General features: G+C 41.4%; 8 protein-coding genes and 2 pseudogenes across 13 annotated transcripts; 2 read left to right on the top strand and 8 right to left on the bottom strand.

Annotated features, from left to right (window-relative positions):
• Nucleotides 1-7967: 7967 nt before the first annotated feature.
• Nlrp9 (NLR family, pyrin domain containing 9) lies at nucleotides 7968-58511 on the top strand. Of its 2 annotated transcripts, NM_001169149.1 has the most exons (9): nucleotides 7969-8239; nucleotides 19826-21404; nucleotides 25596-25760; nucleotides 26728-26892; nucleotides 38270-38437; nucleotides 41457-41627; nucleotides 53759-53929; nucleotides 54486-54656; nucleotides 58169-58319. In NM_001169149.1, the coding sequence occupies exons 1-9, from the start codon at nucleotides 7969-7971 to the stop codon at nucleotides 58317-58319; spliced, it is 3012 nt and encodes a 1003-aa protein (NP_001162620.1). The 2 variants fall into 2 exon arrangements, with proteins under 2 accessions (XP_087508080.1, NP_001162620.1); XM_087651954.1 differs by lacking the exon at nucleotides 25596-25760 and having other exon boundaries at nucleotides 7968-8239; nucleotides 58169-58511.
• A 10785-nt stretch (nucleotides 58512-69296) lies between these two features.
• Vom1r32 (vomeronasal 1 receptor 32) lies at nucleotides 69297-73343 on the bottom strand. 2 transcript variants are annotated; one of them, XM_087579901.1, is made up of 2 exons: nucleotides 72487-73343; nucleotides 69297-69327 (listed from the first exon to the last, which is right to left on the bottom strand). In XM_087579901.1, the coding sequence occupies exons 1-2, from the start codon at nucleotides 73341-73343 to the stop codon at nucleotides 69297-69299; spliced, it is 888 nt and encodes a 295-aa protein (XP_087436027.1). The 2 variants fall into 2 exon arrangements, with proteins under 2 accessions (XP_087436027.1, NP_001008937.1); NM_001008937.1 differs by lacking the exon at nucleotides 69297-69327 and having other exon boundaries at nucleotides 72426-73343.
• Vom1r-ps43 (vomeronasal 1 receptor pseudogene 43) lies at nucleotides 120466-121459 on the bottom strand (annotated as a pseudogene).
• On the bottom strand, nucleotides 130351-132824 carry Obox2l2 (oocyte specific homeobox 2 like 2). The gene is made up of 4 exons (XM_087603027.1): nucleotides 132744-132824; nucleotides 131631-131883; nucleotides 131305-131504; nucleotides 130351-130869 (listed from the first exon to the last, which is right to left on the bottom strand). The coding sequence occupies exons 1-4, from the start codon at nucleotides 132822-132824 to the stop codon at nucleotides 130351-130353; spliced, it is 1053 nt and encodes a 350-aa protein (XP_087459153.1).
• A 12424-nt stretch (nucleotides 132825-145248) lies between these two features.
• LOC120098145 (homeobox protein ceh-37-like) lies at nucleotides 145249-149884 on the bottom strand. Its single transcript, XM_087603025.1, has 4 exons — nucleotides 149867-149884; nucleotides 146530-146782; nucleotides 146204-146403; nucleotides 145249-145767 (listed from the first exon to the last, which is right to left on the bottom strand). The coding sequence occupies exons 1-4, from the start codon at nucleotides 149882-149884 to the stop codon at nucleotides 145249-145251; spliced, it is 990 nt and encodes a 329-aa protein (XP_087459151.1).
• A 215-nt stretch (nucleotides 149885-150099) lies between these two features.
• Nucleotides 150100-158262, bottom strand: Obox2 (oocyte specific homeobox 2). The gene is made up of 4 exons (XM_087603021.1): nucleotides 158254-158262; nucleotides 151398-151650; nucleotides 151072-151271; nucleotides 150100-150635 (listed from the first exon to the last, which is right to left on the bottom strand). The coding sequence occupies exons 1-4, from the start codon at nucleotides 158260-158262 to the stop codon at nucleotides 150117-150119; spliced, it is 981 nt and encodes a 326-aa protein (XP_087459147.1). The 3' UTR covers nucleotides 150100-150116.
• A 6449-nt stretch (nucleotides 158263-164711) lies between these two features.
• Obox2l1 (oocyte specific homeobox 2 like 1) lies at nucleotides 164712-166286 on the bottom strand. The gene is made up of 2 exons (XM_087610011.1): nucleotides 165911-166286; nucleotides 164712-165474 (listed from the first exon to the last, which is right to left on the bottom strand). The coding sequence occupies exons 1-2, from the start codon at nucleotides 166226-166228 to the stop codon at nucleotides 164956-164958; spliced, it is 837 nt and encodes a 278-aa protein (XP_087466137.1). The 5' UTR covers nucleotides 166229-166286; the 3' UTR covers nucleotides 164712-164955.
• An 11763-nt stretch (nucleotides 166287-178049) lies between these two features.
• Nucleotides 178050-183831, bottom strand: LOC148007214 (sperm motility kinase X-like; annotated as a pseudogene). The gene is made up of 3 exons (XR_015648622.1): nucleotides 183727-183831; nucleotides 179524-180805; nucleotides 178050-178148 (listed from the first exon to the last, which is right to left on the bottom strand). The product of XR_015648622.1 is annotated as a sperm motility kinase X-like (transcript).
• A 12612-nt stretch (nucleotides 183832-196443) lies between these two features.
• Nucleotides 196444-215603, bottom strand: Smokl2 (sperm motility kinase like 2). Its single transcript, NM_001429880.1, has 3 exons — nucleotides 215504-215603; nucleotides 212914-213003; nucleotides 196444-197935 (listed from the first exon to the last, which is right to left on the bottom strand). The coding sequence occupies exons 2-3, from the start codon at nucleotides 212962-212964 to the stop codon at nucleotides 196892-196894; spliced, it is 1095 nt and encodes a 364-aa protein (NP_001416809.1). The 5' UTR covers nucleotides 212965-213003; nucleotides 215504-215603; the 3' UTR covers nucleotides 196444-196891.
• A 75-nt stretch (nucleotides 215604-215678) lies between these two features.
• On the top strand, nucleotides 215679-260176 carry Nlrp4 (NLR family, pyrin domain containing 4). 3 transcript variants are annotated; one of them, XM_087581287.1, is made up of 12 exons: nucleotides 215679-215839; nucleotides 216996-217230; nucleotides 222264-222362; nucleotides 232951-233293; nucleotides 238284-239856; nucleotides 241029-241187; nucleotides 241603-241767; nucleotides 244591-244758; nucleotides 250884-251054; nucleotides 254178-254348; nucleotides 255880-256050; nucleotides 259766-260176. In XM_087581287.1, exons 4-12 carry the CDS (start codon nucleotides 233017-233019, stop codon nucleotides 259857-259859), a joined length of 2949 nt encoding a protein of 982 aa, XP_087437413.1. In that variant the 5' UTR covers nucleotides 215679-215839; nucleotides 216996-217230; nucleotides 222264-222362; nucleotides 232951-233016; the 3' UTR covers nucleotides 259860-260176. The 3 variants fall into 3 exon arrangements, with proteins under 3 accessions (XP_087437413.1, XP_087437416.1, NP_001165635.2); XM_087581290.1 differs by having other exon boundaries at nucleotides 215684-215865; NM_001172164.3 differs by lacking the exons at nucleotides 215679-215839; nucleotides 216996-217230 and adding an exon at nucleotides 221985-222032.
• Nucleotides 260177-288358: the final 28182 nt, after the last annotated feature.

Raw genomic sequence — 288358 nt, 5'->3', positions numbered from 1 at the left:
GAATAATATTATAGTCCTATTCTTGCAAGAAAAATTCTAATGAAAAGCACTCCAATTTATGGAGATTGTGTACCCAACATTTCTTCCCTTTAAATGTCTGTTTTAACTTTGGAGTGATGAGATGGCTCAGCTAGTAAAGGGGCTTACTACCAACTGTGCTATCTGAGTTCCACCTGTGGGATCCGTTTGATGAAAGGATAGACAGAATTCACACAAATTTTCCTCTGGACTTCACATGTGCACTGTAGGATATGCATACACCCACCTGCAAACAAAAATGTAATAGACTGAAAATGGTGAAACACACCTTTAGTCTCAGTACTCAAGGAGCAGAGGCAGGCAATTCTCTGTGAGTTTTAGGCTAGCCTGGTCTCTGTAGTTAGTTTCAGGCCAACTAGGTCTACACAGTGAAATCCTGTCTCAAAATAAATTAAGAGAAAAGGTAAACCTCTTCGCTTTTCAACTCTAAATTGGGTGAAAGGAAAGAATTCATTCATAAGGAGTCAATGCTCACTGTTTTATAAATTAATTTGAGCTGAAAATGTAGCTTATTTGGTGTTTGCCTTGAATGCATGGAGTCTGAGCTTCCTTCCTTGGCCTTGTATCCTATCAGTGAAGGGACCCTGGTAAGTTCACATGTGGCTAGCATGGCTCTGATAGGCCTTGATCTTCTCCCCCATTCCCTCTTCCTTGCTAAAAACCATTAAATTACATTCCTATAGCTAGCCCCCAAAAGTCTATTCCTTAATTTGACCAATCTCTCCCCCTGAAGCTGTCTACCAAGGTCCAGCTATCAAAGTATTGAAGTTCAGGGGTTGGGGATTTAGCTCAGTGGTAGAGCGCTTGCCTAGCAAGCGCAAGGCCCTGGGTTCAGTCCCCAGCTCCAAAAAGAAAAAGAAAAGAAACGAAAGTATTGAAGTTCAGTCATCAATAGCCCCCATAGACTCACCTAATTACCATGCCCAGTTAAGATTAAATACCTCATCCTAACACAGGGGTTCCCCTTGCACCTTTATAAACCGCCTTTGGCCTATGAGCCATGTCTTTCTCCGCTCTATCCTGAGACAGATTTTGTGTCCAACCCACCACCACACAAATATCCCTTACCTCTTGCTCCTTTCCTCCCCTCTCCTTTTTCCCTTCCCCTTCTCCTTCATTCTCTATCTCCTATGTTTGCCCTTTTTCCCTGCACTTCCTCCTTCTGTGGCAAATAAATTTCCTTTGTGCTGAGAACTTAGTGTTAAAACTTGGTCTTGAAAGTCCTGATCTAATACTTTTTCCTTTAATCAGCAATGTTGGATCACATCTGTAATCTCAGAACTTAGGAAGTAGATACTGTAGGACAAGATGTCCTGACATTTTTAAGAATTTTGGCATTTCGCGTTCTTTAAAGAATACAGAAATATTATAAGCATTTGCTTTCATAGTATTCCAAGGTGGCAGGATATAGTGCTGCTTCATACTGACTGCAGCAGCTGACTATGATTTGTCCCATGCTCTAGCCGCAGCACAGTTTTGCCAGATGCAGCTAATTTCTGCAATTGTGTGACATTTGGAATTCCAGGAACTTTACAAAGAATAAATAAATGCTGGAGCCCTCAGAGGCATGGTATGTAGTTGGTCATTTATGGAGGTTGTTTGCAGTTTGTTAATAACCGTGGTCATATAAACAAAAAAAGGGAAGAGTAGGTTTAGGGATCTGTTTCCCCTCTATCCTTGTTTCTCTACTACCTAGTATTAGGTGGTGAAACTAGGGGGATGGAAGGTGGTAAAATGAAGAATCCACGAACTAGCAAAGACCAGCTGCAACCAGTTTAGGGCTGTCCTCAGTTTCACAGTGAGTCTGAGGGCCTGTCTGGATTCAATGAGCCCATGTCTTCTTAAAAATATTAATTAAAGGCATAGAGATTTGAAAGCTGTGGATATTGGATCATTAAGGATGTAGGAAATCCTCACTGTATTTTTTAGTTATCAAAAAAAATCACCATTTCATCAACCTTTCCCTCTGATAAGCACAAGAGAGGTGCTGTAGGTAGAGTAAGCCAAGTGGTGCCCCCTATGAGAAAAGACAGGTGTTGGCAGGACAGGTGAGGTTCCTGTCATAAAATGATAATGGACTAGAGCCTAAAGTCAGCTCTTGTGGTCCATAAAGTTTCAAGGGCATCAGTGGAGAATATTGGATGTCATTTGAGGATTGATGCTGATTTAGAAAATAAAATATTTGAGACATCTGTGGGAGATCCTGAACCTTCAGGGAAAGTCTTGGCCTAACAGGAAAAGATGATTAGGAAGAGACCTGAAACACACGAGTTTTTTAAAAACTTGTGGTAAAATATGCTCGAAGGGAAAACCTGTCATTTTCACCACTGTTAAGAATATGGCACTGTTGTTCAGTGATTTAATATATTTATTTTGTTGGGTACACATCTGTCTCCAGAAACTTGTCAGAAACTTGGACAGAAACTATTTCTATTAAATACTTTGCCTTTCTTGTCATCTTCTTTCAATCCCTAGTTTCTCCCTTTCCACCCTATAAATTCAATCTAAGTACCTGAAATGAATGGAATATAACATCTTATAAGTGAATGATTTCATTTACCATCCTATTTTAGGTCCATCCATGCAATAGTACGTGTTAGCATTTGCTTCCCTATGGTAAACAAATAATACCAATATGTTGGAATAGGTTATGCCATTTATTGATCCAGTGATGGAGATCTAGCTATGACCAGATTTTAGCTATAGCAAGCAGTGCTACTGTGAATGGTGATGTAAAATCTAAAAAAGAAAGTTTTATCCAACATGTGGACTAGTGCAGTCTTCATTCTACAACCGAAGTTGTCAGATTCACAAAGACAGTTGTCTAGCACAGTTAGGACTCCTTCTTGGTATCTTTCAAGGATGTAAGTTCCTGCTGACTAGCAATTAAGAGTCCTGCTTATATTCCAGCCAACTTTGAATTTCTGGTTTATTTAATGGGACATTTAATAATTGTACAAAGTCATTGAACCATTATTTGGATAGTCTCATTTGTGATTATCTAAGTGAGTAACTTCTTCAAAACACTTTAATGTTTGTTTTTTTTTCAGGTGAGTCTTTGGGCATGTGTGCACTTGTGGCTTGAAAATGGATTCTCAGTGTTGAAATTTTGGGACAAAGATAAGATTCATTTATTACTTTGATGGAAGTAGTCTACCAGGTTTCATACTCAAATTCTATTCACACCTTGAGCTTTATATGCCTGCTTTGCACACCTACTAAGTTACAGGTTCTATATATTACATATGCTATGTATATACTACATAGAAATGGAAAAGAGCTCCTTTCAGTTACTTTTTGTCACTGTCTTCAGTTTCTCTTGTATATATATTGACTTCTGCATAAGTAAATTCAGTTTCTTTTAAGTGATACTAAAATGAATGCTTAATTTTTAACTACTTGGGAAACAGGGTGAGTGGACCTTTCTGAGTTTGAGACAAGTCTGCTCTAGATAGTGAGCTCCAGACCTATCAGAACTACATAGTGAGACCCTGCCTAAAATCTTACTTGTGGCTTCTAGGATTTGTCTTCAATTGGTAACTTTTGAACTGCAGTTTGGTGGGGAGACCTTGGATTCTGATTTAGAAAGTAATGTTTGAACATGTTTATTTTTTTCTGATGCTTTGGTAGTTTCCTTCCTAATGGATGGGGAGAGGGTATTCATTTGAAGGTACTGATTAATAGGGTGAAACACCTGTGCATGAGATTATTGACCACATTTTTACTGATTCTGGATCAAATTGCTTCCCTTTGTTGTTGAAATTTTTTTGGAGTTCCTGATAGTCAAGATCGTATTTCTTTATAATGAACATGACTTTATAGGTAGCCCCCTTTCCTAATGGGTAATCAGTCAGAAAAGTCAAATGTCATAGGAGTCCACTTCTTAGGGATACTTAAATTACTTAAAATCCCAAAGACAGTTAGGGAATTGGTTTCTTAGGAGCAGTGAAAAGAGTGGTTAGCACTCTGGAGAGAGGAGGATAGAAGGGATGGAGAAAGGCTGCTCAATGGGCACTAAATTAGAGCATAAAATGATTTCTAATATTGAGAATGTGGTATATACTGGAACACTATCTAGTTATAATGAAAAAAGAAATTATGAAATTAGGAGAAAAATGGATAGACATGGAAAGTATAATATTAAGTGAGATGACCCAAACTTAAAGACAAATATTTTCCATTATATGAAAGTCCTAGCCTATAATGTTCCAAGAGCAATGAATTCCTTCTGGGGCTTGGCAGATGTCTCAGAGATTAAGAGCACTTGCTGCTCTTCAAGAGGATCTTGGTTTTATCCTTGACACCCAGATGGTGGCTGAAAAACATCTGTAACTCCAAATTCAGGGGTTTCAGTACCTTCTTCTTAGCCTCTGAGGATACTTGTGGTTACATAAGAATACATGTTGGCAAACCATTCATAATCATAAAAGCTTTTTTAAAAAAGATTTATTTATTTATTTAGTTAGTTAGTTATTTAAGTACACTGTATGATGCCTTCCAGAAGAGGACATCGGATCCCATTACAGATGGTTGTGAGCCACCATGTGGTTGCTGGGAATTGAACTTAGGACCTCTGGAAGAGCAGTCAGTGCTCTTAACCACTGAGCCATCTCTCCAGCCCCCTCATAAAAGCTTTTTAAACTTACATCTTGAAGTGTACATATCCTTGTGAAATCAAGCACACCCTCTAGGGGGTCCCACAAGGTTTTTATTCCTAAAGATGGGAGATTCTGTGCCTCACTGAGTGGTCAGTTACAGTTGTCGTGTGGCTGATTACTTTGAATCAGTGTATTAATAAGCAGAATAATTTTTGAGCTCCCTTTATAACTCAGATCACATATTTTTATTTCAAAAAATGCAGACCATGGAGGAACTAGAATTCCTGCCCAACATCTTTTTCTTTCAATGAAATTTTCTCAAGTGTAATTGTTTGATATGAAGACACTACATTTCCTTTACAGTTCCCATGTATATATGTAAACAGGTATAAATATGTCTATAGTCTCACTTAGAAAAAATACAGAAATATTTCGTGTTAACTGAGGAAAGAGGGAATAAGGACACATGAGTCATGAAAGAAGGCAAAATGTTTGTTTTTGTGTTTGTTATTAGGCATAGAGCACCCAGTATTTCCAAGGTCTCTCATCCAAGTACTATCTAGCCTTGACCCTGCTTAACTTCCAAGATCAGACAAGATCAAGCACATTCTGGGCAGGACAGCCATATACAAAGTTCTTTTCAGGTTTTATATCTGTATTTACATTTATTGTATGAATTTTTTGCCATGCACATATATCTGTTTGCTATGTATGTGCCTGGTCCCTATTAGGGTCAGAGGAGGTTATCAAGTCCCCTGGAACAGGAATTACAGGTGAATGTGAACCACTCTGTGGGTTCTAAGATTCAAATACGGGTCCTCTGAAAGATCAGTCAACACCTTTAATCCCTGAGCTATTTCTCCAGCCCACGGATTTTCTTTTCTTGTTTAATTTGTTTTGTCACAGTTGACGTTTGAATTCCTTTGAGGTAGTTATTATGAAGTTCATGTTCTTGCTAGAGCAATTGCCAATTAGTGGAATAAGAGTTAGACATGGCTAGCTGCTGAATACATTGGTTGCACTAATCCACTGAAAAGGTGAGTTTTCTAAAAATATTACTCTGTAGAGAGAGGTTTTATGGCCTGAAAATGTCCCCTTTTTTATTTTGTTTGATACTATCTCAAGTCATCCTATTATAATATTGTTAATATGTAAATGATATCGATATGGATAAAGTGTTTTATTTAAATAAAAGTTAAAGTAAAAAAATGAAATAGTAAAAGGATCTGGTGTTCTAGTTAATAGTTTGGTGACTATAGATAGCAATGTGCCTGTGTTTCAAAAACATTGGAAGGATTTTTGATGTTTTCACTACAAGGAAATATGTTTGAAGAAATGTGTGTATTTCTGTGGTTTGAACACTACCCAGTGTAAAAAGTACTGAAACTTTGCACAGCAGCCTGTTGATGAGTATGATTTAAATGCATCAATGAAAATAGAAAATCTTTCTCATTAAGTGATTTTATTCAGCAACAAAACTTAATGAAACTGTCATTTGTAACTGGAAGCAAAAGGGGATTGATACTCAGCATACTGGTCGAGACCAAAATGGACAATGTGGCATATTTTCTCTACCTTATGGGTCATGAGTTCTTAAAATAGATTTCCAAAATAATTTTATATGATTCTAAAATCATTTATATAAAATTTATATTTATATATGTGTATGTATTTATTTATATATGTGTATATATATGCATATATATGATATATATATAATGTTATATAACATATGACATAACAGTAGAATTAAATTATCTAGGGGGGACTGGAAGGGAAGAAACATGGAAAGAGAAAAGAGAAAGAGCATAATGGAATATTGGAGGAAAAGAAAAGAAAAGCGGAAAGAGAAAGAGCATAATGGAATATTGGAGGAGCAGATTAAAATCTATATCTTTGTATAAAAATACAACCATAAAACTCATTATTACATGCAAGAATATGTACTAATTCTTAAAAAATGAAATGACTGGGAATCATGGCACACACCTTTAATCTCAGCAACGATGAGAATTTCGGCAGGTGAATCTCAGGTTGAAGTAAGTCTGGTATATGTAGCAAGTTCCAGGCCAGTCAAGAGTATATAATTGATAAAACAGAAACAATGGGGTGGAAAGAAAGCTGTCAGGATAGAAAGTAAATTAATGATTGTCAAGAATTGTGAGTTTTCATTTAACAGATAGGATTTTAGTTTTAGAAGATTTAAAACTGTTACACAGATGGATGTGATAATGGTCTGAATTGTGTGATTAAATGGGGCAGTATATTAGGATAGGGTTGCCATGCAATAAAATGAACATGATTTAGTATCAGTCTTTGTCTGATTGTAGTTAGACTGGAACCATTATAAATTCATTTAACCAAATTCAGTTTTACATGTGTATTCATGAAGCATCACTATGTGTTAAATAGGAGCCATTCTAATCAGTTTTCTGAGTTCTATGTGAACCTTTTGAAGATTCAGTTGTTGTCATTCTGTTTGACTGTAAACCTCTACTGCAGTGAGTTGTAACCTCTTTAGGATCTATTTCCAGCACCCACATGGTGGCTCATAACCAACTCTAACACCAGTCCTACAGTATCTGATACCCTCTTTTGGTCTCAACAGGTACTGTCTGTACATGCTGCATAGGCCATACATGCAGAAAAGGACCCCCTTACAAAATTTCTTAATTAAAAATGTTTTGATTCATTCAACATAGAACAAATATTGTTCAAAAATATCCAGTATCAAACAGCGTCTTAATATTCATACAGAGGTTTTCACAAGGATCTGGATTTACATTCAGTTCTAAGAATTGTCCCTAGGAGTATATGGTGGCAGGCACAAAGGCAAACATTGTCAACCCTCCTTGACTCTATTGATGAACTGCACTGTTTTATTGATCGTTTCTTTTCAGTTGGTTATGATGCCCTCTGACTGTAGCCTTAGCATAAAGGGTCTCGTTTGGCTTGATTTGGTTCAATTTGGCTTTTTAAGATAGGGTTTCTCTGTGCAGCCCTGGCTGTCCTGGATCTCTCTCTGTAGACCAGTCTGGCTTCAAACTCAGTGATTTCTGACTGCTTCTGATTGCTCTGAGTGCAGGGATTGAAGGGGTGTGCCACTGGTGTCTAGTGAATTCATATGAATCAATTTAACACATTATTCATATAAATTATAGTGAAAGGGTGAAGGATAAATCCACATATATCTGAAAGATAAAATAATATATCAATACCTTTGAACCTTTTGAAGTTGAGATTTGACTCTCATCTAATTATTCCTCAGGTATCACTTATGTCTTTATTTTGAAGATTTATCAAGCTCTGTAATCTGAGACAACTGTTCAAGATGGTGGACACGTCTGGATATGGCTTGCTGAAGCATCTGCGAAAACTGAGTGACGGGGAGTTCTGGAGCTTTAAAGAGCTTCTCAGGAAAGAGCCAGAGAAATTTAAGCTCAAACCAATATCCTGGATGAAAATTGAGAATGCTTCCAAAGAAGAACTGGTAATGCTATTGAACACACATTATCCAAAACAGGCATGGGATATGGCGTTGAGCCTGTTTCTACAGGTCAATCGGGAAGACCTCTCAATCATGGCTCAGAAAAAGAGGAGATGTAAGTGAGAATGGAGAGAAAGGGACACATGGGGAAATGTTGGCTACCAGTTTTGGCTGCTGGCAGGGTGTGGAGCGGTGTGGAAACAAGAACAGTGAACAGAAGGAAGGATTAGACAGGGGAAGTCAATTATTTCCTGAGAGACAGGACAGAGAGGAAGCACATCTTGGAATGGCTTCTCCTACTCTGACAATCTCTTTCTATTGAAGGCTTGTTTATGCATAAAATCATTTCCTCAGAAATTTTATTCACTGATTACACAGCATTTAAAGATACATTTTTTCTAAAGTCTTCCTTGATTACATGAGAATATTGAAAGAGGAACAAAGAATGTGAGCATCAATTTTAGGGAAAGTAAAAATTAACATTGTAATAAAATCAATAAACTCAATATCTTCTTCCTTAAGATTGGTTCTGTAAGGGGTTGGGGATTTAGCTCAGTGGTAGAGCGCTGGCCTAGGAAGCGCAAGGCCCTGGGTTCGGTCCCCAGCTCCGGAAAAAAAAAGATTGGTTCTGTAAAGACTTAAAGTTATAGAAATGCTAGACAGGGCGACTCTATTTGAATTTGATTCTCTTTTAGTTTGGTACAGAATTAATAGATCTAATGTTATTCCTTCTAGAAACCTGTAACACCAAACTTGACTTTCTACAAAAGTCCAATCTCTCTGACACTTATTTAATTCTTCCTTTCCTTCCTCTATATTTCTTTTATTTTTGGCATAAGCCCATTGCCATTTTCCTTTGATTCTTAAAATATTGTGTAGCCCCTTGCTTAAAGGGAATCTTTCAGAAAAGTACTGGTCTGGTAAGTCAGGAAGGCATGCAGTTCAGTGACCCACAATACCTTCCTCTGTGTCTCTGTCGTGAACCCCTGTTTCAATATGATTCCTAACTTTAGTACAACTCTGTAAGGAACAAATGGACATCAAGATTCCTAAAACTGCTCACTTTCGCCTTCAGGAAGTTACCAAGGTGTGTTATTAAATGTATGATCAAAATCTCTTCCTATTTATACAAGTTCTTTATTTCTGAAGCTGAACATAAAAACCTAGAAGTTCCATTACAGTTTGCCAGCTTCTAGATTTCCCTAAGTTTTTCTTCTTTAGTAATTTTCTCAAATCCTCTGATTCATACTTACTAAAAACACTTGTTAATTATCTAAATGTTTATTTAGGTAACAGGTTCTTAAGAACAACTCAATTTTCTGTTATAACTGTTTAATTCAGGGAATTTTCGTTAATTTCATTCTTGTTTGCACCAGCATTTTGTTATCACAGTTCTAGCTTTAAGAGGGTGTGGCTTATGGGGCTGGAGAGATGGCTCAGCGGTTAAGAGCACCCGACTGCTCTTCCAGAGGTCATGAGTTCAATTCCCAGCAACCACATGGTGGCTCACAACCATCTGTAAAGAGATCTGATGCCCTCTTCTGGTGTATCTGAAGACAGCTACAGTGTATTTATATATAATAAATAAATAAATCTTTAAAAAAAAGAGGGTGTGGCTTTAACAGTGAGACATACAAGTATAGCAAAGGGTATGTAGCAAATTTGCACTAAGGGCAACAGAGGGACAGCTCAGGTGGTTCAAGCACTGGAGCTTTGTCAAACAGTATCTTTAGGACACTTGGTAAGTTAAGGACAGGGTAAGTTAGCCAAGTAGGAGCTTCTATTCTAAACTCTGTGTTCTCCCTATATTACATCCTGACTGCAATTCCTTCTCCCTCCATTCTCTGATTTCCCCCCTCCCTTCTCACACATATCTGCTGCTCCTGCATTTATCTTCAGAAAAGAGCAGGCTTCCCAAGGATATCAAATGGAACATGCTTACAAGTTACAATAAGACTAGGCACACACCCTCATATAGGACTGGATGGGGTGAGCCAGCAGGAGGGAAAGTGTCCCAAGAGCATGTGAAAGAGTCAGATATGCCAACTCTGACTCTTAGGGATCTCACAAAATCACCAAGCTGACAACTGTAATATGAAGGTGATGTCATCATTGAGTGTCTGGATATTTGAGATAGGTTGAAAAAGCCAATGAGTATTATATACAGATCACCATTTACCTGGGATGACAGAGGATATCCTAATGCACATGTCAAGAAAAGAATACAGGATCGATTGTAACTAATAAAGCAGATTCTAATATTAATATTGTTTTCTCTAGTTAGCCAGGAAAATCATTCTTTTATCAGCTTTTTTAAAATTGCATTAAAAACAACAAATACATTCCTCCCCCCCTCTCCCTCTATTTCCTCTCTTTCTTTTTCAATCTTTGAGAATGTTTCACTGTGTAAGTCAGACTTGACTTGAACTCATGACTTCCTGCTTTTACTTCTTAAGTTCTGTGTTCTCAGATACCCAGTGCCAGACTCAGCTGCAATGGATTTCTATCATATACTCACCCATCGTTTGCATAGACACATTACCTTTGTGTCCTCTGAATTCCTCAAGACAGTAGAGAAAGATCCAAATTCGCAATATTAGAATACCTCCAGGTGTGAAGCTCATCAAAATTCTTCTGGAGGGAGTATTTTACCAACAAATCACTTCACATTTCAGAGGCATCTAAACTATCTCCATGTCCCAATTTGTCTATATTTCCTACATCCTTTGACAGAATTAAATTATGGTTTAACCTATGTTGTAAATGTCCATCAAAAGTCTTCAGCAAAACCACATGCGTGGTTTGGCTAGTCCTTAATTATATGACTTACTGGCTAGTCAGCAGCAGCAAGATAATCAGTGTCACTAAATTGGTCTCCTCATGGGGATAAGAATATCTGCTATTTAGTAAAGACCATGTAGACATGTACATATAAGATATTAATAATAACTGGACATGGTCACTGTATCACTTACCTTTCTGTTGCTGAGATAAAACACCATGGCCAAAAACAACTCATGGAAGAATTTTATTTTGGATTATGATTCCAAAGTAACATCCATTATGGAGAGAGGCTTGACAACAGACGAGCATAGTGATAGAGCAAGGAGCTAAAAATCACACCTCAGCTGCAAGCATGAAGCAAAGAGAGTGAACTGGAAGTTTGGCGAGGCTGTAAAAGTTTAATGCCTTGCTGGTATGGAATTACTTATTTCCTGTGCTTCCTTGGATTTAGTTATCCTCCTTGGGTTGGAGTTTTCCTCCTAGTTTTTTTCTGTAGGACCGAATTTGTGGATAAATAATTGTTTTAATTTGGATTTGTCTTAAAGTATCTTGTTTTTCCATCTATGGTGATTAAAACTTTTGCTGGGTATAGTAGTCTAGGTTGACACCTACAGGTTTTTTGGAGGTTGCAAGATCTATCCCAGCCCTTCTAACTTTGAGAGTCTCTCTTGAGAAGTTGGTGTAATTCTGATAGGTCTGCCTTTGTATGCTACCCCCTGCTGCTTTTAATATTGTTTTTCTCTTCTGAATTTTTGTGTTTTGATTATTATGTGAAAGGGGAATTTTCTTTTCTAGTTGGTGTGATTTTCAGGCTAATTGAAGTTCTATAGGTTTCTTGTATGTTTACAGGCATCTCTTTCTCTAGATTGGGAATCTTTTCTTCTATGATTTTGTTGAGAATATTTTCTGGGCCTTGTACCTAGAATTCTGCTCCTTCTTCTATTCTTATAATTCATAGGTTAGGTCTTTACATGGTATTCCAGATTTCCTGGATGTTTTATGTCAGGAAGTTTTTAGATTTAACATTTCTCTGACTGATGTATCATTTTTTCTGTTATATTGTCTACATCTGAGATTCTTTCTTCCATCTCCTGTATTCTGTTGGTGATGCTTGCAGCTGCTGTTCTTGTTCTTTTCCCTATTTTTCCATCTGCAGGATCTCCTCAGTTTGTTTTTACTTTATTGATTCTATTTCCACTATCAACTCTTGCACAGTTTTATTTATATCTGGATGGTTTGGGTCCTGGATGTTCTTGCTCTATTGGGATCTATATATATCTCTATCTCTATCTCTATCTCTATCTCTATCTCTATCTCTATCTCTATCTCTATCTCTATCTCTATCTCTATATCTATATCTATATATATTGGGATCTATTGGGATCTATATATATCTATATATTGGGAAGGAAGTGAACCTTGATAGACTTGGTGTGGCAGCCTTCTGACGCTATCCTTGGAATATACGGTTCCAGATATGCAGTTCTTTGTGGTTCAAGAGCCACAAATCTGATGAAGGTGGGTGGAGAGGTGGCAGGAAAATTGAGTTCCCCCTGGGATAGAAGCCTGCACAGGGAACCTTGGCTTGGCCCAAAGGGTTCAGAGATGTGAGATGATAGGAGGAGCAAGAGAAGCTTACATGTATGGCTCAGGATCTTAAGGTCTTAGAAAAGTCTTGACTGCTGAGAGGTAGCAGGAGAATATATGTCTCCCTGGAATAGCACTCTGCTATTCCAGGTCTAATGAAGGTGGGGGAGAGGTGACAAGAGAATGGATGTCTCATTCCCTCCCAGTCACCCCCTTCCACAATCCTACCTCCATCCCCCCTTCCCTTAGCCTCTGAGATGGTGGGTCCCCCATGGGTATTCCCACACTCTGACACATAAAGTCTCTGTCAGAGCAGGCAAATCCTCTCCCACTGAGGCCATAGAAGGTAGCACAGCCTTAAGAACATATCCCACAGGACAGGCAACAGCTTTTGGGATAGTCTCACTCCAGTTTCAGGGAACCCACATGAAGCGTAAGCTGCAAATATGCTACATATGTGCAGAGAGGCCTAATTCCAGCCTCTGTGTGCTCTTTGGTTGGTGGTTCTGTCTCTGAGAACCTCAAGGGTCCAGGATAGTTGATTCTGTTGATCTTCCTGTTGAATTCCTATCCCCTTCAAAATTACAATCCTTCCCTCTGCTCTTCCATAAGAGTGTCCAGTTTCCATGCACCATTTGGCTATTCATTTCTGCATATGTCTGAGTCAGTTACTGAGTAGAACCTCTCAGAAGACATTCATGCTAAATTCCTGTCTGCAAGCATAAGAGTGTCATTAATACTGTCATGGATTGGTGCTTGTTGAGGTGATGGGTCTGTAGTTGGGCTGGATATTGCTTGGCCATTCCCTTAGTCTCTACTCCATTCCCCAAACCTGCGCTTCCAAACCACCATAGCTATGCATTCTAGCTCTTCCTAGTGCTTCTTGGCTGTAAAGGTAGTTTGAGTTCAGTGGGCATTCTGGGATACAAAAGACACTGTCTCTAAAAACAGAAAAGAAAAAAGAAACTGGATTAAAGCTGAACAAATTTTAGCTAATGTCAGCTTAAATTTTTCTTCTCTTTAGACTACTACACTAGGAGTACTTACAGGATGGGAGACACTTACTAATCCAGGGATCTGGAGCCATTCCTACTAACTTGATAGGCTATTTTGTTGCCTAGCTATACATAGGGATGTAATGATACACTTTTATTAACCATTCAATTGATATTTACATCTTTATCCTTATTTAAGAAGTAAAATTACACACATGGCAACTTCTACTCAATTAAAAGCAAGGCTATATAAACCTCAGAGCCATGACAACAGAAGCAGATAGTATATTCTCTTAGGTTGGCTGAGTTAAGTGTCTGTCCTCTATGGACATGTGTAAGCTTTTCATCCAAAAACAAGACTTCCCAGCCATGGTAATATCAACGTTTCAGAATATACAAGTTTTTCTTTGGAAAGGTGTCTTGACTGCTGAGAGACATTATCAGTTTGGGTTTTTATCCCCACCAGATAACAGGATTCCCCCTTTTAGTGATGAAACTTTTTTTTTTGTTTTTTTGGTCTTACGATGAAATTTTACTTGTACTTAAGAAGGACTTTCTTACACATCCTATATACATGGATAGACCTGGAGGACATTATGACAGGGACCTAGTCTCTCAAACTATCAAATACTAATGCTGGAAAGATTGTTTTGTGGTTAAGGGCACTTGCTGTGCAGTCATAAGGACTGGAATTCGGATCCCAATAAGTATTCCACAAGCCAGGCATCCTGAAGATGCCCGTATTCCAAACTCCAAGGGATACAATGCCCTTTTATGGCTCCCAGGTACACAAAGGCATGCATATCTACACAAGTAACAAATGCATACCCACATAAATGTTTTTTAAGACCTTACATATTTAATACAGTGTGTTACCCCTGTACAAATGGAAAAAACTTAAGTTCAACATTTCTAGACCAATATGGCTGTTAATTTCTGTACAGTGCCAACTCAACACAGTAAACGGGGATACTTTTTTCGAAAGTTGACAGCACAGGTAAAGTTTCAAAAAATTCAAATTATATATCTGTATATATATATTTATATTTATATAAAAAGACCAATAATAGCAGTGTGTTATGCATCAACAGCAGCAACAGCTTTTCCAGGTTCTGCAGTCATCTGAACAAAACTGTAGAGACATCCAGCACACTCCATTAAAAAAAAAAGTAAAAAAACAAAACCCGAGAAAACAGCACAGTTCTGTTACTCTTGTGGTACCTGGCACCATTTTTTTTAAATTAGCTTCTCAATCATCATCTGGAAAGAAAACATTCTGAGCAACATCATTAAAAACAGCTCTGATAAAGCACGGTCACTACTACGTATCATAAAGCAGGTACAAGCTATTTTACATCCACAGAGGTATGATACAGTACTGTCCTACATCTATAATACTAGAGGATACAATTTAAAAGGCATTATTTGAGACTTGATTCTACTTTTCCAGCAGAGGGCCCAAAGGATGGTGTGACACAGCTTTGTAAAGAAACATACTTTAGACAGGATTTCCTTTCACTAGTGGCACAGTTCTAAGGATTCATTCTCTCCATGAATGTCAGCTAAAACTGTTATTAAAAAAATGAAATATCCCTAGAACAAAACCGTATAACCACCGGATTCACATGAAGATGACCTAGTGGAGACAAGCTGGACCTCACCTTACCAACAAGCTATCAAATCTGTTATGTTAAAACAGTGAGACCTCCAAGGAAGGAGATGCCAAGTAGTGCTTCAAAGCTTCGGACCACAATCAAACACAGCATCCTTTTCAACAGAAGCAGAAGCTCATCTGAATATGCTCATGGATGCTGACATCAACATTTAATCATCTCTTCACTCATCCAGGAAGAGGGGGAGATCAGTTACTACTGTACTTTATTGTGTTCCACCAAATCACCATGTTACAAAAATAGCAAGCTGCCATAATAAAAAATAAGGCTCCTCTATCCAGCACCAGATAGCATCATTTTACTTTCAAGCCTAGAAATTGCACACTTGTATATAAACCAATCGAAGATGAGGATTGAGAGTTCATCGTGGTGGATTTTTCCTTTGATGAATATGAAGTGTCCTTCCTTATCTTTTTTGATGACTTTTAATTGAAAATTGATTTTATTTGATATTAGAATGGCTACTCCAGCTTGCTTCTTCTGACCATTTGCTTGGAAAGTTGTTTTCCAGCCTTTCACTCTGAGGTAGTGTCTGTCTTTGTCTCTGAGGTGTGTTTCCTGTAGGCAGCAGAATGCAGGGTCCTCATTGCATATCCAGTTTGTTAATCTATGTCTTTTTATTGGGGAGTTGAGGCCATTGATGTTGAGAGATATTAAGGAATAGTGATTATTGCTTCCTGTTATATTCATATTTGGATGTGAGGTTATGTTTGTGTGCTTTTCTTCTCTTTGTTTTGTTGCCAAGACGATTAGTTTCTTGCTTCTTCTAGGGTATAGCTTGCCTCCTTATGTTGGGCTTTACCCTTTATTATCCTTTGTAGTGCTGGATTTGTAGAAAGATATTGTGTAAATTTGGTTTTGTCATGGAATATCTTGGTTTCCCCATCTATGTTAATTGAGAGTTTTGCAGGATACAGTAACCTGGGCTGGCATTTGTGTTCTCTTAGGGTCTGTATGACATCTGTCCAGGATCTTCTGGCCTTCATAGTTTCTGGCGAAAAGTCTGGTGTGATTCTGATAGGTCTGCCTTTATATGTTACGTGACCTTTTTCCCTTACTGATTTTAATATTCTTTCTTTATTTTGTGCGTTTGGTGTTTTGACAATTATGTGACGGGAGGTGTTTCTTTTCTGGTCCAATCTATTTGGAGTTCTGTAGGCTTCTTGTATGCCTATGGGTATCTCTTTTTTTAGGTTAGGGAAGTTTTCTTCTATGATTTTGTTGAAGATATTTACTGGTCCTTTGAGCTGGGAGTCTTCACTCTCTTCTATACCTATTATCCTTAGGTTTGATCTTCTCATTGAGTCCTGGATTTCCTGTATGTTTTGGACCAGTAGCTTTTTCCGCTTTACATTATCTTTGACAGTTGAGTCAATGATTTCTATGGAATCTTCTGCTCCCGAGATTCTCTCTTCCATCTCTTGTATTCTGTTGGTGAAGCTTGTATCTACAGCTCCTTGTCTTTTCTTTTGATTTTCTATGTCCAGGGTTGTTTCCATGTGTTCTTTCTTGATTGCTTCTATTTCCATTTTTAATTCCTTCAACTGTTTGATTGTGTTTTCCTGGAATTCTTTCAGGGATTTTTGCGATTCCTCTCTGTAGGCTTCTACTTGTTCTCTAAGGGAGTTCTTTATGTCTTTCTTGAAGTCCTCCAGCATCATGATCAAATATGATTTTGAAACTAGATCTTGCTTTCCTGGTGTGTTTGGATATTCTGTGTTTGCTTTGGTGGGAGAATTGGGCTCCGATGATGCCATGTAGTCTTGGTTTCTGTTGCTTGGGTTCCTGCGCTTGCCTCTCGCCATCAGATTATCTCTAGTGTTACTTTGTTCTGCTATTTCTGACCGTGGCTAGACTGTCCTATAAGCCTGTGTGTCAGGAGTGCTGTAGACCTGTTTTCCTGTTTTCTTTCAGCCAGTTATGGGGACAGAGTGTTCTGCTTTCGGGCGTGTAGTTTTTCCTCTCTACAGGTCTTCAGCTGTTCCTGTGGGCCTGTGTCTTGAGTTCACCAGGCAGGTTTCTTGCAGGGGAAAATTTGGTCCTACCTGTGGTTCCAAGGCTCAAGTTTGCTCGTGGGGTACTGCCTAAGTCCTCTCCGCGGCGGCAGCAACTGGGAAGATCTGCGCCGCTCTTTCCGGCAGCCTCCGTGCACCAGGGTTCCAGATGACGTTTGGTGTTTTCCTCTGGCGTCTGGATGTGCACAGAGTGCAGTCTCTTCTGGTTCCCCAGGCGTGTCTGCCTCTCTGAAGGTTTAGCTCTCCCTCCCATGGGATTTGGGTGCAGAGAACTGTTTATCCGGTCTGTTTCCTTCAGGTTCCGGCGGTGTCTCAGGCGCAGGGAATCGCCGCTCCTGGGCCCTCCCCTACGGGAACCCAGAGGCCTTATACAGTTGCCTCTTGGGCCAGGGATGGGCAGTGTTGGTGGTCTCCTCCGCTCTGCAGCCTCAGGAGTGCCCACCTGATCAGGCGGTGAGGTCTCTCTCCCACGGGGTTTGGGAGCAGAGAGCTGCTGCCGTGATGAAACTTTAAAATGCAGCTGATGTCTATTGTCTGCTTAGAGAGAGGCAGAGACAGAGACAGAGAGGCACAGAGTGGGGACCACAAATAGAGATGGCACAAAAAGAGAAATTTCTTAAATTAAGCACAGGCTTGGTTTGGTAGAAATAATCTAGACCTTAAAGTTTCAACTTAAGCAAAAGTAAAACCTAACCCAATTCTGGTATTTATTCATCTATCCAAATACACTTAAGTCACATACATAACCTCTTAACATATAATTTTTGCATTTATTACTTTTAACTTTATTTATAATTATATTTATGTATGTATGTGTGTCAGCATGTGGTTGTGTACCGTGAGTTGTAGGTTCCTTGAGTTCAGGGGTCTTATATCCCCTGGAGCTGTAGCTTCAGGCATTTATGGATCATTATATGGGTACTGGGAACTTAATTCAGGTCCTCTGCTAAAGTACTTTTTACCTGTGAGCTACTTCTCCAACCCACATTTATAAATTTACATATTTGTGTGGGTGTATAGTTGAGTGCATGTGGAGATCAGAGGACAACTTATTGGAGTTGCATGTTGACCCACTGTGCCCCTATCCATTAAAACATATTTGCAGCCCAACACCAATATTTTATTATGTGGAAATTTAGGACAACTTTTTTCAGAATACAACAAAAATGTGATAGATTTAAAATTCCATGCAAGTACCAATTTTCTGTTTTGAAAAAGATATTTTTAGTTTTATGGGCGTTTTGCTTGCACATATGAATATGCTCCACCTACAAGCAATGCCTGTGATGGCCAGAAGAGGTCAGGAATCCATGGAGCTGAACTTAACAGACAGTTGTCAGTGGAAATGTCTGTGCTGGGAACTGAGACCAGGTCCTATGGGAGAATAGCAAGTTCTCTGAATTTGCTGAACATCTCTAATACACTAATCACTGACGCAATTCCAGTAATCTCAGGGAAGATGGGTAGGCTCCTGCCCTCCGAAAGCCTGGTATCAGAAGAAACTCCTGAAAAAAAATCTCCAAGTTTGTTACTGTTCACGTGCCAGCTGCATGCTTATTCTTCCATAAATAACCAGAGAAACACTTTCTCTTAAACTTCTTTGACTGAGAACATTGAGCCAAATACATTAATTAATGTATCTAGAACTATGAGATGCATACAATTTAACCGAGGACAACCTGACATCCTGATCAGAATTCTTACCCATAGACTTGAAACCCTATGACCCCCAAATCAGATTCACTGCATTCTTACCTGAAGTAAATCTTGCTGTGACTTATAATTATAAACATGTTTATCAAATTGAAAAATTATAAGTAGAATGATTCTTAAATGACTCACTAAAGATAGGAAAGTTTTAGACTGAATAGCAACATTCTGAGTCCTAACTCATAAAAATAATTTACAAATGAAGTACTTATGGATTTCTCCTGGGGAGGTACCATGCCCTTTGCAAATTTGTAATGCAACAAATACCCGGAATTCATGTTTTACAGTAGCTGTTGCTCAAAGGTGAGTTACCTGTTTGGTCCGAATGTTTTTATAGGCAATATGTCAAATATATTATAACCCCAGGTATTGGGAAACAACCAACTGAGGATGTGGGTTTTAGGACCCATGTTGGATACCAAGAAGGTATGGGCTAGCTAGGTTAATTTTCTATGTGAGTTAAAGTGTGTAAGAGCAGAAGTATTCTAGAGAAGGTAAATGTAAAATGCATGGCATTATAGATTGTTTAGAAAGAGAAGGGCCCCTACATATGGGACACAGTATTCATACACTGCCTTTAGCTGTGAGTCCCCACTTATTTCACAAGCATGAAAAAGTTGCGTACAATATTGTTCTCTATCTAGAGGTATGGGCATAGAAATAACTGTTTGATTGGTTAGTATTAGGGCTGGACCCTAACTATGCAATACTTGTGGTGTCATAAGAAAAGAAAACCTACATCAAGTGCAGGTGAAGAAAATGGGAAGTTGTTGCAGAGGAAGAGGTAGGTAGCTCTCTACCCTTTCTTTGCTCCTCAGGACCTTGCTGGTTTTGCAGATGTGTAGGTCATTCATTAGACACGTATTTAAGAAATACTGCAATTCATTCTTGGAATTTTATTCCTAATTGTTCTGTATTCTGATTTCATCCCACTCAGATAAACAAACTAAATATAAAAAGTTTATGAAGACTACATTTCAAAGCATATGGACATTGGAGAGCAACATTTGTATACCTGATAGAAGCTACCATTTAATTGTAGAACACCAGTACAGAAAACTGCAGAACATATTTGATTCTGAATCAGAGCCAGTCACTGCAGTTGTAACAGGTCCAACAGGAGAAGGAAAAACCGTTTTCCTGAGAAAAGCAATGTTGGATTGGGCATCAGGAATTTTATGGCAGAACCGGTTTCAATATGTTTTCTTTTTCTCTGTCCTCTCACTTAACAATACCACAGAGTTAAGCTTAGCTGAGCTTATCTCAAGTAAGTTACCTGAGTCTTCAGAGACACTGAATGACATTTTATCTGATCCAAAGAAAATCTTGTTTATCCTGGATGGATTTGATTACCTGAAATTTGACTTGGAACTCAGGACAAACTTGTGTAATGACTGGAGGAAGATATTGCCAACACAAATCATCTTGAGTAGTTTACTACAGAAAATAATGCTCCCAGAATCCTCTTTGCTTCTTGAATTAGGACATATAAGTTTACCAAAAATCTTCCCTTTGCTGCAGTATCCAAGGGACATAACTATCCAAGGATTCTCTGAGCGGTGTCTAAAGACCTATTTTATATCCTTCTTCAATACTGAAAAAGGCATAGAAGTCTTTGAGAATTTGAAGTCTAATCAAATGCTCAAATTATGCAGCAATCCTTATCTATGCTGGATGTTCTGTAGTTGTTTAAAGTGGCAGTTTGACAGGGAAGAGGAAGCGTACTTTCAGGCTAAAACAGATTCGGTCTTCTTCACAAGCTTTATGGTTAGTGCATTCAAATCAGCATATGCCAGTAATCCACCTAAACAAAACAGAGCCCAATTAAAGAGCCTGTGTACCTTGGCTGTAGAAGGAATGTGGAAACAGTTGTTTGTTTTTGACTCTGAAGATCTCAGGAGGAATGGTATATCTGAATCAGATAAGGCAGTGTGGCTGAGAATGAAATTTCTCCAGAATCATGATAACCACATTGTGTTTTATCATCCTACACTACAGTTATACTTTGCTTCCATGTTCTATTTCCTCAAACAAGACAAAGACACGCATGTCCCAGTCATTGGAAGCATACCTCAACTCCTAAGAAAAATTTATGCTCGTGACCACACACAATGGCTCCAGATAGGGATTTTTTTGTTTGGACTCGCCACTGAGCAAGTTGCCTCCTTGCTCAAACCATACTTTGGCTTTATACAGCACAGAGATGTAAGACAGGAAGTCATGAGATACCTTAAGAGTCTCAGTCAACGAGAGTGCTGTGAGAAATTGGAAAGACCCCAGAATTTGTTTGCCTGTCTACGTGACAACAAGGAGGAAAAATTTGTAAGAGAAGTGGTAGATCTATTTGAAGAAATTACTGTTGATATTACTAATTCACATGTATTGTCAATAATTGCAAACCATCTTCAGAAATCCTCCAAATTAAAGAAACTTCACCTGCATATACAAAAGAGAGTTTTTTTAGAAATTCATGACCCAGAATATAGTGACTCAGAAACCTTTACACAGGACAAAAAGTAAGTACGTTTCTACGCTTGTCTACTGTTCTTCACATCTGTATTACTGTCCACAGCAATATTTTATAAGTGTGTCCATGCTTTATTCATGCAAATATATGATGAAGCCAGAAAAAGATGTGGAGTGTCTTTCTCTATTTTTCTCTGCCTTAATTCCTTGGTATAGTCTCTCACCATCTTAATGCAAATTGACCAGGAAGATAATAGGATCTACCCATTCCATCTTTTTTTATTGGATATTTTTTATTTATACTTCAAATGTTATTCCCTTTCCAGTCTCTGGTCCATATATCCCCTATCCGATCCCCTCTTCCCCTTCTTCTGTGAGGGTATTCCCCCATTGAAACACACACCCCCTTGTGCCTCCCTATCCTGATATTTCCCTACACTGAAGGGTCCAGCCTCGGCAGGACCAAGGGCTTCTCCCATTGGTACCGATCAAAGCCATCCTCTGCTACATATATGCAGCTAGAGCCAAAGGATGTCCATGTGTAGTCCCTGGAAGCTCTGGTTGATTGGTATTGTTGTTCTTATGGGGTTGCAAATCCTTCAGCTCCCTCAATACGTTCTCTAACTCCTCTAACAGGGACCCAATTCTCAGTTCAATGCTTGGCTGAGAGCATTTGCCTCTGTATTTGTCATACTCTCACAGAGACTCTCAGGAGACAGCTATATCAGGCTTCTGTCAGAATTCACTTCTTGACATCAGCAATATGGTCTGGGTTTGGTAGCTGTATGTATATAGGCTGGTTCCCCAGGTGGGGCAGGCTCTGGATGGCCATTCCTTTAGTCTCTGCTCCAAACTTTGCCTCCATATCTCCCCCTATGAATATTTTTGTTCCCCCTTCTAAGAAGGACTGTAGCATCCACACTTTGGTCATCTTTGTTCTTGAGCTTCATGTGGTCTATGGATTGTATCTTGGGTAATCTGAGCTTTTGGATTAATATCCACTTATCAGTGAGTACATATCATTTGTTTTTTCATAATTGAGTTACCTCACTCAAGATGACATTTGCTAGTTTCATCCATTTATAGTTGAATTTCATGAAGTCATTGCTTTTGATAGCTGAGTAGTACTCCGTTGTGCAGATACACCACATTTTCTATATCCATTCCTCTGTTGAAGGGAATCTGGGTTCTTTCCAGCTTCTGGCTATTATAAATAAGGCTGCTACGAACATAATGGAGCATGTGTCTTTTCTGTATGTTGGAGCATCTTTTGGGTATATGCCCAGGAGAGGTATAACTCAGTCCTCAGGTAGTGCAATTTTATGAGGAACCTCCAGACTGATTTCCATAAAGGTTGTACCAGTCTGCAATCACACCAACAATGGAGGAGTGTTACTCTTTCTCCACATCCTCGCCAGCATCTACTGTTACCTGAGTTTTTGATGTTCGCCATTCTCACTGGTATGAGGTATAATCTCAGGGTTGTTTTGATTTGTACTTCCCTGATAACTAAGGATGTTAAATATTTCTTTAGGTTCTTCTCAGCCATTCGATATTCCTCAGCTTAGAATTATTTGTTTAGCCCCGTACCCCTTTCTAACAGGGTTATTTGATTCTCTGGAATCTAACTTCTTGAGTTCTTTGTATATATTGGATATTATACCACTATTAGTAAAGATCTTTTCCCAATCTGTTGGTTGCCATTTTGTCCTAATGACAGTGTCTTTTGCCTTATATAAGCTTTGAAAATTTATGTGGTTCCATTTATCAATTCTTGATCTTAAAGCATAAACCATTGGTGTTCTGTTCAGGAAATTTTCCACAGTGGCCATGTGTTCCAGGCTCTTTTCCGCTTTTTCTTCTATTAGTTTCAGTGTATCTGGTTTTATGAGGAGGTCATTGATCCACTTGCACTTAAGGCTTTGTTCAGGGCAGTAAGAATGAATTGATTTGCATATTTCTACATGCTGATCTCCAATTGAACCAGCACCATTTGTTGAAAATGTTATCTTTTTTCCATTGTATGGTTTTAGTTCCTTTGTCAAAGATCAAGTGGCCTTAGGTATGTGGGTTCATTTCTGGGTCTTCAATTCTGAAATATCTGTATAAGAACTTTAAGTCTCTGAAGAAAGAAATTGAAGATCTCAGAAGATGGAAAGATCTCCCATGCTCATGGATTGTCAGGATCAATATAGTAAAAACGGCCATTTTGCCAAAAGCAATCTACAGATTCAATGCAATCCCCATCAAAATCCCAACTCAGTTCTTCATAGAGATAGAAAGAGCAATTTGAAACTTCATTCAAAATAACAAAAAAACCCAAAATAGCAAAAACTATTCTCAACAATAAAGGAACTTCTGGGGAAACACCATCCCTGACCTCAAGCTGTATTACAGAGCAATAGTGATAAAAACTGTATGGTATTGGTACAGAGACAAGAAGGTAGATTAATGGAATAAAATTGTTTCCATCTTCTAATGCTGTGCCAACAACAACAGCCTCATGCAATGAGGTCTATCTTTTTATGTCAGTACTATGGATCTGAAAACAGATTCTATTTCTTGCGCAACAAATACTATGAGTAATCTTTATTCCTCTTTCCAGCATGGTAAAGTTCTTACATGTCTTGGCTTGATTGTTTAGACAGCATACTAGGCTTTCTGTTGGGTTTTCACACTGCCCTTTGAAGCTTTATGGCTCCAAACAGCTATTTCTTGACTCCATTCATACAAAGAAATTTGCCACAGGGCCAGTGTGAGGTAGAAATGTGAGCAACTTCATTGCAGTATTTAATGCTTGTCTTCATCCATAACATGTTTAGAGTGTCCTGGTGATGACATTAAGTTACTGGTTATATTAAATTCCTGCAGTTGACATGCCTCACATTGAATTAAGGTTGCTAGCTCATACTTTGTTTTTCAAATGTGTAAATTTTTTACTGAACATACTAAGTAATTCCCTCAAGATTCCCAAATGTCTACCCTAATTCACATAGAAATCATGTTTTGTCACTAATAAAAAGAGGCACTAGAGAACCCAGTAAAGTTAAATGCCTTCAACAGAGAATTACAGATAGTAATAGTGAATCCCCAAGAGAGGTTCAATTTTAGTTTCTCTCATTTTAAGCCATGCCTCTTTATTTTAATTTTTTCATGGCATTGATTTGTAATGTCATTTATATATATACAATTCTAATATATATAATATATATTATAATATAATGTATATAATATATTATAATATATATATTAGAAATAAATATATATTCCAACCAATGGAATATATATATGTATATTCCATTCTGATTACTCTCACTTTCTATTCAGTTGTTTCCCTTCTATTTCATCACCCAACTTCTTTACAAGTTTCTTCCTCAAATTGACATCTTTTTTTCTCAGCTATGGAGTTTAACTAGGGTTAAACTCGGTGTGTCCAAAGGTTTAGAATTGAGCATTAGACCCTGGTGGGCTCACTTGTGGGAACAAAGTTGAAGATGACTACTCTTCCCCTAGAAGCCATTGGTTAAGCTGGAAGGGGTAGATCTGTGTCACCCTCTCTCCATTTTATTATTGATTGTATCAGGCCTGGTCTTTTATAGGAAAATTAAGGCATCCATAGCTGCTGTGGGTCAAGACTTCAATGTCTATACCATGACCTGAGGATGGCATTTTGTATTGCACAGTGCTCTCTCTCCTCCTCCTCCTCCTCCTCCTCCTCCTCCTCCTCCTCCTCCTCCTCTCTCTCTCTCTCTCTCTCTCTCTCTCTCTCTCTCTCTCCCCTCTCTTCACCACTCCTTGATTCTCCTTTCCTTGCCTCTCCTCACCCTTTTCCTCTCCTGTTCTTTCTTTTTTAAAAAGGTGTATTTATTTTTATTTAATGTATACGAGTGTTTTGCCTGTATATATGTCTATGTACTTTGTAAAAACTAGTGCCTGTGCAGCCCAGAAAAGGCCATTCAGTACAGATTCCCTGTACTGAAGTTACAAATGGCTATGACCTTCCATGTGGATTCTGGGAATCAAACTTGTGGCCTTTGCAAGGTGTCTTAACCTCTTAAACATTTCCTGCTCCAGGGTCACTTTCTTAATCACTATGCTATGTTTATCTATTTTGTGTAAACATCTCCCAGTTTCAAGGGTAACTGCCAGATTTGAGGTGATTGGGATTGATCTGCCTATTTTTGGAATGTCTTTAATTTAATTTAAACTTTAAAGAATAATGATGTGTTATCTCATTGCAGAAATGCAGCTGAATATTGGAAGAAGTTATGTCATATTTTTGTCAACTTACATGTGTTGGATCTGGACAGCTGTAATTTCAACAAACAGGTCATAGAGGAACTCTGTAATGTGCTGTCTCCATCACCTAAGATACCTCTGATGGCTTTTAAGCTCGAAAGCTTGTTGTAAGTTTATAGTCACCTATCCTTTAAGTAGATAGAAGAAATTCCTCTCTCCCTTCTGGAGAAAACCAAAGCATGAATAAATGCAGAACTAAAGTCCAAAAATAGTAAATATAATATTACCCAAGAGTCACATATTTGAAGTTTTCTGTGTCATATAGATACACACACACACACACATACACACACACACACCACAAATCATATTTATGTATAGTTTACAAGCCTATACATCAAGAGAGAGAGAGAGAGAGAGAGAGAGAGAGAGAGAGAGAGAGAGAGAGCATGCACACACCAAAATTGCAATCAACAGGAATTGACTACAATGAATGTTAATTAAAGGTCCATTTTAAAATTATTTTTAGTTGTGAATATGTATGTGTGCATCTGAATTTGGTTCTTTGGGTTTAGAGTTATAAGCAGTTGTGAGCTTCCTGACAATGTATACTGGGAAGTCAACTCTGTTCTTTGCAAGAGCAGAAAATGCTCTAAACCACTGATTCATCTGTCCATCCCAATGGTAATCTCTAAGTCAACATGATGATATCTATTTGTTATCATGAGGAAACATAGCCTGAAATAAGTCTGCTTACATTTTCCTCACCCTGAAAAAGGAATGAATACAAAAAAATCTAATTTTCTTAAAAGTCTGGAACCTATTCTATGACCATTATAGATTGTGATGTCATAAAAATATCAATACTTAATAAGCAGGTGGTATTGGCACATCCTTTAATTTCAACAGTAGGGAATTATACAAATGTAGAAAATGCAACAAAGGGGAAAGATCTGAGTAGCTTGAATCTTAGTGCTTCTCTAGTATCTGGAGATAGCCTGTGAGAGTTTGAGGTAACCAGGATGCCCAAACAACCACAGCCTGTAAGACAAATATGAGAAAGTCTATATGCAAGTTGATCAGCCATGTACCCACACATTCTAATATCATGTGACATTTGGTCTCATTCTGCAGGTGTTCATTCATGACTAACTTTGGAGATGGTTCACTATTTCACACCCTTCTTCAGCTACCTCACCTGAAATACCTAAACCTGTATGGCACCAACCTCTCCAACAGTAGGATTGAGAATCTGTGCTCTGCTCTGAGACGCTCAACATGCAAAGTAGAGGAACTACTGTAAGTTGATGCATCTTCCACACTCAGGGGTTTCTTTACAATATTGTTTATAAGTGTGGGATCAATTTTAAGAGTCAATTTAAAACAATGTTATAATACTAGTTTCTCAGAAGACTGGGATAGGCAAAATGCCAATTGAAGGTCTGCTTGGTCTATACAATATTAAGTTCAATGCCAGCCTGAACAATTTTGACATCCTTGTCTGCAATTAGAAAGTCAATTATATTTCTTCCTTTTTCTTTTGTTGGTTATTTTATTTATTTACATTCCAAATGTTTTCTCCCTTCCCGGATTCGCCTCCACAAACCTCCATCGCATCCACCCTCTCCTTTGCCTCTGTGAAAGTGCTCCCCCACCCCCTAACCATTCCCTCCTTACTGCTCTAGCATCCCCTTATGCTGGGATGTCAAACCTCCACAGGACCAAGGGCCTCCCCTCCCACTGATTCCAGAAAAGGCGATCCTCTACTCTCTCTCTCTCTCTCTCTCTCTCTCTCTCTCTCTCTCTCTCTATATATATATATATATATATATATATATATATATATATATATATATATATATATATATATATCTGGACCATCTGGAGATGGTCACTACAGGTTCTATGTTGGGTAGTTCAGCTAATGTTATCCAGGGGTCCTGGGAGCCTCTTGCTTTCCTAACATCTGAGACTTTCTAGTGAATACCTCCAGTTCCCCATCCACCACTGCTATATGTTTCTGTTCAATTTCTGGACTTCTTTTCTGTCTCTTCCTGTACCTGATTGTGCCTCCCCCTCCCCCCTCCTCTGTACCTCCCATAATTATGTTGTTCTCTCTTCTAAGTAGAATTGAAGCATCCACACTTTGGTCTTCCATATTCTTAAGCTTCATATGGTCTGTGAGTTAAATCATGGGTATTCTGAACTAATATCCACTTATCAGTAAGTACACACCATGTACGTGCTTTTCAGTTTGGGTTACCTCATTCAGGATGATATGTTCTACTTCCATCCATTTGCCTGTGAATTTCATGAAGTCATTGTTTTTAATAACTAATAGTACTCCATTGTATAAATGGACTACATTTCATTTTCTGTATATATTCTTCTGTTGAGGTACATTAGGCTATTTCCAACTTCTGGGTATTTTAAATAAGGTTTCTATGAACATAGTGGAGATGTGTTCTTGTTACCTGTTGGAGCATCTTTAGGGTATTTGCCCAGGAGGGGTATAGTTGGATCTTCAGGTAGAACTATTTCCAATTTTCTGAGGGACCTCCAGAATGATTTCCAGAGTGGTTGTACCAGCTTAAAATCCCACCAACAATGAAGGAGTATTCCTCTTTCCCTGCATCCTTGCCAGCATTTACTGCCACCTGAGTTTTTTTTATCTTATCCATTCTGACAAGTGTGAGGTGGAATCTCAGGGTTGTTTTGACTTGCATTTCCCTGATGACTAAGGACGCTGAACATTTCTTTAAGTGCTTCTCAGCCATTTAAGACTCCTTAATTAAGAGCTCTTTGTTTACCTATGTACTCCATATTTAATAGGGTTATTTGGTTCTCTGGAATCTAATTTCTTGAGATCTTTGTACATATTGGATATTACCTTTCCATCAGATATAGGGTTGATAAAGATCTTTTCCAAATCTGTAGGTTGCTGTTTTGTCCTATTAACAGTTTACTTTGCCTTACAGAAGCTTTTTTAATTTTATGAGATCCAATTTGTGAATAGTTGATCTTACAGCCTGAGCCATTGAAGTTATGTTCAGGAAATTCTCCCTTGTGCCAATATGTTCAAGGCTCTTTCCCACCTTCTTTTCAACTAGATTCAGTGTATCTGGTTTTATGTGGAGGTCCTTGATACACTTAGACTTGAGCATTGTACAAAGAGATAAGAATGGACCAATTTGCATTCTTCTACAGAAAGCCAAATTTTTTTAGACAATATGAATACACTGTTGCTCTCTTCAGACAAACTAGAAGAGGGCATTGGATCTCATTACAGATGGCTGTAATCCACCATATGGCTCCTGGGAATTAAACTCAGGTCCCTTGGAAGAATAATCAATGTTCTTAACCACTGAACAATCTCTCCAGCCCCCCTCTCCCTTTTTTTTAAAGATTTCTTTCAGCCAGGGCTCTTTTTCTTTTTTTATTGAATATATTTATTTACATTTCAAATGTCATTCCCTTTCCCGGTTTCCTGTCCATAAAACCCCATCCCCTCCTCCTCCCCCATAAGGGTGTTCCCCGTTGCATACCCCCTTACCACCACCACCCTGACATTCCCCTGCACTGGGGGTTCTACCTTGACAGGACAAAGGGCTTCTTCTTCCATTGGTGCCCAACAAGGCCATCCTCTGCTACATATGCATTTGGAGCCATGGGTCAGTCCATATATAGTCTTTGGGTAGTGGTTTAGTCCCTGGAAGCTCTGGTTGGTTAGCATTGTTGTTCTTATGGGGTTGCAAGCCCATTCAGCTCTTTCAATCCTTTCTCTAATTCCTGCAACCGGGGTCCTCTTCTCAGTTCAGGGGTTTGCTGCTAACATTCACCTCTATATTTGACATGCTCTGCTTGGGTCTCTCAGGAAAGAGTTATATCAGGTTCCTATCAGCATGTACTTCTTAGCTTCATCAATCTTATCTAGTTTTGGTGGGTGGGTATATATGTGCCACATGTGGGGCCTGCTCTGAATGGTGATTACTTCAGTCTCTGCTCTAAACTTTCCCTCAATACACCCTTTGTTCCCCCTTTTAAGGAGTACTGAAGCATCCGCATTTTGGCCATCCTTCTGGAGCTACAGGTAGTCTGTGGATTGCATCTTGGGTAATTCAAGCTTTGGGCAAATATCCATTTATGAGTGAGTGCACACCATGTGTGTTTTTCTGTGATGGGGTTACCTCACTCAGGATGATAGTTTCTAATTCAATCCATTTGACTATGAATTTCATGAAGTCATTGTTTTTGATAGCTGAGTAATATTCCATTGTGTACATGTACCATATTTTCTGAATCCATTCCTCTGTTGAAGGGCATCTGGGTTCTTTCCAGCTTCTGGCTATTATAAATAAAGCTGCTATGAACATAGTGGAGCATGTGTCTTTGTTGTATATTGGAATATCTTTTGGGTATATGCTCAGGAGAGGTATAGCTGGATCCTCAGGTAGTGGAATGTCCAATTTTCTGAGGAACCTACAGACTGATTTCCAGAGTGGTTGTACAAGTTTGCAATTCCACCGACAATGGAAGAATGTTCCTCTTTCTCCACATCCTGGCCAACATCTGCTGTCACCTGAGTTTTTTATCTTAGCCATTCTGACTGGTGTAAGGTGGAATCTCAGGGTTGTTTTGATTTGCATTTCCCTGATGACTAAGGATGTTGAACATTTCTTTAGGTGTTTCTTAGTCATTTGGCATTCCTCAGCTGAGAATTCATTGTTTAGCTCTGAACCCCATTTTTAATGGGGTCATTTGGCTCTCTGAAGTCTAACTTCTTGAGTTCTTTGTATATTTTGGATATAAACCCTCTATCAGATGAAGGATTGGTAAAGATCTTTTCCCAATCTGTTGTTGCCATTTTGTCCTAATGACAGTCCTTTGCCTTACGGAAGCTTTGCAGTTTTGTGAGATCCCATTTGTTGATTCTTGATCTTAGAGCATAAGCCATTGGTGCTTTATTCAGGAAGTTTTTCCCAGTACCCATGTGTTTGAGACTCTTCCCCACTTTTTCTTCTATTACTTTGAGTGTATCTTGTTTGATGTGGAGGTGCTATAGATCCACTTGGACTTAATCTTTGTACAGTGCAATAAGAATAGACCTATCTGCATTCCTCTTCATGCAGACCTCCAGGCGAACCAACACCTGTTGAAAATGATATCTTTTTTCCCATTGGATGGTTTTACCTCCATTATCAAACATCAAGTGTGTAGGCTCATTTCTGAGTCTTCAATTCTATTCCTCTGATCTGTCTGCCTGTCTCTGTACCAATAACATACAGTTTTGTCACTACTGTTCTGTAATACTGGTTGAGGTCAGGGAAGATTATTCCCCAAGAAGTTCTTTTATTGTTGAAGATAGCTTTTGCTATCCTGGACTTTTTGTTATTCCAAATGAATTTGCAAATTGCTCTTTCAATCTCTATGAAGAATTAAGTTGGAATTTTGATAAGGATTGTATTGAATCTGTGGATTGCTTTTGTCAAAATGGCCATCTTTACTATATTAAACCTGCTAATCCATGAGCATGGGAGATCTTTCGATCTTTTGAGATCTTCAATTTCTTTCTTCAGAAACTTGAAGTTCTTGTCATACAGATCTTTCAGTTGCTTGGTTAAAGTCACACTGAAGTATTTTATATTATTTGGGACTATCATGAAGGGTGTCATTTCTCTTATTTCTTTCTCAGCCTGTTTGTCCTTTGAGTAGAGGAAGATTTGTTTGAGTTAATTTTATACCCAAGCGATTTGCTGAAGTTGTTTATCAGGTTTAGAAGTTCTCTGGTGTAACTTTTGGAGTCACTTAATTATACTATCATATCATCTGCAGATAGTGATATTTTGACTTCTTCCTTTCCAATTTGTGTCCCTTAGAACGCCAATGGTTGTCTGATTGCTTTGACTAAGACTTTGAATACTATGTAGAATAAATATGGGGAGAGTGGGCAGGCTTGTCTAGACCCTGATTTTAGTGGGACTGTTTCAAGTTCCTTTCCATTTAGTTTAATGTTAGCTACTGGTTAGCTGTATATTGCTTTTACTATGGATATGTATGGGCCTTGAATTCCTGATCTTTCTAGGACTTTTATCATGAAGGGGTGTTGAATTTTGTCAAATGCTTTCTCAGCATCTAATGAACTAATCATGTGGTTTTTTAATCTTTGAGTTTCTTTATATAGTGGATTACGTTGATATTTTCCATATATTGGACCATCCCTGCATCCCTGGGATGAAGCCTACTTGATCATGATGGATGATCGTTTTGATGTGTCCTTGGACTCGGTTTGCAAGAACTTTACTGAGTATTTTTGTGTCGGTATTCATAAGGGAAGTATGTCTGAAGTTCTCTTTCTTTGTTGGGTGTTTTGTGTGGTTTAGGTATAAGAGTAATTGTGGTTTCATAGAAGGAATTTGGTAGTGCTCTATCTGTTTGTATTTTGTGGAATACTTTGGATCATATTGGTGTGAGGTCTTCTATGAAGGTCTGATAGAATTCTGCACTAAACCCATCTAGTCCTGTGCTCTTTTTGGTTGGGAGACTTTTTATAACTGCTTCTATTTCTTTAGGAGTTGTGGGGCTGTTTAGATGGTTTATCTGTTCCTGATTTAACTTTGGTACCTGGTATTAGTCTACAAAATTGTCCATTTCCTGTAGATTTTCCAGTTTTGATGAATATAGGCTTTTGTAGTAGGATCTGATTATTTTGTGTTCTTTCAGATTCTGTTGTTATGTCTTTCTTTTAATTTCTGATTTTGTTAATTTGGATACACTCTCTGTACCCTCTAGTTAGTCTGGCTAAGAGTTTATCTATCTTGTTGATTTTCTCAAAGAACCAACTCCTGGTTTTGTGGATTTTTTTTTTGTATAGCCCTTTTTGTTTCTACTTGGTTGATTTCAGCCCTGAGTTTGATTATTTCCTGCATTCTACTGCTCTTGGGTGTATTTGTTTCTTTTTGTTCTAGAGCTTTTAGGTGTGCTGTCAAGTTGTTGATGTATGCTCTCTCCTGTTTCTTTCTGCAGACACTCAGAGATGAGTTTTCCTCTTAGCACTGATTTCATTGTGTCCCACAAGTTTGGGTATGTTGTATCTTCATTTTCATTAAATTCTAATAAGTCTTTAATTTTTTTATTTCTTCCCTGACCAAATTGTCATTGAGTAGAGTGTTGTTCAACTTCCATGTATATGTGGGCGTTCTGTCATTATTGTTGTTATTAAAGACCAGCCTTAGTCTGTGGTGACCTGATCCTGTATCTGTTGAAGCCTGTTTTGTGACAGATTATCTGGTCCATTCTGGAGAAAGTACCATGAGGTGTTCAGAAAAAGGTATATGCTTTTGTTGTAGAATTGAATATTCTATAAATATCTGCTAAATCCATTTGGTTCATGACTTCTGTTAGTTTCACTGTGTCTGTGTTTAATTTCTGTTTCCATGACCTGTCCATTGATGAGAGTGGGGTGTTGAAATCTCCTATTATTATTGTGTGAAATAATATTGTGTGCAATGTGTAATTTGAGCTTTAGTAAGGTTTCTTTTGTGAATGTAGGTGCCCTTGCATTTGGAGCACATATATTTAGGACTGAGAGTTCATCTTGGTTGATTTTTCTTTTGATAACTATGTAGTTTCCTTCCTTATCTTTTTTGACGACTTTTTGTTGAAAGTCAATTTTATTCAATATTAGAATGGCTACTCCAGCTTGCTTCTTTGAACCATTTGCTTGGAAAGTTGTTTTCCAGCCTTTTACTCTGAGGTAGTGTCTGTCTTTGTCTGTGAAGTGTGTTTCCTGTATGCAGCAAAATGTTGGGTCCTCTTTAAATATCCAGTGTGTTAGTCTATGTCTTTTTTATTGGGGAATTGAGTTCATTGATGTTGAGAGATATTAAGTAATAGTGATTGTTGCTTGCTGTTATTTTTGTATTTAGAATTATGTTTATGTGTCTCTCTTTTGGTTTCATTGCAAGGAGATTACTTTTTTACTTTTCCTATGGTATAGTTTCCCTCCTTGTGTTGGAGTTTTTCATCTATCATCCTTTGTAGGTCCAGTTTGCAGAAAGATACTGTGTAAATTTGGTTTTGTCATAGAATATCCTGGTTTCTCCATCTATGTTAACTGAGGCTTTTGCTGGATATAATAGCTTGGGCTGGCATTTGTGTTCTCTTAAGGTCTGTATGACATCTGCCCAGGGTCTTCTGGCTTTCATCGTCTCTGGTGAGAAGTCTGGTGTAATTCTTATATGTCTGCCTTTATATGTCACTTATCCTTTTCCCCTTACTGCTTTTAATGTTCTTTCTTTGTTTTGTTCATTTGGTGTTTTGACTATTATGTGACAGGAGATAATTTCTTTTCTGGTACAATCTCTTTGGAGTTCTATATGTTTCTTGTACGTTTATGGGCATCTCTTTCTTTAGGTTAATGAAGTTTTCTTTTATAATTTTGAAGATATTTACTGGCCCTTTAAATTGGGAGTCTTCACTCTCTTCTATACCTATTATCCTTAGGTTTGATCTTCTCCTTGTGTCTTGGATTTCCTGTATGTTTTGGGCTAGGAGCATTTTGCATTTTACATTATCTTTGACAGTTGTGTCAATGTTTTCTATGGTATCTTCTGCCCCTGAGATTCTCTCTTTATATCTCTTATATTCTGTTTGTGATGCTTGCATCTATGACTCCTGATCTCTTCCCTTCTTTTTCTATTCCCTGAGTTGTCTCATTTTGTGCTTTCTTTATTGTTTCTGTTTCCTGGATGGTTTTGTTCAATTTCTTCTCCTGTTTGGTTGTGTTTTCCTGTAATTATTTAACGGATTTTTGTATTTCCCCTTTAAGGGCTTCTATGTTTTTTGTTTTTGTTTTTGTTTTTATCTTTATTAACTTGAGTATTTCTTTTTTCTTTTTTTTCTTTATTAACTTGAGTATTTTTTATTTACATTTCGATTGTTATTCCCCTTCCCTGTTTCCGGGCCAACATCCCCCTAGCCCCTCCCCCTCCCCTTCTATTTGGGCTTCTCCTCCCCATCCTCCCCCATTACCACCCTCCCCTCAACAATCCTGTTCACTAGGGATTCAGTCTTGGCAGGACTTCCTTCCACTGGTGCTCTTACTAGGATATTCATTGCTACCTATGAGGTTGGAGACCAGGATCAGTCCATGTATAGTCTTTGGGTAGTGGCTTAGTCCCTGGAAGCTCTGGTTGCTTGGCATTGTTGTTCATATGGGGTCTCAAGCCCTTCAAGCTCTTCCAGCCCTTTCTCTGATTCCTTCAACGGGGGTCCCATTCTCAGTTCAGTGGTTTGCTGCTGGCATTCGCCTATGTATTTGCTGAATTCTGGGTGTGTCTCTCAGGAGAGATCTACATCTGGTTCCTGTCAGCCTTCACTTCTTTGCTTCATCCATCTTATCTAGTTTGGTGGCTGTATATGTATGGGCCACATGTGGGGCGGGCTTCTAGTTGTTTACCTGTGTGGTCCTGTATTTCTTTAAGGAAGTTATTTATATCATTCTTAAAGTCCTCCATCATCATCATAAAATGTGATTTTAAATCTAAATCTTGCTTTCTGGTGTGTTTGGATATCCAGTATTTGCTTTGGATGGAGAACTGGGCTCTGATGATGACAAGTAGTCTTGGTATCTGTTGCTTAGGTTCCTGAGCTTGCCATCAGATTTTCTCTGATGTTAGCTTGTCTTGTTGTTTCTGCAGTTCATCCAGGGCCCTTAACCACTGAGCCAGCTGTCCAGCCCCATAAGACTTGCCATCATTTAACAATTTCAGTTTATATTTGGAAATATATATCATGAGTGCAAAAACATTAACTTTTCATTAATATTCATGGGAAGAAATTATTATTTCTTTTCTAACCCAAGTTTAAAATTTTACAGATAGAACTATACATGAGTAATAATATGAAATTTTAATATTTTCAATATATTCACTAACTTTCTATTACTAGTAACAATTATGAGATATCCATTTATTTTATCTCGTCAATTTCAGTCCATAATTATTGTCCCTGTTGTATTTAGGCCACTGGAAAGCTATAAATCATGGTGGGAGCATGTGACAAAACAAACCACTCACTCATGACTGGGAAGTAAAGGAGAAAAAAAAGGAAGGGACCAGGATCCTACATCCCTGTTGAGACATTGATAATCAAAAGACCTCCCTCCTATTAAGGCTACACCTTCTCAAGAACACACCTTCTAAAGGCTCCACCATCTCCAAGCAGTGCCTGTCTAGCAGTTCTTTCCCACACAAATCTTTAAGGTGCCTGTAAAGTACAAAGCATAGCAATGCCTAAAATGTAATGTAGGAACAACTTACTCTTCTGAATCTCTTTCTTCTGTACTTTTTAAAAACAGTTTTCTTTTTTTAGATTTGAAGAAAAGTAGTTGTTATTTTATATACAGACACTCAAAAACATAACTATATTTTTATTGCTACAAATGACTATAGGCATAATTTTTTTCAGCCTACTTTAATAAGGTTTCTTCTGGATTGAAAGCCAAATTTAAAAAAAAACACTTTGAATGCTTAACCTTCAAAGTTTTGCTTTGTATTAAAACATGTTGTACAAAATTAGTTTCATTTTGACCATTTTGTGTGTGAAGATACATATGCTCAGGTGCCTTCAAAATCCAGGAGAGGAAATCAGGTCTCCTGGAGCTGGAATTACATGAAGTTGTGAGCTACAGGTGTCTGAAATAGAACTCTAGTCCTACATTGAAGCAGCAAGTGCTAACTTCTGATCTGTATCTCTAACTACCCCATTAAGACATTTTCAGCCATGTTTATAATGTACTTGGGACACATTCACTTATATTCTATTGGTTTCCATTCCCTTCTTTAAAAATTCTCGCTTGCTTTTTGATAACTTTTTTTTCTAATGGTTTGAATACCAACATAATGGCATATCTGTATTTTATTACATTTATTTACTTATGTGTGAGATAGGCCCCTCTTAGTACTCAGAGGTCAACTTGCAGAGGTGCTTGGTAAACGCTTAACAGCACAGAAACAATCAATGTATAAAACTTCCACATGCCATTAACAGGAGGCTAGAGAAAAAAATAGTAGGCAGTCACACAACTGTGATATGTAGGAATGGCATAAGAATGAGAAGAAGTTGGCAGGATACTGATGGTCCGATATTTATAAGCAACATGACAACTCCAATGTGCATTTAAGACCATTGGTGTTTGTGATATGGTGACTTAGGCAGTATGCTAACATTGGTAATTTTCTTCCAGCTGTGTAATGAAATTACAACCCTTTATAACTTCATGAGTGTTTAGTGGGGGTAACAGAACCATTTCCTCTGATATTTGGACTGTTGCCTCGATTCCAGACAAGTAGCTTCTAACCTTTTGATGTTTTCCAGGTAATAGGATAAACTTCCAATATAATGAGGTGATCTTTGGTGGGCTACTACATTGTAGCATGTCCCCTGAAGAACCAAATTAGCACCATTTTCTGTAACTAGCATTCTCATCCCCAATCCTCAGCAAAAAGTTCAATTTGGTGTTAGCCAATCATGCTTACAGGGTAAAGCCTGCATTTAAAAAAGTCCCCAGAGTTCAGAGTGTTCATGCTGCTTAGCATTAAATGTCAACTGGACTGTAAAGTAGACTGCCTTAGTTCACTAATTGTCTTTATTGGTTGATATTTTGGCATATTGATGAGGGAATATCTTGATTTATAATTACAAAAAAGGGCACAGTCTGTGATGAGTAAGCATGGATCAGTGGGCAGGTGGTTCTAGTCTTTATAAGAGTCTAGCTAGATAATTATAAACCAGCAAGCAGCTCCTTCATGAGGCTTCATGCTCTGACTTCCTCTATGATGCTTTGACTCTTGGAAGTGTAAACCAAACCATTTCCATTTGTTTTGGTCAGAGTAAGTATGTAATCACAGTGGTAGAATGAAATGAGAGCAGGAGTCTTCTAGTTTGGCAAATATATCCATGTGGAGTACTCTACATCCATGAGGCAAAGGTTCTTGTGCTCAGAATCCTTCTAGATCTTTTCCAAGAATATGGTTTCTCTGACTGGTTCTATTATTCTTTATCATATACTAAACTGGCATGTGAGAACAACCTTTAAGCTGTATGACCTTCTCAGAAAGTTAAACACAAGGAGTAGGATGTAAGAATGTCAACATGTAGCTGGCTGGTTAGGACCACAGGTTAGATGAAATGGGCTTAGTAACTGATACCTGAAATCTAGATGAGAGGGTAACTGTGAGAGACCAAAGAAGTAAATGAGCAGGCCCGTGTTTTATTCATATGGGTAATCAGAACTTACTGGAGTACAAATCATATTTTAGTGATGGTATCTATCTGGGCATTAAAGGCCATGGCTTCTACCTACAACATTCAAGTAATATCCTACCTGTCTGTTGGTTGTTGTGACAACCATTAATATCACCAATCATTTCCAAATGGATTCTAGAGAGTAAAATCACCCACAGTTGAAAATCATTACCTTTGAGCTTATACCCAGTCAGTAGAACTCTATAAATTCACAGTCATAGCCACACAATTATGCTTATAATTTTTATAAGACTATGATGTATGTCTGAATTACTATTAGGATCTATGGTATCTGTGCCAGTAATAAACAGTCTTACATGGATCACCTAAAGATGTTATTCCTAACCTGTGACATGTTTCTCACATGTAGGTTGGGTAAATGTGACATATCAAGTGAGGCATGTGGCATAATTGCTACTTCCCTTATGAACTCTAAAGTGAAACATCTCTCATTGGTTGAAAATCCCTTGAAGAACAAAGGAGTGATGTCACTGTGTGAAATGCTGAAGGATCCAAGCTGTGTCCTTGAGACACTGATGTAAGTTGTTTTGAGAGAATATACCCCAGAGTTATTGCAGAAATCTGCACATGAGCCCAAGCATCATACAAGAGAGCATGGGTTGTGTCATTAGACTCAATCACTTTCCATGTTTCAGTTGCCATACCAGTAAGTGGAGTAAATACAAGCGGAGATATCATGAGACTAAATTCAGACAAGTCAAGACTAGTTCTGAAACTTCCTATGCATTATTTTTAGTTTACAAAACTAAAACGTTCTTATCATGAGTAAAGATGTTGTATCTGGAAAGAGATTGGTTACTAGGCAGAGGAGAATATAAATAAGAAAAAACTGATTCATTTCTAAGACATGGCTTTTCACGTCTTACCTAAATCACTATAAGCTATCTCCTGCCATGAGGTTGACAATTATTTCTCATGGCAGAAGACTACCAGACTATGGTCCCAGGGAAGCCATACCACAATTATATCAATCAAAGGCCTTAGGATGGAGAATGTGCTCAAAGACACCTTGGTTTGTAGAAGAGGAAGAGTATACGTACACAAATTATTATGTCCTCTGTGATCAGGTATTCAACTAGTAATAATTACATGTGCATCTTATAGATATGGCATGCATAAAAATGTAAGAACATGGAATATTGATCATTGTAAAGAGATCTGCTTATAAAAGAACACTAGTGCAGACTAAGTATCTCTCCCAAGAACTACTTACAAAGAGATCAGAAGTGTTTCATACTTCATTTAATTTTTTGAAATATTTTCATATTATGAGAGTTGGTAATGGTTCCTAAGTTTAACCATGAAATTTATTTGTACACTGTATATAATTTATGCACACATCTTGGGTTTACATATGCACATGATTGTATACAATATTTTCAGTGTCTTTACATTTTGACCTGAATGTATCATGGCTGGTTACATGAGCACAATTCTGTAATTTTCTTATTTGAGGGATTTTAAAACGTTTTATGTTTTGGAGCATCAAAAATTTCCATTTATCAATTAGAAATGCTTAGTATTAAGTAAAGATTTATAAAATCTTTTTATAAATTTCATATGTATGTAAGTGTGTGTGCTTGCATGAATTTATATGTACCATGTTAGTTCAAGAGTCTGCTGAAGCCAAAAGAGGTCATTGGTCCCTTGGAATTACAGTTACAGGAGATAAGGAGCTCCACAATATAGGGGCTATGTGGATATTTGGAATGGCACCCCAAGTCTTCTACAAGGTCAGCAAGTGAACCATCTCTCCAGCCCTGAAATAAAACTTGTAAAGGAAAAGGAAAAATGCACTATAAAAAGTTGAAGGATGTTTCAGAAGAGGAAGGGAAAATGACATTAGAAGACACAAGGGCTGGAGAGATGGCTCAGCGGTTAAGAGCACCCGACTACTCTTCCAGAGGTCCTGAGTTCAATTCCAAGCAACCACATGGTGGCTCACAACCATCTGTAAAGAGATCTGATGCCCTCTTCTGGTGCATCTGAAGACAGCTACAGTGTACTTATATATAATAAATGAATAAATCTTAAAAAAAAAAGAAGACACAATTATTTGATTAGTTAATTACCACGTGATGTTGTATAGTTGGTTAATTAAAACTACACTTGGTTACCACTAATTATAAAGAGCTTTATTATTGGTCATGCATTGTCTTAAATATTTAGTCTTTGAAGTACTAGGCTTCATCTCATAGAAGTAACAGGACTAGGAGAAATATTTAAAATAACAGGATTTAGCTGGAGTAATATCTAAGTTGGTAAAAACACTTGCCACTCAAATATCATGAGTTCAGTATGATAACCAGAACCCATGTGAAAAAAGCTGTGGGTAGTGTCATACTGAAGAAATGGAAGCACCAGGATCCCTGGGGCTTACTAGACCACCATCCAAGTCACTAGAGTTCTAGGCAAATGAGAGAGCCTATCTCAAAGCAGGGTCATGGTATTCCAGAGTATGGCATCTGAGATGTCCTCTGGCCTCCACATGCATGTGTACCTATGCAGAGACAGACAGACAGACAGACAGACAGACACACACACACACACACACACACACACACACACAACATACACACACAGAGTCAAAAAGAGAAATAAAAAATAGTGAAAGATGCTCCTTTAGAACAGGATTCTGCAAGATGATAAATTTCTAATATGGGTGGAAGTTTTAGTTGATTGTTTTGCAAGTAAATTGACATGCAAATTAATAGTCAATTTTGGAAATATCTTTAGTGACCTATAAAGTCAGTTTTTCAAATTTTTCTTTGAAAATATTTCCATCATTATTAGAGAGGGAGGACACTTGTACACATAAAGAGGACAGAAGACAGCTTGTGGGAATTGGTTATTTCTTTCCATCCTGTGGGATTGAGTTCACAATCTTGTGTGCCCCATTTTCCCTGGGGGGTATTGACCACAAGCATGAAGGGAAGGGGTTAAGAGGGAGAGATTAGGGTTCAAATGGGCATGAATATTGATAGAATAACCTCCAGAAACTGTTGCAGTGAGACAAGTTTACTTCATTCTTTAAGCAATAGGGCATAGAAGGACTTTTTAGGGGTATAGTATAGGTGGAAAGGGATAATTGGTCCTGACATTGAGGAATTAGTAAGTGCTGATTGCTTATAGTATAGGACCAAATTATTACCATCCAGGTGGGGAGCCAGAATGAAATGCATGTGCTGAGTTATGCTCCCTAGCAGGGAGCACTGTACAAGATCCCTTTTTAGACAAGGACACACAAGTCCAGCCACTGAGTTCAAGGACCCTCTCCAGACAAAGACAAATAGAGTTGGGAAAGTGTTGTGAAGAAGGTTGTCCCCTGTTTTACACCAGGCTCTGAAAGGCATCTTTTCCTGAGGGACTGCTAGCCTGTAGGTGCTTAGACTTGGTGGCAAGAACCATCTTATCAGCCCATTTCAAAATTCATTCATGCAAAGTCGAAATTCAGAATAGGAAGAACAGGAAAGTCTTTGCAGGGCATGAGAATGTTCCAACAGTACGTGAGCTGCTGACATATGATCTTCTTCCAGGTTGTCTTACTGCTGTCTCACATTCATTGCCTGTGGCCATCTCTATGAAGCCCTTGTGAGCAATAAACACCTCTCCCTGCTTGATCTGGGGTCAAATTTCCTGGAAGATACTGGAGTGAACCTTCTGTGTGAAGCTTTGAAAGACCCAAACTGCATCCTCAAGGAGTTATGGTAGGGCTGTGTTCTCAACTATTGCTGTTACTGCTGTTTCAGATGTTGGCATTCAGAAATTAGAAGGGTAGATTTGTCTGAATGTCAGTGTCATTTGCGTTAAGTGTGCTACCATGATAACTATCTTAAGACATGGAGCTCTGGGTGATTGGCTCATGAACATGAGTCCTCATAAGTGGGTTTACTGCCCTGATAAAAGAAGCCCCAGAGATTACTGCCTCATCCATCACATGGCAACACTTTTACATTCCAACAAGGCTGGAGAGATGACTCAGTAGTTGAAAGCCCTTGTCACTGAGTCATAAGGAACATAATCTGGATCTCAGCATCCATGTCTGAGAATCAACTGTAATCCCAGCATCTAGGGGTCCATTATCTTCCTCTGGTCTCCATGTAGATAGACCACCTGAAGATGTACTTATACTCATAAAGGCACATGCACACAGACACAAATGAAGAAGAAGGTGTATCTATGAGCCAGGAAATCAAACTTTCTACATATACTCTGGCAACCTTGATCTTGGGTTTTTTATACAACTGACATCTATTTATCAGCCATCCAGCCTAAAATTTTGTTAAAGCAGGCCAAACAGGTTAATACACCACAGAGAATGATGTCTGCTTGAGTAAACAAGGCTGCAATTATCCCAGCTGATCCTTCTTGGATACTCAGTGACTTCCTGAGTTTATTCTTAATCAAAGGAGTTGTTAAAGCAAAGTCTGTGTTGTCAGATGCTCTTGAATTAGAACTGGATGGAATGAAGAGTATATTAGTGGCAGTGCACACTTGGGCAGGGGATTTTTTCTTACACTTCTCCCTTTATATATGAGAAAGTATAGTCCTCATCTGAAAGAATTGATGTGATGGACATGTACGCATATCACACACAAAGGTATTGTGTCTATGTACAAAAGTTACAGTTTCTAAATCTTTACACTATTGGTCTCTTGTTGTGGCTGTCCTAAGATTTGTAGACGGATGTAGCAATGTGTCTACATAAATTAAATGGAAGTAACACCCTGTGGCCTAGTGGGACAAACCAAAATTGCTCTAGAAGCTATTTGCATTTCCTGTATGGTAAAATTCGTCCCTGCTTGTAAGCCATTAATATACCCAAACATATTTTCCATGCAAAATCTATATGTATATACACATCCATCAACCATAAATCTGTGCATTGCTTATGTATCTATTTGCTTATCTACCTATCTCATATCCACCCAACTATTATCTGTCATTTATGAATTTACTATCTCCCCCTTGTCTACCACTTACAAACTTACTGGCTTTACTTACATATCTCTCACATATTTACTTACATGACCTCTTCTTATAATCACCTTCAATCTCCTAATTCTTTTTTTTTACATTCCCTATTTCCCATTTCTTTCTACCATGTATTCACAACATTTCTTTTTTTATTTTTTTTTAACTTGAGTATTTCTTATTTACATTTCGAGTGTTATTCCCTTTCCCGGTTTATGGGCCAACATCCCCCTAATCCTTCCCCCTCCCCTTCGTTATGGGTGTTCCCCTCCCCATCCTCCCCCCATTGCCGCCCTCCCCCCAACAATCACGTTCAGTCTTAGCAGGACCCAGGGCTTCCCCTTACACTGATGATCTTACTAGGATATTCAATGCTACCTATGAGGTCAGAGTCCAGGGTCAGTCCATGTATAGTCTTTAGGTAGTGGCTTAGTCCCTGGAAGCTCTGGTTGCTTGGCATTGTTGTTCATATGGGGTCTCGAGACCCTTCAAGCTCTTCCAGTTCTTTTTCTGATTCCTTCAACGGGGGTCCTGTTCTCAGTTCAGTGGTTTGCTGCTGGCATTCACCTCTGTATTTGTTGTATTCTTGCTGTGTCTCTCAGGAGCGATCTACATCCGGCTCCTGTCGGCCTGCACTTCTTTGCTTCATCCATCTTGTCTAATTGGGTGGCTGTATATGTATGGGCTACATGTGGGGCAGGCTCTGAATGGGTGTTCCCTTCTGTCTCTGTTTTAATCTTTGCCTCTCTCTTCCCCGCCAAGGGTATTCTTGTTCCCCTTTTAAAGAAGGAGTGAAGCATTCACATTTTGATCATCCGTCTTGAGTTTCATTTGTTCTAGCCGTCTAGCCCTAATTCAAGCATTTGGGCTAATAGCCACTTATCAATGAGTGCATACCATGTGTGTTTTTCTGTGATTGGGTTACCTCACTCAGGACGATATTTTCCAGTTCCAACCATTTGCCTACGAATTTCATAAAGTCATTGTTTTTGATAGCTGAGTAATATTCCATTGTGTAGACGTACCACATTTTCTGTATCCATTCCTCTGTTGAAGGGCATCTGGGTTCTTTCCATTTTCTGGCTATTATATAAGGCTGCTATGAACATAGTGGAGCACGTGTCTTTTTTATATGTTGGGGCATCTTTTGGGTATATGCCCAAGAGAGGTATAGCTGGATCCTCAGGCAGTTCAATGTCCAATTTTCTGAGGAACCTCCAGACTGATTTCCAGAATGGTTGTACCAGTCTGCAATCCCACCAACAATGGAGGAGTGTTCCTCTTTCTCCACATCCTGGCCAGCATCTGCTGTCACCTGAGTTTTTGATCTTAGCCATTCTCACTGGTGTGAGGTGAAATCTCAGGGTTGTTTTGATTTGCATTTCCCTTATGACTAAAGATGTTGAACATTTCTTTAGGTGTTTCTCAGCCATTCGGCATTCCTCAGCTGTGAATTCTTTGTTTAGCTCTGAACCCCATTTTTTTTTATTAACTTGAGTATTTCTTATATACATTTCGAGTGTTATTCCCTTTCCCGGTTTCCGGGCAAACATCCCCCTCCCCCCTCCCCTTCCTTATGGGTGTTCCCCTCCCAACCCTCCCCCCATTGCCGCCCTCCCCCCATAGACTAGTTCACTGGGGGTTCAGTCTTAGCAGGACCCAGGGCTTCCCCTTCCACTGGTGCTCTTACTAGGATATTCATTGCTACCTATGGGGTCAGAGTCCAGGGTCAGTCCATGTATAGTCTTTAGGTAGTGGCTTAGTCCCTGGAAGCTCTGATTGCTTGGCATTGTTGTTCATATGGGGTCTCGAGCCCCTTCAAGCTCTTCCAGTTCTTTCTCTGATTCCTTCAATAGAGGACCTATTCTCAGTTCAGTGGTTTGCTGCTGGCATTCGCCTCTGTATTTGCTGTATTCTGGCTGTGTCTCTCAGGAGCGATCTACATCCGGCTCCTGTCGGTCTGCACTTCTTTGCTTCATCCATCTTGTCTAATTGGGTGGCTGTATATGTATGGGCCACATGTGGGGCAGGCTCTGAATGGGTGTTCCTTCAGTCTCTGTTTTAATCTTTGCCTCTCCCTTCCCTGCCAAGGGTATTCTTTTTCCACATTTAAAGAAGGAGTGAAGCATTCACATTTTGATCATCCGTCTTGAGTTTCGTTTGTTCTAGGGATCTAGGGTAATTCAAGCATTTGGGCTAATAGCCACTTATCAATGAGTGCATACCATGTATGTCTTTCTGTGATTGGGTTAACTCACTCAGGATGATATTTTCCAGTTCCAACCATTTGCCTACGAATTTCATAAACTCGTTGTTTTTGATAGCTGAGTAATATTCCATTGTGTAGATGTACCACATTTTCTGTATCCATTCCTCTGTTGAAGGGCATCTGCGTTCTTTCCATTTTCTGGCTATTATAAATAAGGCTGCGATGAACATAGTGGAGCACGTGTCTCTTTTATATGTTGAGGCATCTTTTGGGTATATGCCCAAGAGAGGTATAGCTGGATCCTCAGGCAGTTCAATGTCCAATTTTCTGAGGAACCTCCAGACTGATTTCCAGAATGGTTGTACCAGTCTGCAATCCCACCAACAATGGAGGAGTGTTCCTCTTTCTCCACATCCTCGCCAGCATCTGCTGTCACCTGAGTTTTTGATCTTAGCCAATCGCACTGGTGTGAGGTGAAATCTCAGGGTTGTTTTGATTTGCATTTCCCTTATGACTAAAGATGTTGAACATTTCTTTAGGTGTTTCTCAGCCATTCGGCATTCCTCAGCTGTGAATTCTTTGTTTAGCTCTGAACCCCATTTTTTAATAGTGTTATTTGTTTCCCTGCGGTCTAACTTCTTGAGTTCTTTGTATATTTTGGATATAAGTCCTCTATCTGTTGTAGGATTGGTAAAGATCTTTTCCCAATCTGTTGGTTGCTGTTTTGTCCTAACCACAGTGTCCTTTGCCTTACAGAAGCTTTGCAGTTTTATGAAATCCCATGTGTCTATTCTTGATCTTAGAGCATAAGCCATTGGTGTTTTGTTCAGGAAATTTTTCCAGTGCCCATGTGTTTGAGATGCTGCCCTAGTTTTTCTTCTATTACTTTGAGTGTATCTGGTTTGATGTGGAGGTCCTTGATCCACTTGGACTTAAGCTTTGTACAGGGTGATAAGCATGGATCGATCTGCATTCTTCTACATGTTGACCTGCAGTTGAACCAGCACCATTTGCTGAAAATGCTCTTTTTTCCATTTGATAGTTTTGGCTCCTTTGTCAAAAATCAAGTGCCCATAGGTGTGTGGGTTCATTTCTGGGTCTTCAATTCTGTTCAGTCTCCTAATTCTTATATTTAATTATGCATCTAACATAATCTGCCTAATGTCTATAATTAGCATCTCTATATCCTCTATATATTCTCCATTCTTCACCTATCTTATACCAACTATCCTAATGTCTATAATTAGCATCTCTATATCCTCTATATATTCTCCATTCTTCACCTATCTTATACCAACTATCCTTCCTTCTGTCCCTCAACTTCTCTTTATTTTTTACAATGCCATAGGAACCATGAGCTTGAACCTCAGGGAGGTATGAGGACATGTTATCATATTAAATACTGGCATAAGTTTGACATGTAAAATTTGTATGTAAATCTAAAATCAGTGATGTGATAGCCCCACTGGTTTTCAAGGCATGTATATTATACCCAGGGGGAATTAGAGTAAGAGCATCATATAAAGAAATAAAAGCAGAAGAATCATGGTGAGCCAAAATGGAGCAGGGTATGCCAGATGTTGGTGCATCATCAGCACTTCAGACATGCTTCAAGACTTCTGGTTCATACAAATAAGTCAAGCTGTTAGATGGATCTCAAGTTGTAGAATGCTTACTTATCATACTCAGAGTCCTGAGTTTGATTCTCCAGCAAAAGCTTAAGAAAGCTATGGTAGCAACATGCCTATAATCTCAACAGTAAGAGATAGAGTTAGGAAGGTCAGAAGTTCAAAGTTATCCTCAGCTATGTAATGAATCTGAAGCCAGACAGTTACATGAGATTCTGTCTCCAAAGAATAAAAGCAGTCAATAAATGGCTTCTGGGAGAGGGAGAATCTGTCTCTTCCAACAGATACTCTGACCTAGGTTACTCAATCCCCTGAATACATGTGCATACATACAAGCAAAGCTAAATGGACTCAGTAGGTTACATTCGCATGTACATATGTGTACATATACCATATCTGTATATATGTAGCAATTAAAGAAGAGATTATGAATTAGAAAGGGGGAACTGGAAGGGATTTGAGGGAGAGATGGAGTAATGTAGATGGCAGTAGATGCAGTTCTCATATGAAGTTCTAACCATTAAAATTATTAATAAGTAAACAAGACAAAAGGATTGGGGAGTAAGTATGTTTTTTTTTTTTTTTTTATTAACTTGAGTATTTCTTATATACATTTCGAGTGTTATTCCCTTTCCCGGTTTCCGGGCAAACATCCCCCTCCCCCCTCCCCTTCCTTATGGGTGTTCCCCTCCCAACCCTCCCCCCATTGCCGCCCTCCCCCCATAGACTAGTTCACTGTGGGTTCAGTCTTAGCAGGACCCAGGGCTTCCCCTTCCACTGATGCTCTTACTAGGATATTCATTGCTACCTATGGGGTCAGAGTCCAGGGTCAGTCCATGTATAGTCTTTAGGTAGTGGCTTAGTCCCTGGAAGCTCTGGTTGCTTGGCATTGTTGTACTTTTGGAGTCTCGAGCCCCTTCAAGCTCTTCCAGTTCTTTCTCTGATTCCTTCAATAGGGGACCTATTCTCAGTTCAGTGGTTTGCTGCTGGCATTCGCCTCTATATTTGCTGTATTCTGGCTGTGTCTCTCAGGAGCGATCTACATCCGGCTCCTGTCGGTCTGCACTTCTTTGCTTCATCCATCTTGTCTAATTGGGTGGCTGTATATGTATGGGCCACATGTGGAGCAGGCTCTGAATGGGTGTTCCTTCAGTCTCTGTTTTAATCTTTGCCTCTCCCTTCCCTGCCAAGGGTATTCTTTTTCCTCATTTAAAGAAGGAGTGAAGCATTCACATTTTGATCATCCGCCTTGAGTTTCGTTTGTTCTAGGGATCTAGGGTAATTCAAGCATTTGGGCTAATAGCCACTTATCAATGAGTGCATACCATGTATGTCTTTCTGTGATTGGGTTAGCTCACTCAGGATGATATTTTCCAGTTCCAACCATTTGCCTACGAATTTCATAAACTCGTTGTTTTTGATAGCTGAGTAATATTCCATTGTGTAGATGTACCACATTTTCTGTATCCATTCCTCTGTTGAAGGGCATCTGGGTTCTTTCCAGCTTCTGGCTATTATAAATAAGGCTGCGATGAACATAGTGGAGCACGTGTCTCTTTTATATGTTGGGGCATCTTTTGGGTATATGCCCAAGAGAGGTATAGCTGGATCATCAGGCAGTTCAATGTCCAATTTTCTGAGGAACCTCCAGACTGATTTCCAGAATGGTTTTACCAGTCTGCAATCCCACCAACAATGGAGGAGTGTTCCTCTTTCTCCACATCCTCGCCAGCATCTGCTGTCACCTGAGTTTTTGATCTTAGCCAATCGCACTGGTGTGAGGTGAAATCTCAGGGTTGTTTTGATTTGCATTTCCCTTATGACTAAAGATGTTGAACATTTCTTTAGGTGTTTCTCAGCCATTCGGCATTCCTCAGCTGTGAATTCTTTGTTTAGCTCTGAACCCCATTTTTTAATAGGGTTATTTGTTTCCCTGCGATCTAACTTCTTGAGTTCTTTGTATATTTTGGAAATAAGGCCTCTATCTGTTGTAGGATTGGTAAAGATCTTTTCCCAATCTGTTGGTTGCCGTTTTGTCCTAACCACAGTGTCCTTTGCCTTACAGAAGCTTTGCAGTTTTATGAGATCCCATTTGTCGATTCTTGATCTTAGAGCATACCCCATTGGTGTTTTGTTCAGGAAATTTTTTCCAGTGCCCATGTGTTCCAGATGCTTCCCTAGTTTTTCTTCTATTAGTTTGAGTGTGTCTGGTTTGATGTGGAGGTCCTTGATCCACTTGGACTTAAGCTTTGTACAGGGTGATAAGGATGGATCGATCTGCATTCTTCTACATGTTGCCCTCCAGTTGAACCAGCACCATTTGCTGAAAATACTATCTTTTTTCCATTGGATGGTTTTGGCTCCTTTGTCAAAAATCAAGTGACCATAGGTGTGTGGGTTCATTTCTGGGTCTTCAATTCTATTCCATTGGTCTATCTGTCTGTCTCTGTACCAATACCATGCAGTTTTTATCACTATTGCTCTGTAATACTGCTTGAGTTCAGGGATAGTGATTCCCCCTGAAGTCCTTTTATTGTTGAGGATAGCTTTAGCTATCCTGGGTTTTTTGTTATTCCAGATGAATTTGCAAATTGTTCTGTCTAACTCTTTGAAGAATTGGATTGGTATTTTGATGGGGATTGCATTGAATCTGTAGATTGCTTTTGGTAAAATGGCCATTTTTACCATATTAATCCTGCCAATCCATGAGCATGGGAGATCTTTCCATCTTCTGAGGTCTTCTTCAATTTCTTTCCTCAGTGTCTTGAAGTTCTTATTGTACAGATCTTTTACTTGCTTGGTTAAAGTCACACCGAGGTACTTTATATTATTTGGGTCTATTATGAAGGGTGTCGTTTCCCTCATTTCTTTCTCGGCTTGTTTCTCTTTTGTATAGAGGAAGGCAACTGATTTATTTGAGTTAATTTTATACCCAGCCACTTTGCTGAAGTTGTTTATCAGCTTTAGTAGTTCTCTGGTGGAACTTTTGGGATCACTTAAATATACTATCATGTCATCTGCAAATAGTGATATTTTGACCTCTTCTTTTCCGATCTGTATCCCTTTGATCTCCTTTTGTTGTCTGATTGCTCTGGCTAGAACTTCAAGAACTATATTGAATAAGTAGGGAGAGAGTGGGCAGCCTTGTCTAGTCCCTGATTTTAGTGGGATTGCTTCAAGTTTCTCTCCATTTAGTTTAATGTTAGCAACTGGTTTGCTGTATATGGCTTTTACTATGTTTAGGTATGGGCCTTGAATTCCTATTCTTTCCAGGACTTTTATCATGAAGGGGTGTTGAATTTTGTCAAATGCTTTCTCAGCATCTAATGAAATGATCATGTGGTTCTGTTCTTTCAGTTTGTTTATATAATGGATCACGTTGATGGTTTTCCGTATATTAAACCATCCCTGCATGCCTGGGATGAAGCCTACTTGATCATGGTGGATGATTGTTTTGATGTGCTCTTGAATTCGGTTTGCCAGAATTTTATTGAGTATTTTTGCGTCGATATTCATAAGGGAAATTGGTCTGAAGTTCTCTTTCTTTGTTGTGTCTTTGTGTGGTTTAGGTATAAGAGTAATTGTGGCTTCATAGAAGGAATTCGGTAGGGCTCCATCTGTTTCAATTTTGTGGAATAGTTTGGATAATATTGGTATGAGGTCTTCTATGAAGGTTTGATAGAATTCTGCACTAAACCCGTCTGGACCTGGGCTCTTTTTGGTTGGGAGACCTTTAATGACTGCTTCTATTTCCTTAGGAGTTATGGGGTTGTTTAACTGGTTTATCTGTTCCTGATTTAACTTCGATACCTGGTATCTGTCTAGGAAATTGTCCATTTCCTGAAGATTTTCAAATTTTGTTGAATATAGGTTTTTATAGTAAGATCTGATGATTTTTTGAATTTCCTCCGAATCTGTAGTTATGTCTCCCTTTTCATTTCTGATTTTGTTAATTTGGACACACTCTCTGTGTCCTCTCGTTAGTCTGGCTAAGGGTTTATCTATCTTGTTGATTTTCTCAAAGAACCAACTTTTGGTTCTGTTGATTCTTTCTATGGTCCTTTTTGTTTCTACTTGGTTGATTTCAGCTCTGAGTTTGATTATTTCCTGCCTTCTACTCCTCCTGGGTGTATTTGCTTCTTTTTGTTCTAGAGCTTTTAGGTGTGCTGTCAAGCTGCTGACATATGCTCTTTCCTGTTTCTTTCTGCAGGCACTCAGCGCTATGAGTTTTCCTCTTAGCACAGCTTTCATTGTGTCCCATAAGTTTGAGTATGTTGTATCTTCATTTTCATTAAATTCTAAAAAGTTTTTAATTTCTTTCTTTATTTCTTCCTTGACCAGGTTATCATTGAGTAGAGCATTGTTCAATTTCCACGTATATGTGGGCATTCTTCCCTTATTGTTATTGAAGACCAGTTTTAGGCCGTGGTGGTCCGATAGCATGCATGGGATTATTTCTATCTTTCTGTACCTGTTGAGGCCCGTTTTTTGACCAATTATATGGTCAATTTTGGAGAAAGTACCATGAGGAGCTGAGAAGAAGGTATATCCTTTTGCTTTAGGATAGAATGTTCTATAAATATCCGTTAAGTCCATTTGGCTCATGACTTCTCTTAGTCTGTCTACATCACTGTTTAATTTCTGTTTCCATGATCTGTCCATTGATGAGAGTGGGGTGTTGAAATCTCCCACTATTATTGTGTGAGGTGCAATGTGTGTTTTGAGCTTTAGTAAGGTTTCTTTTACATATGTAGGTGCCCTTGTATTTGGGGCATAGATATTTAGGATTGAGAGTTCATCTTGGTTGATTTTTCCTTTGATGAATATGAAGTGTCCTTCCTTATCTTTTTTGATGACTTTTAGTTGGAAATTGATTTTATTTGATATTAGAATGGCTACTCCAGCTTGCTTCTTCTGACCATTTGCTTGGAAAGTTGTTTTCCAGCCTTTCACTCTGAGGTAGTGTCTGTCTTTGTCTCTGAGGTGTGTTTCCTGTAGGCAGCAGAATGCAGGGTCCTCGTTGCGTATCCAGTTTGTTAATCTATGTCTTTTTATTGGGGAGTTGAGGCCATTGATATTGAGAGATATTAAGGAATAGTGATTATTGCTTCCTGTTATATTCATATTTGATGTGAGGTTATGTTTGTGTGCTTTCATTCTCTTTGTTTTGTTGCCAAGACGATTAGTTTCTTGCTTCTTCTAGGGTATAGCTTGCCTCCTTATGTTGGGCTTTACCATTTATTATCCTTTGTAGTGCTGGATTTGTAGAAAGATATTGTGTAAATTTGGTTTTGTCATGGAATATCTTGGTTTCTCCATCAATGTTAATTGAGAGTTTTGCTGGATACAGTAATCTGGGCTGGCATTTATGTTCTCTTAGGGTCTGTATAACATCAGTCCAGGATCTTCTGGCCTTCATAGTTTCTGGCGAGAAGTCTGGTGTGATTCTGATAGGTCTCCCTTTATATGTTACTTGACCTTTTTCCCTTACTGCTTTTAATATTCTTTCTTTATTTTGTGCGTTTGGTGTTTTGACTATTATGTGACGGGAGGTGTTTCTTTTCTGGTCCAATCTATTTGGAGTTCTGTAGGCTTCCTGTATGTCTATGGGTATCTCTTTTTTTAGGTTAGGGAAGTTTTCTTCTATGATTTTGTTGAAGATATTTACTGGTCCTTTGAGCTGGGAGTCTTCACTCTCTTCTATACCTATTATCCTTAGGTTTGATCTTCTCATTGAGTCCTGGATTTCCTGTATGTTTTGGGCCAGTAGCTTTTTCCGCTTTACATTATCTTTGACAGTTGAGTCAATGATTTCTATGGAATCTTCTGCTCCTGAGATTCTCTCTTCCATCTCTTGTATTCTGTTGGTGAAGCTTGTATCTACAGCTCCTTGTCTCTTCTTTTGGTTTTCTATATCCAGGGTTGTTTCCATGTGTTCTTTCTTGATTGCTTCTATTTCCATTTTTAATTCCTTCAACTGTTTGATTGTGTTTTCCTGGAATTCTTTCAGGGATTTTTGCGATTCCTCTCTGTAGGCTTTTACTTGTTTATTAATGTTTTCCTGTGCTTCCCTAAGTGTGTTCAGGTCTTTCCTGAAGTCCTCCAGCATCATGATCAAATATGATTTTGAAACTAGATCTTGCTTTTCTGGTGTGTTTGGATATTCCATGTTTGTTTTGGTGGGAGAATTGGGCTCCGATGATGGCATGTAGTCTTGGTTTCTGTTGCTTGGGTTCCTGCGCTTGCCTCTCGCCATCAGATTATCTCTAGTGTTACTTTGTTCTGCTATTTCTGACAGTGGCTAGACTGTCCTATAAGCCTGTGTGTCAGGAGTGCTGTAGACCTGTTTTCCTCTCTTACAGTCAGTTATGGGGACAGAGTGTTCTGCTTTCGGGCGTGTAGTTTTTCCTCTCTACAGGTCTTCAGCTGTTCCTGTGGGCCTGTGTCTTGAGTCCACCAGGCAGCTTTCTTGCAGCAGAAAATTTGGTCTTACCTGTGGTCCCGAGGCTCAGGTTTGCTCGTGGGGTGCTGTCCAGGGGCTCTCTGCAGCGGCAGCAACCAGGAAGACCTGTGCCGCCCCTTCCGGGAGCTTCAGTGCACCAGGGTTCCAGATGGTCTTTGGCTTTTTCCTCTGGCGTCCGAGATGTGTGTGCAGGGAGCAGTCTCTTCTGGTTTCCCAGGCCTGTCTGCCTCTCTGAAGGTTTAGCTCTCCCTCCCACGGGATTTGGGTGCAGAGAACTGTTTATCCGGTCTGTTTCCTTCAGGGTCCGGCGGTGTCTCCGGCAGGGGTCCTGCCGCTCCTGGGCCCTCCCCCACGGGAGCCCAGAGGCCTTATACAGTTTCCTCTTGGGCCAGGGATGTGGGCAGGGGTGAGCAGTGTTGGTGGTCTCTTCCGCTCTGCAGCCTCAGGAGTGCCCACCTGACCAGGTGGTTGGGTCTCTCTCTCACCGGGTCTGGGAGCAGAGAGCTGCTGCGGGCCGGGATCCGCGGGTGTGTCGTAAGTATGTTTTTATGTATGTTTTCCCAGGTTGTCAGGTTGCTTTTTAACTTCAGAATGCTGTGAGGAGATCTCTGCTGTCCTGACTTGCAATAATAATCTAAAGACCCTGAAACTGGGCAACAATGACATAGAAGACACTGGTGTCAAACATTTATGTGAAGCCCTGAGTCATCCTAACTGTAAATTAGAATGTCTTGGGTGAGTCTTTACTGTCATGTGGGAAGGTTCATACCTTGATAAGGAAACACTAGAGGGTTAATAGGGTTAAGAAGCCCACCTAGTATAGGCTCATAAGAGAAAATGCACAGATCTTGTAAAGACAGCAACAGGTGCTGTGAGATTGAATGCAATCTGTTGTGTTTTTCCCCACCACGATATCAGGTTCTCCTTATCTTTCTGCCCCTTCTGTGGTGTTTCCTGAGCCATAGTGGGTGGGGATGATGTCAATGCCTTCTTTGAGCCTTAGTATTCTGTAGATGCTCTCTGAACGTTGACTGTGAGCCTCCATATTAACCAGTCCTCTGCAAAGAGAAGCTTCTTTGATGAGGCTTGAGAGCTAAACTAATACATAGGAATAATGTTAATCATTTAGAACAGCATTTCTCATCTTAAGGCTCACAATCCCTTTGGATTTGAAACAAGGATTTGCTCAGCGTTGGTTCTGTGGGCATTTGGGGCCAGTGAGGTCTTTGCTCAGAAGCATGGAACTGGCGCTTAACAGCAGATTGTTTTTCTGGCATGTTCCCTGTCACAGGTTAGACCTGTGCAAGTTCACAAGTGACTGTTGTGAAGACCTGGCCTCAGCTCTCACCACCTGCAAAACACTGAATAGCTTAAATCTGGACTGGAAAACCTTGGAACACTCTGGAGTCGTGGCTCTCTGTGAGGCTTTGAATCACAAGAAATGTAACTTGAAGATGCTTGGGTGAGTACACACTGTCTCCCACAGTCAAGAATGGCTTCAAACAAGTGCTTCTGTGACAGTTAGCTCAAGCTAAACCCCACTGAGGCTGGGATGAGGAGTTCAGTGATGAGGGCCCACTGCTGCACTGTGTGACACTGACACTGCTATCTATGATTTCTATCCACTCATGAGTATCATTATTTAGTGGGTATTATTCCAAATCTCCTCAGTCTTTTTTTTTAAATCCACCTTATTTTTAAAAGCTGTCATTTGGTTATAAAAAATGATGAAATCCCAAAACTTTTAGAAACTGAATATAGCAACCAGAAAGAAATAAACTACATATTCTCTCTCATATACAGATCCTACCCTACACATGTACTCTGTCTGTCTGGTCTGTCTGTCTGTCTCTTTCCTCTGTCTCTTTGTCTCTCTCTGTCTTTCTCTGTGTCTGTCTGTCTGTCTGTCTCTCTCACATACACACACACGTGTGTGTATGTGGGTATGTGTGTGTATTATACTGCACAAAATGGTAATAAAAAGATAAATGAAAATAAATATAAGTTCACAATATATAGTATACTTTGTGTTGTTCACTAAATAGTCTGTCAAGGTATAACAATTTTCAATGCCAAGTTAAGTTTTAAAATGTTTTTGTTTGAGTGTTTTGTTAAACCTATAGCCTCTTGATTTCCATCTTATACTAGAGTTACAAAGAGTGTGTTAGAACAACGATGAGGGAAGAGCTAGGGTGTTAGCATAGATGGTTAATCATGGTGAGAATGCTAAAGTTGGGGTAGGACTAACCGAAGGAGAGAGTAGAGAGTCAGGAGCTGAAATTGAGCAGTAGATTGAAAAAGAGCTTGGCAGATCAGTGCGAACTATTTGTGTAATTAAAGGTGACATAAAAAGTGCTTTTAGTCATCAGGTAAAGAAAAAACCAGAGGGAAGAAAATTGAGGAAGACAGCTATACTTTCAGGGAGACCTGTGTTCCAATCTTATCTTGTGAAAATCAGGGGAATAAAGCCAAAAAAGTCTAAAGAAAACTGTTCAAGAAAGAAAATATAATTATGTTGAGTATTAACTCCTTAAGACATTATTTGTCAAAAGAGAAAAGAAAAGAAAAGCAACAATAACCACAGCAAAACAATAGCAAAAGCAGGCATGTATGATCTCTTACTCCTAAGGGTCATGAAAAATTGAAGAGGGAACAGAAATTTGGTAAGATGTGGGGAGCACCTATAAAGCAGAACCTTCTAGACTTGATAACATAGACATACTCAGGAAGTGTCTGTAGCAGAGGCTGACTCTGGAAGATCCTTGTAAGTTCAAGCCAGTCAAAACTCCAACATGGATAAAACAGGATCTCAGGAGATGCTGCCCCTAGCTGAAGAGTTGTTGACATTTCAAAGCTCCAAGGGGAAGAAGAGTCATTTCTCTTCAGGGATGTGGCTCCTGCTAGGTTGCATATACAACAGAGGATGGACCTACACCCACACATATATGGGCATCCCTAGTTGGACTTAGTGAGCTATTGGGCAGGAAAAAGAGATGAAATTTGGAAAGGAATGTGGAAGGGCCTTAAAGGGGAATGAGGAAAGGGTAGGTTCAAAACACATTGTATTTTACACATAAGAAATTCTCAAAGTATAAACACATTGATCTTTGAAATATGAGTGTAAAAATAATAGCCATTTGTCAACTTTTGGTAACCCTGAAAACAATACAATTTTTATTTAATATTATATTTTACTTATTTATTTTACATCCTTAGTTCTGTCCCCCTTTCAAATACCTGCTCATACAACCCTTCCTCATACAACCCTTCCTCATACAACCCTTCCTCATCCCTCTTCCCCTTCTCCCCTGAGAATGTAGGTACCACCTGGGTATCCCTCCCACCTTGACATTTCATGTCTCTGCAAGGCCAGGTACTTCCTCTCTCACTACAAGGCAGCCTACTTAGAAGAACATATCCCACGTACAGACAACTGCATTTAAGGACATCCCCTGTTGGAGTTCTCCATGAACCACATGAAGACCAAGCTGCACAATTGCTACATGAGTGCAGGGAGTCCTAAGTCCAGTCCTTCATGTTATTTGGTTGGTGGTTCAGACACTGAGAGCCCCAAAGGTTCAGACATGGCTCTATTTGTCTTCCTGTGGAGTTCCTATCCCCTCCAAAGCAGGTAACCCTTTCTCCTATTCTTCCATAAGAGGGTCTGTTAACTGACTCAGTCAGTGGCTACATATAACCTCTCAGAGAAGAACTTGCTCCTGTCTATAAGCATAATACAGCATCATTTATAGTGATGAGGGTTGGCACTTGCCCATGAGATGGGTCTCAAGTTGGGTCAGTTATTGGTTTGACATTACCTCAGTCGCTGTTCCATCTCACATGTGTCTGCATTTCCTGTAGACAGGATAAATTTTGGGTCAAAAGTCTTGTGGGTGTGTTGTTTTCTCTATCACTCCACTGGAGTTCCTGCCTGGCTACAGGAGGTGGTCACTTCAGGTTCCACATCTCCAATGTTGTGAGTCATAACTAAGGTCGCACCCACTAATTTTTGGGTGTCTCCCTTATGCCAGGTCTCTGCCTCATCCTGGAGATGCCCACCCACCTCTTTATATTAACCATAAAACACAGGTACCATGCTAAATTCCACAGGTTCAAAGTAGGAAAACAAGAAGCAAGGCCCAAAATAGGAAGCTTGAATCTCACTTAGAAGGATGAATATAATAATCATTAGAGGCGGATGGAGGAATGGATCTGGGAAGGAGTGGGGATGGGGAAGGAATGAGGTTCAGGATCAGGTGTGGGGAAGGACAGGAGATATGTCTATGAGAATGAATGGAAATGAATATTGTTGTTTTAGGTAAGTAGGCAGTGAGAATAGGTGAGCTAAGGTGTAAAAAATACTGTCTCACAGAAAGTGAGTAGAGACACAAAAGGAACATGCTAATATGAATAATTATGACATTAGTGAGTATGACATTAATTACACCAGTGTTCATAAGTATGTAAAAATTCAAAACCAAGTTACACAAAGTTAAAATGCATGAATAAGAAATACACATGATTAGGCACTTAAACAGTAAATGGGTGAAAATGGCCATTAGATGATGTGTCCGTGTGTGTGTGTGTGTGTGTGTGTGTGTGTGTGTGTGTGTGTGTGTGTGTGTGTGTGTGTGTTTAGAGGGCCCCTTCTCCCTGAGGGGAATCATTGCTGTCTCTTCACTCTCAATACATTCCTCTCTTTCATCTCTGGAGACTGATGACTGAGAGGTAGTCATAGCTGTAAAGAGACACAAATGACAACAAAATTTGGGAGATGACATGGCTCAATGAGAGAGGGGGTTTACTGCCATGCCTGACAACCCAAAAATCCCCTTAGGTGAAGTGGGAGGATGGATTTCCATGAATAGTCCTCTGATCTTACTTTGTATGCAGCATCAGGGGCCTAGTAAATGCACATAAAGATTTGTAAATATTTTTTAATTAATGAAACAGAATTGTCTTTTTTCACACCAGACTGGACAAATCTGCATTTTCTGTGGAATCGCAGACATTACTGCAAGCTGTGGAAAAGAAAAACAATAATCTGAGTATTTTACATTATCCCTGGGTTGAAGAGGAACGCAAGAAGAGGGGTGTTCGTCTGGTCTGGAACAGCAAGAATTGATCTCATAACAAAGACTTATCATTTGTTATGTTTCTCCTATATACCCTGCCCCAAGTTGCACACTATGGTACTGGTAGCTATTTCCAGGGCTGTTCTTCCACAGTGTCCCATGCCCACCTATCTTTATACCTCCCTTCACCACTTTGCAATATTTATATTACAAACACATTCAATAAACACTAAAATTGTTTGAAAACATGAATGTTTCCTCAATGAATGTGTTAAAGTGTTAGGGTTTTAAAACTGAAAGGACTCTGATCCTCTTAAAGTTCAGTTTAAGAGTGATATTTGTATCATGTGTTCACTAGTTGTCATTCTCAGAGCAGCTAACATCCACCTGAACATCTGTGGCTCATCCATGCCAAGATTCTAAAGACATGAATTTCACTGTGCAGAAAGTGGGAAGTAGGAAGATAATGTCTAGAATTCCCAAAGGTTAAAATCAATATTTTGGGAAAAGGATCTCAAGATTTTCTTTCTAAGTTCAGGGATCAGACCTAGTACTCACTCTTGGGGTTGGAATGATAACTGAGTAGGTAAAATTGTCCCTTGCTCTTCAGAAGACCAAAGTTCAAACCCCAGCAATACACTGTGTGCCTCTCAACTGCCTGTAACTCCAGGTCTAAGATATATGATGTGCTTTCCTGGCCTCCACAGGCACCTATATGCATGCACACACAGATGTACATATACATACAAAGAATAAACATTTAAGACTTAATGGTTTACATGTTAACTGTTATTCACTATGACATTTGCCATAAGTTACAATAAATGTCAGTCTTGCTTAAATAATATTTTAAAAATAAATAATCTAAGGCAGCACTTCTCAACTTGTGGTTCATGAAAGGAATTGCATATCAGATATCTTACATGTCAGATATTTACATTATGGTTCACAGCAGTAGCAATGAAATGATTTTATGGTTGGCAGTCACCACAACTTGAGCAACTGTATTAAAGTGCTGCAGCATTAGGAAAGTTAAAAACAAATAAAAAATATCTAGATTGTTTCTTCTTAAAAATATACATTTATGATTATATGTGTACCTGGGTATGAGTATGTATACCATATGTTTATAGAAGCTCTTGCAGATCAAGAGGATGAGTATCAGATCCCCTGGTTGCAGGTGATTATCAACTGTCATGTGGGTGCTAGAAAGTTGGACTTGACCTGTGTCCTTTGTAAGATCATTAAGTATTATTAATGTCTGAATCAGCTCTCCAGTCTTTATTTTTCAAAAACTAGGGAAAAACACTCTTACCAATTGAATTGAGCTTTCTTTTTTCCTTAATTGGATTTTTTAATTTACATTTCAAATGTTATCCCATTTCCCAGTTTACCCTCCACAAACCTGCTGTCCCATCTCCCCTCCCTCTGCTTCTATAAGGGTGCTACCCCATCTACCTCCCCAGTCCCTCCTACAACTCTGCCCAGACACTCCACTACACTGGGGCATTGAACCTTGGTAGGACCAAGATCCTCTCCTCCCATTGATACCTGGCAATGCCATCCTCTGCTACATATGTGGTTAGAGCCATAGGCCCATCCCTGTGTACTCTTGGGATGGTGGTTTAGTCCCTGTGAGCCCTGGACTGTCTGATTGGTTGATTTTGTTGTTGTTCTTATGGGGTTGCAAGCCCCTTCATCTACTTCAGTCCTTTCTCTAACTCCTCCAATTAGAGACCCTGTTCTCAGTTCAGTGGTTGGATGTGAGCATCCACCTCTGTATTTGTCAGGCTCTGGCAGAGCTTCTCAGGAGAAGTCAGCAAGCACTTCTTGGCATGTAAAATATTGTCTGGGTTTGGTGGCTGTATATGGAATACATCCCATGTGGGGCAGTCTCTGGATGACCTTCCCTTCGGTCTCTGCTCCACATTTTTTTACATATTTCCTACCTGTGAGAATTTTTGTTTTGCCTTCTAAAAAGGACTGAAGCATCCACAATTTGATCTTCCTTCCTGAGCTTCATGTGGTCTGTGAATTTCACCTTGAGTATTGATAGCTTTCAGTATAATATCCACTTATCAGTGAATGCATACCATGTGTGTTCTTTTGTGATTGGGTTACCTCACTCAGGATATTTTCTAGTTCCATCTATTTGCCTAAGAATTTCATGAAGTCGTTTTAATAGCTGAGTAGTACTCCATTGTGAAAATGTACCACATTTTCTGTTTTCAATCCTCTGTTGAGGGACATTTAGATTGATTCCAGCTACTAGCAATTATAAATAAGGCTGTTATGAACATAGTGGAGCATATGTCCTTGTTATATGTTGGAACATCTTTTGGGTATATGTCCTGGAGTGGTACAGCTGCATTCTCAGGAAGTAATATGTCCAGTTTTCTGAGGATCCACCAGACTGATTTCAAGAGAGGTTATAACAACTTGCAATTCCACCAACAATGGAGGAGTGTTCCTCTTTCTCCACATTCTCACCAGCATCTCCTGTCACCTGAGTTTATGGTCTTAGGCATTCTGACTGGTGTGAGACGGAATATCAGGGTCCTTTTCATTTGCATTTACCTGTTGACTAAGGATGTTTAACATGTCTTTAGGTGCTTCTAAGCCATTCGAAATACCTCATTTCAGAATTCTTTGTTTAGCTCTGTACTCCATTTTGATAGGGTTATTTAATTCTCTGGAGTAACTTCTTGAACTCTTTGTATATATTGGATATTATCCCTCTATCTGACATAGTATTGGTAAAGATGTTTTGCAAATCTCTTGATTGCTATTTTGTCCTAATGACAGTATCCATTGTCCTCAAAAGCTTTGTAATTTTGTGAAGTTCATTTGTTGACTCTTGATCTTAGAGCATTAGCCATTGGTGTTCTGTTCACAAAATTTCCCCCAATGTCCATGTGTTCGAGGCTCTTCCCCACTTTTTCTTCTATTAGTTTCAGTGTATCTAGTTTTATGTGGAGGTCCTTTATCCACTTGATCTTGACATTTGCACAGGGTGATTGCATTCTTCTATATGCTGACTACCAGTTGAACCAGCACCATTTGTTGGAAAAGCTATCTTTTTTCCCACTGGATTGTTTTAGCTCATTTGTCAAAGATCAAGTGGCCTTAGGTGTGTGGGTTCATTTCTAGGTCTTCAATTCTATTCCATTGATCTACCTGCCTGTCTCTGTACCAATACCATACAGGTTTTATCACTACTGCTCTGTAATACAGCTTGAGGTTAGGGATGGTGATTTCCCCCAGTAGTTCTTTCATTGTTGAAGATAGTTTTCCTTATCCTGTATTTTCACATCCATGTTATCCCATAATGGATGATTGTTTTGATGTGTTCTTGGATTTGGTTTGCAAGAATCTTATTGAGTATTTTAGCATCCATATTCATAAGGGAAATTGCTCTGAAGTTCTCTTTGTTGAGTCTCTATGTAGTTTTGGTTTAATTGTAATAGTGGTTTCACAGAATGAATTGGGTAGTATTCCTTCTGTTTCTATTTTGTGGAATACTTTGGAGAGTATTGATATTAGGTCTTTTTTAAAGGTCTGATCGAATTCAGCACTAAACCCAACTAGTACTGAGCTTGTTTTGGCTGGGAGACTGCTTCTATTTCTTTAGGAATTATGGGACTTAATGGTTTATCTGATCTTGATTTAACTTTAGTGCCTGATATATGGTTAGAAAATTGCCCAGTTGATCCAGATTTTCCAGTTTTGTTTTATATATGCTATGTAGTAGGATCTGATGATTTTTTGGATTTCCTCAGTTTCTGTTGTTATGTCCCCATTTTCATTTCGGATTTTGTTACTTTAGATATTGTCTATATGCCCTCCACTTAGGCTGGCAAAGTGTTTATCTATATTGTTGCTTTCCTCAAAAGAACCAACTCCTAGTTTTGTTGATTGTTTAGTTCTTTTTGTTTCTACTTGGTTGATTTCAGCCCTGAGTTTGATTATTTCCTGCCATCTACTCCTCTTGTGTGTATTTCCTTTTTTGTTCTAGAGCTTTCAGGTGTGCTGTCAAGTATGCTCTCTCCAGTTTCTTTTAGGAGGCACTCAGAGTTATGTGTTTTCCTCTTAGCACTGCTTTCATTGGATCCTATAAGTTTGGATATATTGTGCCTTCATTACCATTAAATTCTTAAAAGTCTTTCTTATTTCTTCCTTGATCAAGTTATCATTGAGTAGAGCATTGTTCAGCTTCCATGAGTATGTGGGCTTTCTTTTGTATTTGTTGTTATTGAAGACCAATCTTAGTCCATGGTGATCTTAAAGGATGCATGGGATTATTTCTAAAATCTTATATCTGTTAAGGCCTTTTTGTAACTAATTATATGGTTAATTTTGGAGGAGGTACCATGAAGTGCTGAGAAGAAGGTATATTCTTTTGTTTTAGGATGAAATGTTCTATAGATATCTGTTAAATCTATTTGGTTCATTACTTCTGTTAGTGTCACTGTGTCTCTGTTTAGTTTCTGTTGGTGTTGTACTATAATAGACATTAAGTCATTTAAGAGACCTTATTAAAAGTAGGTTTTTTTAAATCTAGGCTTATGTACACTAAATCTCATAGAAGAGCTAGTGGGAAATACCCTTGATCTCATCAGTACAGGAAAAAATTTCCTAAAGAGAACACCAATGACTCAGGCTCTAATATCAAAAGTAGATAAATGGAACTTCATGAAATGGCAGCCTACAGATTGGAAAAAGATATTTATCAGGCATACGTCTAACAGTGGGCTAATATCTAATATACACAAAGATCTCAAGGAGTTAGATAACAACTACCAAAGTCACTCAATTAAAATCTGGGGCATACAGAGTAGCCGGGTCCCACGAGATCCAGGGACACAAGAACCCCTGCCCAGCCAGCAGCATGGGTCTCTTCTTGTCTGAACTTGTGCCCTGAGCAGACCTTGGGTGCTGGTCCCTCACCCATTCCCACAACACCCAGAGGAAGCCCTCACTCAGGGGCTCTAGTACATCCAAGATCACAGAATGTTGTATGTCGATTTTATTGAATATTAGAATGACTACTCCAGCTTGTTTCTTGGGACCATTTGCTTGGACAATTTTTTATCATCATTTTACTTTGAGGTAATGTCTGTGTTTGACTCTGAGTTGTATTTCCAGATGCATCAAAATGCTGGCTCCTCTTTAGCCTATGTTTTTTATTGTGGAATTCAGTCCATTGATATTAAAACTATTGGAAAGATCAGGAATTCAAAGCCCTTACCTAAAAGTAGTAAAAGCAATGTACAGCAAACCAGTAGCCAAAATCAAACTAAATGGAGAGAAACTTGAAGCAATCCCACTAAAATCAGAGACTAGACAAGGTTGCCCACTCTCTCCCTACTTATTTAATATAGTACTCAAAGTCGTAGCTAGAGCAATCAGTCAATAAAAGGAGGTTAAAGGGATACAAATTGTAAAGGAAGAAGTCAAAACATCACTATTTTCAGATGATATGATAGTATGCTTATGTGACCACAAAAATTCCACCAGAGAACACCTAAACCTAATAAACAACTTCAGCAAAGTGACTCAAGCAAATCAGTAGCCTTCCTCTACTCAAAGGATAAACAGGCTGATAAGGAAATTAGGGAAACAAAACCCTTCACAATAGTAACAATATAAAATACCTCAGTGTGACTCTAACCAAGTAAGTGAAAAATCTATATGACAAGAACTTCAAGTCGCTGAAGAAAGAAATTGAAGATCTCAGAAGATGGAAAGATCTCCCATGGTTATGGATTGACAGGATTAATATAGTAAAAATCGCTGTTTTGCCAAAAGCAATCTACAGATTCGATGCAATCACTATCAAAACTCCAACTCAATTTTTCATAGAGTTGGAAAGAGCAATTTGCAAATTCATTTGGAAGAACAAAAAACCCAGAATAGTGAAAACTATCCTCAACAATAAAATAACTTCTGGAGAAATCACCATCCTGACCTCAAGCTGTATTACAGAGCTTGGTGGGATTACAAGATGTTACAGTCTGGAAATCAGTCTTGAAGTTCCTCAGAAAATTGGCCATAGTACTTCCTGAGGACCCAGCTATACCACTCCTGGGCATATACCCAAAAAATGCTCCAACATATAACAAGAACACATGCTTCACTATTTTCATAGCAGCCTTATTTATAATATCCAGAACCTGAAAAGAACCCAGATGTCCGTCAACGTAGGAACTCAGCTATCAAAAACAATGACTTCATGACATTCATAGACAAATGAATGGAATTAGAAAATATCCTGAGTGAGGTAACCCAATCACTAAAAAACACAAATGGTGTGCACTCACTGATAAGTGGATATTAACCCAAAAGGTCAGATTACCCAAGATACATTCCACAGACCACATAATGCTCAAGAAGAATGACCACAGTGCAGATGCTTCAGTTCTTCCTAGAAGGGGGAACAAAAATATACATAGGAGGAGATATGAGACAAAGTTTGAAGCAGAGGCTGAAGAAATGGCCATGCAGAGCCCGCCCCAACTGGGTATCCAGCCCATATACATACAGCTACCAAACCCAGATAATATTGCTGATGCCAAGAAGTACATGCTGGTGGGAACCTGATATAGCTGTCTCCTGAGAGGTACTGCCAGAGCATGACAAATACAGAGGCAAATGCTTGCAGCCAACCATTGACCTGAGAACTGGATCCCTGTTGTAGGAGTTAGAGTAAGGATTGAAGGAGCTGAAAGGGTTTGCAGTCCTATATGTACAATAATACCAACCAACCAGAGCTCCCAGGGACTAAACCACTATCCAGAGTACACATGGATAGACCCATGGCTCCAGCTTCATATGTAGCAGAGGATGACCTTGTTGGGCACCAATGGGAGAAGAAGCCCTTGGTCCTCCAAGGCTGGACCCTACAGTGTAGGAGAATTTCAGGGTGGGGAGCTGGAAAGGGGTGGGTGGTTAGCTGGGGGAAAGAGGATAACATTTGAAATGTAAATAAAAAATATCCAATAAAAATTACCTTAAAGATGCTAATTCATGGGATAATCAAAAGGAAACCAGGGTTGGATGGTTGAATTGATATATAAAAGCCTGGGTTTTGAACTGTAAGAGTTTAACTGTCTGGTTATCTTCAGAAAGTTGTGTCAGCAGAATACAAGACTGTCAGTTTGTGCCCCACAATTGACTTCAAGTCCTTCTTTTTGTTGCTCCCAACACCACTTCCTCAGAACCAATGCCAGAGTGTAATCAGCATGGACCAGCAAGATGAAGTCCAACAAAGAACAGTAAGGTGAACCAATCCCAAAGCATCATCCACTATCTTTTGAGTTATAGTTGTATTATTTTCAAACTCCATGTGTTCTCTCATGCATCTGCTCCTGCAAATACCACATGCCCTTTCATCAGACAGCTTCTAGAAAAACATCATGTGTTCTCAGCAAAGCATGCTCCCAGGTGTCTGCTTCAGCAAAACACCTTCCCAAAGACAGTGTCCAGAAAAACATCCCATGACACAACAGGGTCTCTAACAAAACAAGAAATTTCCACTTCAATAGCCTTTTATACAATTTTAGGTTTCATTGACACCATCACAAACCCTAACTTTTATCCGTGTCCACACCCCCTTCACTCTTTATACCTAGTATTCTCCCATTATTTATAATATGTATTTTACTTATTACTCCCCCTCCATTATATTTTTTCACACCGTCTGTCATGACTCCTTTCTTCCTTGACCTATGTAGATGCTACAAGTTAAGCACAGAAATAGAAAAATTCAAAGCTAGAATTTGTATATTATAGGGAACATAGAATGTCTATTTGGCTTAATTTGTCCTATATAATATTTTCCAGTCTATCAGTTTTACAAGCATTCAATTTTTGTTAGTATTTACAAAATTCAAATGTGATATATATTTGCATAATATATATATCACATTTCCATCCATCCACCCATCTGTAATTAACATCAGCACTGATTTAATTTCCTAGATAGTGTCACACAAAAATGTAAATGTCTATGATATATAGAGTCCTTTAGGCACATTCTCAGCCATGTAGTTCTTTCATTTTTAACTTTTAAAAACCTACAAACTGATTTTCATAGTGGGTATACTGGTTTACCCATCGTCTTACACTGAATAGATGTTCCTATTTTCCCAAAACCCTAACTTGTTTGGTGGGTTTTAATTAAGTGGTTGAGTACTCAAATAACTTTCATGCTACTGTTGCATGAGTGGCCATATCTTGCCTGGCCAGGCATTATTGTAGCTTATAGTGATACAAGCTGGGTAAGAGTGTGGAAAGTCTTTTCTCTCCCTAGAGTGTAAGAAGAATCTTCTGGCATTGTCAAATTTAGCCAAAAGTGAAGAAGGTTCCAGATCAGTACTTGATTTCTCAGTCCTATAACTCAGGAAACAAGTTCTTACTTTAAAGTTCTGGAGGGTAATGAAGAACAAGGACAATAATAGCCCATCACATTTGGCTAGTTTTATGAGATCCCCTTGATCAACATCACAAAAGGAGATAACTCATACCTGTCACTAGCCTATAGTGTGTGGATGAGCCATTGGTCTCCATCCCATGGTGAAGTAACAATTTAAATTCTTTTTACACAATTATATGCATATATACATATGTAAAAAGATTATTTTATATGTGTATGTGTATGCCTGAGGGTATTTATATGCCAGCGGAAGAAAGAAGAGGGGATTAGATCTCCTGAAATTGTGCTTCATATGGAGGTGCTGAGAAATGAATTTGGGCTTTCTACAGGATTGTCAAGTGCTCTTAAAGAGAAAGCCATGGTTCTCTCTCTCTCTCTCTCTCTCTCTCTCTCTCTCTCTCTCTCTCTCTCTCTCTCTCTCTCTCAGCAGTAGCAGGTTTCCATATGGCATTTTCAAAGTTCTTTAGCATTATTTCTTCTCATAATTCCTTCTCTACTTCTCTACTGTGCCCTCTTACCTTCCACAGCATTTCTTCACTAATGGTATATTATTCCCCTTTACTCCAGGATACCATCCACTCCATCTCCATTTCCTTGAAATCTCTTTTCTCCACACTCACTTTCTAGTTTCTTCTTCTTTGGGCACACCAATCTGTCTAAGAGTACTGTACTTTGTCAGGCTTCCTGCTGTGTTTGAAACTTTCACTATGAGTTGTAGAACTCTACATTCCTGTAGGCCTTTCCAAGAGTCAAGATATAGTCCCCATACTTGGTCCACAGCTTCTCCCAAAGCCCCTGTAAATGTAGAATTCCCAAAGTTCCTATAGGACTCACCACATTTCAGGACTGTTTCTCACCCTGGTGCTACAGAGATATGAATCAACCTGAATACCAATGAGCCTAAGTCAGATCAAATCTTGTCCCCATCTTGATTCCCTAGTTATTACTAAAGCCAACTCATGGTTTAGATAGCTATTCTCACTAGGAAGATATGGAAGAGCAAAGTAGCTTTAATTGCCATTTCCACATTAGCAAATTATACCAAACACTTTTAAAATGATTATTAGCAAGGTATAAGTCTCTAAAGCTTTATGTGTATTATTAAGATATTTATTTGGTACATCTGATTGTTTTTTGTATGTTTGTTATATAGAGTTTTTCAGCTTCTCTCTTAGAACTATCTTCATTGTATCCCAAAGGGATTTGTATTTAAATATTTTTTCATTCAGTTCTTGGAACTCTCAAATTTAATTCCCACTTACTTTAATGATTACTTTATCTTTCAGTAATGTATTGTCTAATAGCCATGAATTTGTATATTTTCATAATGGGTGGGAAGTTCAGACAAATCTTTGACTGCTCTATCTCATTTTGCAATTCATAATACTAACTAATAAACACTAGAAAGGTTGAGAAGCATTGAAGCACAGAAACAATGGGATTTCTTCTGTTTTTTCTACATATACTATGGAGGAGAGCCAAGTGAGCACATATGGTCAAGGATGCAGCCACAAAAAGGCAGAAGACATTAAAGTTAACAAGAAGAGCAGTGTCCACCCGTCTGTGTGTGAATAAGGACAAACACTATAAATAGCAGTAACCAAAGCAAAGTTTCCTTTTCTATCATCTTACATAAGTTTCTCTAAAAGATCTTGTAAAACAACTTCTTGGTGGATGGTGAGATAGCCCATCCAATAAGATCATGTATTAATCTTCTAGAGGACCTGAGATTTGTTTCTAGCACCAGTGTCAGCTCTCAGCTGTCTGTGATGCTAGCTCCAAGTGATTCAACTCACTATTCTGGCCTTCTTATGCATTGAGTTCATGTACAAAGATCCATAGTCAGGAACTCACCAGTACATTCAAAAATAAAAATCTTAAGACAAAGAAAACAGACTTATGAACTAGGTTCTTTATCACATCCATTTTACCTGTGAACAGTGGGGTTTGGTTGTAAGCTTTTGAGACTGGAAAGGATCATGAAGGCAGGAAACCTTAGAACCTGATTAGTATGGCAGCACCTATATCCTTCGACAGTTTTTATAAGCACTCAGTGTTAATATGCTTTTATCCCTATCTCCCAGGACACAAAATAAAGTGTGCAAAAGATGTGTCAGTTATTTTGCAAACATTTGAAGCCAGAAAATAAATTTAATTCATCCACAGTGAAAAACTGTTCCTTTTCAGTCATGAAGGACAGCAGAATATTTGACCAATTTAGAGAGGGAGGGCGGGAAGGGAGGGAGAGGGAGAATGTGAGTGGCACAACTGCCAGTATACATCTGCTGAGAAAAGGTGAGTATATCATTGCTGAGTAAAACTGAAGCATGTCAAGTTCATACATATGCATCATTTAGAGCTGGGTGGTTGCTGTGCGTAACTATTTATTGCCAGCACTAGGGCAGCAGAGGCAGGTGGCTCTTGAGTCAGTCAGCCTGCCCTACAGTCAGTTCAATGACAACTAGAAGTACACCATGTATCCTGACTCAAAAAATGAAGGAAGATGAATGTGCTTTGAGGGCTGCATTACCTCACTAGGATGATGCTCTCAAGTTCCATCCATTTGCCTGCAAAATTCATGATATCTTTGTTTTTAATAGCTGAATAGTATTCCATTGTGTAGATGTACCACATTTTCTTTATTCATTCTTCTAGGTTGTTTCCAGTTTCTGGTTATTATGAATAAAGCTGATATAAACCTAGTTGACCAAGTTTCTTTATAGGATGTTGGAGCACTTTTTGGGTACATGTCCAAGAATTTTATAACTAGGTCTTGAGGTACAACTATTCCCAGTTTTCCAAGAAACTGAAAATTGATTTCCAAAGTGGTTGTACACATTTGCACTTCCACCAGAAATGCAGGTATGTACTCACTTATCAGTGGATATTAGTTATATAATACAAAATATCCCTGCTACATTCCACAGAACCAAAGAAGCTAAACAAGAAGGAAGGCAAAAACTAGGATGCTTGAATCTCACTTAGAAGGTGGAATAAAATAGTCATAAGAGGCAAATGAAAGAAGGGAACTGGGCGAAAGAGGGCATGAGGGATTCAGAATCTGGTGTGGAGAAGGACAGGACATATGTCTAGATGACCATGAAAATTAATGGAAATCTGCAACTGTCAGGAGTTAGGAGGTAGACTGCATCTCTAGGACAAGACAGACACACACAAACAGTGGAGAGAGCTTGGGGACTCTTATGGAAGAATAGCAGGAAGGATTGCTGACTCCAAAAGGGAGAGTAACTCAACAGAAATACCAAAAGAATCAACTAACCTGTACCCATGGGGCTCTTAGATGTTCAAAAGAACATACAGAGGCCATTCTTAGATCTCCCTGCACATATGTAGCAATGTGAAGTTTGGTCTTCATGTGGGTCCTGAACAACTTACATGAGTGGTATCTCAAAATCCCAAAAGCTGTTGCCTGTACTTGGAATATGTTCTTCACTCATTCCTTGTCCGTCCATATTGTCCATTTCCTTTGCTCATTCAAAAGAAATTTTGGATAAATGATACGTAGAGTTTTAATCTTTAAGAGTTAGAGGGTTAAAAGAGACACTCTGTCCTTTTAAGATCATCACTAGTATTTACTGTATATCTCATGCTACCAATAACTTATCTATCTATCCTGAAAAAGACAGTTCTTTCTCAGCATGCAGCAACCTGATTGTTACTCATGAGTTTTGCACTGTGTCAGTCAAACCAACACCAAATAGATTCACACTGTAGCTCTATTTGTTTCATATGATCAATTGGCAAATTATCAAAGATGAAGAACAGACTCCTGTAACTGGGTACTGTGGTATTTAGTCTTGCTGGCATGATTACAACTGGAATGTGAGCATCCCAGAGATTATTGTGTAGCAGTTTATCTGTATACACAGTGATGATTATTGTAGTGATAATTTTCATTTCTTTATAAACCAAGTCAGGCTATGTGAATATATTTTTGTTTTAATCCAAGATGTGGGGTATGGAGCTGCTTCAGATTGTTCACAACCACCAGCTATGTGCGTCTCATGCTTTAGGAGGGGTATGATTTTTTTCCAGAAGAAGATAGTTTTAGTTTGGAAATCTGTGGACTCTTGAGAAGGTATAAATGTGAGATCCACAAGAGGGCCTTTGGTGGCTACTGCTCTGCTTGCTACTTCCAGTCCCTCTTGCTGCTGCTCCTGCTACATATTTTGCTATTGCCGGATTGCTGTTTGGCTGTTTTGTTGGACTTCCAGTTGGAGATATCCTGATGATAAAGACTGGCCCAAGGAACTGAATGACACCATTCAGCAGAAAGTAGTCTTAAGAGATCTACACTCCTTTTCCTCTCTAACTTTTTTTTACTACCAGGTATTAGATGGTTGGGAGGGATTAGGATTGAATAAGTGTTAGGAAGGTGGTGTATAATAGAACCCACTAAAGTACCCCTAAGGTATGATTAGAGGTAAGGGGATATACAGATTAACAGACAGAGATCAGTGATACAGGGTGCCCTGAACTGATTAAACCAAACTTAGAAACTATACTTTGTTACTTTTCTGTATGTGGGCATGTTCAAGCACAGATTTGAGGATACCAGAATACTACTACTTGTAGGAGGTGTTTTTCTCTCCACAATGTAGGCCCTGGGGCTTGAACTCGGGTAATGTGTTCTAAATGGTGAGTGCTTTACATGCCAAGCTGTCTTGTCTCTTATTATGGCCAGTGTTTTGATCAAGACATGGTGCTATAGTTTTTTTCAGTATTAATGTTGGTGCAAGACTGTGAAAAGGTACATGAGGACTGAGTATTAATTTTGTAACTCAGTGTGAATATATTCCTCAATGTAGAATTTACAAACTGCTGTTTCCTATTTGATTGTTTCAAGCTCTTTCACTATAGCTGTTATTAGTAATTTTTTCCATCAAATTTGAAGTGAAGTGCCAAGTAGGTTGGAAATTTTTCTCAATTTGGGGCTGGAGAGATGGCTCAGCAGTTAGCACCCTGGCCACTTTTGGAGTTTCTTGATTCCTAGAAACTATATTTGTAGGATTATCTCTGTTTGTAACTCCAGCTCTAGGGATATGACACCTATTCTTCTTAAGGAAAGGGAATCCCCATAAGTACATACACATCCAATACACATACACAAAATAAATGCTAAAATATTTCTTTGTTCACAGAAGTAAGTACCACAAGTCAGATTTCGAGTTTCATCACACTGACAGCTATTACCACTCCAGATAATTATCTTGTGTTTTCTGCTGCTTTGGTCATTTTCAGGCAACTGTAAAGTTAGATGTTCAATTTTAATCTTCTGAGAACATAATTTTGTGACTAAGGAAGGAACTGACAGACAGAGTAACACCTTTGCCTCCTCCTTGTTCTGATACCTCTCCTCTCCTGTCTGAGTGACGAGTGTTTCTGACAATTGGAAAAACAACTTCACCATGGTCCAGAGTAAAAACTTTGCCAAGGATTTCAGGAGAAGATGTCCAGTTTGGATCCTGGTATCCTCCCTGGACCTGAAACATTAAACCTCTTAAGGCTCCTGTGCATGAGCTACTTTTACTTCTTTTCCCCTTTACTCTTAGTGAAATGAGCAGTAGTTGGGTTATTATCCTGCCTTGTTCCTATAATATATATTATATATACATATATATATATTATATATATGGAATAAAGTATTTAGCGGTATTAATAAAAGTGTCTTCTCTGTTTGAAATTTTAGTGACTCTGACTTTCAACAGTTCAAGAACACAGAACAAGGATCCTTAGGATCTCTGAAGATTAACAATAAGGGAGAAATTGTGGGGAAGCTTAAGACCAAAACTTCACCGACATACCTCATGAAGACATGAGAATCTATAAAGTAGGTGTGAAAGAAGATGCAGATAAAATTTATCAGATAACAGCTAACAAATGTGACCAATAGCATCAGTATAGTATGGGTTGCTCTGGTCTCAGCTTGACCTCTGGGTTCATGATGGAAAGTGAGGATGTGCTGCACTTGCTGGTGATGTCTATGGAGGAGAAGCACCATGGAGACACTGGTCCAGACAATGATGCTCATGAATGTGGCATCATGGATAAACCGCAAGGAAACAATGCCTACACTGAATCCAGAAACAGAACAGAAAAATTTGCTTTTAGATTCAGTGTTATTGTCTGTTATCTGCGGACCACTGACATTGATTGGAATGTGGATGTTATTTAGAATACTGAAAAACCAACAACCATAACAAGAGTACTTTGCCAAATCTGGGACACTTCCTCTGAGTATAACTTTACCTCTATGAACAGGAACAAGAGTGACAAACTGATAGATACTCAGGACACAGGTGGAACACAAGTTTGTGCTTCTTGCCACCAGGTGAGTGAAGAATTCTATTTTACATTTGAGGTCAGTTGGAGGATTTCTTGGAGCAAAAGGAATCATGTTGTTGGGAAATGCAGTGAGGAAGAGAACCAAGGCATTGCTCACAGCCATGTGGCTTAAAATCACCTGTATGGGCCTCTGTTGAGAACCAGTGAATGTTGGAGAGAAATTATGGACAAAAAGAAAGACATTGGCCACAGTCCCAACACCAAACTGGCAAAGCAAGAGGATCTGAAGAGCCATTTCCTCATTGGTTTTCAAGGATTTATCATGAGCAGACATGGAAAAGTCTTCTTTCCTCCACCCTGAAGTGAACACTGCTGTCCTCAGGATTCTGTTCTATTGCCCATGCCTACCAATTGATTTGGAACAATTTCTTCTCTTGATAATTTCTTCTCTATATTCTATCACAAAACAGGAAATTTGCCTGGAGAACAATGTATGGACAGTAAATCAGAGTAAAATTTGATACCTTTTGAATTACTCCTGCCTCAAGATGAATTTTGTATCACAACTACATCTTTATGGATCACTTAGGTCAAGAACACATTAACACAAATTTTACCATACCAGACTTTGCAAATGAATACAGGCAGGAAAGTGACTAGTGTGAGCATGTGATTCCATCATCAGAATTCAATAAAATTAGGAGGGGGAAGGCTGCAAATGGCATGTAGTTTAATCAATAAATTCACTTAAACAATAAAACCTACAAATGCACCATAAAAAGAATTAGTACAATTTCCTCATGTTATAGTAGCATGTTAAAAATAATGTTTATGTTAATAACATATAATAATCAATAAGGTTGTGTATCTGAATTACATTGTAGAAAATTAAATTGGTTTTCAGGAATTTTTATACTTCTCCTCCACAGAGCAAAATACCAAATATTTCTGGTGAAGTCACCTGTGCTCTAATCACACAGATGAACATAGGTTTAAAGATGTCTCCTCCATGTGGAAAAAAAACACTTGATAAGAAGTTTCATTTACTTTTAGTTTTCCTGATCTTAATTTTTGTTAAATTTTGTCTTACCTGCATCATCTCCAGCTTCCCTGTAAAATTGTTAACACACTCACTATTACACATTTTGCAAGCTGATGCTTAGTCTGCATTTTACTTGTTTATATGTTTTCTAAAGGAACACAAGGGCCTCCATCCACCAGACAAAATTCAACATCCCACATACAGATGTTACACTGAATGTTAATCCAGAAAAAAAGACATTCCTATTAACCTATTTGAGTTAAACTGCAGTCTTCAAAAAAGAAATAATGGTTCATGTTGGCTTCAGAAGATAATTTTCACTGAAAAGGGGAAAAGAGAATTTTAAGCAGAAGTCTATGGTTGGAAGAATCCCACCTTCTGAGCCACAGTCAGGGTGAGGATGCTCTTCCGAAGGTTAGCTCCAGAGCACAGTTCCTGTAGAAGCATATCTCATAGGGCCTGTTACATTGAAGAAGTTCTCTGTGTCATTCTTTGCCTGAGAAAGAATGCAAAAATATCTGAAATGGTTTCTTATTCTCCATGCAGTGCTGTGAAGGTAATTCAACAGAGTTCAGGTTTCCAGTCTCATAAAATAATAGGGTACCTGGACATGGCATCTTTCAAAGATTTATTATTATGTCATCTGTGACATCAGTGCATTTGTCTGCATGGTGCTGTTGGGATATCTCTGATGAAGGAAAAACCATTTATTCCCAGAGCAAATCTCCATTTTTACTTTCTGATGCTTAATAATGATGGCTAGGAGTTTGTTATATTTTAATGAGTACCTGAGCCGAAGTTAGGGAAGGGTTTTCATGTTTCCTTTGGGAGAATCTAAGTTCTGAATTGATCTTGTAGTCAGATGTGAATTGGGGCACCCAGGGTAGAACAAGGGATTCATTATATGCATTTCTATGGAGTATTTTCCTCCTACTATTTCACTCTTGCAATATTATGCTGACACCAAATCCTTCCAGAAAACCAGTAACATGCCCTTCAGATTTTCTAATTGCCTAGGAAGTTGCTTCATTCCAAAGTTTCCCATGTTTGTTCCAGGACACATATGTCTGAAAATTTTCTTAACTGAAACTGGTCTTTCCTGCCTAAATCCTGAGGATCATTCCAATATCTACTTGTTTTCAGGTAGATTGTGACATGTTTTCTGATAAACTCATGAATCCTTCTGAGAACCTAGAATTCTTTGTTAATATCTGAGAATCTGCTGTGTAAAGAAAGAACCTGAATATACAATAATCAAAGACAAGATTGAGCAATCATTAAGAAATAAAAAGATCCAACCACACTCATTTCTGCTCTGGTATAATAGAAAACTAGGGACTTAGTTTTTATTTTCTTAGAAGAACTATATGTTCTAAACATTTATTGATATTCAAACCTGCAGCAAGATTGTCTTAGACACAGTCAAATAACATGTACTTGGATGTGTGAGAAACAAGCTATTATTGTACAATATTTTTAATAATAAAAATACCAGCATTTAGAAGCGATATATGTGGAAATAAGACAAGAAGAAAGAATAACTTGTCATCATTTGCTCAGATATCTTCTGTTTGTCTGGAACATGCTCACAACCATGATTTCAACAGTGAAATTTATGTTGGCCAATTGACAATGGCATATATGGTGTGGAATAACATTAAAGTCAGAAATTTGTAAGAGTCATGGCATGTTGAAAAGTAGGAGATAGAAAACAGTGTTATAAAAATTAAGAGTGATAATGGAACATGAAGTATTACATTTCAGGATATGTAAGATGGGAAGTAAATGAGGAAATAGGGAGAGGAATAACTAACACTCAAGTTTCTTTTGAAAAACTGTACAGAAACATAGTGTTATTAGGGTATTCCGTAATGCATTCACATGCATATTTCAAATGAGTTTTAATAAACCTGCACTGTATTAGGTAGACAATACCCCAAGTAGACATCATGTTGAATAACATTATAGACCTCTATTAGGATTAGGTGACTTCTTTTGTCTAGTTCATGACACTCAAGTCCCAAAGCACAATCCACCCCATCCCCAAGCATCACAAGCTGTTACCAGGAGAGCTGGTAATTCTCCAACACTCGGTAGCTGAAGACAACATATATTAGACACACAGAACATGCAGAAATCAAACTGAAACTTACTGTGAAGATGTGTATGCCACCCACATGTCCGCAGGTGGTATAAAAGTGGAGGCTGAAAAATTCACATGGAAAACTCCGTTTTCACTTTCTTAAAAGATACGACATAACGGTGCTGGTAGAAAAAAGCAGTCTGAAAGCCCACCATTCTGAGAACCCTGTCAGGTACAGCAATTATGGGATGGATGATATACACCCATTGCTTCAAGAGTGGCATGAAACCAACAGATTGGGAAAAGATCTTTACCAATCCTACAACAGATAGAGGGCTTGATATCCAAAATATACAGAGAACTCAAGAAGTTAGACCATAGGGAGACAAATAACCGTATTTAAAAGTGGGGTTCAGAGCTAAACAAAGAATTTGCAGCTGAGGAATGCCGAATGGCTGAGAAACACCTAAAGAAATGTTCAACATCTTTAGTCAAAAGGGAAATGCAAATCAAAACAACCCTGAGATTTCACCTCACACCAGTGAGAATGGCTGAGATCAAAAACTCAGGTGACAGCAGATGCTGGCAAGGATGTGGAGAAAGAGGAACACTCCTCCATTGTTGGTGGGATTGCAGGCCGGTACAACCATTCTGGAAATCAGTCTGGAGGTTCCTCAGAAAATTGGACACTGAACTAACTACCTGAGGATCCACCTATACCTTTCTTGGGCATATACCCAAAAGATGCCCCAACAAATAACAAAGACCCATCTTCCACTATGTTCATCGCAGCCTTATTTATAATAGCCAGAAGCTGGAAAGAACCCAGATGCCCTTCAACAGAGGAATGGATACAGAAAATGTGGTACATCTACACAATGGAATATTACTCAGCTATCAAAAACAATGACTTTATGAAATTCGTAGGAAAATGGATGGAACTGGAAAATATCATCCTGAGTGAGGTAACCCAATCACAGAAAAACACACATGGTATGCACTCATTGAAGTGGCTATTAGCCCAAATACTTGAATTGCCCTAGATGCACAGAACACATGAAACTCAAGATGGATGACCAAAATGCGAATGCTTCACTCCTTCTTTAAAAGGGGAACAAGAATACCCTTGGCAGGAAATAGGGAGGCAAAGTTAGAACAGACACAGAAGGAACACCCATTCAGAGCCTGCCCCACATGTGGCCCATACTTATACAGCCACCCAATTAGACAAGATGGATGAAACAAAGAAGTGCAGGCTGACAGGAACCGGATGTAGATCTCTCCTGGGAGACATACCCAGAATACAGCAAATACATAGGTGAATGCCAGCAGCAATCCACTGATCTAAGAACGGGACTCCCGTTGAAGGAATCAGAGAAAGGACTGGAAGAGCTTGAAGGAGCTTGAGACCCCATATGAACAACAATGCCAAGCAACCAGAGCTTCCAGGGACTAAGCCACTACCCAAAGACTATACATGGACTGACCCTGGGCTCCATCCTCATAGGTAGCAATGAATATCCTAGTGAGAGCACCAGTGGAAGGGGAAGCCCTTGGCCCTGCCAAGACTGAACCCCCAGTGAATGTGATTGTTGGAGGGAGGGTAGTAATAGGGGGAAGATGGGGAGGGGAAGCCCATATAGAAAGGGAGAGGGACAGGTTAGGGAGATGTTGGCCCAGAAACCAGGAAGGAGAATAACAATCAAAATGTAAATAAGAAATACTCAAGTTAATAAAGATAAAAAAAGTGGCATGAATGTTATGGGAGAAACCAACTACATTCTTATTTTACTTATGGACAAGCTATAACTCATAAACCGCACTGTTTACATTTTCTGTGAGCAGATAGGTCCTAAAAGGGAACCTAATACTAATGTTCTCCTTAATGGACAGAGAACTGAAACATTTGTTGATAAGTGATTGCTACACCTGTAGATCAGTACATTTCTCAGCCCTCATCAGAGAAGCTTCTTGGATGTTAATTAACACAAGAACTGTCAATTGATCATTGTGTAGTGTTATGAGTTTGGTATGCTCACTCAGAACTAGAATGTACATATCATACCTCTCCCACCAAGGCTTTAGAGTCTTCATAGATTATGGGGTAAGCACAGTTTTAGAGTCAGAGATAGATGATAACGTCAATGAAATAATGTTTTCTGTATACAACAGGGGGAACAGAGATATTAATCCACAAGGTTTGCAGAAGAATACACAAGACCTATGCAAGATTAAGTCCGGCCATTATTGTTAGTTCATTTTCTGGGAAGACTAAACTTAATTAGAAAAATGCTTCCATTAAATTACCTGTAGTCAAGTCTATAAGGCATTTTCTTTATACTACTAGATATGGTAGTGCTTATGTTAATTAGGAAGTGCTCACGCTGGGAAGGTGGTCTGGAGGTAGCATAAGAAATAGGCTGAGCAAGTCTTGGGGAACAAGCCAGTAAGCCAATCTTCTCTTCCTGTTTCAGTTGCGGAGTTCAGGTTCCTGTCCTGGCTTCCTGCCTTGATGTCCCTGATGATTGATGTAACCTGTAAACCAAATAAATGCTTTCTTAGTTGGTTGTTTCATTCATGGAGATTTGTGCAGCAAGTGAAATGAACTAAGACACCAGCAATATCCCAGCCTGATAGGATGAAGGTGGGCACAAATTCATCTGTTTGGTGGGGGTCACTATTGTAAGTGATAATTGATGATAAAGAGATTCAGTATTTAAATGATTTGACCTCTGGCATGTTAGCCATATTGTGGAGAAGTCTGTGGGTAGGTCTAAGAGAGTATATTGGCAAAGACTTTGATGAGGGAACTGAATATGTCTCAAAACTTGAATGAAATTCACAAAGTTAATAATATTAGGAATACAGAAATCAGGCAATGCCACATGCCAGTAATCTTACCATATTAAAGGTATGGTGAAAGGTCATCACATGTTTGAAGACAGCCCCTTGTAAGTAAGTGTTATGATTCCAGGCACTTTTGCACAGCAAGGTTCTTCCTCATAGGGTTGAGAAGTAATATACAGGCTTTGTTTTCTATTTTAAGAAAAGCTTACATATATAAACAATGAATCCCAATTATATATTCACCACTTACTTTCTGCCATTGCTCTACTCTCCCCAATATATGTCATCATGCTTCATGACCTCTTTTTATTTTATTTTTTATTAAAAATAGATTTTTTCTCACACAGTATACCCTAACTGTAGTTTCTTCTCCCTCTTTTCCTCTAAGTTTCTAAGCATATTCCCTACCATCTAGATCTATTCCCTTTCTGTCTCTCATTAGGAAACAAACAGAATTATATTGAAAAATAATAATAAAACTAAAAATACTAATAAAATCAATAAAAATAGTGAAAACAAAATATAATAACAAAAACTAAAACATCAAAGTTGGACAAGACTGAAAAACAAAAGAAAAGGGCCCAAGTCAAGGAATTGGAATAAGAGACACACTTGTATACACACTCACAAATACCAATAAGCACTAAACTGAAACCCATAATATAGACACAGAGGGCCTGATGTAGACACATGCAGGTCCCATGTGTGTTCCCTCAGCTCTGTTTCTAACTTCTGGCCCCATATGAAAAATTACTCTTTGACTTCACAAGTGCTGCCTGCCCATGGGGTTATAGTTCAGGCACTAGGTCATGAGCAGAGTGTCAGTCATAACATGAAGAAAAGTGAGTGACTTTACCTCCCTCTCTCTGTCCTCAGCTAATGTCAGGACATCTTTTGTCACTCCCTTGTTCATCCTGTCATTTTATATTGTTTGACCATAGGCAGACTTTCTCTTACTAACAACAAGTCTATGAGTTCTTGTATAAATATTTCCATGAATGCAAGTATGGGCACTAAAACCATGTCTGCTACCCTCAAAGGTCAGAGGATAACATTGGATCCCCTGGAACTAAAGCCACCTATGGTTCTGAGCCTCAAGTGCCTTTTGTAAAACAGAAAGTTTGGATTTTCTTTCAATTCCTTGTTTGAAACTATGTATTTATTTTTATTTTCTATGCATTGGTATTCTGTCTGCTTGTATGTTGTATGGGGTGTCAGATCCCCTGGAACTGGAGTTACAATGAGCTGACAGGTGGGTGCTGGAAATTGAACCTAGGTTCTCTGGAAGAGCAGACAGTGCTCTTATCCACTGAACCATCTCTCAAACCCTGAAGCAGAGGTTTTGAATGATGAGCCATCTCTACAGACAACTCTGGTATTTTTAACTGGTGTGAGTCAAACATGTTGAAATAAATCCTGATCAGACAAATATGGTGTTCTCTCATGCCATTTTTTTATATTTCCATGGACAGATCAATAATTTGAATTCCATTGCCTTTATTGCAATATTTTATCTTATAATTTTTAAGGTCACAGATGTCATATTTTCATCTCACCATTTACATTCCTTTTATAACTCACTCAGATTTTCATAACTTGGTAAGACTTGCATGTGTTCTTTCTAATGAGCAACATTCAGCCCTGGTAACTTTTAAAAATTTCTCCTCTCATATATTACATTCTGACTATATTTTTCTCTCCCTCTTTTCCTCTCAGCCTCACCCCACAACCTCATCTCTTCCGTAGATCCGCCCCCTCATTTTCCACCTAAAATCAGGCAAACTCTCAACCAAACATGGCATAGCAAGTTTCAGTAAGCTTTGGCACCTCCCTTTATATTAAGGGTGGATAACGCATCCCAGTAGGAGGACAATGGTCCCTAAATCAGGCAAGAGTCGGAGACAGTCCAATTATCATTGTTAGGATTTCAAAAAATAACAGGCTACATAATCATAATATATCTTCAGAGGACCTAGGACAGTCCTTTGGAGGCTACTATGATGTAAGTTGCTTCAAACTTATCCATCGATGCTGGGTCTCCTCACGTTATCTAGCACCTGTCCTATACACACCATGATATTTCTTGTTCTAACATCCAGGTCATCTGCTCTGAGCTCAACCTAAGCTCCTTAAGACAGCAGTGATCACATGTAAACCACAGCCAGGAGGGGAACCAGTTCCAGAAAGGCCCAGAGCTAAGCTAGCTCTCTGGAGGGCTGACTCAGCTAACAAGGAGGAACTGAGAAGCTCCTCCAGAGCCTTCGAACAAGCAGGGACCAGCCTAGTTTTCATTTAAGTCTCTGGAAGACTATTAACAGGTTTCCAAAAATGGAAAAGTCTTTTTGGAAAAATAGCAAGGTGCTCAAGGAGATAAATCTGGGTATGGTAGAGCACTTGAGAAGTGGGAGCAGAAGTTCAAAGTCAGCCCTAGATACATAGCAAGTTAGAGGCCCAGGATGGACTACAAGAAATTATCTCAAAATACAAGAAAGAGGGAGACAAGAGGGGAAGGGAAGGAGTCAGACTAGAGGACATTCACATGTTAGCAAAATGGTCTTCTAGACCTTGTGTTCCATGATTTTGCTGAACCTAAACACCATTAAAATTTGGGAGGCATCACAATTCCATCAGAAGGCAGGAGGCATTTTCCAGAAATGTAAGTAAAGGTGACAAAGATTGTTTGAAAGTGACAGGTTTTGTGTGTGTGTGTGTGTGTGTGTGTGTGTGTGTGTGTCTGGTGTCTGTGTGTGTGTGTTTGTGTGTGTGTCTGGTGTCTGTGTGTGTGTGTGTGTGTGTGTGTGTGTGTGGTGTCTGTGTGTGTGTGTGTGTGTGTGTCTGAATGTGTGTGAGTGTGTTTGGTCTCAGTATCTTTTTAGTCACATTCCCACAGCAAAGGCCAGAAGAGGGTATCATACACCCTGTAATTGGAGTCATAAATGTTTGTCAGCTGTCATATTGGTACTAAGAATCAAATCCTAGTTCTCTGCAAGTATGGGGAGTGGGTGCGGCAGCAGTCCCAAGATGGCACCCGGGACTGCAGCTAAGTTTCATGGCTAGCACCTGACTTTCTCACACATCTGAAACTAGCCACATCCATTGTGAGAGCTGCACAGGCACACCATGATGCAAGATCAGGCCATGTGACGTGGACCTTTGACCTGAGATTACGCAGTCTGGACTGAGGAGGCGGAGTTGAGGGAGGATATAAGGGAGTGTGCTCGGGGGCTGGGAGAGAGAGAAGAAAAGAAAAGAAAGATTCCTGTTCGCATGTTGTAAGGTTCCTGAGTAAACCGCTTTGAGAAGAACGTCATGGTGTTGCTTCTCTCTGCAGGACAGAGACAGAGGCGACAATGCAAGAACATCAAATGCACTTGACAGAGAGCCGTCTATCTCTCCAATACCGTACACTACACTCACTTTTTACTGAGGATTTGAACTCAGGGCCTCAGACTTGTACAGCAAGCACTCCACCAACCAGCCTCCATTTTTTGGGTTTTTGAGGCTTGTAAGCCCAGCAAAGTAGTGTGAAATGAATGTATCAGAGGCCTAAGAGGAGGTATTAAAATAAGAAGAAAAGCAAGGTTGGGACATGAACCTGCTGTCAGAGTTTGAATATGCAAAAGGTGTCTCCTGATCCCACACACAGCAGGGACCTGCAACCTCTGTTCCTTTCTTGTATGTTCCACCTATAGGTCTCCTGCACACCAATATGCTGCAGTTGGCTATTCCCAGAAACTTCTGAGCTTGCTACAAAAGGACACTTTCAGGTCTGGAGCTCAACTGGATTTCTATGACAATTTAGGACATGTCCTGTCACAGCCCCCCTCAACCCTTTCTAACACAAATATAAAGCCCCAGGCCCAGTAAGCAAGGAGTCACCAGCACTGTCAGTCATGAAAAGGCTTCTGCAGAGACTTTAGAGAGAGGTGTTGTGTATTGGAGCTCCCTGTCCTGAAGAATAAGAATACTTTAGTGCTGAGAAGAGCGAGAAACAGAAACATGTAAAAGATGAAGTTTAGTCTCTTGTCTGTAGTCTGTCTGTGGAGTTAGGAGGATGTCATCTGGTACAGAAAGAGGACTGAGGGTATCACATGTAAATGCTCCTTGCACTTCATATCTTTGTTATACTGTCTTTATCCTGTGACATTCACAGTTCCTCCCTAGACTCCAGTGCAAATACATAGTTATGGGGTAGAGGCAATAGAGTATAACTTGTCTTTCATGAATGCCTGCAAGTTGACAGGGCATTCCTGAGAACCTGATTTCTATTTTCTAGAGCTTAGCCAGAGAGCTGTTTGCCTCTCATCGAAGTCCACATAGTGTTAAACACAGGTCCAAAGTCATCAAGATGGATATCCCAGGACACATATGGCCTTATCATGCTTCTGTCTACACAGACCAACTTTTACTGATATTTTCTTGAGGGTCCTGGACCTTGTCAATGAGTATTGATCCTCAGGGACCAACAGACACCAAAGGGTGATAACCAGTGAATGCTTTGATTTCAAGTTCTACACCTTGCCCACACGGAAGTGCTGTGACTAGGTCCCAGCTCCCATGGTAAGCCTTCTTGACACTGTCCCTGGGCCTTTGGCCTACTGTGGTACAGAATCAGGACCAACATACCTTTGGGGAAGAAGATCAAGTTTCCATGAAGGAAGTGCTAAGAGATCTGTTTCTTATACAATCTACAGTCATGGGTTGGAAACTCCAAAGTAGAACTGGACTGCAGCAAGTCCCTTGGCACACCATAGACAAGAGGACATGGTTCCCAGTAATCAAAAACAAACAAATAAAAAACAATAAAATAGATAACTACTACTGCTGCTGTTTTTCTGTTGAAAAACTACAGTTTATTTGTAGAAGCAGGCTAAAATTTCTCACTTACTGGTACATATCCTGTAGTTGAAACACTTCATTAATTATCAGTGATAATCATAAAGCAATAACATAAAAGTTGTCTATGCATCTTACTTTCAATAAGGTTTATCATCACATTAACTTTTTTTGATCCATGTATCTATTTTTTTATTTACATTTCAAATGTTATCCCATTTCCCGGTTTCCTGTACATAAGCCCCTTATAACATTCCCCCTCCTCCTTTTAGAAGGATGTTCCCCCTCCCCAAACACCTCCCCTTCCTGCCTCCCCACCCTAATATTTCCCTACAATGGGGGAATGGTTAAGTCTTGGCCTGACCAAGGGATTTTTCTCCCATTGATGCCCAACAAGGCCATCCTCTGCTACATATGCAGCTTTAGCCATGGTTCTGTCCATGTGTACCCTCTGGGTAGTGGTTTAGTCCCTAAAAGCTCTGGTTGGATGGTGATTTGGTTGAACACAATAAAGTACAGTAGTAACTGATCTCCCCTTCTTCCTGGATGAGTGAGGAGATGATTAAATGTTGATGTCAGCATCCTTGAGCATATTCAGATGAGCTTCTGCTTCTGTTGAAAAGGATGCTGTGTTTGATTGTGGTCCGAAGCTTTGAAGCACTACTTGGCATCTCCTTCCTTGGAGGTCTCACTGTTTAAACATAACAGATTTGATAGCTTGTTGGTAAGGTGAGGTCCAGCTTGTCTCCACTAGGTCATCTTCATGTGAATCCGGTGGTTATACGGTTTTGTTCTAGGAATATTTCATTTTTTTAATAATGGTTTTAGCTGACATTCATGGAGAGAATGAATCCTTAGAACTGTGCCACTAGTGAAAGGAAATCCTGTCTAGAGTATGTTTCTTTACAAAGCTGTGTCACACCATCCTTTGGGCCCTCTGCTGGAAAAGTAGAATCAAGTCTCAAATAATGCCTTTTAAATTGTATCCTCTAGGGGCTGGGGATTTAGCTCAGTGGTAGAGCGCTTACCTAGGAAGCGTAAGGCCCTGGGTTCGGTCCCCAGCTCTGAAAAAAAGAACTAAAAAAAAAAATTGTATCCTCTAGTATTATAGATGTAGGACAGTACTGTATCATACCTCTGAGGATGTAAAATAGCTTGTACCTGCTTTATGATACGTAGTAGTGACTGTGCTTTATCAGAGCTGTTTTTAATGATGTTGCTCAGAATGTTTTCTTTCCAGATGATGATTGAGAAGCTAATTTAAAAAAAAATGGTGCCAGGTACCACAAGAGTAACAGAACTGTGCTGTTTTCTCGGGTTTTGTTTTTTTACTTTTTTTTTAAAGGAGTGTGCTGGATGTCTCTACAGTTTTGTTCAGATGACTGCAGAACCTGGAAAAGCTGTTGCTGCTCTTGATGCATAACACACTGCTATTATTGGTCTTTTTATATAAATATAAATATATATATACAGATATATAATTTGAATTTTTTGAAACTTTAGCTGTGCTGTCAACTTTGGAAAAAAGTATCCCCGTTTACTGTGTTGAGTTGGCACTGTACAGAAATTAACAGCCATATTGGTCTAGAAATGTTGAACTTAAGTTTTTTCCATTTGTACAGGGGTAACACACTGTATTAAATATGTAAGGTCTTATCTACGTGGGTTTGATTACAAAAACTAATAAAGTATTCTCTAAATTTAAAAAAAAAAGCTCTGGTTGGTAGGTATTATTGTTCTTACAGGGTTGAAAGCCCCTTCAGCTCCTTCAATCTTTTCTCTAACTCCTCCAATGTGGACCCTGTTCTCAGTTCAATGGTTTGCTGCTAGCATTTGCCTCTGTATTTGTCACATTCAGGCTGAGCCTCTTGGGAGACAGCTAGATCAGGCTCCTGTGAGCATGCATTTCTTGGCATCAGCAATATTATCTGAGTTTGGTGGCTCTACATAAATGGGCTTGATCTCCAGGTGGGGCAGACTCTGAGTGGCCATTCCTTCCGTCTCTGCTTCAAACTTTGTCTCCATATCCCCTCATATGAATATTTTGTTCCCCCTTTTAAGAAGGACTGAAGCATCTGCAGTTCAGTTGTCCTTCCTCAGCTTCATGTATCCTGGGTGATTTGAGCTTTTGACCTTAGCCACTCTGACTGGTGTGAGGTGGAATCTCAGGGTTGTGTTGATTTACATTTCCCTGATAACAAAGAATGTTGAACATTTCTTCAGGTACTTCTCAGCCATTCTATATTCCTCACCTGAGAATTCTTTGTTGAGTTCTGGACCCCATTTTTAAATTTTAAAATCTCAGGCGACAGCAGATGCTGTTGAGGATGTGGAGAAAGAGGAATACTCCTCCATTGTTGGTGTGATTGCAAACTGGTGCAACCTCTCAGGAAATCAGTCTGGAGGCTCCTCAGAAAATTGGACATTGAATTACCTGAGGATCCAGCTATACCTCTCCTGGGCTTATACCCAAAAGATGCTCCAACATACAACAAAGACACGTGCTCCACTATGTTCATAGCAGTCTTATTTATAATAGCCAGAAGCTGGAAAGAACCCAGATGCCCATCAACAGAGAAATGCGTACAGAAGATGTGGTACATCTACACAAGGGATTACTACTCAGCTATCAAAAACAATAAATTCATGAAATTCATAGGCAAATGGATAGAACTAGAAAATATCATCCTGAATGAGGCAACCCAATCATAGAAAAACACACATGGTGTGCACTCACTGATAAGTGGATATTAGCTCAAATGCTTGAATTACCCTAGATGCACAGAACACATGAAACTCAAGAAGGATAACCAAAATGCAAATACTTCACTCCTTCTTTATAAGGGGAGAAAAAATATCCATAGGAGGTGATAGGGAGGCAAAGTTTAGTGCAGAATCTGAAGTAAGGGCCATTCAGAACCTGCCCCACATGTGGCCCATATATATATACAGCCACCAAAAGTAGATAAGATGGATGAAGCTAATAAGTGCATGCTGACAGAAACCAGATGTAGATCTTTTCTGAGAGACACAGCCAGAAAATGTCAAATACAGAGGTGAATGCTGGCAGCAAACCACTGACCTGAGAACAGGACCCCCATTGGAGGAATTAGAGAAAGGACTGAAAGAGCTAAAGGGGCTTGCGATCCCATAAGAACAACAATGCCAACCAACCAGAGCTTCCATGGACTAAACCAGTACCCAAAGACTACACATGGACTGACCCTGGGCCCCAACTGTATATGTAGTCTTGTTGGGGCACCAGTGGAAGGGGAAGCCCTTGGTCCTGCCAAGGTTGGGCCCCCAGTGTAGGGGATTGTTGGTGGGGTGGTAATGTGGGGGTGGATGGGGAGGGGAGCACCCACACAGAAGGGGAGGGGGAGGAACTAGGGGGCTGATGGACAGGAAACCGGAAAAGGGAATAACATTTGAACTGTAAGTAAGTAATGCACAATTTAATAAAAAATGGGGAGAAAGTGGCTTTTTAAAAAACCTAAGGGTATATACACTAAGTATCTTTGAAGAGATAGTGGGAAATAGACTGGATAAGATTTTTATAGGAGAAAATTGCCTGAACAGAACACCAATGGCTCAGGCTCTAAGATTAACAATAGATAAATAGGACCTCATGAAATTTCAAAGCTTCTGTAAGGCAAAGGACATTGTCAATAGGACAAAATAGCAGTCTACAGATTGGGAAAATATCTTTACCAACCATACATCTAACTGAAAGCTAATATCCAAAATTATTATGAATTCTAGAAGTTAGATACCAACTACCCAGATAACTCGATTTAACAATGGGATACAGAGCTAAACAAAGAATTCTCAAAATAGGAATTTTGAATAGCCAAGAAGTATTGAAAGGAAGGTTCAGGATTCTTAGTCATCAGGAAAAATTTCAAGACAACTCTGAAATTCCACCTTACACCCTTCAAAATGGCTAAGATCAAAGATTCAAAGGCCAGCATACGCTGGTTAGGTTCTGGAGCAAAGAGAACACTCATCCATTGCTGGTAGGAGTGCAAACTTTTGTATAATCAGTCTCAAAATCAATTTGGCGGTTTCTCAGAACACTAGGAATAATAGTTCTATTTCAGGACCCAGCTATGCCACTCCTGATCATGTGTACCAAAGATGCTCCAACATCCCACAAGGACACTTTGCATAACTGTGTTCATAGCACCTAATTCATAATTCATAATAGCCAGAAACTGAATACAACCTAGATGTCTCTCAACTGAAAAGTTGATTCAGAAAATGTGGCACATCTACACAGTGAAGTACGACTTGGCCATGAAAAACAAGAACATCATGAATTTTTCAGAGAAATGGATGGAACGAAAAAATACCTTGAATCAGGTACCCAGACCAAAAAGGATATCTTTCTTATGTACTCACTTACAAATAGATATTGACCATAAAGTATACATTAACCATGCCATAATCAGCAGATCCAAAGAAGCCAAATAAAAAGGAGTCCCCAAGGGAGGATGTCTGAATCTTTCTCAGAAGGGAGAAAACTTGAGATCAGAGGTAGATGGAAGGCAGGATCTGAGTGGCAGAGGACATGAGGAGGGAAGTTGGGCTGGAGTTGGGAAATCATATGTAGGCAGAACAGGAGAGAGATAAGGGAGATCAGTGATTTGGGAGGATCAATCTCTAGAATGTGCCAGAGACCTGGAATGGGGAGTGGCTTCAGAGCGTCTATAGGTGACTCTAGCTGACCCTGAAGTGTCCACTTCCTGTAGCCAAACAGAGTTCCCAGTGAAGGGATAAGGACAGCAACATTCTCACAAAACCTTTGTCCCAAAATTTACCCTGACTACTACATGTGCAGGGACGTATAAAGAACACAGTCTGAGAGAATGGCCAACCAATGACTGACCCAAATTCAGACCCAGGCCTTGGCAAAAACCAATCCCTAACAGTACTGATAATGCTCTGTTATGCTTGCAGACAAGAACCTAACACAACTGTCTTCTTTTTTTATGCTTATTCCAAACCTTTAATGTGAGCATTGCTTCTCTGTGAGGAGAGTCCACCCTCACACTTATTACGAACCCCTCCTCCTTGGGCCCTTATCCCAAACATTGGTTCACAGCCAACAGGGCCCATTTTTGTGGAAGAGTTCACAGGTGAGGGAGTTTCTGTGTAGCCATGACTTAAGCTTTGTTGTGATAACTGTCAGGAGGAAAGTTTCTTCCAAAGTTTTACTGTGTTTAAATATGTAAAAAAAAGAAACTGCTCAGGGTCAGACTTCAGAAGTTTGAACCAGCCTGGCTAAGTAAGCCATGCTGAAGCAAGTTTCATTCTTGTCTCTCCAAGGTGACTCTTCCCGGGACTTCCACAACACAGTATGTAGGACAGAGTGGTTTCCCTCCTTGGTCTGTGGCAGCAGTTACAGTATATAGACCAAGAAGACCATATAGAAGACTCTGTCTATCCAGGACCCTATTTCCGAAGACCAGTCAGGCTGTCTGGACAACCTCTTTCTTGGCCAGGCTTCCTAAACATTCTCCTTGTTCCTACATTTGTTGCCCCATCCCAGCTCCCTTTTAGCACCCCTAAAATCCAGCCATCATCCTTGGTTTTTGTAGGGAGCACCCAGCATTTTCAGGTCGCAGAGCAGCTAGACTCGATGAGGATAGCAGAAGCTTTGCTCTGTGTGAGCCTGGTGGAGGCATGGCTCAGCAGTTAAGAGCACCGACTGCTCTTCCAAAGGTCCTGAGTTCAAATCCCAGCAACTGCATGGTGGTTGCTGTGATAAGATCCAATGCCCTCTTCTGGCATGTCTGAATACAGTGACAGTGTGTACTTAGATATGATAACTGTCTTCTAAGATGTTCCACGCAGCAAGCCCATGGAAAAGGTTTGCAGGCCCTGAAGAGAATAGGGGCTCTAGAGGAAGCCCAACAGAGTCAACAAACCTGGACATTTGGGGCCTCCCAGAGACTGAATCAGCTATCAAAGGCTGAGCACAGGCCCCCTGCACACATGTAGCAGATGAGCAGCTTGCTCTTCATGAGGGTCTCCCAACAAGTGGAGAAGGGGTTTTCACTGAGCCTATTACCTGTTTGCCTGTGGCCACTTCTTCCCACCCCTGCTGCTCCTAAATGGATCTTCATGCCTGGCCTCAGTGGGAGGGACTATGCCAAATCCAGCAGAGTCTTGATGTGTGGTGGGTTTTGGATTCAGGTGGGTTATCTGGGACTTGTGGGGCATGAGGAAGGTTGATTTGCTGGGCTTCATGATGGGTGACACCCAGAAGGAGGCTTCCCTTCTCAAGAAAGAAGGGGAAGGTGACATGGTGGGAAGATTTGCTTGAGGGGTTACCGAGAGGAGAGAATGGCCTGATATTAGGTTGTAAAGTGAATAAATAAATAGAAATTTTAAAGTATTAGCTTTAGCCCCAGCTTTATATAAATATTACACAGAGGTTATTAACATCAGACTTGGTTGGAGAAGTTAACAGGGTATGGTTTTCTTAAACCATGGAGGACCCAAGTTCAGTTGACAACATCTACATATGGCTGACTGCCATCTGTGTTTCCAGTTCCAGGGGATCCAATGTCGTCTTCAGACCACTCAGGGTATCAGCCATGCATGTGGTACAAACACATATATCTAAGCAAATATTCATACACATGAATCAAAATATTATTTTTATTTTCATTGAAAATAGATTCTGCTGTCATGTAATATACCTTGATTAAAATTTTCCCTCCCCGTACTCATCCCAGTCCTTCACCCCCTCCAGATCCACATTCTTTCTCTCTCATAAGAAAAGAACAGCCTTCTAAGAGATAACAACAAAGTGATACAAAGTAAAATATAAGCCACATTGTGGTTGGACTAGACAACTAAACAGAAGGAAAAGAACCCTGAGAGAAGGCATAGTAATCAGAGACCCATTCATCCTCACACTCAGGTGTTCCATAAAAATTCTAAGCTGAAACATTAATATATGTGCAGGAAATCTGGTGCAGACCCTCTTAGGCCATGTGCTTGATATTTCAGTCTCTGTGCACTCATATGCAATTTGCTCAGTTGATTTAATGGGTCTACTTCTCCTAGTGTCTTTCATCCCTATGACTCTTACACTCTTTCTGGATTCTTCTTCTTCAGAGTTCTCTGAGCTCAGAGAGGAGGGATTTGATGTAGAGCTCCGATTTAGAGCTGTGTGTTCTGGGGACCCTCTTTCCACATGATGTCTGGCTGTGGATCACTGCATCTGTTTCTGTCTGCTGTAGAAGGAAGCTTCTCTGGTTATAGTTGAATCTGTGAGTATATCAAGATATAATTAGAAGTCATTTTATTGGTGGTTTTTATTGGATTTTTTATTTATTTACATTTCAAATGTTATCCTCTTTCCCAGTTTCCTGTTCATAAATGCCCTATGCTATCCCCCTACCCCTTCCTGCCTACGCAACCTGGCATTCCCCTGCACTGGGGGTTCAAGCCTTGGCAGGACCAAGGGCTTCTCCTCCCTCTGGTGCCCAACAAGGCCATCCTCTGTTACATATGCAGTGGAGCCATAGGTCTGTCCATGTATACTATTTGGATGGTGGTTTAGTTCCTGGGAGCTTTGGTTGGTTGGTATTGTTGTTCTTGGGGCTGAAAACCCCTTCAGCTCCTTCAATCCTTTCTCTAATTCCTCCAGTGGGGACCCCATTCTCAGTTCAATGGTTGGCAGCAAGAGTCCACCTCTGTATTTGTCATGCTCTGGCAGAGCCTCTCAGGAGACAGCTATATCAGGCTCTTGTCTTATTGTGTACATATAGAGTATCTTGGTTTTGGTTATTGGTCACCTGACAATGCTTAGGTATGGGTTTTATCTAAGGAGTGACCTTCATTGATTGACTATTTCCACAATTTCTGTGCCAACTTTGTGCTAACATATCTTATATGCAAGACGATTGTCAGATAAAGGTTTTGTGACTAAGTTGGTGTTTATGTCTCTCTTTTGGTAGCCTATAGAGTACTTTCCCATTCCAAAGGTTCTAGATATAGAAGTGAAGGCACCATGTAGGTATCAGCTCAACTTCCTCTTGTTGAAGGAGTATATGGGTGTTGACCTAGATAAAGATATCCCACTGTCAATTTGCAGAGAGAAACCATTGTCTTAACATCAGCCTGGGTTTTGTAGGCATTCCCATGGGACATCATTGGCCAGCAACTCTGTTGAATGCTATACAATCCCTATATTTGAAGACCCCTTTAGTGACAGGAGGTTATTAGTTGGGACTCCATATCCTCAGTTATTAGAAAACTTCCATAGGAAGTTTTCATATATGATAGAAATTTCCACTGCCATAGGTTTTCATAACATCTCTCATATACCCCTCAATTCCAGCTCTCCCTCTATACCCCTCTCAACCATATTTCCCCTTGCACTAATGGTCTTGTTCCTACCCACCCCCCAGTCCACTCAGAATAGCTAATCTATTTCCCCCTTCCATGGAAGTCCATGTGTATCTCACTAGACCATTTTTAAACACCTGAGTAATACTCCACTGTGTAAATGTGCCATAATTTTTATCCTTTCTTTTGTTGTGACTTCTAGGTTGTTTCCAATTTCTGGATATTATGAATGGATAGAGCAGTAACAATTGTGGTTGAGGACATGACCTCGTAATAGGATGAAATGTATTTCAGGTAAATGCCCAAGAGTGGTGAGATAGATCTATTTCCTACTTTCTGAGGAACCTCTATAGTTATCCCCATCACAACTGTACAAGTTCTCTTCTTTCACCAGCAGTGGGTGAGCATTTCCCTTACTTCACATCCTGTCCAGCATGAGCTTTTCCCTGTGTTATTGATCTTGGCCATTCTAACAGGTGTTAGATGGAATCCCAAAGTAGTTTTCATTTACATTTTCCTGATGTCCAAAGATTGCTGAGGGCCATTCAGTAGGAATGACAAATGGCTTTAGAACTCATGAAATGTGGCCAGCACACTGGTTACCACAGCCATATGAATGATTCTTGGTGTGGCACAGCACCAAGGACCACATGTCCTGAGGACTTCATGCTCTTATGGAGTTCTACTCTGGTTGCTGCCCTCCCATCCCCCTTTAATCTAAGAATTCTATGAAAACTCTAAGAGGTCTTCCACTCTGGGCAGTATTTCTGGCATTCACAATAATAATGTTGGATCTCTTTCAGGCATTGCAGCTGGAGCTGATTAATGATTCAGTCACTACACTAGAGAACTACACTAGAGAAGTAGAATATCAGCAATGACCACCACCCCTAGAAAACATTTGGAACAATAAAATTGTTAGTGATGTTAACATGTTTTTATTACTGGCTCTGATATAGAAAATTGTAAGGAAAAATTGGAAGTTCAGAAAGGTACACTCTTATCTGTTAAGCTGGCACCTTTTATGCACAGGGAACAAGAACAATGCCTGATGTGGCTCTCACTGTTGCTGAACAGGTGGTGATAGACTTCTTATACCCATTTTTGACCTAAGCTTCCGGATATAATTTATTAAGAGTTGCTGATGAGTAGATATGCATTCTGAGGATTTAAAAATGGCATGAGTGATTTTTATATAAAAGTTTAGATTTGTGATTCCTTTATGATTTTTCCTAGGTTGCTTTTAAAGATAAATAAAATGCTTATTCCTTTCCTTTTAACCACAAATTGCTGCCTGCCAGTAAGAGAGACATGATGAGAAAACTATCTTGCTTGTGTACACTTTGTGAATCTATAACAAGTCGCTTAGTTCCAAATGTACCTGGTTGTTTGGGAATAATTTATTTTCTTTACCTTTACTATATAATGTTATTTCTTGTGACATTGGGGAACATTCTGTATTTCACAATCATTTACTAGGAGAAAACTGAAGCATTGTAATTTACACTGCGTGAAAGTTTTTACTGGGACATATAAACTATGGAAGAAATAATGAAGTGTGGAGAACTGAAAATTTGATTCTTTCATTCAACAGCTATGTATGTGTGTGTACATGTGTAAACTTTGTGTGAGTGGAGGTTTGGAACATTGTTCCTTCCACCTATTAATTTTATGTATGTATGTAAGATTTGTGTGAGTGGGGATTGGAAGACTGTTTCTTCCATCCATGAACTATGTGTATGTAGGCATATATATATATATATATATATATATATATATATATATATATATATATATAAAGCTTGTCTGGGTGTGTGTTGGTGCTTGCTCCATCCATCAATTGTGTGTATATATATGAATATATGCATGAAATGTTTGGAAATGTGTGAATGTGTATATGTCTGTCTGTAGGTCTGTCTGTAGGTCTGTATACATGTATGTATGTATGTATGTTTGTATTTGTATGAAGTTACTGGACTCTGCTTTTATTTCAGTCATACAGTGTGTGTGTGTGTGTGTGTGTGTGTGTGTGCGCGCGCGCGCATGCGTGCGCATGTATGAATTGAAACACTGTCATGCTGTATATTTCATTTGATGCATATAAAGGGTCCTCCATTTTTTGATAACTTATGGTTGAAAGTCTATTTTATTAAATATTTGAATGGCTATGCCAGCTTGTTTCCTGGATCAGTTTGCTTGAAAACCCTTTTTCCAGTCCTTTACCCTGAGGTAGTGTTTATCTTTGTTTCTGAGGCGTGTTTCTTGTGCTTAGCAGAATGATGGATTCTATTTACATATCCAGTCTGTTAGCCTGTGCTTTTTTGTTGGTGAACTGAGTCCATTGCTGTAGGAGATATTAATGACCAGTGAATGTTACTTCTTGCTGTTTTGTTGTTGGAGGTGCTGTTGTATATATGTGATTCTCTTCTTCTGGTTTTGCTGTTCGATGATTGAATTATTGTGTTTTCCTGGGTATAGAGTTACCCTCCTTGTGTTCATGTTTTCTTTCTTGTATACTTTGTAGGGCTCAATTAATAGAAAGATATTGCTTAAATTTGGTTTTGTCATGGAATATGTTGATTTTTCAATCTGTAGTAATTGGTCATTTTCCTGGGTATTGTAGTCTGGGTTGATATCTGTGGTCTCTTAGGGTCTGCAAGACACATATCCAGGTCCTTCTGGCTTTTGGAGCCTCTATTAAGAAGTCAGGTATAATTCTAAGCAGGCATGATGTTTTATGTTACTTGTTCTTTTTTCCTCTTCAGTTTTTAATATTCCTTTGTTGTTATATACATTTAGTGTTTTGATTATTATGTGGTGGTAGGATTTTCCTTCCTTATCCAATCTATTTTACTTCTTGTACTTTTACTGTTATCTCCATATTTAGGTTAGGAATGTTTTCTTCTATGATTTTGCTGAGGATATTTTCTGGGCCTTTGAGCTGGGAATCTTCTCCTTTTACTCTTATTGTTCTTAGGTTTGGTCTTTCCAAAATGTCCCAGATTTCCCGGTTGTTTTGTATTAAAAATTTTATTGGATATTTTATGTATTTACATTTCAAATGTCATCACCTTTTTCAGTTTTCCCTCCAGAAATCCCCTATCCCATCCTCCTCCCATGCTTCTATGAGGGTGCTCCCCCTCCCAACCACCCACTCCCACCTCACCATCCTGGCATTCCCCTACAGTGGGGCATCAAATCTTAACAGGTCCATGGACCTCTCCTCCTATTGATGGTAGACAATGCTGTCCTCTGCTACATATGGAGCTGGAGCCATGGGTCCCTCCAAGTGTACTCTTTAGTTGGTGCTATACTCCCTGTGAGCTCTATGGGGGTCTGGTTGGTTGATATTGTTGTTCTTCCTATTAGGAAGCAAATTCTATTTTATCTCCTATGGCTGCAGTTCTCTATTTTATCTCTTATATTCTGTTGATGATGTTTGTGGCTTATGGTTTTCTTTTCAAGGTTTTCTTTCTCCAGCATTGGCTCCTCTTTTGTGCTATTTATTACTTTTATTTCTGTTTTCAGGTTTTGAACAGTTTTATTCATTTCCTTGACCTGTTTGGTTGCATTTTCTGTATTCTTTTATATTTGTTTCCTCTTTAAAGGCCTGTTTGATTGTATTTCCCTGTATTTTAACAAGATATGTATTTATTTCCTCATTAAAGGCCTCTATCATCTTCATAAGACAAGATATAAGGTCATTTTCTTGTTCTTCAGGTGTATAGGGTACCCAGTGCTTGCTGGAGTAGGATAGTTGGTTACTGATGGTGCCAAATTACACTGGCTTTTCCTTGCTGTATTTTCGTTCATGCCTTTAGCCATCTTGTTGTCTCTGGTGTTAGCTGTCCTGGTAGTCTCTGGTAGTAGCAGACCTCTCCCAATTGGTAAGAAATCTTCTGAGAAGCGTGCAGAGATGTAGGCCAGTGTATGAAATACAGATTCTCAATTGTAGGTAGAGGTGTGGTCAGGAAGATGGGGCACAGAAAGAATGGGGCAGTCACAGTTTCTGGACTTAATGGGGCCAAGAATCTAGGAAATTGGGAAGTGAACATCTCACCTGGTTGTCCTGAGTGGGAGCAGGGTTCCTAATGCCAAGGATGAGCCTCAGCTTGGGTTCAGAGGAAGGGGTTTTGGGGAGAAACCAAAAGAACTACCTGAAGTCAATTGTGGCATACAAGCTAACAGTCTTGTGTTAAGCTGACACAGCTTTCTGACGATACCCAGACAGCTCAGTTCTAACAGACCAAATCCCAGTCTTTTGTTTATATGTCAATTCACTCATCCATCCCAGGTTCCCTTTTGATCATCCCATGAGTTAACATTTTTGAACTTAGCCCCATTGGCTCCTAGGAAAAGACAGAAAGTACATTTTTCCTAATATTGCAAATAAACTCAGAGATCTGCCTACCCTTCTAAGCATAGAAAATAATCTCACTGGCTAGGTTCCAGCACTGCAATCTCTGCTCCCAGATGCTTGGGTCTAAATTTCCTCTGTCCCAGGATAACCTTGACTTCAGGAATCTGCCTGCCTTTGTATCTGCATATCTTTGTATCTTTCTGACAAACTGGCTCATAGTACACTTACTTCTGTTCTCTTTTGTACAAGAAGTCCCTCTTATAATTCATATTAAATCTTTATATTTTGAAAAGTTAAGAAATATTGTTTACATATTTTAACTTGTGTTTTCAGTGTTCTTTCTTATAGCCTTAAATCCTGTCCTTAAGGTCACAGAATTTATCATTTTTGCTAAGGACATAGATGCATCTTCACCTTCTAGAAATCATTAACTTTGACAGAGAGGACAATCCCTGATAATCTTGGTGGAAGAATATTTCCTCGTGACTGTCAACACTTTGGGGGTGCATGTCATTTTGGTTCTGTCCCAGAGTTGGGATCATACAACACCATCTCTTTCATGACCATATAGGACTCCACATCTTGTAAAGTAGGCAGAAATATGGGCCAGGGAGAGGAATATAGATATAAGATTGCAGATTGAGGTGTGGAACTGAAGATGGAGCATAGAAAAGCTATCTCTTTCTTTCTTTGCACATGTTGTCTTGAAATTCTACATGATAATTTCTGACTTCTACAAACTTATCTCATTTTTATTCATGCCTTCTTTGACTTTTATTAACATTTTTCTTTTTTTCATATTTGTTCTTTTATTTGACTAATCTTTTTATTTATCCTGTGAAGATTTCATACAATATAGCTTTATCAAACTATTGTGCCTCCACCAAACTCATTCCACATCTTTCCAACCTCCTTACTCACCCAACTTCTTTTTTCTCTCTCTTAAAATATCAAAACTATGGGAACCAATTAGTGTTGCCTGACTTCATCTTACAATGGGGCCAGCCCTGAAATGTAGTTTCTATACCCTGTGTCACTCCATTGAAGAAAACTGAATTTCTCTCTCCCAGAAGCAATCAATTAAAAATAGCTTCTTGGTTAAAGATGAAACTTCATGCTTACTTTTCTATGCTGGGATTTTTGTCAGATTTGAATACATGGAGTTCTTTTGCATAATTCCATCATCTTTGTGAATTTATATGAGCAACTAATCTATTATGTTTGGAAAATGCTGTTTCCTTGAAGCCATCAACTACCTTTATTTCTTAGAATATTTCCACCTTCCTTCTGTATATCTGAGCCTTGAGAGGAGTGATGTTATTTGAGGATTTCAAAGTCTCTTATTTTATGCACATTGTCCAGTTGTGGATCTATGGGTTAACTCCTATGTACTATGAAGTGAAACTTCTTTGTTGAAAGTTGAGTGACACTCCTATCTATTGATGTACCAAGGTGTCATTTAGAAGTCATTTTAGGGTTCTTCTTTTTTTCTATTTTTAAAATAATAATAATAATAATAATAATAATAATAATAATAATACATTATCCTCTAGGGCCATGAACTATTTAGCCTTGGATTTTTAGTCTTATTAGCAATGTCAGATATGTGCATTCTATCTTGTAGAGAAGGACTTAAATCTACTAATAAAAGGGATTTGTTACACCTACAACACCTCTGCCACTATTGCATCATTGAGTATGTTTTCCCAGATAGATGATTTTTTATGGCTCATAAGGTTTGTATCAGGATAAATCTGATAAGTTACTTTTCTCCCCTGCTAGTATGTATAGGACCTTCCACTACTAAGAATGCTAACCAGCAAAGTGAAGCTTCTGATGGAGTATCAACTATATATCTTCATGTTCTATGATCTAACTATGTGCTATTGTCTTGGTCACAGTTCTATTGTGATGAGAAGACACATGACCATGGCAACTCTTATAAAAGAAAACATTTAATTGAAGGTTGATTACAGTTTCAGAATTTAGTCCATTGTCATCATGGCATTGGGTCATGGCAGTATACAGGCAGACAAGTATCTGAGAGCATACAGGCTAGATGAGTAGCTGAGAGTCCTACATATAGATCTACAGTCAGGAGGAAGTGAAAAACAATGGTCCTAGAATGGGTTTTGGAAAAACCAAAACATACTCTAAGTCACAAATTTCCTCTAACAAGGCCACATCTACTCCAACAATGCCACACATACTAATCCTTAAGGTAGTGCCACTCCTTAAGCATTCAAGTATTTGAGCATATGGGAGCCTTTCTCATTCAAATCACCACAGGAATCTTTAGCAATATGATCTTGCTATCATGTTGTGTAAGATAACCAATAGCATTGGGTTTAGAATTCGGATGTGTGTGTATGAGACCCTGTTGGTAAGCAATGTAAAAGATGTAAGATATTTTGGTACTGGGGTTTTATGTGGTAACCTATGATGTCTAATTGGGGTTTTGCAAACTCCCTTATATGAAAATTTTACTTAAATTTCTTTTGTAGAGGTGTATATTGTAGGAAGCTTCTAGAGTAGTAGGTTTCTACATAAGTTTTCAAAAGGCCTCTAGTGGTTCTGCTCTCTCCTTACATTCCTTCATTTATTCTGTTCTCCCTTCACTTTTCCCATTTAATCCTACTATTCTATTTTCTTCCTTTTCAACACAATTTTTACTTTTCATTCCTAGAATGAACACCCACTTGCCATGCTTACTTGTACCTATCATATTTCAGTATTTTAATTGAAATACACACATATAAATCATGAAGGTATTCATATTTAAGAGAAAACATTGAATATTTGTTATCTTGGTTCTAGGTTGCCAAACTCAGGATAAGTTTTTCTACGTCTATGCATTTTTCTGAAATTTTTATTTTTTCTAAGCAGTTGAATAATAATCTATTGTGCAAATGTATCACATATTCATTGTGTACTTATCAATAAATAGAAATCTAGCCTGTTTTGAATTTCTAGCTACTGTAGATCAGAAATGGGTAGCAAATATATCTGTTGTATGATGTAGTCTTGGGTAACTGTCCATAGTGGTATAGCTAGAACTTATGATAGATCTGTTTTCAGATTTTGAGAGAAATGTCCACACTGATTTCCCTAGTGACAGTACCAGCTGGCAATAGCATTTGCTGCCATTTGTTTTAGTAGTCTTCATTATTCTGATTTTGGGAAAATGAATTCTCAGTTACCTTATCTTGTATTTTTATGATAATGAAGATTTTTTTAACGTTTAAAAATACCAAATACACAAAACAACGAAGAAATATTTAAAACAGTAAGGGGAAAAGGTCAAGTTACATATAAAGGCAGACCTAGCAGAATTGCACCAGACTTCTCACCAGAGACTAAGAAACCCAGAAGACTCTAAACAGATGACATTCAGAACCTAAGCGAACACAAATGCTAGCCTAGGCTACTAGACCTAGAAAACCTCTCAATTACCATAGATGGAGAAACCAAAACATTCCATGACAAAAAATATTTACACAATATCTTTCCAAAAATCCAGCCCTACAAAGGATAATAGATGGAAAACTTCAACACAAGGAGGAAACTATACCCTAGAAAAAACAAGGAAGTAATCTTGCAACCAAAAAACCCAAAAGAAGATGGCCACAGAAACATAATTCTACTTATAACAACAAAAGTAACAGGAAACAAAAATCACTACTCTTTAATATCTCTTAACATCAATGTACTCAATCCCCCAGTAAAAAGACATAGGGTAACTGAATGGATATGTAAACAGGACCCAGAATTTTGCTGCGTAGAGGAAATGCACCTCAGTAATAAAGACAGGCACTACCTCAGACTAAAAGGCTGGAAAAATTTTTCCAAGAAACAAGCTGGAGTAGCTATTGTTATATCAAATAAAATTGACTTTCAACCAAAAGTTATTGAAAAGGATAAGAAAGGGCACTTCACAGTCATCAAAGGAAAAATATACCAAGATGACCTCTCAATCCTGAATACCTATGCTCCAAATGCAAGAGTACCTAAATTGATAAAAGAAAATTTTACTAGAGTTCAAAGAACCCATTGTACCTCACACAATAATTGTGGAAGATTTGAACACCCCACTCTAATCAATGGACAGAACATGAAAACAGAAACTATATATATGACATTTCATCCTAAAACAAAAATATACCTTCTTCTCAGCACCTCATGTCACCTTCTCCAAAATTGATCATATACTTGGTCACAAAACAGGCATAAACAGACAAAAGAAGACTGAAATAATACCATGTATCCTATCAGATCACCAGATAAGGCAGGTCTTCAATAACAACAAAAACATTAGAAAGGCCATATACATATGGAAGATGAACCATGTTCTACTAAATGATAACTTGGTCAAGGGAGAAATGAAGAAATAACAGACTTTTAATGAAAAGGAGGGCACAACATACCAAAACTTATGGGACAGAATGAAAGCAGTGCTAACAAGAGAACTCATATCTCTGAGTGCCTCCAAAAGAAATTGGACAGAGTATATATCAGCAGCTTGACAGCACACCTGAAAGCTCTAGAACAAAAAGAAGCAAATACAACCAAGAATAGTAGAAAGCAGGAAATATTCACACTCAGAGTCAAAATCATCCAAGTAAAAACAAAAAGAACTATGCAAAGAATTAACAAAACAAGAAGCTGGTTTTTGAGAAAATTAATAAGATAGATAAGCCCTTAGCCAGATACTACTACAAAAGCCTATACACAACAAAATAGAAAATCTGACAAATACCAGGTACCCAAGCTAAATCAGGATCAGTTAAACTATCTAAATAGTCCCATAACTCCTAAAGAAATACAAGCAGTCATTAAAAGTCTCCCAACCAAAGAAAGCCCAGGAACACAGGGATTTAGTGCAGAATTCTCTCAGACCTTCGAAGAAGACCTAGTACCAATACTCTTCAAACTATTCCACAAAATAGAAACAGAAGGAGCACTACCTAATTCCTTCTATGAAGCCACAATTACACTTATACCTAAACCACACAAAGGCCCAACAAAGAAGGAAAACTTTGAAAGAAAACAAAGAAAGACAAATCTCCCTTATGAACATCAATGCAAAAATAATAAAATTCTTGCAATCTGAATCTAAGAACACATTGAAATGATCATCCATCATGATCAAGTAGGCTTCATCCCAGGGATGCAGGGATGATTCAATATATGGAAATCCATCAATGTATTCCACTATATTAAAAAAAACTCAAAGAAAAAAAAGCACATAACCATCTCATGGGTGGTAAAGAGGGGGATGTGTGGGGGGAACACACTTATGGGAGAAGGGGACGGACTAGGGGGCTTATGAACAGGAAACTAGAAAAGAGAATAACATTTCCAATGTAAATAAAGAAATATATCCAATAAAAATATTCAAATGGAAGACTAAACTAATAATTAAACAACAAAGCATAAAAAAACCTCAAAGATAAAAACCGCATGATCATCTCATTAGATGCTGAGAAAGCATTTGACAAAATTCAACACCACTTCATGTTAAAAGTCTTGGAAAGATCAGGAATTCAGGGTCTATACCTAAACATACTAAAAGCAATATACAGCAAAACAGTAGCCAACATCAGTCAACTTAATGGAGAAAAACTTGAAGCAATCCCACTAAAATCAGGGACTAGACAAGGCTGGCCACTCTCTCCCTACTTATTCATTATAGTACTTGAAGTCCTAGCCAGAGCAATTAGAAAACAAATATGGGTTAAAGGAATACAAATTGAAAAGGAAACGTCAAAATATCACTATGTGCAGATTGTATGATAGTATACTTAAGTGACTTCAAAAATTCCACCAAAGACCTCCTATACCTGATAAACAAGTTCAGCAAAGTGGCTGTGCATAAAATTAACTTTAACAAATCAGTAGCCTTCCTCTACCCAAAATATAAACAGACTAAGAAGGAAATCATGGAAATGACACCCTTCACAATAGTCCCAAACAATATAAAACACCTTGGCTGACTCTAACCAAGCAAGTGAAAGATTTTAATAACAAGAACTTCAATTTTCTGAAGAAAGAAATGAAAGAAGATCTCAGAAGAAAGAAAGATTTCCCATGCTCATGGATTGGCAGGATTAATATAGTAAAAATGGCCATTTTGCCAAGAGCAATCCACAGATTCAATGCAATCCCCATCAAATTTTCAACTCAATTCTTCATAGAGTTGGAAAAAGCAATTTGCAGATTCATTTGGAATAACAAAAACCCAGAATGGTGAAAACTATTCTCAACAATAAAAGAACTGCTGGGGGAATCAACATCCCTGACCTCAAGCGATATTATAGAGCAATCATGGTAAAGACTGCAGGGTATTGGTACAGAGACAAGCATGTAGATGAAAGGAATACAGTTGAATATCCAGAAATAAACCCATATACCTATGGTCACTTGATCTTTGAAAAAGCAGCTAAATACCATACAGTGGGGGGAAAGGCAGAATTTTCAACAAGTGGTACAGGTTCAACAGGAGGTCAGCATATAGGAGAATGCAAATCAATCCATTCTTTTTTTTTTTTTTTTTTTTGCGCACGTGTACATTTTTTTTTCTTGAGTATTTCTTATTTACATTTCGAGTGTTATTCCCTTTCCCGGTTTCCGGGAAAACATCCCCCTAACCCTTCCCCCTCCCCTTCTTTATGGGTGTTCCCCTCCCCATGCTCCCCCCATTGCCGCACTCCCTCCAACAATCACGTTCACTGGGGGTTCAGTCTTAGCAGGACCCAGGGCTTCCCCTTACACTGGTGCTCTTACTAGGATATTCAATGCTACCTATGAGGTCAGAGTCCAGGGTCAGTCCATGTATAGTCTTTAGGTAGTGGCTTAGTCCCTGGAAGCTCTGGTTGCTTGGCATTGTTGTTCATATGGGGTCTCGAGACCCTTCAAGCTCTTCCAGTTCTTTCTCTGATTCCTTCAACGGGAGTCCTGTTCTCAGTTCAGTGGTTTGCTGCTGGCATTCGCCTCTGTATTTGCTGTATTCACGCTGTGTATCTCAGGAGAGATCTACATCCGGCTCCTGTCTGCCTGCACTTCTTTGCTTCATCCAGCTTGTCTAATTGAGTGGCTGTATATGTATGGGCCACATGTGGGGCAGGCTCTGAATGGGTGTTCCTTCTGTGTCTGTTTTAATCTTTGCCTCTCTCTTCCCTGCCAAGGGTATTCTTGTTCCCCTTTTAAAGGAGTGAAGCATTCACATTTTGATCATCCGTCTTGAGTTTCATATGTTCTAGGCATCTAGGGTAATTCAAGCATTTGGGCTAATAGCCACTTATCAATGAATGCATACCATGTGTATTTTTCTGTGATTGGGTTACCTCACTCAGGATGATATTTTCCAGTTCCAACCATTTGCCTATGAATTTCATCAAGGCATTGTTTTTGATAGCTGAGTAATATTCAATTGTGTAGATGTACCACATTTTCTGTATCCATTCCTCTGTTGAAGGGCATCTGGGTTCTTTCCAGCTTCTGGCTATTATAAATAAGGCTGCTATGAACATAGTGGAGCACGTGTCTTTTTTATATGTTGGGACATCTTTTGGGTATATGCCCAGGAGAGGTATAGCTGGATCCTCAGGTAGTGTAATGTCCAATTTTCTGAGGAACCTCCAGACTGATTTCCAGAATGGTTGTACCAGTCTGCAATCCCACCAACAATGGAGGAGTGTTCCTCTTTCTCCATATCCTTGCCAGCATTTGCTGTCACCTGAGTTTTTGATCTTAGCCATTCTCACTGGTGTGAGGTGAAATCTCAGGGTTGTTTTGATTTGCATTTCCCTTATGACTAAAGATGTTGAACATTTCTTTAGGTGTTTCTCAAGTCATTCGGCATTCCTCAGTTGTGAATTCTTTGTTTAGCTCTGAACCCCATTTTTTTCTTTCTTTTTTTTTATTATTTAGTGCTTTTTTTATTAACTTGAGTATTTCTTATATACATTTCAAGTGTTATTCCCTTTCCCAGTATCCGGGCAAACATCCCCCTCCCCCCCCTTCCTTATGGGTGTTCCCCTCCCAACCCTCCCCCCTTTGCCGCCCTCCCCCCACCAGTCTAGTTCACTGGGGGTTCAGTCTTAGCAGGACCCAGGGCTTCCCCTTCCACTGGTGCTCTTACTAGAATATGCATTGCTACCTATGAGGTCAGAGTCCAGGGTCAGTCCATGTATAGTCTTTGGGTAGGGGCTTAGTCCCTGGAAGCTCTGGTTGCTTGGCATTGTTGTACATATGGAGTCTCGAGCCCCTTCAAGCTCTTCCAGTTCTTTCTCTGATTCCTTCAACGGGGGTCCTATTCTCAGTTCAGTGGTTTGCTGCTGGCATTCGCCTCTGTATTTGCTGTATTCTGGCTGTGTCTCTCAGGAGCGATCTACATCCGGCTCCTGTCGGTCTGCACTTCTTTGCTTCATCCATCTTGTCTAATTGGGTGGCTATATATGTATGGGCCACATGTGGGGCAGACTCTGAATGGGTGTTCCTTCAGTCTCTGTTTTAATCTTTGCCTCTCTCTTCCCTGCCAAGGGTATTCTTGTTCCCCTTTTAAAGAAGGAGTGAAGCATTCACATTTTGATCATCCTTCTTGAGTTTCATTTGCTCTAGGCATCTAGGGTAATTCAAGCATTTGGGCTGAACCCCATTTTTAATAGGGTTATTTGTCTCCCTGCGGTCTAACTTCTTGAGTTCTTTGTATATTTTGGATATAAGGCCTCTATCTGTTGTAGGATTGGTAAAGATCTTTTCCCAATCTGTTGGTTGCCGTTTTGTCCTAACCACAGTGTCCTTTGCCTTACAGAAGCTTTGCAGTTTTAGGAGATCCCATTTGTCGATTCTTGATCTTAGAGCATAAGCCATTGGTGTTTTGTTCAGGAAATTTTTTCCAGTGCCCATGTGTTCGAGATGCTGCCCTAGTTTTTCTTCTATTAGTTTGAATGTATCTGGTTTGATGTGGAGGTCCTTAATTCACTTGGACTTAAGCTTTGTACAGGGTGATAAGCATGGATCTATCTGCATTCTTCTACATGTTGCCCTCCAGTTGAACCAGCACCATTTGCTGAAAATGCTATCTTTTTTCCATTGGATGGTTTTGGCTCCTTTGTCAAAAATCAAGTGCCCATAGGTGTGTGGGTTCATTTCTGGGTCTTCAATTCTGTTCCATTGGTCTATCTGTCTGTCTCTGTACCAATACCATACAGTTTTTATCACTATTGCTCTGTAATACTGCTTGAGTTCAGGGATAGTGATTTCCCCAGAAGTCCCTTTATTGTTGAGGATAGTTTTAGCTATCCTGGGTTTTTTGTTACTCCAGATGAATTTGCAAATTGTTCTGTCTAACTCTTTGAAGAATTGGATTGGTATTTTGATGGGGATTGCATTGAATCTGTAGATTGCTTTTGGTAAAATGGCCATTTTTACTACATTAATCCTGCCAATCCATGAGCATGGGAGATCATTCCTTCTTCTGAGGTCTTCTTCAATTTCTTTCTTCAGAGTCTTGAAGTTCTTATTGTACAGATCTTTTACTTGCTTGGTTAAAGTCACACCGAGGTACTTTATATTATTTGGATCTATAATGAAGGGTGTTGTTTCCCTAATTTCTTTCTCGGTTTGTTTCTCTTTTGTGTAGAGGAAGGCTACTGATTTATTTGAGTTAATTTTATACCCAGCCACTTTGCTGAAGTTGTTTACCAGCTTTAGTAGTTCTCTGGTGGAACTTTTGGGATCACTTAAATATACTATCATATCATCTGCAAATAGTGATATTTTGACTTCTTCTTTTCTGATCTGTATCCCCTTGATGTCCTTTTGTTGTCTGATTTCTCTGGCTTAAACTTCAAGAACTATATAAATCAATCCATTCTTATCACCTTGTGCAAAGCTCAAGTCCAAGTGGATCAAGGACCTCCACATAAAACCAAGTACACTCAAAGTAATTGAAAAGAAAGCTGCGAAGAGCCTCGAATACATAGGCACAAGGAAAATTTTCCTGAACAGAACACCAATGGCTTATGCTCTAAGATCAAGAATTGACAAATGGAACTTTATAAAATTGCAAAGCTTCTATAAGGCAAAGAACATTGTCATTAGGAGAAAATGGTAAACAACAAATTGGGGAAACATCTTTACCAATCCTACATCTCATCGAGGGTTAATATCCAATATGTACAACGAACTCAAGAAGTTAGACTCCATAGAATAAAAAGCCCCTATTAAAAATGGGAAAAGAGCTAAACAAAAAATTCTCTTCTGAAGAATATCAAATGACCAAGAAACACCTAAAGAAATGTGCAACATCCTTAGTCATCAGGGAAATGCAAATCAAAACAACACTGAGATTCCACCCCACACCAATCAGAATGGCTAAGATAAAAAAAACTCAGATGACAGCAGATGCTGGCGAGGATGTGGAGAAAGAGAAACACTCCTCCATTGTTGGTGGGATTGCAAGCTTGTACAACCACTCTGGAAATCAGTCTGGAAGTTCCTCAGAAAATTGGACAACCTGAGGACCCACTTATACCTCTCCTAGGCATGTACCCAAAAGATGTTCCAACATATAACAAGGATACATGCTCCACTATGTTCGTAGCAGTCTTATTTATAATAGCCAGAAGCTGGAGAGACCCCAGATGTCTTTCAACAGAGGAATGAGTAGATAAAATGTGATACATTTACACAATGGAGTACTATTAAGCTATTAAAAATAATGACTTCATGAAATTCTTAGGCAAATGGATTGAACTAGGAAATATCATCCTTAGTGAGGTAACCCAATAACAAAAGGACATACATGGTATGCACTCACCGATAAGTGGATATTAGTCCAAAAGCTCAGAATACCCAATACACAATTCACGGACTACATGAAGCTCAAGAATTTGGAAGACCAAAGAGCAGATGTTTCAGTATTTCTTAGAAGAGAGAACAAAAGACTCACATTAGGAAAGACAAAGTGTGGAACGTAGACTATGGGAAAGGTCATCCAGAGACAGCCCCACCCAGGGATCCATCCTATATACTGTCACCAAACCCAGACAATATCGTGGATGCCAAGAAGTACAAGAAGTCTGATATAGCTGTCTCCTGAGAGGCTCGGTCTGAGCCTGACAAATAGAGAGGCAGGTGCTCAGAGCCAACCATTGAACTGAGTACGAGGTACCTAAGGGAGGACTAAGAGAAAGGACTGAAGGAGCTGAAGGGGTTTTCAACCACATAGGAAGAACAAAAATATCAACCAACCAAACCCCCAGAACCCCCAAAGTATAAACCACCAACCAAAGAGTACACATGGAGGGACCCATGGCTCCAGCCACATATGTAGCAGAGTATGGCCTTGTTGGGCATCAATGAGAGGAGAAGCCCTTGGCCCTGTGACGGCTCAGTGACCTAGTGTAGCAGAAATCCAGGGCGATTGGGAGATGGGAGGGAGTGCATGTGTAGGGGGCAAAACACTCTCATAGAGGCAGGGGAAGAGTACTAAAGAGGGGTAATCAGGAAAGAAGATAACATTTGAAATGTAAGTAAATATCCAATTTAAAAAAATGAAAGTCAGAAGATCCTGGGCAGATGTCATACAGACCATAAGAGAACACAGATGCCAGCCCAGGCTACTATACCCAGTAAAACTCTCAATTAACGTAGATGGAGAAACCAAGATATTCCATGACAAAGTCAAATTTACACAATACCTTTCCACAAATCCAGCCCAACAAAGGATAATACATGGCAAACACCAACACAAAGAGGAGAACTATACCCTAGAAAAAGCAAGTCATCTTCTTTCAACAAAGTCAAAAGAAGATCGTCACACAAACATAATTCTGCCCCTTAACAACAAAAATAATAGAAAACAACAACCTTTGGTACCTAACACCTCTCAACATCAATGGACTCAATTCCCCAATATAAAGGCATAGGCTAACTGACTGGATATGTAAACAGGACCCAGAATTTTGCTGCATAAAGGAAATGCTGTTCAGTGACAAAGACAGACACTACCTCAGAGTAAAACAAAGGAAAACTTCTTTCCAAGTCAAAGGATCCTAAGAAACAAGCTGCAGTAGCTATTCTAAAATCTAATAAAATTGACGTTCAAACAAAAGTTATTAAAAAAGAGGACACTTCATACTCGTCAAAGGAAAAATCTACCAAGATAAAGACTCAATTCTGAACATCTATGCTCCAAATGCAATGATACCTACATCCATAAAAGAAACATTGCTAAAGGTCAAAGCACACATTGGACCACACTCAATAATAGTGGGAGACTTCAGAAACCCACTCTCATCAATGGAGATCATAGAAATAGAAACTAAACAGAGACAGTAAAATTAGCAGAAGTTATGAACCAAATGGATTTAACAGATATCTATAGAACATTTCATCCTAAAACAAAAGAATACACCTTCTTCTAAGCACCTCATGGCACCTTCTCCAAAATTAACCATATAATTGGTCATAAAACAAGCCTCAAGAGATACAAGAAGTTTGAAATAATCCTATGCATCCTATCAGATCACCATGTAATAAGGCTGGTCCTAAATAACAACATATACAGCAGAAAGCCCACATATACATGGAAGTTGAACAAAGTTATACTCCGTGATAACTTTTCCAAAGAAGTAATAAATCAGTCTGGAGGTTCCTCAGAAAATTGGACATTGAACTGCCTGATGATCCAGCTATACCTCTCTTGGGCATATACCCAAAAGATGCCTCAACATATAAAAGAGACACGTGCTCCACTATGTTCATCGCAGCCTTATTTATAATAGCCAGAAGCTGGAAAGAACCCAGATGCCCTTCAACAGAGGAATGGATACAGAAAATGTGGTACATCTACACAATGGAATATTACTCAGCTATCAAAAACAACGAGTTTATGAAATTCGTAGGCAAATGGTTGGAACTGGAAAATATCATCCTGAGTGAGCTAACCCAATCACAGAAAGACATACATGGTATGCACTCATTGATAAGTGGCTATTAGCCCAAATGCTTGAATTACCCTAGATCCCTAGAACAAATGAAACTCAAGACGGATGATCAAAATGTGAATGCTTCACTCCTTCTTTAAATGAGGAAAAAGAATACCCTTGGCAGGGAAGGGAGAGGCAAAGATTAAAACAGAGACTGAAGGAACACCCATTCAGAGCCTGCCCCACATGTGGCCCATACATATACAGCCACCCAATTAGACAAGATGGATGAAGCAAAGAAGTGCAGACCGACAGGAGCCGGATGTAGATCGCTCCTGAGAGACACAGCCAGAATACAGCAAATATAGAGGCGAATGCCAGCAGCAAACCACTGAACTGAGAATAGGTCCCCTATTGAAGGAATCAGAGAAAGAACTGGAAGAGCTTGAAGGGGCTCGAGACCCCAAAAGTACAACAATGCCAAGCAACCAGAGCTTCCAGGGACTAAGCCACTACCTAAAGACTATACATGGACTGACCCTGGACTCTGACCCCATAGGTAGCAATGAATATCCTAGTAAGAGCACCAGTGGAAGGGGAAGCCCTGGGTCCTGCTAAGACTGAACCCACAGTGAACTAGTCTATGGGGGGAGGGCGGCAATGGGGGGAGGGTTGGGAGGGGAACACCCATAAGGAAGGGGAGGGGGGAGCGGGATGTTTGCCCGGAAACCGGGAAAGGGAATAACACTCGAAATGTATATAAGAAATACTCAAGTTAATAAAAAAAAAAAAAAAAAGAAGTCAGCGCTGGTAAAAAAAAAATGGGATGCTCGTCTGTTTTCTTAGTTACCTTTATTTTGGAATATATCCTCTTCTCTAAATATATTTTTTTCATTTTTATTTGGTTATTTTATTTATGTACATTTCAAATGTTATCACCCTTCCTACTTTCCCCACTACAAGGCCCCTATAAAAAAAAAAAAAAAAAAAAGAAAATAGGTGAACTGATACCATCCTACAGTTCCCTGCACCCAAATCTTGGGGGGGGGGGGGAGGAAGAGAGCAGACCACCCAGGAGTGCAGACATCCCGAGGCTGTAGGACAGACTGCCACCTCTGCACACCTCGGCCCACATCCCTGGTCCAAGGGGAAACTGCACAGTGCCTCTGGACAGAGGGATATAGGGAACAGACAGCCGCCAGTACCCTTAGTTCTAGTCTGCAGCCAGGATCCAACTGATCCCGCCAATCAGCTCCCTCCACCCAAATCCTGTGGGGGAGAGAGCTGAAACCTCAGAAGTGTGGATACTCCTGAGAAGTCAGAGGAGACTACCCTCTGCCCACAGTCCAGACCCAAGAGGGAAGCACATAGTGCCAACTGTGCCCGCAAGGACCTACACGAGCAATCAGGGGCAGGGCCCTTTGATTCCTGCCCACACTTAGAGCTGGAAGACAGTCTCCAGGAGCGCTGCCACAGCTGAGAGCAGAGCACCTGTTCTCAGGAAAGGCTGAAAGAAAACAGGAAAACAGTTCTACAGGATTGCGGACACAGAGGCCTATGGCAGGGCCAAGTCACTCCCAGAAACAGCAAGAGAAGCAAACACCAGAGACAACCCAATGGGCTAGAAGGCAAGTGCAGGAACCTAATCAACAGAAACCAAGACTACTTGGCATCATCAGAGCCCAGTTCTCCCACCAAAGAAAATACTGGATATCCAAACACACTAGAAAAGCAAGACTTAGATTTGAAATCACATTTTTTGATAATGGAGGACTTAAAGACATAAGGAACTCCCTTAGAGAAATGCAGGGAAGCACAAGTAAACAAGTAGAAGCCCTTAGAGAGGAAACACAAAAATTACTGAAAGAATTATAGGAAAACACAACCAAACAGGTGAAGGATTGAAAATGGAAATAGAAACAATAAAGAAAGCACAAAGGGAGACAACCCTGGATATAGAAAGCCAAAGGAAGAGAAAAGGAGCCATAGACACAAGCATCACCAACAGAATACAAGAGATAGAGAGAATGTCAGGGACAGAAGATACCATAGAAAACATTGACACAACTGTCAAAGATAATGTAAAATGCAAAAGCTCCTAGCCCAAAACATACAGGAAATCTAGGACACAATGAGAAGATCAAACCTAAGGATAGTAGAAGAGAGTGAAGACTCCCATCTTAAGGGGCCAGTAAATATATTCAACAAAATTATAGAAGAAAACTTTCCTAACCTAAGGAAAGAGATGCACATCAACATATAGGAAGCCTACAGAATTTCAGATAGATTGGACAAGAAAAGAAAGTCCTCCTGTCATATAATAGATAAAACAGCAAATGCACAAAACAAAGAAAGAATATTAAAAGTAGTAAGGGAAAAAGGTCAAGTGACATATAAAGGCAGACCTATAAGAATTACACCAGACTTCTCACCAGAGACTATGAAAGCCAGAAGATCCTGGACAGATGTCATACAGACCCTAAGAGAACACAAATGCCAGCCCAAGTTACTGTATCCAGCAAAACTTTCAATTAATATAGATGGAGAAACCAAGATATTCCACGACAAAACCAAATTTATGCAATATCTTTCTACAAATCCAGCCCTACAAAAGATAATAGATGGAAAACTCCAACACAAGGAGAGAAACTACACCATACAGAAAGCAAGAATATCATTTCCTTGCAATGAAACCATAAGAGAGACAAACAAACATAATTCCACCTCTAACAGTGAAAATAACAGGAAGTGACAATCACTATTCCTTAATATCTCTCAACATCAAAGGACTCAATTCCCCAATTAAAAGACAGACTAACAGACTGGGTACACAAAGAGGATCCAGCATTTTGCTGCGTGCAGGAAACACACCTCATAGACAAAGACAGACACTACCTCAGAGTAAATGGCTAGAAAACAATTTTCTAAGCAAATGGCCTGAAGAAACAAGCTGGAGTTGCCATTCTAATATCAAATAAAATTGACTTTCAACCAAGAGTCATTAAAAAACATAAGGAAGGACACTTTATATTCAAAGGAAAAATACACCAAGATGAACTCTCAATCCTAAATATCTATGCTCCAAATACAAGGGCACTTACATACATAAAATAAATCTTATATTTTTGGTTGTGAGCCTAGCCTTTAACGGCTGAGCCATCTCTCCAGCCCCATAAAATAAATCTTACTAAAGCTCAAAACACACATTGCACCTCACACAATAATAGGAGATTTCAACACTCCACTCTCATCAATGGACAGATCTTGGAAACAGAAATTAAACAGAGACATAAGAGAAGTCATGAACCAAATGGACTTAACAGATATTTATAGAATATTCTATCCTACAGCAAAAGGATATACATTATTCTCACCACCTAATGGTACTTTCTCCAAAATTGATCATATACTTGGTCATAAAACAGGCCTCAACAGATACAGAAAGATAGAAATAATCCCATGAGTCCTATCAGATCACCACGGGCTAAAGCTGGTCTTCAATAACAATAAGGGAAGAACGCCCACATATACATGGACGTCGAACAATGCTCTACTCAATGATAACCTGGTCAAGGAAGAAATAAAGAAATTAAAGACTTCTTAGAATTTAATGAAAATGAAGGTACAACATACCCGAACTTATGGGACACAATGAAAGCAGTACTAAGAAGAAAACTCATAGCTCTGAGTGTCTACAGAAAGAAACAGGAGAGAGCATATGTCACCAGTTGACAGGACATCTAAAAGCTCTAGAACAAAAAGAAGCAATACACCCAGGAGGAGTAGAAGGCAGGAAATAATCAAACTCATAACAACCAAGTAGAAACAAAAAGGACCATAGAAAGAATCAACAGAATCAAAAGTTGGTTCTTTGAGAAAGTCAAAATGATAGATAAACCCTTAGCCAGACTAACGAGAGGACACAGAGTGTGTGTCCAAATTAACAAAATCAGAAATGAAAAGGGAGACATAACTACAGATTCAGAGGAAATTCAAAAAATCATCAGATCTTACTATAAAAGCCTATATTCAACAAAACTTGAAAATCTACAGGAAATGGACAATTTCCTAGAGAGATACCAGGTACCAAAGTTAAATCAGGAACAGATAAACCAGTTAAACAACCCCATAACTCCTAAAGAAATAGAAGCAGTCATTAAAGGTCTCCCAACCAAAAAGAGCCAAGGTCTAGACGGGTTCCGTGCAGAATTCTATCAGACCTTCATAGAAGACCTCATACCAATACTATCCAAACTATTCCACAAAATTGAAACAGATGGAGCACTACCGAATTCCTTCTATGAAGCCACAATTACTCTTATACCTAAACCACACAAAGACCCAACAAAGAAAGAGAACTTCAGACCAATTTCCCTTATGAATATCGACGTAAAAATACTCAACAAAATTCTGGCAAACCGAATCCAAGAGCACACCAAAACAATCATCCACCATGATCAAGTAGGCTTCATCCCAGGCATGCAGGGATGGTTTAATATACGGAAAACCATCAACGTGATCCATTATATAAACAAACTGAAAGAACAAAACCACATGATCATTTCATTAGATGCTGAGAAAGCATTTGACAAAATTCAACACCCCTTTATGATAAAAGTCCTGGAAAGAATAGGAATTCAAGGCCCATACCTAAACATAGAAAAAGCCATATACAGCAAACCAGTTGCTAACATTAAACTAAATGGAGAGAAACTTGAAGCAATCCCACTAAAATCAGGAACTAGACAAGGCTGCCCACTCTCTCCCTACTTATTCAATATAGTTCTTGAAGTTCTAGCCAGAGCAATCAGACAACAAAAGGAGATCAAAGGGATACAGATCGGAAAAGAAGAGGTCAAAATATCACTATTTGCAGATGACATGATAGTATATTTAAGTGATCCCAAAAGTTCCACCAGAGAAATACTAAAGCTGATAAACAACTTCAGCAAAGTGGCTGGGTATAAAATTAACTCAAATAAATCAGTTGCCTTCCTCTATACAAAAGAGAAACAAGCCGAGAAAGAAATTAGGGAAACGACACCCTTCATAATAGACCCAAATAATATAAAGTACCTCGGTGTGACTTTAACCAAGCAAGTAAAAGATCTGTACAATAAGAACTTCAAGACACTGAGGAAAGAAATTGAAGAAGACCTCAGAAGATGGAAAGATCTCCCATGCTCATGGATTGGCAGGATTAATATGGTAAAAATGGCCATTTTACCAAAAGCAATCTACAGATTCAATGCAATCCCCATCAAAATACCAATCCAATTCTTCAAAGAGTTAGACAGAACAATTTGCAAATTCATCTGGAATAACAAAAAACCCAGGATAGCTAAAGCTATCCTCAACAATAAAAGGACTTCAGGGGGAATCACTATCCCTGAACTCAAGCAGTATTACAGAGCAATAGTGATAAAAACTGCATGGTATTGGTACAGAGACAGACAGATAGACCAATGGAATAGAAGTGAAGACACAGAAATGAACCCACACACCTATGGTCACTTGATTTTTGACAAAGGAGCCAAAACCATCCAATGGAAAAAAGATAGTATTTTCAGCAAATGGTGCTGGTTCAACTGGAGGGCAACATGTAGAAGAATGCAGATCGATCCATGCTTATCACCCTGTACAAAGCTTAAGTCCAAGTGGATCAAGGACCTCCACATCAAACCAGACACACTCAAACTAATAGAAGAAAAACTAGGGAAGCATCTGGAACACATGGGCACTGGAAAAAATTTCCTGAACAAAACACCAATGGCTTATGCTCTAAGATCAAGAATCGACAAATGGGATCTCATAAAACTGCAAAGCTTCTGTAAGGCAAAGGACACTGTGGTTAGGACAAAACGGCAACCAACAGATTGGGAAAAGATCTTTACCAATCCTACAACAGATAGAGGCCTTATTTCCAAAATATACAAAGAACTCAAGAAGTTAGACCGCAGGGAAACAAATAACCCTATTAAAAAATGGGGTTCAGAGCTCAACAAAGAATTCACAGCTGAGGAATGCCGAATGGCTGAGAAACACCTAAAGAAATGTTCAACATCTTTAGTCATAAGGGAAATGCAAATCAAAACAACCCTGAGATTTCACCTCACACCAGTGCGATTGGCTAAGATCAAAAACTCAGGTGACAGCAGATGCTGGCGAGGATGTGGAGAAAGAGGAACACTCCTCCATTGTTGGTGGGATTGCAGACTGGTAAAACCATTCTGGAAATCAGTCTGGAGGTTCCTCAGAAAATTGGACATTGAACTGCCTGATGATCCAGCTATACCTCTCTTGGGCATATACCCAAAAGATGCCTCAACATATAAAAGAGACACGTGCTCCACTATGTTCATCGCAGCCTTATTTATAATAGCCAGAAGCTGGAAAGAACCCAGATGCCCTTCAACAGAGGAATGGATACAGAAAATGTGGTACATCTACACAATGGAATATTACTCAGCTATCAAAAACAACGAGTTTATGAAATTCGTAGGCAAATGGTTGGAACTGGAAAATATCATCCTGAGTGAGCTAACCCAATCACAGAAAGACATACATGGTATGCACTCATTGATAAGTGGCTATTAGCCCAAATGCTTGAATTACCCTAGATCCCTAGAACAAACGAAACTCAAGACGGATGATCAAAATGTGAATGCTTCACTCCTTCTTTAAATGAGGAAAAAGAATACCCTTGGCTGGGAAGGGAGAGGCAAAGATTAAAACAGAGACTGAAGGAACACCCATTCAGAGCCTGCCCCACAGGTGGCCCATACATATACAGCCACCCAATTGGACAAGATGGATGAAGCAAAGAAGTGCAGACCGACAGGAGCCGGATGTAGATCGCTCCTGAGAGACACAGCCAGAATACAGCAAATACAGAGGCGAATGCCAGCAGCAAACCACTGAACTGAGAATAGGTCCCCCGTTGAAGGAATCAGAGAAAGGACTGGAAGAGCTTGAAGGGGCTCGAGACCCCATATGTACAACAATGTCAAGCAACCAGAGCTTCCAGGGACTAAGCCACTACCTAAAGACTATACATGGACTGACCCTGGACTCTGACCCCATAGGTAGCAATGAATATCCTAGTAAGAGCACCAGTGGAAGGGGAAGCCCTGGGTCCTGCTAAGACTGAACCCCCAGTGAACTAGACTATGGGGGGAGGGCGGCAATGGGGGGAGGGTTGGGAGGGGGACACCCATAAGGAAGGGGAGGGGGGAGGGGGATGTTTGCCCGGAAACCGGGAAAGGGAATAACACTTGAAATGTATATAAGAAATACTCAAGTTAATAAAAAAAAAGAAATTAAGGACATTTTAGAATTTAATGAAAATGAAGGCACAACAACAAAAACTTATGGTACACAATGAAACAGTGCTAAGAGGAAAACTTATAGCTCTAAGTGCTTCCAAAATGAAATTGGAGACAGCATACACTAGCAGCTTGACAGAAAAAGAAGCAAATATACCCAAAAGGAGTAGACAGGAGGAAATAATCAAACTCAGAGGTGAAATCAACCAAGTAGAAAGAATATGAACTATACAAAGAATCAATAAAATCAGAAACTGCCTCTTTGAGAAAATCAACAAGATAAATAAACCAATCCTTAGTCAGATTAACCAGAGGGCATAGAAAGAGTATCCAAATTAACAAAATCAGAAATGAAAATGGAGACATAGCAACAGAATCTAAGGAAATCAAAAAAATCATCAGATCCTATTACAAAGGCTATACTCAACAAAACTGAAAATCTGGATGAAATTAACAATTTTCTAGACAGATACCAAGTATCAAAGTTAAATTAGCATCAGATAAATCATCTAAGCAGTCTCATAACCCCTGAAGAAATAGAAATAGTAATTAAGTCTCCCATCAACAAAACAAAACAAAACAAAACCCAGGACCAGATTGGTTTGAAACAGACACTAGAATATGGAGAGATGACCTATGGTATTGTGTGGGTAGAATTAATAAGTCACCATTATTTCAACGTAGTCTTTTCACCCTATTTGTCATGACCACTTTCTGCCTTGATCTCTATCAGTACTCAAGCACAGAATATAAAAATTCAAAGCTAATATTTGTATATGATGGGGAACAATTTCTGGGTATGGGCCTGAATAATGTTTTGCAGTACATTCTGTTTTATAAATACTTCATTTTGTGTTACTATATATGAATTTCAAATTATATATATACATATATATATATATATATATATATATCTCACATTTCCATCATCCATCCACCCATCTGTAATAGACATCTGTGCTGATTTAATTTCCTATATATTATCATACAAAAATGTAAATGTCTAGAATATAGAGTCCTTTGTTTACATTCTAGGCCATACAGTACTTTCATTTTTTGACTATTGAAAACCCATAGAAACTGACTTTCAGAGTGCGTGGAGCAGTTTACACTTCTATTTACACCGAATAGATGTTTCTATTTTCCCAAAACCCTCACTCGTGTGGTGGGATTTAACTACAAACAAAGGGTAATTGAGTACTCAAATAACTCTCATGCTACTGTTGCATGAGTGGCTATATCTTGCCAGGCCAGGCATTATTGTAGCTTATAGTGATCCCAGCTGGGTAAGAGTGTTGGAAGACTTTTCTCTCCCTAGAGTGTAAGTAGAATCCTCTGGCATTGTGAAAGGTAGCCAGAAGTGAAGAAGCTTCCAGATCAGTAGTCCTATAGCTCAAAAGATAAGTTCTTACTTTAAAGTTCTGTAGGGTAAGGAAGAACAATGACAATAGCCCATTACATTTGAGTAGTTTTATGAGATCCCCTTGATCAACACCACAAAAAAAGATAACTCATACCTGTCAGTGGCCTATAGTGTGTGTGGATGAGCCATTGTGCTCCATCCCATTATGAGGTAACATAATTTAAACTCTTTTTTTACACAATTATATACATATGTGCATATGTAAAAAGGTAATTTTATATGTAAATGTGTGTGCCTGAGAGTACTGATACACACGTGGAGGCCAGAAGAGAATATTCCATCTCCTGGAAATGGAGTTACAGGTGGTTCTGAGTTACCCATGTAGATGCTGACAATGAATCTGAGCATTCTGCAAGAGTATCAAGTGCTCTTAATGGGCAAGCCAGGGTTCTAGCCTGACATTCTTATATATCTTAGAAACCTTCTGTAGTAGTAGGTTTCCATGTAGCATTTTCAAAGTTCTTTAATATTATTTCTTCTCATAATTCCTTCTCTACTTTGGTCTCTTACCCTCCATCCTCTATCTTCATTCTTGTTCTATTATTTCCCTTTACTCCTTGATAACATCCGTGTTCCATCTCTATTTCCTTGGAATTTCTTCACTCCATACTTACTTTCAAGTTTTTTGTTCTCTGTGGGCACAACGATTTAAATGAGTCTGTCTTAGAAGATCAGACATTGTCTGTTATCAGCCACTGTTATCAGGCTTCCCACACTGTCTGAAATTTTTACTATGAGATGTAGAACTCTCTACATGCCTGAGGGCTTTTCTAAGAGTCAGACCTATTGCTCATCCTTGGGCCACAACTCTCCCAAAGCCCCTATAAATGTAGAACTCCAAAAATTCCTTACCATAGATCTTACCATATGTCAGGACTGTTTCTCACCCTGGTGCTGCAGAGATATGGATCAACCTGAATACCCAGGAGCCTAACACAAAGTCAACTCTTATCCTCACCTTGACTCCCTAGCTATTACTGAAGCCAATTCATGGTTTGGATAGCTGTTCTTACTAGGAAGATATGGAACAGCAAAATAGTTTAAATTGACTTTTGGCAATAGCAAATTAAATCAAACACTTTTAAAATGATTACTAGAGGTCCATAATTCTCTGAAGTTTATGTGTATTACTAAGATGTTTATGTGATTTTTCTCTGGAGTTTTTTTTTTTTGCTTCCTTTTTTCAGAGTTTTTTGCTTCCCTCTTATAACTATCTTCATTTTATCCCAAAGGGATTTGTATTTTAATTTTTTTCCTTCAGTTCTTAGAAACTGCCAATTTAATTCTCAACTTCTTTAATAACCACTTTATCTTTCAATAATGTATTGTGTAATATTCATGAATTTGTGTATTTTTCATAATGAGTGGGAAACTCAGGCCAATCTTTGACTGCTCTGTCTCATTTTGCATTTGATAATCCAAACTAGGAATCATCAAAAAGGTGGAGAAGCACTACAGTACAGAAACAAGGAGATTTCTCTCCTGTTTTTTTTTCTTCATTTACAACAGAAGAGAGCAAAGTAAGCACCCATGATCAATGTGATTGATGATGCAGCCACAAGAGGACAGAAGATAATAAAGTGTACATGAATAGCAACATCCACATTAGAGTGTGTATGAATAAGGACAGACAATGTAAATGGCAGTAACCCAAGGAAGGTTACATTTTCTAACATCTTACAGAAGTTACTCTAGAGATTCTTGTAATTTCTTAGAACTTCTTGGGGGATGGGGAGATAGTCCAGCTGATAGCAGCATGTATTACTCTTCTAGAGGACCTGAATTTGGTTTCTAGCACCAGAGTCAGCGGGCTCACAGCCGTCTGTAATTCTAAGTTCGAGAGATTCAACTCCCTCTTTGGACCTAGTTAGGCATTCATGCGTAAGATCCATAGTCAGAAACTCACTTGTACACTCAAAACTTAAAAAATCTTCAGACAAAGAAAACAGACTTATGAACTAGGTTCTTTAGTACATCCATTTTATCTGTGAACATTGGAGTTTGAATGAAGCTTTTCAAACTGGCAAGGGTCATGAAGGCAAAGAGCCTTGGAAACTGATTAGCATGGAAATACCTAGATACGTCAGCAATTTGTATAAGCACTCTATTTTAATACTTTTTATCCCTACACCCCCAGGACAAAATGTAAAATGTGCAAAAGATGTGTCAGCTTCTTGGTAAACATTTGAAACAAGAAAAGAATCTGAATTGGATTCATCCAGAGTGAAAAACAGTTCCTTTTCAGTCACGTATTTGTGGAATAAAGTATTTAATGGTATTAGTACAGCTGTCTTCTCTGGCATTTTTTTGCAACTCTAGCTTCCAACAGTTGAAGAGCACAGAACAAGGATCCTTAGAATCTCTGAAGATCAACAGTAAAGGAGAAATAGTGGGGAAGCCTAAGACTAAAACTTCACTTCAGTGCCTCAGAAAGAGATGAGAATCTATAAAAAAGATGTGTGGAAAATGATACAAATAAAATTTAGAAGATAAAGCAAACAAATGTGACCACCAGCATCAGGTTAGGATGGATTGCTCTGGTCTCAGCTTGGCCTCTGGGTTCTTGATGGGAAGTAAGGATGTGTTGCATTCGCTGGCGATGTCTGTGGAGAAGCACCATGGAGACACTGGTCCAGACCATGATGCTGATGAATGTAGAGTCATGGGCAAACCTCAAGAAGAAAATGCCTATCCTGAATCCAGAGGTGGAACAAAACAACTTGCTTTTAGAGTCGGTATTAATGTCTGTTATCTGTGGACCAATGACTTTAATTGGAATGTAGATGTTACTTAAGACACTGAAGAGCCAACAACTGTAGCAAGAATAACTCACCAAATCTGGGACACTTCCTCTGAGTAAAACTACCTCTATGAACAGGAACAAGAGTGACAAACTGATAGATACTCAGGACACAGGTGGAACACAAATTTGTGCTTCTTGCCACCAGGAGAGTGAAGAATTCTAATTTACATTTGAGGTCAGTTGGAGGATTCTTAGAGGAAAAGCCATCATGTTGTTTGGAATAATAGTGCTGAAGAGAATCAAGGCTTTTTTAGGCATCTAATGGGATGATCATGTGATATTTTTCTTTTGTTTGTTGATCTGGTGAATTACAGGGATGGATTTTTATGCACTGAAGCAACCTTGAATCCCTGGGATGGAAATGACTTGATCATGGTTGATGATTTCTTTGATGGCTTCTGTGATTTGGTGTCTAAGTATTTTGTTGAGTACTTTAGCATCCGTGTTCATAAGAGAAATTGATGTGAAACTCTCTTTGTTGAATCTGTGTGTGGTTTATGAATCAAGGTGACAGACCCCTCATAGAATGAATTTGGCACTGTTCCTTCTCCTTTTGTATGCAATAGTCTTGGAAGCATTGGTATCAGCTGTTCTTTGACAACCTGGTAGAAATCTGTGCAAAAACCATCTTGCCCTGAGATTTTGTGACTTTTAAGGCCTGCTTCTATTTCCCTAGGGTTTATATGACTGTTTAGTTTACGTGATCTTGACTTATCATTAGTAAGTGGTAGGTGTTTAGAAAACCATCCATTTTATTTAGATTTTCCTGTGTTGTGGAACATAGGCTTTTGAAGCAAGGTCTAATGATTCTCAGAATTTCCTCAGTGTCCATTTCTTTCCCTCATGTTTTGTTGCACCCACCTCGTCCAGCAAGGAAGACGCAACACCGTTGAATCCTTGTCAACAGCCTTTATTGCAGGACACCTTCATTGCTGATACGGGGAACCCAAGCAGCAAGAGCACTCGCCTTATATAGACAGCAGGCTGAGGCTATGCTAATTGTCCTCCAGGGATTGGTGGAGCATGAATCAACTCATTAGCATGGTACTGCTCCCTCATTAGCATATTACCGGCCAACTGATGCCAGGTGCAAAGCCTGCCCATGCGCAGTACCCTTGTTTACCACAGGAGGGCGCCCTACACCTCCCCCTTTTTTGTTTTACTAGAATGAGGCTGGTCTAGGCCTCTTCAGTTACGTCCATCTGCTGTGGCTCCTGTCTTAGGTCGTTCCTCTATGTCACAGCCTTATCCGTCGTAGGGTAACCCTATTGCCACCGGGCCCCGTGTCTTAGATTGATCTGTGCATGAGGAAAGTTGCCTGTCTCTGGATACCGCAGTGCTGTGTGACAGTAACTGTTAAATGGCCTAGGGTGAACTCCACAAAAGAGGCCAGCCAAAAAATGAATTAGTGGGGAAGTCATGATCACCCTATCGCATGCAATGAGGAAACCTCAGCGATGTGCAAGGGCTGATCAATGATCGTTGAGTCTCTCTCATTCCAGTGCAATGGATAACAATAGATTGGGGGAGGGTAACTCCAGACACTGCAGACACAATGGCTGCAGCAGTAATGGCTGCTACAATAGCAAGATCAGCCATTCTTTTCTAGAACAACCAGCAGGCAATGGAACCATGTCTGAGATCTGCATAACCAGGGCAGAGTTCCCCAGTCCACAGCAGCTTCACGCAGATGGCATTCCTGTGAAGCTACAGACTGCAAGATGACAACACCAGTTAAGGCAGCAAGAGTCACCAGGGGAATGAGGGGGGCAGTAATGGCTGGAGTCCAGTCCTCTCCAGCAAGCAGCAGTGCACAGGGGGTCTGAGCATAGGCCACAGTGGGGCGGGACACACGCAGCAGTAACACTGACTTCAGCAACACCAAAATCTCTGTGATGACAAAAGATGAGGGGGAATCTTCCATATTCCTCTCAGGGCAGAGGAATGACTCTAGGGACCGGAACCATGAGAGCTGAATCTTCATGCAACCAGGATCAGCAAGTCTCAGCAACCACCTCTGGCAGCTGGCATACTCTTGTAGCATCCTGTAGAAAAAAACACAAACATTCCCTCCTCCCCATATAAAATACCTGGACAGGATCATGCCAATATGTGGATCTTTCTATTTCACCTAGGCAGAAGTATGCCTAGTTGTAGGGAGCCATAAACTTTGGCATCCAAATTTTAAAATTGAAATAAAAGGAGCATTCTTTAGCATACAGGGATAAGTCCTCCTTTTTATTTATTAAGATATAGACTGTCTAGTATCATTGTCCTCCCTCGTTAAGGGGTCCAGGCAATCCAGTTTGAGTTCTTAAATGTCCTATAAAGGAACAGTAGTTAGTGTTCTTAACCATTAAGCCATCTTTCTAGCACCTCACAAACTTTATTTATCTAAACATAAGCATTAATTAGAAATGTCAAATCTTGTAAATATTGTCTAATTTCAGTCTTACTAGAAATCCCTGAGCTGGCAGGGTGAGGCTGGGCATTGAAAGTAAGCAAATGGAGTCTTCCTCTTTTCATATCAACTCCATTATCATTTTTAAAGAGCTGGGTCTATGGTTTTGTTTAGTTGTCTGAGCCAGAGCACTGAAAGGACAGTGAGTTGTCAGACAATTTACACTGAAATCATCACTCACTGATTTCATGTAGAAAACTTGTCTCTAATAAGCACATTTCCTATGGGTTGCATGCACAAATATACAGGAAGTACAAAAGCATGCAAAGAGTAAAATTATCAATTTTGCCTGAAAAATTTGTATTTGTAGTAGGCCAAATATCAGTATTTTGTAATAACCAATTAACTGTTGTTTGGAATATGATATGTTTTACCAGGTTTCTTTTTAAAATACTTCCATGACTCTAGCCTACAATTCTATATTAACACAACTGAAGCTTTATTTCCAATGAGGATAACAAACAAAGACCTAAGTCCTCTGGTAAGGTGAGGTACTTAGCCAATTAACATATCCTTAGAAGTTTAAAATTAGTTTCAAATATTCTTTTCTGGAGTAGTGTAACAGCTACTCCCCAAATATTAAAGCTCATTTTGAGAGCAAAGATTTGTAGTAAAAATTTCCATATACACTGAAAGATTTAAGTTCTAACTTCTTACATCGAAGAAGCAACAAAATTACATAATACAAGGCTGTTAGCCATTCTTTTGTAAAATTTTTAATGATATCACTTTATGGGCTCTCTAAAATTATAAGCAAGCTCACGAAATGAAAACTCAAAATCAATCCTCTAAATCTATCTTGAAATGGCAGTTGGAGTAAACAAACTGGCTGTAGTGCTCTCACAAGTTCTAAAACCTCATCAATCCTTTGCAAATCCTGTAACAATCTCTACCTGTTTGATTTTTTCTCAATTATAAATAAGTTTGAGTTAGTCAATGTAACACTGGCAATCCTTAATCACAATCTTTAAGTTCTCCTTGTACCATCAGAGCACAACCACAAGGTGACCTGAGTTCTGACTAGGCAGCTGTTCTTGGGGCAGTGGAATTAGCATCAAATACAGATAACTCCAGGGCAAACCACAACTTTGGAAAGCAAAACTCAACCTCCAACAAATGATCTAGTCTCCAAAATCCAGTCTCCAAAACACCGAGTCTATCCTTCATGCTACAAAGTTTGACTGCCAATTCCTACATATGAACGCATGATGGTGCGGTCTCCAATACCCCAACAAAGAGACATTGCCTTAAAATCTTTTAGAAGCCTGGTTTCTACGATAAGATTTCCATAAAAATATCATCCCAATTTAGACCTGTTTCCCTAGATTGGCTCATGCCACATGCTGTGTAGAATAACTCCATCTAAATTTACCAGTTTTATTCAACTTTCTGTTACCGATGTTACATTTTTTTAAACCATATCCAATAACTTAAAAGCCAATAGTTCATAACCAAGGCATGTAGAGAATATTTATACATTTAAAACCAATCAGAAACAAAATTGAAGTGGCTACACATATCTTAGCTACAGGTGCAAGACTCCAAGGACTGATTGAAACTGCTTTTTTAAGAGAAGCACCTTGTCACCTGCTAAATCTCCTTGAGACCAGGAATCCAAGTAGGCACACTCTATACAATTCTCAAGACAAAAGTTTATCTTTTTGTTTGATTCTCCTGAATAAATTTTTCAGGTGGTCTACCTCTATCAAATCTGATCAGTATGACTCTGTGAGGTTTCCAGAGCCTAATCACATACCTAGCAATAGTCTCAACTTGAGCTACAACAAAAGCTGCACTGACCCCATTTTTTATCTCTGCCTTCTCTCTGTTCCTTTTATCTCCTTTTCTTTTCTTTTTTTCTTTTGAGACCATTTCTCCCTCCAACATACTTTCTTGTTGCTCTGCAAGGACCCTCTAACCTGTCCTAAGGGCTTCCTCACATCGTTTATCCTCTAAGCAGGCAGGGACCATTTGCCAAAGAGGTTTTGGTCCGGGCTTAAGCTTGCCGTGTGTGGCTTCTCTATCCCACACAAAGAAGAAAAGAAACAAAATTACAAGTCCTACCCACAAAGGATCAATTGGAAACAACATTGCCCTAGTTCCCAAACCTTTCGGCCTCTGTACCAAGGCTTTCAACTTCACTAACCTCTCGGCCTCTATACCAAGGCTTTCAACTTCTCTAACCTCTCGGCCTCTATACCCAGGCTTTCATCTTCTCTGCTTACCTCCAGAGAACCTTATCTTCCCTTATCCGGGAATTTTCCGACGTCGCCATCCTGAAGCTGAAGACTTCTGGATCCACGAGAATATTCTCGGGTCCCCGTACGGCCCACCAGTTGTTGCGCCCACCTCGTCCAGCAAGGAAGACGCAACACCGTTGAATCCTTGTCAACAGCCTTTATTGCAGGACACCTTCATTGCTGATACGGGGAACCCAAGCAGCAAGAGCACTCGCCTTATATAGACAGCAGGCTGAGGCTATGCTAATTGTCCTTCAGGGATTGGCGGAGCATGAATCAACTCATTAGCATGGTACTGCTCCCTCATTAGCATATTACCGGCCAACTGATGCCAGGTGCAAAGCCTGCCCATGCGCAGTACCCTTGTTTACCACAGGAGGGCGCCCTACAATGTTTGATTTATGATTTTGTTGATTTCTGTATTGTCTACCATGGCTGAGAATTTGCTTATCTTGTCTGTTTTCTGAAAGAACCTGTTTTTCTTGATTCTTTGTATTATTCTCTTTGTTTCTAATTGATTGATTAGAAACAGCCCTGAGTTTGATTGTATCCTGCCAATTACTCCTCTTCGGTGACTTTCCTTCTTTTTGTACAAGTCCTTTCACATATACTTTTAAATTGTTAGTATGAAGACTTTAATTTCTTAATAAAGGCATGTAGTGCTATAAGGTTTTCTCTTAGCACTGCTTAAATGTTTCACATAAATTTGGGGATGTTGTGAGCTCATTTATATTGAATTCTAAAATGTCTTCAACTTCTTTTCTTCTAGCCTGACCCAGTGACCCTTGATTAGACAATTTTTCAGTTTACATGAGTATGTACATTTTCTTTAGTTTCTGATGTTCAAGCCAATCTTCAAACGATGGAAATCTGATAAAATAAAAGGAGTTATTTCTTGTATCTGTTCCGGCTTACTTTGTAACAAAGTAAGTGGTCAATTTTAGAGACAGTTCCATAAAGTGCTTATAGGAAAGTATACTCTTTTGTATTTCCTTGAGATGTTCTATAGAAGTGTTAGGAGTATTTGATTCATAACCTCTGTTGGTTTCATTAATTTCTGTTTAGTTTTTCTTTGAATAATCTGTTGTTGAGATTGAGGTGTTAAAATCTTCCACTATCACTACCTAAAGACTATGCATGGACTGATCCTGGACTCTGACCTCATAGGTAGCAATGAATATCCTAGTAAGAGCACCAGTGGAAGGGGAAGCCCTGGGTCCTGCTAAGACTGAACCCCCAGTGAACTAGACTGTTGGGGGGAGGGCGGCAATGGGGGGATAGTTGGGAGGGGAACACCCTTAAGGAAGGGGAGGGGGAGGGGGATGTTTACCCGGAAACCAAAGAATTATTATTACGTATTAAATAAATTTAAAAAAAAAAGAAAAAAAAGAATAATCAAAAAAAATCTTCCACTATTAATGATTAGGGCTTGATGTATTATTTAATCTTTAGTAATTATTCACTTAGAAATGTGGGTATACATGCTTTTGGAAGATAGATCTAGAATTTAAATCTTATTTTGTTGAATTTTTTTCTTGTGGTGTATGAGGTAACTTTCTCCGTTTCTTTTGACTACTTATGATTGAAAGTCTATTTTATTACATATTAATATGGTATCTACACCTCTTTTGGTTCCTTTGCTTGGAAAAACCTCTTTAATTTCTTTATTCTGAGATGAAGTTTATCTTTGTTGCTGAGGATCTAAAGAAGATTCCTATTGGTATGGAATGTCTACTTCGAGTATTTGGCTGAAATTGAATCTTCACCCAGGATCATGTCAGCAGCTCCAATTTCATTCCCTCGTATCCAGCAAATACTCTCCCTGTCCCACCCTTTGGCACCACTAAGTATGGCCAGTTTGAAGACACCAATCGTTTAGTTGTTGGTGGTGTAATTTGGTTTCTTTTTTCTTTGTTTCTTTGCTTATTTGGTTTTTGAGAAAAGGTTTCATAGTATAACTTCCCTGGCTGTCCTTTAACTCAACTGATAGACAAGGCTGACAGGGAACTCAAAAAAGATCTACCTGCCTCTAATTACCCAGAGCTGGAGAAAGGTGTGGGCAACCACACCAGACTTTGAGCACATCATTCTTAACTCAGCAGATATATTCAAATCATGGTTTGTTTACATTCTGGGAAATTACCACAGCCTTAGCCCCAACACTTGACGTCTCTTGTACTTTGGGACTCCAGTACACTGGAAATTTGGCCTTCCCTAATCAGTAACCATATCAAGAAATAAGGGTCTTCTCATTTTGTTGTGCAGGGGTTTCCTGCCTGCTGGTAGCACCTCCTAATTGTTTCCTTCCTTCTAAGCAATTTATGGAACCACCAACTCACCAGGAAACCAGCAGGCTGCTGCAGCTTGCCCAATCTTCTGTCTGATTGACCTACTCCCAGGACCTGCACTTACATCTCTCTACAAACTTGAAACTTAGGTTTCCTCCCAATCTTTCTATCCACCCACTCCACAGAACCTCAGATCCATTATGCTCACCCACACTTTGGTGCCACTCAGGATTCAACCTTACCTCATGTAGGCATAGGCTTGTAGATTTAATTATTCCTGTTTATTGTCTTTTGTTTGGGTTTTGAGACATGGTTTTTCTATTATTCTAGCCTGTTCTAGAGGTGACCTTGAATCGACCTGCTGAGTCCTAATTACAGGTGTGGGTCAACACAATGTTCAAGATTTAATCATTGTTCCATAACAACTACAAGGTGATTATGGGTTTGTGTGGAGATTGAAAATTAAGGAAAATTGGACTTTGTGTCATGAATCTCCTTCCTAGAAGATATCGGGGCTGCATCTGTAAGTCACTTTCTCAGGAAATAGATTTCTATTCAGTCTACTTCCATGGTTCCTAGCATTATACCTCATACTAGGCACCTCCCTTGCCTTAGAAACCAACATCCTGCTCAGTCTACAAACACCTTGTTTGCTCCCTTACTCAAACACCATCACCATCCTGGGTCATCCACAAAATCAAAATGGCCCTTCAATCTCTCTGTAGACCTTGTGGTATCTACACAGATACTTTAAGAGTAGTGCATAGAGGGATCAAGGTTTTGATGTGTTGGTGCCTGGGTCTCTGCTCCCAGATTGACCCTAAGATAAATAGTATTAATTAGAAAATGCTGGTCTCCTTTTGTGAAGGAATGAACTATTTTTCATTAATACCTAGGAACCTCAGCTTTCATCTCAGATGTTTAGCAACTGTCAATTCAGGAAAAGAGAATCTCCAGCTAGACCTTTACATAAACTCAAAAACTGTTTTAGGGGTGAACTTTAGGTAACCAGATCAAAGCCTGGGAAGCTTTATTCACATCTACAAATGATTAAAATTAATCACAAAGGCAGTTGTAAATTCTACAAATAAGGAGGAGGTGAGGCATTTTGTATTTTGTAGAATATTGTTCTACAGTTCTGTGAGGTCCTAGGACCAAACCTCAATATCATATGGTAAATAAAAAAAGGAAATAGGGCCTACAGACTGTGGTTTCAGTTTCCTTCTGTGCAGCAGAACTCCATGTAGGCTTTCAAACTGTTGGCTCAGTGGCGCTGCATGCTGAAGAGCTTCTGGGAGGCCTTCAGACTGTGGAGTCAGTTGTCCACTTGCCTTGTGTGGATCTCCTAGGATGCCTCAGGCTGTGGTTTCTTCAGGGGAGCAGACTACCAGGCAGTCTGCCCCCAGCAGAAGATGGCAGACAGAAGGGGAAATAAGTTAAAAAGGGGAGAGAGATGCAAAGAAGACTCTCTATGCTTAGTTTTCTTTCAGAAACTTCCCTTTTCCTAGTGCTTTTTCTTAATACTAATGTTTAAAGAAAATAAGTCCATCAAGGAATGAACAGAGAATTGAAACATTTCTTGCTGACTGATTGCTGCACCTGTAGATCAGTGCTTATCTCAGCCATCATCAGAGAGGAATCAGGAATGCTAATAACACAGGAAATCTCAACTGGTCACTGTACAGTGATAGGAGTTTGCTCACACAAGAATATAATGGATATATCCTACCTCTCCTATGACGGCTTAAGGGTCTTCATAGAACTTGGGGTAAGCAGAGTTTTTGAGACAAAGGTAGTTGATAACATCAATGACACAATATTTTCTTGACAAAAAACAGGACAGGAACAGAGATATTGAGCTATGGGGATTAACAGAGAATACAGACAACCTATGCAAGATTAAGCCCAATTATTACTGTTAATTCTTTGTCAAAATGATAGAAGATAGAGTATTCTGGGAAGACTAACCTGAATCAGGAAAATTTTACAGAGGACCTGAGTTCATTTCCTAACACACACATAAAACCTTGACTGTCTACAATTCTACTCCAGGAGACCATACAGTCTTTTCCAGCTCCAAGTACCAAGACATTTGCATGCATGCATTGGAAAACTCTGACAAAAACAGTCTTTTTAGTTTTGCAGTAATGTTTGCTTTATTAGAGAACATATAATCCAACAATAAGGAATGCACATTTTCAATGACTTTTGAAATGACCTCACATTATAATCACAGTGGCATGAAACTAATGCATATAGACTTGTGAAATTTCCCCAAATTCAGGGCTTAAGTGTGTCCATTAACATGCTTCTTCATAGATGTAAATGTCTAAACTAGTCAAGGGGGTGAGAAGTACTGCTAGGACTCTCAATGTAGTTCTTGGTAAACCAGTCTTCCAATTGGTGAAAGTCTTCAAGCATCCATTGCCAGACCCCTTCGTCCAATAGAGGTAAATCCTCACACTCCTCTGGGTTTTGGGTGTCAACTGCGATGGCAACTGGAGCTCCAGCTGGTGCAAGGTCAGCCTGGGCTTCAACTGGTGCTGATACACCAGAGTCTCCAGCAGTGACAGGGTCATTACCGTCAAGCACGTCTTCTGGCAGACAACACATGGCACCATCATAGGTCCAATTGCCATCCAGAGAAGACTCCTGGCTGCAGTTCAGTTTGGGAGTGGAATCCACATCCAAAATGGCTGTGGCCATGGGCTCTCCCTGGTCACAACCAACAACAGCTATGGAACCAGGAAAATCGGTTGACCCAGAAACAGCTTCAGGGCCTCCATTTTTCTCTGGCAGTGCTTCTGGAACATTCTTCTGTTTGCACTTAGCCCGGTTGTTCTTGAACCAGACCTGAAAGACAAAGGAAAGATCAGAGGAATGCCCAGTTTCCCCTAACTGGACCACAAGGTAAAAGAATTGAATGTAAGCTTTTTCTCTAGGAATACTTCATGAGGCAGCAACAGAGAAGCCTGAGATTCAAGATCCCTAGGAGATTGTAGTATGATAGAATATGAATGACCAAAGACTGGAGAGAGTGTGTTTGTGTCTCTTACGTTTTAGTACAAGTTCTGATGTCTAAACTCTGGGACCCTGGAGGGGAATCATTTTCATCCCTATTGGTATCCAGTTGATGGAGAAAGTGAGGCACAGCATTGGATGCATGAATGAATATCCACCACCCAAACTGTCCACACAGCCCCATGCATTTAAGAAGCACAAAATTCAGGTACCTGATTGAAAAGGGGATATTTTGCTATGGGACTGAGGGTAAAGAGAGAGACAAACCTTGATCTCCTTCTCTGTCACACGAATCAAGGATGCCAGCTCCAAACACAGTTTCTTGTCTGGGTACTGGCACTCAGCAAAATGTTCTTGCAGCACGGACTTTTGTTTTTCAGAGTACTGAGTGCGTTCCTTTCGCCGCTTCCTTGGAGCCACAGGGCCAGTTTGTTTACCGCCATATTTATCTGACAGTGCCATAGGTTCTATGGGAACATGGAAACCAGATCTCGATGAGGGTGTTGAAGGTCTCTGATGACTTGGATGCCCTGAGGGGCTTCTCAGAGTTGGGAAACCTGGGTCCATTACAGGACCTGGTTGCATCTGGATACTTGATTCTCTTGATGACCCTTGGGACTCTTGCCAATTTAGGTTCTGTTCAGGCACTGAAGGACTTGATTGCATTGGAGTTCTTGAGGTCACAAGGGGACTCTGGCCCATTTGAAAAGCTAAGTTCCATGCAGGCTCTTGAGGCAATTGAGAACTGGTGTCCATGGGGGTATATGAAGACAACTGGAATTTTGGATAAAATGAGGGACTTTCAGTGATATCTGTGTTCTGAACTGATAGGAGTATGTTCCTGTACTAGAGAGCATGGAAAAAGGAAATACATCAGAAAAGCTCCAGAGAGCACCCATCAACCCATCATGCCTACCCAGCATTTACTTTGCTCTTCTTATAAAGCAGAACTCACTCAGACCTTCTGACCAACTAACTGCCTGGTTCCCAAGCTTATTAGCAGTCTGAATACTTCAATAACTTGCAGCTAGCTCCTGTGTTAATATCAGACTGTCAGCCCAGGGAGAAGGGCAATTGAATGTCCTGCCCAAAGGTTTAAAATTCACAATTCCTCATCATTTCTGCTGGTACTCTCTCCAAACAAGGAGTAAAGGGGCCATGGAATTTGCAGCAGCTCAATGATCACATCCCCCCCTCATCTCCTACACAAGAGCATTAATGATCAAATTACCACATATATAATTGGGTTCTCACTCTTCACACAGACCCACCTCATATGGAAAGGCTACTCCAAGACATTGCTTTAATTTCCACCCAAGACCCTCCCATATTCTCCTCCTTTCATCCACTCACATCCAGCAGACATTCTCACTTATGACAACACTTAGTCTGCAGCCACATCTTATGGAAACTTGACCAGGTGGAAGACACTTTTCTTGAGACAAGTTTTGTCTGTATGACCTTGGCTGTCCTATAACTCCATCTGAAGACAAGGCTGAACTTGAACTCAGAGATCCACCTGCCTGTTACCAAACCCAATCCAGTGCCTGAATTAAAGGTATGAAACACAATGGTGACATTCTTTTGGGTCTCCTGTCCTTTGGGTTCCAAACACAAGAAATCTTTCCTTCCCTCTTCTGTGACCATCTCTAGAAATGGGTCTCTTAGCATGCTGCTGCCCAAGGGACCTGTTCATTCCTGCTCACTTCTGCCACCTGATAATTCACTCTCCTTTCAGTGTTTCTTTCTTCCTTCCTTCCTTCCTTCCTTTCCTTGTAAATGCACATGTCTTCCTGGATCTCATTCTACAGATAGGACAGGCCTTATTATCACAAAGACCCACAGCCAATGGCTCCTGAGAACTGGAATTGTGGTTGTCTCTTCTTGTTGAATGAATGTCTACTCAGCCATAAACCTCTCTAGGTGGCACACTGTTGAGCCAAAATATCACAATCTTAGCCTATCTTGGCCAGCCCAGACCATACTTTGGTCCCAAGGTCACTGGAGTCCTTGATGTGAGTTTATCCTAGTCCTGCATGCACGTTTAACAGGAAATAAATCAGAGAAATCGAAGGATACACATCCCCTATAGTGAAGCCTCTCCATCTATTGAATTAGGCTTTATATACAACACAGTGCCCAGGATAGTGCCAAGAATGGAGAACAGAGTACCTAGGGGTCTCCTTAATGCTTATTTACAGACTGCTCCACTCCCTGCACCTAATGATTCCCAGCGTTCACATGGAAATAGCTCCTATTTTACTTAATATCTTCTGCCTCTCTACAAGACAAATGTTAGACTTTACTAATCAAACACCCATACAAGACACAAAATAGTATCAAAGCTCTTCCTCCACTAACTCCCAGAATTCCCAACCAGGATGCCCCCTTCACCCAGCAACCTTAAGCATTTCATGCAGCCCACCAACTGGACAGGAATCCTGTGGGCTCTTGATGTTTGTCCAAACTTCTGTTTGACTTCTATTATGTAAATTCTACAATATATAACTTGCACTTATATATCTCTTTGGTTCCTCATACCTTACAGACATTCAAGTCCGTTACCTTCACCCACCTTTGATGACACACTGGCTTAATAACTGCCTAGAGCTCTATCTTTGTGGATTTACTTCTGCTTGTTTTATTGTCTCTTGTTTGGGTTTTGAGTCAAAGCCTCCCTATTAGACCAGGCTGATCTAGGCTTACTGAACAACAAAGGGTTCAGGCCTCGGGGTTGGTAACTACACAAAAGCACAGTAGATGGGCCTGCAACATTGGGTCTTACTAGCCTTCTTTGTCTGTGTTCCAGGAGCACTGCAGACTTCTTTCCAAGTGTTAACACCTATGGAGAAACAAGTGTGCTGCCCCTGCCTTTCCTCAGGACTACCTGCCCAACTCTGGCGATTTGGGAGACCTCAACCTCCAAACACATACACCACCTGCTAATGCCCCCCAAAGCTCTTCGTCTTCTAGCTCCCTCTCTCTTCCATGAGGGTAACCACCCGCAAAATATACATCATTTACAAAATGTATTCAGGACACGCACTCACCTGAAAAACAGTAGGTCGCTTTACTTTGTTTCGATTCTTCACTGTGTTTTACCAGTTCTTCCAGAACCAGGCCTTAAATATCTTCTCCAGGCACCATAGTCAAAGCTCCACCCACTCTTTGGCTCCTCCCACTCCCCGGATCTTCAAATTCATTGGATAAACATGCCATTTGGTGTCAATGCGATTTCAGCCCCACCCTAGAGAGTCCTTGTCTTTGATTGAATCACAGTTCTTTTGTTTTATATTTGAGTCAGGGTCTGTTGTTGCACAAAGCTCTTTCCTTCACAAGCTTCTAAGTGATCTAGTTCTACCCACAAAAACAATGCCTGGGTTTTTAGGAAAATCTTTCTGCAATACATTTCATGATCCTGGATGGGTGTCTACCTCACTTCAAAGGACTCAGGAGACAGAGAATGGTGAATCTCTGTCACTTCCAAGCTGTCTTTCTCTACATACCACTTTACAAGATAGATAGAACTACACAGAAAATATCCTCAAAATGAAAATATGCATCTAAAGTTATGGATATATATGCAATCAAGTCTCCTCCCCAAGCTCTTATCAACATCTATACCCATCATATTTCAAATTCATTACCTTTCATAAAAAATTTTAAAAGGTAAATTAAACTCCATGTGAATAGCATTCACCACACCAAATAATGGAGTCTACACAAACCAAAAACTGTCCCTCTGACCACATGTCCTACCTGAGTGTTAGATTGTTAGTCCTAGACTAGAACAACATCTAAATAACCCAATAAAACTCAGAGTTCAGCTAGGTACGTTGTATCTCTTATCTCACCAAGACTTCTAACTTGAAGGGCAGTTGGATTTTGTCAAAGAGTTTTTTAGCAACTAATGAGAGGATCCTGTGATATTTTTCTCTCATTTGTTCATATGGTGAATTACAGGGATGGATTTTCCTGTATTGAAGCAACCTTTCAACCCGGGGATAAAAACTTCTTGATCATGGTTGAGGAATTCTTTGATGTCTTCTGTGATTTGGTGTCTGAGTATATTGTTGAGTACTTCTGCATCCGTGTTCATAAGAGAAAGGATGTGAAACTCTTTGTTGAATCTGTGTGTAGTTTGCGGATCAAGGTGACAGAGCCCTCACAGGATCTATTTGGCACTGTTCCCTCTCCTTCTTTTGTATGCAATAGTCTTGGAAGCATTGGTATCAGCTGTTCTTTGGCAACCTGGTAGAAATCTGTGCAAAAACCATCTTGCCCTGAGATTTTGTTTCATTTGGGTGACTTTAAAGGTCTGCTTCTTTTTCCCAAGGGTATATAGGACTGGTCAGAAAGATTACATGTTCTCTATTTATCATTAATAAGTGGCATCTGTTTAGAAAATCGTCCATTGTTTTATATTTTTACAGGTTGTGGAGCATAGGCTTTTGAAGCAAGGACTAATGATTCTCAGAATTTCTTCAGTGTCCATTACATTCCCTCATGTTTCATTTATGATTTTCTTGATCTGTGTATTGTCTACCATGGCCAAGCGTTTCCTTATCTTATCTGTTTTCTGAAAGAACCTGTTTTTCTTGATTCTTTGCATTATTCTCTTTGTTTCTAGTTGATTGATTAGGAACAGTCCTGAGTTGATTATATCCTGCCAATTACATCTTTTTGGTGTCTCTCTTTTCTTACTACTGCTTTCACATATACTTTTAAATTGTTACTATGAGAACTCTTTAATTTCTTTTTTTTTATTAACTTGAGTATTTCTTATATACATTTCCAGTGTTATTCCCTTTCCCGGTTTCCGGGCAAACATCCCCCTCCCCCCTCCCCTTCCTTATGGCTGTTCCCCTCCCCACCCTCCCCCCATTGCCGCCCTCCCCATAACAGTCTAGTTCACTGCGAGTTCAGTCTTAGCAGGACCCAGGGCTTCCCCTTCCACTGGTGCTCTTACTAGGATATTCATTGCTACCTATGAGGTCAGAGTCCAGGGTCAGTCCATGTATAGTCTTTAGGTAGTGGCTTAGTCCCTGGAAGCTCTGGTTACTTGGCATTGTTGTACATATGGGGTCTCGAGCCCCTTCAAGCTCTTCCAGTTCTTTCTCTGATTCCTTCAACGGGGGTCCTATTCTCAGTTCAGTGGTTTGCTGCTGGCATTCGCCTCTGTATTTGCTGTATTCTGGCTGTGTCTCTCAGGAGCGATCTACATCCGGCTCCTGTTGGTCTGCACTTCTTTGCTTCATCCATCTTGTCTAATTGGGTGGCTGTATATGTATGGGCCACATGTGGGGCAGGCTCTGAATGGGTGTTCCTTCAGTCTCTGTTTTAATCTTTGCCTCTCTATTCCCTGCCAAGGGTATTCTTGTTCCCCTTTTGAAGAAGGAGTGGAGCATTCACATTTTGATCATCTGTCTTGAGTTTCATTTGAGAACTCTTTAATTTCTTAAGGGAGGCATTTAGTGCTATGAATTTTTCTCCTAGTCCGGCTTTGCTGTTTCCCATATGTTTGAGGATGTTGTGAGCTCATTTAATTTGAATTTTAAAAGGCTTCAATTTCTTTACTTCTTGCCTGACCTAGCCACCATTGATTAGACAGTTTTTCACTTTATGTGAGTATGTAGGTTTTCTTTTGCTTCTCTTGTTCAAGCCAAGCTTGAATCCAAGGAAATCTGATATGATACAAAGGGTTATTTCCTAAATCTGCTTCGGCTTGCTTTGTGAACAAGTACGTGGTCAGTTTTAGTGAGAGTTCCATGAAGTGCTTATAAGATACATTCTGATGTGTTTGCAATGTTCTATACAAGTGGTAGGACTATTTGATTCATAACCTCTATCAGTTTCATTAATTCTGTTTAGTTTCTGTCTGGATAATCTATCTGTTGATGAGATCGGGATGTTGAAGTCTTCTACTATCAATAGTTAGGGTTTGATATATTATTTGATCTTTAGTAATTTTTCACATAGTAATGTGGGTACACATGCTTGAGGAAGATAGATGTCTAGAATTTAAATATTACTCTGTTGGATTGTTTCTTGAGGTGTATGAGGTATCTTTCTAACATCTCTTTTGATCACTTATGATTGAAATTATATTTTATTAGATATTAGTATGATATCTGCAACTTTTTGGTTTCTTTGCTAGGAAAAACTGTTTCAATTCCTTTAATTTGAGAAAAAGTCTATCTTTGTTGCTGAGGTTCTAAAGAAGATGCCTATTGGTATGGAATGTCTACTTCAAGGACTTGGCTGAAAGTGAATCTTCACCCAGGATCATGTCAGCAGCTCCAATTTCATTCGCTCATATCCAACAAATACTCTCCATGTCCCGCCCCCTGGCACCACTAAGTATGGCCAGGTTGAAGACACCAAACGTTTACTTGGTGGTGGTTTAATTTGATTTCTTTTTCCTTTGTTTGTTTCTTTGCTTGTTTGGTTTTTGAGAAAAGGTTTCATAGCATAACTTCCCTGGCTGTCCTTTAACTCAATTGATAGACAAGGCTGACAGGCAACTCAGAAAAGATCTACCTTCCTCTAATTACCCAGAGGTGGAAAAAGGAGTGGACTAACACACCAGTCTTTGAGCACATCATTCTTAACTCAGCAGATATATTCAAATCAAGGTTTGTTTACATTCTGAGAAATTATCACAGCCTTAGCTCCATCACTTGGGGTCTCTTGTACTTGGGGACTCCAGTACACTGGAAATTTGGCCTTCCATAATCAGTAACCATATCAAGAAATAAGGGTCTTCTCATTTTGTTGTGGAGGGGTTTCCTTCCCACTGGTAGCACCTCATAATTGTTTCCTTCCTTCTAAGCAATTTATGGAACCAACAACTCACCACGAAACCAGCAAGCTGCTGCAGCTTGCCCAATCCTCTGTCTGATTGACCTCTACTCCCAGGACCTGCACTTACATCTCTCTACAAACTTGAAACTTAGTTTTCCTCCCAATCTTTCTATCCACCCACTCCACAGACCCTCAGATCCATTATGCTCACCCACACTTTAGTGCCACTCAGGATTCAACCTTACCTCATGTAGGCATAGGCTTGTAGATTTAATTATTCCTGTTTATTATCTTTTGTTTGGGTTTTGAGACCTGGTTTTTCTATTATTCTAGTCTGTTCTAGAGGTGACCTTGTATCGGCCTGCTGATTCCTAATTACAGGTGTGGGTCTGCACAATGGTCAAGATTTAATCATAGTTCCAGAACAATTTCAGGGTGATGATGGCTTTGTGTGGAGTTTGAATTTTAAGGAAAACTTGGCCTTTTTCTCAGGAAGCATCTTAGAAGACATTGGGGCTGCCTCTGTAAGTCACTTTCTCAGGAAATAGATTTCTATTCAGTCTAATTCCATGGGTGCTACCATTATTCCTCATACTAGGCACCTCCCTTGCCTTAGAAGACAAAGTCCTGCTCAGTCTACAAACACTTTGTTTGACCCCTTATTCAAGCCCCTTCTCTGTCCTGTGCCATTCACAATGTCTAAAGGACACTTCAATCTCTCTGTAGACCTTGTGGTATCTACACAGATACTCCAAGACTCCTGCATAGATGGCTCAGGGTTTTGATGTGCTGGTGCCTGGGTCTCTGCTCCCAGATTGGCACTAGGCTAAATGGACATAATAAGAAAATATTGATGTGATGCTTTTCTGAAAGAATGAACTGTTTATAATCAATACCAAGGACCTCAGTTTGCATCTCAGATGTTTACCCACTCTCAATGCAGGAAAAGGGAATCTCCAGCTGGTCCCTTACTTATTCTCAAGAACTGTTTTTTAAATGAATCTTAGGTTACTAGATCAAACCCTGGGAAGCTTCCTTCACATTTAGAGAGGATTAAAACTAATCACTAAAGCAGCTGTAAATTCTACAAATAAGGACCAGGTGAGATTTTTCTCAGAGTCTTGTTCTACATTTTTCTGAGATCCTGGGGACAAATCTCAGTATCATCTGGTATATAAAAAAGGAAATAGATTGAAATTGTTATTCCATGTCTTGTGTTGTATATTATTTTAGTCTTATCTCATCAGGGTCCACATGCGAATGTTAGAAAAGAGCATGGAGCTCGTTTCTGCCTTCATCCAGAACTGAACCAGTCCTACACATCTCTGTACCCAAATTCAATGGAGAAGAGAGCTGGACTCTCAGAAGTGAGAAAAATTCTGACAGCTCAGAGGAGACAACTACATCTGTTCACATTCCTGACCCCAGAGGAACATGCCTAGTGCCCTCTCTGCCCCCTACAGAAAGGAACTTAGAAGCAGTCAGGGGCAGGACCCTTCACGTTGCTGCCTATGCCCAGGACAGAAAGGAGCTATGACACACATGAGAACAAAGGAAAGACCGATTCGTCTGCTCCAAGCTAACCACATGGAGGCATCAGGACACACAAACGTTGGAGCAGATCTCTATACCCAGATCCAGCAGAAAGAAAACAGGTCTACAGGAGGGCTGACACACAGGGTTACAGAAGGGTCAAGCCACTGTCAGAGACAGCAAAACAGGCTAACACCAGAGACAACATTATGGCGACAGAAAAAAACAGGAAAGTAAACAACAGAAAGCAAGACTGCTTGGCATCTTCAGAGCCCATTTCTACCACCAATGCGAATACTGGATATCCATACACACGTGAAGAGCAAGATTAGGAATTAATTAAAATCACATCACATAATGATGATAGGGAACTGTAAGAAGGACATAAATAACATCCTTAAAGAAATAGAAGACAGCACAGTTAAACTTCAAGGTGAAAGCACTTCACCTTGAAGCACTTAAGCACTTCAAGGTGAAACACAAAAATCCCTTAGAGAATTGTAGAAATACACACCAACAGGTGAATAGATTGAACAAACCCATCCAGGATTTAAAATTGGAAATTATAAAGAAAACACAAAGGGAGATAGCCCTGGAAAGAAAAAACTTAGGAAAGAGATCAGGAGTAATAGGCACAAGCATCATCAACAGAATACAAGCTATACCACTCTTTGGCATATACCCAAATGAAGCTCCAACATACAACAAAGACATATGCTCCACTATGTTCATATCAGCCTTATTTATACTACCAAGATGCCCAAGAACAGAGGAATGGATACAGATAATGTGGTACATATACACAACAGAGTATCAAAAACAATGACTTCATGAAAATCATGAGCAAATGGATGGAAATAGAAAATATCATCCTGAGTGAGGTAACCAATCACAAAAAATGCACATGGTATACACTCACTGATAAGTTAATATTAGCCCAAAACCTCCAATTTCCCAAGTTACAATCCACACAAAACATGAAGATCCAGTAGATGGACGACCAAAGTGTGTGTGCTTCAGTCCTTTTTAAAAGGGGGAACAAAAGTATTCATTGGAGGATATATGGAGACAAACTTGGATCAGAGACTGAAGGAATGGTCATTCAGGCCTGCAAAATCTGGATATATACATATACATATATACATATATATAGTATATACATATATACATATATATAGTATATATAATATATATATATATCAAAAACTAGACAATAATGCTGACAGGAGCCTGATATAGCTGTCCCCTGAGAGGCTTTGCTAAATTGTGTCAGATACAGAGGCCAGTGCTAGCAGCAAACCATTGAACTGAGAAGGGGTCCACATTAGAGGATTAAAAGGACTGAAGGAACCGAAGTGTCTTGCAACGCCATAAGAACATCAATACCAACCAACCAGAACTCCCAGGTACTAAACCACTACCCACAGGGTATACATGGACAGACCCCTAGCTCCAACTGCATATGTACCAGAGGATGGCCTGTTGGGCAAAAAATGAGAAGAGAAATCCTTGGTTCTGAAAAGGCTATAACCCCCTCACCCCCAGTATAAGGAAATGTCTGGGCACAGAGTTAGGAAGGGAAGGGTGGTTGGCGAGGGAGAACACGCTTATAGAATTAGGGCAGGGGGAGAACATAGCGGGCTCATGGATGGGAGCCTATAAAAGGAATAACATTTGAAATGTAAATAAAATATATTCAAGAAAGGGAAGAAAAGAACGTTTAGAAACTGGTTTTGCCTATCCACTATGTGAACACAAAACTCAGTCTTGATGACACAGTGGTTGGTTGAGCTCTCACACAAGCCTCAGATTTTTTTTCAATTTTCAGACGGAACTCAAATTCACTATATGACTGCATTTCTCAGTTAACTGCTTGAACAAATGCTGCCAGTAGAGGCCAAGGTCTCTTGTGTGAGCCTTTATAAAAACACTTTGGCTAATATTGAATATTTCACAGTAATATTCTGCCCTTAATGCATGTTTCGGCTATTTATGTTTAGAAAACTTGTATCCTTAGGGGAGAATTTGTCCACCTTGCTTTTACTCTCTCTCTCTCTCTCTCTCTCTCTCTCTCTCTCTCTCTCTCTCTCTCTCTCTGTCTCTCTCTCTCTCTTTTTCTAGCTCTCGCTCTCTTTCTCTCTGTGTGTGAGAGTGTGTGTGTGCATGTGTGTGTGTGTCTGTGTGTGTGTGTGTGTGTGTGGTGTGCACGTGTGTGTGCATTTTAATTTTATGAGGAAGCATTTCTCTGTGTAGCCTGGATTTCCAAGAACTTACTCTCTAGACCAAGCTGATCTCAAACTTATAGACACAGACATGCCTCTCTGCCTCTGCCTCTGCCTCTGCCTCTGCCTCTGCCTCTGCCTCTGCCTCTGCCTCTGCCTCTGCCTCTGCCTCTGCCTCTGCCTCTGCCCCTGCCCCTGCCCCTGCCCCTGCCCCTGCCCCTGCTCCTGCCCCAGACCCTGCCCCTGCCTCTGCCTCTGCCTCTGTCTCTGCCTCTGCCTCTGCCTCTGCCTCATCTGCCTCTGCCTCTCAAGAGCTGGGAGTATGGTCCTGAGCCTCCACTGCCCAATTTTATCCAGATTCTTTGGCCTCTGCAAAGATACTGGTCCTGCAGGTGCTCTTGGTATAAGCCAGAGAGAGAAGAAAGCATTCATATTGTGGAAGACTTGACTATTGCAGTTTTTATTGAAAACTTACTTATCAATACTTTTGTTTCGTGTTCATTTTTTTATATCCTAAATTGGCCTCCAACTTGCTGGGTAGTTGATGATGACGTTCAGGAACCAGAATTCTCAGCATTTCCTACCACACAGTAGATTTGGTAGTGAGGATGGTGCCCAATCTGCACACTGAGCTCCAACACAACACTTTTGTTTTGGTGGATATGATGAGGGACCCCCAGTGGAGGAATAAGGACACTAAACACCCCATAGAGTTTTTAACCCAAAATTTGTCCAGTCTAAAAGAAATTCAAGAAAGAGATGGACCAGATAGCCAAGGCAGTCCAATGTGAGACTCATGGCAAGCTCCAATCCCTGATGCTATTATGCTTGCACTCAGAATCTTAGCACAACTGTGCTCAGAGAGACCCCACTGAGGAGCTGAACCAGATGCAGAGACCCAGAACCAAACATTGGACAGAGCTCAGTGACTCTTCTAGAAAAGCTGGGAAAGCTTGAATGCCCTGAATGGGATAGGAGCTCCAGAGGAAATCCAACAGAGTCAACAACCTGGACAATTAGGAGCTACCAAAGACTGAACCACAAAACCAGAACTACCATAGGATAGACCTAGGCTCTGTACATATGTACCGGATGGACAGCTTGATCTTCATGCATGGTCCCAAACAAATGAAGGGGAGGCTCTCCCTCAAGCTGTGTTCTGTCTATGGATCTCATGTTCTTACCAGGGATGGCTTACTTGGCCTCAGTGTAAAAGGATGCACCTAGTCCTGCAGAAATTTGATGTACCAGGATGTAGTGAGCCCCAACTGAGTCTCCCTTTTCCCAGAAGAGACTAGAAGGGAGGATGGGAAGATGAGTTATGGGAAGTGTGGAGAATGGAAGATGAGGGCGCTGATATTGGTGTGAAAAGAGAATAAATGAATTAATTAATGAAAAAAGAAAGAAAATATTATATTAGATGCAATCCCCAGATCTACCCATATTTTGCCAATGCAGTGTCAGTTGCCTTGTCCACCTCTCTGTCTCTCTGTCTTTCACTGTCTGTCTCTGTCTCAAAACTCATTTTTTTAGTTACATTCAAATGGTCACACACACACACACACACACACACACACACACACACACATGTCCTGGTATCCCTCCTGCTTTCTTCACATCACCTTCACTCCCTTTGGCTCCAGAGGGTGCTCTTCTCTTCTTACTCTCCACCTGCCCCCACCCATCACTCCCCCTACCTCCTAACACTCCACAGTCCTCCCACATTACCCTTCCCTGAGGCATCAGTGCTCTACAGGATTAGGAAGATCCTCTACCCCTGACGACAGAGCAGTCCATTGCTCCATATCTGCTAGGCGCCAAGGAGCAGCCCATGGATCCTTTTGGGTTGGTGACTTAGTCTTCCTATCTGGAGGTGGTCATTCAGGTTCCATCTCACCACTGCTGCTCATTTCTGCTAAAGGTCATCCCCACTGAGTCTTGGGAGCCTCTCACATCCCAGGGCTCTGGCACTTTCTAGAGGTGCCACCCCCCACCATGCACCTGCAACTGAATATTTCAATTCATCCTTCTGTCCCACTGGGCTTTCCTCCTGTCTCTCACAATGGGGGATCCCTCCAGAGTCCCACCTTCACTCTATCAACAATTTCCCTCCCTCCCTCTGCTGGCTGTTGTTATTTAGCTCCTCCTTCTATGTGGGATTGAAGTATCCTCAATTCGGCCTTCCTTCCTTCTTTCCTTTCTTCCTTTCTTCCTTTCTTCCTCCCTTCCTTCCTTCCTTCTTTCCTTCCTTCCTTCTAAATTTCGTATCACTGGAGCCTGCCTCCTTTGTCCCTGGGTTCCTTCAGATCTCCTGGTAGGCCAGAGCCCCTGCCTTGAAATGACAAAGTGTGGGGACTTCCAACTGTGGGTTCTTCAGAGGGGCAGAGAAGCTGCAGATTCATTACCCTGACTGCAGTAGATCTCCCGGGAGGCCTTCAGACTGTTGTGTCTTCAGAGGAGCACTCAAGCTGCTCTTCTGTGTGAAGATGTTCTCCAGGGTGGCCTATTGACTGTGGTTTCTGTTTCCCTCTGTGCAGCAGAACTCCATGTAGGCTTTCAAACTGTTGGCTCAGTGGCCCTGCATGCTAAATAGCTTCTGGGAGACCTTCAGACTGTGGAGTCAGTTGTCCACTTGCCTTGTGTGTATGTCCTGGAATGGGTCAGGCTGTGGTTTCTTCAGGAGAGCAGATGACCAGGCAGTCTGCCCCCAGCAGAAGATGCCAGACAGAAGGGGAAATGAGGAAAAAGGGGAGAGGAATAGGGGGAGAGATGCAGAAAAGACTCTCTATGCTTAGTTTTGTTTCAGAAACTTCCCTTTTCCTAGTTACTTTTAATACTAATGTTTAAGGAAAACAAGCCCATCAAGGAAAGAACAGAGGATTGAAACATTTCTTGTTGACTGATTGCTACACCTGTAGACCAGTGCATCTCTCAGCCCTCATCAGAGAGGATTCAGGAATGCTAATAACACAGGAAATCTCAACCGGTCACTGTGCAGTGATATGAGTTGGGTGTGCTCACACAGGACTAGAATGGATGTGTCGCATATCTGCTATGACAGCTTAAGGGTTTTCATAGAATTTGGGGTGAGCAGAGTTTTTGAGCCAAAAGTAGTTGACAATATCAATGAAACAATGTTTTCTTGACAAAAAACAGGACAGGAACAGAGCTATTGAGCTATGGGGATTAACACAGAATTCAGACAAACAGTATAAGATTAAGCCCAACTATTACTGTTAATTCTTTGTCAAAATGGTAGAAGATAGAGTTTTCTGGGAAGACAAAACTGAATCAGGAAAATATTACAAAGGACCTGAGTTCATTTCCGAACACACACATAAAACCTTGACAGTCTACAATTCTACTCCAGGGGACCATACAGTCTTTTCCAGCTCCACGTACCAAGACATTTGCATGCATGCATTGGAAAACTCTGACAAAAACAGTCTTTTTAGTTTTGCAGTAATGTTTGCTTTATTAGAGAACATATAATCCAACAATAAGGAATGCACATTTTCAATGACTTTTGAAATGACTTCACATTATAATCACAGTGGCATGAAACTAATGCATATAGACTTGTGAAATTTCCCCAAATTCAGTGCTTAAGTGTGTCCATTAACATGCTTCTTCATAGATGTAAATGTCTAAACTAGTCAAGGGGGTGAGAAGTACTGCTAGGACTCTCAATGTAGTTCTTGGTAAACCAGTCTTCCAATTGGTGAAAGTCTTCAAGCATCCATTGCCAGACCCCTTCGTCCAATAGAGGTAAATCCTCACACTCCTCTGGGTTTTGGGTGTCAACTGCCATGGCAACTGGAGCTCCAGCTGCTGCAAGGTCAGCCTGGGCTTCAACTGGTGCTGATACACCAGAGTCTCCAGCAGTAACAGGGGCATTACCGTCAAGCAAGTCTTCTGGCAGACAACACATGGCACCATCATAGGTCCAATTGCCATCCAGAGAAGACTCCTGGCTGCAGTTCAGTTTGGGAGTGGAATCCACATCCAGAATGGCTGTGGCCATGGGCTCTCCCTGGTCACCACCAACAACAGCTATGGAACCAGGAAAATCGGTTGACCCAGAAACAGCTTCAGAGCCTCCATTTTTCTCTGGCAGTGCTTCTGGAACATTCTTCTGTTTGCACTTAGCCCGGTTGTTCTTGAACCAGACCTGAAAGACAAAGGAAAGATCAGAGGAATGCCCAGTTTCCCCTAACTGGACCACAAAGTATAACAATTGAATGTAAGCTTTTTCTCTAGGAATACTTCATGAGGCAGCAACAGAGAAGCCTGAGATTCAAGATCCCTGGGAGATTGTAGTATGATAGAATATGAATGACCAAAGACTGGAGAGAGTGTGTTTGTGTCTCTTACGTTTTAGTACAAGTTCTGATGTCTAACCTCTAGGACCCTGGAGGGGAATCATTTTCATCCCTATTGGTATCCAGTTGATGGAGAAAGTGAGGCACAGCATTGGATGCATGAATGAATATCCACCACCCAAACTGTCCACACAGCCCCATGCATTTAAGAAGCACAAAATTCAGGTACCTAATTGGAAAGGGGATATTTTTGCTATGGGCCTAAGGGTAAAGAGAGAGACAAACCTTGATCTCCTTCTCTGTCACACGAATCAAGGATGCCAGCTCCAAACACAGTTTCTTGTCTGGGTACTGGCACTCAGCAAAATGTTCTTGCAGCACGGACTTTTGTTTTTCAGAGTACTGAGTGCGTTCCTTTCGCCGCTTCCTTGGAGCCACAGGGCCAGTTTGTTTACCGCCATATTTATCTGACAGTACCATAGGTTCTATGGGAACATGGAAACCAGATCTCGATGAGGGTGTTGAAGGTCTCTGATGACTTGGATGCCCTGAGGGGCTTCTCAGAGTTGGGAAACCTGGGTCCATTACAGGACCTGGTTGCATCTGGATACTTGATTCCCTTGATGACCCTTGGGACTCTTGCCAATTTAGGTTCTGTTCAGGCACTGAAGGACTTGATTGCATTGGAGTTCTTGAGGTCACAAGGGGACTCTGGCCCATTTGAAAAGCTAAGTTCCATGCAGGCTCTTGAGGCAATTGAGAACTGGTGTCCATGGGGGTATATGAAGACATCTGGAATTTTGGATAAAATGAGGGACCTTCAGCGATATCTGTGTTCTGAACTGATAGGAGTATGTTCCTGTACTAGAGAACATGGAGAAAGGAAATACATCAGAAAAGCTCCAGAGCGCACCCATCAACCCATCATGCCTACCCAGCATTTACTTTGCTCTTCTTATAGAGCAGAACTCACTCAGACCTTCTGACCAACTAACTGCCTGGTTCCCAAGCTTATTAGCAGTCTGAATACTTCAATAACTTGCAGCTAGCTCCTGTGTTAATATCAGACTGTCAGCCCAGGGAGAAGGGCAATTGAATGTCCTGCCCAAAGGTTTAAAAGTCACAGACCCTCCTTATTTCTGCTGGTGCTCTCTCCAAACAAGGAGTGAATGGGCCATGGAATTTGCAGCAGCTCAATGATCACATCCCCCCCCTCATCTCCTACACAAGAGCATTAATGATCAAATTACCACATATATAATTGGATTCTCACTCTTCACACAGACCCACCTCATATGGAAAGTCTACTCCAAGATATTGCTTTAATTTCCACCCACGACCCTCCCATATGCTCCTCCTTTCATCCACTCACATCCAGCAGACATTCTCACTTATGACAACACTTAGTCTGCAGCCACATCTTATGGAAACTTGACCAGGTGAAAGACACTTTTCTTGAGACAAGTTTTGTCTGTATGACCTTGGCTGTCCTATAACTCCATCTGAATACAAGGCTGAACTTGAACTCAGAGATCCACCTGCCTGTCACCAAACCCAATCCAGTGCCTGAATTAAAGGTATGAGACATTCTTTTGGGTCTCCTGTCCTTTGGGTTCCATACACAAGAAATCTTTCCTTCCCTCTTCTGTGACCATCTCTAGAAATGGGTCTCTTCTCATGCTGCTGCCCAAGGGACCTGTTCATTTCTGCTCACTTCTGCCACCTGATAATTCACTCTCCTTTCAATGTTTCTTTCTTCCTTCCTTCCTTCCTTCCTTTCCTTGTAAATACACATGTCTTCCTGGATCTCATTCTACAGACAGGACAGGCCTTATTATCACAAACACCCACAGCCAATGGCTCCTGAGAACTGGAATTGTGGTTGTCTCTTCTTGTTGAATGAATGTCTACTCAGCCATAAACCTCTCTAGGTGGCACATTGTTGAGCCAAAATATCACAATCTTAGCCTATCTTGGCCAGCCCAGACCACACTTTTGTCCCAAGGTCACTGGAGTCCTTGATGTGAGTTTATCCTAGTCCTGCATGCACGTTTAACAGGAAATAAATCAGAAATCGAAGGATACACATCTCCTCTAGTCAAGCCTCTCCATCTATTGAATTAGGCTTTATATACAACCCAGTGCTCAGGATAGTGCCTAGAATGGAGAACAGAGTACCTAGGGGTCTCCTTAATGCTTATTCACAGACTGCTCCAATCCCTGCACCTAATGATTCCCAGCGTTCACATGGAAATACCTCCTATTTTACTTAATATCTTCTGCCTCTCTACAAGACAAATGTTAGACTTTACTAATCAAACACCCATACAGTACACAGAATATTATCAAAGCTCTTCCTCCACTAACTCCCAGAATTCTCAACCAGGATGCCCCCTTCACCCAGCAACCTTAAGCATTTCATGGAGCCCACCAACTGGACAGGAATCCTGTGGGCTCTTGATGTTTGTCCAAACTTCTGTTTGACTTCTATTATGTAAATTCTACAATATATAACTTGCACTTATATATCTCTTTGGTTCCTCATACCTTACAGACATTCAAGTCCGTTACCTTCACCCACCTTTGATGACACACTGGCTTAATAACTGCCTAGAGCTCTATTCTTATGGGTTTAATTCTGCTTGTTTTATTGTCTCTTGTTTGGGTTTTGAGTCAAAGCCACCCTATTAGACCAGGCTGATCTAGGCTTACTGAACAACAAAGGGCTCAGGCCTCGGCGTTGGTAACTAAACAAAAGCACAGTAGATGGGCCAGCAGCATTGGGTCTTACTAGCTCTCTTGATCTGTGTTCCAGGAGCACTGCCCACTTCTTTCCAAGTGTTAACAGCTATGGAGAAACAAGTGTGCTGCCCCTGCCTTTCCTCAGGACTACCTACCCACCTCTGGCGATTTGGGAGACCTCAACCTCCAAACACATACACCACCTGCTAATGCCCCCCAAAGTTCTTCATCTTCTAGCTCCCTCTCTCTTCCATCAGGGTAACCACCCGCAAAATATACATCATTTACAAAATGTATTCAGGACACTCACTCACCTGAAAAACAGCAGCTCGCTTTACCTTGTTTCGATTCTTCACTGTGTTTTACCAGTTCTTCCAGAACCAGGCCTTAAATATCCTCTCCAGGCACGATAGTCAAAGCTCCACCCACTCTTTGGCTCCTCCCACTCCCCGCATCTTCAAATTCATTGGATAAACATGCCATTTGGTGTCAATGCGATTTCAGCCCCACCCTAGAGAGTCCTTGTCTTTGATTGAATCACAGTTCTTTTGTTTTATATTTGAGTCAGGGTCTGTTGTTGCAAGAAGCTCTTTCCTTCACAAGCTTCTAAGTGATCTGGTTCTACCCACAAAAACAACTCCTTGCTTTTTAGGAAAGATCTTCCTGCAATACATTTCATGATCCTGGATGGGTGTCTACCTCACTTCAAAGGACTCAGGAGACAGAGAATGGTGAATCTCTGTCACTTCCAAGCTGTCTTTCTCTACATACCACTTTACAGGATAGATAGAACTACACAGAAAATATCCTCAAAATGAAAATATGCATCTAAAGATATGGATATATATGCAATCAAGTCTCCTCCCCAAGCTCTTATCAACATCTATACCCATCATATTTCAAGTTCATTCCCTTTCATAAAAAAAATTTTTTTTTCGGAGCTGGGGACCGAACCCAGGGCCTTGCGCTTCCTAGGTAAGCGCTCTACCACTGAGCTAAATCCCCAGCCCCCCATAAAAAAATTTTAAAAGGTAAATTAAACTCCATGTGAATAGCATGGTAGAAGATAGAGTTTTCTGGGAAGACAAAACTGAATCAGGAAAATATTACAAAGGACCTGAGTTCATTTCCGAACACACACATAAAACCTTGACAGTCTACAATTCTACTCCAGGGGACCATACAGTCTTTTCCAGCTCCACGTACCAAGACATTTGCATGCATGCATTGGAAAACTCTGACAAAAACAGTCTTTTTAGTTTTGCAGTAATGTTTGCTTTATTAGAGAACATATAATCCAACAATAAGGAATGCACATTTTCAATGACTTTTGAAATGACCTCACATTATAATCACAGTAGCATGAAACTAATGCATACAGACTTGGGAAATTTCCCCAAATTCAGGGGTTAAGTGTGTCCATTAACATGCTTCTTCATAGATATAAACGTCTAAACTAGTCAAGGGGGTGAGAAGTACTGCTAGGACTCTCAATGTAGTTCTTGGTAAACCAGTCTTCCAATTGGTGAAAGTCTTCAAGCATCCATTGCCAGACCCCTTCGTCCAATAGAGGTAAATCCTCACACTCCTCTGGGTTTTGGGTGTCAACTGCCATGGCAACTGGAGCTCCAGCTGCTGCAAGGTCAGACTGGGCTTCAACTGGTGCTGATTCACCAAAGTCTCCAGCAGTAACAGGGGCATTACCGTCAAGCAAGTCTTCTGGCAGACAACACATGGCACCATCATAGGTCCAATTGCCATCCAGAGAAGACTCCTGGCTGCAGTTCAGTTTGGGAGTGGAATCCACATCCAAAATGGCTGTGGCCATGGGCTCTCCCTGGTCACCACCAACAACAGCTATGGAACCAGGAAAATCGGTTGACCCAGAAACAGCTTCAGAGCCTCCATTTTTCTCTGGCAGTGCTTCTGGAACATTCTTCTGTTTGCACTTAGCCCGGTTGTTCTTGAACCAGACCTGAAAGACAAAGGAAAGATCAGAGGAATGCCCAGTTTCCCCTAACTGGACCACAAAGTATAACAATTGAATGTAAGCTTTTTCTCTAGGAATACTTCATGAGGCAGCAACAGAGAAGCCTGAGATTCAAGATCCCTAGGAGATTGTAGTATGATAGAATATGAATGACCAAAGACTGGAGAGAGTGTGTTTGTGTCTCTTACGTTTTAGTACAAGTTCTGATGTCTAACCTCTAGGACCCTGGAGGGGAATCATTTTCATCCCTATTGGTATCCAGTTGATGGAGAAAGTGAGGCACAGCATTGGATGCATGAATGAATATCCACCACCCAAACTGTCCACACAGCCCCATGCATTTAAGAAGCACAAAATTCAGGTACCTGATTGGAAAGGGGATATTTTTGCTATGGGACTGAGGGTAAAGAGAGAGACAAACCTTGATCTCCTTCTCTGTCACACGAATCAAGGATGCCAGCTCCAAACACAGTTTCTTGTCTGGGTACTGGCACTCAGCAAAATGTTCTTGCAGCACGGACTTTTGTTTTTCAGAGTACTGAGTGCGTTCCTTTCGCCGCTTCCTTGGAGCCACAGGGCCAGTTTGTTTACCGCCATATTTATCTGACAGTGCCATAGGTTCTATGGGAACATGGAAACCAGATCTCGATGAGGGTCTTGAAGGTCTCTGATGACTTGGATGCCCTGAGGGGCTTCTCAGAGTTGGGAAACCTGGGTCCATTACAGGACCTGGTTGCATCTGGATACTTGATTCCCTTGATGACCCTTGGGACTCTTGCCAATTTAGGTTCTGTTCAGGCACTGAAGGACTTGATTGCATTGGAGTTCTTGAGGTCACAAGGGGACTCTGGCCCATTTGAAAAGCTAAGTTCCATGCAGGCTCTTGAGGCAATTGAGAACTGGTGTCCATGGGGGTATATGAAGACATCTGGAATTTTGGATAAAATGAGGGACCTTCAGCGATATCTGTGTTCTGAACTGATAGGAGTATGTTCCTGTACTAGAGAACATGGAGAAAGGAAATACATCAGAAAAGCTCCAGAGCGCACCCATCAACCCATCATGCCTACCCAGCATTTACTTTGCTCTTCTTATAGAGCAGAACTCACTCAGACCTTCTGACCAACTAACTGCCTGGTTCCCAAGCTTATTAGCAGTCTGAATACTTCAATAACTTGCAGCTAGCTCCTGTGTTAATATCAGACTGTCAGCCCAGGGAGAAGGGCAATTGAATGTCCTGCCCAAAGGTTTAAAAGTCACAGACCCTCCTTATTTCTGCTGGTGCTCTCTCCAAACAAGGAGTGAATGGGCCATGGAATTTGCAGCAGCTCAATGATCACATCCCCCCCCTCATCTCCTACACAAGAGCATTAATGATCAAATTACCACATATATAATTGGATTCTCACTCTTCACACAGACCCACCTCATATGGAAAGTCTACTCCAAGATATTGCTTTAATTTCCACCCACGACCCTCTCATATGCTCCTCCTTTCATCCACTCACATCCAGCAGACATTCTCACTTATGACAACACTTAGTCTGCAGCCACATCTTATGGAAACTTGACCAGGTGAAAGACACTTTTCTTGAGACAAGTTTTGTCTGTATGACCTTGGCTGTCCTATAACTCCATCTGAAGACAAGGCTGAACTTGAACTCAGAGATCCACCTGCCTGTTACCAAACCCAATCCAGTGCCTGAATTAAAGGTATGAGACATTCTTTTGGGTCTCCTGTCCTTTGGGTTCCATACACAAGAAATCTTTCCTTCCCTCTTCTGTGACCATCTCTAGAAATGGGTCTCTTCTCATGCTGCTGCCCAAGGGACCTGTTCATTTCTGCTCACTTCTGCCACCTGATAATTCACTCTCCTTTCAATGTTTCTTTCTTCCTTCCTTCCTTCCTTTCCTTGTAAATACACATGTCTTCCTGGATCTCATTCTACAGACAGGACAGGCCTTATTATCACAAACACCCACAGCCAATGGCTCCTGAGAACTGGAATTGTGGTTGTCTCTTCTTGTTGAATGAATGTCTACTCAGTCATAAACCTCTCTAGGTGGCACATTGTTGAGCCAAAATATCACAATCTTAGCCTATCTTGGCCAGCCCAGACCACACTTTTGTCCCAAGGTCACTGGAGTCCTTGATGTGAGTTTATCCTAGTCCTGCATGCACGTTTAACAGGAAATAAATCAGAAATCGAAGGATACACATCTCCTCTAGTCAAGCCTCTCCATCTATTGAATTAGGCTTTATATACAACCCAGTGCTCAGGATAGTGCCTAGAATGGAGAACAGAGTACCTAGAGGTCTCCTTAATGCTTATTCACAGACTGCTCCACTCCCTGCACCTAATGATTCCCAGCGTTCCCATGGCAAGAGCTCCTATTTTACTTAATATCTTCTGCCTCTCTACAAGACAAATGTTAGACTTTACTAATCAAACACCCATACAGTACACAGAATATTATCAAAGCTCTTCCTCCACTAACTCCCAGAATTCTCAACCAGAATGCCCCCTTCACCCAGCAACCTTAAGCATTTCATGCAGCCCACCAACTGGACAGGAATCCTGTGGGCTCTTGATGTTTGTCCAAACTTCTGTTTGACTTCTATTATGTAAATTCTACAATATATAACTTGCACTTATATATCTCTTTGGTTCCTCATACCTTACAGACATTCAAGTCCGTTACCTTCACCCACCTTTGATGACACACTGGCTTAATAATAACTGCCTAGAGCTCTATTCTTATGGGTTTAATTCTGCTTGTTTTATTGTCTCTTGTTTGGGTTTTGAGTCAAAGCCTCCCTATTAGACCAGGCTGATCTAGGCTTACTGAACAACAAAGGGCTCAGGCCTCGGCGTTGGTAACTAAAGAAAAGCACAGTAGATGGGCCAGCAGCATTGGGTCTTACTAGCTCTCTTGATCTGTGTTCCAGGAGCACTGCCCACTTCTTTCCAAGTGTTAACAGCTATGGAGAAACAAGTGCGCTGCCCCTGCCTTTCCTCAGGACTACCTACCCAACTCTGGCGATTTGGGAGACCTCAACCTCCAAACACATACACCACCTGCTAATGCCCCCCAAAGTTCTTCATCTTCTAGCTCCCTCTCTCTTCCATCAGGGTAACCACCCGCAAAATATACATCATTTACAAAATGTATTCAGGACACTCACTCACCTGAAAAACAGCAGCTCGCTTTACCTTGTTTCGATTCTTCACTGTGTTTTACCAGTTCTTCCAGAACCAGGCCTTAAATATCCTCTCCAGGCACGATAGTCAAAGCTCCACCCACTCTTTGGCTCCTCCCACTCCCCGCATCTTCAAAATCATTGGATAAACATGCCATTTGGTGTCAATGCGATTTCAGCCCCACCCTAGAGAGTCCTTGTCTTTGATTGAATCACAGTTCTTTTGTTTTATATTTGAGTCAGGGTCTGTTGTTGCAAGAAGCTCTTTCCTTCACAAGCTCTAAGTGATCTGGTTCTACCCACAAAAACAACTCCTTGCTTTTTAGGAAAGATCTTCCTGCAATACATTTCATGATCCTGGATGGGTGTCTACCTCACTTCAAAGGACTCAGGAGACAGAGAATGGTGAATCTCTGTCACTTCCAAGCTGTCTTTCTCTACCTACCACTTTACAGGATAGAACTACACAGAAAATATCCTCAAAATGAAAATATGCATCTAAAGATATGGATATATATGCAATCAAGTCTCCTCCCCAAGCTCTTATCAACATCTATACCCATCATATTTCAAGTTCATTCCCTTTCATAAAAAAATTTTAAAAGGTAAATTAAACTCCATGTGAATAGCATTCACCAAACCAAATAATGGAGTCTACACAAACCTCTGACCACATGTCCTACCTGAGTGTTAGATTGTTAGTCCCAGACTAGAACAACATCTAAATAACCCCAATAAAACTCAGAGTTCAGCTAGGTACGTTGTATCACTTATCTCACCAAGACTTCTAACTTGAACGGCAGTTGGATTTTGTCAAAGGCTTTTTTAGCAACTAATGAGAGGATCCTGTGATATTTTTCTCTCATTTGTTCATATGGTGAATTACAGGGATGGATTTTCTTGTATAGAAGCAACCTTTCAACCCGGGGATGAAAACTTCTTTATCATGGTTGAGGAATTCTTTGATGTCTTCTGTGATTTGGTGTCTGAGTATATTGTTGAGTACTTCTGCATCCGTGTTCATAAGAGAAAGGATGTGAAACTCTTTGTTGAATCTGTGTGTAGTTTGCGGATCAAGGTGACAGAGCCCTCAGGATCTATTTGGCACTGTTCCCTCTCCTTCTTTTGTATGCAATAGTCTTGGAAGCATTGGTATCAGCTGTTCTTTGGCAACCTGGTAGAAATCTGTGCAAAAACCATCTTGCCCTGAGATTTTGTTTCATTTGGGTGACTTTAAAGGTCTGCTTCTTTTTCCCAAGGGTATATAGGACTGGTCAGAAAGATTACATGTTCTCGATTTATCATTAATAAGTGGCATCTGTTTAGAAAATCGTCCATTGTTTTATATTTTTACAGGTTGTGGAGCATAGGCTTTTGAAGCAAGGTCTAATGATTCTCAGAATTTCTTCAGTGTCCATTATATTCCCTCATGTTTCATTTATGATTTTCTTGATCTGTGTATTGTCTACCATGGCCAAGCGTTTCCTTATCTTACCTGTTTTCTGAAAGAACCTGTTTTTCTTGATTCTTTGCATTATTCTCTTTGTTTCTAGTTGATTGATTAGGAACAGTCCTGAGTTGATTATATCCTGCCAATTACTTCTTTTTGGTGTCTCTCTTTTCTTACTACTGCTTTCACATATACTTTTAAATTGTTACTATGAGAACTCTTTAATTTCTTTTTTTTTTATTAACTTGAGTATTTCTTATATACATTTCCAGTGTTATTCCCTTTCCCGGTTTCCGGGCAAACATCCCCCTCCCCCCCTCCCCTTCCTTATGGCTGTTCCCCTCCCCACCCTCCCCCCATTGCCGCCCTCCCCATAACAGTCTAGTTCACTGCGAGTTCAGTCTTAGCAGGACCCAGGGCTTCCCCTTCCACTGGTGCTCTTACTAGGATATTCATTGCTACCTATGAGGTCAGAGTCCAGGGTCAGTCCATGTATAGTCTTTAGGTAGTGGCTTAGTCCCTGGAAGCTCTGGTTGCTTGGCATTGTTGTACATATGAGGTCTCGAGCCCCTTCAAGCTCTTCCAGTTCTTTCTCTGATTCCTTCAACGGGGGTCCTATTCTCAGTTCAGTGGTTTGCTGCTGGCATTCGCCTCTGTATTTGCTGTATTCTGGCTGTGTCTCTCAGGAGCAATCTACATCCGGCTCCTGTTGGTCTGCACTTCTTTGCTTCATCCATCTTGTCTAATTGGGTGGCTGTATATGTATGGGCCACATGTGGGGCAGGCTCTGAATGGGTGTTCCTTCATTCTCTGTTTTAATCTTTGCCTCTCTATTCCCTGCCAAGGGTATTCTTGTTCCCCTTTTGAAGAAGGAGTGGAGCATTCACATTTTGATCATCTGTCTTGAGTTTCATTTGAAAACTCTTTAATTTCTTAAGGGAGGCATTTAGTGCTATGAATTTTTCTCCTAGTCCGGCTTTGCTGTTTCCCATATGTATGAGGATGTTGTGAGCTCATTTTATTTGAATTTTAAAAGGCTTCAATTTCTTTACTTCTTGCCTGACCTAGCCACCATTGATTAGACAGTTTTTCACTTTATGTGAGTATGTAGGTTTTCTTTTGCTTCTCTTGTTCAAGCCAAGCTTGAATCCAAGGAAATCTGATATGATACAAAGGGTTATTTCTTAAATCTGCTTCGGCTTGCTTTGTGAACAAGTACGTGGTCAGTTTTAGTGAGAGTTCCATGAAGTGCTTATAAGATACATTCTGATGTGTTTGCAATGTTCTATACAAGAGGTAGGACTATTTGATTCATAACCTCTATGAGTTTCATTAATTCTGTTTAGTTTCTGTCTGGATAATCTATCTGTTGATGAGATCGGGATGTTGAAGTCTTCTACTATCAATAGTTAGGGTTTGATATATTATTTGATCTTTAGTAATTTTTCACATAGTAATGTGGGTACACATGCTTGAGGAAGATAGATGTCTAGAATTTAAATCTTACTCTGTTGGATTGTTTCTTGAGGTGTATGAGGTATCTTTCTAACATCTCTTTTGATCACTTATGATTGAAATTATATTTTATTAGATATTAGTATGATATCTGCACCTTTTTGGTTTCTTTGCTAGGAAAAACTGTTTCAATTCCTTTAATTTGAGAAAAAGTCTATCTTTGTTGCTGAGGTTCTAAAGAAGATGCCTATTGGTATGGAATGTCTACTTCAAGGACTTGGCTGAAAGTGAATCTTCACCCAGGATCATGTCAGCAGCTCCAATTTCATTCGCTCATATCCAACAAATACTCTCCATGTCCCGCCCCCTGGCACCACTAAGTATGGCCAGGTTGAAGACACCAAACGTTTACTTGGTGGTGGTTTAATTTGGTTTCTTTTTCCTTTGTTTGTTTCTTTGCTTGTTTGGTTTTTGAGAAAAGGTTTCATAGCATAACTTCCCTGGCTGTCCTTTAACTCAATTGATAGACAAGGCTGACAGGCAACTCAGAAAAGATCTACCTTCCTCTAATTACCCAGAGCTAGAGAAAAGGTGTGGACTACCACACCAGTCTTTGAGCACATCATTCTTAACTCAGCAGATATATTCAAATCAAGGTTTGTTTACATTCTGAGAAATTATCACAGCCTTAGCTCCATCACTTGGGGTCTCTTGTACTTGGGGACTCCAGTACACTGGAAATTTGGCCTTCCCTAATCAATAACCGTATCAAGAAATAAGGGTCTTCTCATTTTGTTGTGGAGGGGTTTCCTTCCCACTGGTAGCACCTCATAATTGTTTCCTTCCTTCTAAGCAATTTATGGAACCAACAACTCACCAGAAAACCACCAGGCTGCTGCAGCTTGCCCAATCCTCTGTCTGATTGACCTCTACTCCCAGGACCTGCCCTTACATCTCTCTACAATCTGGAAACTTAGTTTTCCTCCCAATCTTTCTATCCACCCACTCCACAGAACCTCAGATCCATTATCCTCACCCACACTTTGGTGCCACTCAGGATTCAACCTTACCTCATGTAGGCATAGGCTTGTAGATTTAATTATTCCTGTTTATTATCTTTTGTTTGGGTTTTGAGACCTGGTTTTTCTATTATTCTAGCCTGTTCTAGAGGTGACCTTGGATCGGCCTGCTGAGTCCTAATTACAGGTGTAAGTCTGCACAATGTTCAAGATTTAATCATAGTTCCAGAACAATCTCAGGGTGATGATGGCTTTGTGTGGAGTTTGAATTTTAAGGAAAACTTGGCCTTTGACTCATGAAGCTACTTAGAAGACATTGGTGCTGCATGTGTAAGTCACTTTCTCAGGAAATAGATTTCTATTCAGTCTACTTCCATGGGTGCTACCATTATTCCTCATACTAGGCACCTCCCTTGCCTTAGGAGACAACATCCTGTTCAGTCTACACCCACTTTGTTTGCCCCCTTATTCAATTACCTTCTCCATCCTGGGCCATCCACACTATCTAAAGGACCTTTCACTCTCATTATACACACTGTGGTATCTATGCAGATACTCCAAGACTCCTGCATAGATGGCTCAGGGTTTTGATGTGCTGGTGCCTGGGTCTCTGCTCCCACATTGTCCCTAGGCTAAATGGAAATAATAAGAAAATGCTGATGTCCTTTTGTGAAAGAATGAACTGTTTATAATCAATACCTAGGAACCTCAGCTTGCATCTCAGATGTTTACCCACTCTCAATGCAGGAAAAGGGAATCTCCAGCTGGTCCCTTACTTATTCTCAAGAACTGTTTTAGAAATGAATCTTAGGTTACTAGATCAAACCCTGGGAAACTTCCTTCACATTTAGAGAGGATTAAAACTAATCACAAAAGCAGCTGTAAATTCTACAAATAAGGACCAGGTGAGATTTTTCTCAGAGTCTTGTTCTACATTTTTCTGAGATCCTGGGGACAAATCTCAGTATCATCTGGTATATAAAAAAGGAAATAGATTGAAATTGTTATTCCATTTCTTGTGTTGTATATTATTTTAGTCTTATCTCATCAGGGTCCACATGCGAATGTTAGAAAAGAGCATGGAGCTCGTTTCTGCCTGCATCCAGAACTGAAACAGTCCTACAGATCTCTGTACCCAAATTCAATGGAGAAGAGAGCTGGACTCTCAGAAGTGAGAAAAATTCTGAGAGCTCAGAGGAGACAACTACATCTGTTCACATTCCTGACCCCAGAGGAACATGCCTAGTGCCCTCTCTGCCCCCTACAGAAAGGAACTTAGAAGCAGTCAGGGGCAGGACCCTTCACGTTGCTGCCTATGCCCAGGACTGAAAGGAGCTATGACACACATGAGAACAAAGGAAAGACCGATTCGTCTGCTCCAAGCTAACCACATGGAGGCATCAGGACAAACAAACGTTGGAGCAGATCTCTATACCCAGATCCAGCAGAAAGAAAACAGGTCTACAGGAGGGCTGACACACAGGGTTACAGAAGGGTCAAGCCACTGTCAGAGACAGCAAAACAGGCTAACACCAGAGACAACATTATGGCGACAGAAAAACACAGGAAAGTAAACAACAGAAAGCAAGACTGCTTGGCATCTTCAGAGCCCATTTCTACCACCAATGCGAATACTGGATATCCATATACACGTGAAGAGCAAGATTAGGAATTAATTAAAATCACATCACATAATGATGATAGGGAACTGTAAGAAGGACATAAATAACATCCTTAAAGAAATAAAGGACAGCACAGTTAAACTTCAAGGTGAAAGCACTTCACCTTGAAGCACTTAAGCACTTCAAGGTGAAACACAAAAATCCCTTAGAGAATTGTAGAAATACACACCAAACAGGTGAATAGATTGAACAAACCCATCCAGGATTTAAAATTGGAAATTATAAAGAAAACACAAAGGGAGATAGCCCTGGAAAGAAAAAACTTAGGAAAGAGATCAGGAGTAATAGGCACAAGCATCATCAACAGAATACAAGCTAGACCACTCTTCGGCATATACCCAAATGAAGCTCCAACATACAACAAAGACATATGCTCCACTATGTTCATATCAGCCTTATTTATACTACCAAGATGCCCAACAACAGAGGAATGGATACAGATAATGTGGTACATATACACAACAGAGTATCAAAAACAATGACTTCATGAAAATCATGAGCAAATGGATGGAAATAGAAAATATCATCCTGAGTGAGGTAACCAATCACAAAAAATGCACATGGTATACATTCACTGATAAGTTAATATTAGCCCAAAACCTCCAATTTCCCAAGATACAATCCACACAAAACATGAAGATCCAGTAGATGGACGACCAAAGTGTGTGTGCTTCAGTCCTTTTTAAAAGGGGGAACAAAAGTATTCATTGGAGGATATATGGAGACAAACTTGGATCAGAGACTGAAGGAATGGTCATTCAGGCCTGCAAAATCTGGATATATACATATATACATATATATAGTATATATAATATATATATATATATCAAAAACTAGACAATAATGCTGACAGGAGCCTGATATAGCTGTCCCCTGAGAGGCTTTGCTAAATTGTGTCAGATACAGAGGCCAGTGCTAGCAGCAAACCATTGAACTGAGAAGGGGTCCACATTAGAGGATTAAAAGGACTGAAGGAACCGAAGTGTCTTGCAACGCCATAAGAACATCAATACCAACCAACCAGAACTCCCAGGTACTAAACCACTACCCACAGGGTATACATGGACAGACCCCTAGCTCCAACTGCATATGTACCAGAGGATGGCCTGTTGGGCAAAAAATGAGAAGAGAAATCCTTGGTTCTGAAAAGGCTATAACCCCCTCACCCCCAGTATAAGGAAATGTCTGGGCACAGAGTTAGGAAGGGAAGGGTGGTTGGCGAGGGAGAACACGCTTATAGAATTAGGGCAGGGGGAGAACATAGTGGGCTCATGGATGGGAGCCTATAAAAGGAATAACATTTGAAATGTAAATAAAATATATTCAAGAAAGGGAAGAAAAGAACGTTTAGAAACTGGTTTTGCCTATCCACTATGTGAACACAAAACTCAGTCTTGATGACACAGTGGTTGGTTGAGCTCTCACACAACCCTCAGATTTTTTTTCAATTTTCAGACGGAACTCAAATTCACTATATGACTGCATTTCTCAGTTAACTGCTTGAACAAATGCTGCCAGTAGAGGCCAAGGTCTCTTGTGTGAGCCTTTATAAAAACACTTTGGCTAATATTGAATATTTCACAGTAATATTCTGCCCTTAATGCATGTTTCGGCTGTTTATGTTTAGAAAACTTGTATCCTTAGGGGAGAATTTGTCCACCTTGCTTTTACTCTCTCTCTCTCTCTCTCTCTCTCTCTCTCTCTCTCTCTCTCTCTGTCTCTCTCTCTCTCTCTCTCTCTTTCTAGCTCTCCCTCTCTTTCTCTCTGTGTGTGAGAGTGTGTGTGTGCATGTGTGTGTGTGTCTGTGTGTGTGTGTGGTGTGCACGTGTGTGTGCATTTTAATTTTATGAGGAAGCATTTCTCTGTGTAGCCTGGATTTCCAAGAACTTACTCTCTAGACCAAGCTGATCTCAAACTTATAGACACAGACATGCCTCTCTGCCTCTGCCTCTGCCTCTGCCTCTGCCTCTGCCTCTGCCTCTGCCTCTGCCTCTGCCTCTGCCTCTGCCTCTGCCTCTGCCTCTGCCTCTGCCTCTGCCTCTGCCTCTGCCTCTGCCTCTGCCTCTGCCTCTGCCTCTGTCTCTGCCTCTGCCTCTGCCTCTGCCTCATCTGCCTCTGCCTCTCAAGAGCTGGGAGTATGGTCCTGAGCCTCCACTGCCCAATTTTATCCAGATTCTTTGGCCTCTGCAAAGATACTGGTCCTGCAGGTGCTCTTGCTATAAGCCAGAGAGAGAAGAAAGCATTCATATTGTGGAAGACTTGACTATTGCAGTTTCTATTGAAAACTTACTTATCAATACTTTTGTTTCGTGTTCATTTTTTTATATCCTAAATTGGCCTCCAACTTGCTGGGTAGTTGATGATGACGTTCAGGAACCAGAATTCTCAGCATTTCCTACCACACAGTAGATTTGGTAGTGAGGATGGTGCCCAATCTGCACACTGAGCTCCAACACAACACTTTTGTTTTGGTGGATTTGATGAGGGACCCCCAGTGGAGGAATAAGGACACTAAACACCCCATAGAGTTTTTAACCCAAAATTTGTCCAGTCTAAAAGAAATTCAAGAAAGAGATGGACCAGATAGCCAAGGCAGTCCAATGTGAGACTCATGGCAAGCTCCAATCCCTGATGCTATTATGCTTGTACTCAGAATCTTAGCACAACTGTGCTCAGAGAGACCCCACTGAGGAGCTGAACCAGATGCAGAGACCCAGAACCAAACATTGGACAGAGCTCAGTGACTCTTCTAGAAAAGCTGGGAAAGCTTGAATGCCCTGAATGGGATAGGAGCTCCAGAGGAAATCCAACAGAGTCAACAACCTGGACAATTAGGAGCTACCAAAGACTGAACCACAAAACCAGAACTACCATAGGATAGACCTAGGCTCTGTACATATGTACCGGATGGACAGCTTGATCTTCATGCATGGTCCCAAACAAATGAAGGGAAGGCTCTCCCTCAAGCTGTGTTCTGTCTATGGATCTCATGTTCTTACCAGGGATGGCTTACTTGGCCTCAGTGTAAAAGGATGCACCTAGTCCTGCAGAAATTTGATGTACCAGGATGTAGTGAGCCCCAACTGAGTCTCCCTTTTCCCAGAAGAGACTAGAAGGGAGGATGGGAAGATGAGTTATGGGAAGTGTGGAGAATGGAAGGTGAGGGCGCTGATATTGGTGTGAAAAGAGAATAAATGAATTAATTAATGAAAAAAGAAAGAAAATATTATATTAGATCCAATCCCCAGATCTACCCATATTTTGCCAATGCAGTGTCAGTTGCCTTGTCCACCTCTCTGTCTCTCTGTCTTTCACTGTCTGTCTCTGTCTCAAAACTCATTTTTTTAGTTACATTCAAATGGTCACACACACACACACACACACACACACACACACACACACACACACACACATGTCCTGGTATCCCTCCTGCTTTCTTCACATCACCACTCCCTTTGGCTCCAGAGGGTGCTCTTCTCTCCTTACTCTCCACCTGCCCCCACCCATCACTCCCCCTACCTCCTAACACTCCACAGTCCTCCCACATTACCCTTCTCTGAGGCATCAGTGCTCTACAGGATTAGGAAGATCCTCTACCCCTGACGACAGAGCAGTCCATTGCTCCATATCTGCTAGGCGCCAAGGAGCAGCCCATGGATCCTTTTGGGTTGGTGACTTAGTCTTCCTATCTGGAGGTGGTCATTTAGGTTCCATCTCACCACTGCTGCTCATTTCTGCTAAAGGTCATCCCCACTGAGTCTTTGGAGCCTCTCACATCCCAGGGCTCTGGCACTTTCTAGAGGTGCCACCCCCCACCATGCACCTGCAACTGAATATTTCAATTCATCCTTCTGTCCCACTGGGCTTTCCTCCTGTCTCTCACAATGGGGGATCCCTCCAGAGTCCCACCTTCACTCTATCAACAATTTCCCTCCCTCCCTCTGCTGGCTGTTGTTATTTAGCTCCTCCTTCTATGTGGGATTGAAGTATCCTCAATTCGGCCTTCCTTCCTTCTTTCCTTCCTTCCTTTCTTCCTTCCTTCCTTCCTTCCTTCCTTCCTTCCTTCCTTCCTTCCTCCCTTCCTTCTTTCCTTCCTTCCTTCTAAATTTCGTATCACTGGAGCCTGCCTTCTTTGTCCCTGGGTTCCTTCAGATCTCCTGGTAGGCCTGAGCCCCTGCCTTGAACCGACAAAGTGTGGGGACTTCCAACTGAGGGTTCTTCAGAGGGGCAGAGAAGCTGCAGATTCATTGCCCTGACTGCAGTAGATCTCCCGGGAGGCCTTCAGACTGTTGTGTCTTCAGAGTAGCACTCAAGCTGCTCTTCTGTGTGAAGATGTTCTCCAGGGTGGCCTACAGACTGTGGTTTCTCTTTCCCTCTGTGCAGCAGAACTCCATGTAGGCTTTCAAACTGTTGGCTCAGTGGCCATGCATGCTAAAGAGTTTCTGGGAGGCCTTCAGACTGTGGAGTCAGTTGTCCACTTGCCTTATGTGTATGTCCTGGAATGGGTCAGGCTGTGGTTTCTTCAGGAGAGCAGATGACCAGGCAATCTGCCCCCAGCAGAAGATGCCAGACAGAAGGGGAAATGAGGAAAAAGGGGAGAGGAATAGGGGGAGAGATGCAGAAAAGACTCTCTATGCTTAGTTTTGTTTCAGAAACTTCCCTTTTCCTAGTTACTTTTAATACTAATGTTTAAGGAAAATAAGCCCATCAAGGAAAGAACAGAGGATTGAAACATTTCTTGTTGACTGATTGCTACACCTGTAGACCAGTGCATCTCTCAGCCCTCATCAGAGAGGATTCAGGAATGCTAATAACACAGGAAATCTCAGCCGGTCACTGTGCAGTGATATGAGTTGGGTGTGCTCACACAGGACTAGAATGGATGTGTCGCATATCTGCTATGACAGCTTAAGGGTTTTCATAGAATTTGGGGTGAGCAGAGTTTTTGAGCCAAAAGTAGTTGATAATATCAATGAAACAATGTTTTCTTGACAAAAAACAGGACAGGAACAGAGCTATTGAGCTATGGGGATTAACACAGAATTCAGACAAACAGTATAAGATTAAGCCCAACTATTACTGTTAATTCTTTGTCAAAATGGTAGAAGATAGAGTTTTCTGGGAAGACAAAACTGAATCAGGAAAATATTACAAAGGACCTAAGTTCATTTCCGAACACACACATAAAACCTTGACTGTCTACAATTCTACTCCAGGGGACCATACAGTCTTCTCCAGCTCCACGTACCAAGACATTTGCATGCATGCATTGGAAAACTCTGACAAAACAGTCTTTTTAGTTTTGCAGCAATGTTTGCTTTATTAGAGAACATATAATCCAACAATAAGGAATGCACATTTTCAATGACTTTTGAAATGACCTCACATTATAATCACAGTGGCATGAAACTAATGCATACAGACTTGGGAAATTTCCCCAAATTCAGGGGTTAAGTGTGTCCATTAACATGCTTCTTTATAGATATAAACGTCTAAACTAGTCAAGGGGGTGAGAAGCACTGCTAGGACTCTCAATGTAGTTCTTGGTAAACCAGTCTTCCAATTGGTGAAAGTCTTCAAGCATCCATTGCCAGACCCCTTCGTCCAATAGAGGTAAATCCTCACACTCCTCTGGGTTTTGGGTGTCAACTGCCATGGCAACTGGAGCTCCAGCTGCTGCAAGGTCAGACTGGGCTTCAACTGGTGCTGATTCACCAGAGTCTCCAGCAGTGACAGGGTCATTACCGTCAAGCACGTCTTCTGGCAGACAACACATGGCACCATCATAGGTCCAATTGCCATCCAGAGAAGACTCCTGGCTGCAGTTCAGTTTGGGAGTGGAATCCACATCCAGAATGGCTGTGGCCATGGGCTCTCCCTGGTCACAACCAACAACAGCTATGGAACCAGGAAAATCAGTTGACCAAGAAACAGCTTCAGGGCCTCCATTTGTCTCTGGCAGTGCTTCTGGAACATTCTTCTGTTTGCACTTAGCCCGGTTGTTCTTGAACCAGACCTGAAAGACAAAGGAAAGATCAGGGGAATGCCCAGTTTCCCCTAACTGGACCACAAGGTAAAACAATTGAATGTAAGCTTTTTCTATAGCAATACTTCATGAGGCAGCAACAGAGAAGCCTGAGATTCAAGATCCCTAGCAGATTGTAGTATGATAGAATATGAATGACCAAGGATTGGAGAGAGTGTGTTTGTGTCTCTTACGTTTTAGTACGAGTTCTGATGTCTAACCTCTAGGACCCTGGAGGGGAATCATTTACATCCCTATTGGTATCCAGTTGATGGAGAAAGTGAGGCACAGCATTGGATGCATGAATGAATATCCACCACCCAAACTGTCCACACATCCCCATGCATTTAAGAAGCACAAAATTCAGGTACCTGATCGGAAAGGGGATATTTTTGCTATGGGCCTAAGGGTAAAGAGAGAGACAAACCTTGATCTCATTCTCTGTCACACCAAACAAGGTTGCCAGCTCCAAACACAGTTTCTTGTCTGGGTACTGGCACTCAGCAAAATGTTCTTGCAGCACGGACTTTTGTTTTGCGGAGTACTGAGTGCGTTCCTTTCGGCACTTCCTTGGAGCTACAGGGCCAGTTTGTTTACCGCCATGTTTATCTGACAGTGCCATAGGTTCTATGGGAACATGGAAACCAGATCTCGATGAGGGTCTTGAAGGTCTCTGATGACTTGGATGCCCTGAGGGGCTTCTCAGAGTTGGGAAACCTGGGTCCATTACAGGACCTGGTTGCATCTGGATACTTGATTCTCTTGATGACCCTTGGGACTCTTGCCAATTTAGGTTCTGTTCAGGCACTGAAGGACTTGATTGCATTGGAGTTCTTGAGGTCACAAGGGGACTCTGGCCCATTTGAAAAGCTAAGTTCCATGAAGGCTCTTGAGGCAATTGGGAACTGGTGTCCATGGGGGTATATGAAGACATTTGGAATTTGGGAAGAAAGGAGGGACCTTCAATCATATCTGTGTTCTGAACTGACTGGAGTATGTTCCTGTACTATAGAACATGGAAAAAGGAAATACATCAGAAAAGCTTCAGAGAGCACCCATCAACCCATCATGCCTACCCAGCATTTACTTTGCTCTTCTTATAGAGCAGAACTCACTCAGACCTTCTGACCAACTAACTGCCTGGTTCCCAAGCTTATTAGCAATCTCAATACTTCAATAAACTTGCAACTAGCTCCTATCTTAATATCAGACTGTCAGGCCAGGGAGGAGGGCAATTGAATGTCCTGCCCAAGCTTTAAAAGTCACAGATCCTCCTCATTTCTGCTGGTGCTCTCTCTAAACAAGGAGTGAAGGGGCCATGGAATTTGCAGCAGCTCAATGATCACACCCCACCCTCATCTCCCACACGAGAGCATTATGATCTAATTACCACATATATCATCGGGCTCTCACTCGTCACACAGATCCACCTCATATAGAATCTCTACTCCAAGACATTGCTTTAATTGCCACCCACGACCCTCCCATATGCTCCTCCTTTCATCCACTCACATCCAACAGACATTCCCACCCTATGACCACACTTAGTCCTCAGCCACATCTTATGGAACCTTGACAGGTAGAAGACACCTTTCTTGAGACAAGTTTTGTCTGTATGACCTTGGCTGTCCTATAACTCCATCTGAAGACAAGGCTGAACTTGAACTCAGAGATCCACCTGCCTGTTACCAAACCCAATCCAGTGCCTGAATTAAAGGTATGAAACACAATGGTGACATTCTTTTGGGTCTCCTGTCCTTTGGGTTCCATACACAAGAAATCTTTCCTTCCCTCTTCTGTGACCATCTCTAGAAATGGATCTCTTAGCATGCTGCTGCCCAAGGGACCTGTTCATTCCTGCTCAGTTCAGTCACGTGGTAATTCCCTCTTCTTTCAATGTTTCTCTCTTCATTCCTTCTTTCCTTTCCTTGTAAATGCACATGTCTTCCTGGATCTCATTCTACAGACAATCCAGTCCTTATCACAAACACCCACAGCCAATGGCTCCTGAGAACTGGAATTGTGGTTGTCTCTTCTTGTTGAATGAATGTCTACTCAGCCATAAACCTCTCTAGGTGGCACACTGTTGAGCCAAAATATCACAACCTTAGCCTATCTTGGCCAGCCCAGACCACACTTTGGTCCCAAGGTCACGGGAGACTTCGTTGTGAGTTTATCCTAGTCCTGCATGCACGTTTAACAGGAAATAAATCAGAGAAATCAAACGATACATTTCTCCTAGAGTCAAGACTCTATTGAATTAGGCTTCATATACAACACAGTGCTCAGGATAGTGCCTAGAATGGAGAACAGAGCACCTAGGGGTCTCCTTAATGCTTATCCACAGACTGCTCCAATCCCTGCACCTAAGAGGTTCCCAGCGTTCACATGGCAAGAGCTCCTAATTTACTTAATATCTTCTGCCTCTCTACAAGACAAATGTTAGACTTTACTAATCAAACACCCATACAAGACACAAAATATTATCAAAGCTCTTCCTCCACTAACTCCCAGAATTCCCAACCAGGATGCCCCCTTCACCCAGCAACCTTAAGCATTTCATGCAGCCCACCAACTGGACAGGAATCCTGTGGGCTCTTGATGTTTGTCCAAACTTCTGTTTGACTTCTATTATGTAAATTCTACAATATATAACGTGCACTTATATATCTCTTTGGTTCCTCATACCTTACAGACATTCAAGTCCGTTACCTTCACCCACCTTTGATGACACACTGGCTTCATAATAACCGCCTAGAGCTCTATTCTTGTGGGTTTACTTCTGCTTGTTTTATTGTCTCTTGTTTGGGTTTTGAGTCAAAGCCTCCCTATTAGACCAGGCTGATCTAGGCTTACTGAACAACAAAGGGCTCAGGCCTCGGCCTTGGTTACTACACAAAAGCACAATAGATGGGCCAGCAGCATTGGGTCTTACTAGCCCTCTTGGTCTGTGTTCCAGGAGCACTGCACACTTCTTTCCAAGTGTTAACACCTGTGGAGAAACAAGTGCGCTGCCCCTTCCTTCCCTCAGGACTACCTGCCCAACTCTGGCGATTTGGGGGACCTCAACCTCCAAACACAAACACCAGCTGCAGAATGACCCCCAAAGCTCTTCAACTTCTAGCTCCCTCTCTCTTCCATGAGGGTAACCACCCGCAAAACATACATCATTTACAAAATGTATTCAGGACACTCACTCACCTGAAAAACAGCAGCTCGCTTTACCTTGTTTCGATTCTTCACTGTGTTTTACCAGTTCTTCCAGAACCAGGCCTTAAATATCCTCTCCAGGCACGATAGTCAAAGCTCCACCCACTCTTTGGCTCCTCCCACTCCCCGGATCTTCAAATTCATTGGATAAACACACCATTTGCTGTCAACGCTATTTCAGCCCCACCCTAGAGAGTCCTCATCTTTGATTGAATCACAGTTCTTTTGTTTTATTTTTGAGTCAGGGTCTGTTGTTGCACAAAGCTCTTTCCTTCACAAGCTTCTAAGTGATCTAGTTCTACCCACAAAAACAATTCCTGGGTTTTTAGGAAAATCTTCCTGCAATACATCATGATCCTGGATGGGTGTCTACCTAAATTCGAAGGACTCAGGAGACAGAGAATGGTGCATCTCTGTCAGTTCCAAGCTGTCTTTCTCTACATACCACTTTACAGGATAGAACTACACAGAAAATATCCTCAGAATTAAAATATGCATCTAAATATATGAATATATATGCTATCAAGTCTCCTCCCCAAGCTCTTATCAACATCTATACCCATCATAATTCAAATTTATTCTCTTACATAAAAAATTTTAAAAGGTAAATTAAACTCCATGTGAATAGCATTCACCACACCAAATAATGGAGTCTACACAAACCAAAAACTGTCCCTCTGACCACATGTCCTACCTGAGTGTTAGATTGTTATTCCCAGACTAGAACAACATCTAAATAACCCAATAAAACTCAGAGTTCAGCTAGGTATCTTGTGTCTCTTATCTCACCAAGACTTCTAACTTGAAGGGCAGTTGGATTTTGTCAAAGGCTTTTTTAGCAACTAATGAGAGGATCCTGTGATATTTTTCTCTCATTTGTTCATATGGTGAATTACAGGGATGGAGTTTCTTGTATTGAAGCAACCTTTCCACCCTGGGTTGATGATTTCTTTGATGTCTTCTGTGATTTGGTGTCTGAGTATTTTGTTGAGTACTTCTGCATCTGTGTTCATAAGAGAAATGGATTTGAAATTCTTTGTTGAATCTGCATGTGTCTTGTGAAGTAAGGTGACAGAGCCCTCACAGAATGAATTTGGCACTGTTCCCTCTCCTTCTTTTGTATGCAATAGTCTTGGAAGCATTGGTATCAGCTGTTCTTTGACAACCTGGTAGAAATCTGTGCTAAAACGATCTTGCCCTGAGATTTTGTTTCATTTGGGGGACTTTCAAGGTCTGCTTATTTTTCTGTAGGGTATATAGGAGTGTTTAGATATATTACATGTTCTCCACTTATCATTAGTAAGTGGTATCTGTTTAAAAAATAATCCATTTTTTGTAGATTTTCCCATGTTGTGGAGCATAGGCTTTCAAGCAAGATCTAATGATTCTCAGAGTTTCTTCAGTGTCCATTACATTCCCTCATGATTCATTTATGGTTTTCTTGATCTGTGTATTGTCTACCATGGCCAAGCATTTGCTTATCTTGTCTGTTTTCTGAAAGAACCTGTTTTTCTTAGTTCTTTGTATTATTCTCTTTCTTTCAACTTGATTGACTAGAAACAGTCCTGAGTTTGATTATATCCTGCCAATTACTTCTTTAATTTCTTAAGGAAGGCAGTTAGTGCTATGAACTTTTCTCCTACCACTGCTTTACTGTTTCCCATAAGTTTGGGTATGGTGTGAGCTCATTTTATTTGAATTTTAAAAGGCTTCAATTTCTTTACTTCTTGCCTGACCTAACCACCATTGATTAGACAGTTTTTCAGTTTACGTGAGTATGTAGGTTTCCTTTTGCTTCTGTTGTTCAAGCCAAGCTTGAATCCAAGGAAATCTGATATGAAACAAAGGGTTATTTCTTGAATATGTTCCCACTTGCTTTGTGACCAAGTATGTGGTCAATTTTAGAGAGTTGCATGAAGTGCATATAAGATACATTCTTATGCATTTATATTCTATAGAAGTGTTAGGACTATTTGATTCATAACCTCTATTAGTTTCATTACTTCTGTTTAGTTTCTGTCTGGATAATCTGTTGATGAGATTGGGGTGTTGAAGTCTTCTACTATCACTACTTAGGTTTTGATATATTATTTGATCTTTAGTAATTTTTCACATAGAAATGTGGGTACACCTGTTAAAGGAATCAGAGAAAAGGCTGGAAGAGCTTGAAGGGGCTGGAAACCTCATATGAACAAAAATGTCAACCAACCAGAGCTTCCAGGGACTAAACCACTACCCAAAAACTATACATGGACTGACCCTGTACTCTAACCTCATAGGTAGCAATGTATAGCCTAGTAAGAGCACCAGTGGAAGGGGAAGCCCTTGGTCCTGCCAAGACTGAACACCCAGTGAACGTGAGGGTGAACCCAGTGTTGGGGGGAGGGTGGTAATGGGTGGAGAATGGGGAGGGGAAGTCCATATAGGAGGGGTTAGGGGGATGTTGGCCCAGAAACGGGGAAGGAGAATAACAATCGAAATGTAAATAACAAGCTAATAAAGATTAAAAAAAGAAAGAAATGTGGGTACACATGCTTTTGAAGATAGATGTCTAGATTTTAAATGTTTTGTTGGATTGTTTCTTAAGATGTATGAGGTATCTTTCTACATCTCTTTTGATTACTTATGATTAAAACTCTCTTTTTTGATATTAATATGATATCTGCACCGTTTTTGGTTCCTTTGCTTAGAAAAACTGTTAATTCCTTTAATTTGAGATGAAGTCTATCTTTGTTGCTGAGGATCTAAAGAAGATTCCTATTGGTATGGAATGTCTACTTCCAGTACTGGCTGAAATTGAATCTTCACCCAGGATCATCTCAGCAGCTCCAATTTCATTCCCTCATATCCAGCAAATACTCTCCATGTCCCGCCCTCTGGCACCATGAAGTATGGCCAGGTTGAAGACACCAAACGTTTAGTTGGTGGTGGTGTAATTTGGTTTCTTTTTCCTTTGTTTGTTTCTTTGCTTGTTTGGTTTTTGAGAAAAGGTATCATAATATAACCTCCCTGGCTGTCCTTTAACTCAATTGATAGACAAGGCTGACAGGCAACTCAAAAAAGATCTACCTGCCTCTAATTACCCAGAGCTGGAGAAAAGGTGTGGGCTACCACACCAGTCTTTGAGCACATCATTCTTAACTAAGCAGATATATTCAAATCATGGTTTGTTTACATTCTGGGAAATTATCATAGCCTTAGCCCCATCATTTGGAGTCTCTTGTACTTTGGGACTCCAGTACACTGGAAATTTGGCCTTCCCAAATCAGTAAACTTATCAAGAAATAAGGGTCTTCTCATTTTGTTCTGCAGGGGTTTCCTGCCCTGTGGTAGCACCTCCTAATTGTTTCCTTCCTTCTAAGCAATTTATGGAACCACCAACTCACCAGGAAACCAGCAGGCTGCTGCAGCTTGCCCAATCTTCTGTCTGATTGACCTCTACTCCCAGGACCTGCACTTACATCTCTCTACAAACTTGAAACTTAGTTTTCCTCCCAATCTTTCTATCCACCCACTCCACAGAATCTCAGATCCATTATCCTCACCCACACTTTGGTGCCACTCAGGATTCAACCTTACCTCATGTAGGCATAGGTTTGTAGATTTAATTATTCCTGTTTATTATCTTTTGTTTGGGTTTTGAGACGTGGTTTTTCTATTATTCTAGCCTGTTCTAGAGGTGACCTTGGATCGGCCTGCTGAGTCCTAATTACAGGTGTGGGTCCACACAATGTTCAAGATTTAATCATAGTTCCAGAACAATCTCAGGGTGATGATGGGTTTGTGTGGAGATTGAATTTTAAGCAAAACTTGGTCTGTGTCTCATGAAGCTTCTTCATAGAAGACATTGGGAGTGCATCTGTAAGTCACTTTCTCGGGAAATAGATTTCTATTCAGTCTCCTTCCATGGGTGCTACCATTATTCCTCATACTAGGCACCTCCCTTGCCTTAGAAGATAACATGCTGCTCAGTCTGCAACGAATTTGTTTGCCCCCTCATTCAAGCATCTTCTCCGTCCTGGGACATCCACAATGTCTAAAGAACACTTCAGTCTCTTTATACACACTGTGGTATCTACACAGATACTCCAAGACTCCGGCGTAGATGGCTCAGGGTTTTGATGTGCTGGTGCCTGGGTCTCTGCTCCCAGATTTTCCCTAGGCTAAATGGAATTAATTAGAAAATGCTGATGTCCTTTTGTGAAATAATGAACTGTTTATAATCAATACCTAGGAACCTCAGCTTACATCTCAGATGTTTACCCACTGTCAATGCAGGAAAAGCGAATCTCCAGCTGGTCCTTTACTTATTCCCATCAACTGTTTTAGGAATAAACCTTAGTTTACTAGATCGAACCCTGGGAGGATTTCTTCACATTTAGAGAGGATTATAATTCGTTACAAAAGCAACTGTAAATTTTACAAATAAAGACCAGGTGAGATTTTTGTCAGAGTATTGTTCTACATTCCTGTGAGATCCTGGGAACAAACCTCAGTATCATATGGTATATCAAAAAAGGAAATATCGAAATGTATATAAGCAATTCTCAAGTTAACAAAAAAAAAGAACAAAAAAAAGGAAATAGATTGAAAATTGTTATGCCATGTCTTATTTTGTGTATGATTTTGGTCTTTATCTTATCAGGTTCCACGTGTGAATGTTAGAAATGAACATGTAGCCGGTTTCTGCTGCACCCAGAACTGAACCGGTCTCACAGCTCTCTGTACCCAAATTCGATGGAGAAGAGAGCTGGACTCCCAGAAGTGAGAACAATCCTGACAGCTCAGAGGAGACAACGACTTCTTCTCACATTCCTGATCCCAGAGGAACATGCCTAGTGACCTCTGTGCCGTCTACAAAAAGGAACTTAGGAGCAGTCAGGGGCAGGACTCTTCAGGTTGCTGCCTATGCCCAGAACAGAAAGGAGCTATGACACACATGACAACAAAGGAAAGACCAACTCTTCTACTCCAAGCAACCTATCTGGACACAAACCTTGGAGCAGATCTCTGTATGAAGATCCAGCTGAAAGAAAACAGATCTATAGGAGTGCTGACACACAGGCTTACAGGAGGGTCAAGCCACTGTCAGAGACAGCAAAACAAGCTAACACCAGAGACAACATTATGGCGATAGGCAAACACAGGAAACTAAAGAACAGAAAGCAAGACTGCTTGGCATCTTCAGAGCCCAGTTCTACCACCAATGCAAATACTGGATATCCATACACACCTGAAAAGCAAGATTTGGATTTAATTAAAATCACATCACATAATGATAGAGAACTTATTCTCAAAAATTGTTTAGGGATGAAACTTAGGTTACTAGATTAAACCCTGTGAAACTTTCTTCACATCTACAGGGGATTAAAATAAATAACAAAAGCAGTTGTAAATTCTACAAAAAAGGACCAGGTGAGGATTTTTTTCAGAGCATTGTTCTAATTTTGTTTGACATCCTGGGAACAACCTTCATTATTGTATGATAAATAAAAATAGAAAATAGATTGAAAATTGTTGTGCCAAGTCTTATTTTGTGTATTATTTTGGTCCTTATCAGGGTTAACATGTGTATGTTAGAAAATGACATGTAGCAGATTTCTGCCTGGGCCCAGAACCGACCTGGTCCCACAGCTCTCTGTACCCAAATCCCATGGGGGAGACAGCTGGGCTCTCAAAAATGTAGACAATCGGTTGGGGATTTAGCTCAGTGGTAGAGCGCTTGCCTAGGAAGCGCAAGGCCCTGGGTTCGGTCCCCAGCTCCGAAAAAAAAAAGAACCAAAAAAAAATGTAGACAACCCTTAGAGCTGAGAGGTAACCACCACTTCTGCTCCTATTCCTAGCCTAAGAGTATTCCTAGCCTAGCTCCTATTCCTATTCCTGCCTAGTCCCCTCTGAATACAGGAACACAGAAGCAGTCAGCATCAGGACCCTTCTGGTTTCTGTTTCTGCCCAGAACTAAAAGCCAGTTGTCAGGAGTGATAACACACCTGAGAACAAAGGAAAGACCAACTCTTCTGCTCCAAGTGATCCACCTGGAGGCTTCAGGACACAGAAATCAAGGAGCATCTCTCTGTTTCCAGATCCAGCTTGAAATAAAACATGTCTAGAGAGTGCTGACACAGGTTTACAAAAGGATCAAGCCACTGTCAGAGACAGCAAAACAAACTAACACCATAGACAACCTGATGGCAAGAGACAAGCACAGTAACCTATGCAACAGAAAACAAGACTAATTGGCATCATCAGAGCCCACTTTGCCACCAAAGCAAATACTAGGTATCCAAACACACCTGAAAAGCAAGATTTGGATTTAATTAAAATCACATCACATAATGATAATAGAGGACGTTAAGAAGGACAGAAGGGCATCTCTTCCTTTAGGTTAGGGATGTTTTCTTCTATTATTTTGTTGAAGATATTTAGTGGCCCTTTATATTGGGAGTCTTCACTCTCATCTATACCTATTGTCCTTAGGTTTATTCTTCTCATTGTGTCCTAGATTTCCTGAATGCTTTGGGTGAGGAGCTCTTTGTAGTTTATATTATCATTGACAGTTATTTCGATGTTGTCTATGGTATCTTCTGCTCCTGAGATTCTCTCATCTATCTTGTATTCTGTGATACAAGATATAGATGCTTGCATCTATGACTCTTGATCTCTTTCCTAGGTTTTCTATCTCCAGGCTTGTCTCCCTTTGTGCTTTATTGTTTCTATTTCCAGTTTTAAACCCTAGATTATTTTGTTCAATTCCTTCACATGTTTGGTTGTGTTTTCCTGTAATTCTTTAAGGAATTTTGTGTTTCATCTTTAAGGGTTTCTACTTGTTTACCTGTGTTGTCCTATATTTCTTTAAGAGAGTTATTTATATCCATCTGAAAGTCCTCTATCATCATCATGAGATGTGATTTTTTAAATCCAAATCTTGCTTTTCTGGTGAGTTTGGGTATCCAGTATTTGCTTTGTGAGAGAACTGGATTCTGATGATGCCAAGTAATCTTGTATTCTGTTGCTTAGGTTCCTGTGCTTGCTTCTTGCCATCAGGTTGTCTCTAGTGTTACCTTGTCTTGCTGTCTCTGACAGTGGCTTGACCCTCCTGTAAGCCTGTGTCAGCACTCCTGTTGTCTTTCAGCTGGATATGGGAGCAGAGAGCTGCTATTGGGTTTGTGTGACCTGAAGCCTCCCAGATGGGTTGCTATGCACAGAAGAGTTGGCCTTACCTCTGCTCTCAGGTTTGTAGGTGCTCCTGGAGACTGGCTTTCAGCTTGTAGCATATGCAGGATCCCAGAAGGTCTCTGCCCCTGAGTGTTCCTTGGTCCCTGTGCCCAGAAAGCACAGAGGGCACCAGACTGGTTCCTCTTGGGTCAGGGATGTGGGCAGAAGTAGTTGTCTTCCCTGAGGCTTCAGGATTGTCTGCCCTTCTGAGGGTCCAGCTCTCTCCTCCAGGGGATTTGGGTGCAGGGAGCTGTGGGACTGGTTCAGTTCAGTTCCTGGTGCAGGCAGAAACCATGTCCTGTATTTATTTAAGGAAGTTATTTATGTCCTTCAAGTCCTCTACCATCATCATGAGATGTGATTTTAAATCATGATCTTGCTTTTCCGGTGTGTTGAGGTATCCTGGACTTGCTGTGGTGTGGGAACTGCCTTCTGAAAATCCCAAGTTGCCTTGGTTTCTGTTGCTTAGGTTCTGGCACTTGCCTCTTGTTATCTCAATATCTCTGGTCCTGCTGTCTCTGACAGTGGCTTGACCCTCCTGTAAATCTGTGTGTCAGCTGTCTTGGAAGACTAGCTCTCTCCTTGTGGGATCTGGGTATAGAGAAATATGGTACAGGATCAGCTCCAGGCACAGAGGGAATCCAGGATCTCATCCCAGTCTGCTTCTTGGATCTCATGTCCTAGGGATCCAGGCAGGTTCCTCAGCTCTCAGGTATGTCAGCACTCCTGGGAGACCAACTCTCTGCCAGTGGAATCCAGGCACGGAGAGCTGTGGCATTGGGTCAACTCTAGGGGCCCATGTCTGGTTTTTGCAGGGTCCTTTTGTTGCACTGTGACACTTTACCCATACACATCTCCCAAGTCCCAGACATTAAATATGATAGTTCTACATATTTAGAGTGTGCATGTCCTTTTCAAACAGGATACCACTCCACCTATAAGTCACCTTTACCTACACTGGCCTTGAACTTTTGATACTTGACAGGACAGAGTGCTCAAAGCTAATATCTCTGCACCGGCAATACAGAAACAGGAAGATGAGGATCTTGCTCAAGGTCATCTTTGGGATGATGGTGGCCTATTGGGACATATGAGACCCTAAGTAAACCACAAATGCTAACATCATTACAGTGCACCTAAGGAGGAACTGAGGCAGCAGGATCCACAGGAACTAAAAGCCAATGTGGGCTATGTCCTGAGTTCCATTCCATTTGAGTTATAGATGAGACAATGTGAACACTAAAACCACCACAGAAATACTATTCTTCCTAACCAAAGTAGAAAGAACCAAATGTCAGAATATATAATAGAAGTGTGCCTCAGACATCTGAACATATCAGTGAATAAAAATCAATTTCTATCTTTTGTTGTATGTGGAATATGTTCCCTTGGCATGGTGCTGTGAGTCTATTATTAAGAGTGACATTTTAATGGATGTTTTTGTTGTTGTTGTTGTTGTTGTTCTTACGGTTGTTGTTGTTGTTTCTGCTGCTGCTGTTGTTGTTGTTACGGCTGTTTGTCTGTTGGTTTTAATTTCCTTTATCTCTTTCCATCAATTGTGATTTTAAATGTTATGTTTGTGTTTTGTGTTTGACACTTACAGCCATCTCTAGTGTTTCACAATTCCCTAGGGGTCCATTTTATGAAAGAGCACTCGAGACCTGCCTGTCTGGAAGTTGTTCATGTACAAGAAGAGACAGAAACAAAGACACAGAGAGAGACACGGACTCACCAGGGGGTACTGGTTCAAGTGCATGGATGGCAAGGAAAAATGGTGATTCCAGCCAGTCTGACCAGAGTTGCTGAGAAGTCCTCCTTGGTTTTGTCTGAGTAGCTCAGTCTGTTCCAGTAGCTAAGGCCAGCACAGAACTTGTGAAATAAACTTTCCCAGAGTTGTTCATTGTGGATTGGGGAGCATAGGGTCCAATGGTGCTCTTCCTGCCACAGAGAGGAATAAGACACACCTCTCTTTTCAGATTGGGGTGAGTGCAGATATGTGTCCTACAAGAGTTTAGTGTTGCTCAGTGGACCGTGAAGGTACTAAATAAGATTGTGTTTTACAACAGTAGAATGCTGTAGGGACATGCTACTGAATTCAGCAGAAATTCCAGCAGGAATACTATGCCAGGAGCCTTGTGGTCTTGTGTTCAAAATGATGGCAGACATTTTATTGGAGGAACCATCCATGTCAGTAACCCAGGTTTCTATGTGCCTCATGCTTTGAGTGATGTTGGCACAGTCTAGAGAGAAAGAACACAGGAGATGACATCTTACCAATGTCAAAGTGAAAGGGACAGGAAAGCTTCCCAGAAGCCATCTCAAAGGACATACAAGGATGCTTACCTGGGCAAGTACAAGCAATGTGCAAATACTCATAAAAATGGAAGCAATGTTGCAGATATGTCCAGCTGGGTGCAGACTCCAGGTAGAGGCCTGAAGCTGGCATAAGGCAGGTCCATAGCAGCACAGCAGGTTGCTGCCTGATCATAAGGGTTTCTAGTTTGACCCTGGTCCCACACAGTGTGGCACTTGGTGCTGAGTCTGAACCCTATTTACAAGGCAAATGGTGGACTAAAACACAGAAGTATACAGAGGCAGGAGGTGAGGAACTAGAGGACAGAATTGGTGGGGAGAGATGGCAAAGCTACCTCTGGAGTCACTCCACAGCTATGTTTTACATAAGCTTTGCTCTGAGTTGGTTCTGAAGACTCCAGCAAGGTAACCTGTGGTGGCTTTTGAAGGGGCATAAGGCTGGGTTGGGGGTTGTAAAAGGTTGGTAGGAGGCTGCCCCCTAGAGGACTCACAGAGACACTTTCAGACCACACTCTCAACCTGGGAACCCATTTGGGGTCAGGTGGGACAGACTGGGTAGGGAGACTTCTCTAGAGAGAGAATTCTACCTCATGAAGAAAACCATGTTCCCTGCAAGAAACAGAGAGCAAAGGACAGCCACTTCCTATAGAACAATTTCTGATGAAGAGGCTGGAGAAGAGGTCACAGGGCTACTGTTCCATATACAACTTTGGAGCACTTTTGTACCTTAGCTCTCTCCTCTGAGCAAAACCCAGTGAAAAGCTAGCTCTTCCTGCCTGGGATTTTATCTGGACAAATCTGTGCTGCTGTGGACATCTCTTTTTGTCCCCAGGAGCAAAGGGGCCTATGAATGTACTGGTTTCTGGACACCTGGATCCCCTGAAAGGCTGTCTGATTCTCAGCCAAGCCAACCACCAACACATGGCTCACAAGCCATGGAAATTAGGTTAGTCATCTTCCAGAGTTAAAAGCAGAAAGAAACAGGAGAGGCTCTTAGTAACTTGGATACACAGGGGGCACATGGGACTGGCCCTGCAGAGCCATAACACCTCACTGGTTTGCCAATGACTCTCTGCTTCCTTTGGACATACCCCCACCCTCCTCTCTCCCTGCTTTAATCAGCATCTCTGCCATCCAATTTTGGATCAGCAGGCATGAGGTGGTCTTTCAGGGGTTTCTATTGAATTGGTCTTTCTGAACTGACATATCAAGTTCCTAAATGTGCCACAAGTGGGCACTTGCTTCATTTGTCACAAAGGACAAGAGGGAATATGTATAAAAAGAATGAGGACTTGTGCCCACCTGATCTTGAAGATGACTCTAAGATCTCCTTTCCTCAGAGCCAGGTTCTTATGGGAAACGACTTCTTTTTGGTTGTGGCAGCAGCAGCACAGGTTTGAGAGACAGTTCATGATTGCCTTCCTCACCCCCATCGAGTGGTGTTGCCAGGTATGAGGGCAAGTTCAGCCCACATCCTGAGGATGGACATCAGTAATGAGCTCTTCCTAAATGATGGAGACATTCTGAAGGAGCCTCTTCCTGTTTGATGGCATCTTCCTGGGTGAGGTTCTTTTCCTCCATGAGGGCCTCTTTCTCCAAGGTATACCCAGAGGAGAAGCCTGTGAGGGTTACAATCTTAGGCACTTGCAGGGATCCACAGAGCTCCTCCTGGGTCTGCAGGAGGACATATTCCTGTCAGGCTTATATGCAATGACTCTCATGCTCCTGACAACACTAGGGCTCGGAGTGTCTGGGAAAACCTGTGTGGAAGTAGGTGGTAAACATGACTCACAGTCCCTGATCATGGGGTGTGTCTTGATTTGGTGAATGTTGAGCCTCTTGCTGGGATTGATCATTAGCGTTTCAATGACGACATTGAAAACATCAATGGAAACATGAGGAGAAATGCTGAAGTTTGCAGCAATGATCACCTCCTCAAAAGACCTGCCTTAGAAAGGCAGGCTCCCAGACAACATGAGGAAGAGGAGGACCACTAAACTACAGATATCCACTGGGTATCCCTCTTACACCTCTGCTTACAAGAGTTCTGAGGCACAGTAGGGCAGTGTGCCACAGAAATTTGCCAGTTTCTGCCTAAGAATTACTTTAGCAGCAAGGCCAAAATCAGACATCTTGGGTTTGCCCCTGTAATCAGTCAAAATAGCTGGCCTTTGTGTCTCGATGGTCAATGTGATTGTTGTGGCAGTACTGCACAGCATGTACTATCTGAACAAACATTCTCCAAGACTAGCTCTCCTCTAAAGACCGCCTTCATGATGAGATCTAGTAGCTCTCCCTCTGGGGCACACTCCATCACCTTGTAAGTGATCTCTCTTCTCTGGACCACATGAAACGCTTGATAATGTTAGAATGGCTAAGGATTTTCATAATCCTGGCTTCCCTGCAGAGCAGTGAGGCATACTTCTTGATGTTTCGAAGAATTTTTTCAGACACAGAGGTCAATGTGGTGATATGGAAGGTCTGTTTCACCACTGAAAAGTTTCTTTCACCCAATGGAGAAGTTTTCCTCAATCGAGTAGCAGACCTTCAGATCCTGCTGCATCATCAGGCTCTCATGACTTGACTAGAACCAAGCTCTAAGGAGAAATTTAAAAAAAAAAAAGGTTTAAATCAGCCCCAAGGGAATGTTTACAACTACAAATTATTTCTTATCAAAAAAAGGGTCAGAAATATGTCAGATAACCTAGTCAGGTACTTTAAATGCTTGGAAAGAGAAGAACAAAACACCTTCTAAAGCAGTAGATACAACTATAGCAAGGATCAGGTCAATAGGGACCAACTGCAAACTGAAAGAACAAAACAAATAATCAAAGACAGTAAGAGCTGCTCATTGGAAAAGACAACCATCCTACTTCCCCCCCCCCCCCCGATCTCAGCATTCACTGTGAACCAATGCACTAAGAAAATCAGGCTCAAGAAGAGTAGATAAGACGACAAACCCTCCAAAAACCACAGTGTCCAGGCTGGGGAGCTATTTCTGGAGTCCAGAATATCAGCTACTCCTGCAGAGGACCTGCATTTGGTTCTCAGGACCCAGGTCAGGTGGCTGCTGTAAGTTCAGCTCTAGGACATCTTACACCTCTGGCCTCTAAGGAGACCCATACAACAAACTCACAGACGCTACATGTCGCTTAGAATACTAATACAAGTCTTTATATAATGTTATTTATGACCTTCAAAGGTCAGAGAGGGCATCAGATTCTCTGGAAATGGAACTACAGGTAGTTGTAGTGAGACTTTTGGTTTGTTTTAAAACCCAGTTATGGTATGTGAACATGTTATTGTTTTAATTCCAGGTGTATGATAAGAGGCTCACAACCAAATGTAATTCTGGTTCCTGAAAATCTGAGTCCCTTCTTCTGACCTCCACAGCAGGGACCAGGGAGATGGTGCTCAGACACACATGAAGGCAAAAATACACCTACACGTAAATGAAAACAGAAAATGTTCTCACTTATCAAATATAACTTAAAACAATAAAAAGTAAAATGGGAGATAATAAAGAGCATGGAAAAGTAAATGCATGAATCAAGCCAGCAAATACACAAACGAAAACCAAAAAAAAAAAAAAAAAAAAAAAAAAAACCATGTCATAGTGGAGAGAAACTACTTTGGGATCCAAAGCTCACAAAGTCCAAGTATGATGACTTAGCAGCATCAAATTCCAGTTGGTTTCCAACCAACCTACAGCTTCAAACATGTAATGGCAAGAGGCAGCCTCAGTCAGAGCTCTAAATGGGCAGGTGTCTATCATTCCCTACAATGGTTCCTGGTGAGATCAGAGCAGGAAATGGACCAATGGTGTCTAGGCACAACCCACTGGGTTTCCTCACATTCTGTCCCAAAGGACAGGAAGAATGATCTTGGTCAGTGGGGCAGTAGAGAGCTGGTTACACTCAAAGATCTGTCTCCAATGTTGCCCAGTGACCCACTTCTACCTGTTAGGCTCACTGTAAGATCCTTAATTTCTCCCAAATGGCACCCCCTTGTGGGAACAATATTCAAACACTTGACACTCTGTGGAACTTTTGACACTCTAACTTTAACAAGAACAATTTCCTTGTTAACACAGAATCCTGAGAATGATGGATGGGCTCCAGACCTTTGGTCCTCCCTCAGTTATGGGCTCTGGTATTCCTTGGTTACTAGATGGACAGTGTTCTGCTTGACCCCAGCCTTTATGATAACTTTGTAGCAACTCAGGTCTATACTCTCAAAGTATTCAATTATTATTTTTTGTAAACAAACATCGATGGGTGCTAAAGGATGGTAGCTACTTACTACATTGGAAGTCAAGACAAAATACTGTTTGCCGTGGTACCCCAGGGTTTGAGACTAACACCTGTGGGGCTGAGAGGAAGAGGACACCATCCATCCCATGTTCCCCATGAGGCCTGAGACATCTCCCCAAAGCCCAGGATCCAGAGACACTAACAGTTCCCCTCTGTTTTTCCGACGGGACAAGAGTTTGTTAGGGAGTCTGTGAAGTGCTAGACAGACTATGCCAGCACTAGGCAGGTTTTGTTCCTTCACATGTTCTTTGGACCGCACAACTCAAGGGCACAGGCTTGATCCTTTGCTTCAAAATTATTATTGCCCCATCTCCTGTGCCTGGTAAATCACATTCACCCACCTTAAGACAGAAGATACCTCATGGAATGACCATGACCCAAGTAGGTGGAGGGACCAACTATGGTATGTGCCAGCCAGGAATGCTCTTCAAGGAAGCACAAATCTGGCCCTCTTAAGACTTACATTTAGGGGGGAGGGAGAAAACAAAGACATTTACTCTGTCCTTAAAGTCGTTTCAGTTGCCCACTTCCAGAATTAGCAGGAACAGAATGGGATCTGATCATTCCTTTGGCCCTTGCATGGTGTCACGACTTTTGAACTTGCCATGGTCCAGCCTTGACATGAGTCTGGGGTTGTCAAGTACTGGGGATACTTGATAGGCAAATAAGAAAACACACAATTGAGAATATACATACATATACATATACATATACATATACATATACATATACATATACATATACATATACATATACATATACATATACATATACATATACATATACATATACATATACATATATATGCTAACAGGCTGTTCTTTTTTGCCATGAGAGCTTCTGAACTCAAGAGTCAGAAATGCTCATATAGATTTGACTCAACCCCAGTATTTTATTGCAATCATACAAGAAGTTGGGTTACAAAATTTATAGGGGGTTGGGTAAATGCTTCCCTATTTTCCTGTGTCAACATTTTCTTATGATACAGAGTCATACGGATTGAGAAGAGAAAAAAAGGGAACTATACAATCTCAAACATAATTGTTTTGTAGCAAGCACAATGTTTTTATATCTCCCGACCACCAGTCTCTGATTAGGTCAGGGGCAGCAGTATTGCGGTTACAGAGTCACCATCTTTCAGATATGACAGTATGGTTTCATGAAAGGGCAAACATAAGGTCATACTGCTAACCTTACAGTCTTCAGGACTCCATCTATCTACAAAAACATCCTTACTTAACCTGTATGGAGAATTTCTAGGGGATGCCACCACCTTCCCTAAACCCGAGGAACCCATTGCCGATTTTCTGGGAAATATCTGTATGCTATTCCATCCTCAGTTTTGTAATAAAAACGTCCTGTTTTTATTGTATAGAATTTAGACTAAGACTGGAGGATCAGCTGCAGATTTACTAATCTCTGCCCTTGGCTCCAGGTTACTCTCATTTTCACCTCGACTGAGTGTAACATACATTTCTCTTGAATTCATGTAGAGCCTTCACTTTAATATTATTGGTACCATCTAGCTTCTGGACATCAAGCAAGCTCCTACTAAGTCTTGCCCAGTTACCAAATACTGGTATAATCAAGGAAAGAGGAAAGAGAAGGAATAATAAATAAACAGGAGAATGATAAGTATGAAGAACAGTTACAGAATTGACATCATTAGGTACCTGCACCAAAGAAGCAGACCCTGAAGCCTCAGTACTCATACTGGACCCCAAAAGAGGTCATGGCCCTGTGCCCTGAAACAGTACATCAAGCAGGTTTTTCTTCCTTGTTATCAGATGTCTCAGGCATCTTGGGCTTAATGTGCGGAGACTCCAACATGAACTGCCAGGAAGATCCTAAGATAACCAGCTAGAAGGAAACTTTCTGCTAAAGCACAGAGACACATTGTTGCCCTTCCTTAAGAGACCATCCAATATTGCCAGTCAGTCCTGTGAATAGGAGGACTTGATATAACTAGGCCTGTACTTGGAAAGTAAGGGTATGAACAAAAAAGGAAACACTGGGGGACTTGGAAGGGGCAGACAATAGAAGGTGTGATCAGGGAGGGGAAGTGATCAAAGTTCTTCATGTACGTGTATGGAAATATCATTGTGAGAATGAGCATGTTGTGTAAACTAATGTTCCAAAATAGTTAAAGGAATAGAGACATGTAAAATAGGACATTTTTAAAGCAAAGTCAAAAAACTAATTAACAAAGACAATAAAAAATTTCCCAATCATATTTCAACGAAGAACTAGAAGAGTTAGTTTAAAAGCAGAAAACAGAAACCTCTAAACTGAAACATAGGAACGTAGAAGAAAACTCACTGTGTTCAGATTCAACAACTCACAAAGATCCGAGCGCAGTGGCTCACCAGCCTAGAAACCCAAATGCTCTCCAACCAGCCAACAGCAACTGCACTCACTGTGAGGACAGAGGCAGCCTCGGCCAGAGCTGTAAGTGGGCAATGACCTCATAATAGTTCTCTTTGAGGTTAGAGCTGAAATGGAGCGATGATGGCAGGGCACAACCCACTGATGCCTTCACATTCTGCCCTTAAGACAGGAAAGGCTGGTCAGTGGGGCAGTGGAGACCTGCCAAGGCTACATTTGCCAGATTTTCTACAACTTTTCCAAACAGGGCCACACGCTAGGGACCAATGTTCAAGCACGTGATCCTTTCTTAGTTGATATCCAAACCCCAATAAAGACGCTTTCCACTTTAGCAATACTAGGTGGAGTCCTTTGAATTATAACAGGCTGCACACTGCTATCCTTCACTGACTCTGCACACTGTATTAATATGCTTTCTCCTGCTAGGACTCCAAACACCACAAACAAATGCAACTTGGGGAAGCAAGGGTTTATTTGGCTTTTACTTCCCAATCACAGCCTGACTGGAAGTCAGGGCAGGAACTCAAGACAGGACTCGAGGCAAGAACTGAGGTAGATACCATGGAGTACAGCTTCTTATGGGCTTGCTCTCCATGACTGAGCCTGCACATATATACATTTATAGAGCCATGACCTTGTACCCAGGGACATAAATCAGACATGATGCTCCCCCATAGACTTACCTATTAAGCTCCCTCTTCTTCCCCAGATTTTCCTAGCTGTGTCAAGTTGACCAAAAAAAAAAAAAAAAAAAAAAAAAAGCAATTGGCACATGTTAGCATTCGTATAAAAGTGAACATCATGGTTCACTTTTTACTTGGACATAAACATTGTTTAATAAGTGCTGGTTTATAGAACCTGCCTCATTCATACTCAAGAAAATAAGTTCCCTATTTTAGGTTTGGAGTAAAAAGAATAAAATGGTAGCTCCTGACTGACACTATAATGCTGTGACACAATGCTCTGTTTCCCAGGACACTCCAGGGTAAACGATTACTATCTATGGGGCCAAGAGGAGGACACTTAGTCAAATCTTCACCCAAAACTGTTCATTCAGTTTCTTACCACACAAAAAGTTGGAGTCCAGAAAGCAGCATGTTGATATGTTCAAAATGACAGAGAAAAAGAAGTTGATCAATGATCATTCCATAATTCTCACCCCCGAGGGAGAGGCACACATCGTATCTTCAGTGAAACCTGCTATTCCCCGGCAACATTTTGGAAAAGTAGACCAAAAACTCTCAAACCAAACCACAACCAAAACAGTTGACAATGTAAATGAAGATTATACTACACTTCCTGGCTCAGGAAACTCCTATATGGCTTCTCTGGAAAAGTTTGGACAACATTAGTTCCCCTAGCCCTTTTTATGACTTAAACTCTATTTTGTGTCTTCAGTCCCTCTGAATTTTCAATCCTGGTACAGTTGGTGATTTCTTCATCCAAGCCCTTATGATTCTCACGGTGTTACCTCAGAATTACCAGCCATTGCCATCAACATTGATGCCGTCTCACACTTTTAGGACTCTCATTGTTGTCCTGTCTGCCCCTCCAGTTCCTCCAGCCACTCTCTACCTTCTAATGTTTCTAACACCTGTTAGGCCCAGCCATCTGAGGACCTGATGACCAAACAATAAGATCAGCTGCCCATCCCCAGCTCTAAGGCAGCTCTAGAGGATGAGCTCTGACTCGTGTCACTGCTTTGATCCTTCTTGTCTGTCAGGTTAATCTGTCAGGTAGACACCATTCCAGAATGGATGGATCTGTTGAGCCATTCTAGTCTGGTAACAAGGCTGCTTTTATCTCAAGGCAGGCTGGACTCACAGCAAAACCTTGCCAACTTTGAGCAAGACCAGAAAGGGTTAATCTTAAAAAGCCCTGGCAGCAAAATCTGTCTAGGGCAGTTAGTACCACTGTGAAGAATTAGACCTTCTGGAACCACAGGTCTTTATTGTGATTGCCAAGAGAGCCGGGGGTCACTCAAGGGGCTGAGGCAGGTGAGTGATCTAGTATCATTTAGGTCTTTCCTCATTTAGGTTTCTGTTGCTATGATAAACATCATGGGCAAAACTAACTTGGTAGGAAAGAGTTTCTTTCCTCCTATGTTTTACCACCTGTAAAAAACAAAGCCATAACACAAACCTGGAGGCAGGACCTGAAGCAGAGACCACAGATGAACTGTTGCTGACTAGCTTGCTGCCTCTGCCATTCTACCTTCCTTAAAAAAGGAATCACCTGCCCATGAATCACATTACCCACAGGAATGACGTAAGGCCACCCTACACCAATTAGCAATTAAGGAAGTGCCCTATAGACTGGCTCCTTGCCACTCTGGGACAGAAAAATTTTTTGATTGAGGTTTCCCAGGTATGGCTCTGAAATAACCTTGCTATGGCAAGGTTATATTTGTTAGGATTTAGAATCTTGGCCTGCGCCCAGACAGAACATACCAAGCCAACATGGTTCCACGTGGAGAGGTTTAATGAGAGAAGAGGAAAGGAGACGAAAGGCTGGCCATGAGCATGTGGAGGAAAGGGTGGGGGTGGGGAGAGAAGGGACAGGGACAGAGGGAAAGAGAGCAGAGAAGCAAAGAACAAAGAGAAAGAGAGAATGAGGAGGAGGCAAGCAGCCCCTTACATAGTGTCAGGCACAGCTGGCTGTTGCCAGGCAACTGTGGGGTGGAGCATACCTGGCTGTTCCCAGGTAGCTGTGGGGGTGGAACTTAGAATATCAACAATATTGACTTATTTTAGAAACAATTTCTCTTGTACCACATGTTGGCCACAAATTCAGTATTTAACTGTTGTTTTAAAAACAACAGTTTCCTCATTAACGTTTTAAAACAAAATCCTAAATATTCAATTTTACCAAATGAAGACTGAAGGCCTACATGCTGTGGTGAAAACCTCCTAGCTCAGTTAGGCAGAGAAAGCACACAGTTGACCTTCTTCCTCAACATAGGTCCCAGAAGGGAAAAAACCAGTTCTCCTTCTCCACACAACTGAAAAACCCTTCCAACTGAATCCCCCTCCTTTCTACTTCCTCTATCTCCTGACATTCCTCTCATTCTCTATGGTTTTTCCCTAGGTTCACTTCCTGTCAACTGGTGGCTTTCTCCACCTCTTGAACTATAGTTGACTTAATTCAATATTGTTTCCAAGAAACAGCAAACTGTCTGATTAAAGCTGTATGCTAGGACTGAGACACAACTAGAAACAGGTTTGTCCAGTACACAGTCTCACTGTGTGATTAAATATCCTGCAACACAATTGGATTAAAGGTGTGTGCTACAGCTGAGCCACAGCACAACCAGAGATAGATTTTTCCAGTATAAGATCTCACAGTGTGATCAAATATCTTGCAGCTTCTGATCTTCCTGCCTCTGGTGTTATAGGCATATGCCACCAAGTCTAGCTTAGAAATTTCCATCCATCTTCACAGATACATATTTTCATATTATTCCAAATGTAGGGTGCACCATAGTATATTGAACTGTCCCTATTTTAAATTTTTACTTTTATTTGTTTACCTATTTATTTTTGCATACGTTCAGGGCCTTGCACATAATTGGAAAGCATGTAAGTACTGTGAAGTGTCTTCCCTGGTTTGGTTTGGTTTTCATTTGTTTGTTTGTTTTCTTTTGAGACAGGGTCTTTCTCTCTGTAGTACTGGAACTGGAAACATAGACTAGGTTGGCCTTGAAAGTTACCAAAATCCTCTTGTCTCTGCCTCCTGAGTGTTGGTATTAGAAACCTGTGGAAACACATTCAGCTAACCCTTGGTGTTTGGGTGTTTTGTTCTGTTTTGTTTTGTTTGTTTTGTTGAGGCAGGATCTAGCAAGATAAGTCAGGCTGGCCTGGAACTTTATATATAATTCAAGTTGGCCTTTAATTTATGATCCTACTCTTTCCCAAGTGGTGAGATTACAGCCATGGATCACCACAATAGGTTCTAAGTCCACTTGTCTATAATTTAAGACCATGTCTTGACCTGGGAGTGAAGCCTGTGCTCTACATCCCCAACTACTCAACCCACACCCAGAGACAGCTTGACCCCAGGAGTTCTGACACCTCCACAATCACAGATGAGGCCCTAAACTTTGCCTCAATACCTGACCTAACTGGGACCCCTAGGGTCCTAGGGGACACAAGAACCCCACAGAGCCAGAGACACACGTTCCTTCTGTTTTACACCTCTGCCCAGGAGTGATGACTGTACTCACTGACCAGCACCTGACCAATGCAGATGCAGAACTCCCAGCCAGCCATAGGACTGAACCCAGGGACCCCCAATGGAACAGCTAGGGAATGACTGGAGAAGCTGAAGGAGATTACAACCCCATAGGAAGAACAATATCAGCTAACTGGACCTCCACCCAGAGCTCCCATAGACTAAACCACCAACCAAAGATGGATCCATGACTCCAGCTACATATGTAGCTGAGGATGCCCCTTATCTGACATCAATGGGAGGGGAGGCCATTGGTCCTGTGGATGCCCAAACAAAGAGCGATGCTAGGGCAGTGAGGCAGGAGCAAGTAAATGGGTGGAGGAGCACCTTCATAGAGTCAAAAGGGAGGGGTGAGAGGGACGGTGAGGTGGGAAGTTTCTGGAGGAGTAACCTGGAAGGGGGATATCATTTGCAATGTAAATGAATAAAATGATTAATTAAACAAAAAAGAACATGTCTCATACCAGGCTGCCTTTTAATTGGAAATGTTCACCCAAGGGTGCCCTGAAAGTTCTACACGGAAGATAGGATCTTACAATGTAGGAGAGGAGGAGGAAGAGGAGGAGAAGTGTTGACATTACAGCTGTGTGCTGCCATGCCCAGCTTCATAACCTTTCCTTTTATCATTATATTATTTATTTGCATGTGTGCATACACATGGCATGCTGTACACATGGAAGCCAGAAGACAAGCCAAGGGACTCCTACAAAGTAGTGTAGGGGATTGCACTCATATCCTCAGGCTTGGGAGAAAGCATCTTAACCCAGTGCCATCTTGCTATCTTTCAAGTAGACCCTTGCATGTATCTTGTATAAAGCTCAGGGTGGTAATGCATGCATGTATTCCTACTACTCTAGAGACAGTGTGTCACTAGTCAGTATGGACTGCCTTTTTTTTATTATTATTATTAACTTGAGTATTTCTTATATACATTTCGAGTGTTATTCCCTTTCCTGGTTTCCGGGCAAACATCCCCCTCCCCCCTCTCCATCCTTATGGGTGTTCCCCTCCCAACCCTCCCCCCATTGCCGCCCTCCCCCCACCAGTCTAGTTCACTGGGGGTTCAGTCTTAGCAGGACCCAGGGCTTCCCCTTCCACTGGTGCTCTTACTAGGATATTCATTGCTACCTATGAGGTCAGAGTCCAGGGTCAGTCCATGCATAGTCTTTAGGTAGTGGCTTAGTCCCTGGAAGCTCTGGTTGCTTGGCATTGTTGTACATATGGGGTCTCGAGCCCCTTCAAGCTCTTCCAGTTCTTTCTCTGATTCCTTCAACGGGGGTCCTATTCTCAGTTCAGTGGTTTGCTGCTGGCATTCGCCTCTGTATTTGCTGTATTCTGGCTGTGTCTCTCAGGAGCGATCTACAATGGACTGCCTTTTTAATTGTCTTGCCTCAACCTCCTGAATTATGTTATCTGTTTTATTATTTGACCTGTATAGTTCATCTTTAAAATGCTTTGTTATTTAGATATAAACTCAGACTTTCTAATGCTTGGAAAGAGGATCAGGGGGCAGTTGGTAAAGTGGCTGCTGTTACAGGGTGAGGACCTGAGTTTAGATTCCTTTCACCCACATAAAAACTGACTGAATTGGGACAAGTTGACCTCTGAATTTCACTGGGCACCATAGCCAGTCTATGAGTTCCAGGTTCAGAGAGTATACTTGTCTTAACAAGTATGGATGTGAGAGAAAAAGCCCGAAGATAAACTTTGACCTTCACACATGCATGTAGAGCATGTGCACTCATATGACCTCACATGCACACACATCTATACCTAGAAGCTAGGCTGTTGGCAAATCCCTGTAACCAAAATACTGAAGATGTGGAGCCAAGAAAGTCAGGAAATCAAGACTAGGTTATTACACAGTGAATTCAAGGCCTACCTTGACTACAGGAAACGAGAAGTGGGGAAGAGGTTATTTACATTTCGAACTTTCCAGCTACAACCTGTCACTGAGGGATTCTGTCCTGGTTTGAGTAGGAATGGCACCATAGATTCATGTGCTTGGTGAACAAGGAGTGACACTATTAGAAGGTGTGGCCTGGAATGGGTGTGGCCTACTTAGAGGAACTGTGTTACTGCAGGTTAGCTTGGAGATTTCAGATGCTCAGGCCAAGTCCTTTGTCTTCTTGCTGAGGATCTTGTCGTAGATCTCTCTGCTACTCTCTATTCCCGTGCTCCTGCTCCTGACTGAATTTCTGAACTGTAAGCCAGCTCCAATTCAGTGTTTCCTTTACATGAGTTGCCATGGTCATGGTGTCTGTTCATAGTAATAGAACACAGACTAAGCGAGAAGCTAAGACAGGAACTCAGGGAACCTGGAGGCAGTGGTCATGGAGGAATGCCTCTTACTGGCTTGCTTTCTTTGGCTTACTCAGCCTGCTTTCTTACAGAACCCAAGACCACCCACCTAGAAGTGGCTCCAGGCACAGTGGGTCATACCCTCCCACATCAATCAAGCAATTGCTTCAGAGACTTTCCCACAGGCCACACTGATGAAGACAACTCCTCATTTGAGGTTTCCTCTTCTCATGGGACTCTAGTTGATAAAAAGACTAACCAGAACACAAATTTTACATTTTGTCAATTCTCTACTGTTGTCCTTTTGAGCCTTTATGTTTGATCCTGCCCATTGAAAGCCAGCAGATCTTGGGCTTGTCTGTGTGTGAAAGCCATTGTGGAATTTTTTTTAACTTCCTTAAAAGGCCTGGAGAGCTAGCTTATCAGTTAAGATTATTGGCTGATCTTCTAGAGGACCCAAGTTCAATTATCAGCATCCTATCTGCAGCTCCAGTTCCAGGGGATCAGACCTCTTTTCTGTCCTCCTTAGACACCAGGCACATGTGGTAAACATACACACACGAGAGAGAGAGAGAGAGAGAGAGAGAGAGAGAGAGAGAGAGGAAGGATACGCACACATAAACCTAAGTTTATATCTTTAAAATAAAAGAACAAATTTAATTTAATTTCAAATTTTTTATTTATTGTATATGAATGATGATTGGTCACCTGCATTCATCTGTGTGATGGTGGAGGTCAGAAAAGTTCATGGAATCCCCTGGAACTGCAGTTACAGCCACCCTTGGGAGCTGGGAACAAAACCTGAAGAACTCCCAGTTCACTTAAAGGCTGAGTCATCTCTACAGCTCCAAAAATAAATGCTAAAAATGCTGCTTTCAGCCACAGGGTGGTAGTGGTGCATGCCTTTAATACCTGTACTCCGGGGGCATAGTCAGGATCTCTTTCGTTTGAAACCAGCCTGATCTACAGAGTGAGTTCCAGGATAGCCAGCCTACACAGAGAAACCCTGACTCAAAAAAAAACAGAAGAAAAAAGAAAAAAAGGGAAAAGTTCCTACATCCTGTAGGCCTAGACTTAATGGCCCTGTATAGGATTGTGAGGAGTTTATTTTGAGGAGAGGCTAATGTAGCTTAGGCTGTCCTGGAACTTAATATGTAACTGAGGCTGGCGACATGATCTCATGGTGAAACTGATGCTCCTGCCTCAGCTTCCTAACTACTGCAATTTCAAGCAGCATTACTAAGATTTATCCTTTTGTTACATTATTCAAGAGATATAAAGAGGTGGCTGGGGAGACATGGGAGCAGTTAAGAGCAGCTGGCTGCTCTTCCAGAGGACTAGGGTTCAAGTCCACATAGCAGCTCACAACTGTCTGTATTTCCAGTCCCTGGGGAAGCTAAGGCCCCCTTCTGGTCTCCACTGTACATTGCACAAATGTAGTGCAGAAACATAGGTACAGGCAAACATCTGTACACATAAAATTAATAAATAAATAAGATGTTAAAAGAGCCTTAAAGAGGCTGGGAAGATGGCTCAGTGGTTAAGACCACTGGCTGTTCTTCCAGAGGTCCCGAGTTCAATTCCCAGGAGCCACATGGTGGCTCACAACCATCTGTAATCAGATCCAGTGTCCTCTGTGTCTGAAGAGAACCAGAGAGTACTCACGTACATGAAATAACTTTTTAAAAGAGATGCAAACAAGACTCTCTATGCTTACTTTTGTTTTAGAATCCTTGGTCCTGTCAAGGCTCCATGCCCCAGTGTAGGGGTGGAGAGGTGGGAGGGAGTAGATGGGTGGGTGAGGGAGCCCCCTCTTAAAAGCAGGGAGAGGGGATGGAATAGCAGGTTTCTGGAGGGAAAACTGCGAAAGGGGATAACAGGAAAAAAATTTAAAAAAAAAAAGAAACTTTCTTTTTCCTGGTTTTCTTTCTCCAGATGTTAATGTATGTGTCTATTCCTGTATGACTGGGTGTGTTGTGAGATTTTAGGGAGTGGATCCCAGAGGACAATATATATAGTTATTTATGCAGGTCCACCTTTTAAAACTTTTCTTCCTTTCTTTTTCTTTCTTTCTTTCTTTCTTTCTTTTGAGACATGGTTTCTCTCTGGGTAGCCCTAGCTGTCCTGGACCTCACTCTGTAGACCAGAACGGCCACAAACTCAGTTACCTGCCTCCTCATCCTGAGTGCTGGAATTAAAGACTTCGCTGCCGCCTGGCTAAGATAATGTTCCCCTGTATAGCCCTGGATGTCCCAGAACTGGCTTTGTGAACCATAACTGGTCTGGAACTCACAGAAATGCACCTGCTTCTGCCTCCTGATTTCTAGGATTAAAGGAAAGCACCACACTGCCTAGCCACATCTAGCATTTTCAGTGTGTGTTCTAGGGGTCAAACTCAGCAAGGCAAACTGTCACTGATTGGGCTATCTCTCCACCTCTGCCCATTTTTTTTTTCTAATTTGGGTTTTGTCTTGAGACAGGGTCTCATACAGCCCACCTGACTTTGAACTCACTATGTCTGTTGAAGGTCCTTCAACTACTTTTGGTAATAAGAAAACAAATTCAAGAGACTAGAGACAGCCAAATAATTTTAAATATACAATTCTGTAGAAAGGGAACTCTGACATAGAGAAAAGGGATGAATGGCCAAGTGCTGATTTGGCACATGACAGTGGTTTTTTTTTGTTTGTTTGTTTGTTTGTTTGTTTTTAAAAAAACAAAAACCTACAGAGATATGTTCCAGTTCTCTCCTCCTATAGGCCTACAGGGCTTGCATCTCTTAGGTCCCTTATCTCATTAGCCTAGAACAATTAGCCATTAAAAGGGGGCGGGGCTTGAGAGTGGCCCTTTCAGATTTCTGGCTTCCCTATCTAACCCAACTAAGTGACTAGGCCTACCACTTGTAACTTTCTGAAACAAAGAGGGCCTAGCCCCTAGCCTGCTTGACTGTAGCTCCGACCGACTCTAGTTCACCTCCTACTAAAAAAATGGAACAAAGCAATCCACGTCTTACACTCCTTATCCTCCCCCAAGAACTCTAGGGTTCTGGGAGTTTTTATCTGTTTGAGATTATAAAGTAGTTTCTGAGGTTCCTGTCACAGGATACAGGATAAGGTTGCTATACACAGGTCTCAGGGAGTCAAGATGTGTTTTTATTCAAGATGGGTCTTGTTCCTGAGATCGTTGTGATTCTTAGCCTTTCTCTTCCCCGGTGTGTCCTCTTCATTTATTTGTTCCATCTGCCTATCCTCTCCTGGGGGAGCTGCTGTGCTCTTCCAGAGAAGGCTTCTGTTAATCAGAGTACAAGGGAACCACATGCTCTACACAGGCAAGGACTTCTTCCAAGACTGGGATGTCCTGCTGAGCCAAGCCTCCCTGCCTATTGGTCACCTTTTTCACCCAAACCCCAGAGGATGCTGGCCTGAACTTCCTCTCTAAGGCCAAGGCTAGGCCCTGCCCCCTGCTGGTTAAGAAGATGCTTTTGTGGTTGAGTTTCAGGCCTGGAGGGAAGTAAGCTGGGCTGCCTTGTGTGTGTGCTTACAGGTGCCTCCTAGGGCTTGGGGCAAGCCCTGACCCCATAGCTGCCCTCTGGTTGCTGTCTCCAGGCTTCCTGCCTCTCCTAAGTGCAAGTGGTGACTCAATGATGCAGCAACTGAAGGAGGAGGTGGGTGAGCAGCAGCCTGACCTGTGAATGGTGCTGGCTGGCCCCTATCTGGACTCCCAGGCCATTGAGCAGCAGTTGCTGTGCCCTAGGCCTGAGCTCCCTAAGATTTAGCTGCTGCAGTGCCTAGTGAGTCTCACGATGCAGGTGAGACTCCTGTCCAGACAAGAACCGAGAGCTCTAACTTCATTGCTCTTTGGGTAGGTGGAAGGCCAGTTCCCAAAAGTCCAAAGTCCAAGAGGAGGGAGGATAGACCAGTGTCACTGCAGCCTTAGCCTAACCCGATTGTCTAAAGAGCCTTGCTCTGTGCCTCTTGGTGTGTGTATGTGTGTGAGTCAGGACCTCTTGAACAAACCCCTCTGCTTTTCTAAAGAACATTCAGCTGTATTCTTAGCTTGCATTAGGGGCATGTGCATCACTGGGGCAGAGCTAAGCCAATGGCTATGGGGAGGAATGGTGGAAGGGTGAGGGGAGGGAAAAAAGCACCCCAGTTGCAGTGTCATTTCATGCACCTTTTTGTTGTTGTTTGTGCTTGTTATGTTTTGTTTTGGGGGATGTTTCCAAAGGACCTAGCTGAGGTGAACAACTACTGGACTCTGAACCTGACTTCCATGCTCTCTCTGCTTGACCTTGGATACCCTGAATGCCTTCCCGGATAGCCCTGGTCTATAGACTGTGGTTACCACCTCATCTCTGTGTGACTTTCAGTCCTTCAGGGCAGGCAACGCTGCCTGAAACATGTTATACCAGCTCTCTGCTGTTGAGAAACCCAGCGTGATGGTGCCAAACTATGCTCAGGGTAGGTGGCTGGTACTGACTTGCTGTCCCCAGACCTAACTGGTACATTTCTGGGGGACAGGAGGGAAGTCTGATCTATGTTTTCATTAAAGAATCCAAAGACTATAGTGCCCCTCCCTCTGGTCATGACTTCTCACTTTGCAAGAAAATTACAGACTCCCAAAAAGTTGGAGCAGTTAGGGCCTGAGCTACTCAGCCTTAGGAGTTGCCTGACTAGCAGGTGGGATAAAACATCTATACACATAAAAATGATAAAAGATTAAAAATAAAAAACAAAACCCCTTCTCTTCGATGGGGGTGTACAGCAGCACAGGTTTCAGAGACAGTTCATGATTGTTTTCCTCAAGTCCTTCTGATGGTGTCGCCAGGCATGAGAGGAAGCTCATCCTGCATCCTCAGGCTGGCCATCAGTAATGGGCTCTTCCTAAATGACGAGACTTCTGGATGGATCACCTCTTCCCAGGTGAGGTTCTTTTCCTCCATGTGGGTCTCTGCAGGGGTGTGAGAGACTAGAAGGAAGCCTCAGACTCGGAGGTAAGATTAGAGGATATAGTTCTTTATTTACCATGGCAACATAGGATCGCATTCACGCAACACTCATGCCCCACTAACCTCTGGTCTGGCCCTTAGTCATGTCCAATATCAGTGTGTCAAATAAGGTTCTAGACGTGTCCTTCTGCTTGCTGAAGCTCGGCTTGCTGTGTGGGCTTGTCTCAATTGGCATCGGGCTTCTGGGCATCTGGGTCGGTGGGCTCAGATCTCAGTGACTCCAGGAATGAGTCTTGTCTCAGTGACATTATCTCTGGTGGACTCCAAAAGTGATTCTCTTGCAGTGGCCAGACCAGCTTTTTAAGCTACTTTTAGCCAACCATATTTGGGGCATATACATTGCTTCATTAGGGTGTATCCTTATCAGGTTCATACACACACACACACACACGTACAGCGGTCCCTTATGCAGGGTGTTTCTTAAATGTTTATTTTACAGTGTATTCCTTACAGTCTCTTTCTCCAAGGTATCCCCAGAGGAGGAGCCTGTGAGGGTTACACTCTTAAACTCCTCCTGGGAACTGCAGGAGGATATATTCCTGTCAGGCTTATCTGTGACAGCTCTCGTGCTCCTGACAGTGCTAGGGCTCCGAGTGTCTGGGAAAACCTGTGTGGAATTAGGTGGTAAACATGCCTCACTGTCCCTGATCATGGGACGCGTCTTGATTTGGTGGATAGTGGGCCTCCTGCTGGGATTGATCATCAACATTTCAACGATGACGTTGAAAATATCAATGGAAACATGAGGAGGAACGCGGAAGTTTGCAGAGATGATCTGCCACTTTATCTCCACAAAAGAATTGCCTCGGAAAGGCAGGCTCCCTGACACCATGAGGAAGAGGAGGACCCCTAAACTCCAGATATCCACGGGAAGACCCTCATATTTCTCTGCTTGCAAGAGTTCTGGGGCACAGTAGGGCAGTGTGCCACAGAAACCGGCCAGCTTCTGCCCAGGAACCACTTTAGTAGCCAGGCCAAAATCACCCAGCTTGATGTTCCCCTTGTGGTTGATCAAAATGTTGCTGGCCTTTATGTCTCTATGGGCAATGTGATGGTCATGGCAGTACTGCACAGCATGTACTATCTGGACAAATATCTTTCGAGCCTCGCTATCCTCTAAAGACCCCGCTTGGATGATGCGGTCTTGCAGCTCTCCCTCTGAGGCATACTCCATCACCAGGTAGGTGGTCTCTCTTGTCTCGACCACATGATACAGCTTGATGATGTTAGGATGGCTAAGGGATTTCATAATCCTGGCTTCCCTGGAGGTGACTGAGGTATACTTGTTGTTTTGCAGAATTTTTACAGCCACAGTGGTGCATGTGGGGACATGGAAGGCTCGTTTCACCACTGAAAAGTTTCCTTTGCCCAGAGTGTTCAGCATCTTATAGTTCGTGTTGAAGTTCTCCTCAATCAAATAGCAGGCCTTCAGATCCTGCTGCTTCATTAGGTCCTCCGTGGCATGGCTAGAAGTAAACTTGCAATGAGAAATTAAAAAAAAATTAAAAATCAGGCCCAAGAAAATGTTTACAGCTATAAATTATTACTTCAAAAAGATAAGAAAAAGGTCAGAAATGTGTCAGACGACCTAGTCTGCATGGAAAGAGAAGAACAAAACACCTTCTGAAGCAGTAGACACAAACTATGGCACAGATCAGGTTGGCAGGGACCCACTGCAAACAGAAAGAACAAAACAAGGGATCACAGACAGTAAGAGCTGTGCATTGGAAAAGAAAGCCATCCTCTCTCTGATCTCAGCACACTGAGCAAATGCACCAAGAAAAACTGGTTCAAGGAGTGGATAAGACAATGAACCCTCCAAAACCCACAGTGTCCAGGCTGGGGAGCTATTTCTAGAGTCCAGAATGATAGCTACTCCTGCAGAGGACCTGCATTTGGTTCTCAGGACCCAGGTCAGGTGGCCCACAACTGCTCTAAGTTCAGCTCTAGGACATCTTACACGTCTACCCTCTAAGGGCACTGTCATGATATGAATATTCTTAACCCAGGGAGCGTCACTATTTGGAGGCATGGCCTTCTTGGAGTAGGTATGTCACTGTGGGCATGGACCCTCACCCTAGCTGCCTGGAAGCTTCTATTAGCAGCCTTCAGATGAAGATGTAGAACTCTCAGTGTCTCCTGCACTATGCTTACGTGGATGCTACCATGCTCCTGCCTTGATGATAATGGACTGAACTTGTAAGCCAGCCCCCAATAAAATGTTGTCCTTTTGTTATTTTGTCTTTTTTTCCCCCTGCCTCAAAGCTGAGGACCAAACGCTTGCTAAGCAAGAGCTCTACCACTGAGCTAAATCCCCAACCCAAATGTTGTCCTTTATAAGACTTGACTTGCTGGTCATGGTGTCTGTTCACAGCAGTAAAACACTAAGACAGAAGTTGGTAACAGGGACTGGGGTATTACTGTGATAAGCCTGACCATGCTTTTTCGTTTGGAAGAATGTGGATTTCAGTAATTTGGTTTTGGAAAGTGGTAAAATGCTTTAAACGGGGCTTAATGAACTATTCCATTCCTTCCATCAATATGGAAGACTTTGCTCCTGAGAGTGCATACCTAGCACAGGAGGGTTCAGTGGAGAAGAATTTCAGAATGTGGCCTGGAGACTGTTTTTTGTGGTGTTTTGGTAAAGAATGTGGCTGCTTTTTGCCCTTGTCTGAAGAGTCTACCTGTGTCTAAGGTAAAGAGACTTCTATTAATTGCACTGGCAAAGGAAGTCTCAAAAAAAAGCCCAGAAGATTTTGTTGTCTGGTTAAGTCTCATGAAGAGTTTTAAACAAGCGTAGCAAGTTAGAAAGAAAAAATATAAAATACATGGTTCAGGTATTAACCAGCACGAGGAAGTGAAATAGAGCTGACCTATGTTCTAGGAGATAATAGACTAAGGAATTTGGGGGCAAGAACCCACCTAGCTAAATTTAACTCCCAGCATGGTGGTACAAGCCTTTAATCCCAGAAGACAAGGTCAAACAGATCTCTGAGTGGAAGGCCAGCCTGGGACAAAGCAGGTTCTAGGTGAAGAAAAGCCTAAATCCAGGCACATGATTTTAACCGTTACAGGAAAGAGTTCAAGGTCAATATACAGAGTAAGCTCCAGGAATGCCAAGGTTAGGCAGTGAGGGAGTCAGAAAACAGAAAGCTCCTAATAGAATAAGGGGATCCATGTTCCAGCCCCAGCAAGCAATAGAACACATCAGCTTCAGTCATGTGGCTCTGGCTTTAGAATGAAAAATAGAAGGGACTACAGGGACAATTCATGCTGCTTAGCTGGAGCTAAGAAATTATCAATGATTAAGAAGAGACCAGCATTCTTGAGGTGAAATCTGGGAAGCATTTTCTGAGAGCACAATGCTGTGTTCCAGAGATAGCCAAGGTTGTACCTCGTGCTGCAACTGCACTTGATACTGTATAAGAGTCACCCAGACGGTACTGGTTTAGAAGGCATGAAGGCATCTAGGCATGAAGAATAGCTGAGGCTTGGTACTGTGAGAGGCCATGGAAGGCCACTGGTGAAAAGTGCAGCCCCAGTTGCAGTTGATGGCCCAGGACTGAAGGGGTCATGCAAAGGAGTTGAGGCTTGGCATGATGAAGAGAGCCTATGATCAGCCATTGGTGAAGACTAGTTGCAGCAGGAGACACCAGTCTGTTCACAGCAGTAAAACCCTATACAGTGCACACACGGGCACTACAAGTCACTTAAAATACTGATACAAATCTTTCTATGTAATATGATTTATGACCGTTGAAGATCAGAGACGGCATTAGATTCTCTGGAAGTGGAATTATAGGCAGTTGTAGTGAGACATTTGGTTTGTTTTAAAACCCAGTAATGGTATGTGAACATGTTATTGTTTTAATTCCAGGTGTACAACAAGAGGCTCAGAATAAACTGTAAGTCCAGTTACTGAAAATCTGACTCTCTCTTCTGATCTCCACAGCAGGGACCAGGGAGGTGGTGCTCAGACACATTTGGAGGCAAAATACTCCTGCACATAAATGAAAACATAAAATATTCTAACTTGAGGAGGGCCTACATGCCTGAGAGCAGAGGTAAGACCAACTCTTCTGCTCAAAGCAACCCACATGGAGACTTCAGGTCACACAAACCCAGAAGTTCTCTGTTCCCAGATCTGGCTGAAAGAAAACAGGTCTACAGGAGTGCTGACACAGGCTTACAGGAGAGTCAAAGCCACTGTCAGAGACAGCAAGACAAGCTAACACCACAGACAACCTGATGGTGAGAGGCAAGCGCAGGAACCTAAGCAACAGAAAACAAGACTACTTGGCATCATCAGAGCCCAGTTCTTCCAGCAAAGCAAATACTGGTTATCCAAACACACTGGAAAAGCAAGATTTGGATTTAAAATCACATCTGATGATGATGATGATGATGATGATGATGATGATGATGATGATGATGATGAAGGAGGACTTTAAGGACATAAATAAATCCATTAAAGAAACACAGGACAACTTCCTGGTTGCTGCCGCCGCAGAGAGCTCGTGGGCAGCACCCCGCGAGCAAACTTGATCCTCGGGACCACAGGTAAGACCAACTTTTCTGCAGCAAGAGACCTGCCTGGTGAACTCGGAACACACAGAGGCAGAATTTCTCTAGGACCGGGCACTTCCTGTGTTTACCGGGAGGCCCACTCCCGCAGACCCCAACCCGCAGCAGCTCTCTGCTCCCAGACCCCGTGGGAGAAAGACCTCACCGCCTGGTCAGGTGGGCACTCCTGAGGCTGCAGAGCGGAAGAGACCACCAACACTGCCCACCCCTGCCCACATCCCTGGCCCAAGAGGAAACTGTATAAGGCCTCTGGGTTCCCGTGGGGGAGGGCCCAGGAGCGGCGGGACCCCTGCGCCTGAGACACTGCCGGAACATGAAGGAACAGACCGGATAAACAGTTCTCTGCACCCAAATACCATGGGAGGGAGAGATAAACCTTCAGAGAGGCAGACACGCCTGGGAAACCAGAAGAGACTGCACTCTGCACACATCTCGGACGCTAGAGGAAAACACCAAACGCCATCTGGAACCCTGGTGCACTAAAGCTCCCGGAAATGGTGCCGCAGATCTTCCTGGTTGCTGCCGCCGCAGAGAGCTCGTGGGCAGCACCCCAAGAGCAAACTTGAGCCTCGGGACCACAGGTAAGACCAACTTTTCTGCTGCAAGTGACCTGCCTGGTGAACTCAAGACACAGGCCCACAGGAACAGCTGAAGACCTGTAGAGAGGAAAAACTACACACACGAAAGCAGAACACTCTGTCCCCATAACTGACTGAAAGAGAGGAAAACAGGTCTACAGCACTCCTGACACACAGGCTTATAGGACAGTCTAGCCACTGTCAGAAATAGCAAACAAAGTAACACTAGAGATAATCTGATGGCGAGAGTCAAGCGCAGGAACCCAAGCAACAAAAACCAAGACTACATGGCACCATCGGAGCCCAATTCTCCCATCAAAAGAAACATGGAATATCCAAACACACCAGAAAAGCAAGATCTAGTTTCAAAATCATATTTGATCATGATGCTGGAGGACTTCAAGAAAGACTTGAAGAACTCCCTTAAAGAACAAGTAGAAGCCTACAGAGAGGAATCGCAAAAATGCCTGAAAGAATTCCAGGAAAACACAATCAAACAGTTGAAGGAATTAAAAATGGAAATAGAAGCAATCAAGAAAGAACACATGGAAACAACCCTGGATATAGAAAACCAAAAGAAGAGACAAGGAGCTGTAGATACAAGCTTCACCAACAGAATACAAGAGATGGAAGAGAGAATCTCAGGAGCAGAAGATTCCATAGAAATCATTGACTCAACTGTCAAAGATAATGTAAAGTGGAAAAAGCTACTGGTCCAAAACATACAGGAAATCCAGGACTCAATGAGAAGATCAAACCTAAGGATAATAGGTATAGAAGAGAGTGAAGACTCCCAGCTCAAAGGACCAGTAAATATCTTCAACAAAATCGTAGAAGAAAACTTCCCTAACCTAAAAAAGGAGATACCCATAGGCATACAAGAAGCCTACAGAACTCCAAATAGATTGGACCAGAAAAGAAACACCTCCCGTCACATAATAGTCAAAACACCAAACGCACAAAATAAAGAAAGAATATTAAAAGCAGTAAGGGAAAAAGGTCAAGTAACATATAAAGGCAGACCTATCAGAATCACACCAGACTTCTCGCCAGAAACTATGAAGGCCAGAAGATCCTGGACTGATGTCATACAGACCCTAAGAGAACACAAATGCCAGCCCAGGTTACTGTATCCTGCAAAACTCTCAATTAACATAGATGGAGAAACCAAGATATTCCATGACAAAACCAAATTTACATAATATCTTTCTACAAATCCAGCACTACAAAGGATAATAAATGGTAAAGCCCAACATAAGGAGGCAAGCTATACCCTAGAAGAAGCAAGAAACTAATCGTCTTGGCAACAAAACAAAGAGAAGTAAAGCACACAAACATAACCTCACATCCAAATATGAATATAACAGGAAGCAATAATCACTATTCCTTAATATCTCTCAACATCAATGGCCTCAACTCCCCCAATAAAAAGACATAGATTAACAAACTGGATACGCAACAGGGACCCTGCATTCTGCTGCCTACAGGAAACACACGTCAGAGACAAAGACAGACACTACCTCAGAGTGAAAGGCTGGAAAACAGCTTTCCAAGCAAATGGTCGGAAGAAGCAAGCTGGAGTAGCCATTCTAATATCAAATAAAATCAATTTTCAACTAAAAGTCATCAAAAAAGAAAAGGAAGGACACTTCATATTCATCAAAGGAAAAATCCACCAAGATGAACTCTCAATCCTAAATATCTATGCCCCAAATACAAGGGCACCTACATATGTAAAAGAAACCTTACTAAAGCTCAAAACACACATTGCACCTCACACAATAATAGTAGGAGATTTCAAAACCCCACTCTCATCAATGGACAGATCATAGAAACAGAAATTAAACAGTGATGTCGACAGACTAAGAGAAGTCATGAGCCAAATGGACTTAACGGATATTTATAGAACATTCTATCCTAAAGCAAAAGGATATACCTTCTTCTCAGCTCCTCATGGTACTTTCTCCAAAATTGACCATATAATTGGTCAAAAAACGGGCATCAACAGGTACAGAAAGATAGAAATGATCCCATGCGTGCTATCAGACCACCACGGCCTAAAACTGGTCTTCAATAACAATAAGGGAAGAATGCCCACATATACGTGGAAATTGAACAATGCTCTACTCAATGATAACCTGGACAAGGAAGAAATAAAGAAAGAAATTAAAAACATTTTAGACTTTAATGAAAATGAAGGTACAACATACCCAAACTTACGGGACACAATGAAAGCTGTGCTAAGAGAAAAACTCATAGCTCTGAGTGCCTGCAGAAAGAAACAGGAAAGAGCATATGTCAGCAGCTTGACAGCACACCTAAAAGCTCTAGAACAAAAAGAAGCAAATACACCCAGGAGTAGCAGAAGGCAGGAAATAATCAAACTGAGAGCTGAAATCAACCAAGTAGAAACAAAAAGGACCATAGAAAGAATCAACAGAACAAAAAGTTGGTTCTTGGAGAAAATCAACAAGATAGATAAACCCTTAGCCAGACTAACGAGAGGACACAGAGAGTGTGTCCAAATTAACAAAATCAGAAATGAAAAGGGATACATAACAACAGATTCAGAGGAAATTCAAAAAATCATCAGATCTTACTATAAAAGCCTATATTCAACAAAACTTGAAAATCTACAGGAAATGGACAATTTCCTAGACAGATACCAGGTACCGAAGTTAAATCAGGAACAGATAAACCAGTTAAACAACCCCATAACTCCTAAGTAAATAGAAGCAGTCATTAAAGGTCTCCCAACCAAAAAGAGCCCAGGTCCAGACGGGTTTAGTGCAGAATTCTATCAAACCTTCATAGAAGACCTCATACCAATATTATCCAAATTATTCCACAAAATTGAAAGAGATGGAGCACTACCGAATTCCTTCTATGAAGCCACAATTACTCTTATACCTAAACCACACAAATACCCAACAAAGAAAGAGAACTTCAGACCAATTTCCCTTATGAATATCGATGCAAAAATACTCAATAAAATTCTGGCAAACTGAATCCAAGAGCACATCAAAACAATCATCCACCATGATCAAGTAGGCTTCATCCCAGGCATGCAGGGATGGTTTAATATAAGGAAAACCATCAATGTGATCCATTATATAAACAAACTGAAAGAACAAAATCACATGATCATTTCATTAGATGCTGAGAAAGCATTTGACAAAATTCAACACCCCTTCATGATAAAAGTCCTGGAAAGAATAGGAATTCAAGGCCCATACCTAAACATAGTAAAAGCCATATACAGCAAACCAGTTGCTAACATTAAACTACATGGAGAGAAACTTGCAGCAATCCAACTAAAATCAGGGACTAGACAAGGCTGCCCACTCTCTCCCTACTTATTCAATATAGTTCTTGAAGTTCTAGCCAGAGCAATCAGACAACAAAAGGAGGTCAAGGGGATACAGATCGGAAAAGAAGAAGTCAAAATATCACTATTTGCAGATGATAGGATAGTATATTTAAGTGATCCCAAAAGTTCCACCAGAGAACTACTAAAGCTGATAAACAACTTCAGCAAAGTGGCTGGGTATAAAATTAACTCAAATAAATCAATAGCCTTCCTCTACACAAAAGAGAAACAAGCCGAGAAAGAAATTAGGGAAACAACACTCTTCATAATAGACCCAAATAATATAAAGTACCTCGGTGTGACTTTAACCAAGCAAGTAAAAGATCTGTACAATAAGAACTTCAAGACATTGAAGAAAGAAATTGAAGAAGACCTCAGAAGATCGAAAGATCTCCCATGCACATGGATTGGCAGGGTTAATATAGTAAAAATGGCCATTTTACCAAAAGCAATCTACAGATTCAATGCAATCCCCATCAAAATACCAATCCAATTCTTCAAAGAGTTAGACAGAACAATTTGCAAATTCATCTGGAATAACAAAAAACCCAGGATAGCTAAAACTATCCTCAACAATAAAAGGACTTCAGGGGGAATCACTATCCCTGAACTCAAGCAGTATTACAGAGCAATAGTGATAAAAACTGCATGGTATTGGTACAGAGACAGACAGATAGACCAATGGAATAGAATTGAAGACCCAGAAATGAACCCACACACCTATGGTCACTTGATTTTTGACAAAGGAGCCAAAACCATCCAATGGAAAAAAGATAGCATTTTCAGCAAATGGTGCTGGTTCAACTGGAGGTCAACATGTAGAAGAATGCAGATAGATCCATGCTTATCACCCTGTACAAAGCTTAAGTCCAAGTGGATCAAGGACCTCCACATCAAACCAGATACATTCAAACTAATAGAAGAAAAACTAGGGAAGCATCTGGAACACATGGGCACTGGAAAAAGTTTCCTGAACAAAACACCAATGGCTTATGCTCTAAGATCAAGAATCGACAAATGGGATCTCATAAAACTGCAAAGCTTCTATAAGGCAAAGGACACTGTGGTTAGGACAAAACGGCAACCAACAGATTGGGAAAAGATCTTTACCAATTCTACAACAGATAGAGGCCTTATATCCAAAATATACAAAGAACTCAAGAAGTTAGACCGCAGGGAGACAAATAACCCTATTAAAAATGGGGTTCAGAGCTAAACAAGGAATTCACAGCTGAGAATGCCGAATGGCTGAGAAACACCTAAAGAAATGTTCAACATCTTTAGTCATAAGGGAAATGCAAATCAAAACAACCCTGAGATTTCACCTCACACCAGTGAGAATGGCTAAGATCAAAAACTCAGGTGACAGCAGATGCTGGTGAGGATGCAGAGAAAGAGGAACACTCCTCCATTGTTGGTGGGATTACAGACTGGTACAACCATTCTGTAAATCAGTCTGGAGGTTCCTCAGAAAATTGGACATTGAACTGCCTGAGGATCCAGCTATATCTCTCTTGGGCATATACCCAAAGATGCCCCAACATATAAAAAAGACACGTGCTCCACTATGTTCATAGCAGCCTTATTTATAATAGCCAGAAGCTGGAAAGTACCCAGATGCCCTTCAACAGAGGAATGGATACAGAAAACGTGGTACATCTACACAATGGAATATTACTCAGCTATCAAAAACAACGGCTTTATGAAATTCGTAGGCAAATGGTTGGAACTGGAAAATATCATCCTGAGTGAGCTAACCCAATCACAGAAAGACATACATGGTATGCACTCATTGATAAGTGGCTATTAGCCCAAATGCTTGAATTACCCTAGATGCCTAGAACAAATGAAACTCAAGACAGATGATCAAAATGTGAATGCTTCACTCCTTCTTTAAAAGGGGAACAAGAATACCCTTGGCAGGGAAGGGAGAGGCAAAGATTAAAACAGAGACTGAAGGAACACCCATTCAGAGCCTGCCCCACATGTGGCCCATACATATACAGCCACCCAATTAGACAAGATGGATGAAGCAAAGAAGTGCAGACCGACAGGAGCCGGATGTAGATCGCTCCTGAGAGACACAGCCAGAATACAGCAAATACAGAGGCGAATGCCAGCAGCGAACCACTGAACTGAGAATAGGACCCCCGTTGAAGGAATCAGAGAAAGAACTGGAAGAGCTTGAAGGGGCTCGAGACCCCATATGTACAACAATGCCAAGCAACCAGAGCTTCCAGGGACTAAGCCACTACCTAAAGACTATACATGGACTGACCCTGGACTCTGACCTCATAGGTAGCAATGAATATCCTAGTAAGAGCACCAGTGGAAGGGGAAGCCCTTGGTCCTGCTAAGACTGAACCCCCAGTGAACTAGACTGGTGGGGGGAGGGCAGCAATGGGGGGAGGGTTGGGAGGGGAACACCCATAAGGAAGGGGAGGGGTGAGGGGTATGTTTGCCCGGAAACGGGAAAGGGAATATCACTCAAAATGTATATAAGAAATACTCAAGTTAATAAAAAAAAAATACAGGACAACACAGGTAAACAAGTAGAATCCCTTAAAAAGGAAACATAAAAATCCTTTAAAGAATTACAGGAAAACACAAAAAGGTGAAAGAATTGAAAATACCATACAGGATTTTAAAATGGAAAAAGAAAACACAACAGGGATAGAACCCTGCAGATAGAAAACCTAGGAGAGATATCAGGAGACATAAACACAATCCGATTACAAGATATAGAAGACAGAATCTCAGGGGCAAAAAATACCATAGAAAACATAGACACAACAGTGAAAGATGATGCAAAACAGACAGAATCTCAGGGGCAGAAGGTACCATGGAAAACATCGACACAACAGTGAAAGATGATATAAAACACAGAAAGCTCCTAGCTCAAAACATCCAGGAATTCGAGGCCACAATGAGAAGATCAAACCTAAGGATAATAAGTATAGAAGAAATCAGACTCCTAACTTAAAGGGCCAGTAAATACATTCAACAAAATTATAGGAGAAAACTTCCCTAACCTAAAAAAATGCCCATAAACATACAAGAAACCTACACAACTCCAAATGGACTGGACCAGAAAAGAAATTCATCCCATAATATAATAGACAAAACACCAAACACATAAAACAAAGAAAAAAATTCAAAGAATTAAGGGGGAAAGGTCAAGTAACATATAAAGGTAGACCTATAAGAATTACACCAGACTTCTCACCAGAGACTATGAAAGCCAGAAGATCCTGGGCAGATGTCATACAGAATGTGAGACAACATAAATGCCAGCACAGGCTACTATATCCAGCAAAATCTTTCAATTAACATAGATGGAGAAACCAAGATATTCCATGGCAAGACCAAATTTACACAATATCCCTCTACAAATCCAGCCCTACAAAGGATAATAAATGGGAAACTCCAACACAAGGAGGGAAATTACACCCTAGAAAAATCAAGAAAGTACTATCCTTATAACAAAACAAAAAGAAGAGACACAAAAATATAATTCCACCTCTAACAACAAAAATAACAGGAAACAACAATCACTATTCCTTAATATCTCTTAACATCAATGGACTCGATTCCCCAATAAAAAGACATAGACTAAAAGACTAGATAAATAAAGAGGACCAAGCATTTGATGCATACAGGAAACACACCTCAGAGACAAAGATAGACATTACCTCAGAGTAAAAGGCTAGGAAAAAAATTTTCCAAGAAAATGGTCCGAAGAAACAAGCTGGAGTAGCCATTCTAATATCGAACAAAATCAACTTTCAACCAAAAGTTATCAAAAAAGATAAGGAATAACACTTCATATTTATCAAAGAAAAAAACCCACCAATATGAACTCTCAATCTTAAATATCTATGCTCCAAATGCAAGGGCACCTACATTCATAAAAGAAACCTTACTAAAGCTCAAGGCACACACTGCACCTCACACAAAAATAAAAGGTTTCAACACCCAACTCTCATCAATGGACGGATAATGGAAAGTGAAATTAAACACAAACATAGAGGAACTAACAGAAGTTATTAACCAAATGAATTTAACGGATAGAATATTTTATCCTAAAACAAAATAATATACCTTCTTCTCAGCACCTCATGGTACCTTCTCCAAAATTGGCTACATAATCGGTCACAAAACAGGCCTCAACAGATACAAGACTGAAATAATCCCATGCATCCTATCAGATTACCATGAACTAAGGCTGGTCTTCAATAGCACAAAAATGACAGAAAGCCCATATATACATGGAAGTTGAACAAGGCTCTACTCAATGATAACTTAGTCAAGGAAGAAAGAATGAAATAAATTAAAAACTTTTTAGAATTCAATGACAATGAAGAACAACATACCCAAGCTTATGGAAAACAAGGAAAGTAGTGCGAAGCAGAAAACTCATAGGTTTGAGTGCCTCTAAAATAAAACAGGAGACAGCATACACTAGCAGCTTGACAGCACACCTAAAAGCTCTAGAAAAAAAGAAGCAAATACACCCAAGAAGAGTAGAAGGCAGGAAATAATCAAACTCAGGGCTGAAATCAACCAAGTAGAAACGAAAAGACAATACAAAATAATCAAGAAAACCGAAAGCAGTTTCTTTGAGAAAAATCAACAAGATAGATAAACCTAACTAACCAGATAAACCAGACTAACGAGAGGACACAGAGAGTGTGTCCAAATTAACAAAATCAGAAATGAAAAGGAAGACATAACAACAGAATCTGAGGAAATTCAAAAAATCATCAGGACCTACTACAAAAGCCTATATTCAACAAAACTGGAAAATCTGGAGGAAATGGACAATTTTCTAGACCAATACCAAGTACCAAAGTTAAATCAGGAACAGATAAACCATCTAAACAAGCCTATAACTCCTAAAGAAATAGAAGCAGTTATTAAAAGTCTCCCAATCAAAAGAGCCCAGGACCAGATGGGTTTAGTGCAGAATTTGATCAGACCTTCATAGAAGACCTCATACCAATACTGTCCAAACTATTCCACAAAATTGAAAGACAGAACACTACCAAATTCCTTCTATGAAGCCACAATTACACTTATACCTAAACCACACAAAGACCCAACAAAGAAAGAGAACTTCAGACCAATTTCCCTTAAAAATATCGATTCAAAAATACTCAATAAAATTCTTGCAAACGGAATCAAAGAACACATCAAAACGATCATCCACCATGATCAAGTAGGCTTCATCCCAGGGAGGCAGGGATGGTTCAATATATAGAAATCCATCAATATAATCCACTATATAAACAAACTCAAAGATAAAAACCACATGATCACTTCATTAGATGCTAAGAAAGCATTTGACAAATTCAATACCTCTTCATGATAAAAGTCCTGGAAAGATCAGGAATTCAAGGCCCATACATAAACATAGTAAAAGCAATATACAGCAAACCAGTTGCTAGCATCAAACTAAATGGAGAGAAATTTGAAGCAATCCCACTAAAATCAGGGACTAGACAAGGCTGCCCACTCTTCCAACTTATTCAAGATAACTTATTCAATTGAAGATCTCAGAAGATGGAAAGACCTCCCATGCTCTTGGATTGGCAGGATTAATATAGTAAAATTGGCCATTTTGACAAAAAGCAATCTACAAATTCAATGCAATCCCCAACTCAATTCTTCATAGAGTTAGAAAGAGCAATTTGAAAATCATTTAGAATAACAAAATACCCTGGTTAATGAAAACTATCCTTAACAATAAAAGAACTTCTGGGGGAATCTCCATCCCTGACCTCAAGCAGTATTACAGAGCAATAGTGAAAAAAACTGTAAGGTATTGATACAGAGACAGGTAGATAGATCAGTGGAATAGAATTGAAGACCCAGAAATGAACCCACACACCTATGGTCACTTGATCTTTGACAAAGGAGCTAAAACAATCCAATGGAAAAAAGATAGCATTTGCAACAAATGGTCCTTGTTCAACTCGAGGTCAGCAGGTAGAAGAATAAATCGATCCATTCTTATCACCCACTACAAAGCTTAAGTCCAAATGGATCAAGGACCTCCACATCAAACCAGATACACTCAAACTAATAGAAGAAAAAGTGGGGAAGAATCTCGAACACATGGGAACTGGGGAAAATTTCCTGAACAAAACACCAATGGCTTATGTTCTAAGACCAAGAATCGACAAATGGGATCTCATAAAACTACAAAGCTTCTGTAAGGCAAAGTACACTGTTATTAGGACAAATTGCAACCAACAGATTGGGAAAAGATCTTTACCAATCCTACATCTGATAGAGGACTAATATCCAAAACATACAAAGAATTCAAGAAGTTAGACTCCAGAGAGCCAAATAACCCTATTAAAAATGAGGTACAGAGCTAAACGAAGAATTCTCAGCTGAGGAATATTGAATGGCTGACAAGTACTTAAAGAAATGCTCAACATCCTTGGTCATCAGGGAAATGCAAATCAAAACAACCCTGATAGTCTACCTCACAGCAATCAGAAAGGATAAGATAAAAAAAACTCAGGTGACAAGGCAAGGATGTGGAGAAAGAGGAAAACTCCTCCATTGTTGGTGGGATTGCAAACTAGTACAACCATTCTGGAAATCAATTTGGAGGTTCCTCAGAAAATTGGACATTCCACTACCTGAGCATACATTTCCTGGGCATATACCCAAAAGATGCTCCAACATACAACAAAGACACATGCTCCACTATGTTCATAGCAGCCTTATTTATAATAGTCAGAAGCTGGAAAGAACCCAGATGCCTATCAACAGAGGAATGGATACAGAAAATGTCGTACATCTACACAATGGAATATTACTCAGCTATCAAAAACAATGACTTTATGAAATTCATAGGCAAATGGATGGAACTAGAAAATATCATCCTGAGTGAGGTAACCCAGTCACAAAAGAACATACATGGTATGCACTCACTGATAAGTGGATATTAGCCCAAAAGCTTGAGCTAGCCAAGATGCAATCCACAAAACACATGAAGCTCAAGAATAAGTATGACCAAAGTGCAGATGCTTCACTCCTTCTTAAAAGGTATAACAAAAATATTCATAGGAGGGGATAATGGAGGCAAAGTTTGGAGCAGAGACTGAAGGAACAGCCATTCAGAGCCTGCCCCACGTGGGTATACAGTCCATATATACAGTCACCAAAACTAGATAAGATTGATGAAGCTAGAAAGTGCATGCTGACAGGAGCCAGATAGCTGTCTTCTGAGAGGCACAGCCAGAGCAATGTCAAATACAGAGGCAAATGCTAACAGCAAACCATTGAACTGAGAATGGGATTCCTGTTAGAGGAGTTAGAGAAAGGATTGAAAGAGCTCAAGGGGCTTGCAACCCCATAAGAACAACAATGCCAACCAACCAGAGCTCCTAGGTACTATACCACTACCCAAAGACTATACATGGATTGACCCACGGTCCCAGCTGCATGAGTAGAAAAGGATGGCCTTGTTGGGCATCAGTGGAAAGAGAAGCCCTTGGTCCTGCCTAGGCTGGAACTCCCCCCCCCCAGTGTAAGGGAATGTTGGGGGGCAGGAAGGGGGGATGGTTGGGTTGGGGAACACCCTTATAGAAGAAGGGGAGGGGAGTAGGATAGGGGGCTTATGTCCAGGAAACATAATTTTAACTTGAAATGTAAATTTAAAAATATCCAATAAATTTAATTTGAAATGTAAATTAAAAATATCCAATAAAAATTATATTTTTATCTAAAACATTAAAATTAAAATTAATAAAAAATTTTCTAACTTATCAAACATAACTTAAAACAATACAAAGTAAAAGGAAGGTATAAAGAACATGGGAAAGTAAATGCATAAATCAAGCCAGCAAATACACAAACCAAAACCAAAAAACCATGTTATAGTCACCAAAGTGGAGAGAAACTCACTATTTCAGAATTCCAAGTTCCCGAAATCTGACTAAAATCGCTCGGCATCATTGACTCCAGTTGCTTTCCAACCAGCCTACAGCTTCAAACCTGTAATGGCAAGAGGCAGCCTCAGTCAGAGCTCTAAGTGGGCAGGTGTCTATCATTCCCTACAATGGTTCCTGGTGAGGACAGAGCAGGAAATGGACCAACCCACTGGGTTTCTTCACATTCTGTCTCAGAGGACAGGAAGAATGATCTTGGTCAGTGGGGCAGTAGAGAGCTGGTTACACTCAAAGATCTGTCCCCAATGTTGCCCGTGATCCACTTCTTCCTGTTAGACCCACTGCTTAAGATCCTTAATTTCTCCCAAATGGCACCCCGTGGTGGGAACTATGTTCAAACACTTGACACTCTGTGGAACCTTTGACACTCTAACTTTTTTTTTTTATTAACTTGAGTATTTCTTATATACATTTCAAGTGTTATTCCCTTTCCCGGTTTCCGGGCAAACATCCCCCTCCCCCTCCCCTTCCTATGGGTGTCCCCCTCCCAACTCTTCCCCCATTGCCGCCTTCCCCCCATAGTCTAGTTCACTGGGGGTTCAGTCTTAGCAGGACCCAAGGCTTCCCCTTCCACTGGTGCTCTTACTAGGATATTCATTGCTACCTATGAGGTCAGAGTCCAGGGTCAGTCCATGTATAGTCTTTAGGTAGTGGCTTAGTCCCTGGAAGCTCTGGTTGCTTGGCAGTGTTGTACTTTTGGGGTCTCGAGCCCCTTCAAGCTCTTCCAGTTCTTTCTCTGATTCCTTCAATGGGGGTCCTGTTCTCAGTTCAGTGGTTTGCTGCTGGCATTCGCCTCTGTATTTGCTGTATTCTGGCTGTGTCTTTCAGGAGCGATCTACATCCGGCTCCTGTTGGTCTGCACTTCTTTGCTTCATCCATCTTGTCCAATTGGGTGGCTGTATATGTATGGGCCACCTGTGGGGCAGGCTCTGAATGGGTGTTCCTTCAGTCTCTGTTTTAATCTTTGCCTCTCCCTTCCCTGCCAAGGGTATTCTTTTTCCTCATTTAAAGAAGGAGTGAAGCATTCACATTTTGATCATCCGTCTTGAGTTTCGTTTGTTCTAGGGATCTAGGGTAATTCAAGCATTTGGGCTAATAGCCACTTAACACTCTAACTTTTAACAAGAACAATTTCCTTGTTAACATGGAATCCTGAGAATGATGGATGGGCTCCAGACCTTTGGTCCTCCCTCAGTTATGGGCTCTGGTATTCCTGGGTTACTAGATGGACAGTGTTCTGCTTGACCCCAGCCTTTATGATAACTTTGTAGCAACTCAGGTCTACACTCTCAAAGTACTCAATTATTATTTTTTGTAAACAAACATCGATGGGTGCTAAAGGATGGTAGCTACTTAGTACATTGGAAGTCAAGACAAAATACTGTTTGCCGTGGTACCCCAGGGTTTGAGACTAACACCTGTGGGGCTGAGAGGAAGAGGACACCATCCATCCCATGTTCCCCATGAGGCCTGAGACATCTCCCCAAAGCCCAGGATCCAGAGACAGTAACAGTTCCCCTCTGTTTTTCCGACGGGACAGGAGTTTGTTAGGGAGTCTGTGAAGTGCTAGACAGACTATTCCAGCACTAGGCAGGTTTTGTTCCTTCACATGTTCTTTGGACAGCACAGCTCAAGGGCACAAGCTTGATCCTTTGCTTCAAAATGATTATTGCCCCATCTCCTGTGCCTGGTAAATCACATTCACCCACCTTAAGACAGAAGATACTTCGTGGAATGACCATGACCCAAGTAGGTGGAAGGACGAACTATGGTATGTGCCAGCCAGGAAAGTTCTTCAAGGAAGCACAAATCTGGCCCTCTTTAGACTTAACATTTATTCTGTCCTTGAATTCTTTTCAGCTACCCACTTCCATAATTAGCATGAACAGAATGGGATATGATCGTTGCCTTTGGCCCTTGCATGGAGTCATGATGTTTGAACTATCAGGAAGATCCTAAGAAAACCAGCTAAAGGGGTTGGGGATTTAGCTCAGTGGTAGAGCGCTTGCCTAGGAAGCGCAAGGCCCTGGGTTCGATCCCCAGCTCCGAAAAAAAGAACCAAAAAAAAAAAAAAACCAGCTAGGAGGAAGCTTTGTGCTAAAGCAGAGACACATTGTTGCCCTTCCTTAAGAGACCATCCAATATTGCCAGTCAGTCCTGGGAACAGGAGAGGACTTTATGTGACTTAGCCTGTACTTGGAAAGTAGGGGTGTGAACAAAAAAAGGAAACACTGAGGTACTTGGAAGGGGCAGGCAATAGAAGGAGGGGAGGCAATCAGGGAGGGGAAAGTGATCAAAGTTCTTCATGTACGTGTGTGGAAATATCATTGTGAGAATGACCATGTTGTGTAAACTAATGTTCCAAAATAGTTAAAGGAATAGAGCCATGTAAAATAGGACATTTTTAAAGCACAGTCAAAAAAACTAATTAACAAAGACAATAAAAAATTTCCCAATCATACTTCAACGAAGAACTGGAAGAGTTAGCTAAAAGCAGAAAACAGAAACCTCTAAACTGAAACATAGGAACGTAGAAGAAAACTCACTGTGTTCAGATTCAACAACTCACAAAGATCCGAGCGCAGTGGCTCACCAGCCTAGAAACCCAAATGCTCTCCAACCAGCCAACAGCAACTGCACTCACTGTGAGGACAGAGGCAGCCTCGGCCAGAGCTGTAAGTGGGCAATGACCTCACAATGGTTCTCTTTGAGGTCAGAGCTGAAATGGAGCGATGATGGCAGGGCACAACCCACTGATGCCTTCACATTCTATCCTCAAGACAGGAAAGGCTGGTCAGTGGGGCAGTGGAGACCTAAGGAAGCTAGTTACACCCAGCTAGCAGCCCCTAGATACCCAACGGTGAAGAAGTGGACCATGAAAGGTAGCCTAGTCCTCAGCTGGGCTAAGGTTAGAAACCCCAGAAACCCTGAAGGAACAGTAGGAGCTTCACCTGCTTCTGGGCACCAAGCCCCTGTCACTGGCTGCAGCCTCCCCTCTCACCCCCACCATAGATTTGTGTCCATCAGTCAAGTAAGGGCAGTCAAGTAAGGGCAACGCCCCAAACCCCTCCACAGTCGCCCTAATAACTCAGACCAATAGGAAAAAAAAAAGGCATGAACTCTGGTCACTTAGGCTGAAGACAGATCTCCATTCTAATGAAGTACCCAGAGGCCTAGAGGAGTTAACGAATAAGCTTTCCTTCTCAGGCATTCTTCCGTGCAGAAGGTATTTAATTTCAGGCCCACCCTGAGGAGTAGGGTATAGTTTTACTCATCCACTTTCTCCCATGACAATAAATACCTCAAAACCATGGACTGCCTCTTCTCATGGGGTTTGCCGTGGGGAACCTTTTGAGATGGCCTTTGCCTACAGAGTCACTGTCTAACCTCCCATAGAAGGCCTATCTACACTCCCAACCACAATTGCCACCAAACCAAGTCTGCTACTCTCCCCACCGGATCAGTCAGAGCCCCGCCCCTCTCCACCCTCTCTTCACTGACCCGGGGCTAGATCCAGACCGTGGGCCCAGATTCCAGATTCTCAGCTCTTCTGTGACTTCCAGAGGTACCTGAGTGTCCAAGAACCTGGGAACCTGGCCTGGGAACTCCAAGGCCCTTGCCTCTTTGCAGTCACAGGGACCCTGAGCCAGCGCCAGCTGCCCCAAGCCTCAGACTGTGCTTTCCCACCCCTGAGCCTTGTCCTCCAGCCCAATTCCTGCCCAGGATTGGCTTGGGACAAGCACAGTCAAACTTCCCACGTCCTGCTTCCACAAGTGGCCGAGCCCTGTGTCGGAGCAGACACAGGACTCACACGTTTTCTATATTGAGAGAATTCATAATGACTTACAGTCTGTAGCCCGACTCCCCAACAATGGGCAGCTGTGGATGGGAAGTCCAAGAATCTAGTAGTTACTCAGTCCCACAAGGCTACTTGTTTCAGCTGGGCCTCTGTAGAAGTAGGTTCTAACAGATGTGCGGGCAAGTAAATGCAAGTGGCGAAAAAGGATGAATCTTTTTTCTTCCAATGTCCTTATGTAGGTCTCCAGCAGAAGGTGTGGTCAAGATTAAAGGTGTGTACCACCATGCCTGGATCTGGGACTTGTCCCAGGCTGACCTTGAACTCAGAGATCTTCTTCCCTCTGTCTCCTGGGATTAAAGGCATGTACTACCTTGCCTGAGCCTCAACTTTTCATAGCCACTATGCCTCAAGATCTCCATGCCAAGATCCAGATCAGAAACTTGTTATCTTCTAGCTTCAAGATCTAGATCACAGGTGAGCCCTCCAATTCTGGATTGTGGTTCACTCCAGATATAGCCAAGTTGACAACCAGGAATAGCCATTACACATACAAATGTCCCTTTATAACATAGCCATGTACAATGAATGTACACATGAAAAATTATTTTCATAATCAAAGAATATAAGTGAGTAAATAAATGAATGGAAAGAAATATTAATAGTGAATAAGTAAAATAAAAACTGAGCAGTTGGGGTTCAGCCCAGTGGAGTGTTTGCCCAGTATACATGAGGTCCTGAGTTCAAGGTCCAAGGGTTGCATAAACCACAGGTGGTGGTGTACATCATCTGCAATCCCAGGGTTGGTGCTGTACAACTGCAATCCTAGCACTTAATGAGAGGAAGGGGAATCAGGAGGTCAAAGTCATCTTCAGCTATGCAGAAAGCTCAAGACCAACCTGAGCCGCATGACAGACTTTCTTAAAACAACTTTTAAGTAATAATATTGGAAGTGAATAAACATAAACCCAAAATATTTTTAAAAAATCAATGTTATAAATCTAGCTAAACTGAAATGAAGGGAACATATGGAAATGAATGGTAAAAAGTAAAGAAATGAAGACACAGATTACATGGTCTCTGGGGCAGAAGCAAAGGAGCATAGCTAGAAATTGTATAACCAAAGAATTGGAGGGCTGGAGAGATGGGGCATCAGTTAGAGCACTGACTGCTCTTGCAAAAAAAAAAATCTGGGTTCTATTCCCAGCACTCCCAGGGCAGCTCACAACTGTCTGTAACTCCAGATCTTGGTGACCAGATGCCCTCTCACAGACATACATGTAAGCAAAATACCAATACATGTAGAATAGAGCAAATAAATCATTTTTAAACATCAAAGAATTAGAAAGTTAAAGAGTGGAGTCAAATTTCTATTGAAGACACAGGGCTGTCCTTCTATAGCCATGATCCCTTTAGCCAGTGTCATTTGACTTTAAGAATCCTGATAACTAGTGTTGGTGAGGGGTTTCCCACTTCTAGAAAGGAGAAGGGGAGTGGGCAATGGGGGTAGAAGTTGTGTGAGGGTGGGGGCCTGGGAGTTGTGGGAGGGAGGGGGCTGATATTGGGATGCAAGTGAATAAATTTTAGAAAAGATATTCTGGGCTGGAGAGATGGCTTAGTGGTTAAGAGCACTGACTGCTCTTCCAGAGGTTCTGAGTTCAAATCCCAGCAACCACATGGTGGTTCACAGCCATCTGTAATGAGATCTGATGCCCTCTTCTGGTGTGTCTGAAGACAGCTACAGTGTACTTATATATAATAAATAAATCTTTAAAAAAAAGATATTCTGATCTTTTGTAAATATCATGTTTACAAAATGACATTCTAGATTTTTTTCCCTTTCCCTTTGGACTCTATTAGCCCATATATAAAAATATTATCTTCATTTTTTCCCACTCTGGGTTCCTAGTTTGATAATTATTTGGAGGAAATTTTCATAATATTAAAAAGTTTTCAGACTGTATTGCCTTATGTTTCTATTTTCCTCTGCATTCATTTTTTTAATTTAATTTTGTGTGCTTGGGCACACACACATGCATGTGTGATGTGTGTGTGTGTGTGTGTGTGTGTGTGTGTGTGTGTGTGTGTGTGAAGTGTGTTAAGTTCACAATTTTGTAATGGGTCACATTCACAGCTATCCCTAAATGCAACTGGTCTTCAGGCCACAGGCTAGACACACCTCCGTGGCCAGTCACTCCTTACAGAGAACAGAATAGAAAAGAACACTGTCACACATGTGCATTTCTGAACTAGACTGGGCCCCTCAGAAGTCTTGCTGATTGTTGGTTCTCACAGCCTCTCCTGATTGAAAAATGGTTCACTCTGACTGATAATGTCAGGACCCCTGGGGCATAGGCAAGAACCTCACAACAAGAGATCCAGAGGGCACAAGGAATGTCCATACACAATCTCAATTTCATCTAGCTAGAGATGCCATAAACTACATTAGGAATAAGCTATGTCATCACCTGACAAAGTTCCATGTAAACCTGAGATGTCACAAATGCTTGTGGAGCGCCAGCAAGAGGGCTCCTTTGGTAAAGATGCATGCCTGATGACCTGAATTCAATTCCTGGAACCAACACATGGAAGGAAAGAACTGACTCCTGAAAATACTCTCTTACACACTGAATAAAGAAATAAATAAAAGCTTTCTTAAAGTAAGTAAATATGTGTGGGATGTGTAGGATCATGGCAGTGGAGGAGGTGTAGTCATACTTCCTAGGCCTGTGTTAACCTGTGGGTCTTGACCGTTTTCGGGGATTGAATGACCTATTCACAGGGATCAAATATCAAATATCCAGCCCATCAGATATTTAGATGATAATAACAGTAGCAAAATTGCAGTTGAAAGACCCCCTCCCAGAAAGGAAATTGTACAAGCCCAAGGCCCTCAACTATAGAAGTAAAAAGTAAGTTTTTAGATATGTGGGACAAGCTGACCCATCATTTAGACGAAACAGACCAAAAAAGAAAACAAAATGCAGAAACCAGACTAAATTATGGGCACTGCTCCATGGGCCACCTGGCAGGAAAAAAAAAAAAGTCCCTGACCCCCCGGAAGCCCTGACCACCATGTACTTTTTGCTAACTCACTGTTATGATTATAGCCAAAATAGATAACATACACGTATGCCTCACTTACTCCACCAATCACATCCCTGTAACCATGCATCTGCTTCTGTAAGCCTGCTTCTGCTCCCCAATGCCCTATAAAAACCCGTCCCTGGTTCTGCTAGGCGCGCCAGTCTTCCAAATTGACTGGGACGCCCACAGATACCTGTGTATCCTGATCAATAAAAATCCTCTTGCAGATTACAGCCTGTGGACTCGGTCTGGTCATTGGGCTTGAGGATCTCCCTCCTGAGGGAAGATTCTCTCTGAGAGTCTTACACAGTTATGAGGTAGGATTGAAAATCATCTTCTGGTTGGGGGGGTCACCACAACATGAAGAACTGTATGAGAGGACAGCAGCATCAGTAAGGTTGAGAACACTAATCTAGATCCTTAACCCAGGAGTCAGCCTTCTAGAATCACCTGGGCATCTATAACCATCAAGGAGGACCTGCTCCACCCGCAGCAGTCGGCTGAAATCAGCCAAGTGTTCTGGGTACCCTTGATGACTGTGACGCTTCCCATCACATACCATGAAGGAAAAATGATGGTCCTCTCAATAGATTCAAAGGAGGGAAATTCAAAAGGTGTAATATCTCTCTGTATTCCCAGGTCTTTATAAAATAGAAAAGAAAAAAAAAAAACAATAAAGAGGTTCAAAATCAAGGCACCAGAAACCTCGTGCTGAAAGAAGAGATCATTTAAAATGATACCCTTTCTGTTTTGTGTGCGTGTGTGCGTGCATGCGTGTGTGCATGTGAGCGTGCATGCCTGCGTCCCCATGTCTGTGTGTCTGTCAAAGGACAACTTCGGAGAGTCAGTTCTCTCCTTCCACCAAGCAAGTCCCCAGGATCAGACTCAGGCTCTCAGGCTTTGCAGCAATTGGGGTGGGGGGGGGAGCAGGGGGGCAGGGGCATGCTACAACAATAACAACACTGGACCAGGCTGGAGAGGGGGCAGGGTGGAGTTCTAGCTCCGTGATGGAATGGTTGTGTGACATGCTCAACAAATATATATATATATATATATATATATATATATATATATATATATATATATATATATATATAATATATATTACATATATATGTATATAGAATAGTATAATATATATATATATATATATATATATATAATACATTGATCTTCCATGTCCATTTGAAGTTGCCCAATGGATGGGTAAGACTCAGATAAGACGGAACTCTGTATAGTGTTTCCATATATACACCCATAGAAGCTTAATCTATACATTAGGCAAAACAAATTACTAATAGTAATAACATAGTAAATTAGAGCAACGTTAACTATACACGCAAAGGTCAATTAATGCTAGTGAGTTCTTTATATCTGGGATTTGCCACTTAATTTTTAAAATTTTATTACATTTATTTATTCCTCTATAAATTGTGGGTAACTGAGTGGATCAGAGGACAACTTGCAGGAGTTAAGTTTTCTCCTTCCACCACATGGGTCTTAGGGATTGAACCCGGGTCTTCAAGGTTTGATGTCAAGTCCCACCAGCTGAGCCGTCTCATTGCTGGCCCCTCCCCCACTTAATATTTTCAAAAATTGCCAAATTTTGACAGTGGCCAGCCTAACTCAGGAAAAAGAAGAGCCTTGGTAATCATAGAACTCGAAATTTTGCCGCAAGTGTTGCATAGGTCTGTAGTCCTAGCACTCAGAAGGCTGAGGCAGGAAGAACTGGAGTTCAAGGCCAGCCTGGACTTTATAGTGGGGACGACAGAGACAAAGAGACCGCGTACCCTCATTTATGCAATCCTCTTAAAGGCTACATAGTGATGGAACAAATAAAAATAACAACATGCAAAGAGGATGAAGGGTTCTATCTCAGCTTCCCATCCATCTCATCAGGGAGATGCTGGAAGGATTCCGTACAATCAGAAATCTTGAAGATCCGGTATCCGGAGTTCATCCGGAATCCTACACCAAGATTCACTGCAATACCCGCGATCTGTAGAATACCAGGAACTGAGGGCTCAAAGCCACACCCAACCTCCGACTTCAATCACATCCTCCTTCCTTTTGCCAAAAGCCCCCCCTGGACCAATGAAAGGAAGTGACGCATTGACCAATCACATGGCACCATAGACTTTCTGCCCAGTCCAGCTGCCATGTATTAAGGACTAACCTGGAAGCCTAGGGCGGTGAGTCAGCAAATCTTCGGCGTTTTTTCTCTTGTATGCATTTATTTTCTTCGTAATTTGAGGAGGATGCATGCGCGCTTCATTTTTCTTCCCTTTTTCCTCCCTCATGCCTTGACACACCAGAACCAGTTTGCATCCTGTGTCATGGCTGTTTGGACTTACTTTTTAGCAGGGTTAGCCAAAACACTTTGCGGTTCTTAGATTTAACTTTTTAACTTTTTTTTTTTAAAGGAAAACAAAAATTACTACTAGACTAAATCCTCTAGCGCTTGCTCCGACTGGATCCACGGACAATCCTGCTGACTTTATCCGGCTTTTTCCAACTTCGAAGTAAGTAGAGGGACCACAAGAGATTGTTAGCTGGAGAATTCGGGGGACCGGGCGCTCGTGAGGCCTCCCAGATTCAAAGAGAAGATAACGTGTAGGCATCGTGAGGGTTGGATAGCTGAGAATGTAGAGGGTAGAGATATATTTATAGATTTATATTCATGTTTAGGAGGCCGAGAATCAGGAGAACCCACGGAGAAGCAAGCAGATGTGGACACACCGAGTATTTGTGTCTAAGCGCTTCGCACGAGTTCACTGCCTAGAGCAGAGATCTTTGATGTTCCATTTCCGGGGTTTAGTCCTTTGAAGACTTGCCGTTTTTCTTTTTTCTTGGCTGTTAGGTAAATGAATGGACAAAGGCTGCCCTTGCATATCAATAAAAGGGGTCTTTACAATTGGCTGGAGTGTTGAGTTGTGGCTCCCTGGCTCCTGGCTAAACAAATATATCAAGGTCCTGACCTCTAATACCTCAAAAGGTGGCAAGAGGAGTTTGCTGTAGATTTAATTTAGTCGTCCCAAGGGTAACCCTGTGGAGACCAGAACAAGGGAGAATGATACGATAATCAAGGCAGATGTTGGAGTTAAATAGCTAGAAGGAAAAGACACACGATATTCAGCAAATCAGAGACTTCGAAGGGACAGGCCAGGGCTTCTGATGGAGAGAGTGTGAAGCCCCTGTGATACAATTCTTAGAGATTTTGGTGTTATTGGAGTTGGTTGGTTTTTTTGAGACAGTCTCTCAAGGACTGTGGGCAGCTGAAAAATAGCTGTGCAGCCAAGGATGACCTTGAACATCTAATCCCCCTGCTTTCACCTCCCAGGTTCTGGTGTTACAGGTGTACACCACCACATCTGATTTTTTGTGTTATAGGATGGAACCCAGGGCTCTACATGCTAAGTAAGCATGCTGCTAGTCAACCTGCATTCCCTAATGGGATTTCTGTAGTTTTAAACCACTTAGTTTATGTCATTTTGTAACAGAGACCCCTGAAAATTACCTGTACTATTTTACCACAAATAATTCAGTTTATGTTCTGAAAATATAAATGTTTTTCAGAACCACAGTATATCAAAGCCAGGAAATTAATAGTAGCAGGATACTGTTGGCCAATATAAAAACTTTAATATTTACCCCATCGTGATGTCACATGCCCTTGATCCCAGCATCAAAACCAAGTAAAATAATTAATGAATGAAAAAAAGAGAGTCAAAGTCAGTAGGTTCTTTGAGAGGCCCCAAACGGTCTAATTAAAATATATATAAATAAACAAACAAATAAGAAAGTAATGATGGTGTCACAGGATGAACATTACTTCAGCACTTAGGAGGCAGAGGCAGGGTCTGTGAGTTCAAGGCCATCCTGGTCTGTCAATACAGCAAGTTTCAGGACAGCCAGGGCTACACAGAGGAAACACTGTCTCAAAAAAACAAAAACAAACAAAAGCCAATGAAGCCTGGGAGTGGTAGAACATGCCTTTAAAGCCAGTGCTCAGGAGGAAAAGGCAGAGTGATCTCTGGGTTTGAGGCCAGCCTGGTCTCTACAGAGTGAGTTATAGTACAGCCGGGGCTACACCGAGAAACCCTGTCTCACAGAGCCAAAAACAACAACAACAAAAACTTCTTAATGTTTCTAGTATATTATTGTTAAATGGTTGGGTGTGTTTTCATAAGAGTTTTTATATTAAATATTTGTTAACACTTCCAGCATGCAGCCTAACCCTCAAACAGTTGGGGTTCTGGCACAAATTTGTGTGTTTGCTCACCCTCCCAACCCCTGTGAAAGGGGTGTGTGTGTGTGTGTGTGTGTGTGTGTCTGTGTGTCTGTGTGTCTGTGTGTCTGTGTGTGTGTGTGTGTCTGTGTCTGTGAGTGTGTGTGTACGTGTGTAAATAATTTCTGGAGAGACAAAATGACTTTGTTTTGACCCAACTTACTGATGAAGATGTTGGAATCTAAAGCCTCGGGGAGGACCCGAGGTAGGAATTTGTTTCACCCGGTAAAGTGAGCCTTGGGGGTTGAAGGTTTAGCTTGGTGGTAAGCACAATTGCCTAACATCTCCAAAGCTGGAACCCAAAACCCTTTAAATAAAAGGAAATGGAAGGTGGAAGGTGAGGGATGGCATTTCAGGAACCAGTATGTGAACTAAACCATCAGTTTGATCAGGTTGAGAGTTGTGACTGTCCCTGCTTTTAATACCGGCAGGGTATGTGTGTGGTGAGGTTTCTGGATGCTAGCTGGTGCTTCCTATTCATTTGTTATGCTCTTTTCTGTGGGTTGGTTGGTTGGTTGGTTTTTTTGGTTGTTTTTTTTTTGTTTGTTTGTTTTTTGGGTTTTTTTTTGTCGTTTTTGTTTTGTTTTGGGGTTTTTTTTTTGTTGTTGTTGTTAGTTGGTTTTTTGTTTGTTTCGTTTTTTGTTTTGAGACAAGGGGGTCTCACTTTGTAGCCCTGGCCTGCTTCAAATTCACAAAGATACACCTCTTCGGCCTCCTGAGTGCTAGGATTAAAGATATGCACCGCCTGGTGACTTTTTTGTTATTGTTTTTCAAGACAGGGGATTCTCTGTGTAGCCCTGGCTGTACTATAACTTACTCTGTAGAACCAGCTGGCTTTGAACTCAGAGATCCCCCTGTCTCTGCCTCCTGAGGACTGGGATCAAAAGTGTGTGTCACTCTTCTGGTGTATTTTATTTTTTAAATTAGACCTGTTAGGGGTTCTCAAAGGATTTACTGACTTTTAGTGCCTCTCTCTTTTTCTCTCTCTTTTTCATTGATTATCATTTTCTTCTGATTCGGGTTGGTCTCTTTGTTGTTTCTCATGTATATATTGTGCTTGTGAAGTTTCAAGCTAAATATAGTTCTGTTAGCCATGCCCATATGTGCACGGCTGTGGGGTCACTCACTTGAACACTGGCAGCTACCTGGGTGTCCCCTTATGGAAAAATGGCTCTCCTTCTCGGTAGCTATCAAATGCCACTAGCTCCTCAATGAGGAGTGGGACCTTGTCACCCCTTCTACCAATCAACACTAGAATGTTGACTGGCTTCATCTTGCTCAGGTAACTCCATTGTGAGTTTGTGTATACAACAACTGCATCATGTCCCAGACACAGCTTTTCACGGTTCTCCTTCCTGTACTCTGCCATGTAAATTCTTCCCCAAATTCCCTCATCAGGTTCCTTCAGGAAGCAAAGCCTTCCTTTATCTAAGGATTCATTGTTGAGACTGCCCCCCTTTTTGTTTGTAACTTCAGTCACAGGGAAGACTGCCTGTAACTTTGCAACTCTGCAAACTGCCAGCCACCTGTTAGGGGAGAACAGGGCCTAGGGCCTCCTGCTTTCAATCTGTGATTCTTTGATGATCTCTGAGTTCAGAGCACTCTGAAAATGGACCACAAAAATTTTTCTTACACTGACCGTGAGAGAGGAGGAGCTGCTGCAGGTATAGTGGCCTGAGCAGAAGTCTGGCCTGGATTCTAATACTTTTCCTCTTCCCACAGTGTCTGATCTAGGTTGGCTGTCACTAAAGATAGGAACACAGCCACACACCTCACCGGCAGCTGCATGGGGAATTCTTCATAGACTCCCTCCCCTCCCCCCACCACACGCCCACCCAGGCAAAATCAGGATCTGTGGCTTCAACCAAGAAATTAACTTCAGAGCAAGCCAGATGTGAGGCCAAGTTGGATTCTTTTAAAAAATAGAAAAGTGTTTCAGAAGAGAGAGAGTAGAACACACAGCTAAGACACGGGCTTTTCAAGGGAGACTCACAGTTTCTTGGCAGTGGGTATACATAGGATCTTAATGGCTCTCAAGTTACACTTCTAAGGTTGATAAGAAATAACACACACACACACACACACACACACACACACACACACACACACACACTTCTTTATTGCCCCAAGAGTGTAATTTGTGATGCTGGAGAGAGATTTAAAATGTTTGCTGTTTGGTTCTCACGTGAATGTTTCACAACTGCCTGTAACCTCAGCTCCAGGCTACTGTGAAACCTTCTGGCCTCTGCACACACATCACACTCGCACAGGCACAGGTATACATACAGAGAGAGGGGCGAGAGAAGATTTCAAAATACTTTTAAAAGAATGATATTTTGTAATGGTAAAAATTAAATGCTTTGCGGCTTGGGTGAGCGGCAGCCTGCCAGTGGTCACAGCATTAGGGAGGTTCAGCCTTTGAGGCTGGGGCGAGTGCTGTGATCTTGGGCTTTGGCTGGCCCATGGCCTCCCCTTTCTGCTCACCACTCACTGGGGCCCTGTGCCAGAGGTGCATGGTGAAGGACCAGGCAGTGCCATGGAGCGAACGCCATCAACCATTATGGAGCTGCAGTCTCCACTCCTAGCCAATGTCTCGGTCGCCTTCCATAGCTCCTTCCCCAGCTGGCACCCTGGCTTCACTATTACTGCTCTACTTGGTTGTGCTCACCCTGAAGCTGTTGGCCAGCGTGCCTGTTTAGCATTATCCAGCTAAAGCCACCATGATGAGTTTGAGTTTGCATCCTGAGGTCCCACAAGGTTGATTGGACTCTTGATGCTGCTATTGATTTTAGGTCTCAGGCCCCTGTTTTGGGGGAAAACAACATCATTACCACCTCCTTTAACTAAAATCATTTGTCCCTTGGACAAATGAGTGAAGGTTTCTCTCCACCTCCAAGGTTGAGTCACTTCAGGCTCAGGACAAAGAAGAGCAGGCCCAGGCATCCCTACGGGGGCCTGGGTAGGGGAAAGATGAGGGAGGAGGAAGGAATGATAAAGATGAGATACCCTGGGGCTGGAGAGGTGGCTCAGTGGTTAAGAGCACTGACTGCTCTTCTAGAGGTCCTGAGTTCAAATCCCAGCAACCACAGGGTGGCTCACAACCATCTGTAATGGGATCTGATGCCCTCTTCTGGTGTGTCTGAAGACAGCTACAGTGTACTTATATATAATGAATAAATCTTTTAAAAAAAAACAACTATGTATAAAATACAATTAAAAAAGAAGAAGAGATACCCTTGATTTCGTGCCTGTGGCAAAATTCTTACTCTTGAAGATTGAGGTACCTTGATACCTTCCGCTGGTGCCCATACCCGTCCATAAATACTATGTGTTCCCTCTAAAATAAATTAAAGGCTTTTTCTCAACACACAACGTTTAAGGTGGCTTCATGAAGGGTATCTTCTAGAACAGGAAAAAAGTGTGCTAGCAAATCAAGGTTATATTGTTAGTTTAGCCAAGTGGTTCTGAACCTCCCTAATGCTGTGACCATTTAATGCAGTGCCTCATGTTGTGGTGGCCCCCAACCGTAATTTTTTTTCATTGCTACTTCATAGCTCTTTACTACTGTTATGAATCATAATGCAAATATCTTACATGCAGGATGTCTGATATTCGACCCGAGTGAGAGGGTCACTCGATCCTTAAGGGTCAACACAGCCTAATTCCTGTCTATGTTATACTTGGTGGGGATGTCTTCAGGAAGGCATCCCCTGGCCCTAAGTGAAGATTCATTTATCCTCTCAGACAAAATGTCCTTTGAACAACACATACAGTGTCAGTGGGCCTTCAGGTTCTTGCCAGTGGGGTCTGACTTGTGACTTTTTCATCAGTCAAAACAGAAAACCAAGTCTCGAGAGCATAGCATCTTTCCTCTGCAAGCCCCAAATCACCAGTGTCTTCCTATCCTACCTCAGGCTGCCTGACAGAGAAATGCCTACCATCCCCGTGTACCTGCCTAGCACTCTGGAACTGTCTCCATATTTTTTCTGTCTCATCTCTTTTTTAAGTTTCCCTGTAAAGAGTCCAGATGTGGGTAATGTCTCCCTTTGGGCTTCTTGATAGAGTAGATCGATGATTTCATTCAGTTGTTTCAAGGGGCCTAGTAGTGATCTTTCCAGATAGATGGATTCCTCAGCTTATGCTGAAGTTGCATCTCAGTAAGCCAAGTGGGGATTGAAAGTATTGTAAATTGAACATGCATGTGTACTTTTTCTTTTTTATTATGTTTATTTTATTTCTGTATCATATACACATAGGGGTACACACATGCCTAGGAGCATCTGTGCTTATGAAAGTTGGTTTTCTCTTTCCACCGTGTACTCACATCTGAATCCCAAGGCCACCCAGGAATAGGCTCTTCATTCATTCATTCATTCATTCATTCATCCATTCATTCATTCATCCATTCACTCGTTCATTCATGTGCATGTGATGCTAGAGCAGAACCAGAGATGCCTGCTTGTTGGACAAGCATTCGTCCATCTGAGCCACCTCCACAGTCCCTTGCTCGGTTCCTTAGATATCTGAGGATATCTCACTGTTTTCATTTTCATATTAATGATGAATAATGTTTATCATCTTTTCATGAATGTGAATGCATGTGTGTGTACAGGTGTTTGTGGGGACCAGAAGACCACCTCAGATGTCGTTCTGCAGGAGCCAGTTCTCTTTATTTGCATGTAGACTATTTTGTTCCCATACCCTTTGTTGAAAAGACACTCCTCCATGTGGTTTCCCGCTACTCATGCATAAGTCTATCTGCTTTAGATCGTTGGTGTGCTAGTCAGGTAAAGGTTAAGATTTTCATATTTTCTGGATGATTTCTATTGTTTCTGCATCTAATATCTGGTGAAGGTCCTCTTTGCTGTGGTTTTGTCTTAGAGTTAAAATTCCTGGACATCATAATTATGTCAGGCCTTCCTTTGATTAGTTTAGGCATATCTTTTTGGTTGTTTTTTTTTTCAGTACTGAAGATTAAATCTGGTACAGTGGAAAAGCTACGCAAACACTGGCCCATAAATCTCTCTTTATTTTTTATTCTTATATACTTCAAAAATTACATCTTATTTACTTATTATTGTTTTAATTTTTAATTAATATTATATATTATTTATTATGTGTTTTGGTTTGTCTGTGCATCGTGTGCATGCCTGGGGACAGGGAGACCAGGAGAAGGTTTCAGGTGCCCTTGAACAGAAGTTATAGGTAGTTGTGACCCATCTGATAGAAATGCTGGTAACTGAACTCAAGTCCTCTGCAAGATCAGCAGATACTCTTAACCCCTGAGCTACCCCCTACCATCATTGAAAGCCACCATGTGGGTGCTGGGAAATGAACCCAGATTCTCTGGAAGAGCATCCAGCAATCCTAACCCATAGCCATCTCTGTAGCCCCACTTTTTCTTTGAGACGAGGTTTCACTAAGTTGTCCAGGCTTGCCTTCACCTCAATATGTTGGTAGGCAGACCCTGAATTTGAAATCCTCCTGCCTCAGCCTCTGAAGTAGCTGGGGTCCCAGCCCTGTGCCACTGGACCCAGCTACCTGTTCTATTTACAGCTGTGTTATGCCGGAAGTGTATCCTGTGCCATAGTACTGCTTTCCTAATAGCATCACAAATACTGTCCTGTGTTAGCATTCCACCTGGTATCACAGAAGTAGAGGTACCAGTAATTCTTTTAACATTTATGGGTACATGTGTGCCTCAGTGTAAGTAGGAGTACCACATGTGTGCCCTGGCTGCAGAGTCCATAAGAGGGTGTCAGACTCGCTACTTCTAAAGTTACAGGCAGCTGTGAGACCCCTAGTGTGGGTCCTGCAAACCAAATGTGGATCTTCTGTAAGAGCACCAAATGCTCTTAATAGTTAGGCCATCACTCCAGCCCCATCAGTAATTCTTTAGAGTAATAAATCTCACTTGGTTGTTTTGAAAGTGTTGTGGCAGTGGTTCTGAAGCTGTGGGTCATGACCCTTTTGAGGGGTGAACCACTATTTCGCAAGGGTGAAAACACAGATATTTACATCACTATTCATAAAGTAGCAAAATTGCAGATATGAAGAACCAATGAACTTTGTGATTGGGGGTCACCAAAGCATGATGACTGTGCTAAATGCTTTCAAGAGTTGGAAGGGTGAGACTCACTGTGTTAACTGTTGTAGTGATCCTTTCGATGAGATGAGAGTTAAAAACTCCCTGCCTTTATTTATCACCCACAACGAATAGTGTACTATGTGATCAGTTAGTGATTACATTATTATGTGTGGAGATGGGGAGGGGGAATGTTTTCATGGGAGCCAGATATTGACATCAAGTATCTTCCTCAATTAACTCTCTACCTGATTGTTGACATGGGATCTCTCAGGAAACCTAGAGCTCACCAAATTTGGCTAGACAAGCTGGCCAGCAAGCTTCAGGATCTTCCTGTGTCTGCCTTCCCAGTGCTGGGATTGCAGGGCTGTGCCATTACATGCCACCACCACTGCTGCTACTGCTGCCTCCTCCTCCGCCGCCGCCACCATCTCCTCCTCTGCTTCCAACAATAGTTTCCCCTAATTCCATTTCTTCCAGTCCCCCTCACATAAAATTCTCCTGACTCCTAGATCCATTTCTACTTCATTTTCCTTCAAAAAAAAAAAAAAAAAGAGCAAGCCTCCCAGGAATATCGATTGAATACTGCAAAGTAAATTATATTAAGACCAGGCACAACCCCTCATATCAAAGCTGGATGAGGCAACTTAGTAGGAAGTAAAGGCTCTCAAGTGCAGGTGAATGAGTTAGAGGCACCCTCCACTCCTGCTTTTGCAAAAAATCAACAAGCTTCACAACCGTAACGTATATGCAGAGGATCTAGTGCAGACCCATGCAGGCTCTGTGATTGTCCCTTCGGTCTCTATGAGCTTCTATGAGCTCTGCTTAGTTGATTCTGTGGGATGTGTTCTCATGGTGTCCTTGACTCCTCTGGCTTCAACAGGCCTTCCTCTCCTTCTGGGGGTTTCCCCTGACTTCACCAAGTGTTCTGCTGTGGTCTCTACATCTGCTCCTCTCAGTTGCTGGATGGTGTCCGTGATGACAATCAAGCTAGGCACTGATCTATGAATATAGCAGAAAAATCATTAGAAATCATTTCATTGACCTTTTTTGCCAGTCATATTTGGTTCTATCCTTTTTTTTTCTTTCTTTCTTTCTTTCTTTTTTTTTATTAACTTGAGTATTTCTTATTTACATTTCGAGTGTTATTCCCTTTCCCGGTTTACGGGAAAACATCTCCTAACCCCTCCCCCTCCCCTTCTTTATGGGTGTTCCCCTCCCCACCCTCCCCCCATTGCTGCCCTCCCCCCAACAATCTAGTTCACTGAGGGTTCAGTCTTAGCAGGACCCAGGGCTTCCCCTTCCACTGGTGCTCTTACTAGGATATTCATTCCTTCCTATGAGGTCAGAGTCCAGGGTCAGTCCATGTATTGTCTTTAGGTAGTGGCTTAGTCCTTGGAAGCTCTGGTTGCTTGGCATTGTTGTTCATAAGGGGTCTCGAGCCCCTTCGAGCTCTTCCAGGTCTTTCTCTGATTCCTTCAACGGGGGTCCTATTCTCAGTTCAGTGGTTTGCTGCTGGCATTCGCCTCTGTATTTGCTGTATTCTGGCTGTGTCTCTCAGGAGAGATCTACATCCGGCTCCTGTCTGCCTGAACTTCTTTCTTCATCCATCTTGTCTAATTGGGTGACTGTATATGTATGGGCCACATGTGGGGCAGGCTCTGAATGGGTGTTCCTTCTGTGTCTGTTTTAATCTTTGCCTCTCTATTCCCTGCCAAGGGTATTCTTGGGGAACCAATTTCTTAAATGACTAGCAATCTTCAAAGCAAATACTATTAATTGGATTGCAATCTTCATTTGAAGCTGGCAAGAACACTCAATTTAAAAATAAACTGGTGGGTGTATAGCATTGTAGCTTGGGTGATAGAGGTCTTCTGAAGGAGATGCAACCTTTCAGTTGGATAAAGGGTTGCTTTTGATACAGTTAGGATTATAAATATGAACCTGAAACCTTTGACTATCACAATGTAGAGTTAAGGCAATAGAGGGCATAGCTCATATACTCTGGGTTTACTTCTGATCTCAAATAAAGTGGTATTACAGGACAACTAACCAGGGCAGAAGAGATGCAAACAAGAATACCCATATGTGCCTTATGGTTCAGCACTGACCAACTGTTGTTCCAGAGGAGGATCTCTTCTGAGGTCTTTAAGAGCATCATATTAGAAGTCATAATTGTGGGTTGAAAGAGATATGTTTTTGGATCAGAAGTTTTAACTAACACCAAGTTCCCTGGCAGAAGAGGACAGGACCTCTTGTTCTCCAATAACCTAGCCTGACCGGTCCAGCAGGTCCAGTTATTCAGGGTCCCAAAGAGGAACTACCTGAGGGTCAAGGGGGGGAGAGAAGAAGGAGACCAAGCAAAGTTCTGTTGTCAAGGTCTCCTGGTTCTATCCTTGATCTCTGTGCTGACCAGCCTCTAGTTTCTGGCCATCAACACAGTGTCAGATATGGTCCTTTCTCATAGTGTGGGCCTCATGTTGGACCAGTCATTGGTTGGCCACTCCCACAAGTCTGCATCATCATTACCCCAGCACATCTTGCAGACAAGACATAGAGTAGTTTGAAGGTTCTGTGGCTGCACACCCTGCTTCTTACATAAATGTTGAGGACCCAGCTTATGTCCCTACACTTACGCAGCCAACACTTTACCAGCTCTACCGTCTCCCCAGCCCAATGACCCCCTTTTTTTTGTTTTGTGTTTATTAACTCAGCTGCTTGCCTGATTTTCCCACAGATCTCATCAGGTTCTTACTCCTGTTACTCATCTCTCTGAAGACACATCTATCTTCCTTAAGACGCAATGGCATCATTCTTTTCTGATTTTGGCCTTATGTGGTACTTGGAAGAGTTAAACAAGAAAGAATTCGTGAAGTTTAAGGAATTCCTCAAACAGGAGATTTTGCAGTTGAGGCTGAAACAGATTTCTTGGACCAAAGTGAAGAAGGCATCTCGGGAAGACCTTGCCAACTTACTGTTGAAACATTATGAGGAGAAGCAAGCCTGGGACATGACCTTCAAAATCTTCCAGAAGATGAACAGGAAGGATCTCATTGAGAGGGCAGGAAGAGAGATTGCTGGTAAGTTGGTCAAAGCTGCTTTACAGTGAGTGAGGATCATGCCATAATTATGATAACTGTTCTTCATGCCCATCCACCCTACAGCCATTGGGTGTCATGAGATATTCTTCTCCTTGAGGAAGGAGGCAGGTTCATGTAGACACATTAGGTCTAGACTGTATATCAAATGTATGAGGGTGGCATGACCTAACCTAGATGGTTAAACTTCTCACAGGACATTAGTAATATTCCCCTCAAATCTAATCTGGAGCCTTAACTCTAGAGTGGATGGTAGCACTGCGGATTTAGGTCAGCAGCAACAGACCACACCTGCAATAAATCACACTTATAGGATCTAGGAAGATGATTCAGCCTGCAAGGTGCTTGCTATGTGACAATCTGATGTTGGATCTCAGCATCCACATAAAAGCAAGTCATGGTAGCAAGTGGCCAGTCAGTTTGGTAAGTTTTAAGCCACCTTAAAAAAATTTGTTTCAAAAAATAAGATGGAGGGCCTGGAGAGATGACTCAGTGGTTAAGAACACCTGCTCTTTTGGAAGATCTAGGCTCTGTCTCCAAAACCTACCTGGTACTTCACAACAACCTGTAACTCCAGGTTCAGGAAGTCTAATGCCTTCTTCTGTCCTCTTAGGGCACTGCACACACATCTGGTGCACATACAGGTAGGCAGACAAAAGCATCAATGCACATAAAGTTGAAAAAAAAACAAATAAATCTTTTAAAAAGCAGAGAGCAGCTGAAACAGACAGCAGCATCAACCTGCACCCCTCCCCCACTCACCGTCCCACATACGTATCACGCATGTGAAACACCTGTGTAATGCAGTATGGAACAAGATCTCTCAGTCTTCGTTGTGACTGTGGCTGTTTTGACTCTAACAAGCAAAAATTTATATCAAAAGAGCCATGTTTCATGAACACTATGTTCTTAAGAGTCACGCATATCTTTATCCTGGTATAAGATATTATGGGTGCTTTAAGGTTCTATTCATTTCTTTGTCTTTGAAGTTCCATGATAAGCCTGGATGTTGTTTTCTTTTAAAGCCCAACCTTCCTGGGATTCACTAATTATGTTAGATCTGCAGCTATGTGATATTCTTTACTCCTCAGTCTATATTTGTGTAAAGATTGTCTCTGTGCTCTTCTTTCTGTCCCACCTTCTTCTGGGATTCTAGTTGCACGTATCTAAATCTTTAATTCATGATTAAAATACATAAGAACAGTTAGAAACTATATTTTGTATATGTAAGAGTGGCTGCATATATGCATGTGCCCCCGTGTGGACAGTGCCCTTGGTGTCCGGAAGAGGACATCAGATCTCCTGGTACTGGACCTACAGAATGTGGATGCTGTCATGTGGATGCTTAGAACTGAACCCAGGTCCTCTTGGTGCTTTTAACTACTTAACCACTTCGCTCTCTTGAACACCATGTATTTCTTCAGACAATGACTTGTATATATCTCTTTTTCATTTAAAAAAAAAGTCTGTGCTTTAGTCTGGCTTTTGTTTCTAACTGCCCCTAAGCCCTTCATTCCCTGTCCAGTTAATTCTTTATTTTATTATTTTATTTTATTTTTAATTATCCACTTTATATCCCACTCACTACCCCCTCCAAGTTACCCCCTTTCACAATCCTTCCCCTCCCCCATTTCCCCTTTTCCTCTGAGTGGGTGGTTCCCCCCTGGGTGTCCTGCCCACCCTGGCACTTCAAGTCTCTGTGAGGCGAGGTGCTTCCTCTTCCACTGAGGCCAGATAAGGCAGCCCAGCTAGAAGAACATGCCCCACAGACAGGCAAGTGCTTTGGGGATAGCCCCCCACTCCAGTAGTTCAGGGCCCACGTGAAGACCAAGCTGCACATCTACTACATATGTGCAGGGAGGCCTAGGTCATGCTCATGTGTGTTCTTTGGTTGGTGGTTCAGACTCAGAGAGCCCCAAGGGTCCAGGTTAGTTTTGGTCTTTCTGTGGAGTTCCTATCCCGTTCAGGACCCACAATCCTTCCTCCTCTTCTTCTGTAGGAATCCCAAAGTTCCATCCACTCTTTGGCTGTAGGTGTCTGTATCTCTGAGTTAGCTGCTGGGTGGAGCCTCTCCGAGAACAACATCTCCTATCTGCAAATATATCATTAATAGTATTAGGGATTGATGCTTGCCCATGGGATGGGTCTCAAGTTTGGCCAGTTATTGGTTGGCCATTCCCTCCATCTCTGCTCCCTCCCCCATGCCTGCATCACCTGTTGTATTAGTTTGGGTTTTACTGCTGTGATCAGAAACCATGTCCAAAACAACTCTTACAAGGATGACATTTAATTGGGGCTGGCTTGCAGGTTCAGAGGTTCAGTTCATTATCGTCAAGGCAGGAGCATGGCAGGGACCAAGCAGATGTGGGGCTGGAGTAGCTGAGAGTTCCACCTCTTATTCCAAAGGCAGCTAATAGAAGACTCACTTCCAGGCAGCTAAGACAAGGGTATTAAGTCGCATAGCCACCATAACACACCAACAAGGCTACACTTGCTAATTGTGCCACTCCCTGGGCCAAGCATATACAAACCATCACACCTAGAGACAGGATAAATTTGGGGTTGAAAGTTTTGTGGGTGGGTTGGTGTTTCTGTTGCTCCACTGAGGTTCCTGTCTGGATATAGGATGTGGCCTATATCCAGGTTCCATAGCCCCAATGTAGGGAGTCACAGCTAAGGTTACCCCATTGATTCTTGGGCACCTGCCTTGTCCCAGGCCATATCTCATCCTGGAGATGCCCCCCACCTCCTCAACCCTGTCAGTTGCAGATTTCCACTCATTTCCATGGCCATCTGACTCCTGTTCTTCCCCACGCCTCGTCCTGAATCCCCCAGTACTCTCCCCATCTCCCTTCCCTCCAGTTCTCTCCCTCCATCTGCCTCTCAGGACTATTTTATTCCCCCTTCTAAGTGAAATGCAAGCTTCCTCACTTGGGCCTTCCTTCCTGTTCAGCCTCCACAGAACAATGTGGAGTGTAGCCTGTTACCTATATTTTATGGCCAGTATCCTTTGGGAACTGGGTTATCGCACTCAGCATAATATTTTCAAGATCCATCCATGTGCCTGAAAAATTCATGATGTCTTGGTTTTTAACAGCTGAATAGTATTCCATTGCGTAGATGTACCACATTTTTTTTTATCCATTCTTCAGTTGGGGACATCTAGTTTGTTTCTAGTCCTAGTGATTATGAATTCTCTTCCTGTTGCAGAATTAGGGTCAGACCATTCCCAGACAAGAACACAAGAAGGCACTGCACTTAGACATGCTTGAGCCCGAAATGGGGGAAAGGGACAACCTCTCTTCAAGTGCTAGCTTCTGAAGCAACACACGACAGTTTAACAGTATAACATTCCTGACACACAGAGAAATGCGACTCTTGCTTCAGGACCAGTGAAAATCTTCACACATTAACTAGCATTGTTCTGGGCCCAGAGCTTACGAACTCCTAAAACCATGCATCGTAAGTGACTAGGAGTATATCCCACTCTTTCAGAGGTCCTGGCTGTCAGTCTGCCTGGGGTGGTGCCAGGCTGTGAGGAAGAGCCAAGACACCACTCTGGGTGGGGGAAGCTGGAGCTGGTTCAGGAGTCCCCAGGCCACGGGGTTCTCAGACTCTTGGACAGCCAGGCACCACTATGAGTCTCAGAAGAGCAGAGAATGGAGTCAGGGGCCAGCAGGCTGGGGACAGCATCTAGCAGGGGACGGGAGGGTGGAGCTTCTGCTTGTCCTAGGAGACATTGTCCACTTGGTGGAGGCAGGCTTGGTGGCAGTTGTGACCGGGAGCACAGAGAGGCCTCTAACAGGAGAATTAAACTGTGGTTCTTCAGTCAAGTGCCTTCTTATGGCTCCCACAGTGGATCGTGATGAAAATGACAGTCCGTGGCTCTAAACAGTGTATTGGTTGTTCATGGTAGAAAATGGAGGCACAATGTATCATACTAACTTCTGAGGTTAAATATCTCTTGCAGGGAGGATTGTCTGGGAAGGGAAGCTTATTGTCTAAGCCCTCTAAGATACCTCATAAACACGGAGAACTCTGATTTGTGACCATAGGACACATTCTTCTATGTGAGGAGCATGGCACAAGTTCCAGGCCACCAGCCTGACAGGGAGCAAGGAGTCACCTAAGCCTCAGCTGTGTGCCACTGAGTCTCTGGGTCTCAGCCCGCTCTACCTTACCAAACTTCCTGGCATGATTTCACTGTCCAACACCTGAGTTCAACCCTCAGCACCTAGAGGGCTGCTCATGGCCGACTGTAAATCCAGCTCAGGGAGGAGGGAGTGGATTTAACACTTCAAACCTCCATAGGAATCTACTAACACAATTAACACAAACATAATTAAAAATACCTTTTAAGGATACATTCTGAGAATTAAAATATCAAGGTCAGACTATATCTGGGTGAATGTTTAACTTAACTTTTTTTTCTCCATCTTTATTAACTTGGTTATTTCTTATTTACATTTCAATTGTTATTCCCTTTCCCAGTTTTTGGGCCAACATCCTCCTAACCCCTTCCCCTCCCCTTCTATATAGGTGTTCCCCTCCCCATCCTCCCCCCATTACCGCCCTACCCCCAACAATCACGATCACTGGGGGTTCAGTTTTGGCAGGACCCAGGGCTTCCCCTTCCACTGGTGCTCTTACTAGGATATTCATTGCTACCTATGAGGTCAGAGTCCAGGGTCAGTCCATGTATAGTCTTTAGGTAGTGGCTTAGTCCCTGGAAGCTCTGGTTGCTTGGCATTGTTGTACATATGGGGTCTCAAGCCCCTTCAAGATCTTCCAGTTCTTTCTCTGATTCCTTCAACGGGGGTCCTATTCTCAGTTCAGTGGTTTGCTGCTGGCATTCGCCTCTGTATTTGCTGTATTCTGGCTGTGTCTCTCAGGAGAGATCTACATCTGGTTCCTGTCTTAACTTTTGTTATGTTGTGTGTGTGTGTTTTTCCCCTTGTGCTCACTGACTCAGGTCACTCAAAGTTATATCAAGCTCATTTGAAGAAGAAGCTGACCCATGATTATGCCAGAAAGTTTAACATCAAAGCTCAAGATCTCTTTAAGCAGAAATTTACCCAGGATGACTGTGATCGTTTTGAGAACCTTCTTGTATCAAAGGCAACTGGAAAGAAGCCACACATGGTGTTCCTACAAGGAGTGGCGGGAATTGGCAAGTCACTGATGTTGACAAAGTTAATGCTGGCCTGGTCAGAAGGCATCGTGTTTCAGAACAAATTCTCCTACATCTTCTACTTCTGCTGTCAAGATGTGAAGCAGTTAAAGAGAGCAAGTCTGGCAGAACTGATCTCCAGAGAGTGGCCCAATGCCTCGGCTCCCACAGCGGAGATCCTCTCCCAGCCGGAGAAACTCTTGTTTATCATCGACAGCTTGGAAGTGATGGAATGCAATATGTCCGAACGGGAATCGGAGCTGTGTGATAACTGCACGGAGAAGCAGCCCGTGAGTTTACTGCTGAGCAGTTTGCTCAGGAGGAAGATGCTCCCCGAATCCTCTTTCCTCATCTCCGCTACCCCAGAGACTTTTGAGAAAATGGAGGACAGGATTGAGTGCACCAATGTGAAAATAATAACAGGATTCAATGAGAACAATATTAAGATGTATTTCCGCAGCTTGTTCCAAGATAAGAACAGAACCCTGGAGGCCTTCAGTTTAGTGAGAGAAAATGAGCAGCTGTTCAATGTATGTCAGGTCCCTGTGCTCTGCTGGATGGTGGCTACCTGTATTAAAAAGGAGATAGAGAAGGGAAGAGACCCAGTCTTCATCTGCCGACGTACCACCTCTCTGTACACCACTCACATCTTCAATTTGTTCACTCCACAAAATGCCCAGTATCCAAGTAAGAAAAGCCAAGACCAGCTGCAGGGCTTGTGTTCTCTAGCTGCCGAGGGCATGTGGACCGACACATTTGTGTTTAGTGAGGAGGCGCTCAGGAGAAATGGAATCCTGGATTCTGACATCCCCACATTGCTGGACAGACGGATCCTTGAAAGGAGCAAGGAATCTGAAAGTTGTTACATTTTCCTCCACCCATCTCTCCAGGAGGTCTGTGCTGCCGTCTTTTATCTGCTAAAGAGCCACTTGGACCACCCTAGCCAGGACGTAAAGAGTGTAGAGGCACTCTTGTTTACATTTCTGAAGAAAGCCAAAGTACAGTGGATCTTTTTAGGCTGTTTCCTCTTTGGCCTTTTACATGAATCGGAACAAGAAAAGCTAGAGATGTTTTTCGGCCACCAGTTGTCCCAGGAAATAAAGCATCAGCTGTATCAGTGCCTGGAAACCATAAGTGTCAATGAAGAGCTTCAAGAACAGATAGATGGCATGAAGTTGTTTTACTGTCTGTTTGAGATGGAGGATGAAGCCTTCTTAATGCAAGCAATGAACTGTATGGAGCAGATTAACTTTGTGGCTAAGGATTATTCTGATGTTATTGTTGCTGCCTACTGCTTAAAACACTGTTCTACCCTGAAGAAACTATCCTTTTCTACCCAAAATATCCTGAGTGAAGAACAAGAACACAGCTATACGTGAGTCCATTCACTATCTTTCCTTTCTGTCCCCTTTTCAGAATCTGCCCCACAGTTTTTTAAAACCCTTTGCCTAACAGCATGTACCTATAATCCCAGCACTAAAGAGGCAGAGGCTTGGCTTCCATATGCAAGCACATATGTGCAGACACATGCACACATGTACACACATTCGCAAACATATACACACAAAAACATGTATGATGAGCTGCCAAGGTGGCTCAGCAGATTAAAAAGTGCCTGCCCTCTGATGACCTAAGTTCAGTTCCTTACACCGCCAGGCAGAAAAGCTGATTCCTGCAAGTTAGGGCCTCCACACACATGATATAACACACACACACACACACAATATGAAATGTTACACGGCAAATTTGATGATCCTGTTAGAGGTGAGGAAAGTAGGCAGAGGAGTCACATACATTACCCAGGATCCATACTGAGTCAGTAGTGGCATCTGAAGCTTGAGCCAGGACATCCTGGCTCTAAGTTTTGATTCAGGACTTCTGGAACCTTCCCTCATTTTTCATTCTAAAACTACCGAGGTTAACTGTAAGGCATGATTTCTCAAGTTCAATACTGCCAAGCTATCTGGTTGATCTTCCCCTACTGTGGGAGTGAGGAGTGAAGGTGAAAGCCCCAGACAGGTCTGGTCACCAATGTGTAAGGTTTCTCAGACTCCTCTGTCCTTTTCCCGATAGACATTAACTGCATCTCGATGCTCAAGCTATAACACCAGAATCCCACCGACCTTGCCACATGTCTGGCTAAGAACTACAAACATGAAATGACCTTAGCTGTCTACCTTTAATCTGTTCGGGGAATCAGTTTGCCACATTTATGTGCTGGGAATGGCTTGACTTAGCTTTTTGTAAATGAGTAGAATCCAAAAGGGCTGGCTGGTGTTATTATTTGTTTATCTTCGTTTTGTGTGTATGAATGTTTTGCCTACATATGTGCATGTATAACATGTGCATACAGTGCCCATGGTGGCCCTAAGAATGTGTCAGATAACCCCGGTATTGGAGTTAGGATGGTTGTGAACCACCATGTTGGTGCTAGAAACTGAACTTGGTCTCCTGTGAGAACAAAAGTTCTTAACCACTGAGCCATCTCTCTAGTGCCTTGAATTAACTTTTTAACAATGGAATGCATTTCTTTGTCCTCTGTTACAGGGAAAAGCTACTCATCTGTTGGCATCATATGTGCTCTGTGCTTATAAGCAGTAAGGACATCCACGTACTCCAAGTAAAAGACACTAATCTCAATGAGACAGCCTTTTGGGTCTTGTATAATCATCTGAAGTACCCCAGCTGCACCCTTAAAGTACTCGTGTAAGTTAGAGGTCGACTTTGATGTAGTCTTATCACAGAAGTTACAGACTGACCTTCCCACCATCTCTTGGCAAACTGCATAAATGAAGGCTTATGCAGTCTGAAGTAGAATCTCACTAGCTTGGTACCACTGACATGTGTGGCTGATGACCATTCTTTATTGAGGGCTGTCCCATGAATTGTACAATGATAAAAGCATATACAGGACTCTGCTCTCTAGATGCCAGTAGCTTCCTCATGAGACAGCCAACCTTGGCTCCCAACTCTTCTCAGAGTTCCATGTGGAAGAGAAAAATCATCTAGTGAGCTGGGTCACTGGGTTACAAAATTAGTTATGTAGTCATTGCGGGATATAGGATCTTGCCAAAGATGAGAGCTCAGCGGAAACTGATGGACACTTCTCTTTGTTCCGCAGGGTCAATAATGTGACCTTCCTGTGTGATAACCACCTATTCTTTGAGTTGATTCAGAACCAACGTTTGCAGCACCTGAACCTCAGCCTCACGTTCCTCTCCCACAGTGATGTGAAACTGTTGTGTGATGTCTTGAACCAGGCCGAGTGCAACATAGAAAAGCTGATGTAAGTCTGTGTGGTCTCCTAGCTCACTGACTCCACTCAAAGGAGGCATCTTAATTTTGATCCGCTTGCTGTGACAAAAATGCCCTGACCTAAGCAATGATAGAGGGGGAAAAAGTTTACTGGATTCAAAATTTCATCTTATGAGCCATTGCTGTGGAAAGTCAGGGTAGTAAAGGACTGGAAGCATAGTCCCATCTCATGCACAATCGAGAGTGGACTAATGCACGCATGCTAGTGCTCAACTAACTTCCTCCACTCCTATACAGGTCAGGATCCTGCTTCCTGAGGAATGGTGCCACCCACACTGGACAGGTCTTACCACCTCAGTTAACTTCATCAAGAAACTGAAATCACTCTTAAACATGGACACAGGTTATCCCTATCTAGAGAAGTCATCACCGAGACTCTCTTTCTAGGTGATTCTAGATTGTGTCAAGGTAACATTAAAACCATCACAGGACTACAGTTTTTAATTTGTACACTTGTATCCTGTTTTCTATTACCCATATGATATGCAAACTTCCTCACTTTAAGGACTGATCACATCCAATGAGATGGATCAGTTGGTCAAGTAAGGCACTTGCTACCAACCCTACAACTTGTGCTCTGTCCCAGGACCCACATGGAGAAAGGAAAGAACCAACTTCCACAAGTTGTCCTCTTTCGTTCCACACTCTCCACATGCCCCTTTTGCATGCTGTAGCATATGTGCTCAGGCATGCACACACATGCAAATCAGTAAATGGTTGCAATTTGTAATTATTTAAAACACTGCACTATTAGGAGCTGTTGTTGCTCTTCCAGAGGACCAGAGTTCAATCTTTGGCACCCATATGTTGGTTCGCAACCATCCATAACTCTAGTTCCACAGGATCTTTAATTCCTTCTGACATCTGCAGGCACCAGGTATGCATGTGGTACACAGACACACGCAGGCCAAACACTCATAGATGAAATTAAAAAATGAGTAAGTCTAACTTTTTAAAAAGTCGAACTGATTATGGAATGTGAAAGTTAATTTCTAGATAGTTGTATCCACTTTGGAAATCACGGCTTCTGTTCGGATTTCACAGTTTCTGACATAACTTAGAACTCATAACTCCTGCTACTAAGCATATGTTCTATGGTTACACGACCCCATTTGCTTCCTGAACCATCTGTGGCCTGTGTCCATATCTGAAAAGCTGAAATTCTGACTGACAGTAAGCTGTGTGAAAATCCTGTAGCTATTGATCATACCTAGATGGTTCTCAGACATCGTTGGTGCCATGAATTTGATTCAATTGGATACCATGTGCTTCACATACGAAGTTCAAAGATGGACAGGACTGTGGTATTAGAGGCAAGGAGAGTGATTCCTGGTTTGTAGCTAGTGACAGAAAAGGGGGCTGGGAATGAATATAGATGCACTTTTGTCTGATTTTTCTGCCATTGATACTGGTATTCTGTGTGGTTTTTTTCTCTCTCTCTTTTTCGGAGCTGGGGACCGAACCCAGGGCCTTGGGCTTGCTAGGCAAGCGCTCTACCACTGAGCTAAATCCCCAACCCTTCTGTATGGTTTTATGGTAGCCATGTTTTCGGTTTTGAATTATTGAGTTTATTGAGTGATACAGCAAGGAAAACTAAAAAAAGATTAAGTAGCAAGTAGCAAAAAGAAGGCACAGATAGCTAGCAAATTATCATCATATCTGACACAGCATCCCAGCACAGGAGACTAGGATAGCCCGATGAGAGAATGTAAAGATGACATCATATAAGAGACTGCATACATCCAGCAGAAATTGGCTGGGGACACCTCACTGAAGCAGTCAGAGGGAAATCCTCATCTCCCATCCTGGGGGGAGGAGCAGGGCATCTATTTTGTGCCACCAAGTCAAAGAACAAATTACAGCAGATAGATAGTATCTGCAAATAACATGAACAAGACACGTGCTTCAGTTCATCCAGCAGAAATGACTGGGAAGGCCTTGGAACAGCCCTGCTGGAGTTCTCCAGTGAGAGTTCCAAGCAGAGTAAGAGTAGAACCCTCTTTCCACCTGTGAGTTCCTTCCTTCCTTTGCTTGACCTCATTATAACAGCTGTGGGCCATTATAGAGATAAAAAAAATAGTTACTTTGGTTGACACTGGCTTACCTTCTATTCTCAGGAACACAGTGCTTTTACTCTTGGGCTGCGTGATTGCTCTCCCCTCTCCCTATTGCAGACCTACAGGGACCAGCCCTTCCCTAGATAAGGAGCCTTATAAGACATTTGCAATAATCATGCCGGTGTCTGAAGCAGGAAAGCCCTTCTTATTCTCAGAATTCAACTTCAGCAAACTTAACAGCACATCACAATTTCCCAATACAACATACATTACAGCTGGTAACTCAAGGGCATTACACACACACACACACACACACACACACACACACACACACACACACACACACACCACCACCACCACCACCACCACCACCACCACCACCAGCAGCAGCAGCAGCAACAGCAACAACAACAATAAATGAATAAATAAATGGAATTTTTTTAAAAACTGGGCTTGAAAGATGGCTCAGAGGTTCATACAGAGGACCCAGGTTTAAGTCCTATCCCAGAACTCAAACTGAATGGCTTACAACCACCTGTAACTCTAGTTCTAGGGGATATGACATTCCCTTCTGACCTCTATAGGCACTAGGTACACATGGGATGTACACATATAATACATGTAGGCAAACACTCACGCTCATTAAAAATATATTTTTAAAATAAAGAACAATGTCAAATTCTGAGAAGCCCCGAACCTTCACAGGGTTAGACTATGATGTTATCCTTTTCCTGCAGGATAGCAGCCTGTAACCTTTCCCCTGATGACTGCAAGGTCTTTGCCTCTGTCCTGATCAGCAGCAAGATGTTGAAGCATCTTAATTTGTCATCCAACAACTTGGACAAAGGGATCTCCTCACTGTGCAAGGCTTTGTGCCACCCAGACTGCATTCTGAAGCACCTGGTGTAAGTGGCCTTGGGGGGCCTGGGGGAGTACGCTGGGGAGAAAGGTGGAAATGGTTTGAACATGGAGTCTCTTTACTAAAATCTGCCAGTCTTGTATCTGGGAAATGGCTTGGTGGGTAGGAATGTTTTCTATGCCAAGAGCAGCAGCACTCGATGTCTGTAATCCCAAGCTGAGTACTGAAGATAGGTGGGTCCTAGAGTACAAGGATCAGCCATATTGGTGAGTCCCAGTCTCCAAGCAGAGAGCAGCTGGGGAAGGCGTCAGCCTCAGCCTCAGCCTCAGCCTCTGCCTCCAAACACAGGAGCACACATGCAGCATTCACGTTGTTAGGTTTCCAAGGCAATGTTAGAGACACAGGAGGTAGAAAAAAAAAAAAAAGACTAGAGCCTAATCTCCGCAGAGTGGACTATTTATTCCAAAACAGGAAAAAGCAGACTTTCCTGTGGGAAAGGGGTGTCCGTGTGGAGAAAAGCTGGCTGTTTCTCTTATAGGGGTGATGTGAGGGTATTGTTCGCATCCGTAAGGGGCTAGGACAGTGACCCAGTTTCTCACCCCTTGGGCTTAGAGCAGGCAAAGGGTGCTTTGGCCGGTCTGCGTTCTTTCTTTCCTTCAATTTTCATAGATTCTGTTGACCTGCTGATTGGAGGAAGGCCATCTATAGGAATCCTGTCCAGAGAGCATGGCATTGTCTCAGACACCATACAGACAAATTAATTAGTTTCAATATCTTCCCATTGATGCAGCCCCATAGCAGAAGTTTCAAAGCGTAAACTTAAGAAACATAAACAAGCACAGGGAAAGATGGCTCAGTGGTTAGGAACACATACTTTACTCTTTACTCCTCCAGAGGACCCATTTGTTTCCTGTATACTCTTTGGATGGTGGTTTAGTCCGTGGGAGATCTGGGGTATCTGGTTGGTTGATATTGTTCTTCCTATGGAGTTGCCAACCCCTTCAGCTCCTTCCATCCTTTCTCTAACTCCTCCACTGGGGACCACATTCTCAGTTCAATGGTTGGATGCAAGTATCCACCTCTGTATTTGTCAAGCTCTGGCAGAGCCTCTCGGGAGACAGTTATATCAGGCTCCTGTCAGTATGCACTTCTTGGCACTGGAAATAGTGTCTGGGTTTGGTATCTGTATATGGGATGGACCCCCCCAGGTGGGGCAGTCTCTGGATGGCCTTTCCTTCAGTCTCTGCTCCACATTTTGTCTCCATATTTCCTCCTTTGAGTATTTCCCCCCTTCTAAGAAATCTGAAGCATCCACACTTTGGTCTTCCTACTTCTTGAGCTTCATGTGGTTTGCGAATTCTACCTTGGGTAGTCCAAGCCTTTGGGCTAATACCCACTTATCAGTGAGTAGATACCAAAATGGAAGTGTGCCAGGGAGATGTAGTGGGCTCAAGAAGGCTGGCAGCCAGTTGTTCCTGTACTAACGCCACAGCCGCAGCCAAATTTTCTGAGGTTAATGGCCATTGAGCAACCCACACAGCATCATTGAATTCCTAAGTGATTTTATCTGTGTGGAGTACAGAAATGTCAATGGCCATTAGGGTAAATTTGGTGCACCCAAACCGAAACGATCTAGCTTTTCATTCACCTGAATAGGTTCTCTTATGCCTTGTAAATGTTTTCCAAGTCCCTGTCTGGGGCAGAAGCCCTGTTATATTGTTTGATGGACTACAGTTTCATTTGGGCTACACATAAGGAGATGTAATTGGGCAAGAACATCCCTACCCCAAAGGTTAATGGGTAAACCAGGCACGACGTAAGGTTGTACAGTGCCAGTATTACCTTCCTCATCTGTCCAGGTAAGGACCCTGGAACTCTGTTGGGTGTTGGTGGTCTGCCCAGTGCCTTTAAGGAGAGTCGTAGAAGTAGTAAGGGCCAGGAGGAGGGCCAAGATTTCTCTGAAATTACTGCGTCATCTGCTCCAGTATCTATGAGTCCTTCAAACTCCTTCCATCTAATTTTAGTTTAAGGAGGGGTCGGTCTTGAGTAATCTGTTGGACCTAATAAGCATCCGAGGAGCCCAAATTGCCAGTACCCCTGTTTTTTTTGTTGAACATTTGGGTTGCGGTAAATAAAGGGGGATCAAAAACAATTGAGCGATTCTCTGTCCTGAACTGTGGTTAGGGGGCCAAGAGTAGAGGAGGCCAAAATCTTTATTTCTCCTGTATAATCAGTGTCCAAGAAGGAGACAGTAAGTGTCAGAGGGCAGCGGACCAAAACTCCTGTAGGTAGGCTTTGAATTCCCATTTCGGGTGTTAATATTATGCTGGTGGTGGAACAGAGGTCCAATCCTGTGCTACCTGTGGTCACCCGATAGAGGGAGACAACTCCTGGGTTATTTGAGTCTGAGGTTTGGGTGTTTGAGGGACAAACCTGATGGCCCCAGGAGTTCAGGGCCAGGGCTGGCCCCTCTGGAAGTTTCCCTGCCTTGGAGGCTGGTTGTTACCCTGGGCATCAGTTTTTGAATGGCACTCAGAAGCACAATGCCTGCCTTTTTTTTTTTTTTTTTTTTTTGCTTTGGGGGACAGGGAGGAGGGAGGCATTCGTTCAGCTTTAGGGACCCTGCACTTGCTGAAGAAATGGCCTGGTTGTTTGCAATTGAAGCAAGTTTTTGGGCGACTATCCTGGGTAAAGTCTTTAAGGGCGGCTCCGATGGCTAAGCCAATATTATGAGCCAAACGGATGCCTGCACAAGGTTTGATATAGCCTGAAATGCCCTTGCCACTATGGTGGGGTTGAATGGCGGCTTGACAGGCAGAGTTTGCATTTTTGAAAGCAAGAATGTCTAATAAACTTGCTCTGGTTCTCCTATTGGCCCACAAGCCTTTGAGCCACATCTAGGAGACAGCTGATGAAACTGCTGTAGGGTTCGCCGGGACACTGTCATATTTTTGGCAGTGAGATGGTCACTGATCCCTTAGGGGGAAGCTGTTTCCAGGCTTTAAGACCAGCGTTTCACATCTGAGCTAAGAGGCCAGGAGGGAATTTAGCCTGCCTTTCATTGGTGTCATAGGGGCTGTGACCTAAGTTTATCTTTGGTCCAAGGTTTGGAAGTTTTGCTTTTGGAATTTTGGATTGCTGTTTCTCTATAATTTTCAACAAATTCAGTTTCCCAGAGAACATAATCACCCCCTGACAAGGCAGCCCATGCCACAAGATACCAACCATTAGGTATAAGCCATTGGTCACTTAAGGTCTCAATTATAGATAAAGTAAACAGGGCCACTGGGCCATAGAGTATTGCTGCAGTCCTTAATTCTTTTATGTGTTTAAACCCAAGATGTCAATATTGTTGATGTCTGACGTCTTTCTTTTCCTGTCTGGATCTCCTGAACCCTCATTTTCGTTATCTGAAGCTTCATCAGCCAAGGGAAGGTTCTCTTCCTGATCTGAAGCATTGCTCCCTCTGGACGTTCCTTTGGGAGGGGAGGCTATTTTGATCTGCATGACTGGGAACACTTGAAGGGTTTTAGAGGATTTTTTTTTCTTTGTTTCAGTTTTAGCATTTTCCTTTGTCTCAATTTTAAGAGGGGCGGGTTCAGGGATTTTAAGAGGGGTGGGCTTGGGGGTTGGGGATTTGGCTCAGTGGCAGAGCACTTGCCTGGGAAGCGTAAGGCCCTGGGTTCGGTCCCCAGCTCCGGAAAAAAAAAAAAGAACCAAAAAAAAAAAGAGGGGTGGGCTTGGGGAGTGACCGGGTTAGCTCAAGATCCAAAGCCTGCAGTTCCTTCAAGAAAGCAGGATGCTCTCTTTTCTTTAGAAGTAAATCTTTAAGGGAGACTACCTCCTGGCAAAGTTTTGTTTTAGCATATTCAGTGGCGAGGACAACATCTGACTCAAAATCAAAAATGGGAGCGCAAAATGGGGAGCAATGGCATAGGGGGGATAGCCCGGAGTGGGCAGCGTGTTAGGGTGGGGCAGCCTTTTCTTCTAGGAATAATAAATCCTCTGAGGGAGGACCTTGTCATGTTCACTGTGGACTGGGGCTTTCAACTCAGTCAGGGAGGGGTAAATTTTGAGAATAGGAACCGCCAAGGGCAGATTGGGGGGAAGAGGGGGGTGGGTGTGGATCTGGCATGACAACAGAAACAGAATCACAAGCTGAAGGGGGTTGAGAATGGCGCTGTAGGACCTTTTCTCCCTCATTAAGTACCTCTTGAATATCTGAACATGTCTTGTAAACTCTAAGTATTTCATTGATCAAGTTCTACTAAGAGAAGGCTTGAACAGGGACCTTTGCTGGATCAAATGTTCTATAAAAATCTTTTAGACATTCTCCCACTCTGGCCCACCTCTTTTCATCAATAATTCCCTCTTGGGGAAACCAAGGACAAACATCATCAATGAATATAAAGAACTTAGCAAGATCCTTTTTCCTAACCCAAGTTCCTCGCGCCTTTGAGGGACTCCTTAAGGCCCTTTAAGAATAAGTCATGTTTGTTCAATGCCTGTTCCATGATTGCGTTGCTTGGTTTTACCTTACTCAGACTGGACTCCCAGTGGGCGGCTGCAGCAATCACAGTGCGGATCTTCTCTCTCGTCCTCCGGGAAGCAGCGATCCTATGATGGGGGATGTCCATGGGCGAGCAACATTCAGTCAGATCCCCATATCCAGGCCCCATGTCTGGGCGCCAACTGCCCGACCTGTGGGGGTTCACCGGAGACATGGGAGGGGACAAATGAATGGGGGCAGGAGGCACAAAGGAGAACAAGTCGATTGCCTGATCAATCTCTCAAACTTTATTTCAAAACAGCGGCTTAAAAAGACGAGCAGGCAGGAAGGCCGCGCAGGGCCCAGGACCGCTCCATCACTGCCATCACCCTCCCTGTAGCCCTAAACCGTAAATTGCAGGTATAAACTGATGAGAACAGATTGCTGGAGACAGAGGCTGTGAATGTCATAAGAACTGACAACTGGCCGGGTGTCCCAGAGCTAAAGGCTGTAACTCGCTTAATTTTCCTAGAGACAGGCCATAAATGAGCAGAGCATTCCTGAGAAAAATTCCTGAGACAGAGCGTGCTTGGCTCCTGGCAGGTTCCTATATCCCAAGGGCTCTGGGCAAGCCCCACTGAACAGAAGTAGTCGTCTTACCAGTGCTCTCACGTGTGTCAGTGAAAGACCTCCCTGAGGAGAGACACTCAGTCACTCAGGATATCGGCAACCCCCAGTCACCACCCGGAGGCATTCTTGATGCAATCAGCAAGGGGCTTTGCTTTTTATTCGGCACACCGAGGCTCAACTCCTAACTCACACAGGAGCAGAGGAGAGGAGCCCCGAGCTGCATTGCACTCACATTTTTAAACATAAAAACCACAGATGGGGAGGGGAGTGAGGGAATGCACCTGGTTGGCTCGTTTAAACTTAAACAAATATCAGCTTACCACAGCCGGGGTTCAGGGGACAGTCCCTGCCCCTCTGACACCTCCAGGCCCTATCTCTAAATTTCTAAGAATCGTTTATCAAGTACCAGATGTCCTTGGCCAATGACCCTCTTCCTGGAAAGTTTCAGAGGTTTCTGTTGCCAAACTTTGTAAAACTTTAGGGGCTTGTAAAACTTTAGGGGCTTTTTCTTTTATTCTTTTGTCAGCACTTCTGGGAGACCAGCTCTCTCCCTGTGGGATCTGGGCACAGAGAGCTGTGCACAGGGTCAGCTCCAGGTGCATAAGGAAACCAGAAGCGCCCTTGACTTTAGATGTGATGTGGCCAGTTGTTTGAATTTTCTGCCCCCTTAACTTCACAAAATAAGAGAGTGCAATCTAGAATAGTGAGCTAAATTAGAGCCTCTCTCCCAAAACTTTATTTTTGTGAGGATACTTTTATCACAACAAAAATGAAACTAAACCACATGTGATTATTTTTTAAAATACATTTTCATACTGTTTATTATACAAGACAACATTGATATGGTTGCCTATATTACAATAATCATGTAGCTGTAAGTATGATTGAGGCATTGCTAATATAAAGGATTCAGGTTAGATTCAGTACAGTCTTCAAAACGTTAGCATTGCTAATGAATTTACTCAGTTTCAATGCTAGATCTGATGTGAAATCAGAAGGAATAGTTGTGGAAATGTTATATTTTCTTACATGCCTTCCTTTCCTTCCCACAGGTTAGCCAACTGTTCCCTCAGTGAGCAATGTTGGGACTATCTCTCAGAAGTTGTTAGGCGGAACAAAACCCTGAGCCACCTAGACATCAGCTCCAATGACCTGAAGGATGAGGGACTGAAAGTTCTCTGTGGAGCTCTGACTCTCCCAGACAGTGGCCTGATATCACTAAGGTAGGTTTCTTTGAGCTTGGCCTTGGAGGCCGTGTTTAGGAATCTTTCATGTGTATGCCCGAGAGTATGTAGGTATAGTCACTCACCTCAGGCTCCTGAAGTCCCTTTCCTGAGGACAGATACCTGCCTTGGCCTCTGTGAAACGGTTTTGGTCTGTGGTGGGAAGGTGCTCAGAATATGTACACAAGGGACTGAGAGAAAGAGAGAAATTATGACTTGAGTCCAAGGGATGGCTAAAATGAATGGAATGGGTGCCAGAAGTTGAACGGATATCATCAGAAGGAAAACCGGAGCCCAGATCCTGGATAGAAGGGTGTATTCGTGAATTTCTCATCACCGTGATTGTGATGAAATATCTGACAGAAGTAACTCAAAGGAATCAGAATCCGTTGTAGTCACGGTGTGGGATGCTCTAATCTCTCCTATTGGAGAAAAAAGCATGATGGAGTGGCCTCATGGTGGCATCATTGTATATAAAAATTATTCTCAAGTTTTGTGGGTCAGGAAGCAGAGTGTGGAACCAAACTTGGGGTCTAGGATACAACCCACATCTACCTGTTAGATGCTAGTGTTCCAGGGGTCCCACGACTTCCCAAAACAGTGCCCCCATGGGAACTAAGTTTTTAAGCACACGGGCTGTAGGAGACATTTCAAATCCAAAGAAAGACTGAGATGAGGAAGAGGGAACCCAGAAAATGTGTGTGAAGTATTTAGTATGCATGAAAATTCTACCTTGGGAAGAATAAACAGAGACAACAGAACTCTTGATTCCAGATTATAAAATTGAGAGGCGTTTGAGTGATTTAATATGATTGTTGTTTTGATCATGCCATTAATCCATCAGTCGATTAGGACTCCATGACCAAGTGGCTTTCGGTGAGAAATCCAGATGTGTGGGACTTAGGAAAATACTGTTACCTAATTTATTGTGAAACCTCAGAGTCACAATTTTGTCCTCTCTAGAAAGGGGATAAGGAACAATAAGAAAACACATGTATAGTGTGCTTTTCCCTCTTGCAGTGGTTTTCTAAAGCCCACTAAGATGTTATATAGTATATATATATTTCAAGACATTAAAAGTATCTGTGATTTCCCCAGCACTATAAAGAATGGAGAAAAGGTATTTTAAACGTATAAACCACTTGAGGTCTCTAAAAATACTGAATTTGTATTTAAAAATTGGTTGGAAGAGCAAAACTCGGTTTTCTTTACTGGGATGACACTGAGTATACCACCCACACTCTAGAGCAGGCCCCAGACTCAGGAGAAGTTGGTCAACACAAAGTAGACTCCATGTCTTAATGGGATTTTTTTGTTGTTGTTGTTTGGTTTGGTTTGGTTTGGTTTGGTTTGGTTTGGTTTGGTTTTTGCCAACCTGGGTGAGAATGAGACCCTACCTCAAAAAAAAAAAAAAGAAAAAGAAAAAGAAAAGCAAAAAGCATATGGTAATTTCAGAAACCCTGCTGAGGTCCAACCTTAACTCTGAGGAGGGTCCTAAGGAAGGCAGGAATGAGAACAGTGCTGATTCAGTAATGGCTTGGAGTCAGTACATGCAACCTGCCCATCCATTCAGGTACTCTCTCCATCCTCTAAGATTCCCACCATTCTTTCTTCTTCTCCTTTCTGACCAGAGAGCCTGAACCCGGTATTTTATTTTCTAAAGCTACATCATCAAAGCTTAATAATCTTCCAAAAATCCTTAAATTTACATAAATTCTATGAATCCCAGATCAACAGTCCCACCCTTGTTTCCTTAGAGCAGAAACTAATGACAAAGCAAAAGCAGAGCCTGCTCTTCACGGTAGCTGGGCCCAGCTACTGCAGCTTCCTAGTACAGCAAACGGCAGTCCTTAGTGACTATTTCCATGTAAGAGCACAAAGATGACAGACTACTAAAATTAAAATGATTCCTTACAAAGTTTTAAATTTATGTAAGTAAATTGGTTAGCTCTCTTTCCTATCAAGATGTAGAACTCTGGGCTCTTCCAGAGTACCCCGTCTGTCTGGACGGTGCCATGCTTCCTGCCGTGATGATAATGGACTGAACCTCTGAAACTGTAAGCCAACCCCAATTAAAGTGTCTGCCTTTATAAGAGTTGCCTACGCCTTGTCTCTTCACAGCAATGAAACCCTAAGACTCTTCTGTAACTCCAGTTTTTGGAAACCTCTTCTGGCCTTTGTTGGTACCTACTTTCATGTGGTAGGCACAGACACAAGAACACATTTTTTTTTAAGCAGCGTCAGATTCATACCAGAATTTGAGAAATCAGAAACAGAATGGGCTCCTCAAAAACAAACCCATCCACTGGTGTTCATATAATGCAAATGGATCCAAGATAGTTCAGGAAAGGAGCTGGTTTCAACAAGCATTCCCAGTCAGCCACCATCCATATGGATAGCTAAGTCTGTGACACCATGTCATCTTTGATGTAAAGCATAAACCTTGAAAGCTGTACAGTAGCCGCCCCAACCCCTGCATTTTCCATGGTTTGGTTAGGTTACCCATAGTGCCCCACTCCATTTTCATATGACTTACATATAGTCAGTCATGCTCAAAGGTAGTATTATTTAATATAACGTTGTTTTAATCTTTAAAAAGATTTGTTTTACTTCACCTAATGTGTTTGTGCTTCTGAGCGGTGTGTGTGCGTGCGTGCGTGCGTGCGTGCGTGTGTGTGTGTGTGTGTGTGTGTGTGTGTGTGTGTGTGTGTGTGTGTGTATGTGTGTGTGTGCTTTTGAGTGTTTGTGTGCAAGTGCCTGAGGAGGCTGCAAGAGGGAATTGGATCCCCGGGAACTGCAGTTACAAGTTCTTGTGATCAGCCTGATTGGGTTTTGGCGAACAAACCTGGGTCTTCTGTAAGACAAGTGTGCTCTTAACCTCTAAGTCACCTCTCCAGCCCCTGTTTTAACTTTCATTACAATGTATTGCAGTTCATCTTCTAGGACATTGTTAATAGCCTAGTGTGCCTGACTTACTCCATTGTCATTGTCGATGAACCACTGAGAACATGATATTTTCTGAATCACTGAGTGCTCTCTACTGTTCCAGACATACTGGGCCTTGTGAAATGCTTTCTCTTCAGATCAGTGAGTAACCACTGTCTTGTGATTTTTCTCTTACAGTGTGAGACATTGTCTCATCACCACTAGTGGTTGCCAGGACCTGGCTGAAGTCTTGAGGCACAACCAGAACCTGAGGAGCCTACAGGTTTCAAACAATAAGATCGAAGACGCTGGTGTGAAGCTGCTGTGTGATGCTATAAAGCAACCCAACTGCCACTTAGAGAATATTGGGTGGGCGACACCATGGTCATAGCTGTGTCTTTGAGGGTGGCAAAAAAAATGGGTGATTAATGTACATAAAAGTAAATTGAAACTCCATGGGGGTAGGGGGTCTGCAGAGATGGCTCTGCAGTTAAAATCACTAGCTGCTCTTCCAGAGGACCCAAGTTCAATTCCCAGCACTCACATGGCACCTCACAACTGTCTGTGACTCCAGTTCTAGGGAACCTGACACCCTCATACAGACATTCACACAGGCAAAATACTAGTGCACATAAAATAAAAACAAATAAAATTTTAAAAACTCCATAAGACAACACAGCAGTCAGCAGTAGTTATATTAATAAGCCACTCCAAAACCTCGAGCCTGAAAGCTGTGAGCCTTTACTGCTGGCTGATGGCTAGTCTAGCCAGGTATGATTTATCTCGGCTGGGCATACTTGTAAAACTTGATCCTCTAGGGGACCTTAATATGGGGCAGCCAAACTGTTGGGAATGGAAGCAGGAAAAGGAGATAGCGTGTGGATAGATGGATGGATGGATGGATGGGTGGATGGGTGGATGGGTGGATGGATCATTGGACACATGGGTAGATGCAAAGGTGGATGAAATGAAGGCATGGATGGGTGGATGATTGATGGTTGCATGCGAGGGATAGATGTTTACTACATGGATGGATTGGTAGTTGGTTAGGTGAGTCCATAGATGTTTGGATGGATCGATGCATTGGTAGGTGGTGGATGGATGGGTGAGTGATTGATTGATGGTTGTAAGTATAGATGTATGCTTGTCTTCATACATAGTATATGCATAGTATTGATAACTCTTACATGGATGTGAGCATATATATATGAATACCACATAGATGGTTGGGTGGATGCAGGATGTATGTCCACCAGAGATGACAAGAGTGACTAGACCACATCTCATTGACTTATATTTGAGTGGACTGATATGGCAACTGCCTTGGCTGCCATGACATACAGTAGGGATTTACAGGAGTATGGGTCCAGGCTTTTTTCATTGACTTGAAAGTGGTTGTCTTCTCCATGTGTCTTCATAGATGTACAAGATTAGATCCCACCCTATTGTCTTCATTTTAATTTAGTCCCCTCTGAAAATCTAAAGGGATACTGGAGATCGGGACTTTACCAGAGGAATGTCGACAGCATGTCGTTTAGTCCATAGCAAAATGAATCTCGAGGGTTCAAATCAGAACGTGTCAAGGTGCTTGAGGTGTAGCTCAGAACTCAGCAACCCCTGTCCCCTGTTTCATTTCACTGTATTACCCAGTGTGAGGTCCAATTTCATCCCAACTTCAAGGGCTGGGACAGCAGGCCATTAGTGGAACTATTAGTTCACCGCAGACATGGATACTGAGAATGGTCAATCGTGGTCACGTCTGCCGATGAAGGGAAATGTTTGTGAACACTGGACTTTTAGAGACTGTCCTCAGAGGGAATGTGGTGAGCATTCTCTAAATGATAAGTCACCACCCACGTGCCTCCTCACCCTGACGCAGGACTACGCTTTCTTGTTACAGGTTGGAGGCCTGCGAGCTAACTGGTGCCTGTTGTAAGGATCTTGCTTCTGCTTTTGTCCACTGTAAAACCCTGTGGGGTATCAACCTGCTAGAGAACGCCTTGGACCACAGTGGGTTGGTCGTGCTCTTTGAGGCTCTGAAACAGCAAAAGTGTACCCTGCATGTTCTTGGGTGAGCTGGCCTGTATTCTCTTTGGTGGGAAGAGTCCTTACAGATAAGAAGAATAAACTAAGATCTTAAATGTGCTGCTGATCATATGATAATTTAAGATAGAAATAAGAGCTGGGGACATGGCTCAGGCTGTAGAGTCCTTGCCACACAAGCATAAGAAACCAGAGTTTGATCCTCAGAAACTACATGGAGAAAGACATAGGGTTTGTATCTATAATCTCAGTAATGGAGAGGTAAAGACAAGGAAAATCCTTAATACGAGGTTGGTCTCTGTCCTCTGTCTACTTACACACACGCACACACACACACACACACATGCACACACGCACACGTGCGCGCAGATAACTCAATAATAAGAGGGTCACACGGAGAATAACTCTGACAGTGATATAACAGTAAGCACATCTTGTCATGAAACCCCACCTCTCACTGAGGGACTATGGGCAGGTAATTTTGGTGTTTGGGGAAGGATCACCATAAAATATTTTTAAATTTTAAATTAAAAATAATTCAAGTAATGTTCTCTCTCTTGGGGATGCTGTTACGGGGTATTAGACTAAGTAGAAAGCCCTTCTTTGCCCTCTAACTGGTCAGTGCCCAAGTACTGGTGATACTTGGTACTATTATAAGGATAATATATAAATATGCTTGTAAGTACAACTCTATTTATGCAGACAGTCCTGAATTAAGACTGTTTGGATCTACAATATGAAAGCATTCCCAGTCATTCACATTTTTTCCCCAACACAATAGTCATTAATGACAGAACACTTTTAGCATTTCAACATTTTAATATAACATGGTCTTTATGCTAGGGGATTTGATTTTTGCCCACCTAGAGACTAGTGTGAATACACTTGAGAACATTAAAGATAGGCTAAGTGACCTAGGGGGGTCTGCTTGTAGATAAAGGTTTATATTGTGCATTTGTCATATAAACATGTGATTCAGAGTAGTTTATATAAGCATAAGATATTTTACAGGTGCGATATACTATAAATGTCATTTTTATAATCTTCCGTATTTATCTCTGTTATTCATTTTTCCCGGCTATGGTCTTCAAACCCATATGAGATCAAGGTAATTTTTGGAAAAGTATGTGAGTTCAGGCACACATGTGTGTATGGATTGCATACACAAGTGTGGAGACCAGAGCACAGACTCTCATGGCCATCCATCATCAGCTGCCATCTACCTCTGTTATTTTTTGAGATGGGCTCTCTTACTGGAACCTGGGACTAACCAATTCTGTAAGACTGGTTAGCCATCAAGTGCTAGGGACCTGTCAGTCTTTACCTCATTGGTTCTTGTAGTACACTGTTTCCAGCTTTTTGTGTGGCTGTTGGGAATTAGCCTCAGGTCCTCATGTAGCAGACACTTCACTGGGAGGACTATCTCCTCAAACCCTCAAAATCAGGGTCATTTTAGAGTTACTAAGCCATGCATTTCTAGAAAAACCAAACCTTATGGAGGTGTCCAACCTTTTGACATTGCCCTGTGGCACATTCAGAGTTCATACTCAAAAACTCTGGACAGTTTGTTTACCAAAAAAAAAGAAAAACAACAACAACAAAGCCTCATTATTTTGAGTAAACCGATACTTTTGTGCTGGACCTTTCTATAGCTATAACTACCCTCTTCTGTGTGTGGCTCATGGGCCAAGGGTTGAATATGCCTACGAGGAGTTGGGTTTAAATGTTTATAACTCTGACTGTCTCTCCTGGAAGGAAGACAGGGGCTCAGTTCCTTAAGATTTACTCTTGCAAATTCCCCTGCCCCCTCAAAATGCTGAGTGCCTGCAGATTTCTTTCCTTCTTGATGTTGGCTGGAGGTTGAGAGGGTACCAAGTGGGAGTGGTTGCATAACAAAGGTGAGTTGTCTGTCCTTTACTGAGAGCCAGCTCTGCATCTGATTAGAGTTCAGCCATGTTTGCCTGCACCCTGGAGCAAGGTATCCACTCCTTTGATTTGACCTACAAACTAAGAGTTGTTATTTGACATGAGAAATTCAAAACTACGCAGGTGTCAGATAATGTGCTAGATATTTTGAAACCAAGTAAGTTTCTGTGATGTCTTCCTACTCCACCATGGAAAGTCTCAGAAGGACATAGACTACAATGAATATGCCCTAGGGCCACAGTTCATTCCTACCAGACAAAGCTTCTCGAATCATAAAAATATACATAACATAATAGTTTGAATGAAAATGTCTCCCATAAGCTCAGATGTTTGTATATTTGGTCTGGAGTTGATATTGCTACTTCGATAGGTTTGGGAAGTGAGACCTAGGTTGAGAAAGTATGTCACTGGGACAGGTTTTGAGGTGGCAAAGCTTCATACCATTCCCAGTGAGATTTCTCTGCTTCATGCTGTGTTTTAAGATGTGAGCCCCTCAGCTTCCTGCTCCTGATGACACTTTTCCCTACCACCATGGTGGGAGACTCTTACCCTGCTGGAACAGTAGGGGTTTTAGGCAAACAGACCTTTCCTCCTGTAAGTGGCCTTGGTCATGGTGTTATTTTATCACAATAATAGAAAAGTAATTGACATAGAATGAAATCAGAGACAGGAACCAAGGGGTGTGTGTGTGTGTGTGTGTGTGTGTGTGTGTGTGTGTGTGTGTGTACACATGCTTGAGAACTATTAGCCAGAAGGCTAAGACCAGACAGTCAGATCATGGTTAAGAATTACTGGTTGGAGCTTGAAAAAAAAATCTTCAAGTCTTTTGCAAGTCTTCTATGCAAAACCCTAAGGCCTAGAAGGAGTTGGTGCTTATAAGAAGCACTAGAAGGACCACCATTCTGGATGTTGAAACCAAGTTGAAATAAAGCTCAGTCGGGGTGTAGAGTTCATGCCACAGAGATGGTCAGAGCAGAAGCTGTGAAGAGGCTTAGTCAAGTAAAGCGCTTGCAGCAAAAGCATGAGGACCTGGGTTCAGATCTTCACCATCCACCAATAAACTTGATGGTGGGCTCATATGTCTGTAACCTTAGGGCCAAGGAGAAGGGTGGAGACAGAAGACTCCCTGAAGCTTATTGGTCAGCCAGTCCAAGAGTGGCAGGTTCTGTGAGAGACTCTGTCTCGCAAACATAAGGTGGAAAGCAATTGAAGACACCTGACATCGACCTCTAGCAGGCAGGCAGGCGTGCCCATCTACACGTACACATAGGCAAGCCAACAAATCAATTAATTTTTTATTTCATTTTTTTATTTTATGTATGGGTATTTTACCTGCATGTATATTCTAGACCGGAGGCCAGAAGTTGGGATCAAATCCCCTGGAACTGGTTGTATGTCAGTTGTTATGGAGGAGTCCGAATGTTAAACATTTCTCAGCACACCATCTCATAGTATGGGTATGTCACCCCACTTAGGCAACATCGGGGCTACCTGAACTTGGCCTTAGAACAAATTATGGAGGGAAACTTAGATGTTAGAAAGCAAAAAGGAAGGTCTAGAGAAATGGCTCTTCAGGTAAGAGCATCCGCTGCCCTTGCAGAGGACTCAGCCTCAGTTCCCAGCACCAACCAACATGGCAGATCACAAGCGCTGTAACCCTGCTCCTAGCAGCTCCAGTGACTTTTGACTCCTACAGGCACCTGCACACGCTTGGTGCCCAGAGATTCACATAGGCACATACACATCCATAAATAATTTTAAAAAATTAAATCCTAAGAGTGAATTAATTAAAGCTGGTTTTTTGTTTATCTTTCTAGACTTCGAATTACTGACTTTGATAAGGAAACCCAGGAGTTCCTGATTGCAGAGGAAGAGAAAAACCCATATTTGAGCATCCTAAGCAATGTATAAACAGAAACAGAAAGCAAGGGTGGACATTCTGGTGTAGGAAACATGGCTGTATTCCGACTCAAACTACCTCCAAAAGAAAGAGAGCAGGATCCTTAATTTGATCCATTGTATACAAAAATTACAGACCACTAACATTCCAACGAGATATGATTTCTTGGCTCCCTGTTCAGATGTTTTTTGCAAAATAGATATGGCTTTGTTGTTTGAACTCTAGTTTCAAACAGGCCATTCAAAGAGATTCATGCTAAAATGACTGGCTTGTAATGACATTTTTCCCACACTGATATTTTAAGCACCCAATAAAGTCTTTAAATGTATCTTTACTTTTTTTGGATATTTTGTATTTACATTTCAAATCTTGTTTCTTTTCCCAGTTTCTTTGAATGCTTTGGAAATCTCTTAAAATGAGATTTGCCTGTTGGTGGATTACTGGACCTATGGTGTAGGTCCAGGCAATAATGGTGACCTAGAAAGTTGTTGGGGAAACTAATGGAAACTGTAAATAACTTAGGCATATTCTAAATCTACTGGCTTCTAATTTCAGATGTTAGTGCATACATACTCATGCATGCATGTGTGTGTGTGTGCATGTGTACGTGTATGTATTTATATATGTCTGTATGTCTGTGTGTATGTATGTATGTATGTATGTATGTATGTATGTATGTATGTATGTCATCAGATCCCTTGGAGCTGGAGTTACAGGCAGTATGTGAGCTTAACTGCTGGGCCATCTCTCCCCTCTCCTCTGTTTTGATTTAGAAAGGTACTGACCATACTGAGCACCTGAGAAAGGCTGATCTGACTTGATTCTTAGTCCGACTAGCAATCTAATTAGGGCTTTTCCTTCTCTCTTTCTGGATGGGGGAATTTTAAAAGCACAACTTTTATATCTTTCCTAGATCTATGAGAACTTCATAGCATGTATTTTGATCATATTCACCCACCCTCCCTCTTAACTTTTCCCAGATCCATCCTTCTCTTTCCACCCACCTTTGTGTCATCCCTCACTCTCCCGTCAATGCCAATATGGGTTATCTAAGCATTCTTGGATGTGTGGCCTTTTACGGAAGTGTGACCAGGTACTGTATTCAGTGAAAACTGATCCTTTCTTCCAGCAGCTAACAGTTACAGCTTCTTAGACAGGGGTGGAGCCCAACTCTTCTCCATGCTGGAATCTGGTCTTTCTTTGGGCACACCTAGGTCATGTACCTGTGAGAAGCACGTTTATAGAAATCACTCGTCCCTTCTACCTATACCTAACCCTACAAATAGGGGGAAATCCCATTTTTAATCATACCCTATCTTATTCTGTCCTCCCTAAATTCCACAAGTAATCCTTGTTTGGCTGGAACCCCCGCTCACCCCCTGTACAAGCTGGGAAACTCCATCTTCCCCTCCGTCCCCAAACCCTGCATGCACAGAGAAAACTCCATGCTAACCTATCATGGGTCCTTGTCTCTGCCTTTCTGGCAGTCAACCCAAGATTGCCCTCCAAGGGGCTCAGGCTTTGACTGTGTATGGACACAGTACCAGCTCCTAGCTGGCATGACATCACTCCTCACTTAAGCTCTAAAATACCCGCTTGCTTTAGCCTAGATGTGAGATCAGTGAACCCACCTGAGAGCTGCCTCCTAATGAACCTGCCTTTATCTACTTTTATTCTGGTCTAATCTAGCCTGTATCCAAATTACTGGCAGGAGAGAATATGCCTGTTAACCCTGACATAAGACAAATGGATGATCTTACATCATCATTCCTATATAACTTAACCAAGTCCTTCAATGACATAAAATATTGAGGTTTTTTCTTCAGTTATGTAGAAGAAACCACATCCTCAATATTGTTAGTCTGGCCCTATAGCTGCTTGTATGTGCCTATCAGCACAGATAGTGGAGAAAAAAACATATACAGCATGCTTAAATGTGTATATATACACATGTGCATAGTCTGTGTTCAGACTAAAAGCAAAAGTAAATAGGAAATACATATATACAAACGATACCATTTTCAATGTTTTAAAATGCTTAAGTTGGCTTGGTGAGATGGCTCAGTGGGTAAGTGGTCTTGCTAAGATGGATTGCCCCAGCTCCATCCCTTGAATTTTCATGGTGGAAGGAGAAAACTGAGTCCCAAAAGTAGGTCTCTGACTGCACACAAATACACACACAAAATAAATATACAAAAATAAGTTCATGTGACCAGGTATGATGTCACACATCTGTGATCCTAGTACTCTGGAGAAAGAGGCTCACAGCTCGGGAGTTCAAGGTTATCCTTGACCTCATGAGGAGTTTAAGGCTAGCCTGGACTACATGAGACCCTGTCTCAAGCAACATTCCAACATAGAGGAGAGAGGCATCCTGAGAGTTGAATTTCTTTAAAGGTGAGGTCACTGATAAGTTAACTATACTCCAGTGGAAGACCAAACATCCAAGAGTACAGCAGAAGTTGTACTTAACTATTCAAAAACTGGACACAGTTCAGTGGCAAAGTGTTAGGTGACACTGTTCCTAGAGAGACATGAATTAGTTGTAGTCACCCCAGATAGGGACCAATGGCAGAACCATGAATGTACCACCTGAGTTCAACATGAGTGAGCCAGTGAGTTTTATTGGGGTTACTCAAAGGAGCAGAAATGATGCAAAGTCTGCTACATATCAAAGCCTACCCCAGCATGGGTGAGAGCTCACATCCCAAATACAGGAACCTGAAGCAGACCACACAGCCTACAGGCAGCTCGGTAGGTTGGAGTGTCCTTTCCAGGCGGCCAGCTGGTCTGCTGCTTCTAGCCGTCCTACTGGTGTCTTTCTCCAAGCTGCTAGCATAAGCTTTGAAGCTTGGGGGTTGAGAGTCAGGGGCTGGACTCTGCATAGTCTTTACTGTTAGTCTTCAGTGGGGGCAGGGGACAGTAATGTATCTGGTGCATTTCTGGTCCTTCTGGAGCTATTTTGATTGAATTACTTTCTGTCTAAAGGAACATCGTATGGATGGAGTATTTCAGCTCCCCCATAGAACACTCTCTTGTCTCACTTCCTTGTAAAAATCCTGTCCTAAAAGATCCTCTTGTTTTCAGCTCACTTTATTTTTTTTTCTTATGAAGCTGTTTAATTAGGTTGTTAACAATTAGAACACCAGGCATGCGGAATGCAGATGGATACAGATACTTGATTTTCATATCTGTTTTCCAAAGTGATTAGGGGTTTGTTTTGCTGTTTTTGTTTTCTTTCAAAACAGGGTTTCTCTGTATAACAGCCCTGGCTCTCCTGGAAAAACTCACTTTGTAGACCAGGCTGGCCTCAACTCACAGACATCTGCCTGTTTCTGCCTCCCAGGTACTGGGATCAAAGACGCATGCGCCACCATGCCTGGCTAGATTATTTCTAATATTTAGGCATTCTGCATATCACTGCAGTTTACAGCCCTACAAAGTTCTGATACATGAGTCTTCTTAACATAACTAGAAATTTAAATAGAATTAATTCAGTTACAAAAACAACCAAACATGGCTGGAGAAATGACTCAGCCACTGAGAGAGAGGAAGGGGGTTTGATTCCCCTCAGCTTCGTCGGGTACCTCACAACTACGAGTAACTCCAGCTCCATTGGTCTGATGACATTTTCTGACTTCATTATCCTTATGTACACAGACCCGTGTGCATAAAATACACATCTTCAAAGGCAACCAAAGAAGATTGGAATATTGGGAGTTGAAGGGGGTGGAGGGAAATGAAGGAAAGAGCAGATGTCCTAATGGGATGTCCACAGCAACCACTGCAGGAAACAGCAAACTCTTCTGATGTGTTTCTTCCCACCTCCACACACAACCCAAGGCAGATGTCAGTAGAAAAGGGAAGCAAGGAGCATGGAAAGGCCTAGCAGGTGATAGCACATGGTGTGAAAGCAAGGGAACGTGAGTTCAAATCCCTGGCACTCAAATAAAAAGCACCACGGCATGGTGCACAGTGCTAAGGAACGGAGAAGTCCCAGGTGAAGGGACCAGTTTTCAGCACTGAGACATCCCAAGACCAAGTTCTCAGCGCAGAGGAAATCTCTTTGCCCCAAGGGGACAAAGAGCAGCCAGTGAATGTCAAAGATGGTTAGAGGACACAGGAGAAGAGGAAAGAAACGGGAAAGAGGAAAAGGATATTTGTCCCTGAGGACAAATGTGACCTGTAGGTAAATGGCAGTTTATGGAGGTAAAAGGGTTAGGATGAGGTGTTTAATATTGATTGGACATGTTAATTAGGTGAGCCAAAGGGGCTTTTGATTGTTGGACTTGCTGGACCTTGGTGGTCAGCCTCAGTGGGAGCACGAGGTCAAATAAGGGAATAGACCTTGGGGACTACCTTTAGGAATGTAATCTAAGGGTTGTTTGTTTGGCAAGGCAGAGAGGATGAAAGAGAAGGGCAAGGCCAGCCAGAGACATGCTAGCCACACTAGGCCGGGCTAGATTCCCCTCACTGGCCATTCAGCCCTGCAGAAACAGTGAGCCTTGGGTTTGAAGAGAGGTTCTGCCTCAAGGCAATAAAGGACAGGGCTAAGAGAAAACTCACCATCTTCCTCTGGCCCCCAAAAGCATGCATGTAGGTGCTGACACTTGTGTACACATGAACAACACACAAAAGGAGTGCAGAGTGCTGTGCTGATGGGAGACACTGAGCTTCACAGAGTCAGCAACATTCCTGGAAGATGATAGACCGACAGAGGTTGGTAACAGCTCCTTCAGGACTTCCTGTCTGTCTTAATTATTGTTATGAATAGCTGTTGGGATTCAGACTCAGGACAAACGGCGGAGGTATATATTTAACATACCAAAGCAGACCTGGCCTCTAGCTTTGTCTCCTCAGTCTGGACCTGCTACAGGGCATGACTGGCATACCGCCCTCTGCCCTGAACTTTCCAGCCAAGGAGCTGGGCTTCCCCTCCACCAAAACCCTTCCCCATATAATCCAGACATTTTGGTCTCCCTTCTTTTTTTTTTTTTCTTTTTTTTTTTATTAACTTGAGTATTTCTTATATACATTTCTTTTTTTTTGTTGTTGTTGTTGCTTGATATTTCCTTTTAATGATTTTTTTCTCCATTTGGAGATGTGTTTTTTTTTTTTTTTTATTAACTTGAGTATTTCTTACATACATTTCGAGTGTTATTCCCTTTCCCGGTTTCCGGGCAAACATCCCCCTCCCCCCTCCCCTTCCTTATGGGTGTTCCCCTCCCAACCCTCCCCCCATTGCCGCCCTCCCCCCATAGACTAGTTCACTGGGGGTTCAGTCTTAGCAGGACCCAGGGCTTCCCCTTCCACTGGTGCTCTTACTAGGATATTCATTGCTACCTATGGGGTCAGAGTCCAGGGTCAGTCCATGTATAGTCTTTAGGTAGTGGCTTAGTCCCTGGAAGCTCTGATTGCTTGGCATTGTTGTACTTTTGGGGTCTCGAGCCCCTTCAAGCTCTTCCAGTTCATTCTCTGATTCCATTAATAGAGGATCTATTCTCAGTTCAGTGGTTTGCTGCTGGCATTCGCCTCTGTATTTGCTGTATTCTGGCTGTGTCTCTCAGGAGCGATCTACATCTGGCTCCTGTCGGTCTGCACTTCTTTGCTTCATCCATCTTGTCTAATTGGGTGGCTGTATATGTATGGGCCACATGTGGGGCAGGCTCTGAATGGGTGTTCCTTCAGTCTCTGTTTTAATCTTTGACTCTCCCTTCCCTGCCAAGGGTATTCTTTTTCCTCATTTAAAGAAGGAGTGAAGCATTCACATTTTGATCATCTGTCTTGAGTTTCGTTTGTTCTAGGGATCTAGGGTAATTCAAGCATTTGGGCTAATAGCCACTTATCAATGAGTGCATACCATGTATGTCTTTCTGTGATTGGGTTAGCTCACTCAGGATGATATTTTCCAGTTCCAACCATTTGCCTACGAATTTCATAAACTCGTTGTTTTTGATAGCTGAGTAATATTCCATTGTGTAGATGTACCACATTTTCTGTATCCATTCCTCTGTTGAAGGGCATCTGGGTTCTTTCCAGCTTCTGGCTATTATAAATAAGGCTGCGATGAACATAGTGGAGCACGTGTCTCTTTTATATGTTGAGGCATCTTTTGGGTATATGCCCAAGAGAGGTATAGCTGGATCCTCAGGCAGTTCAATGTCCAATTTTCTGAGGAACCTCCAGACTGATTTCCAGAATGGTTTTACCAGTCTGCAATCCCACCAACAATGGAGGAGTGTTCCTCTTTCTCCACATCCTCGCCAGCATCTGCTGTCACCTGAGTTTTTGATCTTAGCCATTCTCACTGGTGTGAGGTGAAATCTCAGGGTTGTTTTGATTTGCATTTCCCTTATGACTAAAGATGTTGAACATTTCTTTAGGTGTTTCTCAGCCATTCGGCATTCGTCAGCTGTGAATTCTTTGTTTACCTCTGAACCCCATTTTTTAATAGGGTTATTTGTTTCCCTGCGGTCTAACTTCTTGAGTTCTTTCTATATTTTGGATATAAGGCCTCTATCTGTTCTAGGATTGGTAAAGATCTTTTCCCAATCTGTTGGTTGCCGTTTTGTCCTAACCACAGTGTCCTTTGCCTTACAGAAGCTTTGCAGTTTTATGAGATCCCATTTGTCGATTCTTGATCTTAGAGCATAAGCCATTGGTGTTTTGTTCAGGAAATTTTTTCCAGTGCCCATGTGTTCCAGATGTTTCCCTAGTTTTTCTTCTATTAGTTTGAGTGTGTCTGGTTTGATGTGGAGGTCCTTGATCCACTTGGACTTAAGCTTTGTACAGGGTGATAAGCATGGATCGATCTGCATTCTTCTACATGTTGCTCTCCAGTTGAACCAGCACCATTTGCTGAAAATGCTATCTTTTTTCCATTGGATGGTTTTGGCTCCTTTGTCAAAAATCAAGTGACCATAGGTGTGTGGGTTCATTTCTGGGTCTTCAATTCTATTCCATTGGTCTATCTGTCTGTCTCTGTACCAATACCATGCAGTTTTTATCACTATTGCTCTGTAATACTGCTTGAGTTCAGGGAGAGTGATTCCCCCTGAAGTTCTTCTTTGTTGAGGATAGCTTTAGCTATCCTGGGTTTTTTGTTATTCCAGATGAATTTGCAAATTGTTCTGTCTAACTCTTTGAAGAATTGGATTGGTATTTTGATGGGGATTGCATTGAATCTGTAGATTGCTTTTGGTAAAATGGCCATTTTTACTATATTAATCCTGCCAATCCATGAGCAAGGGAGATCTTTCCATCTTCTGAGGTCTTCTTCAATTTCTTTCCTCAGTGTCTTGAAGTTCTTATTGTACAGATCTTTTACTTGCTTGGTTAAAGTCACACCGAGGTACTTTATATTATTTGGGTCTATTATGAAGGGTGTCGTTTCCCTAATTTCTTTCTCGCCTTGTTTCTCTTTTGTATAGAGGAAGGCAACTGATTTATTTGAGTTAATTTTATACCCAGCCACTTTGCTGAAGTTGTTTATCAGCTTTAGTAGTTCTCTGGTGGAACTTTTGGGATCACTTCAATATACTATCATATCATCTGCAAATAGTGATATTTTGACCTCTTCTTTTCCGATCTGTATCCCTTTGATCTCCTTTTGTTGTCTGATTGCTCTGGCTAGAACTTCAAGAACTATATTGAATAAGTAGGGAGAGAGTGGGCAGCCTTGTCTAGTCCCTGATTTTAGTGGGATTGCTTCAAGTTTCTCTCCATTTAGTTTAATGTTAGCAACTGGTTTGCTGTATATGGCTTTTACTATGTTTAGGTATGGGCCTTGAATTCCTATTCTTTCCAGGACTTTTATCATGAAGGGGTGTTGAATTTTGTCAAATGCTTTCTCAGCATCTAATGAAATGATCATGTGGTTCTGTTCTTTCAGTTTGTTTATATAATGGATCACGTTGATGGTTTTCCGTATATTAAACCATCCCTGCATGCCTGGGATGAAGCCTACTTGATCATGGTGGGTGATTGTTTTGATGTGCTCTTGAATTCGGTTTGCCAGAATTTGATTGAGTATTTTTGCGTCGATATTCATAAGGGAAATTGGTCTGAAGTTCTCTTTCTTTGTTGTGTCTTTGTGTGGTTTAGGTATAAGAGTAATTGTGGCTTCGTAGAAGGAATTCGGTAGGGCTCCATCTGTTTCAATTTTGTGGAATAGTTTGGATAATATTGGTATGAGGTCTTCTATGAAGGTTTGATAGAATTCTGCACTAAACCCGTCTGGACCTGGGCTCTTTTTGGTTGGGAGACCTTTAATGACTGCTTCTATTTCCTTAGGAGTTATGGGGTTGTTTAACTGGTTTATCTGTTCCTGATTTAACTTCGATACCTAGTATCTGTCTAGGAAATTGTCCATTTCTTGAAGATTTTCAAATTTTGTTGAATATAGGTTTTTATAGTAAGATCTGATGATTTTTTGAATTTCCTCTGAATCTGTAGTTATGTCTCCCTTTTCATTTCTGATTTTGTTAATTTGGACGCACTCTCTTTGTCCTCTCGTTAATCTGGCTAAGGGTTTATCTATCTTGTTGATTTTCTCAAAGAACCAACTTTTGGTTCTGTTGATTCTTTCTATGGTCCTTTTTGTTTCTACTTGGTTGATTTCAGCTCTGAGTTTGATTATTTCCTGCCTTCTACTCCTCCTGGGTGTATTTGCTTCTTTTTGTTCTAGAGCTTTTAGGTGTGCTGTCAAGCTGCTGACATATCCTCTTTCCTGTTTCTTTCTGCAGGCACTCAGCGCTATGAGTTTTCCTCTTAGCACAGCTTTCATTGTGTCCCATAAGTTTGGGTATGTTGTATCTTCATTTTCATAAAATTCTAAAAAGTTATTAATTTCTTTCTTTATTTCTTCCTTGACCAGGTTATCATTGAGTAGAGCATTGTTCAATTTCCAAGTATATGTGGGCATTCTTCCCTTATTGTTATTGAAGACCAGTTTTAGGCCGTGGTGGTCCGATAGCATGCATGGGATTATTTCTATCTTTCTGTACCTGTTGAGGCCCGTTTTTTGACCAGTTATATGGTCAATTTTGGAGAAAGTACCATGAGGAGCTGAGAAGAAGGTATATCCTTTTGCTTTAGGATAGAATGTTCTATAAATGTCCGTTAAGTCCATTTGGCTCATGACTTCTCTTAGTCTGTCGACATCACTGTTAAATTTCTGTTTCCATGATCTGTCCATTGATGAGAGTGGGGTGTTGAAATCTCCCACTATTATTGTGTGAGGTGCAATGTGTGTTTTGAGCTTTAGTAAGGTTTCTTTTACGTATGTAGGTGCCCTTGTATTTGGGGCATAGATATTTAGGATTGAGAGTTCATCTTGGTTGATTTTTCCTTTGATGAATATGAAGTGTCCTTCCTTATCTTTTTTGATGACTTTTAGTTGGAAATTGATTTAATTTGATATTAGAATGGCTACTCCAGCTTGCTTCTTCTGACCATTTGCTTGGAAAGTTGTTTTCCAGCCTTTCACTCTGAGGTAGTGTCTGTCTTTGTCTCTGAGGTGTGTTTCCTGTAGGCAGCAGAATGCAGGGTCCTCGTTGCGTATCCAGTTTGTTGATCTATGTCTTTTTATTGGGGAGTTGAGGCCATTGATATTGAGAGATATTAAGGAATAGTGATTATTGTTTCCCTTTATATTCATATTTGGATGTGAGGTTATGTTTGTGTGCTTTCATTCTCTTTGTTTTGTTGCCAAGACGATTAGTTTCTTGCTTCTTCTAGGGTATAGCTTGCCTCCTTATGTTGGGCTTTACCATTTATTATCCTTTGTAGTGCTGGATTTGTAGAAAGATATTGTGTAAATTTGGTTTTGTCATGGAATATCTTGGTTTCTCCATCAATGTTAATTGAGAGTTTTGCTGGATACAGTAACCTGGGCTGGCATTTGTGTTCTCTTAGGGTCTGTATGACATCAGTCCAGGATCTTCTGGCCTTCATAGTTTCTGGCGAGAAGTCTGGTGTGATTCTGATAGGTCTCCCTTTATATGTTACTTGACCTTTTTCCCTTACTGCTTTTAATATTCTTTCTTTATTTTGTGCGTTTGGTGTTTTGACAATTATGTGACGGGAGGTGTTTCTTTTCTGGTCCAATCTATTTGGAGTTCTATAGGCTTCTTGTATGTCTATGGGTATCTCTTTTTTTAGGTTAGGGAAGTTTTCTTCTATGATTTTGTTGAAGATATTTACTGGTCCTTTGAGCTGGGAGTCTTCACTCTCTTCTATACCTATTATCCTTAGGTTTGATCTTCTCATTGAGTCCTGGATTTCCTGTATGTTTTCGACCAGTAGCTTTTTCCGCTTTACATTATCTTTGAAAGTTGAGTCAATGATTTCTATCAAATCTTCTGCTCCTGAGATTCTCTCTTCCATCTCTTGTATTCTGTTGGTGAAGCTTGTATCTACAGCTCCTTGTCTCTTCTTTTGGTTTTTTATATCCAGGGTTGTTTCCATGTGTTCTTTCTTGATTGCTTCTATTTCCATTTTTAATTCCTTCAACTGTTTGATTGTGTTTTCCTGGAATTCTTTCAGGGATTTTTGCGATTCCTCTCTGTAGGCTTCTACTTGTTTATTAATGTTTTCCTGTGTTTCCCTAAGTGTGTTCATGTCTTTCTTGAAGTCCTCCAGCATCATGATCAAATATGATTTTGAAACTAGATCTTGCTTTTCTGGTGTGTTTGGATGTTCCATGTTTGTTTTGATGGGAGGATTGGGCTCCGATGATGGCATGTAGTCTTGGTTTCTGTTGCTTGGGTTCCTGCGCTTGCCTCTCGCCATCAGATTATCTCTAGTGTTACTTTGTTTTGCTATTTCTGACAGTGGCTAGACTGTCCTATAGGCCTGTGTGTCAGGAGTGCTGTAGACCTGTTTTCCTCTCTTTCAGTCAGTTATGGGGTCAGAGTGTTCTGCTTTCGGGCGTGTAGTTTTTCCTCTCTACAGGTCTTCAGCTGTTCTTGTGGGCCTGTGTCTTGAGTTCACCAGGCAGCTTTCTTGCAGCAGAAAATTTGGTCTTACCTGTGGTCCCGAGGCTCACGTTCGCTCGTGGGGTGCTGCCCAGGGGCTCTCTGCAGTGGCAGCAACCAGGAAGACCTGTGCTGCCCCTTCCGGGAGCTTCAGTGCACCAGGGTTCCAGATGGTCTTTGGCTTTTTCCTCTGGCGTCCGAGATGTGTGTGCAGGGAGCAGTCTCTTCTGGTTTCCCAGGCTTGTCTGCCTCTCTGAAGGTTTAGCTCTCCCTCCCACGGGATTTGGGTGCAGAGAACTGTTTATCCGGTCTGTTTCTCTCAGGTTCCGGCGGTGTCTCCTCTTATATACATTTCGAGTGTTATTCCCTTTCCAGATATCCGGGCAAACATCCCCCTCCCCCCTCCCCTTCCTTATGGGTGTTCCCCTCCCAACCCTCCCCCCATTGCGGCCTTCCCCCACCAGTCTAGATAACTGGGGGTTCAGTCTTAGCAGGACCCAGGGCTTCCCCTTCCACTGGTGCTCTTACTAGGATATTCATTGCTACCTATGAGGTCAGAGTCCAGGGTCAGTCCATGTATACTCTTTAGGTAGTGGCTTAGTCCCTGGAAGCTCTGGTTGCTTGGCATTGTTATACATATGGGGTCTCGAGCCCCTTCAAGCTCTTCCAGTTCTTTCTCTGATTCCTTCAACGGGGGTCCTATTCTCAGTTCAGTGGTTTGCTGCTGGCATTCGCCTCTGTATTTGCTGTATTCTGGCTGTGTCTCTCAGGAGTGATCTACATCTGGCTCCTGTTGGTCTGCACTTCTTTGCTTCATCCATCTTGTCTAATTGGGTGGCTGTATATGTGTGGGCCACATGTGGGGCAGGCTCTGAATGGGTGTTCCTTCAGTCTCTGTTTAAATCTTTGCCTCTCTATTCCCTGCCAAGGGTATTCTTGTTCCCCTTTTAAAGAAGGAGTGAAGCATTCACATTTTGATCATCCGTCTTGAGTTTCATTTGTTCTAGGCATCTAGGGTAGTTCAAGCATTTGGGCTAATAGCCACTTATCAATGAGTGCATACCATGTATGTCTTTCTGTGATTGGGTTAGCTCACTCAGGATGATATTTTCCAGTTCCAACCATTTACCTACGAATTTCATAAAGCCGTTGTTTTTGATAGCTGAGTAATATTCCATTGTGTAGATGTACCACATTTTCTGTATCCATTCCTCTGTTGAAGGGCATCTGGGTTCTTTCCAGCTTCTGGCTATTATAAATAAGGCTGCGATGAACATAGTGGAGCACGTGTCTTTCTTATATGTTGGGGCATCTTTTGGGTATATGCCCAAGAGAGATATAGCTGGATCCTCAGGCAGTTCAATGTCCAATTTTCTGAGGAACCTCCAGACTGATTTCCAGAATGGTTGTACCAGTATGCAATCCCACCAACAATGGAGGAGTGTTCCTCTTTCTCCACATCCTCTCCAGCATATGTTGTCCCCTGAGTTTTTGATCTTAGCCATTCTCACTGGTGTGAGGTGAAATCTCAGGGTTGTTTTGATTTGCATTTCCCTTATGACTAAAGGTAAGAACATTTCTTTAGGTGTTTCTCAGCCATTCGGCATTCCTCAGCTGTGAATTCTTTGTTTACCTCTGAACCCCATTTTTTAATAGGGTTATTTGTTTCCCTGCGGTCAAACTTCTTGAGTTCTTTGTATATTTTGGATATAAGGCCTCCATCTGTTCTGGGATTGGCAAAGATCTTTTCCCAATCTGTTGGTTGCCATTTTGTCCTAACCACAGTGTCCTTTGTCTTACAGAAGCTTTGCAGTTTTATGAGATCCCATTTGTCGATTCTTGATCTTAAAGCGTAAGCCATTGGTGTTTTGTTTAGGAAATTTTTTCCAGTGCCCATGTGTTCCAGATGCTTCCCTGGTTTTTCTTCTATTAGTTTGAGTGTGTCTGGTTTGATGTGGAGGTCCTTGATCCACTTGGACTTAAGCTTTGTACAGGGTGATAAGCATGGATCGATCTGCATTCTTCTACAGGTTGACCTCCAGTTGAACCAGCACCATTTGCTGAAAATGCTATCTTTTTTCCATTTGATGGTTTTGGCTCCTTTATCAAAAATCAAGTGACCATAGGTGTGTGGGTTCATTTCTGGGTCTTCAATTCTATTCCATTGGTCTATCTGTCTGTCTCTGTACCAATACCATGCAGTTTTTATCACGATTGCTCTGTAATGCTGCTTGAGTTCAGGGATAGTGATTCCCCCTGAAGTCCTTTTATCATTGAGGATAGCTTTAGCTATCCTGGGTTTTTTGTTATTCCAGATGAATTTGCAAATTGTTCTTTCTAACTCTTTGAAGAATTGGATTGGTATTTTGATGGGGATTGCATTGAATCTGTAGATTGCTTTTGGTAAAATGGCCATTTTTACTATATTAATCCTGCCAATCCATGAGCATGGGAGATCTTTCCATCTTCTGAGGTCTTCTTCAATTTCCTTCTTCAGTGTCTTGAAGTTCTTTTTTTTTCTTTCTCTCTCTCTCTCTCTCTCTCTCTCTCTCTCTCTCTCTCTCTCTCTCTCTCTCCCTTCCTTCCTTCCTTTCTTCCTTCCTTCCTTCCTTCCTTCCTTTCTCTTTTTTTTTTTTTATTAACTTGAGTATTTCTTATATACATTTCAAGTGTTATTCCCTTTTCCGGTTTCCGGACAAACATCACCCTCCCCCCTCCCCTTCCTTATGGGTGTTCCCCTCCCAAACCTCCCCCCATTGCCACCCTCCCCGCATAGTCTAGTTCACTGGGGGTTCAGTCTTAGCAGGACCCAGGGCTTCCCCTTCCACTGGTGCTCTTACTAGGATATTCATTGCTACCTATGGGGACAGAGTCCAGGGTCAGTCCATGTATAGTCTTTAGGTAGTGGCTTAGTCCCTGGAAGCTCTGGTTGCTTGACATTGTTGTACTTTTGGGGTCTCGAGCACCTTCAAGCTCTTCCAGTTCTTTCTCTGATTCCTTCAACGGGGGTCCTATTCTCAGTTCAGTGGTTTGCTGCTGGCATTCGCCTCTGTATTTGCTGTATTCTGGCTGTGTCTCTCAGGAGCGATCTACATCCGGCTCCTGTCGGTCTGCACTTCTTTGCTTCATCCATCTTGTCTAATTGGGTGGCTGTATATGTATGGGCCAACTGTGGGGCAGGCTCTGAATGGGTGTTCCTTCAGTCTCTGTTTTAATCTTTGCCTCTCCCTTCCCTGCCAAGGGTATTCTTTTTCCTCATTTAAAGAAGGAGTGAAGCATTCACATTTTGATCATCCGTCTTGAGTTTCCTTTGTTCTAGGGATCTAGGGTAATTCAAGCATTTGGGCTAATAGCCACTTATCAATGAGTGCATACCATGTATGTCTTTCTGTGAGTGGGTTAGCTCACTCAGGATGATATTTTCCAGTTCCAACCATTTGCCTACGAATTTCATAAACTCGTTGTTTTTGATAGCTGAGTAATATTCCATTGTGTAGATGTACCACATTTTCTGTATCCATTCCTCTGTTGAAGGGCATCTGGGTTCTTTCCAGTTTCTGGCTATTATAAATAAGGCTGCGATGAACATAGTGGAGCACGTGTCTCTTTTATATGTTGAGGCATCTTTTGGGTATATGCCCAAGAGAGGTATGGCTGGATCCTCAGGCAGTTCAATGTCCAATTTTCTGAGGAACCTCCAGACTGATTTCCAGAATGGTTTTACCAGTCTGCAATCCCACCAACAATGGAGGAGTGTTCCTCTTTCTCCACATCCTCGCCAGCATCTGCTGTCACCTGAGTTTTTGATCTTAGCCATTCTCACTGGTGTGAGGTGAAATCTCAGGGTTGTTTTGATTTGCATTTCCCTTATGACTAAAGATGTTGAACATTTCTTTAGGTGTTTCTCAGCCATTCGGCATTCCTCAGCTGTGAATTCTTTGTTTAGCTCTGAACCCCATTTTTTAATAGGGTTATTTGTTTCCCTGCGGTCTAACTTCTTGAGTTCTTTGTATATTTTGGATATAAGGCCTCTATCTGTTGTAGGGTTGGTAAAGATCTTTTCCCAATCTGTTGGTTGCCGTTTTGTCCTAACCACAGTGTCCTTTGCCTTACAGAAGCTTTGCAGTTTTATGAGATCCCATTTGTCAATTCTTGATCTTAGAGCATAAGCCATTGGTGTTTTGTTCAGGAAATTTTTTCCAGTGCCCATGTGTTCCAGATGCTTCCCTAGTTTTTCTTCTATTAGTTTGAGTGTGTCTGGTTTGATGTGGAGGTCCTTGATCCACTTCGACTTAAGCTTTGTACAGGGTGATAAGCATGGATCGATCTGCATTCTTCTACATGTTGCCCTCCAGTTGAACCAGCACCATTTGCTGAAAATGCTATCTTTTTTCCATTGGATGGTTTTGGCTCCTTTGTCAAAAATCAAGTGACCATAGGTGTGTGGGTTCATTTCTGGGTCTTCAAGTCTATTCCATTGGTCTATCTGTCTGTCTCTGTACCAATACCATGCAGTTTTTATCACTATTGCTCTGTAATACTGCTTGAGTTCAGGGATAGTGATTCCCCCTGAAGTCCTCTTATTGTTGAGGATAGCTTTAGCTATCCTGGGTTTTTTGTTATTCCAGATGAATTTGCAAATTGTTCTGTCTAACTCTTTGAAGAATTGGATTGGTATTTTGATGGGGATTGCATTGAATCTGTAGATTGCTTTTGGTAAAATGGCCATTTTTACTATATTAGTCCTGCCAATCCATGAGCAAGGGAGATCTTTCCATCTTCTGACGTCTTCTTCAATTTCTTTCCTCAGTGTCTTGAAGTTCTTATTTTACAGATCTTTTACTTGCTTGGTTAAAGTCACACCGAGGTACTTTATATTATTTGGGTCTATTATGAAGGGTGTCGTTTCCCTAATTTCTTTCTCGGCTTGTTTCTCTTTTGTATAGAGGAAGGCAACTGATTTATTTGAGTTAATTTTATACCCAGCCACTTTGCTGAAGTTGTTTATCAGCTTTAGTAGTTCTCTGGTGGAACTTTTGGGATCACTTAAATATACTATCATATCATCTGCAAATAGTGATATTTTGACCTCTACTTTTCCGATCTGTATCCCCTTGATCTCCTTTTGTTGTCTGATTGCTCTGGCTAGAACTTCAAGACCTATATTGAATAAGTAGGGAGAGAGTGGGCAGCCTTGTCTAGTCCCTGATTTTAGTGGGATTGCTTCAAGTTTCTCTCCATTTAGTTTAATGTTAGCAACTGGTTTGCTGTATATGGCTTTTACTATGTTCAGGTATGGGCCTTGAATTCCTATTCTTTCCAGGACTTTTATCATGAAGGGGTGTTGAATTTTGTCAAATGCTTTCTCAGCATCTAATGAAATGATCATGTGATTTTGTTCTTTCAGTTTGTTTATATAATGGATCACGTTGATGGTTTTCCGTATATTAAACCATCCCTGCATGCCTGGGATGAAGCCTACTTGGTCATGGTGGATGATTGTTTTGATGTGCTCTTGGATTCGGTTTGCCAGAATTTTATTGAGTATTTTTGCGTCGATATTCATAAGGGAAATTGGTCTGAAGTTCTCTTTCTTTGTTGTGTCTTTGTGTGGTTTAGGTATAAGAGTAATTGTGGCTTCGTAGAAGGTATTCGGTAGTCATCCATCTGTTTCAATTTTGTGGAATAGTTTGGATAATATTGGTATGAGGTCTTCTATGAAGGTTTGATAGAATTCTGCACTAAAGCCGTCTGGACCTGGGCTCTTTTTGGTTGGGAGACCTTTAATGACTGCTTCTATTTACTTAGGAGTTATGGGGTTGTTTAACTGGTTTATCTGTTCCTGATTTAACTTCAGTACCTGGTATCTGTCTGGGAAATTGTCCATTTCCTGAAGATTTTCAAGTTTTGTTGAATATAGGTTTTTATAGTAAGATCTGATGATTTTTTGAATTTCCTCTGAATCTGTTGTTATGTCTCCCTTTTCATTTCTGATTTTGTTAATTTGGACGCATTCTCTGTGTCCTCTCGTTAGTCTGGCTAAGGATTTATCTATCTTGTTGATTTTCTCAAAGAACCAACTTTTGGTTCTGTTGATTCTTTCTATGGTCCTTTTTGTTTCTACTTGGTTGATTTCAGCTCTGAGTTTGATTATTTCCTGCCTTCTACTCCTCCTGGGTGTATTTGCTTCTTTTTGTTCTAGAGCTTTTAGGTGTGCTGTCAAGCTGCTGACATATGCTCTTTCCTGTTTCTTTCTGCAGGCACTCAGCGCTATGAGTTTTCCTCTTAGCACAGCTTTCATTGTGTCCCATAAGTTTGGGTATGTTGTACCTTCATTTTCATTAAATTCTAAAAAGTTTTTAAGTTCTTTCTTTATTTCTTCCTTGACCAGGTTATCATTGAGTAGAGCATTGTTCAATTTCCAAGTATATGTGGGCATTCTTCCTTGATTGTTATTGAAGACCAGTTTTAGGCCGTGGTGGTCTGATAGCACGCATGGGATTATTTCTCTTTCTGTACCTGTTGAGGCCCGTTTTTTGACCAATTATATGGTCAATTTTGGAGAAAGTACCATGAGGAGCTGAGAAGAAGGTATATCCTTTTGCTTTAGGATAGAATGTTCTATAAATATCCGTTAAGTCCATTTGGCTCATGACTTCTCTTAGTCTGTCTACATCTCTGTTTAATTTCTGTTTCCATGATCTGTCCATTGATGAGAGTGGGGTGTTGAAATCTCCCACTATTATTGTGTGAGGTGCAATGTGTGTTTTGAGCTTTAGTAAGGTTTCTTTTACGTATGTAGGTGCCCTTGTATTTGGGGCATAGATATTTAGGATTGAGAGTTCATCTTGGTGGATTTTTCCTTTGATGAATATGAAGTGTCCTTCCTTATCTTTTTTGTTGACTTTTAGTTGAAAATTGATTTTATTTGATATTAGAATGGCTACTCCAGCTTGCTTCTTCTGACCATTTGCTTGGAAAATTGTTTTCCAGCCTTTCACTCTGAGGTAATGTCTGTCTTTGTCTCTGAGGTGTGTTTCCTGTAGGCAGCAGAATGCAGGGTCCTCGTTGCGTATCCAGTTTGTTAATCTATGTCTTTTTATTGGGGAGTTGAGGCCATTGATATTGAGAGATATTAAGGAATAGTGATTATTGCTTCCCGTTATATTCATATTTGGATGTGAGGTTATGTTTGTGTGCTTTCATTCTCTTTGTTTTGTTGCCAAGATGATTAGTTTCTTGCTTCTTCTAGGGTATAGCTTGCCTCCTTATATTGGGCTTTACCATTTATTATCCTTTGTAGTGCTGGATTTGTAGAAAGATATTGTGTAAATTTGGTTTTGTCATGGAATATCTTGGTTTCTCCATCTATGTTAATTGAGAGTTTTGCTGGATACAGTAACCTGGGCTGGCATGTGTTCTCTTAGGGTCTGTATGACATCTGTCCAGGATCTTCTGGCCTTCATAGTTTCTGGCGAGAAGTCTGGTGTGATTCTGATAGGTCTGCCTTTATATATTACTTGACCTTTTTCCCTTACTGCTTTTAATATTCTTTCTTTATTTTGTGCGTTTGGTGTTTTGACAATTATGTGACGGGAGGTGTTTCTTTTCTGGTCCAATCTATTTGGAGTTCTGTAGGCTTCTTGTATGCCTTTTGGTATCTCCTTTTTCAGGTTAGGGAAGTTTTCTTCTATGATTTTATTGAAGATATTTACTGGTCCTTTGAGCTGGGAGTCTTCACTCTCTTCTATACCTATTATCCTTAGGTTTGATCTTCTCATTGAGTCCTGGATTTCCTGTATGTTTTGGACCAGTAGTTTTTTCTGCTTTACATTATCTTTGACAGTTGAGTCAATGATTTCTATGGAATCTTCTGCTCCTGAGATTCTCTCTTCCATCTCTTGTATTCTGTTGGTGAAGCTTGTATCTACAGCTCCTTGTCTCTTCTTTTGGTTTTCTATATCCAGGGTTGTTTCCATGTGTTCTTTCTTGATTGCTTCTATTTCCATTTTTAATTCCTTCAACTGTTTGATTGTGTTTTCCTGGAATTCTTTCAGGGATTTTTGTGACTCCTCTCTATGGGCTTCTACTTGTTTATTTATGTTTTCCTGGAATTCTTTCAGGCATTTTTGCGATTCCTCTCTGTAGGCTTCTACTTGTTTATTAATGTTTTCCTGTGTTTTCTAAGGGAGTTCTTCACGTCTTTCTTGAAGTCCTCCAGCATCATGATCAAATATGATTTTGAAACTAGATCTTGCTTTTCTGGTATGTTTGGACATTCCATGTTTGTTTTGGTGGGAGAATTGGGCTCCGATGATGCCATGTAGTCTTGGTTTCTGTTGCTTGGGTTCCTGCGCTTGCCTCTCGCCATCAGATTATCTCTAGTGTTACTTTGTTTTGCTATTTCTGACAGTGGCTAGACTGTCCTATAAGCCTGTGTGTCAGGAGTGCTGTAGACCTGTTTTACTGTTTTCTTTCAGCCAGTTATGGGGACAGAGTGTTCTGCTTTCGTGCGTGTAGTTTTTCCTCTGTACAGGTCTTCAGCTGTTCCTGTGGGCCTGTGTCTTGAGTTCACCAGGCAGATCACTTGCAGCATACAAGTTGGTCTTACCTGTGGTCCCGAGGCTCAAGTTCGCTCGCAGGGTGCTGCCCACGGGCTCTTTGTGGCGGCAGCAACCAGGAAGACCTGTGCCGCCCCTTCTGGGAGCTTCAGTGCACCAGGGTTCCAGATGGCCTTTGGTGTTTTCCTCTGGTGTCCGAGATGTGTGTGCAGAGAGCAGTCTCTTCTGGTTTCCCAGGCGTGTCTGCCTCTCTGAGGGTTTAGCTCTCCCTCCCACGGGATTTGGGGGCAGAGAACTGTTTATCTGGTCTGTTTCCTTCAGGTTCCGGCGGTGTCTCAGGCAGGGGTCCTGCCGATTTTGGGCCCTCCCCCACGGGAGCCCAGAGGCCTTATACAGTTTCCTCTTGTGCCAGGGATGTGGGCAGGGGTGGGCAGTGTTGATGGTCCCTCCACTCTGCAGCCTCAGGAGTGCCCACCTGACCAGGCGGTGAGGTCTCTTTCCCACGGGGTCTTGGAGCAGAGAGCTGCTGAGGGCCGGGATCCTCGGGTGTGGGACTTCCGGTAAACACAGGACGTGCCCGGTCCTAGAGGAATTCTGCCTCTGTCTGTCCCGATTTCACCAGGCAGCTTTCTTGCAACAGACAAGTTGGCCTTACCTGTGGTCCCGAGGCTCAAGTTTGCTCTCGGGGTGCTGCCCACGGGCTCTCTGCGGCGGCAGCAACCAGGAAGACCTTTGCCGCGCCTTCCAGGAGCTTCAGTGCACCAGGGTTCCAGATGGCCTTTGGTGTTTTCCTCTGGCGTCCGAGATGTATGTACAGAGAGCAGTCTCTTCTGGTTTCCCAGGCTTGTCTGCCTCTTTGAAGGTTTAGCTCTCCCTCCCACGGTATTTGGGTGCAGAGAACTGTTTATCCGGTCTGTTTCCTTCAGGTTCCGGCGGTGTCTCAGGCAGGGGTCCTGCTGCTCCTGGGCCCTCCCCCACGGGAGCCCAGAGGCCTTATACAGTTTCCTCTTGGGCCAGGGATGTGGGCAGGGGTGGGCAGTGTTGATGGTCTCTTCCACTCTGCAGCCTCAGGAGTGCCCACCTGACCAGGCGGTGAGGTCTCTTTCCCTCGGGGTTTGGGAGCAGAGACTCTTCTGGCTCTTTCCTCCCTCACACGCCTTTCTCTTTCCCTCCTCCTCCCCATCTCTACCTCCCTCTCACCTTCCCCTCCTCCAACCTCCCTTGCTCTAGCTTCCTTTCTCTACATTTTCTCTCCCTGGGTGCATTTTCTCTCTCCCTGGGTGCAGTGTGTAGTCTCTCCGTCTCTCTCTCTCTCTCTCTCTCTCTCTCTCTCTCTCTCTCTCTCTCTCTCTCTCCATGGGATAACCCCTCAAGCCTGCATCTGTGCTTTAATTGGGCTTGACTTGGTTCATTTTTGTCGGTGTAGAATAACTCCAAATCCAGTTCATGCTGACCACGTGTACCTCCACGTGCAGGCATGTGGAGTCATTCACTAGCATGCAAACGAACCCACCAACAGTCGCATTTCCCAAAGAAGAATCTATCTTCCTTCCCTGTCAGTCATTCAAAGCTCCTGAGTAGGGGTAGGACTTTTGGAAGCCTGCCCCTCCCCGACCCCCACTGGTGCTGAATTCTGACTGCCTTGAGCTTGTGCCAGTCTCTTACAGGCAACCACAGCTGCCAGTTTGTTTCAAGGCACGGACTTGCTGGCTTGGGAGTCACCCAGGATTGCCCTGTCATCTTCCTTAGCACTTGTGTGTCAAGCATGGTGCAAGACACCCATAGTTTTATGTGGGTTATGGGGATCAAACTCAGGTTTGATCCTGCAAGCACTACCTGTAGTTCCAGAAAGCACTACCAATGAGCTATCTCTCTGGCCCCAACGTTATTTTAAGATAGGTTCTTACCATGCAGCCAATGCAGGCCAGCTAAAATTCAAAACCTCCCTGCTTCGACCTCCCAAGGGCTGGGATTTCAGACTCATCTCAGATCCATCCCTCTTTCTTTTTCTTTCCTTCTTTCTTTCTTTAACTATATTTTAACTGTTTTATTTTATTTTCTTAGATATTTTATGTATTTACATTTCAAATGTTATCCCCTTTCCTCTCCCCTTCCTCTCTCCACCCTCCCCCTACTTCTTCTATAAAGATGCTCCCACTCCCACCTCAATGCCCTGGCATTCCCCTACATTGGGGAAAGGAGATAACAGGACCAAGGTTTTTTCCTCCTATTGATGCTGGACAATTCCATCCTCTGCTACATATGTGGCTGGAGTCATGGGTCCCTCCATGAGCTGTACTCGTTGGTTGGTAGTTTAATCCCTAGGATCTCTGGTGGGGTCTGTTTGGTTGATATGGTTGTTCTTCCTATTGGGTTGCAAACCCCTTCAGCTCCTTCAGTCTTTTCTGTAACACCTCCATTGGGGTCCTCTTGAGGTTAGCAATCTGCAACCATCCTAACTGGATCAGTAACACCCAATAGAGCCTCTCAGGAACTTTTCAAAGCAGGCTGTTTACCAAGATATACCATCAGCCCTGTTCTGGTGGCCCTGGATGACTGTTTCACCAAAGGGCTAACTCCCACCACAGTGCTGTCCATCTTTGGCCTGGAACCCATGGTAGTCCAGTTCTCCCTTCTAAGAGAAAGATCATAGGAATGGTCCACTTTTGGGCATAAAGAGACTTTTCCCAGGGAAACCCAAGTGTAAATAATATTGATTTACCTTCTCATCATCAGGATGAAATAGAGTTCTTCATAGAGGAAAATCAAGTATTCATGAACCAAGGAATACAGAGTATTTCTCCCAAAAGAACTCTCTCAGCAACTCTGGTATCTTCTCCCAAACTGACACATAAATCAGTCCAAAACAACCCACAACCCAAAAACTAACTTTCAAGCATCAGAGAACAGACTAAGGCTAGACTTCAATAAACAAAAAAACAACAGAAAATACATGGAAACTGAACTCTAAATAATATGTCACGGAAGAAAGAAAAAGATTTAAACACTTCCAGGAATTCAATAAAATGAAAAAGAAACCAAGAATGGGAATAATGAAAGCAGTGCTAAAGGAAAATCCAAGCAAGAATTATAAAAGAAATTGAAGAGAATAGCAAAAAGCACATTCTTCTGAAAGCCCAGAACAAAAGGCAAGCCAAAGTGGAGTAGGGGCAGAAATAGTCACAGGGCCGAATCTAAAACAAACATGAGGTACAAAGATTAACAAAAAAAGGATTTGAGAAAATCAACAAAATATAAATCCATAGCCAAACAAATGTATGGGCAACTCAAAATGTGAAGGTAGGGTAACAGTGAGAAATTCTCTCTACAAAAGCCTATACTCAACAGGTAAAATGTAGGGAAAACAGATGTTTTAGACATATAACAAAGCAAAGTTACATCAAGAGCATAATCAAATAGGTCCATAGCCCCAAAAATAGAAGAGTAAAAATTCCTAACCAACCTTAAGGAGCTTGTGAACAATTCACTAGACCTTCAAAGGAGACTCATGCCATTCATATCCATGTTTTGAAACTGGGGAACACTACCTAAGTGATTCTAAAGCCTGCTCTGATAATAGACCATACAAAGAGCAACCAGAAAGAGAACATCAGACCAATTTCGCTTATGAGTATCAATGCAGAAATACTCAATAAAATTTTAGCAAACTGAATCCAAGAACACATCAAAACATCACTCACAATAATCAAGTAGGCTTCATCCTAGGAATGCAAGGGTGTTTCAATATACAAAAATTTATTAACATAATCCTCTATATAAACAAACTCATAGAAAAAAATCACATGATCATCTCATTAGATGCTGAAAAAGCATTTAACAAAATACAATCTCCATTCAAGTTAAAAAGAATTGGAGAGATCAGAAATTCAAGGCCCACACCTAAACATAATAAAAACAATATACAGCAAACCAACAGCCAATATCAAACTAAATGGAGAGATAATTAAAACAATCCCACTAAAATCAGGGACAAGACACTGCCCACTCTCCTGGTATCTATTCAATATAATACTTGAAGTTCTAGCTTAAGCAATCAGGAAAAAAAAGGAGATCAAGGGAATACAAGTTGGCAAAGAAGAGGTCAAGGTATCACTGTTTGCAGATGATATGATAGTATACATGAGCGACCACGAAAAAAGTCTACCAGAGAACTTCTATAGTTGATAAAAAATTTCAGCAAAGTAGCTGGATATAAACTTAAACAAATCAGTAGCCTTCCTTTATACAAATGATAAACGGGCTGAAAGAAAATAGGAAAACAATACCGTTCACAATAGTCACAAATAATATATCTTGGTGTAACTCTAACCAAACAAGTGAAAGATCTGTATAAAAAGAACTTCAAGTCTCTCAAGAAAGAAATAGAAAAAGAACTCAGAAATTGGAGAGATCTCCCATGCTCATGGATTGGTAGGATTAACATAGTAAAAATGACCATCCTACCAAAAGCAATCTACAGATTCAATGCAATCCCCATAAGAATTACAACAAAGTCTTCAAAGACATCAAAAGAACAATTCTCAACTTCATATGAAAAAACAAAAACCCAGAATAGAAAATAGTTTTTAACAATAAAAGAACTTTTTAGGGAGTCACCAACCCTGACCTCAAGCTGTACTACAGAGCAATAGTAATTAAAAACTGCATGGTATTGGCACAGAGAGAGACAGGTTAATCAATGGAATAGAATTAAAGACCCAGAAATAAAAACTTGGTCTGTGACAAAGAAGCCAAAAGTACAAAATGGAAAAAAGAAAGTATTTTCAAAAAATCGTGCTAGCCTAACTGGCAGTCTGGTATGTAGAAAAATGAAAATAGATTCATATTTGTCACCTTGCATAAAGCTCAAGTCCAAGTGGATCAAGGACCTCAACATAAAACCAGATACACTGAATCTAATAGAAGAGACTTGATAAATGAGACCACATGAAACTGAAAAGCTTCTGTAAGACAAAGGACATAGGGACATAGTCAGTAGGACAAATGAACAACCTACAGATTGTGAAACAAGTCTTCACTAACCCCACATCTGATAGAGGTCTAATATCCAAAATATATAAAAAATTAAGAAGCTAACCTCAAAAAAAATCAAAAAAATGGGGAATAGAGATAAAGTGAGAATTCACAACACAGGCATCTCGAATGGCTGAGAAGCACTTAAAGAAATATTCGACATCCGCGGATCCCGGCCCAGACACCCGCGGATCCCGGCCCGCAGCAGCTCTCTGCTCCCAGACACGGTGAGAGAGAGACCCAACCACCTGGTCAGGTGGGCACTCCTGAGGCTGCAGAGCGGAAGAGACCACCAACACTGCTCACCCCTGCCCACATCCCTGGCCCAAGAGGAAACTGTATAAGGCCTCTGGGCTCCCGTGGGGGAGGGCCCAGGAGCAGCAGGACCCCTGCCTGAGACACCGCCGGAACCTGAAGGAAACAGACCGGATAAACAGTTCTCTGCACCCAAATCCCGTGGGAGGGAGAGCTAAACCTTCAGAGAGGCAGACAAGCCTGGGAAACCAGAAGAGACTGCTCCCTGCACACACATCTCGGACGCCAGAGGAAAAAGCCAAAGACCATCTGGAACCCTGGTGCACTGAAGCTCCTGGAAGGGGCGGCACAGGTCTTCCTGGTTGCTGCCGCTGCAGAGAGCCCGTGGGCAGCACCCCACGAGCGAACTTGAGCCTCAGGACCACAGGTAAGACCAAATTTTCTGCTGCAAGAAAGCTGCCTGGTGAACTCAAGACACAGGCCCACAGGAACAGCTGAAGACCTGTAGAGAGGAAAAACTACACGCCCGAAAGCAGAACACTCTGTCCCCATAACTGACTGAAAGAGAGGAAAACAGGTCTACAGCACTCCTGACACACAGGCTTATAGGACAGTCTAGCCACTGTCAGAAATAGCAGAACAAAGTAACACTAGAGATAATCTGATGGCGAGAGGCAAGCGCAGGAACCCAAGCAACAGAAACCAAGACTACATGGCACCATCGGAGCCCAGTTCTCCCATCAAAACAAACATGGAATATCCAAACACACCAGAAAAGCAAGATCTATTTTCAAAATCATATTTGATCATGATGCTGGAGGACTTCAAGAAAGACATGAAGAACTCCCTTAGAGAACAAGTAGAAGCCTACAGAGAGAAATCGCAAAAATGCCTGAAAGAATCGCAAAAATCCCTGAAAGAATATCAGGAAAACATAAATAAACAAGTAGAAGCCCATAGAGAGGAAACACAAAAATCCCTGAAAGAATTCCAGGAAAACATAAATAAACAAGTAGAAGCCCATAGAGAGGAGACACAAAAATCCCTGAAAGAATTCCAGGAAAACACAATCAAACAGTTGAAGGAATTAAAAATGGAAATAGAAGCAATCAAGAAAGAACACATGGAAACAACCCTGGATATAGAAAACCAAAAGAAGAGACAAGGAGCTGTAGATACAAGCTTCACCAACAGAATACAAGAGATGGAAGAGAGAATCTCAGGAGCAGAAGATTCCATAGAAATCATTGACTCAACTGTCAAAGATAATGTAAAGTGGAAAAAGCTACTGGTGCAAAACATACAGGAAATCCAGGACTCAATGAGAAGATCAAACCTAAGGATAATAGGTATAGAAGAGAGTGAAGACTCCAGCTCAAAGGACCAGTAAATATCTTCAACAAAATCATAGAAGAAAACTTCCCTAACCTAAAAAAAGAGATACCCATAGACATACAAGAAGCCTACAGAACTCCAAATAGATTGGACCAGAAAAGAAACACCTCCCGTCACATAATTGTCAAAACACCAAACGCACAAAATAAAGAAAGAATATTAAAAGCAGTAAGGGAAAAAGGTCAAGTAACATATAAAGGGAGACCTATCAGAATCACACCAGACTTCTCGCCAGAAACTATGAAGGCCAGAATATCCTGGACTGATGTCATACAGACCCTAAGAGAACACAAATGCCAGCCCAGGTTACTGTATCCAGCAAAACTCTCAATTAACATTGATGGAGAAACCAAGATATTCCATGACAAAACCAAATTTACACAATATCTTTCTACAAATCCAGCACTACAAAGGATAATAAATGGTAAAGCCCAACATAAGGAGGCAAGCTATACCCTAGAAGAAGCAAGAAACTAATCGTCTTGGCAACAAAACAAAGAAAATGAAAGCACACAAACATAACCTCACATACAAATATGAATATAAAGGGAAGCAATAATCACTATTCCTTAATATCTCTCAATATCAATGGCCTCAACTCCCCAATAAAAAGACATAGATTAACAAACTGGATACGCAACGAGGACCCTGCATTCTGCTGCCTACAGGAAACACACCTCAGAGACAAAGACAGACACTACCTCAGAGTGAAAGGCTGGAAAACAACTTTCCAAGCAAATGGTCAGAAGAAGCAAGCTGGAGTAGCCATTCTAATATCAAATAAAATCAATTTCCAACTAAAAGTCATCAAAAAAGATAAGGAAGGACACTTCATATTCATCAAAGGAAAAATCCACCAAGATGAACTCTCAATCCTAAATATCTATGCCCTAAATACAAGGGCACCTACATACGTAAAAGAAACCTTACTAAAGCTCAAAACACACATTGCACCTCACACAATAATAGTGGGAGATTTCAACACCCCACTCTCATCAATGGACAGATCATGGAAACAGAAATTAAACAGTGATGTCGACAGACTAAGAGAAGTCATGAGCCAAATGGACTTAACGGATATTTATAGAACATTCTATCCTAAAGCAAAAGGATATACCTTCTTCTCAGCTCCTCATGGTACTTTCTCCAAAATTGACCATATAATTGGTCAAAAAACGGGCCTCAACAGGTACAGAAAGATAGAAATAATCCCATGCGTGCTATCGGACCACTACGGCCTAAAACTGGTCTTCAAAAACAATAAGGGAAGAATGCCCACATATACGTGGAAATTGAACAATGCTCTACTCAATGATAACCTGGTCAAGGAAGAAATAAAGAAATTAAAAACTTTTTAGAATTTAATGAAAATGAAGATACAACATACCGAAACTTATGGGACACAATGAAAGCTGTGCTAAGAGGAAAACTCATAGCGCTGAGTGCCTGCAGAAAGAAACAGGAAAGAGCATATGTCAGCAGCTTGACAGCACACCTAAAAGCTCTAGAACAAAAAGAAGCAAATACACCCAGGAGGAGTAGAAGGCAGGAAATAATCAAACTCAGAGCTGAAATCAACCAAGTAGAAACAAAAAGGACTATAGAAAGAATCAACAGAACCAAAAGTTGGTTCTTTGAGAAAATCAACAAGATAGATAAACCCTTAGCCAGACTAACGAGAGGACACAGAGAGCGCGTCCAAATTAACAAAATCAGAAATGAAAAGGGAGACATAACTACAGATTCAGAGGAAATTCAAAAAATCATCAGATCTTACTATAAAAACCTGTATTCAACAAAATTTAAAATCTTCAGGAAATGGACAATTTCCTAGACAGATACCAGGTATCGAAGTTAAATAAGGAACAGATAAACCAGTTAAACAACCCCATAACTCCTAAGGAAATAGAAGCAGTCATTAAAGGTCTCCCAACCAAAAAGAGCCCAGGTCCAGACGGGTTTAGTGCAGAATTCTATCAAACCTTCATAGAAGACCTCATACCAATATTATCCAAACTATTCCACAAAATTGAAACAGATGGAGCACTACCGAATTCCTTCTATGAAGCCACAATTACTCTTATACCTAAACCACACAAAGACACAACAAAGAAAGAGAACTTCAGACCAATTTCCCTTATGAATATCGACGCAAAAATACTCAATCAAATTCTGGCAAACCGAATCCAAGAGCACATCAAAACAATCATCCACCATGATCAAGTAGGCTTCATCCCAGGCATGCAGGGATGGTTTAATATACGGAAAACCATCAACGTGATCCATTAT

Source organism: Rattus norvegicus, chromosome 1 (genome assembly GCF_021556685.1).
Source record: "Rattus norvegicus strain SHRSP/BbbUtx chromosome 1, alternate assembly SHRSP_T2T, whole genome shotgun sequence".
NCBI lineage: Eukaryota > Metazoa > Chordata > Mammalia > Rodentia > Muridae > Rattus > Rattus norvegicus.
Note: the sequence above shows the minus strand (reverse complement) of the source record. Positions and strands in the feature narration are given on the sequence as shown.

What these genes read in the sequence shown, in the direction of transcription:
- Nlrp9 (NM_001169149.1), top strand. Translation starts at nt 7,969, where the DNA reads ATGGTGGACACGTCTGGATATGGCTTGCTGAAGCATCTGCGAAAACTG. An exon ending in GGCTCAGAAAAAGAGGAGAT is followed by an intron (nt 8,240 to 19,825) that starts GTAAGTGAGAAT and finishes CATCCCACTCAG; the next exon opens with ATAAACAAACTAAATATAAA. An exon ending in TGTAAATTAGAATGTCTTGG is followed by an intron (nt 53,930 to 54,485) that starts GTGAGTCTTTAC and finishes TCCCTGTCACAG; the next exon opens with GTTAGACCTGTGCAAGTTCA.
- Vom1r32 (NM_001008937.1), bottom strand. Translation starts at nt 73,343, where the DNA reads ATGTCTGCTCATGATAAATCCTTGAAAACCAATGAGGAAATGGCTCTT.
- Obox2l2 (XM_087603027.1), bottom strand. Translation starts at nt 132,824, where the DNA reads ATGTGCATTTACAAGGAAAGGAAGGAAGGAAGGAAGGAAGAAAGAAAC. An exon ending in TGAATTATCAGGTGGCAGAA is followed by an intron (nt 131,884 to 132,743) that starts GTGAGCAGGAAT and finishes CATGCTCTCTAG; the next exon opens with TACAGGAACATACTCCTATC. An exon ending in AGGGTCATCAAGAGAATCAA is followed by an intron (nt 131,505 to 131,630) that starts GTATCCAGATGC and finishes ATGTTCCCATAG; the next exon opens with AACCTATGGCACTGTCAGAT.
- LOC120098145 (XM_087603025.1), bottom strand. An exon ending in AGGGTCATCAAGGGAATCAA is followed by an intron (nt 146,404 to 146,529) that starts GTATCCAGATGC and finishes ATGTTCCCATAG; the next exon opens with AACCTATGGTACTGTCAGAT. An exon ending in TGACAGAGAAGGAGATCAAG is followed by an intron (nt 145,768 to 146,203) that starts GTTTGTCTCTCT and finishes TTTGTCTTTCAG; the next exon opens with GTCTGGTTCAAGAACAACCG.
- Obox2 (XM_087603021.1), bottom strand. An exon ending in AGGGTCATCAAGGGAATCAA is followed by an intron (nt 151,272 to 151,397) that starts GTATCCAGATGC and finishes ATGTTCCCATAG; the next exon opens with AACCTATGGCACTGTCAGAT. An exon ending in TGACAGAGAAGGAGATCAAG is followed by an intron (nt 150,636 to 151,071) that starts GTTTGTCTCTCT and finishes TTTGTCTTTCAG; the next exon opens with GTCTGGTTCAAGAACAACCG.
- Obox2l1 (XM_087610011.1), bottom strand. Translation starts at nt 166,228, where the DNA reads ATGCAACCAGGTCCTGTAATGGACCCAGGTTTCCCAACTCTGAGAAGC. An exon ending in TGACAGAGAATGAGATCAAG is followed by an intron (nt 165,475 to 165,910) that starts GTTTGTCTCTCT and finishes TTTGTCTTTCAG; the next exon opens with GTCTGGTTCAAGAACAACCG.
- Smokl2 (NM_001429880.1), bottom strand. Translation starts at nt 212,964, where the DNA reads ATGATGCCGAGCGATTTTAGTCAGATTTCGGGAACTTGGAATTCTGAA. An exon ending in GAACTTGGAATTCTGAAATA is followed by an intron (nt 197,936 to 212,913) that starts GTGAGTTTCTCT and finishes TCTCATTGCAAG; the next exon opens with TTTACTTCTAGCCATGCCAC.
- Nlrp4 (XM_087581287.1), top strand. Translation starts at nt 233,017, where the DNA reads ATGGCATCATTCTTTTCTGATTTTGGCCTTATGTGGTACTTGGAAGAG. An exon ending in TGCAACATAGAAAAGCTGAT is followed by an intron (nt 241,768 to 244,590) that starts GTAAGTCTGTGT and finishes CTTTTCCTGCAG; the next exon opens with GATAGCAGCCTGTAACCTTT. An exon ending in AGTGGCCTGATATCACTAAG is followed by an intron (nt 251,055 to 254,177) that starts GTAGGTTTCTTT and finishes TTTCTCTTACAG; the next exon opens with TGTGAGACATTGTCTCATCA.